The 275,256-nt window shown below is 38.1% G+C and overlaps 7 protein-coding genes, 1 long non-coding RNA gene and 1 pseudogene across 15 annotated transcripts; 5 read left to right on the forward strand and 4 right to left on the reverse strand.

Annotated features, from left to right (window-relative positions):
• Positions 1-42,436: 42,436 nt before the first annotated feature.
• On the reverse strand, positions 42,437-52,128 carry Dtx3l (deltex E3 ubiquitin ligase 3L). The gene is made up of 5 exons (XM_005327667.5): positions 51,942-52,128; positions 50,532-50,740; positions 46,805-48,340; positions 45,787-46,004; positions 42,437-44,971 (listed from the first exon to the last, which is right to left on the reverse strand). Exons 1-5 carry the CDS (start codon positions 52,126-52,128, stop codon positions 44,902-44,904), a joined length of 2,220 nt encoding a protein of 739 aa, XP_005327724.2. The 3' UTR covers positions 42,437-44,901.
• Positions 52,129-52,179: 51 nt separating this feature from the next.
• On the forward strand, positions 52,180-90,200 carry Parp9 (poly(ADP-ribose) polymerase family member 9). 6 transcript variants are annotated; one of them, XM_078044124.1, is made up of 12 exons: positions 52,180-52,320; positions 56,344-56,438; positions 57,272-57,413; positions 59,208-60,064; positions 62,687-62,908; positions 64,015-64,233; positions 70,162-70,219; positions 74,077-74,457; positions 78,537-78,662; positions 80,594-80,733; positions 81,769-81,943; positions 89,390-90,200. In XM_078044124.1, the coding sequence occupies exons 2-12, from the start codon at positions 56,424-56,426 to the stop codon at positions 89,749-89,751; spliced, it is 2,697 nt and encodes an 898-aa protein (XP_077900250.1). In that variant the 5' UTR covers positions 52,180-52,320; positions 56,344-56,423; the 3' UTR covers positions 89,752-90,200. The 6 variants fall into 6 exon arrangements, with proteins under 6 accessions (XP_077900250.1, XP_077900252.1, XP_021583656.2 ...); XM_078044126.1 differs by having other exon boundaries at positions 57,272-57,305; XM_078044125.1 differs by having other exon boundaries at positions 52,181-52,320; positions 56,347-56,438.
• A 5,457-nt stretch (positions 90,201-95,657) lies between these two features.
• On the forward strand, positions 95,658-160,120 carry Kpna1 (karyopherin subunit alpha 1). Of its 2 annotated transcripts, XM_005327666.4 has the most exons (14): positions 95,658-95,854; positions 112,348-112,481; positions 129,500-129,607; positions 132,205-132,304; positions 134,723-134,817; positions 141,370-141,501; positions 142,678-142,766; positions 143,075-143,174; positions 143,877-144,040; positions 145,805-145,883; positions 151,054-151,179; positions 153,008-153,135; positions 158,124-158,302; positions 158,614-160,120. In XM_005327666.4, exons 2-14 carry the CDS (start codon positions 112,353-112,355, stop codon positions 158,799-158,801), a joined length of 1,617 nt encoding a protein of 538 aa, XP_005327723.1. In that variant the 5' UTR covers positions 95,658-95,854; positions 112,348-112,352; the 3' UTR covers positions 158,802-160,120. The 2 variants fall into 2 exon arrangements, with proteins under 2 accessions (XP_005327723.1, XP_077900254.1); XM_078044128.1 differs by lacking the exons at positions 95,658-95,854; positions 112,348-112,481; positions 129,500-129,607; positions 132,205-132,304; positions 134,723-134,817 and adding an exon at positions 135,585-136,030.
• Positions 160,121-162,061: 1,941 nt separating this feature from the next.
• Positions 162,062-170,201, forward strand: Wdr5b (WD repeat domain 5B). Its single transcript, XM_005327665.5, has 2 exons — positions 162,062-167,139; positions 167,516-170,201. Exon 2 carries the CDS (start codon positions 167,554-167,556, stop codon positions 168,544-168,546), a length of 993 nt encoding a protein of 330 aa, XP_005327722.2. The 5' UTR covers positions 162,062-167,139; positions 167,516-167,553; the 3' UTR covers positions 168,547-170,201.
• A 1,420-nt stretch (positions 170,202-171,621) lies between these two features.
• Positions 171,622-199,749, reverse strand: Fam162a (family with sequence similarity 162 member A). The gene is made up of 5 exons (XM_005327664.5): positions 199,595-199,749; positions 180,332-180,454; positions 177,138-177,246; positions 173,710-173,818; positions 171,622-171,886 (listed from the first exon to the last, which is right to left on the reverse strand). The coding sequence occupies exons 1-5, from the start codon at positions 199,626-199,628 to the stop codon at positions 171,794-171,796; spliced, it is 468 nt and encodes a 155-aa protein (XP_005327721.1). The 5' UTR covers positions 199,629-199,749; the 3' UTR covers positions 171,622-171,793.
• Positions 199,750-200,561: 812 nt separating this feature from the next.
• Mix23 (mitochondrial matrix import factor 23) lies at positions 200,562-226,098 on the forward strand. 2 transcript variants are annotated; one of them, XM_005327662.4, is made up of 5 exons: positions 200,562-200,678; positions 212,628-212,753; positions 215,356-215,502; positions 222,279-222,338; positions 225,805-226,098. In XM_005327662.4, exons 1-5 carry the CDS (start codon positions 200,628-200,630, stop codon positions 225,853-225,855), a joined length of 435 nt encoding a protein of 144 aa, XP_005327719.1. In that variant the 5' UTR covers positions 200,562-200,627; the 3' UTR covers positions 225,856-226,098. The 2 variants fall into 2 exon arrangements, with proteins under 2 accessions (XP_005327719.1, XP_021583654.1); XM_021727979.3 differs by lacking the exon at positions 212,628-212,753 and having other exon boundaries at positions 200,567-200,678.
• Positions 226,099-234,858: 8,760 nt separating this feature from the next.
• On the reverse strand, positions 234,859-247,576 carry Csta (cystatin A). Its single transcript, XM_005327661.5, has 3 exons — positions 247,191-247,576; positions 239,306-239,407; positions 234,859-235,081 (listed from the first exon to the last, which is right to left on the reverse strand). Exons 1-3 carry the CDS (start codon positions 247,254-247,256, stop codon positions 234,953-234,955), a joined length of 297 nt encoding a protein of 98 aa, XP_005327718.1. The 5' UTR covers positions 247,257-247,576; the 3' UTR covers positions 234,859-234,952.
• Positions 247,577-255,115: 7,539 nt separating this feature from the next.
• LOC101960101 (alpha-ketoglutarate dehydrogenase component 4-like) lies at positions 255,116-255,567 on the reverse strand (annotated as a pseudogene).
• Positions 255,336-256,900, forward strand: LOC144375875 (uncharacterized). Its single transcript, XR_013435726.1, has 2 exons — positions 255,336-255,424; positions 256,371-256,900. It is a non-coding gene; the product is annotated as an uncharacterized LOC144375875 (long non-coding RNA).
• Positions 256,901-275,256: the final 18,356 nt, after the last annotated feature.

Below are 275,256 nucleotides of genomic sequence, written 5' to 3' on the forward strand. Positions count from 1 at the left end.
TTTTAATAGCATGACCACTTTAGAATCTGGAATGCTCTTTGATGTTCTTGACCACTTGTTTCCCCATATAAAATTATATTAATTGTATGAAGCATCTTATTTCTGAATCCATAATGGACTATGCTGTATGTAGGCTGAGTTGCAATCGTGCTAAGAGTCAATCTAACTTGATCTCACCGCTATCTCTTCTGAGTTTTTGTAGACATTCTGGTGTATTCTCCATGTCCTTCCCCCTCACATGTCCAGAATTCTGATCTTTGTCTCACAGAATTTCTGAAGGCTCTTTTTCTGCTCTCAGAAGCCTCTGCTTCTATTTTGACATCTTATTCTTGTTCATCCGTAGAATTTAACAGATGTTCTGCAGGGACCATCCAAATCTTCTTCAATAGCCAGACTTGTCCATCTCCCAGCAAATATCTTTCATGGGTGTAAGGCCTGGGGTTACCGGCCTCTGAACCATGTGCGGAATCAGCAAATAACCCTGCATGGAGTTGCTGCAGAAGTCAGCTTGTCTCCCTGAGATTCTCCCTCTCTGGAGCCCTAGCCCTTCCAGTTCTTGTTAACTCAGCAGCTCTCCTCTGCCTTAAAATAGATGTCTTCTCTACTTTGTTTCAATTTTTTTGTGGCTTTAGATGGGAACACTGGTCTGTCACTAGGTAATCTATCCTACTTGGAAATAGAGGTTCATTCCATCTTATTATTTTCACTATACCTTATATTTTAAAACAAAAAAAATGTATTTTTGTTTGACACATTTCTCAGGAAAACATTGCCTGACCTCTCAGATTCTGTTAATACATCTTATAGCACCCTTTACTTCTTTAATATTTATTGCTATTTTGATTAATTATGTAATTAATGTTTAATGTCTCTCTCCCATGCTAGATTATATGCTCCTTGGGAGCATTAAATATATCTATCTTGTTCATTATTATATCCTTAGTACTAGACATAATGTTGGATATATAAATAATAATGGCTGAATGAATGAATGATGTTCAAATCATCGAAAAATATAGTAAATTTTTTTCAATTTCTTGTTGGATACTTTCTTTTATTTTAATGACTTACATTTTTGTTTCTTTTTACAAGTTTATTTTTATTATTTCCTTTCCCTTATATATTTAGTGATCATTAAAGATCTAGTTTAATGCTTTTGATTTGAAAATATACTTTTATTTGGGAACTGGGTGGAACTGAAGATCATAATGTGAAGCAAAATAAACCAGACACAGAGAGACAAGTATCACATGTTTTCCCTCATATGTGGAATCTGGGGGTGGCAAGGAGACACAAAAATAGCAGGAAGACTATTAAAGAAGAGGAAGGAGATGGGATAGAGGAGGCTAAAGAAGGGAAGCAGGAGTAGATATGATCAGTGTGTTCTTTACATGTAAAAATAGGACATAGTGAAACCCATTATTCTATATAATTAAAGTGTACTAATAAAAATATATATACTTTCAGAAGCTGGAGTTGTGGCTCAGTGGTAGAGCGCTTGCCTAACGTGTGAGGCACTGGGTTCGATTCTCAGCACCACATATAAACAAATAAAGAAATAAAGGTCCATCATATATATACTTTCAGTCAGGTGCAGTGGCACACACATGTAATCCCAGCGGCTCTAGAGGCTGAGGCAGGGGTTTGAGAATCCAAAGCCAGCTTCAGCAACAGTGAGGCACTATGCAATTCGGTGAAACCCTGTCTCTAAATAAAATACAAAATAAGAATGTGGGTCAGTGGTTGAATGCCTCTGAGTTCAATCCCTGGTTCCAAAATCCCTGGGTGTTTTTGGATGAGATTAACATTTAAATGAGTGTACTTTAAAAGTCAAGTCCATTGCCCACAGTACTGTGGGTAGGCCTTAATAGAACAAACTATGACTTCCCCCAAGCAAGAAGAAATTCTCCCAGCAGACTGCTTTTGAACTTGAATTGCGTCTCTTCCTTGAGTCTCCAGCTTGCTGGCCTAATCAATCATATTTTGGACTTGCAAAGCCACAGTGGTGTAAATCTACTTCTTAAAATAATTCTCTTTATATGTACACATTCTCTTGGATCTGTTTCTCTAAAGAACTTTAGTAACAGTTATTTACCTACCAGGTCAAGTTAACGGGTTAACGGGTAGTTCTAACTTTTGTAACTGAAAGACAGAAATGATCCAGAAGCTCTGTTAGCAAAATATGCTCTAAAAAATAATAATAAAACAAAAGGAAATTATTAGGGGAAAATGTTCTAATAGATCTGAAACACATAGATCATGAACGATTTAACATTTGAATCTAAACATGTATGTGTGTGGTACTAGGGAGGGAACCCAAGGTCATTCTACCTCTGAGTTATTTTGAGACCCAGCCTTACTGAGTTGCCCCTCCTGTCTTAGACTTCTGAGTCTCTGGGTTGATTGACAAGCACCACCATGCCTGGCTTTTTTTCTTTTCTCTTTTTAAAATACTTTACATTGGGCATGGTGGCACACACTTGTAGTCCTAAATATTCAGGAGGCTGAGGTGGGAGGATCACTTGAGCCCACAAGTTCAAACAAGAGAGGGACACCCCATCTCAAAACAAAACAAAATTAGAAAATACTTCAGAGTGTTGGAAGAAAGGAAGGGAGGGAGGGAGGGAGGAAGGGAGAGACGGCATTGTTTCCCACATGCAAAATGTCCTCTTCCTCTTCTTCACCCCTAGGAGCTCAGCTAGCAACCAGTGGAATAGAAGGGCCAGATAAGAAACAACTCTGACTTTCAAATAATGACAGAAGTTATGAAGATTTCATAGATACTAGATGAAATGCAGGCCTTGCTAATCACTGAGGAAAGGATGTAGTCTTGGAAAGGACAGAAGGCTCAAAGTTGAGACAGGAGGAGAGAATAAGGGGAGGTGGGGGGAAGGAGAGGGGAGGAAAATTCTGTGATTTATGTGCTGTGCCTGATGGAAGTTTTGGTGGGCAGTCTGTATTGTCCATATGGTTGAGTTCTGTTAGGGTCATGGGATCCCCTGGTGTCCTGCAGTATGACTACTTTCTAGGGGAATTCAAAGTAAAGAGAACATGGGGTATGGTTCTGGAGTTGCCTGGTTATGTATCCACATGGGGGACTCCAGTCAGTGACAGCACCTGAGCCACCCCCAACATGCAGGAAAAGGTGGACAGAGGCCGCACCTGGAGATGACTGCCAAATATAGGACAAGGTCAAACGACCTGAGTAGTCCATACCTTTCTTTTGGTAAAAGTATATTGAGTTTTCTTTGGGAAGAAAAAAAGAGGTAATGATCCCCTCTAGCTAAGTGTGGAACATGTGACTTTGGCTAGCCAATCGGTGTACTGGGAGTTCAGTTCCCTGGCTACAGTGATGACCTAGGCTGGTCCAATCAGAAGGGATCTCAGGGCTTATACAAGAGCTCTGTTTGCAGACATCACATTTTGGTGATTAGTGTATATCTCCACTGGATACTCTTTCTGATTAGACCTGACCATGGACAGATATGGGCTTGAAGCTGCTAGCAGCCACCTGATTCACCTTGTGAAGCCCAAGAAGAAAAGACAGCACCACAAGAAGAGAGTGAGAGATGAAGAAAATTAGGGTGTCAATGATATTGTGAATATCTGGATTAAACTGAAGCCAGGAATGCCTAGATTTCTTTGTCAAATGTCGATAAATTCCAGTTTTTGCTTAAACCAGTTCAAACTGGTTTTCTTTCTATTACTGCAAGAGCCTCCACAGATAAATTATTATTTTGACTTTTATTTATCTTGTGCATGGAAATCTTAAATGTACTGTGTGTTATGGCACTTTGAGGAGAATTTTTTGGGAAATAATTGTATAGAGAACTGAGATAGTCACTGGCAGCAGCAGACAGCAGTTCTCAGGTTAGGGAGGCTACTGATGACAAGGACGCCTCATCACTAGCAACGCTCAGGGTGCTTTATGGGTGAGGACTCCAAGCAGATGAAAACAGCGATGAGAGGAGCTGCACCTCTCCTTATTCTCATAGTGGCACAGAAGCCACAGACAGGGAGTGTAGCTCAGAGGAGCACGTAGGTACAGAAGCGTGGTGGGCATAGTGTGTAAACACACCTTCCACAGCAGCAGCTGGGAACCTGCCTGCTTGTGATGCATTACTACCAGGTGATCCTGGCCCCTCCCTCCTTGCATCTCCTTCTATTCCAGACTAACTCACCTGGTAGTAGATGAACGGTAAATCAGTATTGACCAGCTAGTCCATAGCTTCAAGGGGCTCTGAGGGTCAACACCAATCAATAAGTAAACAATGAGACAACCGGTTAGAATTTCTGATGTCCACTCCTTACTTCCTGCTTTCCCACTTCTTCTCTTCTTTTCCTTCCCATTTGCCATTCCAGTTTCCCAGCCATGATTTTGCCTCTCAGAAAAATAATCAGCTGACAGAAGGCTGTATTTCCTAATTCTTATACTTCTCTCATGTGCCATAGGAAGTTGTCTGTAAAGTCCCAAAAGTGATAGAAAACTGTCAACATAGTGAGTATTCACATCCAAGTGTTTTTAAGTAATACAAGAGACAGGCACATAATTTCATATATATATTTATATACACATATTTTTAAGTTGTTGATAGATCTATATTTATTTATTTTATTTGTTTGTGTGCTGAGAATGAAACCCAGTGCCTCACTCATGCTAAGCAAGTGCGTAACCACTGGGGCCCCAGCACCCCCCCAAGTACATGATTTTTAAAACAAACATTTTACATGTAGTCTTGGAGAATGTGGACTGAGAGGCAGGTGACATGAAGATGTGTCTTTTTTTTTTCCATGCTATCATAAAAATCTATCTAGCAGCTCATAGAAAGAGGAGAACTTTAACTGTTTTCATGATGGAGAGAAGTGTATCCAAATGATGTCCATACTATCATCATTTATGTTATTAGCATTGATGATTTTTTTCCCTAACATATTCTGAAAATTTTTTGTTTGTTTTCAAGTAATGAAAAGAAGTTTTAGTTTTGGGGGGCTGGAGCTATGGTTCAGCAGCAGTGCACTTGCCCGGCATGTGTGAGGCACTGGGTTTGATTCTCAGCACCCCATACAAATAAACAAACAAACAAACAAATAAAAGTTGATCAACAACTTTATATATATATATATATATTTTTTTTTTCCAGCTGGCATTGGTAATGTGATGAGACCTGGCACACACAGTTCTTTGTGCTGATGAACAGGAAAGCCCTGACTATCAGGAACTGACCTGGCCCTCAGAGCTGGGTCTTGGTGTTCTCTGGCTGAACACAATTTCATAGAACATTATCAGTGTAACCACCTGTAGCCATGATGAGTTAGACAAAGAGAGGACCACTCTGTAATTATGTGAGCACAGACAAAAACACAAACTCTGTGCAAACCACAAAAATGGCCAGGCACCTCCCATCCTGCTAGTAGCAGCTGCTACTTCCTTACCTCTCACAAGTTTAGCCACACTTGGTTCTCTCCTTCTAGAGAGAATGCCTGAGCACAGAATTCAATCTGCTTCCTGTAAGCATGTGACTCAGAGAAAAGCCCCCACTTATTTGAGATAGTCACCAAACACAGCCCAAATTCATTGCTGAGTCCTCTCTGACAAGCCCTTGCTGAGATGCTGGGGAGCTCCCCACAGTGTGTGATCCTGGTGGTTTTAAGCTGAAGGGCACTGATAGTGCAGAAAAGAAAACATGTGATTTGGATGCAGAAGATCTGTGTTTCTCTTCTGGCTCTGTCAATTATTAACTGTGTGATCTTTAGTAAGTCTTTTGATCCCTCTTGTATTTATTTGGTAAGATCGCCATGAAATGCCAGGGAACTGGTGGCTTGAGCAACAGAAATTCATTTTCCTACCTTTCTGGAAGCTGAAAGCCTGAGACTGTGGTGTCAATGGAGTTGGTTTCTTCTGAGGTCTTTCTCCTTGCTTGTAGATGGCCAGCTTCTCCCCGTGTCTTCACATGGTCTTCCTTCTGTACCTGTCAGTGTCCTGATCTCTTATTATTAGGACATTAGTCATGTTGGATGATGGTCTCCCCTAATGTCCTCGTGATAACTTAATTTTTTCTTTAAAGATTCTAATACCAAGGACAGTTATGCACTGCATAACAGTGTTTTGGTCAAAACACAGAATACATATCCAAGAGAGATCTCTTAAGATGATGTTATAGCCATCTTAGTTTGTGTAAGTACACACCATGATGTTCACATAGGAAAACTGTCTAATAATGCATTTCTCAGAACACATCCCTACTGTTGAGTGGCAAATAACTATTACAGTCACATTCTGGGGTACTAGGGTTAGGACTTTAAAGTATGAATTCAGGGGTGGGACACAACTCAACCTGTAACACCTCTAGACTTCAGTGTACTCAGCTATAAACTGGAGTCATAATAGGTAGTAGAGTCAATGATGTGGTAGTTACAAATACAATCATAAAAAGCATAATGGTAGAAAACCAGGTAACAGTTTAAAATGTGCAGACTCTGGGACTAGATGCCTGGGTCTGAAACTAGGTCTGTTGCTTACTGGTTGTGTGACCTTCTGCTTTAATTCCTCACGTTCTCCATCTGCAAAATAGGAAAACAAGGAGTCAGAGATGGGCCTGGGGTTTGTAGGCCTTGGAATGCAAATATTTCAGAAAAGGAATACAAATAAATGTTATATAAAAGTGAATATCTTCATTATTTTCACAATAAATTTGCCTTTGTTAATAGCATGTACATCGTAGGTTTGGTGACCAATCCTCCCAGTTTTCCTGGGATGGAAAGATTGCCCAAGATGCAGGACTTTCAGTATTAAAATCAGGAAAGTCCTGGTAATAATACCTGAATGAAGTGATCACCCAACATAAAGTTACTTTGATGAATGAATGAGCTGTCAAAACATGCTTAACACACAATAACTTTTAGTAATTATTAACATTACTACTACAACTAACCTCAACTAACTATTTAATGGGAGTTTGGTGATACTCAAAGTAGATGCTGTCTGGAAAACATTTTGAAAAATATGAATCACCGCACAAATGTTGTCCATCAAAATCAGTGGGGAAGAGAATGTATTTGAGCAGCTCAGGGGGCATCATCAACAGTACCCATAACAAAATTTGATGGACGGTGGTTCTGCACTCAACAGGGAGCAGAGAAGAGATGAAGGAGACCTGGTTCTTTTCTTCTGATATTCTCACAGTGTAGTCTGAGTGTAACTGAGGAGGTAAGGCACAAGCATTTCACGGCCTCTCACTTCCCCTCTGGGATTCCACGCTCACTCTCCTTCTCCAATGCCTATGATTATTTGTTTGGTTTTTATAGTGATTTTTCTACCTTTTTTCATTCCAACCTAAGTGTAAGCATTTCAGCCTCTCCCCTTCCTTCCTTCCTGCCCTTTCTGCAGTCTCTGACAAGCTCATGTCACCTATCCAGCTGCAACCCTTTCCACCATGACTCATTATCACACTTAAATCTGTGGCTTTCACTTTCATGTCATTCTTGGTGTGTTAGTCAGCTTTTTGTTGCTGTGTCCAAAATACCTGACAAGAACAACTTAGAGGGGCTGGGGATGTGGCTCAAGCGGTAGCGCGCTCGCCTAGCATGCGTGCGGCCCGGGTTCGATCCTCAGCAGCACCACATACCAACAAAGATGTTGTGTCCGCCGAGAACTAACAAAAAAAATAAATAAATGTTAAAACTCTCTCTCTCTCTCTCTCTCTCTGTCCCCCTCTCTCACTCTCTCTTTAAAAAAAAAAAAAAAAAAGAACAACTTAGAGGGAAAAAAGTTTATTTTGGTTCACAATTTCAGAGGTTCAGCCTCAGGTTGGCTGACTTCATTGCTCAGGGCCCAAGGTGAGGCAAGAAGGGAGGGCTGGATAGAGGAGCACTGCTCCATTCATGGTGGCCAGAAAGCAGAGAGAGAACAAGAGACACGGGCCATAGGGAAGACACACCCTTCCAGGGCACGCACCTGTGACCCACCTCCTCCAGCCATGCACCACCTGCCTTAGTTACCACCCAGTTGGTTCATTAGTCAGTTCAAAGTAGGATGGACTGATCAGGTTATAGCCTGATAATCCAACCATTTTACCTCAGAATATTCTTGTATTAGCATAGGTAATCTTGAGAGACACTTCAAGTCCAAATCATGACACTTGGCTATCATATCTCCTGCCAAGGCTTATCCCACCATTTCCCAGTGCCACGTAACAGTTCTTGCTCTGGGCAAGGGGAACAAAACAACTAGGATTTGTGAGGGTTGCAATTTGTCAGACTGTGGCAAGAGACAATGCAGATGGAGAGAGGAACATGAATAAAAGAAGTACAAACTGGAACAAAAGGGTTATAGGCACTAAAGAAGACAGTAGGGAGCTCAGGAATATTGTGCAGCAAACAAAGGATGCGTAGCCTGAGGCCCTGAGCAAGGAAGGCCTGGGATCCCTGGCGGGAGTATTCAGTTTTAATCTGGGAAGCAGAAGGAAGTCTAAGGAGTGGAGCTAAGATGATCACTGTGACTCTAAGGTCAGGAATTCAAATGCTAAAAGAACTTAGATTAATAGTAACCTGTGACTGCTGACTACTGCCCAGCCCCTGACTTCCCGAGTGAGAATCCCTCACTTCCATGAGACACATCCCACAGTGGGAAGGAATCATGGAGTTGAGCCAGTGGCAGCATCCTCAGCTAAGAAGAGCAAATCATTGAATGACATGATGGAGGTGATGACCTAAGTGTTCCTAGAAACTGAGCAGAAGGAGCCTGCAGTCACTGCTGAAGGTTAGGGACCGCACCTTACTCATGATTCTATCCCCAGACCTTGTACAGGGCCTGGGAAAACATTTCAACTGAATGAATTTACTCATCCACAGCCAGCTGGGAGACTCTGCAGTCAACAAGATGAGGCAGGTATCGAGGGTTCAGAAACTGAAAGGGAGCCTAAAACTCAACAACTCTGGGATAAGTTTAGCAGGACTTGCTGTCCACAGGGTCTGGGACACAAAGAGGCAAGGGTGGCAGGCTGGGAGTATCATGGCACTACCCAAAGGAGGAAACTAGAAAGTTCAAGAATTTAAGAGGGGTGTCTGCCAGGGAGGATGATGGGCTGGGATTCTGATGGAATGAAGGTTCTGGTGACAGAGAATTCTCCCAGGGGATCCTCCCAGAGGGAGGAAAATGCTGATTTGGGAGTCAGTGCAGAAATGGTCATGGATATTGAAAGAGTAAAGTTTCTAAGCTGGAAAGCTTGAGTGTAAAAGACTAGGTATTATTAAGTTTCTCTGTTACACCCAGAACCTGGAATTCCTGAGATAGTTAGGGCCTAGGGCCCTGTGCAGTTCGTCACAGGGCCTGAACCAATCAGTTTGAATGTGTACCCGCTTAGGAATGACCAATCACCCCCGCCCGACCTGTTCCCGCCAATGAGTGTGCCAATCATGTCTCAGAGTTGTTGTTCAATTTCCCCGCGCCTCATGATGATTTGTTCTGATGTATGCAAAGCCCACCACCCTCTCCAAAAAGTGTACTTAAGCTCTGCTTGACCTCTGCTCTGGGCTCTGGGCTGCTCTCCCTTCTTGAGTGAGCACAGAGTCCCAGTGCGCTGGAATGGATCCCCAATAAATCCCCTTTTGCCAATTGCATGGAGTAAGTCTCTTGTGTGGTCTCTCCCTCCCACGCTCCGCCAGACCTCTCTTACAATATGAGGAAAAAAAAATGAATACTTCAAAGGAAAAAAATGAAGAGTGGGAAAACCATAACATTAAGGATTATGTTAATTAACATTAAGGATTGCTGTAGTTTGGCCCCTTTTTTTTTCTTTATATTTATTTTTTAGTTTTTGGCAGACACAACATCTTTGTTTGTATGTGGTGCTGAGGATCGAACCCCAGCCGCACGCATGCCAAGCGAGCGCGCTACCGCTTGAGCCACATCCCAGCCCCTGTAGTTTGGCTCTTAAATGTACTTCAAAAGACCATGTGTTAAAGGCTCAGTCCCTCTCAGGGCAGCATGGGAGTTGACGGAAACTTGAAGAGGTGGGGCCTAGTGGGAGGTCTTTAGGTCACTGGGAAGGGTATGCCCTTGAAAGGGATTATGGGACCCTTCTCTCTTCCTCTTTCTCTTGCTTTCTGGCCTTGAGATGAGTGGTTTTTACTGTACCACATTCTTCTACCAATATGTGCTGACTCACCACAGGCCCAAAGCAACAGAGCCCATCAATAAAACTGAAAACAATACAAACCTTTTCTCTTTATAAGTTTATTTATCTCAGGTACTTGTTACAGTAATGGAAAGGTGACTGGCGCAAGGATCAAACAGAAAGATATTTAGTGAACATAAAATGAAGAAAGGTAGATGAAAGAGGCTGCGTCCCATTGCTGGCAGCCTATCTCAAATTTACATCACTACCACTGCCTTCAGATGGATTCACTTCATTACTAGTGAGACTAAGTCCAAAGGAATCCAGATCACTCAAAATTTTAGAGCCATGAGAGGCTGCAACACTGTTCCTGTGACTGGCAGGGAAAGGATGTGTACTCCTTTGTTCACACTTTTCTAGAACGCTGGAGACTATTTTCCTGACATCCTTTCCCCCAAGAACATGAATCATTATCTTGCATATTAACTATTAACCTTATGTAATTATAAAACCTCTGTGAGGCCCGGGATGTAGCTCAGTGGCAAAGCGTCTGCCTTGCATTCGCAAAGTCCTGGATTCGTCCCCCAGTTCCAAAAAAAGACTAAAAAAAAATAAGATTTAAAAAAAAAAAGAGAGACCTCTGTGAAATTGTGCACCTGAAAAGAGAGAGAGAGAGAGAGAGAGAGAGAGAGAGAGAGAGAGAGAGAGAGAAGAAAAACAGACACACAGCACATCTGTTACTGGAAGCAACACTTTCATTACTGAGAAAGTAAAAATAGCTGACACGAGAGAAAGTCATGAAATTCCCTCCCTCCCTTCTGTTAGTGTCACTCACAGGGGCTGTGACAAGCTTATTTCCTTTACAATCAGAACTCTTTAACTGAACAAATACATTGTGGAGTTTTTGAGATGCTGTTAAAAAGCACTCTGCCTTCATCCACTCAGTCCTCAAAACAAGACTTTGATACAGATTTTTTTTTTCCCTCCATTTCACACATTAAATGGATCCACAGAAAGGTAAGGTCACTGGCCCAAGATTGCACAAGGACTTAAACCCAAGCAGCCAGTCCCCAGAGCACTTAACCCCTACTCTCCTGCCCCCGGGAGCAATCTCCATGTTCCTTCAGCCAGATGGACCTTCTGAGAAGGTAAGATCTCATGCTCTGAAGTGTACAAGTGTGAAAAGACCAACCCTTCTCCTTCCCGCAGGACCCTGCCAGCTCGTGAAGGTTGCCAGGCCACTTGAAGGTGCTGCTCTTTTGGTTCAGATTGCTCTGAGGAAGGTTTGGTCCAGCAAAGAGGAAGAGGAGGAGACTGGTTGGCTCCCTGCGCATCTCTGCCTGCCCTCCTTGGGAGCACCCAGTGTCCAGGTCCTTCACTGGTGGCCCTCAGTGGCTACCTTCTCTCCTCTTTCAGAAAGCTTCTCGAGGCCTGTCCAGCATGCACAGCGACAGTTTCATTCTCTGCTTCTGCTTCCAAGGTGCAGCTAGCCCTTCCAGTACACAAATCCCTGCTAGTGTCCTTGGGTTGGTGACCAAGTTTACCTTCTTCTGTTCTCCCCCTGAAATTTATTCACTTGAAAGAAAATGTCTTATCCTAGGAGAGCTCTGAAGGTGACGTTTCAGGCACTGTAGCAGGTCAGCTGAGGGAATATAAATATATCCTCAAGGGTGGATCACTGACTTCCTCAAAGCAAGAGTCAAATGCCTATGCTATTTTGTGAGACAGGAGTCCTGTTTCAAAGCTATTGCTCTGCAGTAATGGGGATTGAATCCAGGGCTACTCACCACAGACCTGTGTTTTGAGACAAGGTCCATAAGAAGTAAAGCAAGTTGGAGAAACTGAGATATTTCTACAGCACGGGAGCCTCACATCTGCCTGGGATGGCCATTACCACTCCTTGTTAGTAGAATCAGCTTATGATGAGAGAAGCAAAGCACATGGAGATTAGATAATGTGCCTAGGATCACTCTGTAAAGGGTGAGCCTGGATGGAGAGGGCCTGGACTTGAGTTTCTCTTCTTTTTTCATTTTCTTTTTGTGGTTCTGGGGATGAAACCCAGGGCCTGTGCATGCTAGACAAGTATTCTGCAACTAAGCTATTCCCTTATCCCCTGGGGTTCCTTTCAATATGCACAAGGGAAGAGGAAGATGGAGTGGTGGAACGAAGGATCTCTTCCCCACAGTCACCAAGTCCCTCCACCTATGCCTGCTGTTTATGTGAATCAACTCCCAAAGCACTCACTACTTACTCCACCCTAATCCTCTTGTAAATCCTCTCATGGTATTCTTCGCCCTCTAATTTTCAATAGTGTGCAGTCAAAAGTAACATATTTCTGTACCTATTACAACACATTTATTTTCCACAGCTGGTTCAGCACCTCTGAAAATTGCTTTTGACATGCCTAAATAAGACATGTTAATGGTAAAAAGCCTCTGTTGAAATTCAGTAAGTGGGTATAACTTTTGCACATTATACTTCTTTCCACTCACTCTTATGTGCATAGTTCATTCACCTCTATTCCTGAAAACCACATTTTCTACAGCAAACTTCATTCCAGGGCTAGAGAATAAATCATTTGATCTACCGTGTGATGGTGCTGCCCAGTGGCTAAGGGTCCGGTGTCAGCAGGTTTACCATCCCTGTTTATACAAGGATATTCTTGCAGCTATTTGAATTTTTTTGCATTGTACCTTTATTACCTTATTTAAAAAATGAAAATGTATAAACATTGTGGGTCAACTAAAATAATTCTATGAGAACACATTTATTATTCATTCTAGCATAGAATAAGCGAATATTTAATAAAGGATGATAGATTAGAAGATAATTTTTATGAAAGAATGGAATTATGCAACCTGTCCAAATATAAAATAATGAAAATATAAAAACAGAAGTAATTCTGATACTAATAAGAAGTACAAGTCTCATAAAGTTGAGAATTTTACTTAAGTTATTTGATATCTCCCTGATGCTTAAAATTAGACAGTGAGTTTCAGTCCAGTGAAAATCCAACTAAGAGTATAATTTCAAATACATGACCAGTGAAACTCTATATCACGAACAACCACAAGAATGGAATCCTAATTAAAATAAGTTATGTTCTATGTATGTATAACATGTCAAAATACACTCTACTTTCATGTATATATTAAAAATTTTTTTTAAAAGAGTATAATTTCACCATTTTTGGTCAAGTCTAATTACAGCTGAGTTTTGTGGTTGAAATATGGACCTTGCACTTTGACAAACTGGGTTGGAATTGACTCCACCATTCACTACTTAATGTGTGGCTCACCAGTTACACGCAGCCTAACAGTACTTCACTCACTGGGTTATTTGAACATTAAAAGAGAAGATGCGGCCGGGCACAGTGGTATACTCCTATAATTCCAGTGGCTCAGGAGGCAGAGACAGGAGGATCATGAGTTCAAAGCCAGCCTCAGCAAAAAGTGAGGCACTAAGCAACTCATTGAGACCCTGTCTCTAAATAAAATATTAAAAACAGGGCTCAGATGCTGAGGTTCTGGCTTAGTGGTAGAGTGCTCACCTAGTATATGTGAGGCACTGCATTGGATCCTCAGCACCATAAAAAAAATAAATAAATAAAATAGTCATTGTGTCCATCCACAACTAAAGGAAAATATTTAAAAAAAAAAAAAATAGGGCTGAGGATGTGGCTCAGTGGTCGAGTGCCCCTGAGTTCAATCCCCAGTACCCCACCCCCCAAAAAAGAAAATAGGTGGAAAATACTTGGTATAGAACCTGGCAACTCAGAAAGTTTAAATGAGTGTTGGTAATTTTGTCATTTAAAAGACTTGCATCCATATCGCTATATCCTTGATTATGTGTTATGAATCATCTCTTTTTAAAATTCCTTTATTCAGTTGTTTGTTCTCAGTCTTTGCTGAGGTGGAGACTTTCCTCAAATGTCAAGGGATCTCTACCAAAAAGGCTTGATGACCACTGGGCTTCAGTGGAGAGGAAGCAGGAGGTATCCACTATCTACTCTTCTGGGGGGCCACATGGAGAGAGGGTCCAGGCACTCATTGCTCAGCATAGAGACTGCCCTGTGGTGGGGCCACCCATGAGCTATATTAAGCATCCTCTCTCAGGCCTGAGCCAAGGGGTTGTTGGTCTGCCATTGCACACTATCTGGGCTGAACGGAGAAGGTGGCCTCCACCTTCCATCACAAAGAAATCTGCTTTCTCAACAGCTCTAGACCTGGGCGTTACCCACTGGGGTTAGGTCAGCCCACTCCCTGCCTTATTTGGTGAAGAACATTCTATTGAAACTCCTTTGTTAATTTCCCTATGAATAAAGGAATCCCCAGTGCATGCTCTCTCTTTCCAGCGCGAAAGCTGACCCTTAAGGTCACAGAGCTGTCCAGTCTTCCGTTTAAAAACTACTCTCTGTGTCATGTGATTTTTTTTTGCTGCTTTCATAGCAGCCAGCTCTTTTTTAAAAAGTCTTTATTTTTTAGTTGTAGTTGGACACAATACCTTTATTTTATTTATTTATTGTTTTATGTGGTGCTGAGGGCCTCAAACGTGCTAGGTGAATGTTCTACTTGCTGAGCCACTACACCAGCCCCTGCAGGCAGCTCTTTTAAATTCGATTCGTTTTGTCTGCGCAGGTCCTGGGCGACACTGTTGCTGTAACACTGCTTGCAATCTAGCTCTTTATCTCACCGGTCCCTGGAGCCCTAAGTACAGAATCTGTCTGGTTCTATTTCTCTAGAGAGCCAATCTCCCATCTCTGGCCAGGCAAGAGCAAGGGAAGTGACTGATGAATAGGATGGGGGTGGGGGGGAGAATCAAGAGATCCAATTGCCGCTGATGCAGAATATCATCCAGTTGTTTTCATCTCCACACTTGCGCCCTGCCTTCCAAGTCTCTGCCACCTCCAATCCCTGTGTCTCTAGGTCTGCTGTTCTCTCTGCAAATACTAAGATTTCTCTCCTCAGCGTCAGTTACCACCACCTGGTGGCTAGCTGCGTCTTGTCTTCTAAAATGTTACCTGTCATTCATTGTTGTTTTTCCTCCCATTCATTTTATTCCTTCCCTATTGCATAAATGGAATTTCAAGGGGGCAGGCATAAATATATGTATTCAATTCACCATGTTTCAGATAACTGCATGTTCTTTATGTCTGCATTTTGAATGACCAATAAACTGAAAGGATATTCTATGGATTCACTACTTTGTGTATTAAGTTCCAAAATATTTTGCAATTTAGAAAATATCTAAACTTTTATTTTTATTTGTCTTAGCCCTTTCACTTAAGTTTCCATATTTTGTGATGCATAAAAAAATTACTATAAGATAATATGTACTTAAGTTGTAAACAAGTAGACACATGTAGGGAAGGCATGCTCAAAAGTGGCTGGTCAATGGGGTGATCAGACATATTAGGGAAAATCAATTAAAAGGGATTGAGTTTCATTCCTGGCTCAGTAGAATACACAGAAGAGAAGAGCTATCAGAGGTGACATGTGAATGCTGAGTTATTTAGAAACATTAAAAAAAAAAAAGATGAACTTAAGGTTTATTAAATTGTACATGGGATTCTTAGAGCTAAAAAGGAATTTAGAGTTGACACTGCCTAAGTATGACTCATTAGTTATACCTGCCTTTACATCACTTCTACCCCATCCTATCCTTGTTTTGCAAACAAGCAAAGAGACTGGGGCTCAGAGAGGGTGATTTAGTTGCCCAAGGCCGTGCAATGTAAGTGGCAGAGCTGGGATTCAATTCCAAGCCTTTTCGAGTTCAGGACCCACATCTTTTCTGTAACTCTGTGTCTACTCAGGGCAGTATTATCCACAGTCTCCCTCCCAGACATCAGTTATGTTAACAATTACGTTCAACTCTAATGCTTAAATTAATTACCTGATTTCAGATTAAATGTCCTTGTTGTCGAGTTTACAATAACATCTGCCTTTTCTTTGGTGATATTTCCAGGAGCAACCCGAAAAGTAATTGCACAATTTCCCTTTCATGCATTGTGAACCAAGTATGAGAGACAGTCCTGAAAATATCTGAAAAGAAAGAGAATGGAGAAAGAATCGGCTCGCTCCTGGAGGAAGAACAAACATCATGAGGCCCTATTCTCTTCCCAGGCCTCTTTCATTCCTAGCCTGTTAAAAAGCTCTGCTTAAAAAAAAAAAAAAAAAGAAAAAAAGAAAGGAAATTAGAAAATAATTCTTTGTAAGAGTATCTATCTACATTGTCTCCTTAAATAGGATGAGGCAGGAGCAATCTGTTGATCTGCAAAAGTTGCTGTGGTGTCATGGGAAAGGAATGAGGAAGAGGGAGAGTGGAAAGTACACTCTTGGTTCATGCTGATAACATTTCTGGGAGATTCTTTTATTACGACTGAGGTAGCAATATAAAGGCTGCTCAAAGGAAATTACCTTCAACTTATTGGTTTATTACTGTCCACACTAGACTCTGAGGCTTCACAACTTAGAAGTGCCACTTTGACTCGTCCCTTTAACTCTTCAGCTCTCCCTTTGCACATTTACACAGTGGCAACAGAACCACCTGACCATGGGGACACTGCATAGTTAAATAATCTATGTGGAAGCAATCAAAAGACTCTAGTGTGCCATACACACTTTCATTATTTAAATTTTTTTCTTCTGTTTTGTTTTAAAGCACTCAATTTTGTTGGAAATCATTATTTTTTTATCATCATTTCTTAGAAACTCTGCTTCACTGGCACTGATTTGATTCACATTCATACAATTGGTTCTTTGTCTGCCCAGACAATGGGGCATGCTCTAATGCCCCCTCCATCCCTGCTTCCTTCTTCATGTGAATGAGCTTTCTCTCTTCTTGTTGAACTCCATCTACCAGGGACAAGTCACCAAGCAAAGGGGAAATCTTCCTGCAGTAGAATATCTCTACTGGAGAATCTTGTTTTTATAGGGATTTCCTCTCGATCTTCTAATAAATTCACCTAAAAATGCCTGGAAATAGGAAGAAACATAGTTACTGACCACAACAATGTTTTGTAGAAATATGAATCCAATTCTTGGGATCCCTGATCATCAGACATCCAACAATAACAATAATTCTCAATAGATCTCTCTTATCTCAGAGACCTCTTATTTAAAGGACTTTGGTTCAATATAGGAATTTTCTGAATAAGTATCAGCACTGATTTACTTTATTTCACAAGTGCAACTAACATCAGACTCAGGCAAGTAGCTTGAGGACTGATGCAGAGGGAGTTTGTTTTTGTAAGGCTCCTCTATGAAGTCCTTCTAATCAACAACTAGTTAAGGGACCACAAAGACCTGTGTAGGGCTGGGGTTGTGGCTCAGTGGTAAAGTTCTTGCCTCACATGTGTGAGGCACTGGGTTTCATTCTTAGTACCGCATATAAATAAGTGAATGAAATAAAGGCCCACCAACAACTAAAAAAAAAAAAAAAAAAATTTTTTTTGAAAGACCTGTGCCAATCAGAAGATTCGTTTTTCCATTCTAGGTTTACAAAAAAACCATCTTGTGCAAGCTGTTCAGGATTGTGTGCCTTTTTTGTGACTACTGTAGGATATCCTTCATCTTTTGAACCCCATAATTCTGGGTGCTTACTGGGATTGACTAACAACAAATACATACTTTTCGTTTCTGTATCTAGCCAAAACTTCCTGGATGAAATCATTAATATCATTGAAATTTTGTTTAAAAATTTCTTCTTGGCATGAGGACAATAAAATTGAGCAATGGATTGCAGAGTTACATAATTTCACTTGGATGGTCCTCTTAGATATCATGAAAATTCTGCTAAAATTTTTTTCTCAATCTGTCTTTGAGTAAGTATTATGTCTCTACATATTTCATATTTACTAGGAAAAAAAAGTTCCATGGTACATGTTATTCTTTTTTGGAGGGGTGGGCAGGGATTACCAGGGATTCATCTCAGGAGCATTCCACCACTGAGCAACATCCTCAGCCCTATTTTTTATTTTATTGAGAATCAGGGCCTCCTGATCCAGGGGATTACAGGCCAGCACCACCACACCCGGATTTAACTATTATTATCCTTTCCTGCTTCTATGGGAAAACACATTTACAGACCACATCAGGCAATACTTTGTGTTTGTTTGGGGCTCTCTGTGAAACATGTGGAAAAACCACACTCTCAACCCAAAATGCTATGAACTAAGAACTTAGAAAGCAAAATAATCTTTAATATCTTTTCGAAATGCTAACGTTAGTAAGTTGTAGCAACTGCCTGTTAGCTCTTAAAGTTAGGTAATAAGAAGATAGTAACTATTACTGCAGCCAGTTTTGAGGCTTGCTATAAGCTTGAAACCATGCAAAAGACTTCAAATAAACCATCTCTTTTAATCCTCATGATAGCTCTGAAATGTGCTATTATCATGTTCATCTTACATGCGATAAAACTGAGATTCAGAGAGGCTGCCTCACCCAACTTCTATTACTTTTTAATTAATTAATTAGTTTTATACAGAGTCTCCCATGCTTCACAGAATGGTCTTGAATTCTTGGACTCAAGCAATAGTTCTGCCTCAGCTCCCAAGTAGCTTGGTCTATGCCATGAGCCATCATGCCTGGCCAATCACCCAACTGGTAAAATGGAGATTCAAAAATTAGGTGTACCATTCTTCTAATACTAATCATAAGTAGTTTGTAAATGTGCTTTGGCTGCTTCTGCTCTGCAGCCAGTACCATATAGTACTGGTATTTCTACCTGTTTACCTTCAGAGACTTGTGTAGACCAGTTCATTCTACACAAATAACTAAATTCTTGAGACTTCTCTTAATCCCATAAAGCTTTGACTTAACTTTCAAAATGTCTGGATGATTTCTTTTTTGCCAAGAACTTTTACTTCTTGAAAGAATTTACTTATTATAGTTATCTTGTCTCTTGAAAAACAGTCTAGGAAGAATCATTTGAGTCCTCAGTACAAGCTCATAGTTAAAAGCCATGTGACAACCCCATCAGCAACTAACACTTATGAGCAAGGAAATAGAAAACATTATTATTTATAGATCAAAAAAGCCATCTGATTGCCCTTGGGTTGACTTGCTAGAATGACCAGAAGAGATGTGTGACACCTGTTGGCCTTCACTGTCACCTGGAGGCACCAGAAAGTAAACTTCTCCTAAGGTTTTCAGCCACTTGCTGCTACTAAATTTAAATACCTTCTAAGAGGGTTAGTTCAGCAAAAATACCTTTGGGAAACCACACATTGCGGAAGCCACCAGTGAAATGCGCGTGCGTGGACCAGATCGGTGTGGAAGTCATTGATTAGGAACATCTGGTATCTGGGAACTCCCAGCAGCACCCTTGCTGGTTTTGAGATGCCCCAGTGCATTTGAATTCCTACCCAGCTCTGCCAAAGGTCCCACGTAATACCTGAGATGGGTGTGAGCTGTTAAAAAATGGAGCAGCCTACCTGCCCCCACCCTATCCTGTTTTTGCAAAGAGGCTTCTATCAAATCCTTTTGTTCTGTTCTGGTATAAATAAAGCAAGCATGGTCTCCTTCCTTTGTTAGAAACTGCACCCCTCTGGTCCGATTGGCCTGTCGGGCCCCACTCTGAAAAATTTCTGGTGTCCTGTGGTTATTTAGTAGTACTATTTTCTTAGCATTTATTTCTCAGCCAGCCCATCCCTCCCAAGGGGAACCCTTTTCCTGGCCCATGCAGGATGTGTGCAAGAAAACATCTCCTTTTCCAACGTGGGAAATGTGACTACTGAGAAAGAGAACTATTCAATAGTCATCAAACATTTCTTGATTATATTTGCCGTGATCAAAAATACAAAAATCACATTTACATGAGTAAGGCCTCAAGCTGGTGGGGAACAGAAACAGCTATGGTTTCAGCAAATTTGAATAGCACCTGTTGCTAGCACCTGTTGGCTTTGTCAGGCACTAGGGAGTCAGAAAGGGACAATAGGAGCAGAGAAGACTTTCCAGAGAGAGTCAAACTCATCCAAGAGGGGAGAATCTGACAGTACTGGAATGGTTGCATAAACAATGGTTACTCAATGTGAAAAGGTAAAGTTTCTAAGCTGGAAGGCTTGAATTAAAATGTAAAAGATTAGGTATTATTGAGTTCCTCTGTTACACCCAGATTCCTGAGATAGTTAAGACAACACCCTACTGGCCATTTAGCCTAGGGCCCTGTGCAGTTTGTCACAGGGCCCGAACCAATCAGTTTGCATGTGTACCCTGCTTAGGAATGACCAATCACCCCTGCCTGAGCTGTTCCCGCCAATGAATTTGCCAATCACATCTCAGAGTTGTTGTTCAATTTCCCCGCGCCTCATGATGATTTGTTCTGATGTATGCAAAGCCCACCGCCCTCCAAAAAGTGTACTTAAGCTCTGCTTGACCTTTGCTCTGGGCTCTGGGCTGCTCTCCCTTCTTGAGTGAGCACGGAGCCCCAGTGCGCTGGAATGGGTCCCCAATAAATCCCCTTTTGCCAATTGCATGGAGTAAGTCTCTTGTGTGGTCTCTCCCTCCGATGATCCGCCGGACCCCCCTTACAAATGCAATGATGCAATTGAAGTAGTATTAATGAAGAGGGTTTTTTAATATTTATTTTTTAGTTTTAGGTGGACACAATATCTTTATTTTATTTTTTTTATGTGGTGCTGAGGATCGAACCCAGTGCCTCCTGCATGCCAGGTGAGCGTGCTACCACTTGAGCCACATCCCCAGCCCTAATGAAGAGTTTTAAGTTTAAAAAAAAAAAAAGTAGGATTAAGAAATGTTTATTAGAAATCTATCTCAACTAGTAAATATGCATAAAATTGACTTGAAGAAAATACAGTAAAACGTCAACTAGGTAGTTGGATTATGATTTTTTTGTACTTTTCTACAGTGTACATGAATTACTTTTTATATTCTGAAGAAAATTAAGTTGAGTGTTAGACTAGGAGTGGAGGCAAGAATTAAGTTATCAAACTAAGGGCACTTTTTTATTATTCACACTACTCTGGTCATATCTCTTTATTTAAACTAAAGGGTTATGACATTACTCTTCAAACACTGTTCCTGAAAAACCCAGGCCATTGTTCCTATATTTGAGAGTCAACTATTCTGCAATAATGGGTGGTCATGATGGACTCTCTGTGGAGTGTAGTTTCTCAGCCTGCACTACACAGCACAATGCTTTGGGGTGTGTGTAGGGGGTGGGGGATGCTGTGTGCATTGTAGGCTGTTAGCAACATCCTCTACCCGCTAGATACCAGCAGCAAGTCACGGGTGATAATTATTTTAGTTGCAAACCATAGGTCCATACTATGCCAGAAAGAATCTCCAAAGCTATCACATAAAGTGAAGAGCTTCTCTACCTGCCATTTTCTCGATCCTTTATCCCAACCTAGAGTCGCAACACAAAACACAATTTTTCAGTCTTATTATAGCCACTTCTTTCCCCTACATTGTGGCAATGAACTCTTTCTGGAGCACTGGGCCAGTTTTCTACAAAAGAGCCTGGGATAGTGATCTTCCTCCAAGCTGAAGATTCAAAGGAAATAGTGTTAAAACGACAACACTGGCCTTAATAAAAAGAGCACATCTGTTAGGGATTGAACTGATAAATAATAATGGAACACCTATCAATTTGCTAAGCATTGTCAGATAATACACAAACTATGTCTTTCCCATTATACTGACATGCCAGTCTTACCCTCAAGGTACTTACAATCTATTGTTAGTATTTAGACACCACAATAAGGAGACATCCCAAAACTTAGAAATTAAGGAAATAACCACTACTGTCAAATCAACACCTAGTAAGTCAGACGGAGGCTATAAAGATGCATGAACAGAATAGAAAGAGAAACAGAAAGATAGAAGGAAAGTGAGAGTGAAAGGGGGGGAGAGAGAGAGAGAGAGAGAGAAAGAGAGAAATATACAGAAAGATTGAGAGAGACAAAGGAAGAGAGAGTTGCTTTTAGGCTGACAAGAATGGAGAGCAAATGTTTTGAATTTTAAAGCATAACTAGAGAAAGAAAGGGTCCCTCTGAAGGGAGTCTGTCAGTACTGAAAGTCTAGACAAAGGAAAATCACTGAGGTAAAGACAGTGTCCATTCTATCCTGTCCAGAGACATCAAGTTCCCCAGTGTTCAGCTAAGGCCACCACTTCGGTGAGATGGGGGTCATAGCCTGATGCCATATATTTAATTCATCTAACTCCTCTTACTCAGATTGTTGTGTTCACCAATGACATTTTGATTCTCTGATTATTTGAAGAGTGAGTAGGAGGGGAGAATGCTCTGCTTATGTGGATTTTGAGTCTTCTGAATCCTCAGGGGGCTCTTCCTCATTGTAAAGTAAAAAGTGTCTATGTCGGGCTGGGGATGTGGCTCAAGCAGTAGCGCGCTTGCCTGGCATGCGTGCGGCCCGGGTTCAATCCTCAGCACCACATACCAACAAAGATGTTGTGTCCACCAAGAACTAAGAAATAAATATTAAAAATTCTCTCTCTCTCTCTTTCTCTCTCCTCTCTCACTCTCTCTTTAAAAAAAAAAGTGTCTATGTCTCTGGGCAACATAAAAGTTTCTTATTTCACTCTAATAATTGGCTTTCTTGGGTCCAACATGTACAATATCAGTTAGCACATGAAGTCTTAATATAAGGTTAGGATAAGCCAATCTCAGGATCTGCAAGCACCCTGAATGTTAGTCAGCTTTTCATTTCTGTGACGAAAATACATGGCCCAGACAACTTAGAAAAGGAAATATTTATTTTGGCTCATGGTTTCAGAGGTCTTGGGCCATGGTTGGCCAACTCCACTGTAAAAATATCGTGGTAGAAGGTTATGGTGGAGGAAAGCTGCTCAGCTCATGGTATGTAGGAAACTGAGGGAAAGGCAGGAACAGGCAGGGTCAGATACAGTCCCCAAGGTCACATACTTAGTGATTTATTTCCTCCAGTCACGTTTTGCCTGCCTATTGTGTTCACCACCTCCCAGTAAATCCATTCAAATTAGTAATCCATCAAATGTGAATCCACGGATGAGGTCAGAGCCCTCAGAATGAAATCTTTTCAACTCTGAACATTTCTGAATTGCCTAACACTTGAGCTCTTGAGGGAATATTCAGGATCCAGACATAATCACTCTGCAAAGGCAAGGGTGAATGAGCCTTCCAAAACAAAAATAAAACTAGAGGGCTTGGATATAGCTCCGTGGCAGAGCACTTGCCTTGTTTGTGCGAGGCCCTAGGTGAGATCACCAGCAGCATAAAAACAAACAAACAGGGGCTGGGGTGTGACTCAGTGGCAGAGTGCTCGCCTAGCATGCACAAGGCACTGGGTTCGATCCTCAGCACCACATAAATGTAAAATAAAGATATTTAAAACAAACAAACAAAAAACTGAAACTAAAGCCAGCCCGTTGTCCCTGTACTTGCAGCGTCACTCTCTCTTTACTGATTTCTACACAGACTGGGGGAACTGTATATAAAAAATTAAAATACTCTCAATGTTTAAATCAGTTCTAGGTAATCCAAAGACACAATACAAATATTAACTACTATAGAATTGTAAAAAGGTAGGACTCACTCAGATTGGACTGGTTACTGAAGGCTTTACAAAGGGAATAAGGACTTGAGCCAGGCCTTGAAGAGTGGATATAAATGGGTCAGGTAGAGGGCTGGGGATGTGGCTCAAGTGGTAGTGCGCTCGCCTGGCATGCATGAGGCCCGGGTTTGATCCTCAGCACCACATACAAACAAAGATGTTGTGTCCGCCGAAAACTAAAAAAGAAATATTAAAATCCCCCCCCCCTCTCTCTCTCTCTCTCTTAAAAAAGAAAAAAAAAATTTAAAAATTGGTCAGGTAGAAAGAAAGCAGCAAGTCATTCTAAGTGCATGGAATACTTAAAACAGAAAGAATTGAGGAAAAACAGAAATAATCCGCTTTAGCTAAGGCAAAGTCTCAATAGTAAGAGATAAGGCTGGCAAGAAATATGGGGCCAGATAGATGATGGGGAATTTGGAAAATACATTTCTTTTCATTTGATTCTATAGGTATAGGGAGTTAGTACAGGTTTTTATGCAGGGAAGAACCTAATTTAAGCAATTTTGGAAATGTGTATCAAAAAATACTGTAGAGGACAGATTGTGAGTGTCAGAGACTAAAGGCAAGGTGGCCAGGGCAGCACTGTCGGGCAGTGAAATAAGGAGGGATGGTAGGAACGAAGAGGAAAAGGAATTATGAGACATTTTGAAAGGAGGCTTGTTGGGGCTTGGGAATTAATTGGATAGGGAAAGGAATTTAGAGGAGAAAGAAAGAAGATTCCAAAGTTTATACAGCACTTTCCAAAGGTGAGAATAGACACGGTGACGTGAGATGTCATGAGTTTTGCGATAAACCTCGCAGACTATGCATAGGAAAGACCTTGGTTTCCTTATCTATAGAATGGGGGTGGATAATAATTATGGCAATTAGATTGTAGTATTAATTGACCGAGCTAAAATTAAGTGAGGTGAAATTCCATCATAAGTGGGTAATGAGGATTACTATCACATTTTGGTCCTTATTATGTGTCACGTAGGAGCAGAGTGCCGTATAAAAATTATTTTATTTAAGCCTTATCACCACCCATATTTATAGATAAGGACTCTGAGGCATAAGAAGAGTACTGATCAAGATCAATGACTGGTCAGAGGAGAAATGGTATTTGAACCCTACCATAACTGCTTCACTACTACACTATGCCCACTACTGGAGTGAAAAAGAAATGTACTGTGATGTTATGCCATCCAATTTTTTTTTTTTGGTCTGATTATATTCACCAAGCATTCACACAATAGCCAGTTGCAGAAGTCAGTATTTCCTGTAGCCATGGCAATTATCTTTCTCATTGAAAATAAAGTAATTACAATTCCAGTTTTATAAATAAGTCTCTTGAGTTTGGTTAGTGTGAGTTCAATCAACTGTGAGTGAAATGATAAGATTCACCTTCTCAACCTGATGAACTGAGGACAAGGTCCTGAACCCATGTCATAAAGTAGTCCCAGGACTCTGTCTACTATAGCAAACATGAAGAAAGCACCTGCCTGCTTCCCCCTCTGTCATCTCATTAGCTGCAGCAAAGGAAAAAATTTCCAGTGGTTCACATAATCCCGAAGAGCCTCCACATTTCCCAGTACGATTCTTTTTCCATTAGTCTTGAAAGTGTGTTGTCTGAAGGTAAATCTCAAGCTTAAAATGGTGGAGCTATAGAATTGTAAAGAGGCATCCAAATAACTGATTCTCAATCCTAGCTGCCTAAAAGAATCACTTGGAATGTTTTTAAAAACTGTCTCCTCTACCACCCACCTAACCAATTAAAATCAGTATCTCTAGGGGTAGTGCCTAAATCTGTGTTTTAAAAATCCATCCAAGCCTGAATTGTGTAGCATGGATTTTAACTATAGGTGAAATATGAGGGCCTGCTCCTCCTACAAATTTGTGACCGTGGAGTAAAGGGAAGCAATAGGAAAGGAGGAGTAGGCAGGAGCCACCCTGAGCATTTATCATCTGTGCAGGTAAATTTCTTCCTCATCATTCTGCCTGTATCTCTTTAAAGTGCTTAGTCAGAGAGGGATGTGTTGTGAAAGGTGATTTTATGATGTAGTGTTCATATGTCTTCCTAATTAATTTGCTCATTGGAGCAGGAGAGAAAAAATAGAACTGTGCTAAGAATAGGTCAAGGTCAGTTATAGAGAAATAAAAAAGGTGGATTTGCATACACTGTTTTATGGTTAAACTTGGATCCCTCCACATGAATACACGTGGAAGAATATAGAGGATGATAAATACATCTGTGCATGAACCTTAGGTAGGGTTAACATCTTAGATTTATGGATCCCATTGTTCCTTGGTGGATTCACTAAACAGCACTACCTACCAGAAATACAAAACATCTCTGCTTACCAAAATAAAGCCAGACTTTCTTTGATTCAGACTGAAGACACAACATTTTTGTTTCAAAGATAATCTGTCTTGCTGAACTGAACCCTTGGCTGTGAAGAAAACAGTAAAACCTGATCTTGAAATGCCTAACTGAAGAATTTCCTTATAGTGTCCAAACGAAAAATAACTAGTAGATTTCACAGACTTCTCTAACACAATTCATAACTCAGCTCTGAGATTCAAACACAGACCATTCATTCTCACCATGATTAAGAATTGAATTGAATATCCCAAATGCCAGTGAGTTCTGTTTCTTGTTCCCCCAAGAATCCTAGCATAACAGACCCTGTCCACATCCTCTGGCCCTTACATTTAAATACACTCTGGACATTATTTCTCAGCCGTATTTCTTACCTGAGGACTTTCTTTAATGCCAAAGCCCCAATTGGCTTGCTGGTGTAGCTGAGAGGAAGTATAGGTAAATTAAGCCATTCTCCACTCTCCCCCAAGCATTCATCCAGTGATTGACAGGAGTTTTTATAAAACTATCTGTCTTCCCAGGTAGATTCACTATGAGTTCCTAAAGTGGGATTTAGTGGTAGCTGATCTGATAACAAACCTACCAGTGTCCTCTACTTCCCTAGTTAATTCACTTGTACTTTAATCCTGAATCAAGGCCCTCTTCTGGGGGAACCCAAACTAAGGTACACCCATGAGTACTTTAGAACAATACATTATATTCTGAGTATTGCAATTATAGGATTTAAAGGATTTATCCAGTGTCGAAATTTCTTCACCACTGTGCAAAGGGAGGAAGTAGTTTGCTCAAAGTCACACTAGAGGACAATGGAGGACACAACATGTGACTCTGGTCTCCTCATACCCCTTCAGTCCTGCACTTTGTGGAATCTGAGCCTATCTACTTGATGGTAACCTCACACTTACCAAGGGTAAAAATGGGGCATTTGCAACCACGACAGACATTACTAGTTGAAATCAGCACTCTTTTTCCATCAACTCAAGATACAGTCTCAAAATCTTCCTCAACATAAAGTCCAGTTAACAATTATTGTTTGGTCAGTGTTAACCCATAAAAACTATTTTCCATGACTGATCTAACTTGAAACGCATATGAATTATCTTTGCTTAAAATAATCTTAGAGAACTTTTCATTTTCTCCTTTTGGTAACAAACAGAAAACTCCAGAAGGACTGGGAACAGGCTTCTGAGCAATTCTTTTCACTTGGTCAGAAATTTTATTCTTCACTTTATACTCTTGGGGGAGAGAGGAAACGAATAAGTGGAGCACAGAGGATTTTAAGGGCAGTGAAACTATTTTGTGTGATACTAAATGGGGACACATGGCATTATGCATTTGTCAAGCCCACTGAACTATACAACACCACACACACACACACACACACACACACACACATAGAGACAAACCCTAAACCATGAATTTTAGTTAATAAAATGTCAATATTGTTTCATTGGTTATAACAAATTTTCATACTAATGTAAAATGTTAATAATGGGAAAAACTGGCAAGGGGCAGAGGGTATTTGGGAGTCCTTTCTTCCTGCTCAATATTTCTATGAAACATAAAACTGCTCTGCAAACAAAAACAGCCCAGTGGCTTGGGAGGCTGAGACAGGAAGAACATGAGTTCAAAGCTAGCCTCAGCAACTTAATGAAGCCCTGGGAAACTCAGTGAGTCCCTGTCTCTAAATAAAATATTAAAAAGGGCTGGGAATGTGGGTCAATGGTAAAAGCACCCCTGCATTCAATACGTTGTGCCAAAAACAAAACAAAAAAATCAGGCAACACACCTGGGGAATTATGCTTAGTTCAAGGTACCAAACCTTACAAAGGGATCATGGAAACCAGATATTTTCAGAAGAGGGAAACTGAGGCTGAAGGGACTCAAAACCATGTCACATGAGGATATATAAAATGGACTGAGTATACCTAACTTGCAGAAGTAAAGTTAATGGGTGGAGTAGAATATAGGGGCAGGATGTAGTAGTTGTCCCTATACATTTGAGAAGCCATCTTATAAAGGATTTATTTCTATAACTTTACAAGGAAGAACAAAGGCTAAGAAGCAGAACTAGAGTAAAATATATTTGGGCTTAATGTTAAGCTAAAAGTTTTGAATAATTAGAACTTCCCTAAGGTGAAATGGGTCAATGTGATGAACAGTGAGTTCCCTCCCAGGAAAGCAGAAGAGAACATTTTATATAGTGATTTTTTTTTTTTACATCTAAGCTAACTGTTTTGCCTTTCTTTTTTCATATTTTTCTTAATTGAATTCACTAGCTTATATTCAGATACACTTTTACTGGTTAAATAATTTATTATAATGTCTTTATGTCAGAGGTAATAACAATATAAAAGTGAAAGACACTGAAATATTTAAACATTTTATAATAATGGCACTTGATGTCTTTTATCTGCCAAGACATACCCAAAACACAGCTCATGCCTGTTATTTCTTATCAAATTAGTAACCTGTGCTTCTCATTTGTTCCAAATGTTATCATTATAATAGTTATATTTATTAAATACCTGTTATGTGTCAGATATTTTACAAATAACCAATTAATTTAAATCCTCACCATCAGTCAGTGAGATGGAGTTTATCTCCACTTTTTAAATGAAGAAACAGAGAGTCAGAAAATAAATTTTGCAATTCTTATCCAGCCAGTAAATTCTAGAATGGTTTAAATCTATACTTTTGGGATTCTAAAGTTGGTGGTGTTCTAACAGTTTCCATATAGAGTGCTTAGGTGTGATAGTCTTACTAGGAGTGGGGGTGATGAAGGGAACTTGTCTTGAACCTGTATTTTCCTGAATGCATATATAAGATGGCTCTCAACAATCCTGATCTCCTGGTAATCATGCCGTAGTCTCTTCCCATATTATACTGGAGGAGGTTTGTTTGACTAAATAGAATATAGCAGAATAGTGATATAGTGATACTCTGTCCCTCCTGAGGCTAGGTTATAAAAGGCAATAAAGCAGCCCTATAGAGAGGTCCTCATGTCAAGGAACTGAGGTACCTGGCAGCAACCGTGGGAGTGGATCTTAGAAGCAGACCCTCCAGTCCCAGGTGAGTCTGCAGATGGTTTCAGCCCCAACTAACCTCTCCATAACAATTTCATGAAGGATCCAGAGCCAGAATCACCCAGCTAAGCAGCTCCCAAATTCCTGACTACAGAAAGTGTGCAATAATAAATGATTGTTTTTAAAATATCTAAGTTGCGGGTCAGGGGATTTGTTGTACAGCAGTATAAAAGTAATACGGATTGTATGCTTATTTAGGCTGGCTACAGAAGGACAAACTAGGGGAGATAATGGGGAAAAGGCTAAAACCCTCAAATTCCAGCCCTTTGCAGTTAAGTCATAGCCAAAAGCCAATCTCTAACTGCTATACCAATAATATGAATTTTAAGGGTCATAACAATAAATTTTAAGATTTGTATATATTGCATATTTTATATAAATATAAATATTTAATACATAAAATATAATTTATATATTAAGGAGATTTATATGTATAAATTATATATTTTTATTTATTAAATATTTACACATATATGGTGAAGAGAGAGAGAAGAAAATAGAGTTTTCCTTAGCAAGAAATACACATATTGCAACAAAAATTATTTTTCCAAGCTGCATCAGGTACTTTGGCTTCCATATAAGGTGTAGGTTGGAATATAAAATATAGGTTTTGTGGTACATGGTGGGTTTTTTTTTTACAGTTATAAAACTTTGTTTATTTTTAAGTCATTATCTTAATATATATGAAAGTATTAATGGATAAATTGTACCATGTTTTTTATTAAATTATTTATTTATTCTAATTTGTTATACATGATGGCAGAATGCAATTCATTTCATATTACACACATAGAGCACAATTTTTCAAGTCACTGTACACAAAGTATTTTCACACCATGCATGGCTTCATACATACATACATGTACTTAGGGTAATGATGTCCATCTCATCCCATCATCATTCCTACCCTCTTGCCGCCTCCTTTTCCCTCCCTCCCCTTTGTCCTATCTAAAGTTCTTCCATTCCTTCCAAGCTCGGCCCCCTCCATTGCCATTATGAGTCAGTATCCTCATATCAAAGAAAACGTTTGGCCTTTGTTTTCATTTTTTTTTTAAGTTTTTAAAATACTGTACTGCACTCCATGTCATTCTGCCTCTTCTATAGACTTCTTTACTTGGAGTCAGAATTGAGGCTCCTAGACATCCCAACTTTCTATATTGTCTATAATAACTTGAAAATGCGTAAACATCAACCAGTTACCAGAGTGTAACTATGATGAAATGTTCATAAAAAGGTCTTCAGATGTTAATAACAGCATTAAGAACCAGTGAAGCTATGTGAAATGCCAATGTCTTGGCTGGGCACTGAATCACGAGCCACTCACACCTTGTAGATTCAAACAGCAATTCTTTATTCCCGAATTCACACCAGCCTCTACACACATTCTGGGGAAAATCTCAGTCCTGCCCGCACAATTCACGTCCCAAATACTTTCTCCATTCCGCGAGAACTCAACGGGGACTCAGGCAGCAGGAACGCCCTATTCCCAGCAGCAATAAACTTAAACCTGGAACTTCCCTAAAACCAGATTGTCTTAAACCAGAACGCCCTAAACCCAAGGAGCGGGATACTTCCTCAAACCTGCAGGGTACACCTTAAACCTGGATCCACCCTCGTCCTTGAGCAGGGTCACCTTTCTCAAACACACATGCAAGGTCACAGCAAATTTCCAAGGCAAGTCCATTTAACATGGGGTACGCTGGCAAGGAAATTTCGATGCGTCATTCCTACTTGGCAATAGCCCTCAGCAGTGAAAGAGGAAGCCTTCAAATTCTGCACGTTTTGCAAGGTTGATATTACTCCTGAGATTCTAGTGTTTTTTTTTAATATTTTTTTTAGGTGTTGATGGATATTTATTTATTTATTTATATGTGGTGCTGAGAATCGAACCCAGTGCCTCACACATGCTAGGCAAGTGTTCTATCACTGAGACACCACCCCAGCCCCTGAGACCCCCCACCACCAGTTTTAAATGTAAAATTCTGCTAAGTGAGGGATACCAGTCCTAAACGTCTGCCCTTTCAAAAAGTGCCAATTATAAGTTTCTAGTGGCATTAATTCATTACTTTGTAAGAATAAGATGTCTGCTTCAAATAACCAGGATGAAGATTGCCCTAGTGCTAAGTCTATTAGCTTTCTATTTGCTATTAGCTTTCTAAACCACTTGCTATGGCCTGAAATGTTTGTTTCCCTTCAAAATTCATGGTGAAACCCCATCAGCACAGTGGTGCTATTAAAGAATGAGGCCTTTAAGAGAGCATTTGGTCACGAGTGTGAAATTCTCCTGAATGGGATCAGTGCCCTTTCAAAAGAGGCTGGAGGGAAGCTTCCATCCCTCTGCCATGTGGGAATAAAGCAAGAAGATGTCATCTATGAAACAAAGAACATGACTTCACCAGACATCAGATCTGCTGGTATCAGACCTTGGAGCTCCTTGCCTCCAGATCTGTGAGCAATAAATTCCTGTTGTTGTTTTTAAAAACCACCCAGGATAAAGTACTTTGTTATGGTATCACTATCCTTTGGATAAAAGTCTCTCAAGGCCCATGAGGTAAAGTTTAGGTCCCAGCTGCGGTGTGATTGGAAGGTGGCGAAAACTTCAAGTAAGTTCTTCCAATCACTGGATGTGTGTGTCTTTGAAGGGGTTATTGGGTTCCTAGGCCCTGCCTCTTCCTCTTTCATTTCTTAACTGCCATAAGGGGGGCAGCCTTGCTCTACCATACACTCCAGCTGTGATGTACTGCCTTACCACAGGCCCAAAAGCAACCTGGACCAACTGATCATGAAGAAATCTCTGAAATCTTAAGCCAAAATAAAAACTTCTCTTTATAATTTGATTATCTTAGGAATTTTGTTAAAATAATGAAAAGCTTGTTGAAAGTTAATCTTTTCATTTTAGATGCCTCTCAATTTTGGTTCTCTTGCCTAATGAGTTTCCATGAAATCCATGTGAGAAAAGTTCTAATACCTGCTTCTCTACTCTTGGCTAGACTCAAAGTACCTCCACCTCCACACCAATCTTCTATCCTCTTCTATAGTTTAAAGGATGCTTTCTGGCTTTGATGCAGCCAAAAAGACCCCCACCATAATTGTAACATAGAAGCTTCTCTCCACTGCCACAAGATTTTTGTAAATAATATCAGCAGGAATTCTGCAGAGAGCTCATTGTGGTTTGAGGCATCCTCTTTGTTGTAAAGGCCAAGTTTCTCTTTCTTGTAAAAGCTAGGTTTGTAACAAGTTTGTTGTGATGCAAAAGTTTCTATTTGTGTTTTTCTTGGTAAAAATTTATGAAATCTGACCTAAAATATGGGACAAAGAATAACTGCTAGGTAACCACCCACTGAGTACAAATCTAAAAGAATTTCCAGACACAAGGTCCAGAGAATTTTAGGTATGAGCCCCTCTGGACCACTGAAGCTTTATAAACCTAAATTCTTAATGTGGGGAAAGTCCACCTAAATTCTTAATTTTTAGTTGTATATGGACACAATACCGTTTTGCTATTTATTTTTATGTGGTGCTAAAGGGAAGGGAGGGCAGGAAAGATGGTGGAGTGAGACCGACATCATTACCCTAGGTACATATGGTGCGAAGCTACATCATGTTCAACCAGAGAAATTAAAAGTTGTGCTGCAATTGTGTACAATGAATCAAAATGCATTCTACTGTCATATATACCTAATTAAAAATAGTTAATTAATTAAGAAAAGAATTTAGGAAAAGAAAATGAACAAGGAAAGAATGAAAATCAATAGACACTGAGGTAGGGAACAAACCCAAAGTTTGTTCTGCATCCTGGCTGCAAGTAAAGAAAGTACGGAGGAAGAGGGAGTTATCAACTGAGTCAAAAGCTTCCAAGAGATCAAGTTCAATGAGTACCAGAAAGAGGCTACTGAGATTAGCAACAGGAAGGCCATGCATGACCTTGATGAGCAATTTCAGGGGAATGCTGGAGGTAAGAGCCTGACTTGGAATGGACTTAAAAAAGAATTAGAGTAGTTCAGTGGTAGAGTGCCTAGCATGTGTGAGGAACTGGGTTTGATTATCAGCACTGCATATAAATAAATGAATAAATAAAGGTTCATTGACAATGAAAACATATTTTTAAATAGAGAGATAATTAGAAGAGAGGAAATGGAAATGAGTATAGAAAAGCACAGTCAAAAAATTTTGCTGCAAGGATAGCAAAGAACTGAAGCAGCAGCTATAGGGAAATTGGGATCAAGAGAAGCTTTTGTGGTGGTGATGGGGCTGCTGCTGCTGGTGGTGGTGTTGATGATTTGTTGTTGTACTGCAAAACAAAAACAAAGAAACCCACATTTGTTTTAGTTAGATTTTCACAGAGGTTTGTTCAAAGCTTGAGTTAATTCATAACATATCCCAGTAAGAATGTGGTAGCTTTGATGAGTTTCCTAATCACCCGTGTGGCCCCCAATCCTACCTCATTCATGCATCCAATGGTTAATAATAACCTTGAACATTAAAAAGGAAGGGAAATTTTCATTTATTTATCTATTTAATTATTTTGGTACTACGGACTGAACTCGGGGGCACTTGACCACTGAGCCACATCCCTAGTCCCATTTTGTATTTTATTTAGAAACAGGGTCTGATGGAGTTGCTTAGCGTCTCGCTTTTGCTGAGGCTGGCTTTGAACTCTCCCTAGCTGCTGAGATTATAGGTATGAACCGTCACGCCCCACAGGGAAGGGAAATCGATGGCACCTTTGTAGCCAGAAAACTCAACTAAGACTGAACTCTCATCTGGGAAATTCTGAGAACTGTATATTGACAACTCGTTCTTTTCTATTTTTAGTATTTTTCCAAGAAAAAAAATTATGTAATTATTTTCAAATAAGGTGGCATTTTTAAATATTTATTTATTTTTTACTTGTAGTTAGACACTATACCTTTGCTTTTATTTATTTATTTATTTTAACGTGGTGCTGAGGATCGAATCCAGGGCCTCGTACGTCCTAGGCAAGCGCTCTACCCCTGAGCCACAACCCCAGCCCCAAGGTGACATATTTTTAATCTTAATGGTTCTTGTCAGTTCCAGAAGGCTTGGGAAAATATGAACACTGAACTTTGTGGTGCCTATCACAAACATTAATAAATGTGCTGACATCTACAAATAAAAATAAGTTTATTTGTACTATAACTTCATTTTGTATTAAAAGAAAATATATTTTAAAAAGTAATATGATTTAGAGGCTAAATTTCTATGTAAAATTAGATTCAATAGTTTCAGCTTCAATCTACCCTACATGCCTACCTTGAATGCATAGCTTTTGTTTGTTTGTTTTTAGTTTTAGGTGAACATATTACCTTTATTTATTTATTTAATTTTAGTTTTAAAAAAATATTTATTTTTTAGTTTCAGTTGGATACAATACCTTTACTTATATATTCATTTTTATGTGGTGCTGAGGATCGAACCCAGTGCCTCACACGTGCTAAGTGAACATCTTACCACTGAGCCACAACTCTAGCCCCAACTTTTATTTATTTTTATGTGATGCTGAGGATGAACCCAGTGCCTCATACATGCTAGGTGAGAGCTCTACTGCTGAGCCACAACTCCAGCCAGAATAGTTGTTTTTTTTTTTTAAATATTTATTTTTTAGTTGTAGTTGAACACAATATTTCCACAACCCCAGCCGCCCCCCCACCCCATAATTGTTTGTTTTTAACAATGACCTTGTTTGAGATTATTAGAGGAACAAGAATCAAATTACCTCTACAAATATTATCAAATATGTACAGCCACTTTATAATCTGAAAATAGTAATAATGATTATAATATACTATTGTTTCTTAAATCTGATTTCTCCCTGTCCTCCCATAAACTCCACCATACTTTGATCTCTATTGAAACATATCATTACCATAAAAATAAAGTACCATTGAGATAGAACAGATGACATAGGATAGGTAGAAAACAGATGTGCAGGACAAAATAAGAGTGGCCATGATATAAAGTCTACTTTCACATGGATCAAAAGTCCAGATTTAAAGATTACAAACAGCACTGTTCAATCAATTATTGGACCTTATCCATGGTTACACTCATGTAGTACTGTTTACATTCACAAAGCCGAATGCATCAAAAACAAAGGAAAAAAAAATAACCCCCACCACAGTAATGGTCAACATGTCCAGTTAGCAATACAAAGGAGAACTAAAAATAACCTCTTAGATGGTGTCTTTACAGATTTTACATGTGTACACATACCTAGGTAAGACATAGCTGGTACATTACTCTGCAACGTCCACAATCTACCCTGTCTCTTAAACTTCTTCCTCTCAATAAAATCCATCTATGCCTCAATTTGACTCATCCTTAAATTCCTTTCTGTGAAGGATGTGCGTTGGTATACAAGACATATGGAAAACTCTCCATATTTTCTGCTCAATTTTGCCATGACCCCAAGACTTCCCTAAAAATTAGTGTATTTTTTAAATCATAAAATTAAATAGTTATTCATAAGAAGCACAATAGCAATTTCAGAAATAAGCCTTAATCTACAAGAAGTTTAACATATGACATATTAAGAGGAATAAAAGATTCGTGTATGAATACACAACCAGTGTAACTTCACATCACATAAACCACAAGAATGGGAAGTTATACTCCATGTATATATGATATGTCAAAATACATTCTACTGTCATATATAACTAAAAATAAAAAATTTTAAAAATTAAATAAGAAATAAGAGAGTAGAGGGATGAATCATAACAATAAATATTGTTGGGAAAGTTAGTTTTCATTGTGAAAAAAGTTAAATATCAGTTAATAGCTTACAATCAACACATACCCACAGTAAAATTAACCCAAGATGAGAAGTTTTTAAATGTTTATTTATATATTTATCTGTTTGTTTATTTATTTATTTATTTATTTTGGTACTAGAGATTGAACCCAGGGACACTTAACCACAGAGCTACATCCCCACCCCTTTTTACTTTTTTATTTTGAGACAAAGTCTCACTAGGTTGCTTACATTCTCACTAAATTGCTGAGGCTAGCTTTGTACTTGAGATCCTCTTGCCTCAGCCTCCGGAGCTGCTGGTATTACAGACATACACCACTGTGCCTGGCCAGTTTTTAACTTTAAATACTCTAAGGAGTTAATAAGAGTGGCATATTTATTTAACTAGTTGTACTAAAGTGGACATTTTTCAATTAATGAAGCAAACAGAAGACCCACAGGCGTCAATTTAAATGCATAAACATAAACTACTGAAGCATTAATAAATGCAAAAAGATATTTGCAACACAGCAAACACTCAAGAAATGCATGTTGATAAATTAACACAATGGAACACAGGCCTCTTCTCAGCCAGGGCTGTAAATTGTCCATAGTTGGGAAATGGAAAAGGAGATGGTATGTTATTATATCCATCTGATAAACTGAAAGCCTTCCATCAGATAATTCTTGGAAGGATAAATTCAGCATGCTGAAGGAGGTTTAGAAATATCAATATTTAATTCATTGGAATATGAATTACATGAAAGTCAAGCAAATGGAAGATGGGTCAATATTAGAAAATCTAGTAATATAAAATTTACTATGTTAATAGGTCTAAGGGAAAAAAACAATCTGAGTAATTTCATAGATGCTGAAAAGCACTGGAGCAAATTTAACACCCTTTCCTAATAAAATGTCTTGGGGAAATAAAAAAAAAAGAATTGAATGGATATTCCTTAGCATAATAAAATATGTGTGCTTCAATTCTGAAGTCATCATCTTAACTTAAGGAAACTCTGTAGGGATTCTTATTAGGGATGTGACCATGGTGAGTATGGTAACTATCTACAATTCAACGTTGTTCTTAAGATACTGATGCAATTATATTTGATTTTTTTAAAAAAGAACATAGAATAGAAAAAGATGAGATAAAACTCTTCATTTGGCTCAGTGATAGCCTAGCATATGCCAACAAACAAAAAAAGCCCCCCCCTAAACAAATTCAAAAGACAAATGAGAAACTAGGAAGAAATATTCATAACACATAACTGATTATTAAGCAGGGTTATTAACTCTGATTTATTAAAAAAAAAACTTCCAAAATTCGATGGGAGTGGGAGGAAGACCAAAGGCACTATGAAAAAATGATAATTCTGCACTCCACTCCGCGGGACATGCAGTCTCAAGCCAGGGCTGTCAGCGCCCCTAACCGAGAACCGCTCTGCGTGGCCCCGGGCTGCGGGGTCTCCTGCAGTCTCCAGCGCCCCACCCAGGAAGCGGGGCGGGCTCCCGGGCTCCCGGCGGACCTCGAACTCCCCGCAGCCCGATCTCTCCCGACTCTGAAAGTTCATCTGCAACTTGGTGCTCAGGTTCTTGGGTGGGTTGGGACCCCAGGACCCCTCCACCAGAGCGCGAAGGAGCGCAGCCATCCCGGGCTCGGCTGCTTCTCCGGGACCGCCCGGGGCCACCCCACCCACGAGACCCGGAACCTGCCTCGAGCTCCTTTCGCTTTCTTTTCGGTGAAATGTAACCGGGAAAGTTCTGGTTCTATCTGCCCCATGAAACTAAACAGTTGAGAGGCAGAGTGATATTTATTGGCAAGAAGACAGAATCTGAAGATGGGGACGCTTGTCCTAAAAAAAGCCGTCTTGCTTAGGGGTCTCAGGCACAAGACCTTTTTAGAGGGATTTTTTGGGGGGGTAGATCAGATGGGCAGACGCCAGGGTGGCCACAAATTTCCTTGGACCTGCCTTTCTGAGCAGGGGTTGCTGTAGGACAAGACAAGTTCTGGCTGCTGTAAAACTAAAGAAGTTACGGGTTAGAAAGTCTAATAACTCATGTCTTTATACTTTCCTTTTCCCGGGAATAGTTCACCCTGCAAAGTTAATCTTTAGGATGCAAAAAAAAAAAAAATATTTCATGAGAGTACAGGGAGAGATGCTGGGGGAGTGGGTCTAGGAGGTACAGTGGACAATAACAGAAAATAAAGGACTAGAGTGTAACAGGAGGGTGGATTGGGTGGGTTCTTTGTCTCACAAATGATGAAGAGGTGAAGCTTAGATTTAAAGTTAGGTAGTCAGTGTAGTTAGGTTAATCAGGTCTAATATCAAGTGAAATCTAAAATGGAGGCCATGATGGGAATGACTCAGAGAAAACACAGGACAACTCATGGAATGTTAATGAAGTCCCGAAAAGGCCCTAGGCCAAAGTCCACCTGGAAGAAGTATTAATGAATAGCCCCCAACAGATTTGGAGATAGCCCATCCCAGAGAAGTGATAAGCCCATCCCAAAAGTCCTTCCTGCCCTTTTGGCCCACCTGTGTCCCACCCCTCGGGCCTTCCAACCTACATTCCATCACCAAAACTATAAAAAGGGGAAACAACCGCACTTCCACGGATTCCACCTCTTGGGTCCCCTTCTTCCTCCGGGAGAAGTCTTTTCTGCTGTCCTTTAATAAACTTCTAATTTCTACTCTGACCTTGCCTCGGCAGTGCTTCTTTGGTGCTTCTTCAACATTGGGGAAGCAAGAACTCCGCACCCGGTCAACAGCGGTAACAGAGGGACACAAGGGTGAGAGCAAAGTAACAGGATTTTTTAGCATAACAGAAAGAAAGCAGAGCTCCTGAAGAAGGAGGGGTCCCAAGAGAGGGATGCCAAGGAGTGTCTCTTGTCCAGGGTTTTTATGGGCTTGATCTTTCCCTATAGATATAGGACTTAGAAAAGAGGCCAATCAACTATTTTGCCTTCTTCAGCAAATCTTCAGATTTCTTCAGAAAAGTGATTTCTAAGCCTTAATCAGCACAAGAGTGGGAGTGAAGGTCTGTTGGAGCAAGAGGAAGTCCTTTTGAGGGTTGGTCTCTTCTACGGGCTGTTAAGGAGATGTCCTCGTGGCTAGGAATAGTTGGAGTCAGAAATTTGATTTCCCATTTCTGTCTTCCTTCTTTTCTTCTCCAGGCCCATTTTCCTGGCCATCTGTGAGTAGTCTAGTATTTTTTTTTTTTTTGTCTAAATACTGAAATACAACTTTTCACAGAATAATTTTAACAGGGGATGTGGCTCAAGCGGTAGCACGCTCGCCTGGCATGTGTGCGGCCTGGGGTTGGATCCTCAGCACCACATACAAACAAAGATGTTGTGTCTGCCAAAAACTAAAAATTAAATATTAAAATTCTCTCTCTCTCTCTCTTTAAAAAAAAAAAAAAGAATTTTAACAAACTATTAGGTAGCTTCAGTCAGAGGTGTTGAAAAACCAGCCTCTACCTCAGAGCAAAGCCTGTCCAAGGAAGGGACATGACCTTTGTCCTTGGAAGGACCCACAGAGCACTCCTAGGCACATTCCCACCCTGCTAAGTTGTTTATCTACAAATGATACCAGGTGTCCCTGACTTAGGCTAGGTGGAGATCCATAGCAACCCCCTAGAGGCTACCAATCAGCACGAGACAGGGAAATACCTGGGATGCCAGATGACCCTCCCAGTAGTTTAAGGTGGTTGATAACGTGTTGAGAAACCATGTAGTTCAGCTCAAACACCCCTCTTGGCTTAAACCAATCAGTTCAAATGAATTCCCCTCTTGTAGTAACCAATCACCCCTACCCAACTTGTTCCCACCAGTGAATGTGCTAATCATGTTTTAGAGTTATTTGATTTTCCCGAGGTGTGTGATGATTTGCTAAGAGATGCTATGATGTATGTGGGGGTCCCTGACTTCTCCAAAGAATGTATAAAACTGCTGCAAACCCTGGGCTCTGGGCCTCTCAGCATCACCTGTTGCTGTGTGTGCATGAAGGACCGAGCTAGCTCGAAATAAACACCTCTTTGCTGTTTACATTGATCTTGGTCTCTGGTGGTCTTTTGGGGGTCCCGAATTCGAGCATAACAGTGTCACCTATAGCAAAGCTGTAGACTAATAATATATTGCTTAGCTGTGTGACCTCCAAAATTAAGGGATTAATGAGGTGTATCGGGGAGAGGGGATGTTGAATCCAGAACCTGACCTGTGCTAGGCAAGTACTGAGCTACATCCCCAGCTCTTTTTATTTTGAAACAGGGCTTCTAAGTTACCCAGCTGGCCTCCAACTTGTAGGCTCCTGCCTCAGCCTCTCAGGTTACTGGAATTACAGCATTGGGCCATCTCACCAGGGTAAAATATGTGATTTAAAAAATCTACTAAAGCAAGTAGAAGGTTTGGGGATGTTGATTAGTGGTAGAATGCTTGCCTAGCATGTTAGAGGCCCTGGGTTCAGTTCCCGGAATGCAGGAGTGCACATGTGAGCGCGCGCGCGCGCACGCACGCACGCACACACACACACACACACACACACACACACACACATAAATGGATGGGTCAAAATCACATAGTATGGGTCAGATTCATTAGCTGTGTAACCTCAATTAATTAAATCCATACAATGGCACAGCCATATCTTTCAAAGTACTATCTTGAGGATTAACCCCCCTCCTTCACAGTATTATCATGAGGATTAAAATTTCCACCCCTGCCCCCATGATACTGGGAATAAAACCCAGGGCCTCTCAGCAACTAGCATCCAGGTGATTTCTGACACAAGATGAAGTTCAAGAAGTACTGTTGGGGCATCAGGAAGCCACTGAAGGCATATCCTCAGAAGAGATCAGAGCTTGCCGGGTTTCTGTTTGAGACTAAAAGACTCAGGGTTTACTCCAGTTGAACTGGGCTAACTGGGCTGCACAAAATAACCACACAAGAGACACAAATACCTTTTTCATTGGGGTCGTTGTGACAGCTCCTCTGACCTTAAAGTTCCACAGGATGAGAGAGAGAGAGAGAGAGAGAGAGAGAGAGAGAGAGACAGAAAGAGACAGAGAGAGAGAGAGAACGCATTGACCCCTTTTATTGAGGAGAAGCTATTCAAATGAGGCAGGTTTCAGGGGGCTGAGTCTATCTTCATGACGTCCACTGTCAGCAGGTTGACTTACATCTGGGTAGACCACACTCAAGGGCACAGTAAGAGAAGGGGACACACACAAGGCACTTCCATGGAAGATTCTACCCTAAACAGGGCAAGGGATTATATTAAAAGGAACAAGTGAGCATAGCTTCACCCATGGGGCTGTAGCAAGACACAGCTGTAGCAAGACACAGTCATTCGAAACTTAGAAGAGTAGGGCAATCTAGCAGCATGGGTGCCACATCACCCAGCAGGGGAGTTAACTCAATCATAAGTGAGGTTGGTCTCCCACAAGAGTTGTTTTCTCAGAAGGTAGTTTGAGGTGGGAGGAGAAAGGGGAATGGGGACAGAAAGAGTTCTGACAGGTATTTCAATAGTTCTGGTAAAAGAACTAGGAGGACACTAACTGGACAGTGAGATCTGAAGCAGGACCAGTGAGAATGGATGGGACTGATGTAGAAGAGGGAGAAGCCAAAAGTGCCACTAAGGCGACATTTAAATACATTATAAATGTGCTTTATATCTTCTCTTGTTTTCTCAAGAAATAAATCTGAGTTCCCTCTATAAAATGAGGCATTTAAATAGGATGATTTTTGGAGTCTTTTTCAGTTCACATGGCCAGTGAACAGAGCTGCTATCTGCCTTGAGCTTGAACCTATCATACAAATAGCATCTTAATTTTTGCCTCATTCTCAATGTTTTAGAGGCCCCAGGACCCAGTCAATAAAAAGGCCATAGTGCTGAACTCTTGTATGGAAATCAAAGCAAAAACTATTCAGATAAGTATAGGAAAATCCAGTGATGGTCTAATTTTTCCCTAATGACTGTTTTTCTCCTGATACGATTCTTAGGGAAACATTCAATATCTCAGTATTCTTTTTTTAAAAAACAAATATTTATTTTTTAGGTGTAGATAGACACACAATGCCTTTATTTTTTTTATGTGGTGCTGAGAATCCCGCCAGTGCTAGGCAAGTGCTCTATCGCTGAGCCACAATCCAGCCCTCAGTATTTTTTAATTCTTCTTTTTTTGGGGGAGGGGAGGGTGCAACCCAGTTTGCTGGTGCTCGGTGAGCAAGGAGGGGGCAATAGTTTGATAGGGTTTTACTTGTGCTTTCTCTAGCAGAAGAGAAGGGATGAAACCTGTAGGCTACTTTTATCTTCTTTAGAAACCTATGTGTCAGGAAGAAAAAGTATTGAGAAATATGAATTTCATAGCCAAACTGGCAGCAGTGAAGTAAATAGTGAAATTCTACTGTGATAATATTTAGCAAATGGCTACACACAAAATCAACCAAAGATGTCCACATACATGTTATACGGTTTTATACTGTTTGTGTTGAAGAAAATACCCAGAATCTCAACCTAAGAAAAAAGGAACAAGGGAAAGAACACAGACAATCTGTTCCAAACATGGATTTGATTTTATTTAAAGTGGATGAAAAGACCTTCCAAAGAACAGAAGCAGTAATCCAAATGCTCAAAAATCACTCACACCATGCAAATTGCATTTACACACAGAATGCAATCCAGAAGTTAATAGAAACTAAACTTCTGCTTCTTTGGAGTAAATTTAACCAAAAGATCAGAAGATAGAAAACAATAAATGATAACAATAAAGAATTTAATGAATCATGAAAAACTAAATGTATAATCTGATTAAAGAGAGAGAGAGAGAGAGAGAGAGAGAGAGAGAGAGAGAGAGATCCTTTTGTGTAATTTTCCTTAACTCTCTGCACAAGAAGAAGATTCTGGGTTTTTAAGATTTTTTTTTTAATCGGACCAATACCTTATTATTTATTTTTCATGTGGTGCTGAGAATTGAACCCAGGGCCCCACACTTGCTAGGCGAGTGCTCTACCGCTGAGTCACAACCCCAGCCCCAGTTTTTAAGACCTTTGAATAGGACTTTCCTGGAGGAAATTTGCTTTTGAGCACTGTATAGGGGTCCATTTCTGAAAGAAGCCTAAAATAATTGGAACTCCTTGGCCAGCTCCATGGAGAAGTACCTCAGTGGGAAGGCAGTACGGTGGTGGGATATAGAAATCCTGGAGCAAGTTTACCTGGTTCAAATGCTAGCACTTTCATTTATTAACTGTGATCTTTGGTAATTTACTTATGCTTTCTATCAGTTTTCTTGGCTATTTTCTCTTTCTTTCTTTCTTCTTCTTCTTTTTTTTTTTCTTTTTGGTCCTGGGGATTGAACCCAGAGCCTTGCACATGCTAGGCAAGCACTCTACCCCTGAGCTATATCCCCAGTCTAGTTTTCTTGGTTAAAAAAGGGGAATACTAGCTGTGCACAGAAGTGCACACCTGTAATCTCAGTGGCTTGGGAGGCTGAGGCAGAAGGATTGTGAGTTCAAAGCCAGTCTCAGCAACTTAGTGAGACCCTAAGCAACTCATCGAGACCCAATCTCTAAATAAAATACAAAAAAAAGGTCTGGGATATGACTCAGTGGCTAAGCCCCCTTGGGTTCAATCCCCAGTACAAAAAAAAAAAAAAACTAATTGTACTAACCACACGATGTAAAGCTCTTATAAGGGTTGTGACAAGAGAAGTACAAAATAAATATTATTACCTGATTGGAAAAAAAAACTTAATGTGTGTTCATGTGTATCTTTAGGAAAAGAACAAGGCATCTTGCTCACCAGTTTGGGAGAGTGTACAATAAATAACTGGATGATTTGCTATAGTAGCTTTTTTTCTGACTTGGAGAAATATTTAAAAGTAAAATCTTAAATGAGACATATTTCTTGTTGTAGGCTTTTTTTCCCCAGAGAGAGGATTAGAAAGATTTTAAGAGTGAAAACATGAATTGGTGAGATTTAGTGAACAGACAACAAATGACTTCATTGGAGCTATAGTTACTATAAGTGGTAGACAATGGAAACTAAAGTAAGTTTACTTATTTGTTAAAAATGGAAGCAGGATAATTCAAAAGTACAACATATTCAGTGGCGGGGGCATCTGTTCAAAAACATGTAGCAATTCTACGGCAAGGCAAATGCGACCCACGGGGCAGGTTCCCAGGATCAGAGAGGAGCAAGAGTCAAGTCAGGAGCTTGGTTAGGAGTTCAGCCACCAAGAATAGTGGAGTTAAGAAACTCAGTTTTCCAAATGAGCGGTGAGGACTCCAGAAATGGCTTCCTGCTTCCGTCAAAGATTTTAAAAGTATATATCTCTTTGTGGACCTCCTCTAACTTGAGTCAGAAAACAAATATGTATTAAGCGCCAACTGTATTCTATGTTCTGTGTCATTAAGAAATACAAGTCTTATTTCACTTATTATCAAAGGTTTCCCCATCTCTGCTCCTGGTCACTTTTCTTGCCATGGGGAAGGAAGAGGGGGGCATGTGGCTCTCTAATTTTCCGAAAGTAAAGCCTTGTTTTTCCTCTTCTTTTTACAGAAGGCTCTCACCTTTACCAGTGGAGGTTAAAGAGAAAGAAAAGAAATAATTAAAGTACTTCCTTAGAGATGGGAATGAAAGAGGATCCAAGAAGTGGGGGCGAATCTCAGTGGCCCTGGGTTCTACCCCCAACTTCATAAAAAAGGAAAGAAAAGGGCCAATCGGTTGCTATAGTACAATGGAAGGATGAGAAGATTATTTCAGACCCACCCTTCACCCTCAACCATAAAACAAGAATGAGACATACTTTTGCAGCAAAATTATGCAGCTCTTGGGAGCTTCTGCCTTCCATAAAAAGGCTACACTCCAAAGTGATAGACTAGGTTTCTACTCTTATACAAACCACTTCTTGAGATGCAAATTTTTAAAAGGTGTTTCTACAGAAGGATTGCATTAACGTAGCCTTCTAAAATATATCCTTTGAAAGCCTGGGATAAGACATTCTTCCAGCAGTTTTCTTACTCAATTCCTTTAGCTTTCAGTTCCTCCTTGACACGTTCCAGGTAGTGAGGATCAGGGTAGCCATAACTGCAGAAAGAAAAAACCCTTTTAAGCATCATCACAAATGGTTAATATCATCTACATTTGAGGATTTCATATTCAGGGTTGTCAACAATTATGGGTGATGTATAACTGTTCTTCAGTGTGCAGATGTTTTCTCATTTAGCTAGTGAGTGAGCCTAGCTGTCTGACCAGTATCTGTTTTCCAATCAGGCTTTAAAATTCTCAGTTTATTGTAAGCAGCGCTTCTCATACAATTATAATCATATGCTATATTTTATAGGGAGTCGTAAGTTGAAAATTCTAGTAGGATTTTCAACTTGGGCAATTTGAAAAAGTCTCAGGATATTTTTCTTTTTGAATATCAAGGGTCTGAGGTAATCTGAGTTTCATAAACAACAATCAGATTTCCTGTAATATAGCTTTTACCACCATTAGCCTCTCAAAACTAAAACCAAGAGAGTTTAGCTTCTCTGTGGACTGATGAGAAAAAAAGGACAGAAAGAAAGATGATCTTAAAAGAAAGCAAAGGAACACTTCTAGGATCTACCTTTCAAATAGACATGATGCTCAAATTTAATCAACTTAGATACCATTCACCTTGGTTCTGAAACCCTCTTCCCTTGGATGCAAAATTTAATAACTAATACTTTGTAGTTGGCAGGGTAGGTGGTTATAGGGACCAGTCTTTCTCTCTTTGAAATTATCATCCCAGATTAGCATTTCTCATAATACTAGGATACCAGTGCTATAAAATCTCCTTATATCCACATCCTCAAATTGCTGTATTTTACAACCTCTATTCTTTGTTTAGAAACCACTATATTTCAAAAGGTTCTCACTTTTCTGGTCCTCCGGACCAGGATGTTTTGTGATGTATATCATTCCATGTAATGACATTTGAGATTCCTGATGTTCGAGATTGCCCCACTGTGAAAATCAGCTTTTGTTCAAAGGCTTTTGAAAGTAGTTCCAAAACCTTCTTTCCTTCCTTATTATCAGGCAAGTATGCAGTTCGCTGTATTTCATGATAAGGCTTTCCTGGGTTTGGATGCTTGTTCTGTATAAAGACAAGAAAATGTCAGGAAAAAACAGTCCCCTGTCTGAATTTTACTATATGCATAGATATGTTCATTTGTAGAGAGAGCAAATAAAAAATCAAGAAAAGCATTAAAGTGTTACTTATATTCCTAATAATTTATATTTCTCCTCTTTCAACTTCACACTGCAAACATTACCTATCTTCCTGACTCCTACTATCCTAACACATATTCTCCATTCATCCTTTGTTGATCTTAAGAAATATACATGTAGGGCCAGGTGTGGTGGTGCACACCTGTAATCTTAGCAGCTCAGGAGGCTGAGGCAGAAGAACCACAAGTTCAAAGCCAGCCTCAGCAACTTAGCGAGAGCCTGTTTCTAAATAAAAAATAAAAAGGGCTGGAGGTGTAGCTTAGTGGTTAAGCACCCCTGAGTTCAATCCCCAGTACCAAAGGAAAAAAAAAAAAAAGAAAGAAAGAAAAAAAGAAAATCATGTAGGGCTAGCAGTATGGTTCAGTGGTAGAGCACCTCCTTTGGATATATGAAGTCCTGGGTTTGATCCCCAACTCTGCCAAATGACATGCAAAACAATTCAAAACAAAATAAAAACCCATAAAAATGTGGAAGGAGAAAAAGAAAAATTAAAAATAAAAAAACATGAAAGCTCTACATTATATGCAGATGAAGTGACCTTCTTCACTGTTTCTGTCCCTTGCACATGACCATGAAATAATTCCCTGGGAAACCCATTGTCAAATAGGCAACAGGATAATCCCTCAACGTAGTGGAAAGAAACCCAGGGACCCCAGAAACACTTACCGTTTGTATGCCTCCTAACATATTATATGTAATGACAATGGTGCCACAGGATGGATAACCCGGAAGTGACTGTTTTACAGTTCTGTGATTCATGGTTCCTTCTGGTTGATTCCCTTTCTGGACACCATAAGAAGTCTGACACACAGGGCAGACAGGCCTATAAGAAATGGCTGTATCTATACAATGCCTGCAGAATTCGTGCTTGCACTTTGGTAGTACTTGTTTGTCACTCATGGTGTCCATGCAGATGACACAGATGTCCTTTTCCTTCTTGTCTGCTTCGGAGGCCACAGAACTTGCAGAGTCCTTGAATGGAGGTGAAGCTGCTTTTGAATTATTTCTATCAATGTCCATGGGTGTTTCATGATCTTTGTTCAATTTCTCTCCAGCTGACAGTGACAGGTCCCCACTCTTTAAGACATATTGTTTTGCCTCTGCAACGTGATTTGGCAAACCAGTCAAAGTCATTGACTCTCGACTCAGCACAAAGTGTATATGTGGATGCCTCTTTCTAAAGTCATCAGCAAACTTAGTCCCATGGAACTGCTGTTTCTCCTTGCCCAAAGTTTTCAGTAAAAGGACTTCTTTTGTCAGCTGACAGGTGGCATGTTGAAAGGCATCGATGAAACTTGCGTAAGCATGCACAGACAGATCTATCTCCTTATCCTTTGGACCAAATAGAATGCAGGTTTTCTGACCTTTCTCACTAACTTTACTATGACTATTGTACTTTTGCTCTATCTCTACTATCTTTTGGAGTAACTGAGCTTCTAGAAGCTTATAGTGAGCAGTGTCAATCTCAATTGTGTTCTTCATGCAACTGGGAGCAAATATTTTCACAGGTTTCAAGTCCAGAAATTCGGAAATTTTTTGACTGGCAGCTGAAATGTCATCTTGGGTCCCAAGGAGAGTGAGCACTCCTCCTTGCTCCTTTATCAGGAGCTTGGGAAACCTGTGACTCAACTCCTGTTTGATTTTATTTGCCAACTTCCTATCTTCTAAAAGGACACGTTCTTGCTTCAGAGATTCAATGGTCTTCTGAAATTCGCAGACAAAAGACTCACGAGCTGCTTCTATGTCCTCTGAATGGCTGGAGGTAAAGTTTAAATAGACCGTATTGGGAGGGATATCTTGAATTTTAGTGTTTACACCAAATCTTTTCTCTATTGAGTCTATTTTACCAGGACAGGTATAGCTGAAGTATTCAAAGAAATGCAAGGGAATTTCAAAATGGCTGCCTTTTTCTTCTGACCTGGGTTTTGGTTCAGAAGGAAAAAAGCAGCTGTCACAGTCCTGCTGGTCAAGTGGTTTCCTCTCCGTGGTAGAAGGGGAAGATTCCTGATTCCTCTCATTCTCCAGGAGCTGCTCACTTAAGAAGTGATATATTTTCTCAATATCTCTGAAATCACCATACACCTTCTCAATTCCATTGTCACCCTCCAACTTTTTGACTCTGGGGCAGAGAGTGGTTACATGTGCCCTCTGCTCTTTGGAGAACAGGTCACAGTTCAGATCCGCTGTCACAGTAAGAAAGATCTGAAAAATTCAGAGGAACAGGAACAAATAAAATACCTCAGACTCCCAGGCCCCCAGTAGAACGTAGCACTCTTCAGAATGCCCTGAGACTACAGAAATAACCACTAAGCCTTTCCTTATGGGGGGCCACCTGTTCAAATCCTTTACGAGAATGCAGTATGCTACAGCCTAGAGGGTCTCAGGCCTGTCTGCATGTTAGAATCACCTGGGAAGTTCAAAAGAGAGAAAGAAAGAGAGGGAAGGAAGGAGAAAGGGCCAGTGGGCCAGGGCTCAGGCTCATCTCCAAAGATTCTTATAAATGGTCTACAGGGGAGCCTGGGCTTGAACATTTTTTAAAAGCTCTATGTTACAAAAGAAACTGGGTTTTAAAGCTGCCCCTGTCTGACTTTGAGGAATGACAGTAGAGAGAGGCATTTCTGTTCTCTGGATGAGTTGCTGTGGTCCTCACAAAATAGTCTGTGAAAGGAGTCACAAATCTGAGGATAATTCTTTTCTTATTACTATATTTTCTCTTATTTATCCTTCCTCTTTAAAAAATAAATACTCTATATGTGTAAAATGAAGCGAATTGCATTCTGCCATCATGTATAACAAATTAGAATAAATAAATAATTTAATAAAAAATAATAAAAAAACAAAGAGCAGGTCATGGTAGCGCATGCCTATAATCTTAGCGACTCTGGAGGCTGAGGCTCCAGGAGGATAGAAAGTTCAAGGCCGGCCTTATCGACTTAATGGGTCCCTGTCTCAAAATTAAAAAAAAAAAAAATAGGGCTGGGGATGTAGCTTAGTGGTAAAGCGCTCCTGAGGTCAATCCCAGTACCAAATAACAACAACAATAAATAAAACAAAACCAACAAAATTGAACATTTGACTTCCCACAGAGTTGCTAGGCCCTTCCTAAACTTTGACCTTTTAGAAGCTCAATTATAAGAAAGATATTCTAGTTTACAATAAAAAGGACAGAGGTGAATGAAATGTAGTAGAAAAGCAAAATTTCTAATGTTTGGTTCCCCCTTGAGGTCTCTGCACATGCCCTTTTCTCTGCATGGAACATTATTCCTCTAGATCTCCAAAATGTTTCCTGAATCTCCTGTTCTTATATGTCTATGGGAACCATTCAGAGTCCAGGCCATTATCATCCTCCACCTGGCCCTGGCTCTGACTTTCTATTCTAGCCCTTCCTGCACATGTATTTATTTCCACACACAGCAGCCAGATTGATCCCTTAGAAATGTAAATGAAAATGCCCACTCCCCTGGATCAAAACCATCAGATGACTCTCCTGACATTTAAGTTGAAATCTGAAGTCCTTATCATCATCCCCTAAATACCTGACCTCTCTGAGTTCCCAGCACTCCTTCCCTTGCTCACTGTCTTCCCCTACTCTATCTTCTTTGTAGCTTGTAGAGTTCAGGATTTAAGCTTTTGTGGGGCCTGTGCACATGTGCATCCCTTGGCCAAGGCCTAGAATGTTCTTCCTCCAGAAACCCACTCATCTAGCGCCCTTACTTTAATCATGTCTGTTCAGATGACTATATCTGAGTGGTTCTTCTTGACATCCTATGTCAAATAGGGTTTCTTTCATTAATCCTGCTTTATTCTTCTTTCCAAAACTTATAGGCATTTTATTACATTTCTATTTGTTTACATTGTTGGTTCCTCTCACTTAAAGGTGAGTGGTGTGAGGGCAAAGTCTTTGTGTGCCTGGCTGTGTCCCCAGCCCCTATTACAGTGCCTGGCACATAGTAGTCAGTCAATATCTATTTGTGGAATGAATCTTGCATGGCTGACTCCTCATTATGTCTCATGCAAAAATGCCTCCTCCACAGAAGAGTTGGCTCTGACTTCTGGTCATAAGTAGAACCATCTTCACCATTCCCTTTCTTGCCTTGGCCCTGTTCTCTCTGAAGCAAAAGCTTATTTTATTTTTTTAGCAGGTCTCAAGCCTCTGAATTTTTTTTTTCAGGTTTTTACTTGCTTATGGTTTTTCTGTGCACCTCTCCACCCCAGTACCAGCTGCATGAGAGTAGGGACCTTGTCTGCTGTGTTCATCTCTGTGTCCTAGTGCTTAAACCAGTGCCTGACTCATTATTAGTCCCCAGCACTGTCTGCTGGGACAAAAAGGCAGTAGGTGTGGTAACCATGGGGGCACTTAAAGAACACAGCCAGCTGCTTTTCCAACACTCACCTTTTGGACATAGGAGTTGACATTATTAGGAACAGGACTTTTATTTGGGTGTTTCTCCCCAGATTGTGCTTCAGCTTGTGATTGTGTCAATGAAGAACTTCCAGATTTTGTTTTCTCTTTTGGCTTCTCAGTGGTATCCAGAAAAATGGGCACAGGTTTCTCATCAATCGAGATGTGGTGATCTCCTTTTCTCAACACTCCCTCCTTAGCTTCAGTGGAGACATTAAACACATTCACAGGAGAAATTTCAAACAGCTCTTGGAATTCCCTGAAAATTAGTTTTGGGAACCCCCAAAGATACCCCAAATCCATGGATGCTCAAGTCCCTTATGTAAAATGGTGTAATACTTCCATAAACCTACTTTTATCCTCTCACATACTTTACATCATTTCAGATTACTTATAATACCCAATGCAATGTAAATCTATGTAAATAGTTGTCTTACTGTATTGTCCAGGGAATAATGACAGAAAAAATGTACATGTCCAGTACAGATACTATTTTTTTTTCCCTGTAATTAAGACAGTTTCCATTCCTGGTTGGTTGAATCCATGGGTGCAGAACCAACAGCCACAGAAGGCCTGACAGTAATCCCATTATTCTTGCATCTGTACTCTGCCCAGTACCTCACTGTAAGACCGTTCCCTGCATACTGGAATAGCAGTTTCGCAGGGAAATTGGGGGAGCTACTCAGAACTTTGAAGTAGGCAGCTTACATTTTACAATAAAAATGAAAGCTTAATGATAATGGAACATCATTGGCCCATTTAAAGTTATGTTTCCAGTCCGTCTTTCAATGATATGGAATAATAGTCATTAAATGATTTTTTTTCAAACAGGAATCCAATGTTTTTCCTCAGATGGTTAGAAATGCATATGTTTACTGACATTCATAGGAAATGGCTGGAGGGAGATACATCAAAATGTTCCCATTGTTTATCTCCACGTTGTTTTCTTTTTTGCTCTTTTCTATAGTGAGCATCTATTACTTTTGTAAACCTCAAAAGTCAGTCAATTGAATCATTATTTACAACATAAAACTGCAATGCTTAAACAACAAGGACAACAACTGCAAGGAACCTGGGGAGGGAAGGGGCAGTACTTATATTTCTGTGGCAATTGAAAAAATATGTCAGTTCAGAAAAGCACTAGAAAGTACCATCCTTGAGGTAGTCAACCCGGATCAGGGACTGGGCACATCTGGGACTCTAACCTCCACTGTGGGGTTGCAGGAGGTGTTGGCAACAGGAACTCCCGGTTCTTGTCCCTTCCCCCCCCCCAAGAACAGCTCCATACTTTTTCCTGCGCGCTCCCCTAGGTCAGACTGAATTGGGTCGCCCTGGAAACCCGCAGCGCTGCGCCCCTCACCCCGGAGACGGCCTTGGCACCTCCGCTGCCCCGCAGCTCACCTGCCCTTTCTCTGAATTCCACCCGGAAAGTGTCCGGGGCGCTCGGGCCGACGGGCCGGACTGTGCACTCCCCGCCGCCCGAGAGCCGAAAGCTCTGGAAGTAGCTTTCCAGTTTCCTGTGCAGCCGGGGCACGGACTGGGACACCCGCACGAGCAGCGGCGACGGCGGGCAGGGGCTGGAGGCCATGGCGCTCGGCGTGCGGCTCGAGTGGGGCTCCGGGACGCTTCTGTGCCGGACGGGGCAAAGGCGCCTCCCCGCCCCCCGCCCCGCCGACTGGGGCCTCAAAGTTTCAGTTTCGCTTCTTTGGAAGTCCCTCCCTGTTCCCAGCAGAGCCGCCTCCCCTCTGGTCTGTGCAGTCCGCCCCGCAGCCAGCGTCGGGTAAGTGGGTCCCGTCCCTGGGGGTCCGCTCTCCTGCAGGCTCGAGCGAGGGCGGGCGAGGACGGGGGTCCCCGGGCCAGGCGTCCCCAGGTTAGGATGTTAGCCAGGCAGGGAAAATACGTTTCTCAAGTGTTTCTGTTCTTTTAAACCATTGTTGTTATTGCTGTTTGCCACATGTAATTCGCATTCCGAGTTCACGTTATACTTAACCTAATTTTTAAAAGGAAAAAAAAAAGTTTTTAGGGCTGGGGATGTGGCTCAAGCGGTAGCGCGCTCGCCTGGCATGCGTGCGGCCTGGGTTCGATCCTCAGCACCACATACCAACAAAGATGTTGTGTCCGCCAAAAAGTAAAACAATAAATTAAAAAAAAATAAAAAAAAAAGTTTTTAGTTTGTTTATCCGCATTGTTACCTGTGACGTGCTCCCTGCCAGCAGCTCTGTCCTGTAGACAGGCACTTTTCTGCCCTCTTCCCTTGAGTTGGCCAACAATACGGAATGGTTGCCGCCCTGTGCAGGAGGGGTAAGAGGTCCCTTAGCTGAAGGGCTGCAAAGGGAGGCAGACCTGTGAACAAGGAAGCAAATCTCTGAAGACCTCCAAGTGAAAGTTTTGAGCGGAACTGGACACTAAAAGTGTTGAGTGGGGGGCTAGGGAGGGGAGAGAAATGGAGTGCATCTGGGACCAGGAGTGCTGTGGTCTGAAACACAGAGGGCCCTGGGACCTGGAAGGGGAGGAGATGGACAGGGACATGTAAAAGGAAGGGCCTACTCAGATCAGTGCTGTTCAATAGAAATATAAAGGGAGTCACATGTTAATTGTAAAATTCTTCATCATATTATTAAACATATAAAGAAATTGGTGAAATTAATTTTACTGCTGCTATTTAATATATTCAAACTAATTATTTCAGCAGATAATGGGATAATTTATGATCTCTTTGGTCATTCTAAGTCTTTGCCCTCCAGTGTTTTTCTTTTATTTACTTCACATTTCATTTCAGACTAACCACATGTCCAGTGCTTGATAACTACATGTGCCTAATGGTCTACCTTGAACAGCGCATGTCTAGATGGTGAAAGGTCTTGATGATAGAAATGGAAGAGTTGGAAACAAAGGAAGCCAAAAACTGATGAGTCAGATTGGTATCTTAGAAAGAAGGAGCTGACAACAATGCAAAGAACACATTTCCAGCCAGGGATGAATGGAGGTAGAGAGGCCAAAGATGAGATTTTTGCATGTGGAAATGACTAGAAATGGCTGGCCTTCATGGACAGCAATTTGGCACTACTATCAGAATTACAATTGTATATGCCGTATTTTTTCAGTACCACATCCAAGAATTTGTCCCATTGATATATTATGTGTTAAGCGACTAAGTACAAAATTGTTCTTTTTTTTAATTTTTTTTTTTTTTAGTTTTAGATGGACACAATATCTTTATTTTGTTTTTATGTGGTGCTGAGAATCGAACCCAGTGCCTCATGCATGCTAGACGAGTGCACTACCACTCGAACCACATTCCCAGCCCCCAAAATTGTTCTTTATAGGCTTCTTTACAGTAGCTTAAGACTGGGAACTCCTTAAATGTCCATGAATGGGGATCAGCATTAAATAACTTATAGTTAAATAACTTATAGTATTTCTATTCAATGGAATACAATAAATAGAGAAAAAAAATGAGGTCCATCTCAATGTGCTACTGTGAACAGATCTCTGGCACATATTAAGTGGAGAAGGTAAAATGTAGAAGAGTGTGTATTAGATGCTACCTTTTGTGTAGAGATGTCCCTAGAAGGATACAAGAGAGGTTGATTGCCTTGGAGGGTGTTTCTTGAGGGAGGTAAGAGAGGACCTTCTACAGTTTTTGCACCATGTGAATACATAAATGTAATATGTATTCAGACAATCAAATGTAAAGTTAGATAGTGCATTTGAATCTTTGGAAAGAGTATACTGCCATAACTCAGGTAAGAGGTTTTGAGACCCTAAAGTGCAGCAATATCAGGAAATAAGAAAGTTAGGGACATATTTGAGAGGAACTTAGATGGTCAAGACCCAGAGAGAGATTGGATATAGGACAAAAGAGGAGATTTAAGGATAATTCTTAGATTTCTGATTTGAGTGGGCAAATGGCATATTATTTGCTGAGCTGTGGAATCTAGGAGATAAAGCATGGATTTTTGTGGGGAGTGGGGAGGAGGATATAAGGGTCAATTCTTGTAGAAACTGTATTTGAGGGGAATATGGGACATCCAGATAGAGTTGCAGGAGAGTAGTAGCCTAGAAATACAGATATGGGAGTTGTATTTACAGTTGGTGAGTTGAAGCCCTGAAGTAGATGAGATTACCCCCTGGGGAATATGTAGAATAAAGAAGTGTCTCTTAGACAGAATCTTGAGGCCAGGTGTGGTGGTGCATACCTGTAACCCCAGCAGCTCCAGAAGTGGAGGCAGGAAGTTTGCAAGTTCAAAGCCAGCCTCAGCAACAGGGAGGCACTAACAACTCAGTGAGACCCTGTCTCTAAATAAAATACAGAAAAAGCCTAGGGATGTGGCTCAGTGGTTAAGTGCCTTTGGATTCGATTAAAGAGTGAGGGGAGGATGCTGGAAGTGAATTCAGGGAAAGGTCTATAAAGGCATAGGGACAAAAAAATACAAAGAGTCAAGAGGGCATAGGAAAAGCTAATAAAGCAGAGTTTCAGGAATCAAAGAATGAAATGCTATAGAAGGGGTCACGCAAAGACTAGGATAGTAGATAGTGCGCCTTGGGTTAACCACATGGAGGACACTGACAGTTTCAGAGGAGTACTGGGGATGAGATGGGGAGTCAGACTATGGTGAGCTGAGCGGGTGGGATGACAGGACAATCAACTACTCTTTGCAGAAGTTTGACTGCCAATGAGGGACAGAAACACCATAGGAAAGGACAGAAGGAATATAGTGACAACAATAGCAAAACACTGTGCATCTCACCAATGAAATTAAAAACTTCAAGATCAGAAGTCATGTTCAGTTCTCCTATGGAATAGTCTTACCAAATTCCCTCAACTTCAGTGATGGAAAGTTGAGAAGGTGTTTGTTGTTATTTAAATGGAAGAAATTGTTTTAGGCAACATTCTCTTTGCTTCTAATTTCTCTGGGGTTAAATGGATTCCAGCTCCACAGCCAAGTCCGTGCCTAGGCTTTTAAGGGCAGGTCTGAAGATAGAGACAGGCACAACAATATCCAAAGAAAAACCCAGCAGCCCAGCAGGTGCAGAAGTCTTCCTTCTTTTGTAAATACAGCAGTGCCCTCTAGAGGCACAAATGCTTCTCGTTCTTGCATTTTAGGATTGTTACTCCTTTTCCTCCAGGTGTAAGAATAATAGTGCTCTGATGCTGTGGATGACTGTACAAAAATTTTCTATTGCAAACACAGAGAGATCACTCTAGGGACCTAAAGATAGCAGAAAGTGTTGACCATTGTATCTTTTCATCATCATTCAAAAAATGCACAGCCTTTTTAAAATATTTTTTAAAATATTATTATCCAGATATCCCCTATCTAATTAGGTCAAGGATATTTATCGTAAACTCTGCAAGGCACACCCCGTGCAGGCACAAGTATCCTCTTTCTTCAAACACTCCTCAGGGGTCTTCACTTGCTCGTAAGGCTGTTGTTCCTGGCTGTTCTGAATGCTGTGCTCAGTCTCACCATTTTGTTATCATCTTCCTCTTCTACATGTGTGAAAACCTGATCCATCCTTCAAGGCCTGGCTCCTGTCTCACCTTCTTCATAAATTTTTTCCTGTTCAAGCCCCTGTAACTTTTTCCCTTCTCTGAACTGCCATTATGGTTTTTATTGGAACCTGACCTGAAGAGGACAGAAGGTAAACAATAACAACAGCAAACCAATATGTGCATCTCACCAATGGAATAAAAACTTCTCAAGATCAGAAATCATGCTCAGTGCTCCTATGGACTATTTGTACCAAATTGCCTCAGCTTCTGGTCAATGCTTACTGTGTTGTTTCCATTTATTCCTAGAAGTAGGCCGCCATATCTGGGAACTGCAGTCTACACTTTGAAACCCAAGAGGGATTAAAGACCCACCAGAGACCTGGATAATGGCCTTCTCCATGGTAAAATCTATATGTATAAATATATAAATGTCTATGCATTATGAACCTTGATCAGTACATGAAGAGTTTTTCCTATAATAAATAACAAGAAGTCTGGGCTCTTCAGTAACACCTAGCATCTCATTTGGTTTTAATAGCCTAATAAAAGTGTTATTGAATCATTGGAAAATTGGAATTGAAAATATGTTAATTATCAACAATGTTAACTTGAAGATGGATGATTTTTTTAAAAATGTCACTTGCATATCATTTGGATTCTCTTCATTCATTCAGCAGTTCATTTTTTTTTAGGATGGAGTAAGGAGATGATAAGGGAGGAATAAAAGCAAGGGAATAGAGAAAGAAACATCGTTTGCTAAATTTCAAAATTCTACATGGAGGCTATGTCATGAAATAGGCAATTGAAAGTGGGTCCTTACTGGTGGGTGGAAGATGCAGCTGATGAGGCTCATGTCCTCATGTTTTCTGCTCTATCTAGGGAAACTCCAAGACACATTGGAATTGGAGCCTGTCTGAGAGTTTTGGATCTTTTTAGAGGTCTATGACTCTTAGGCCTTTTCAAGTATGAATCCATAACCCTTCATGTCATTTTAAATTCAATCCCTAGGCAAGTGGGATTGGGTCAATGTTTGATGGAACATTTAGTATTTTCAGTGTTTTAGGCACAAAGATAGAAAAATAACCACAATGACAAATACATGTGTCCCTCTCTGCAAACCCAGCGCTTTGAGCCAAGTTGCTGTTGCTTTGTATGTGGTAGACTGTATCTGGAATCAGTAGCCTGTAGCTGTTCAGCTTAAATTTTGTTTTAAAGTCATTCTCATCTTTCACAGGATGCTGGAGCAGCAACTTCCAATGAAAAATCAGGTAGGATCACCTCACTCCCACTCTTATTTCAGAAAGGCTTTGCTCAGATCTTTTCTCAGTGGAGAAAAGGGAATACGGACGGAGACTGTCTCCCCCACAAGTGCTCAGGTGCGTGACTGTAGGCCCGTGTGGAGACCCTAGCTCATGCTTCAGAAGGAGGACTGTTTCAGAGGCAGTGTGGTACTACCAACTTGTTCCCTTAGGGCCCCCAATGATCCTTTCCTTTGTTCACAGATGTAAGACTCTTCTGATCACAGCCCTGCAGCTGACATTGGACAGAAGGGGTGACCAACTGATTGTCCCCTTGGCTGAAAGAGCCAAATGGTACCTGCCTAATCCTAGGAGTGGCCTATTTGAGATTTCAGATTTCTAATTAAAGCTCAGGCCAGTTAGGTCAAACTACTCACTTGCTGCTTCTTTGGGTAACTGAGGCCACCAGAAGTCTTTCTAGGTGGCTCCAATTAGAAATGCCTGTTGAAGTTATGAATATATGATTACCACATTTTATAAATTTAGTATGCACTTTTTTCACATTTAACATCTCTGAAAAAAAGCTACTACACTTTAATTGGCATTATTTTCCCTTTCTCAGAGGCATACAATAACAATGTTTTGGGCTCCATGAAATACACTATCACAGGTTAGGTTCTCCAGCATCTAGAGTTGGAGATGGAGTTAGTACAAAAGGTTCATTATGGAAGAAACAGAAGACGCTAGGTTGGGTGGAGTGGAGCCATCGAGTTATAATGAAAACCTGACAGTCTCTGGCAGCCTGAGATCCCCTGTTAGAGAGTAGAGTTGTCTCTTGCTGAGCATCAATGGCCTTGTTCAGGTTTTGATGGAGAACACTCTGAGAATAGCATGACCTTGGCTAGAGAGCTTAGATGAACCCATGAGGTTCATATTCTTAATAGCTACAGGTTGTAAGCTTACCAGATTTCCCACTTTATAATCAAACTGAAGGAGGATCTGAACAGAACATCTTTTTTTTTTTTTTTTTTTTGATAGAACTGGGGATTAAACCCAGGGCCTTGGGTATGCAAGCCAGGCACTGAACCAATAGAACTATATCCCAGCCCCCACACATCTTCTTTTCAGCCATAATAAATAATTTTTAGTCAATCAGTTTTCACATTAATTTTAACTGTGCCATGCAACTAAAGTACTATGAAGAAATACTTGCTGTAGCAGACATTGTCAGTGCTCCCCCTGCACCTCCTAGCCAAGGGACAGCTTTGGCCAATGACCCTTAGAAGCTGGAGAAATATGTCAGCTCCTTTAATTTCCCCTCTAGAGGTACAACTCTGAGGCATATAATCTATATTGCCCACCAGTGGAGTTAAGCTTCATTTACTAAATAAGACACTCTATTCACTTTTCTCCTTCGTCTCTGTTTCCCACCCTCCCTTCCTTAAGCAGAACTCCTGGTGTTTGCTAGATTCACCTTTCAAATAAATTATATACAGTCAAATTCTCATCTCAGAGTCTGCTTCCAAAAGGTCTCAAACTAAGACACTGACAAAAGCAAAAAAAAATTAGAAATGTAACTCCCTGTACTTCTGACTCATATCCTTTCTAATATTCTTACATGCATTTAAAATATTCATGAGCTCTCCTATACACACTATCTTCTCATCACTATACACAGTAGTTACTAATTATGGGGTATTTAGTATATGCAGGCACAAGACTAAGCACCTTTTTTGAGTGTGTCCTACCATTGAAAACTCTTGGATATTGTAATTAAATGTCTGAGTGAGAAGGAGAATCAGTAAGGGAGCTAGAGGAAGTCCATCTCTTTTGTAAATAAGAAACTCAGCCTCCTGGTGTGAAATGGAATTACATACTTTTCGAAGGGTACCTTGATCATTTCTTTATTATTTATCATTTTTCCTTTTCCAGAGACTGACTCTCTTGGAAGACACTATAGTTGGCAAATTCCTGTAAATCTCAATGACTTTGAAATTTTAAAAAATAATGAGAGTAGACTGTTTGAAGTCCTCCAAAATAAGTTTGGGTGTATCTTTACCCTGATATCTCCAGCTCTGGAAGGTAATAGCAATTCTTTGGGCCAGCAAGTCTTCAGAAAGACCCTGGCCCCAGGGCTTGAGTTATCTGTCTGGAAGGGTGACCTCAGCAGACGTGCTGTTGATGTTGTGGTGAATGCAGCCAATGAAGATCTTCTACATGGGGGAGGCCTGGCCTTGGCCCTGGTGAAAGCTGGTGGCCCTGAAATCCAAGAGGAGAGCAAAAGATTCATTTCCAGTTATGGCAGAGTGCCACCTGGTGGGATAGCTGTCACTGGAGCAGGAAAACTTCCTTGCAAAAACATTATCCATGCTGTTGGGCCTCGATGGAAAGCAATGGAGAAAGAGAGATGCATTGATACACTGAAAAGAGCTATTGCAAATGTTCTGGAGTTTGTTTGTAAAGAAAAGCGCATTAAGACAGTAGCAATTCCAGCCCTGAGCTCTGGAATTTTCAACTTTCCTCTGGATTTGTGTACAATGACCATTTTAAACACTATCAAGTTTTATTTCCAAAGCAAGCAAGTGGTTGGTAATTTGAAAGAAATTCATCTGGTGAGCAATGAGGACCCTACTGTTGCTGCCTTTAAATCTGCTTCAGAAACTGTCCTGGGAAGCAATGAGCTGGACTCTTGGGAGCGTCAAGAAACCACCCCTCCTTTTAATATGACTATTCAAACTCCTCAGGGCCTGACTCTCCAGATTGTCCTGGGCTACATTGAACTACAGACGGTAAGTTTTTGATTCTATTTTCTTGCACTTCCAGTAGGGGATCCTTGAATTGTTTGATACCTATTTAAATATGTACCATGCATTGCTGTTTAGAAAGCATCTTCTTAGGGTTAAGAGTGTGGTCTTCAGAGCCAAGCCACCTGGATTTAAATACCTGTCTTGCCATTTACTATCGAGGTGACTTTGAAACAAATTAGTTTATCTTTTAGCTTCCTTATCTATAAAATGAGGATAACTGTAGTACTTATATCATAGAGCTAGAATCAGTACTCACACAATGCTTCTCCTCCTGCTTGGCACATGGTTAGAGTAGTAATTATAATTATTATTGCTGTTGCTGTTATTGTTAGGCACTATGGAGAATTAGAACAACTTATGATGCTAAGGAACTTAAAATTTATTATGTTCTTTTTATCTAAAAAGTTACTTATTTGGAAAAATCTCATTGTTGAGACAAACCATCTAAACATTTCTGAGGCAACCTGTCAGTAGTGATGCAAAATAACAGTGGACCGAGAAAGACTGTTTCTGGAGGTGTGAGTTTTGAATCTGACCTCAAGTTGTGATGGGTATGAATTGGCAGAGGGAAAGCTTTGATCAGAGACCTCCTTGAAACTTGATCAAAGACACACTGAGGAATTAATTGATAGAGGAAATAATGAAGTTGGCCAGAGTGAGTAGACACAGGTGGCGTTCAAAGTCATATTCCATATGGATAGCTCTGTGACAGAGACTGTGGAAAATACAAGGTGTAACTTAGCATTTAGCTGGCGTTTATTGGGCACAAAGGCCAGGGCCCTCTGAGGGAGTTGAGGAAGTCAGAGAAAGAGCAAATCTAAGTGGTTCTGGGCTAATGCAGCTCCACTTCTAGGCAGAGAGCACCTAAGGAAGAGCATCATGACTTTCTCCTTTCTTGCAGTCCCAGAGCCTGATCTGTGCATGGATCTAGGTGTTCAATAAATTAATGATGGATAAGTGGAAGGGCAGTAGGAGCAAGAACTTCAACAGAAGAAGAGAATAAATACAAGGCTGCATTCTTTTTTTTTTTTTTTTTTTTTGGACTGGGGATCAAATGCAGGGATGCTTAACCACTGAGCGACATCCCCATCCCAACCCTTTTTTTGTATTTTATTCAGAGACAGAATCTCACTGAGTTCCTTAGGGCCTCGCTGAGTTGATGAGGCTGGTTTTGAACTTGTGATCCTGCTGCCTCAGTCTCCCAAGCCATTTGGGATTATAGGCATGTGCTACCACACCCAGCCAAGGCTGTATTCTTTAATTTCAGTGATGTGTCTTAGGGTCACAATCAAATCGACTTAACCACTAGTGAAACAAATACCACCTATTATCTACAAGAAAATTAGAATAAAGACCAAGGGGACTATATGATTTGAGAAGGTATTAAAACACCAATTCAAAATTAAAAGGAAAGCATCCTAGTTGAATAATTTATCCCATTAACTGAAATTTTAGTGCATTTATTTATTGCCAGTGGCATTAGAAACCTTAAAAAATTTAAAAGGATACCAGTGCCCCCAAATGGCAAATTTTGATTGCACTCTCAAAAGTAAAACACTTGTTAACATTTATGAGAAGTATCTAAGTTACCCCCAAAGAGAACCAAAGATGTCAGATGATTAGAGGCTTTGGTAGAGGAGAGGACACAACCCTTTAGCACAGATCTGAGAGCTAAGAGATGAAATTATTTAAATACCACATATATGTATAGTCTTTTTCCAAAAAGATAGATCAAAGACTGGTAAAAATGATTGGCTATAGCATGAGGGAGTGTGTGGTTCTGGAGATCTCACCCAGAAGGAATCCTGCTTTTCATTGCAGATCTTTTTGCTTCATTTGCACTTTCTTTAACCATGTATAACTTATCTTAAAACAAAAACATTAGGTAGAATTTTCCTAAGAAAATTAATTTCTTCTCTGTTTAAAACAAAAAACAAACAAAAAAAAACAAACCCTACACAGAAATAGCAAAAAGTGATAGTGGTACAGCAGAGAAGGAAACCATTTATTGATACAACTTAAAAAAAAACACACACACAAGGGGGGCTGGGATTGTGGCTCAGCAGTAGAGGGCTCGCTTAGCACGGGCAGGACCCGGGTTCGATCCTCAGCACCACATAAAAATAAAGGCATTGTGTTGTGCCCATCTACACCTAAAAAATAGATATTAAAAAAAAACACAAGGAATTCTCAGAATCTAGAAACATAAAAGGTGTAATGCAGCAAGAAGCTAATAGATATTTACAATAAGAATCATTTCATCTATTTCTGTATTTAATTTTTGAACAGGGCAGAGAGTTTCATGGCAATTAAATGATTGCTCCTTGGAAATAAGAGTTTCTAACCATTATTAAATGAATTTTTGTAGATTTGGGATCCTCAAAAAACATTTTGAAGGGCCTGGGGTTGTAACTCAGTAGCAAAGCGTTTGCCTAGCATGTGTGAAGCACTGGGTTCAATTCTCCACCCTGCATATAAGTAAATAAAGGTCCATTGACAATTAAAAAATATTTTTTAAAAAAATCATTTTTAAAAGCTTTTCTGGGAAATGAAGATTTAAATTAGGGATTTAACAATGAATCCTATGCTTTCTTCCCTTTTCAGACAGATGTAATTGTTAATTCTGTAACCCCACCATGTCTCAGAGTGGGACCTGTGTCAACATCAATTCTACAACGGGCAGGAAATGAAATGGAATGGGAATTCAGTGAAAAAGTATCTAAACAGTTTTCAGATTCCCAGTTGGTACTGGTCACAGAAGGATTTAAACTGCCCTGTAAATATGTATTCCATGTTCTGTGGAATCCAGCACAACCTGCATCTTTGGTAAGTTCAGAATAGATTTACCTTTATGCAGCTCCATGGTCTAACCAACCTGTTAAATTTCCATTGTTTCATTACATTCATGAAATCTTGTCAAGTGTTTATGGCCCACATTTGAAGCCTGAAATGTTACCTAACCCTAGGCTAAATTTTAAGTAAGCATATTGCAAATGGACACTGAAACACAGAGCTTCCTCATCCTATTCACCCATTCACCTCACTGTACTCAGTGACCCTGTAGACTTTTCCTAAGTAGGCACGGTGTTCACTTCTCCATATTTTCCTCTATGGATTAAATTCCAGGAGGAGCTGGGATTTCCCTTCTAGCACCACTCCAGTCAAATCTATTACCTGTAGTCTCTTCCTACCTGTGCTGGTGGTGGACATTGACTCTCTAGCTACTTTGTCTCCTAAGGCCCAAAACATACAAGCTTTAAAAAATAGGGAAAGCCACTCAGATATGGAAAGAGAGAAGTTTAATCCCTTCTACCTTTGTTTATCTTTTTTTCTGCAACATTTCTTGCCCTCTTATGGCTAGACAGCCCTCTCGTCTCAAATTGGTCCTTAGTCTTTCAGGTCCTCCTTTCCACAAACAAACCTCTGTCACAGTAATTCAATATAATGTTGAAAAGTTGATAGACGTTTAAGTCTGCCAAAAGTATTAGTATTTCTCCAGGAGAAATCATATAATAGATCCCAGTGATATTGAATAAATGTTGCTTTTTTTCTTTTAATCTCTATCTCCTTTATTAAACTTCTAAGAGCTCTTTATGCAGACTTGGAAGTGGCAGGTGAGCAGAGCAAACTGATAATTGAGTCTCTGACCTGGGAAGATGGGCAAGGCTACATAAACCAGCAGAAATCAGTGCCCAAATGTCTTGAATAGCCCACAGTGGCCCAATTATTCAGTTTCTTAGTCCTTTCATTTCTCATTAGCTAACCTTATAGCTATAGTGGAATCTCTATGGATGGAGCCTATCCTGCCCTCAGAGGAGGCGTAGACATGATCCTTGGTAGAGGTTGGCATTGTAAAATATGAACAGAACCAAGGAATAAGTGAAGTCTTACTTTTGACTCAGAGTGATTTTAGATTTATGTTTCTCTTACAGATATTGAAAAATGCAATGAAGCAATGTTTGGAAGAATGCCTCAAGCCAAATATAACTTCCATTTCCTTTCCTGCCCTTGGGTCTGGAAACATTGGTATTGGGAAGGATATAGTAGCAGAACTTATGTTTAATGAAGTTTTAGTATTTGCTAAAGAGCATTTGAAAAAACAACTAACTGTAAGGTTTGTGATCTTTCCAGAAGATCTGGAGTCATATAAGGTGAGTTAATATCTTAAAAATGTCCTACAGGGGCTGGGGATGTGGCTCAAGCGGTAGCGCACTCTCCTGGCATGCGTGCGGCCCGGGTTCGATCCTCCGCACCACATACCAACAAAGATGTTGTGTCCGCCGAAAACTAAACAATAAATATTAAATATTAAAATTCTCTCTCTCTCTCTCTCTCTCTCTCTCTCTCTCTCTTAAAAAAAAAAGAAAAAAAGAAATGTCCTACAGTTTGTCAGGCATAGTGAGGCATATCTATAATGCTAGGAACTGAGAGTCTGAGGCAGGTGGATCACAAATTCCAGGCCATCCAGCATAACTTAGTGAGACTCTGTCTCAAAAAATAAAAAGGGCTGGGAATGTACCAGCCCTGGTAGAGTGATCCTGGGTTCAATCCCTAGTACTGAAAATTTTTTAATAATGTGAAGGAAGAATAAAAAGGAATAAGAAACAGCTGCTTAAAATAGATTTTCTAGATATGGATTTTGGATTCTGCCTGTAACCAACATTCAAGTGAGGCTTCCCAGGAGTGTGTCTGAGTTTTAGATAGAAGGAGCTTGCACAGTGCCTGGCAGAGAATGGTTGTGGACCTTAGTTTTCTGTTTCTCTCTCCATTTCCTGGCCTGTTCCCTTTGTGTAGTGGCATACTTGTTCCAGCTTGCTCTTTCTTGGAACAATTGTAAAGGTTCTTATTCCTTCTGCTGCCCAATCATAAAAGGAGATTTGTAGCATTTGCTAATTTCCATGGCTTAAGCCATCAGTGTGATACCACTGCAGGTCAGATTGGAATTGATGTTCCCAGTGGATGCTTATGAGCCAGTGTAAGCCACTCCCGTTCACTACTGTGCCTCTTCCACAGCTCCCTGGCAGAATTGTGGCAAATGACCCAGTGAAGTAGCTCACCTTTTTGACAAAATGAATCGTCCTGTGCTTTGAATAAAGACTGACAGTTTCCTTCATGCAGAGGACTATTACTGGGCCTACACAGGTACCCTGAGAACTTTCCACGGTTCTGCATGAAGCACTATACCCTTGCAAGGGGAATTAAGCGCATTTAGAAAAGAAGATTCGTTCTCTTCAACATACAAATAGAATTGTGCTTGGCAGTTCAAGGAAAGTGAAAAGATCAAACACAGACTGAGGGCTACCCTTGAGGCTAAGCATAACAATTGCCATCATACATTGGTCTGCCAGACACAGTGCTAAGCAGAAGCTGTCTCATTACATTCACCCCATGATAGTGTGATGAAGCCACTATTAGCATTTCCATTTCACAGATGGGAAAACAACTCTGGGGTTAATATGCTCACAGCTAGTAAAGGGGCTAAACCAAGATTCCAACTTGGGTCTGTTTGTTTGCCCCCAAAGCCTGTGTTCTGAACCACAAACCAAATATTTGAGAAATATAGAATATGTCTTTCAGTTTTATAACTCAATGGAGAGGATTCTCTTATCCAATAGTTTACATTATATAGTGACCATTCACCATTTCTCCAGGCTTTTTCAACATTAACACCTACATAATATCCACATAGAATTATGAGGTGTGTGCATGCGTTTATTTCCACCTGTGGCTTTCTGATAAGCTCCTCTTTTCTTCCTAAATAAATTTTACAGTGAGAGATGTGTGTATAGAAAGATCAATGACAACTTACAAAGGTCCTCATGAGGATGTTACTTGATAGGGTCTCTGTATTCCAGAAAATGGATTTGTCAGACACTTAGGCCTGACTTAATCTACACCTAACTCACAATAAAGTGATACCCATTTTCACATACTCATATTTTTCAATTCAGAACTGAAGTGAAGAAGTAGTTCCCAGCTGACTAGAGTACTTGTGTTCATCAGTATTTCATGATGGTAAGAGTCTTGGGTGGAGCTGAGTATCTATAAAAGGCAATGGATGGTTATTTAACAAATATTTATTGAATATTTACCTTGTGCCAGGCATTGTGTCTCAGAATAAGGAACCCTTTCTTGAACACTTTACTGAGATCTCCCAGATAAGGTGTTGGTCACTTAGTGGATAGAACTGGAAAAATGCTGCCAAATTCTTGCCATTTGGCTCCACTTTTCCAAGATCCTTGCAGACCATCTGCTTGTCATTCACACATTATTTCTTCAATGTCATCACTAATGATGAAGTTACAGTTTTTCCTTCACATTCAATTCAAAAGTCTTGCCTAATTATTCTTTTTTTTTTAATTTATTCTTTCTAGATATACTTGACAGTGGGATATATTTTGACATATTATACACACATAGAATAAGTATAACTTGTTCCAACTAGGATCCCATTATTGTGGTTGTACATGATGTGGAGTTACATTGGTCATATATTCACATACAAGGATAGGAAAGATATGTCTGATTCATTCTACTGTTTTTCATATTTCCATCCCCTCTCCCTTCCCCTCATTCCTCTTTGTTTAGTCCAATGAACTTCTATTCATTCCTCTCCACCTCCTTATTGTGTGTTGGTACCACATATTAGAGAGAACATTCTACCTTTGGTTTTTTGAGACTGTCTTATTTCACTTAGCATGATATTCTCCAGTTTCATCCATTTACTGGCAAATGCCATAATTTAATTCTTCTCTTTATGAGAATGAGTAATATATACTCCTTTGTGCATATATATACCACATTCACCTGTGTATATACATAACACATATCTGCTATAGCTTGAATCTGGAATTTCCCTTAGAGGTCAACGTTTTTTTTTTTTTTTTTGTTGTTGTTTAGAGAGAGAGAGAGAGAGAGAGAATTTTTTAATATTTATTTTTTAGTTTTTGGTGGACACAACATCTTTATTTTTATGTGGTGCTAAGGATCGAACCCAGCGCCCCGTGCATGCCAGGTGAGCACGCTACCGCTTGAGCCACATCTCCAGCCCTATACTACATTCTTTATCCATTCTCCTGTTGTAGGGAATCTATATTGATTCCATAGCTTGGCTATTGTGAATTGAGCTGCTATAAACATTGCGTCACTGTAGTATGCTGATTTCAAGTCCTTTGGGTATAAACCACGGAGTGGAATAACTGAGTCAAATGGTTGTTCCATTCCAAGTTTTCAAAGGAATCTCAATAGTGCTTTCCAGAGTGGTTGCACAAATTTTCAGTCCCGTCATATAAATGAACCTTTTTTCCCATATCCTCATCAATATTTATTGTTAGTTGTATTCTTGATAAGTGCCATTCTGATTGGGATGAGGTGGAATCTCAGTATAGTTTTGATTCACATTTTTCTAATTGCTAGAGATGTTAAACATTTTTTAATGTATTTTTTGACCATTCATATTTCTTCTTTTATGAAGTGCCTAGTCAGTTCCTTAACCCATTTATTGACTGGGTTGTTTGTTTGTTTTGGTGTTAAGTTTTTTGAGTTCTTTGTATATTCTGGAGATTAATGCTCTGAGGTGCTGGTGGTAAAGATTTTTTCCAATTCTATAGGCTCTCTGTTCACATTCTTCATTGTTTCCTTTGTGGTGCAGAAACTTTGGTTTGATAACATCCCGTTTATTGATTCTTGATTTTTCTTCTTGTGCTTTGGGAATCTTATTGAGGAAGTCAGTTCCTAAGCCAACATGGTGGAGAGTTGGACCTACTTTTTCTTCTAGTAGATGCAGGGCCTCTGGTCTAATGCCAAGGTCTTGATCCACTTTGAGTTGACTTTTGAACAGGGTGAGAGATAGAGGTTCAATTTCATTCTATTACATGTATTTCCAGTTTTCTCAGTACCATTTTTTGAAGTGGCTCTCTTTTCTCCAATGTATGTTTATATCACCTTTGTCTAGTATGAGATAACTGTATTTATGTTGGTATGACTCTGTGTCTTATATTCTGTTCCATTGGTCTTCATGTCTGTTTTGGCGCCAATACCATGCTGTTTTGTTATCATAGCTCTGTAGGATAATTTAAGGTCTGATATTGTGATGCCTCCTGTGTCACTTTGCTTACTGAGGATTGCTTTGGCTATTCTGGGCCTCTTATTTTCCAAATTAATTTATTTAATGACTGCTTTTTCTATTTCTATAAAGAGCATTATTGGAATTTTAATAGGAGTTGTATTAAATATGTATAGAGCTTTGGGAGTATGGCCCCTTTGACAATATCAAATTCTGCCTATCCAATAACATGGGAGGTCTTTCCATCTTCTAAAGTCTTCTTCAATTTCTTTCTTTAGTGTTCTGCAGTTTTCATTGTAGAGATCTTGTACCTCTTTTATTAGATTAATTCCCAAATATTTTATTTTTTTGAGGCTATTGTGAATGGGATAGTTTTCCTGATTTCTCTTTCAGTTGATTCATCATTGGCTTATAGGAATGCAACTGATTTATGGGTGTTGGTTTTATATCCTGCTATTTTGCTGAATTCGTTTATGAGTTCTAGAAGCTTTCTGGTGGAGTTTTTTAGGTCTTCTAAATATAGAATCATTTCATTGGCTGCCTGATTATTTCTAACCCTATAAATAGATTCTGACTTTTAAAATGACCTTCTAGAGAGAGGCGATTTATTTATTTATTTTTGGTATTGGGGATTGAACCCAGGGGCGATTAACTACCAAGTCACATCCCCAGAGCTTTTTAATATATTATTTAGAGACAGGATCTTGCTGAGTTGCTTAGGGCCTCTTTAAGTTATTGATGCTGGCTTTGAACTCAAGACTCTCCTGCCTCAGCCTCCTAAGCCACTGGGATTATAGGGGTGTGCCACCACACCTGACTGGCAGTTCTTATTTGTTTATTTATCAACAGGTAATGTACCTTATTTGTTTTATTTCTGAGTTCTTGGATGAGGAGGGTGTTATAACCTCTCCAGGTAACTAAATATGGTAATATCAAGGACTTTTTGCTCTGAAAATAATAGCTGAAATGATAATTTATGAAGAAACTGTCTGGGCTGGATTGTGGCTCCGAGGTACAGTGCTTGCCTAGCATGTGTGAAGCACTGGGTTTGATCTTCAGCACCACATAAAAATAAATTAATTAATTAAGGTATTGTGTCCATCTACAACTGAAAAAAATATTTATAAAGATGTCCTATAGAATATAATGCTAAGTGAAGTTAGCCAATCCCAGGAAACCAAATGCCAAATGTTTTCTCTGATATAAGGAGGCTGATTCATAGTAGGGTTAGGAGGAGGAGCATGGGAGGATCAGAAGAACTCTGGTTAGGGCAAAGGGGAGGGAGGGGAAGAGAGGAGGCATGGGTTTAGAAAAGAGGGTGGAATGAGATGGACATCATTACCCTAAGTACATGTAAGAAGACCTAAAGGGTGTAAATATACTCTGTATACAACCAGAGATATGAAAAATTGTGCTCTATATGTATAATATGAACTGTAGTGCATTTTGCTGTCATCCATAACAAATTAGAATTAAAAATTAAAAATAAATAAATAAAAATGAATATCTGAAAAAAAGATATCCTATAGATTAAGAAACTTATTGTTAAAACTTAGATGCAAAGCAAAATCTAAACTTTACCTCATTAATAAATAGCAACTTTTCAATAAAGTACTACCCATTGTATCAATTTTGAACAAGGAAGAGTACATATTTACAGCTTTAATTCATGCCTAATATTATAATATTTATAATAAGCAGGAAATGAAGGTCTATTGAATGAATGAATGAATGAATGAATAGGTGATTATTTTTTGCCTTGGAGTATACATTCTTCTTCTTCTTTTTTTTTGTACTATATTTGTTTTTCCTTCCTTGTTGTCCCTAGGTGTTCTAATAGAGTATGGTGCTGCACTTGCTGTTCCCTAGGACTTTCCTTTTAGATTTGTGGCAATGGGGATGGGGATTGTGAGGCAGATGAGGTCAAGTGTGTTTGGTACAGATAAAGAGAGATTTTGGTGACAACGACTATATACCCTGCTCATGACTCTCTGCTCTGTTTTGCTTATTGTAGGCTTTCAGTCATGAAATGACAAAGAATTACAAGATGCTGAATTGTAACATTTACAATGGTGAGTAGGAAATTCACAGATCTAGAAGTAGAGTTTCCCATCATAGGTTCATTCTGTTCTTGATCATCTGAACTAATACAGGAAAGGAGAATAAGCCAATAGTTTATTGTGCTCCTACTAGACACCTGACCTGCTTTATACCTGACCGTGATTCTATTTTTGCTTAATCTAATTTCATGATACTGACGGAGAAGTTAAGTTGCAGTAGATAATCCACAGTGGGCTGGGGATGTGGCTCAAGTGGTATCGTGCTTGCCTGGCATGTTCGGGGCACTGGGTTCTACCCTCAGCACCACATAAAAATAAAATAAAGATGCTGTGTCCACCGAGAACTAAGAAAAAAAAAAAGGATAATCCACAGTGTGGACAGTTCATTTATAAATAAGTGTTTATAATTTTTTTCTCATAACAAAGCTGCCCTCCATAAACTGGCTAAGCTAGTAAGACTGTATGCCCCAAATATCTAAATGGGTTACTTATTACTAATTAGAGAAAACGCCTCTGAGTAATACCAGATAAATGGGTTAACCTAACACTATCATGATGGAAACTTTAACACACACACACACACACACACACACACACACACACACACACACACACACACACACGGTTGCAGGGGGAGGGGAGGGAGAGGTCCCAACTCTACAGAATCAGATTCAGAAACTTTGAGTGTGGACCAAGCAGATATTTTTTAATGCTCCCTAATAAGTTTTGCAGCTGATTTAGGTTTGGGATCCCTGGATTAAACCAATTCTGGTTGTTAGTGGCAGGCGAGGGTTAGCTTTATCTCATAACTTTATTCCTTCAGTGGAATTTGAGTGAACTGAACAGGAATGTTCAATGACCCAACAGTTCTAAAATTGAAGAAGGAGGAATTTCAAGGGTTTTGGCCTGGGACTGTGCTTTTTATCAGCCTATCCATTTGTCTGTAAAATGATGATGATGATAATTGACTATTGTGAGAATAATTGGAGGTTATGTATGTAAAGATAGTCTGTAAATTACAAAACATTAAACAAATGCCAGGGGAACAAAAGATGAATGGGAAGATAGACATACTTCCCTGGTGGCCCAGAGGAGGAGGAGATTTTTTCTGACTGGGAGCGATCAAAAAATGTCTTCATGGCCAGGAGTGGTAACTTGGGAGGCTGAGGCCAGAGGATCTCAAGTTCAAAGCCAGCCTCAGCAATTTAGGGAGTCCCTAAGCAACTCAATGAGACCCTGTCTCTAAATAAAATACAAAAAAGGACTGGGGATGTGGCTCAGTGGTTAAGTACCACTGGGTTCAATCCCCAGTACACAAAAAGAAAAAGAAGAATGGCTTCATGGATAAGAATGGTTCTATATTGAGCTTTGAGGATGCAAGATTTTCAATAGCCAGTGTATGTGTGTGGTGGTGGTGAGGGTGACAACACCCAGGAAAACCCACAGGAGCATAGACAAAAGTCTATGTCATTAATCTGATTCAGGGCAAGGGTCACCATTTGTTTCAGTAATTCTTGAGGGTATCTGTAAAGTAATTAGATAGCACAGGACAATAATTGACAGTCATAATGATTGATCTTCATCTCAGTTACCAAGGAAAGGTTAAACTAGTTAGAAAGGCAAAGAAGCATGTTTTCATTAGGATTATTTAGATAATAAATAGTTAAATTTGTTTTGGTGCTAGAGGAGTATCCTTTAGTGGTCTGAACAATTCTTCTTTCCTAATAATGGCAGATGAATGAAGTCCCATCTTGGATGTTTTAAATTTTCTCTTAAAATGTAATATATGCTCCTAAACAAGGGTTTAAAACAACAAAAAGCATGCCTCCAATTAAAGTATTTTCTTACTATTGTCTAAAATTTTAGCTTATAAATGGAAAAAAATTCAAAAAAGTAAAACATGGGGTTTTATTTTTATCAGAGAGAGGCCTTCCTTTCCTTCTTACTTCTAGTTCTATCCTAGCTCTTTTTCATAGTTTCTGAGGCGAACTAAGTACAATATCAGGATAAAGATGCTGCTTATCTTATTGTTCCAGGGTCACTAATAATAGGTGTAATTGTGTGAGCACTGGAGTCAAATGTCCATACCTGTTGACTTCATGGCCACCACTAACTGGTTCCATAACCGTGGGCACGTTACTTAATGACACTCTGAGTCTTACAAAGTTCTCCTTATTTGTACAATGGGAGTTTGGTCTTGAAGCTTGAATAAAATAATACATGTAAAGACCTTGGAACAATGCTACAATATAGTAAGTGTTCAACTTACTTTTGTCCCTCAAAAATTGTTCTAAAATTTATTCCTATAAAGCTCTGAGTTACGTTGCTCTACAGATCCTTGCTGACAACTTGATTGTCAGAGTCAAGAATTAAAAAAAAAAAAAATTTGTAGTTGTAGATGGACAGCATGCCTTTATTTTGTTTATTTTTGTATGGTGCTGAGGCTCGAACCAGTGCCTCACACATGCTAGGCACGAGCTCTACCACTGAGCTATAGCCCAAGCCCCAGAGTCAAAATTTTTTCCAGTTTGGTAGATGATTTTTCAATTCCCTCATTGCCAGTAAGGATAAGCATCTTTTTTCACATAGATACAGGTCATTTGTGTTTCCTTTCCTGTGAAACATTTTGCCCAAGTAACTATTGGGTTGTTTCTTTTTCTTAATAATTTTAGAGAATTCTTCATATATTGTAGATAATGCATGATCTATTAGTTTCTTCTCTTTTTTAAAAAAAAGAATTTGTAGTTGTAAATGGACAGAATGCCTTTATTTTATTAAGTTTATTTTTATGTGATGCTAAGGATCAAATCCAGTGCCTCACATGTGCTAGGCAAGTGCTCTGCCATTAAACTATGGCCCAACCCTTAATTTCTTCTCAATTAGTCCATTCCCTCCCCCCACAGCACTTTTTTTTTTTCAATTTGAGTTTCAGAGTTGCCTGAATATCTCTATCATTTATGAAGATTACAGATAGGTGATTAGAATCAGGTTCCCTTTCTTTTTCCTGCTAGAATATACCATCTCCAGCAGCAGTAGCTAAGCTTTAAATGCTTGCTGTGGAGATGAAGAAGCGAGATGCCCAACTCTATCCTTTAAGCAGAAGAAGGTCCAAGACGTCCTATTACACAAAGATAAGATATAATAAGGATTTTTGGGTAGTAGAATTATAGGCATCTCTTCTTTTCAGTATACTCTGATAATTTTCTAGTTTTCCAGTTATAGGCATATGTTATTTTTATTATCAGAGATGTGGGTTTGTTTTTTAAAATAAGTTTTATGCTAGGCTCACACTGTAATCCCAGTGACTTGGGAGGTTGAGGAAGGTGGATTGTAAATTCAAAGCCAAACTTAGTGAGTCTTAGTGAGACCTGTCTCAAAATAAAAAGGACTGGGGATGTGACTCAGTGGTTAAGCACCCCTGGGTTCAATTCTAGGTACCAAAATCAAAACCAAAAACAATAAATTTCACTCCTTGAATTGTATGGCTTTCAGAGATCTTTGATTTTAAAATTGGCAGAAGCAAGAGGTTAAGGAAAATTTCATTCATCAGGAAACAATACTTAGTTGATATCCAGATTGAGATCACAAGGTGAACTCATCTGTGAATTGACAAATGCCACATAGTAGAGACCAGATATGATAAAACCAGCTCCTCCAGAGCTAAACTCTGTGCTCCCAAGGAGGCTCTAAATAATGCATATAGGTTGTCTTTATATCCAGTGCAGCTTTCAAAGATAGGTTCTTAATAGGAGCTACTAGTGCTGATAATGGTGAAGATGTCCTTGGGGTAAACACTAGCCATGGTGTTTTGTTCTGTACTATTTTAAAAACCACCAACCTTCCATGATTGCTTATGATAGTTCTTTCAGTCCCCCAGGGGACCCGCGAGGAGCAAAGAGAAAATGGGCTTGAAGTGGGGTCTCCTGCCATGGATCTGATGGGATGGAATAAGGAAGAGATATATGAGGCCAAAGCATGGATCCAAAGGCTACTGACATCCCAGAACATCCACACCATTGAGAACAAGCATATTCTCCACCTTGGAAAAAAGGAACATGACATTTTATCTAAACTTCAGAAAACCTCAAGTGTCTCCATTACAGAGGTTATCAGTCCCGGAAAGGCAAATTTAGAGATCAGAGGAGCCAGGGATGACCTCATTGAGGTGGTTATGAACATTGAACATATGCTCTGTGAAGTTCAGGAGGAAGTGACAAGGGAAAAGGAGCAAAACCTTTGGATCTTATCAGGTGAGTAACTTCCTGTTTAGTTAAGAGTCAGCTCTACCAACTGTTTCTTCTTTTGGATATGAATGGGTTTGTACAAATGTGGATAAGAAATAGAATGGAAAAGGAGAGAGCAAACTATTCTGGTTCTGTGTTAGGTTGTAAACGTTTTCGTCATAAACTTTTTCTTTTTCTTTTTTTTTTTTTTTTTAAATGGCAATAGGGATTGAAACTAGGGCCTGGCATGTGCCAGGGAAGTGCTCTAGCATTGAGCTATACCTCCAGATCCTAGGTCATGATTTTTTTTGTGTGGTGCTGGGGATTGAATCCAGGGCCTTGTGCATGCTAGGCAAACACTCTAACAACTGAGCTGTATCCCCAGTGGTCATAAACTTTTATGAGGCAGTTTTGGGCTCTCTTTCTACCATCAGGGTTATTTGTTAAGGAATGAAAACATTCACACATAACACACATGCACACACTAACACACCCATTGGGTTTACATATAATGACATGGATTGCCTGAGAGGGGAATGAATTGAAAGCCTAGGGTAAAACCTAAGCCAAGTGCAGGGTAAAAACTGCACATCCCTATTTCTGCAAATGGAGCATTTAAAAGTACACACATTCCACTTGATTGTTTCTTTTATTGAGCCTAATTGTATTTATTCATTGCTGTCAGGATTAGGAACCATAAAATCGCTTACTTGGAACCCTGTCACCAATGAAAGTATTCACTGGTGCTATGAGATACACTTAAATATCTCCATTCAGTGGGGCTAAACTCATCAGGATAATTGTGGGAATTGGTCTGGAGAGATTTTTTTTTTACAGAACCCTGGAATTACTTAGGAAATTATGCCTTTTAAAATGCTACCTGAAGAAACAGCAGATTATTTCATTCATTTATTCAATGACTGCATATTGCTTCCATGGTGTGTGTATGTGCCATGTATTGTGCTAGGTGCTCGTGATAAACAAGGTGAATATTTTTCCTGCTCAAAATCTACTTGGTATGGGAACAGGTAAGTAATGATAGAGGAGGGTGAAAGTGCTCTGTGAGCAGTGAGGAGAGGCACCTTACCTCCAGACTTGAGGTGTCAGAGGAAAGCTTCTCAAAGGAGGTGTCATAGATGGAGAACTAAATAATATGTAGCAGTTAGCTAGGCAAAGAAAGTAAGTTTCAAGAATTCAGACTCCAGTAGAGCCTAGATTATATAAGGCCTTATAAATCACATGAGAAAATTCAGATTTTTTTTTTTTCCTAGAGCCGCTGGGGATTGAACCCAGAGGCCCTTTTCTACTGAGCTATATCCCCAGCCCTTTTTATTTATTTTCTATTTTGGGACACTGTATTGTGAAGTCGTCCAGGCTGGCCTTGAATTTGCAATCCTCCTGCCTCAATCTCCTAAGTAGCTGGAATTACAGGTATAGATGTTTTCTGTAAGCAAATGGGGGTACTTTGAAGTTTGTAATCAAAGATAAAATCAGGTAAGATTTGTATTTTAGAAAGATTCCTGATTATAATGTAGAGGTTGGACTTAGTAAGAGGTTCAAAAACTCAAATGCTTGATTTCCAAGGATACCTTATTTTCACTATGCATCTGTAAAGACAAGTTAGGAAGTGTAATGCCAGATTTGTAGACCTCCAGGAGCCAAATCCGATGCAAGCATACAAGAGTCTTTATTGCAAGCTTGAACGTGGACTCAAAATGGTTTCGGATGCAGTGATCCTGAGGATGAGTCCTGACCCTTAGTTCAATGAGGATTTATAGTTTTTTGGGGGATACTCTATGCGTCACAGCATCACACAGCAAATCATTCCACACCATGGGAAAATCAAACAACAACTCTTAACACTGATTAGCACATTCACTGGTGGGACAAGTTGGGTAAGGGTGATTGGTTAGTTCAAGTGGTGGATACATTTGAACTGATTGGGTTGCAAGAGTGTATACGCTAAATTGCAAGGTGGCCTAATCATGTTATCAATCACCGAAACTTCTGGGAGGGTCAGCTGGCATTTTACATATGTTCCCTGTCTCACTCTGATTGGTGGTTGCTAGGGGGTTGCTATGGGTCCTCACTTAGCGTAACTGAATCAGGGACACCTGGTGGCACAGATCCCTCCTGTTAAACAACTCTCCTAGGTATGTGCCTAGGAGAGTTCTGTGGGTTTTTCCAAGGACAAGGGTCACGCCCCCTCCCTCTGGACAGGCCTTGAGGTAGAAGCTAGTTTCTCAAAAATGGAGTCATATCAGTTTCTCAGAAGAAATGGTCAAAGTGGGTACATTTGTAATAAACATTGTATCCACATTCCATAGAAAACTCAGTGTCAAAAAACTTGGACAAAAATAATACATGGAAAAAAAAAATACATGATCATGAAAAAGATTATGATTTCCACTTAGATTATGAAACATAATGGATGTGGATAATTAAACTAACCCCTATCACCAGCTCAGGAAAACAGGAGACAAAGAAACATCGGTCTGTATAACTTGTGGCATTACTTTAAATTAACTACATTCATGAGGTTGACTCTTTATCTCAACTATTAACAATTTAGAATCATGAAAGTCGCTTGTTCCACTGAATGATGGTGTTTTTGGTATTAGACAATTAAACATATTATTTCACAGTAGCATTTCATGCAAACCCACCTTCGATTAAAATTTACATGTTTAATAAAATGGATAATTTGACATGCTATCATTACAGGAAACATCGAATATCCATCAGAACAATAAAAGTTTAAAAAAATAGGAGAGAGGCTAATGGGCTGAGGTTGTGGCTCTCAGTGATAGAGGGCTCACCCAGCATGTGTGGGCCGCTGGGTTCAATGCTCAGCACCACATAGAAATAAAAACAAATAAAAATAAAGGTAATGTGTCCAACTACAACCAAAAAATATTTTTAAAAATAGAGGTTAAACATCACCTCTGTTTTATGCTGTTCTTTAAATCCTTTGTGGTGGGTGCTTCTGACAGAAGTTTTATAGATCTTTGGGTCCCCAGTACCCCACACATGGCCTGGCATATAGTAGGATCTTGGTAAATGTTTGTTGAAGTAAACTCTAATATTATACCTTATAAATTCAATTGAAATAAGGCAAGCTTTTTATGTTTGTTTTTTTCCATGTGGTCCACCTGTATATACAGTTCAATAAAGAACTTGTTTGGACAAAACCAGGTTGTCCATTGAGTTTTTGAAAGGAAGGAGAATGGGGAAGGAAGAGGAAAGGAATGGAGGGATGGAAGAAAGGAAAAAGGAGGGGAGACAAGGATGAGGTGTTGCTGAAAGCTCGGTCTTTGTCCTGGATGCCATAACGAGGATATGGTTTTGAGAAAAAAGTAAAATGTTTATTGCTTGGCTAGCAAAGGAGACACATGGGACTCCTGTCCCAAAGGCTATGATTCTACCCATCAGCAGGAATAGGGGGCTTTTAAAGAGGTGATTCAAAGGTGACATTCCTTTGAATGTTCTCTTGGAGTTGTAATTTGTTTGTTTGGGAGAGAGTCCTTTCTGAGATCTTCTGGTACCATCCCCCAAATCTGGATTCTTCATTTCTATGGTGGCTGTGTACTCAAGGACAGATAAATCTGCCTCAAATGGGTAAGAAAGGTAATCCTGTTTTCCCTGAGATTAGGGAGGGGGAGAGATTAGGGAGGAGCAGAGGGAGAGGAAGAGAAAGAAATTTGCCCATTTTAAAAATAAGGTGCAGTGGCAGAGCAGCAGGGGCTATATTCAAAGTATAAAGTGGATCACTGTTACAGAGGAAGGAAGGAAGGGAAGGACACTGTAGACTTTTTTTTTTTTAATTCTATAGCATTTATTTGCCACATAATATTTATGTAGCTCTATAAAGACGAATTTTATTAAACAAGAGACAAGAGGGCCTGGTGCAATGGCACAGAACTGTGATCACAACAACTCAAGAGACTGAGACAGGAGGATCACAGATTGTGTTACCTAAGGCTTGGTCCTAGTCCCCAGTGCCAATCTAATAACGAGAACATGATTTTGACAAAAAGGCTTATTGCTTTGCTAGCAAAGGAGAAACACAGGGACTCCTGTCCCAGAGGCTATGATTTTCCCATCAGCAGGTGTAATGCCAGATTCGTGGGACCCCAAAAGACCTCCAGGAGCCGAATCAGATGCAATCACACAAGAGTATTGCAAGCTCCAGCCTGAACTCACAACAGTTTCCGACGCAGCGGTCCCAAGGAGTGAGTCCTGACCCCTTAGTTCAGTGAGGATTTATAGTTTTTTTTTTTTTTTTGGGGGGGGATACTCTATGCGTCACAACATCACACAGCAAATCATTCCACACCTCGGGGAAAATCAAACAACAACTCTTAACATTGATTAGCACGTTCACTGGCGGGAACAAGTTGAGAAAGGGTGATTGGTGAGTTCAAGAGATGGATACGTTTGAACTGATTGGTTTAAGCCACGAGGGGTGTATATACTAAACTACATGGTTTCCTAACATGTTATCAATCAAACTACTGGGAGGGTTACCTGGCATTTCAGATATGATTGGTTGTTGCGATTGGTTGTTGCTATGGTCCGAAATTAGGTCTCAAGCATTCTTTGATCTTGCATTGCTGATCAAGGCTATCTGGTCACTGCAGTTTGGACAGGCCCTGCTCTGAGGTAGAGGCTGGTTTTTCAAAAATGGAGTCACATCAGCTTCTCACTGAAACGGGTTTTGTTTGGTTTTGTTTGGGGTACCAGGGATTGAGCCCAGGGACACTTAACCACTGAGCACATCTCCAGCCCTTTTTAATATTTTATTTAGAGACAGGGTCTCACTGAGTTGCTTAGTGCCTCACTAAATTGCTGGAGCTGAGTTTGAACTCACAATCTTCCTCTCAGCCTCTGGAGCCGCTGGGATTACAGGAATGTGCCACCAAGCCCAGTGAAACAGGGGGCTTTTAAAGAGGTGCTCCAAAGCTACATTCTATGTGTTCTCTGTTGGAGTTGTAATTTGCTTGTTAATTTGGGAGATAGCCATTTCTGAGATCTTCTGGAGCCATCCCCAAAGTCTGGATTACTTCATTTCTATGGTGGGTGTGTACTCAGGGACAGATAACTCTGTCTAGGGTGGGGAAGAAAGGTCACCCTGTTTCCCTTGAACCATAGACTCTTAATCTTCAAATTTCCTTCTTCTTGCTTGGGATTGTTTATGAGTGCTACACATTCCCACTATTCTCCTTGTCTCCTTAAAGAAAGCACTTGTGAAAGTCAGGTTTACTATCTTAGATCCTTACTTACTAGCTTTGTGTTATTAGAAAAGTTATTTATTTATCTGAACTTTGATTTCCTTATTTACAAAATTGTGCTAATTATTTCAGTGGTGAGAGTGCTATTGAAAAACCAGCCTCTATCTCAGAGCAAAGCCTGTCCAAGAAACGGGGCATGACCCTTGTCCTTGGAAAGACTCACTGAGCACTCCTAGCACATACCCACCCTGCTGAGGCTTTTTTCTACAAATAACGGGAGAGGTCTGCTGCGCTGGGTGTCCCTGACTCAGTCAGTCTAGGTGGGGACCCAGAGCAACCCCCTAGCAGCCACCAATCAGCATGAGACAGGGAAAATACCTGGGATACCAGATGACCCTCCCAGTAGTTTATGGTGCTTGATATCATGTTGGGAAACCATGTAGTTCAGCACTACTCCCCTCGTGGCTTAAACTAATCAGTTTAAACGAATTCCCCTTCTTGTACTAACCAATCACCCCTACCCAACTTGTTCCCGCCAGTGAATATGCTAATCATATTTTAGAGTTGTTCTATGATTTTTCCCACCGTGTGTGATGATTTGCTAAGAGATGTCCCTGACTTCACATACATCAGAGTTTATAAACTGCTGTAAACCCTGGGCTCAGGGCCTGTCAGCATCACCAGTTGCTGTGTGCGTGCTAAGGACCGAGCTAGCTTGCAATAAACACCTCTTTGCTGCTTACATTGATCTTGGTCTCTGGTGGTCTTTTGGGGGTCCCGAATTCGAGCATAGCATAGACAATATGAGGCATATGCTTTAAACTAACCTATCTCTTCCTTCAAATTTCTAGGAATTGTTTCATTAAATCCCTTTACAAACTCTTCCCTTTTCACAGAGCGCTAAGACAAGGTTTTGTGTTACTTATTTTTAGGACAATGGACTGATCAGCAAACAAAAAACCAGGATGAAATGAAAAAAAAAATCACATTTCTACGATATTCAGCACCTTGTACTGAAGAACTTCTGGATCGAAAGAAACAGTTTGAAAAACATGGTTTGCAGGTTATAAAGGTATACCTAATCAAGGCATAGATTTGGCTTCTCTTGCTATTAATTACTTGGTTCTGTAGCCAGAAGAGAAGCTCGTTTAACAAAGAGTTTAAACTAGCTGCTCAATGGCCCTGAATCCTAGGAGTAAGACTGGAAGAAGGGCAGGCACAAGGGGTATAGATGAATCAGTATGTAGAAATGATGTTTGGCTGTTCAGAAGCATAGATTCAAGATCCAGGAAGCAGTGATCTCCCTATCTTTGATCAAAACGAAAGAAAATAGAATAGTGTTTATCATGCTATAATTGTTAACTATTTCTATCACTAAGCTATGAGCTTTAAAAGGGTAGACTCTATCGCCAGCTAGCTGGGCTGGCTACCTGAGCTGGGTTCACAGAGCTGGCCAAGAAAATGGTGAAAGAAGCACTCAACACACAGAAATACCTTTTGCTTGCAGGAATCAGGGACGTTTCTTGACCTTAAGGGTCCCTTGGAAAGAGAGACAGCACACCTGAGAGCATCCTATTTTTTGAGGGGAAGACATTCGAGGAAGTTCAATCCAAATAAGGCAAAGGATTGGGTTTCAGGGGGTTGCTTGGTGATGTCTTGTGCTCAGCAGATTGACTGACACCTGGAAAAGCCTGGTGCTGAGTAGGATCAAAGGCAGAGCGATGGAAAAGGACACATACATAACACAGCCCAGTCAGAACAGCAACATCAGTCCAGTCCCCTCAGGTGCTCAAATGCTCATAGCTCACACACACAGCCCATGACTTGCTCATGACAAGACACTATGTCTGTTGTCAATGCTTTTGTTACCTATGCCTAACATATCGTGATTGCCCAGTGAAATTTTATTGCATGAATCAATTGAAGAAGTAACAGAGGATTTTGAGAGGTAGAAGTCAAAACTAAGAAAGGATTAGGGGCAGGAGAGACTGTTATGCAACTTTATATAAAAAGCAAATTGCATGAAAATAATGTGCATATAAATGCCTTTATAAGTTCAAGAGGCAATTGAATAGGTGCCCAGTTTTTTTTTCCCCTTTGGTTTTAGGTGGAGGCAATAGACAATGCGGTTCTTTGGGCTGCCTTCCAAAGAAAGAAGAAAATGATGGAAGGGAGAACTTCTAAAGAGCCTGTGAGCCACAGATTGTTTCAGCAGGTTCCACACCAGTTCTGCAATGTGGTATGCAGAGTCGGCTTTCAAAGTTTGTACTCGGTGCCTTGTGGTAGGTGTCAGCCCTGATCATGTGGAAATTGGTGAGACCAGACATCAGCAGGTGGCTCACCACTAATAGCATTTGTTGCTTTGGGGAGGGGATCATTTGTGACTGCAATTGAGAGGTAGTCTTAGAAAGGGTTGTATTTTTAATTTTCTTTATATCTTTTGTTGATATGTCTTTTGTTGACGATGGGCTTATTTTGACAATAATGTGAGCAGTAGGATTTTTGATTTACTGTTTTTTTTCTCATTTCTGTTTCTGTGTCCTATATGCAGAAAACACTTTGGGGGTCCCCCTCCCCTTTTGGCTTATTTATCTTAATAAAATTATAATCAACACCAATGTATGATCCTCATCCTTTAATTAAAAGGATATTTTCCTAAATTTAGGATAGTTGGTCTTCAGCTGGGCTTGCTGGTGTGTGTACCCGTAGCCACAGCTACTAGGGAGGCTGAGGCAAGAGATAGCTTGAGCCCAAAAGTTTAAGAAAGAAAAGGAAAAAAGGACAGTTTTTTTTGTTTGTTTGTTTTTTATCCTCTTATTTCCTATAGCCTGCTAGTGAATGAATTAAGTATAACCTGAAGTGAATAGTATTTTAGGATCCTTCTGAGAGTCCTCTGTGTACCTTCATGTCTCTTTTCAGTTGTACAAAATTAGATAATCTCTATATTGTACCTTTTCCTCTTCAGTTGCTAGTGAAAAATTCTGGCTTTAGGTCTCTCCAAAGGAGGCTGAGAACTTAAGTCACAATCATGGATGGGTCTTTAGCAGTGTAACTTGGTTTGGGCTAGTCCATTAAACGTGATCTTTTGGGGCTAGGGATATAGCTCAGTTGGTAGAGTGCTTGCCTCACATGCACAAGGCCCTGGGTTCAATCCCCAGCACCAAAAAAAAAAAAAAAAAAAAGAAAAGAAGAGAAAAAAGAAAACCAAAAACCATGTGATCTTTACCTTTAAAACGGTAGCATGATTCTTGCTGTGGAGCCAGTTCTAATAGTCTCTGTTCCTAGAAAGCAGAAGATCTAAAAATCACATTTCCTTTGTCCAAAAGAGAACATAGGTAATACCAGGAGTGAAAATTGAATATAGACAATTCCTGGGATTGGAAATAGATAAATGACCAGGCACGATGATGCACGCCTGTAATCCCAGCGGCTCTGGAAGCTGAGGCAGGAGGATCTCAAGTTCAAAGCCAGTCTCAGTAATGATGAGGTGCTTTGCAACTCAGTGAGACCCTGTCTGTAAATAAAATACAAAATAGGACTGAGGATGTGGCTCAATGGTTGGGTGCCCCTAAGTTCAATCCCTTTGTACCAAAAAAAAAAAAAAAAAAAAAAAAGAAGAAGAAAAGAAAAGAAACAAAAAAAGAAAGAAATAGATAATGAATTTCCACCAAGAATTTTTTTTTTTTTGAGTGCATTCAGGGAGAGGGAAGCAATAAGTTTCCTTCGTAGCCACAGTCTTAAAGCTACAGCTTCCATTTGCTCCTTAAATGGTTTCTCTACACTCCCCATACCATTTCAACTACAACTACTCTCATCAAGATCTTCCTATTTTCCAAATCTGATGAGGACCCTCTTTTCAGTCTTGTGCCTGGAACTGCTAATTTCTAATCCAACATCAATTTATAACTTTCTTCCCAAAACATCTAAGATGCACACCAAAACAAGGCCAACCCAAAGTCTTATCCGGTCTCCTCTTCATCAGCCTCTAGCTCAGGCTGTTTTATTTTAAGGTGTGATGGGGAGGTATTGCTTGCACATGCTCATTAGATAATGATGTGAAAAGTAGCAGGAAGACTATATCGAAAACTCATATGAAAGAGGAAAAGGAAAACATGTCATAGTCACTGCCACAGTACTTATCATGTGCTGCTGGATGGGAATGTATGAGAGCTTCCTCTGGGAGTGGCATAAGACCCTTGTTTCACACTTGGGAAAAATCTTCCTTGTATGTTGTGGCCCTTGACCATTTTTAGGCCCACTGCCTACCAGGGGGGCCTGGATTGCCTCAAACTTTAGAACATTCTCAGGCTGATGCATCCAGACTTGTGATTTCTTCAGCAATATGGTTCCTTTTTTAAAAGCTTAGCAGGCATGGAGCTTATTCCCTTCTGTTCAACTGTATGTCTTCATAATAAGGAAGATCTTGTTTCCATATAGTCTTTCTTTCTTTTCTTTTCTTTTTTTCTCAGTGCTGATAGAAATCAGGCCTGTCCATGTCAGACAAGTATTCTACCCCTGAACTATATCCCCAGCCCTCCATATAGTCTTTAAGCCTCAAGAATTGTTTTTTTCTATTGGCCTTTGTGCTCTTGCCCACCCGCTGCCCATTAGCTTCATGATCACTGCCTAGAGGTCATTCAGAAAGAAAACTGCCTGGGGAGACAGAACCCATAATGTAACCTGCACCAATGGACTCCTCTCTGTAAAGTTGTAAAAACTCTATAAGCAGAAGGTTCTAGACAAGCCCAGGAGACACCCCTCTTATCACTACTGAAGCTGTTCTCATTTGGAGTACAAAAGCTTCTGATTTTTTCAGCCTTACAGTGTTCTAAATTATGGGACTCTCAGTCAATTTAAGTGGTCAGCCATAGGCAGGGGAGGCTTCTGTTAGTAAAACTTTATTTTTTTTTTCTATACTTGCATTCCAGCCAGTCATATTCTGGGTTCATCCCTTGCTTGCAGGACTTGGTTGAATGCAACAAAAAGTAGCCTACACACGTGCAGTTCCCTTATTATCGTAATTCATTCATTGCACATTCATTAAGCACATTCCATGAATCAGGCCTTGGGCTGGAGTGTAAGAGATATAGCAATAAGTGAAAAACAAAGACTTCTTGCCCTTATAATTTATCATTAGTGAGTCCACCCTTTAAATGGTGGTATTCTCCTACATTCTGAAGGAAGTCTACTTTTTTTTCCTCCACAGTGTCCCCTGGGTGATGGCACCTATTCCCATGGCCTCAACTCCTCTTTCTAAGAGGAAGACTTAAAAATTTCTCATTCTAACCCCCATTTCTCCTGATGTGCAGGTCTAGATAGTTGATTGATTTGGGGACATTTTTATCTAGCTGTCCCATAGGCATCTTAAACTGAACTCTTTTCTTGCCCTTGCTTTTCCCTAAGAAATATGCCTTATGTTTTCTTACTTCCTAATTTGGCTAATGCCATCACCATCCACCTACCAGGTCTCCCAAGCATGAAAGTTATTATCATCCTCCATTCTTTCCTTTGCCTCGCCCTCATACTGGTCCACGTGATTCAAGTCTCATAATAGTCTTAATCCAGGACTGGGGTTGTGGCTCAGCGGTAGAGCACTTACCTAGCATGTGTGAGACACTGGGTTCTATCCTCAGCACCACATAAAAATAAATAAAATAATAGTCTCAATCCACTTCACCTCTCTATTCTAACTAAGATGCCTAAGTATTTCTTCCCTTAGGCCTAGACTATTGTCCTTCTCTTGCCTCAAAACAAACCCCATTGTAGTACTAGGCTAGTTATGCTAAAAAATTATATTCTTGCTTACTATCTATATTCCTAGTTATCTATAAAAGACCAAACTTGGGCTGGGGATGTGGCTCAAGCGGTAGCGCACTCACCTGGCATGCGTGCGGCCCGGGTTCGATCCTCAGCACCACATACAAACAAAGATGTTGTGTCCGCCGAAAACTAAAAAATAAGTATTAAAAAATTCTCTCTCTCTCTCTCCTCTCTCCCACACACACATCTCTCATTCTCTCTTAAAAAAAAAAAAAAAAAAAAAAAGACCAAACTCCTTAGTAGAGCATATAGGAAAATCCCACATTTTCCACCAGATTCATCACCCCTTGTTCCTTAACCTTTTAGCCATGAGCTTTTTTTTCTTCTCAGAATAATTAATTCTGAAAACCAGAATTCTAAGACCATATTCTTTTAAATAAACAGGATACTTCCTCCCTCTTCAGCCTTTTGAGCTACTCAAGCTCCTATTCTTTCTTTTTCTTTTTTTAAGAGAGAGGGGGGAGAGAGAGAGAGAGAGAGAGAATTTTTAATATTTATTTTTTAGTTCTCCGGATACAACTTCTTTGTTGGTATGTGGGGCTGAGGATCGAACCCGGGCCGCACACATGCCAGGCGAGCGCGCTACCGCTTGAGCCACATCCCCAGCCCCTCCTATTCTTTCTTTAAGAGATAGCTGAAGGCTGGGGATATAGCTCAGTTGGTAGAATGCTTGCCTCATGTGTTACAAGGCCCTAGGTTCAATCCCCCGCATCACCAAAAAAAAAAAAGACCTAGCTCAAATGGCCTCTCCTGGTTGGCCCCTTCCTCTGTATTCCCATACTTCCTGCCTTTTTATTGCATTATCTGTATGTTTAATAACTACTATAATTTATAGGGGTGGGAATTATTTTCTTTATGGCTCTGTAGCAGAACTTCACCTAGCTATCAAGCTTCCATGTTCAAAGATATGAAAAACTAGAACTTGTCAATTCAAGTTGAACTTGGTTATTTTGAGAAATTTCTTAGTCCCTTCAGGGCTTGAATTGAGTTTCTGCTATTTTGTCCTTTTACTCCCTTTCTCTCTGAGACTGATCTAGATGGTGTCAGAGGCATTGTGGAGAGGGTTGCCTGTCTCTTGTTCTACCTGTCTCCATGCCCCGTGTCAGATAAGCCCTGTGGGCTATGGTCATTAGCCTCCACTTGTGCCCTTTGCACTTAGATAGTCTCTGCATCAGCCACTCTGTGTCTCCCCTGAGGAAATTCCTTTTCACTCTATATCTGTGCTTCTCCTGAAGTACTATAATTATTTGAGCGTGTTTATCCTCCAAGCTGAAAGCAGGGTCTCATCTGGCCACCATGTATGGTAACTAACTCACCTGTTCTGGAGTCTTCCCCAGCATTGCTATGCTTTTTACTCAGGCATGAGGCTGGATAAGAGAGTGCACCCAGCACTCAGGCAATGTTCTCTTCTGCCCTGGGAATCCTGCGAGTTGTTCTGTGATTTCTATTGTTCAGCCCTATCTTGATTCCCAGGGCTCTTTTGAGGGAATGGGACAGTGAAATGAGCCCCTTCTCAAAGTTCCCAAGAGCTCCAGTTATATCTTTTATGATTCCTCTCTTTCAATAGCTGGAAGGAAGAAATTTTATTTGTCCTGAAGTGAGAAAATTGCTCTTGGATTATCTTATATTATTCTGTCTTCTTACTATTAGTAAATACTTCATGCTTCGAATCCTTCAGATTTTTACCTTTTTTAATTAAAAAAATTATTTTTAATTGTAGATGGACACAATACTTTTTTTTTTTTTAAATGTGGTGCTGAGGATCAAACCAAGTGCCTTACACATGCTAGGCAAATGCTCTACCATCAAGCCAAAACTCTAGCCCCAAGAAGAAACTCTTGAGAAAGAAAATCTTTGATTTTTTTTATCTCAAAATATTACCTTGCCACACAAAGTTATACTACACTCTATCTGTTTACATGTAGGAAGGTCCAGGTGCCTTTTGAAATTTTAAAATCAGAAATCATATCTCAGTCACTTTTGAATTCTAGAGCTATACTATTCAATATGGTAGCCACTAGCCACATATGGAACTAAGCATATTAAATATGGTGTGTCTGAATTGAGATGCACTTTAAGTATAAAATACAGGATTTTTCAAAGAATTATTACAAAAGAATGTAAAATATAGTTTGATATTGATTAAATGTTGAAATAGCATTTAAAATTTAATGGGTTAAATACAATATGAATTTTGTTTCTTCTTACCTTTTTAAAATGTAACTACTAAAAAATTTAAAATTATATATGTGGCTCATATTGCATTTTTATTTTTCAGTGCTGGTCTTGAGCCTAAAACAATATTAAGTGTAGAAAAAAAAGGGAAGGAAAGAAGAAAGGAAGGAAGGAATGATAATACAGAATATAGCTTTTCAAAGAAGTTTGTTTTTTTCCTCTCAGTAAAGTTATTATTTTTTTCAGTGCTGGAGATTGAACCCAGGGCCTCTCACATGCTAAGCATGTGATCTATTCCTCCCAGGACCTTTAAGCAATGTTAGAAAGGGCATTGCACAGGGATTACCTTGAGATTCAGAATCTGGCCTTCAGTCTCTTGGGTGTCCTTGAAATATTACTGTAAAGGTAATGCAGATTAAGGGGCCAGAGTTGCGCTCAATGGTAGAGTGCTTGCCTAGCACATGTGAGGCACTGGGTTTGATCCTCAGCACCACATAAAAATAAATAAATAAAATAAAGATACTGTGTTCATTTATAACTAAAACATATATATTAAGAAAAAAGTAATGCAGATCAAAAACAATATACTAGAATGGAGAATATTCATTTTCAGTGGTTGGAATCGGGCCTATCCTTCTCAGTATCACAGTCTTCAGAATGCCTGATGAGTGATGAGCAGGAACCTAAATCAGAAGCATGTGGAGGATTCTTGGTCAGTTATTTTGCCAGGTCATGATGAGATCTGATGACCACACCTGCCCTATAGTACAGAATACCTTACTACAGATTAGAATCTCTGTGTCCCTCAAATTCAAGGTTGCTTTTCCTAAATAATGAGGCATTAACATTTTATATGCTCATCATTCCCCTTATTTTGACTTATTTTTCTTGTAATGTGTCCATGACTTTGACTACTCTTATTAGATGCTATTTTTCAAGCCGTGTTTTTCCAGACAGTACTGGGGATTGAACCTAGGGGTGCTTTACCACTTATCTACATCCCCAGCACCCCTCCCCCTTTTTAAATAAATTTTTTTACATGTTGATGGACCTTTATTTATTTATATATGGTGCTGAGAATGAAACTCCGTGTCTCACACATGCTAGGCTCTACCACTGAGCCACAATCCCAGCCCCCCAGCCTCTTTTTTTTGGTTTTGTTTTGTTTTGATTTTGAGACAGGGTCTCACTAAGTTGCTGAGGCTGGCCTTGAACTTGCAATCCTCCTGTCTCTGCCTCCCATGTTGCTTGGTTTGCAGGCATGTACCACCTTACCTGGATTGAAGCCTTATTCTCAAGAGTTGTTACAGTTTATAGCTTGTAGAAGTCAGGCAATGTTCTAAGATAAATAAAACTTTCCATTTATTATGTTAGATGTCAGATGCTTGGTTAATGTTGACTTGAATCATAATTTCTCTGAATCTCAGATTTTTTATCTTTGAAATAGAGATAATAATTCAAATCCTAGATTGATTGAATCTAATCAGCATAAAAATTCTTGGAAAGCCAAAGACTTCTCTAAAAACTGTAATGGTGTATTCAAATATATTCTATTATTATGTTGATATCAGTGATCTTTTGTCTCTGGGAACAACGTGGCTACAGACTTAGGGACTTGGAACAAGGAGGAGGTGATTATTTGAAGGACTAGAGAGAGAATATATTATAGTACCCAAATAGGCAATAACATTTGCCAGATCATAATAATCTTCTAACTTTTTTCCTTTTCTCAGACTCAGAGTATGGAGCTGGCATATACTTCATCAAGAACCTCAAAAAACTAGCAGACCAAGCCAAGAAAATCTCTGATACAAAGGAGCTGATCTATATATTTGAGGCTGAAGTACTCACAGGCTCCTTCTGTCGAGGTTACCTGTTAAATATTGTCCCACCTCCATTGAGTCCTGGAGCCATAGATTTTCATGACAGTGTGGTTGACAATGTCTCCAGTCCTGAAACATTTGTTATTTTTAGTGGCATACAGGCTATGCCCCAATATTTATGGACTTGTATTCAGGATTACTCATCAAGACAAATGTTATTTTCTTCAAAGCAGCCTTGGAGGAAATTCTCAAATGGCAGTCCTGTTGATTAATCTCCAATTCATTTTAACAGCAGGCATGACCTTGCACTGGGTGATCTAACCAAATAATGACCACCAGTGATTCAAAGAATGGTTTGAGTATGTCGAATGAGTTATCTGTTTGGACTGACTGAGCATCAAGAAAGTACCAGCCACCTACTAGCATCTTAGAGCCTTAATCTTTGCCTTTATCTCTTGGGGTTGAAGTGGATAGATACCAACGAAAACATTCTTAGGATTGTTCCTCTTCCTTGCAATTGTTCTTTTGTCACCTTCACTGTAGGTAACAGCAAAAATGTTTTACATGTAATGAAGAGATTTTTCCACAATATAATCCAAGCCTTTTATTTTCTAAAAGGATGACAGTATAAAATATTAGGACAGCAAAATAATTTTAGACTTTTTTAGAGAGTCTTATAAAGTGCTTTGGGTATCAAAATAAATCACCTTTGTCTAAATAATTGACTCTGGAAAAATATGTGCAAAATGAAATAACTTGAAGTGGAAGGATATCAAAAGGCTGATATTCAATTTGGATTTAGCCGTCTCAAGCAATGCCACTCAAGCACCATGTAGCCAAAATATTAATTCACCAAATATTTATTGATCACTAGAAGTGTTCTTGTTACTTTATGGGTGCTAGGGATATGACACTGGACAAGACAAATATTCTCACAAACTGTTTGGGCTGAATAATCAGGAAAACAGATATGGACAACTTAATGAGTGCATTTAGATATAACAAAAGGATGATTATAGAATCTTTGGGAAAATCTAAGAGGAAAAAGAACACATTAATCAGATATTGGGAGGAGGCCTCCAAAAGAAATGAAAATTTAAACCCATAAGAAGTCTATCAAATCGGGAGCAGAATCATAAGAGTATTTTACATAGAATAGATCTTACAAAGGTTGAATCCACTGTGACTATTGACTGTGCCCAAATTTGACTTCAGAGTTCTATTTGCAAGTTTGAGGTCAGTTAACCTCACCATGAATCTAGTGCATACTTTCAAATTCATATTTCGCTGTACTCTCAAACTTTCCTGAACCTTACATCTTCAGCTTCTTGCATAAAACACTTCCTCCTCCCTAACCTCCATTCTCCTTAAAAAAGGTAAGCTTATTGCCTCATATGGTACTGTCCTTGAATCTGGGTAAGAGTGGTTTCTGCCTTGGACTCCTGATTTTCAAAGTCTGTTTTCTTCTGCCCCTTGTCTGAAAAAATTCATTCTGGCCTCTTCCTCCAATGGGCCATCATCACAAGGTGAAGTACCCCGTGGGAGCCAAGAGAATGGGTCCACCTGGAGTCTGTATTTACTCTTAGGCCACCCAGAAGGTACCTGGAACCCCACATTTTCTGCTTAAACAGTGCTGAGTCCACTTCCAGGTCTCTTCTTGGGTCTCTTCCCAAGTATGGACTATGCCACAGTCTATATCAAGAGTGGTCTGGGGATGTACCTCAGTGGTAGAGCACTTGCCTAGTATACACAAGGCCCTGGGTTCAATCTCCAATTAAAAAACAAAAACAAAACAAAACCTCTCAATAGATAACTACAGAGATAGATGTGGATGTGGGGGCTGAGGTGTTCACATGCATGTGTATAAGGCCTGTAATGCAAAACTGAGAGGACAGATAGTCTTTGAAGAGGCCATAAGAATTGTAGAAAAGGAGAACTGACTTGAGTTGTTCAGTGTTATTGAAGGTGGCAAAAAATCTTCAAAAATTTTAAAAAAGAATTTCTTGAAAATAAGGGTTTCCCCAAACCCAGAAAAAGGCAACAAAGTTTAACAAAACTTTCTGAATTTCTTTACTCAAACTATAAATTTATTTGAAATCTAACTCCAATTTCACAATTTCATATTATTTTTGTGCTTAAAAACCATTTTCCCTGCAGAAAAGATGAGGACATGCAATGTGGTCCTAGTGTTTTTAAAGTGAAGGGAATTTCAGATATAGAGAGCCTACATAGTCAATTTATAGATGCAAAGAACTCAATTGACTGACTGTACACACAAAGTGGATGGATACTTTGGAGCGCTGGAAATGAACTTCCGCAAGTGAAAAAACCTTCTGTGCTAGTAAATAAAATCCTAAGTATTCTATACTCAAACACCCTTGTTGAGAGAAAATCTAGCTTAATGTCATAACTTTGTAACTGACAACAGGAATCAGTGCCATATAGGCAGAAGAGCAGAGCTTTAAGTCAAATTAATTTTGTTTGACTGTATTCAGTTTTACCACTATATTAAAGAAGGCTTCAGATAGTTCTGGGAAGTATTAATGGAAAAAGAAACAGAAAGTATAAAAATAATCATATCATAAGACAAAGAAACAAATCATTTAAAAAAATTTACTGTAGGTAATGTCTGTTTAATCAGATCTATTGTCTTCTCCTCCTCCTCCCTTTTTTGTATTGAGGATTGAACCTTGGGCCTCATGCATGCTAGGAGAGTGTTCTATCACTAAGTGCATTCTCAACCCTTATTAAAAAATTTTGAGACAGGTCTCACTAAATTGCCCAGGCTGGCCTTGAACTTGTGATCCTATTGATTAAGCCTCTGGAGTAACCGGGATTACAGGTATGTACCTCCATACCTGGCTACATGCTACTTTCTTCTTTAAAAAATCCTCACATTGGGCTGAGGCTGTAGTTCATTGGCAGAGCGCTTGCCTAGCATATGTGAGGCACTGGGTTTGATCCTTAGCATCACATAAAAATAAATAAAATAAAGGCATTCTGTCCATCTATAACTACAAAAAAAATTTTAAAGTATTTGTACAAATCATTTTAAAAATTCCTCACATTTTACATATCTTAAGAATATAGAGGGGCTGGGGTTGTGGCTCAGCAGTAGAGCGCTTGCCTAGCATGTGCAAGACACTGGGTTCGATCCTCAGCACCACATAAAAATAAATAAATAAAATAAAGGTATTGTGTCCAACTACAACTAAAAAAATATTTAAAATAAAAAAGAATATAGGGCTGGGGATGTGGCTCAAGCGGTAGTGTGCTTGCCAGGCATGTACAGGGCGCTGGTTTGGATCCTCAGCACCACATAATAAAATAAAATAAAGGTGTTGTGTCCACCGAAAAAACTAAAAAATAAATATTAAAAAAAGAATATAGAAAAATATAGCTTACAAAATTTAAATATGCAATAATGAATTAAATTGCTATACCAGAGGACAAAAACATTATAAAAAATATTGTCATATTTTCTCACACCTATTATTTACTTAATTGGTATTTCTATTAATTATTGCTTCTTGCCACTTTTAGTGCTATTGCTATTTTGTTTAATAGCACATAACAGAATATATGATTTCAAGTAAATACCTATTTTTCATAGTTCTACATTCAAGTAATAATATCAACACAGTTTATATTATTTTAAATTTCCACCTCGATTAGGTTGGCAAACATTTTAAAAAGTCAGGCATTTCCAAATGTTAGCAAGGGTGTGTAGAGAAGAGAATCTTATGCTGTTTGTGGAGCATAAAACTTGGTACAACCACTTCATGAAATAATCCAGCAATATTTTATTATATTAGTTTACTTTTGCTGTGTAACAAGTTGCCATAAACCTAGTAGCTTAAAACACATTTACTATCTTTTAGTTTATGTGGACCAGGAGTCCATGTGCAGCTTAGTTCCTCTGCTCAGGGTCTAACAAAGCTACAATAAAGTGTAAGTCAGGCCATCTGGAGGCTTGACTGGGGATGAATCTGTTTCTAAACTCTCTCAGATTGTGATGGCAGAATTAATTTCCATGTGTTTGACCCTGGCTTCTTACTGGCTCCCAGCTAAGGGCCATTACACTCAGGGCCTACAAGTTATCTGTGCTTTCCTGCTACCCTGCCCTGTGTCCTTTTCCATAAGCAGTTGACAACATGTCAACTTGCCTTTTCAAGGCTAGCAGGAAGACTGCTAAGACAAATTCATATATAATGAAATGTCACCATGATAGTAAAATCCCTTCATCTTTGCTGTATTCTAAGTCCCATCTGTATTTAAGAGGTAGGAATTACATAGGACAACACTATGGGACAGAGATCATGAGGGATATCTTAGACATCAAATATGTTGTGTTTGAGAATATAACAGGTTCCTTGTAGGTAGTAGATGTATAGGGATATTCATAAGAGCACTATGATAAAAAATATTGTTCTACACTTTTTTTGAGGGGGGGTACTGGAGACTAAATTCAGGGGCACTCCAACGCTGAGCCACATCCCCAGCCCTATTTTGTATTTTATTTAGAGACAGGATTTCACTGAGTTTCTTAGCACCTCGTCATTACTGAGGCTGGCTTTGAACTCAGGATCTTCCTGCCTCAGCCTCCTGAGCTGCTGGGATTACAGGCATGTGCTCAGCATATTGTTCCACATTTAAAAAACTTTTCAAAATATAAAAACAATCTAGCTAGATAGCCATTAGCTTATAAAACACCACATGTGGTATGATAACATTTTCTATTAAGGTAATATATAGAGGAATTATGCTTTGGGCAATGGCCTTCCTGTTTTGGCCCAACACTACCACCACTAAGAACAACTGGAGAAAATAGAAAAACATGAATGCATTTAAGAAGTACCCAGGAAGTAAGAATTTGGTGGTGCAAGAAAAGAGTGCCATGAAAAGTGAGCCTGTTTTCCATCACTTTTCCAAACCTGGGTTGACTGCTGATTCTAAGAACAGTGGCTAAAAAACTGAGTAGCGCCTTTGACTGCTCAGGACTGAGGAGGCTCTGCCAAAGAGGACAAGCCCTAGTAAATACCTGAGACTTAGATAGGGAACCTACCTTGGAGTAAAGGTGAACTGAGTAAAGTCCACCTCTGAAAAATCAGTCTTAGCTCCTGATTGGAGTAGGGTGATGTGTCCTGAGCACAGTTGTGGCAGGCATGCTTGCCTCTAGGCCTCTCTCATAGAACACTTTTTTCCCCCTTTCTCCTTTCTCAAACTCAACTCTGATTAAAAAAAAAAAAAAAAAAATCCATGGTGTGTTTATTAGAACCATGGGTGGAGGAATGGTCATGCGGGGTTGGGGAGGGAGAAGGGTCCAAGGGAGGGAGTGGGAGGAATGAGGGAGTAAGGGAGGGAGGGGGAGAGAGGGAGGGAGAGTGGGAGAGAGGGAGGGAGAGGGGGGAGGGAGGGAGAGGGGGGAGGGAGGGAGAGATAGATAGATAGATAGACAGATAGATAGATATCGAGATCCTACACGTACAAATGCGTTAATCTACCCCATCTCTTTCACCTTGTTTCTTGGTGTTTTAAAGTGATTCAGTAAAACTACCCCATTTGTGAGACTTTCCCATCACCTCTGCTTGGCTGGCTTTAGTTTTGCTTTTTTTGAAGCCACGACTCCATTTGCTTCTCCCAAAAAAACAATTCCATCAAATTTAATAGTAATAATTATGGAACCAAAATTTTCGTTTGTAAGCACTAATTGAGAGTAACTCAAGTATATATGTTAAAAATTAATTCTTAATGATTTCTGATAGTACTTAAAAAGTATCAGGCAAAAAGGATGGAAAGAATTGAAAACCCAGAGGCTTCCTGCAACCGGGCTGCACGTGAACCCTTTGGACACGAGGCACTGACGTCACTTTTTAAATAAGCCCTCAGCCTTCAATCACGCCATCCATCATTCATCTAATAAACATGAACTATATTAGGTAACTACCACGTGAGGGAGGTGAGGGGGATCGATCAGCCTTGGAAGAGCTTAGTAAAGACAGGTTTATAGACACCACTTTCCCTCCCTTGTCCACGGACTGTAAACCTTTTCCCTGACCCCAACTCTTCACGAAACCGGCGCTAACCACTAGCAACCGCTAGGGAAAGACCGTTGGAAGACTACTTTTCCCGGCAGGCTCTGCGGAGGGCGGCGGAGGGGTGCGCGCAGGCGCGCAGGCCGGCCCCCGCACGCAGGCGCACTGCGCACGCCGGCTGAGCTGGTCTCGCTCCTCGGTGCGCGGCGGCGGAAAGCGAGGCCTGGATACTGCTGAGGCGCGGGCCGGCTCTTCGAGGTTGTGCGCGGGAGAGGTACCGTGGGCGAGCGAGCGAGCGCCTCACTCTAGCAGTGGCACCGGGATCGGTTGCCTCGAGCCGGTGAGTGGGGGTGCCCCCGCGGCCGCGGCCCCTCCCCCGCCCGCTGGCAGATCCGGGTAGTCTCCGGCGTGAGCCTGGAGAGGCCCCCGGACGAGGGCCGGCGCCGGCAGTGGCTCGAGCTTGGGTGCCTGGGCCCGGACGCTCGCAGCGCGTCCGTGCGTCACGGCCACGGGTGTCCTAACGGCCGTACGGTCGGCGGAGGGAAGGTGGGGGCGGGGAACGCTGGTGTGATCGCCATCAGGAACGCCGGTCGAGGCGGGGCGGGGCGGCGGGGTGGTAGCTGTGCCGGGGACTGCGGGGCGCCGAGGCAGCGGGGCGGAGAAGAGGCGAGCGCGGAGCCTACGCCGCGGCTTGAACCGGCGCGCGCGGGCGGGGGTCGGGAGTGGGCCGCGCTGAGCTAGTGCTGCTCTTAGGGAGGAAACAGCAGGGGTGGCTTGTAAAAATCCTAACCGCGCTGGAATGGACAGTCTGGGGAATTCACAAGTTAGAGCCCGGACCGGTGTTTGGACCGAGGTGTAGGGGGCGGGGTGGAGACCGTCGGCTGCAATTTACAGATGTCATAACAACCTGGGCCCAGAGCGGCTGACGGGGGTGTGGTAATTATAGGAATGACAGAACTAAGTCTGCGCCGAGCGTGTGTAAGCAGTGATGCAAAGGAAACAGCCAAGTATTAGATTAAGCTCGAAGTGGGAGGAGAAAACTGAAGGCTCACTGGAGTCAGGCAGGTCATGAAAGGATGTTTTATGGTTGAATGGAAGTGCTTCTTGTTCCACTTTTAAATGAGAAGTTTCAAAATGATTGATTTTTTTCAGGCTTCAACTTAGATTCGGTAAACACTCATGAAATACTTCTGAAACTATTTAAAAACAATCACTTTTCCATCCTCCTTAAACAGTTTCTTCAAAATCTCTGTTGGCATTAGACGAGTAGGTAATTTTTGTCTCCTTTTGTTACTTTAAGGCTTATTCTTGACAGTTTTTCCTTAACTTGTTCTTCCCTACTTTGGAAGTGATCCACAAGTTATTCTTTCCTCCGTTTTAAAGATTGAAGATATTAAAATTTATTTTTTTCAAGGAAAAGTTTATTTTTACTGAAATAATTATTCTTGGAAGGGACTGTTTTATGTACATATGATTTTAAGGGAGTGAGAGAAGGTAAGAGAATATTTATTGAGCGCCTTTTCAAATAATGTGTTAAATACATATATATTAAATACTTAATATTTATAATAACTTGGAAGTAGTTGTTAATTTTTCCTATTTGACAGAAGAAGTAATTTCTGTAGTCATCCAGCTCTTGTTGGAACCGACTCTAGAACCCAGAGTGTACTGTTTTAATAATTATTTCTTCTTTCTTTTTTTTTTTTTTAAGAGTGAGAGAGGGAGAGAATTTTTTTTTTTAATATTTATTTTTTTTTAGTTCTGGGTGGACACAACATCTTTGTTGGTATGTGGTGCTGTGGATGGAACCCGGGCCGCACGCATGCCAGGCAAGCGCGCTACCGCTTGAGCCACATCCCCAGCCCTATTTCTTGGTTTTACTTGCTTTATTTAATTCATTCATCCAGTGAATGCTTATGGAGTGATCATTTACCTGAAACTTGGGATACAGCCATGATCCAGACACACTGGCCATGTCCTCATGGAATTTATAATGTCACAGGGAAAACTAATAAATAATACGAATGTTGTCTGCATGATACCTTATCAGTCATTATAATTGAGCAGAAACTGTAAAAAAGCTCTTTACAAAGAACAAAGAAAGTTCAAATGGAAATAGACAACATAAGTTTTGAGGATCTTATAATCCTAGGGGAACAAAATACATATTCATAAAAATCCAGAAGTGGGACTGGGGCTATAGCTCAGTGATAGAGTACTTATCTAGCATGTGTGAAGCCCTGGATTTGATCCTCAGCACCACATAAAATAAATAGAATAAAGGTATTATGAAAAAAAAATTGTTTTAAAAAACAAAAATCCAGAAGGGGCTGTAGCTCAGTGGTAGAGTACTTCCACAGTATATCTGAGGCCCTGAGGCTTGATGGACCCTCACCCCCCAGGGTGCATGGGACCTGAAGCCATGAGGACAACTAGAATAAACTAAGTGACAGAAATAAATGTATCACTTGAAAGCAGTATACTTTTATTTTTTTTTAAGGTCTTATGTAAGCTTATCACTTCCTAAGATATAGTGTTAGGCATCTTATCTAGAATCGATACATACCAAAGGGGGTCCTGAAAAAAAATTTTCTTTATTGCCATCCACAGCACTGTTTATAATTTTTTTTAAATTTGTCCTTCTAAAACAGAGACCCTAGTGCTAGGCTTTTATTTTTATTATTTTTTTATATAAATGACTGCCTTTCATTAGGCCATTTTTTGTTTTGTATGCTGGCCCGTTTCTCTTTACACTTGGGTTGTCAGGAATCTCATTGGGTGTTCAATTTTTGTAATTTTCCTTATTTTATACCAGATAATCTGGAATTGCTCTAATTTGTTTCTAATGACTTTGTTGCCATTGTTCTCTGTTGCTCTCAATTGTTTTGTCCTTTTTTTCTTTTTCCATACATGTGAGAGTGGGATTATATCTTATTTTTTCATCCCCTGGGTGTTTGTTGAATTAATGATACAATCTTACTGATTTATAATGTCTGTGCTTTTGGAAATGTGTATGAGTACTGTATATAAAATCAATTAAGATATTTTCATTGGTCATGCAGGATGGGTGACCTAGTGATAAGGACAGTCCTCTAATACTCTTTGTTTTAAGATATCTTTGTACTTTGTAGGGATTATGAATTTATCTGTATTAATGGAAGAAAACATTGGGAATGGTAAACAGTTCAGTTAACTGTGTTGGGCTGCTTTTTTTTTTTTTCCTTGTTTCAGTAAGTAGGAGGTACCCCCAGGCCAGTTGGGGGCCAGATAGGCCTACCTTAGAAATTTTTGAGGTTGTGCATTGAAAGAGCAAAGATGAAGATTGATGGGATATACAGTTTGTTTTTAAATATGTTAATGACCCTACAAAGGAGACCTCAGTGAAAAATGGTTCTGTCCTAGTGTAGACTAATTGGGACAATTTTTTGAGAGCAGGCAATAATCCAGAATGTGGATAATGGGGATAATCTCTTTCATATAACAAGAATAATACTGCCCTTCATATACAAAGATAAGTCTGCTTACTCATCATGATTGATTTTCCAGCATGAAGAGGATATGTGCTGAGTTGTCCATGTGTCTCTATCCTCTGTGACCAGCAAGGCAGCTTGGGGTCAGAATGGGGGTTTGTAGCTGGGAACAGAAAGACTCACAGAAAGTACCTAAGTCTGTTAATAGGTCAAGCCCTACAGATGCTTTCACTTAATTACCTTGCAAAACCACTCTACAGGTGGTTACATAGACAGGATGATTAGGTAACTTGCCCTACTTCAGAATAAGTGGTAGAGTTGGGATTCAAACATAAGGCTGTTTGTATTATGTTCACATCAATAATTAAACTTGATTTTATTAGCAGTTCAGTTTTTCCATCAGAAAAAACTAAAAGTAATTTAACATCATGAAATGACACTGTAAAGGTCTGATTTACTACCTGAAAAATTGTTCAAGTTCCTTGTTTTATCACCATTTTAAAAAGTGGAATTTAAAATTAGAGTACTGTATGCCAGGCACAGAGACACATGGCTATAATTCCAGTGGCTTGGGAGGCTGAGACAGGAGGATTTTGAGTTCAAAGCCAGCCTTAGCAAAAAGTAAGGCACTAAGCAACTGAGTCAGATCCTATCTCTAAATAAAATACAAAATAGGTCTGGGGATGTGGTTCATTGGTCAAGTGCTCCTGAATTCAATCCCCAGTACCAAAAAAAAAAAAAAAAAATTAGAGTACTGTATGAAAAATGCTGCTGTCCCTTGTTGCAGCTTCTACACTTTAGTTGCTATCCTTAGCTGTTTCCTCCTATGTTATTTATAACTCACTCTCTCCTGTGCTTTCCTCCCCTTCCTCCCTCTACCTTCCTGCTAATCAGTGAACCTAGGGCCTTGGGCATGATAGGCACATTTACTTGCTCTTTCCATCACTGAGCTTTACCCTAACCCCTGTTGATATTTCTTTTTTTTTTTTTTTTTAAATTTTAATATTTATTTATTTATATTCTCGGCAGACACAACATCTTTGTTTCTATGTGGTGCTGAGGTTTGAACCCGGGCCGCTCACATGCCAGACAAGCGTGCTACCACTTGAGCCACATCCCCAGCCCTGTTGATATTTCTTGATACAACAATTTTAAACATTATCTGTGGATTTTCTTCTAAGCAAAGTGTATTCCTTGGTGTTTCTTAAATACCCACCTCACCCAAACACACGCCCACTGCCTCTCCCCTCTTCTCAATATAGTTATCACAGATGTTTATTAAGTCAATAATCAATGTTTACGGTATTATAACTTTTTAACTAGGTAAATATTCACAACAATCCTTCTTGGGTACTATGATATCATTTCCTCTCATCTTTTTCCTGGGAGTTAATACTTTTATTTTTGTTTCATTTCCTGAGACAGGTATCCTGGAACCCTTTGGCCTCTTTAATGCAGTCTGGACTGGTTACCTTTTGAGCTTGTTTCACAGTTGTTATCCTGGGATGTTTCTTTATATCATTCTTAAAATTCTCTTTTCCTTTCTCCTGTATAAGATCTCCTGTTTCTCATGCTTCCTCACCTTGTTTTATTCATTTCCTTAGAGTAAATGTAGTTGTTTTCTGAGGCATGATATGTGGGAATAAGAACTCTTGAGTGGGCTGGGGATGTGGCTCAAGCGGTAGCCAGCTGCCTGGTATGCGTGCAGCCTGGGTTCAATCCTCAGCACCACATACAAACAAAGATGTTGTGTACACCAAAAACTGAAAAATAAATATTGAAATTCTCAAAAAAAAAAAACAAAAAAAAACTCTTGAGTTGTTAGTTTGAACAAAAAAATCTTTATTCTGCTTTCACATTTGATCAGTAATTTGGCTGGGTATAAAATTCTATGTTGAAAATAATTTCTACTCAAAGTACTCATTTGTATTTTTTTTTTTTTTTGAGAGAGAACTTTTAATGTTTATTTTTTAGTTCTCGGAGGACACATCTTTGTTGGTATGTGGTGCTGAGGATCGAACCCGGGCCGCACGCATGCAAGGCGAGCGCGCTACCTCTTGAGCCACATCCCCAGCCCACTCATTTGTATTCAAAGTTTAGAAGTCGTTGCTTTTCTTTCATTGTTGCTGTTGAAGTCCAAAGACAGTCCGATTCTTCTTCATTTGTATGTGACCTTCGTTGTCTCCCAATCTCTATAAGCTTTTTGGATATTATTTTTTAATCCTTGAAATTCCACGATAATGTGCTTGAATGTGAGTCTTTTTTATTTAAGGGCAGTCAGTGGACCCTTCCAAGCTGAGAATTCATGTTCTTCTACTTTGGGAAATTGTTTCTTTTTTTACTTGACATTGTTTAGGATCTTTCTGTTGAGGGGGGTTATGTATGTGTATGTAGTGTGTCTAATATGGAATTTCATCTTCCACATTTTACTTTTCATTCCGTAATAAATTGATGCCTGAGTTGCTTTTCTGCAGTGACATACCTTCTTGTACATCTTTATGGACCTGTGGGAAAGTTTTTTGGGTTTACAGTCTCAGGAGTGTGATTCCTGCAGCATAGAATGAGACAATCAGGGGCTGGGGATGTGGCTCAAACTGTAGCACTCTCTCCTGGTATGCGTGCCGCCCGGGTTCAATCCTCAGCACCACATAGAAACAAAGATGTTATGTCTGCCGAAAACTAAAAAAAATAAATATTAAAATTCAAAAAAAAAAGAATGATAAAATTAGTTTATGTGCCTACCAGTAGTACAGGAGGGTTCTTGTTTGCCCACATCTTTTTTGCCTCTGCTTGTCTTATCTTTTTAATCTTTTTTTTAGTCTGATGTGTATAAAGTATTTCAATTTACATTCTCTTAATTACTTATAATTTTGAGCATCTTTTTGATGATTGTTTATTTTGGGTTTCTTCTGTTTTTGGTATGTTGAAGTTCCTTGTGGAGCTTTGTCTGTTGATTTTAAACTTGGAAAATATTTTCTCTAAGCTTGTCATCTTTCTGTTCATTTTGTCTTTGATTGAATATTCAAAGTTTTTGTTTCTTTGATAATCTCTTCATTTTCAACTTTTTGTTCTGTCTTTTTGGAATGTGTATTATTTGGATATTGGACTTCTTAGGTGATTTAGATTTTCTTTCCTTTCTTCTCCATTCCTTAGTCCTTTTTATTTTTGTTTTATTTCTTATTGGTATATTATCATCCCTTAGGTCTTTCTTTTGTTTCCCAAGAGATTTCCTTCGTGTTTTTAGTCCTCTGTTGAATTTTTAATTTCTATCTACATTTTAAGTTTTTAGAGCTCATTCTTATATTATCTATATTGTTTCATAGATGCTATAATTTTTTTTGTGAATGTTAATGATCAACTTTATTTTTTGTTTTGTTTTTTTCTTTTCATTGCTGTATTTCTTCTGAGTTCCTGTGATTCCATTGCTGTCTTTTTTCTGTGTAGAGGCTTTCCCTAGATGTCAATAATCTTATGGCTGTGCCAAAAACTGAATTGTATCCTCTATAGATGTGGCTTGTTGAAGGTGAACAGGGTTAACTGGTTGCCATTTGCAGGACACACTGATATGTCTTTTCTCTTGGACTGATCAGTTTTCCTGAGAAAGAGAGCCTTTAGTCTCTTGACTGGAAGATACACACTTGGCGGCCATATTTTGAAAACCCTTTTAGAAAAATTTTTTTTTTTTTTTTAAGCAACAGGGATTGAACCCAGGGGTGCTTTACAATTGAGCCACATCCCCAGCTCCTATTTTTGTGTTTTATGAGTTGCTTAGGGCCTCACTAAGTTGCTGAGGCTGGCTTTGAACTCGAGATCCTCCTGCCTTAGCCTCCTGAGATACTGGAATTACAGGCATCTGTTATGTTTCGGGGCCAAGGAACTGGAGTTCTTAATTGTGTTCATATACTCCTGTTTTCTTTCTTTCTTTTTTTTCTTTTTAAAGAGAGAGAGAGAGAAAGAGAATTTTAATATTTATTTTTTAGTTTTTGGCGGACACAACATCTTTGTATGTGGTGCTGAGGATCGAACCCAGGCCGCATGCATGCCAGGCAAGTGCGCTACCGCTTGAGCCACATCCTCAGCCCCTATACTCCTGTTTTCATTGTGGTACCTCATTGAGTTTGTTATGTATGTATTTATTAATTTTGGGGACCTGGGGATTGAACCCAGGGCTTTATGCATGCTAGGTCAGCACTGTACCACTGAGTATCCCTGACCTGCTTGGAACACCATTTTAAATTCTCCTTTTCATTTTCTTTGCAGTAATTGTCTCAACATCTAGAGGGGTTAGGGAAGAGTGATTATTTGGCTATGAAGAATATGGGAAAAAATCTGAGTGTGTGATGGTTGTTTAGACTTTCAGCTGACTTCAGTTTTTAGCCCCAGTCCTCACTTTACCCTCTGAAATATCTGGGGGATCTTCTGTTTGTGAAGCAACCTGCCTGGTGGGCGGTGTAAATCATTTGTTTCTTAATGACTCTGCCTTTGCAGGTGTTTTATTTTCAGAATTCTCCACTTTGCTAGTAAAATGTAATTTGACCAGTAGTTTTATAGCTTCTAAAATGGCTTATATATAAATCCACCATTTACTTTTTACTTTCTCCTGGCTTTAGTTTTTGATATTAAGTGCTAATCTTATATTTCTACAAAATGATATATAATTTGTATAATGGAATTAAGATAGATAGCTTTTCATCCACAAATACTATTGCAGATATTAAATGTTCAGAATATTTAGGGTGTGTTTGAGATTTACTGACTGTATAGGCTGACTCAGCATACTGTGAATATATAATATCTTGATTATAATAAAAATAGAAAAAATCTATAGTTGGTGTATTTGGGATATAGATTGGTGGAGGATGGAAATACCATTAAATTGAGATGAAGTGATCTTATAGGACAAGAAGTTCAAACTTGATCTAAGAAGTGGCAAAGATGTAGTTTCTTATACATTGAAATAATACAGTGATAAAAGTATTGAGGTTAACCTGAGAACTTTGGGGAAGATAATTGAAAAACAGAATCTGAGGTTGGGTAGAGTCATTTAAAGCTGATACATTTATCTAAGTATAGGATGACCTAGAACAGATTGATGGCAGTGGAAATTGATAGGAACAGATAAATATCATTTTGGATGAGATAAGCAAAGTTTAATAACTGACTAAATGGATATGAGGGAGAAAGTACAAAATCTTCTTTTGAAAAAAACAATATATTTCAGTTTTACCATCAGGAACTTTTGTTTTTTTAATCTTGTTTTATTTATTGCTATTTTTGGATTTACTTCTGTAGAAAAGAAGAGGAAAATTGGACATCATGGTTTTTATTTTAAAGTCTTCTGGGTCCTCAAAGTATTTTGAAAGTTATTGACAATAACCTAAAATGTTAATGACTTAGGTGATAATATCCTAGAAATGTGTGCTTAGGATAAGTCAGATTAATTTTCACATGCTATTTGTTTTTTCTCTTGTCATAGGCTATTATAGATTTTATTTCCTTCCTTTTTCATCAAAGCTCTCGTCAGTCCAACTTCAGCCTGCACTTTCAGATATATTTTGCATTGTTATACAACAGAACAGGTTCTTTTATATTGAATTTCAAATGCTGATGTAAATGAGAATTGATGATTTTTAAAAAGAAAACCCCCATACTTTAGGGATCTAGTTGTCTGTCTCATATCTATTAATCAGACTCTTAGAAAGGATAGTTGAGATCTGTGTTTTTTCAGAAGGTTCTCCAGTGTGACAAATATAATCTACCCCATCCACACCCCTGCCCCAAGAGAATAAACTCACCAGTCTCCTTTATGGATACTGCTGAAGAAATCTTTATGGTTTTAAATGTACATATTTTGAAGTCTATAGATATAGACACCTGCTCCCCCCCCCCCCTCCATTGGGTATCCTTTATTCATCTGCAATTGTTTTTAGCTCATACAGGCCATCTTTTGCCCTGAGCCATGGTCAGGGAAACACTCAAAGATAAAAATCATGACAGATTTATTTTGAAGAAGGCTTTTAGGTTCATAGCAAATTTGAATGGTAATTTCATAGTCGATATCTAACCCTTCCCTCACAGATACACAGCTTCCCTTACCATTAGAATCCTGCACCAAAGTGGTTCATTTGTTACAGTTGCTAAAACTGAATGTGTCTCCCTTGAAGTGCATGTATTGAGACGAGGTAATCCCCAATATGATATGTTTAAAGATTTGGGCTTTAGGAGGTAATTAGGTTCTGAAAGTGGAGCCCTCGTGAATGGGATTAGTGCCTTTATAAGAGAGACCCCGGAGAGCTCCCTTTTGCCTTCTGCTATGTGAAGACACAGCAAGAGCACAAGAGCATGGCTGTATGTGCATCAGGACATAGGCCCTCATCAGACACTTCAGTCTACTGAAGTGCTTTGATCTTGGACTGCCCAGCCTCAGAACCGTGAGAAATAAATTTCTGTTGTTTATGAGCTATCCAGTCTCTGGTATTTTGTTAGAGCAGCCCAAGCAGACTAACAAAGGTGATGAACCAACATTGATACATCCTCACCACCCAAAGCCTGTATGTAGTTTATGTTGGGGTTTATTCTTGGTGTTGTATATTCTGTGGGCTTCTGCATATGTACTGTGGGTTTCAGCAAATGTAACATCAACCATTATTGAATCTCATAATTTTCCTGTCCCCCAAATCCTCTGTGTTCCACCTATTCATTCCTTCTTCCCCCCAATCCCCTAGCAACCATTGATCTTTTTTTTTTGTTTCCATAGTTTGCCTCTTCTAGAAGTCATAAACTTAGAATCATACCCATATGTTTTTCTAGAAGCCTTCAACATGATAAATATAATACCCTTTTTATCTCCAAAGCGAAGAAGCTATAATCAGTATTAGTTATGGATACTGGTGTAGAAATGTTTAAGGAAACATTACCAGATGTAATTGCAAAAGAGTGCTATACAATGACTAATTAAATAAGAAATCAAGAATCCATTACTGTAAGTCAACTATATTTAATAATTCAAGAAGAAAAACAACTGCCCAAAAGACATTTGTTGTAACTCAACACATATTTCAGATTCCATTTTATTTTATATTATTCTTTGGGGTATTGAGTATTCAATCTATGGCCTTATGCATGCTTGCCAAGTGTTCTACCAAATAGCTACATCCCCAACTGCATAGGTGTGAGTGGATGGTACTTAGGTGTGATTTCTTTTTTTAAAAAAATATCTGGGAGCGGGGCTGGGGTTGTGGCTCAGTGGTGGAGCACCTGCCTAGCAAGTGTGAGGCCCTGGGTTTGATCCTCAGCACCACATAAAAATAAATAAAATAAAGGTATTGTGTCCATCTACAGCTAAAAATATATTTAAAAAATTAAAACCTCAAATAGTAACTGCAACACAGCAGTAGTTCTGAAACCCCAAATGTCCATTAGCCAGTGACGAGATAAATTATAGAACAATCATACACCAGAATAATATTCATCAAGAAAAGGTATTAATTACTGATACATGCAACAGCATGATGGATCTCAGATGTATTATAGTAAGTGAAGGAAGCCACACTTAAAAGGCTGTATATTATATAGTTCCATTTATTTATATTCTGGAAAAATGCAAAACTATAGGGACAAAATTAGTGATTAGGTTTGGGAGAAGTAGGTTTCCTGGAAGGGGATCCGATGTTTGAAGTGACAAAAACGTAAATTGTAGTAGTATGTATGACTGTGTCAGAATTCAGAAAGCCTTTTACAAGTGGTAAGTTTTATCGTATGTAAATTTTATGTCATAAATCTGGCCTTTAGAAAAAAATTCAGGATCATGCTTGGTGGCAAAGCACTAAACAAATCAGAATCAGAAATAAGACACACCAACAAATACCTTTCTTGCTTAACATTGTTTTGGAAGTATGAGTTAATAAAGGGCAGTGAAATAGAAAAATTTGAGAATAGAGAAGGCAAAATTTATAAATGTTTGAAATATTAAATATTAAGAGTGTCAGCTGTGAAAATGTCAAAACATTTCAGTAGCAGATTTAATTCAGTGATTTGCATAATATGGTAACGAATCGTTTTCTTGTATATAAACAATAATAGAATATAAGGGAAGGAAAGTTCACATTCATTATTGCATTAAAAGAGATAAAATGGAAATACATATTTAATTCTGGATCAAGAAGACAGAATATTTTCTTAATCTCTGTATTGACTGTCATTTGAAAATCAAAGGACTTTTTCTTTTTTCTTAACAAGACAAAAGATTATTTAGACCAATGGTTCTCAGATTCTTTGGTTTCAGAATTTCTTTTTATTCTTAATGAAAATTCCAAAGAACTTTTGCTTGGATTTTTTTTTTGTTGTTGTTATCTCTTAACATTTATTTTGTTCGAAATTAAAACAAAATTACACAACACGGGCATACACAAGCACATTCCATTGAATGTCAGATGATGATGTCATCATACATCATGAAGTCTTTGAAAAACTTGTAAGAGTGAAAGTGAAAAGGACATTTGACAACTTAATAATATTAGTATGAAAATATTTTCATCATGAGAAGTATAATTTTTTGTGTACATTGTTGAATATGTAAAAGTTGAGTTGTAAATTCTTTGTTAGTGTGTGATGGGGAGAACAGGTACCTACCCTGGTACAGCATTGCAGCATTTTAAAGAATAGCTTGACAGTTTCAAAATTGTAAATGCACATACATTTGGTGTCAGTGTTAGAATTTATTCATGGCTATAATTGCACAAATATGCATAAATGCACAAAAAATGTGTTATAGCATTGTTTGTCATAGAAGAAAATTGGAGATAAAATTGTCAGTCATGTCTAGGGTCTGTAAAAATTAGATATGATATTAGTAACCATAGTTTAAAAATTAGTTACTATATTAGATGAAAGCTCTGTAGGATTGATAGACAAAGTTGGGTTTGATCCCTAGCACCGCCCCCCCCCAAAGTTCCTACAATTTTCTACAATTTTCAGCATAACAAATAAGGAGCTCTGTTCTGACCCTCCCCCAGTAAGTAAAAATGAGGAAAATTATAGTAGAAAGCCTCTGGAAATGGTGCTGGGACATTCAGAAGTGAAAAATGAGGGGGGAAAGCAAAAAAAAAAAAAAAAAAAGGGCAGAAATGAAGGGATAGATAATTCAATAATAAGACTGAGGAGATGTTAATACCCTACTTTCTGTAATCAGAATAACTAGGTAGAATCATAACAACTAAAGTCATTAAGGAAACAACACCATAAATGAAAGATAGTAGTTTATTATCTGTGCATGGTACATTCTAATACTGTCAGTGGAAGTTTTAAACCACATATATACTAAACCCTGAATACAAGCTGCAACAGTTATAAGACAGCTGAGATAGCCTCTAAGTGAATAATGGTTAGATAGCATACATAGCATTGGTAAACTGGATGAACATAGGGCTTATTTACCTTCCTGGCAAGACAGTAGAATGGTGTGAGATTACATCAGTAATTAGAATGATGTGCAGTTTAAAACTTATGAATTGTTTATTTCTAGAATTTTTCTATTTAATAATTTTGGACCATGATTGGTCAGTCACAGGTAACTGAATACTCAGAAAGCAAAACTGCTGCAGATAAGGGATGGACTATATAAAACAGATATGAAGAAGGACACATTATATGTGACCTTATAAAAATTAGAAGAATTATGAAGAAATTGAACCATTTTATCCCAATAAATTAAATGACTTCGACATTTTTTTTTTTCCAAAAGAAATACTATCAAAACTGTCTCATAAGGAATAGACTACCTTATGAAGGCATCACAAAACTACCTACAAAGAAAAGCCTAGGCCTATCTGATTTCACTGCTGGATTCTACTAAACATTTAAAGAAGAATTATTACTAAATCTTCACAAACTCTTCCAAAAAGCAGAACATGAAGGAACACCTCCCAACATTTTTTTTAATATATATATTTTAAAGTGTAGATGGACACAACATAATGCCTTTATTTTTATGTGGTGCTGAGGATCGAACCCGGGTCCCGTCTGTGCTATGCGAGCGCTCTACTGCTGAGCCACAATTCCAGCCCCCTCCCAACTCATTTTATGAAGCTTGTATTACTTTGATACTATAGCGAGAGAAAGGCATTTCAAGAAAACTACAGACCAATATTACAAATATGAACATAAAAGTCCTTGTCAGAATACTAGCAAACTGAATTCAACAGTATATAAAAAAGGTTTATACATCAAGACTATATATATATATAGTGGAATTTATCCTAGAAATATGATTGATTTTAAATCAAAAGATCAGTTAATGTAATAGTAAAACAAAAAAAAAATGCTGTCATCTCAGGCGACACTGGAAAAAGCATTTGATAAAATCCATCACCTTTTTCTGATAAAAACAGTCAACTAGAAATAAAAGGGAACTTCTCAACAAGACTAAAGTCCATCATTCCTATTGATGAAATACTGGTTGCTTTACTTGTAATAATCTGGTATAAGACAAAGATATCTGTTCTCTCTATCCGATTTTGTACTGAGGTTTCTAGCCAGAGAAATTTAAGAAAAAGGAAGAAACAGTATCAAGGTCAGAAAGGAAGAAGTAAAGTTCTCTTACACATGACATGATCTTGTATATCCACTAAAAAGTTAGCACTCATATAGCAAAATTGTAGTCTATAAGACTAATATGTAAAAATCAGTTGTGATCTATAGGCTTGCTTACAGTCTGAAAATGAAATAAAATTCCATTTATGATGGCATAAAAATAAAATATTTAGGAATGAATTTAACAAGTCTAAACTTGTAGAAAGAAATTAAAGATGATCAAAATAGAAAAGTGTCCTATCTTAATGAGTTGGAATTTAACATACCTAAAGTGCCAATATTCCCCAAATTGACAGATTCAGTGCAGTTCTATTAGAATCCCAGTTGGCTTCTTTATAGAAATGGAGAAACTGATTTCTCAAATTCATGTGGAATTTAGGAATTCATAATACTGAAACAATCTTGAAAAAGAATTTCAGTAGGAAGTATCACTCTTTCTCATTTCAAAATTTAGTATCCGATAGTAGTAATCAAGACTGTGGAATTGACAGGATAACACTGTGTGTGTGTGTGTGTGTGTGTGTGTGTGTGTGTGTGTGTGTGTGGTGCTGGGGATTGAACCCAGGGCTTTGTGCATGTGAGGCAAGCACTCTACCAACTGAGCTACATCCTCAGCCCAAGATAACACATATTAACATATAGATCAATGGCATAGAATTGAGTGTTAAGAAATTAAACCATGAAAAAAAATATATGTATATATATAATTATGGTCAACTGGTTATCAACAAGAGTGTCATTATAGTCTCTTTGAGCAGTTTTAACAAAATACCAGAGACCAGGTGACTGGAGGCCAAGAAATCCAAGATCAAGATGCTGGGAGATTCTGTATTTAGTGAGAGCATGCTTCCTGATTCATAGATGGATATTTTCACATGGCAGAAGAGTCAAGCAAGCACCCTGGGATCTCTTTTACAAGGGCAATAATCTCTTTCAAGAGGGTTCTATCATCATGACCAAATCATACTGGCCCCACCTTCAACACCATTACAACAGGAGTTAGGATTTCACATACAATTGAATTTTGGAGGTATACAGATAGTCTATAGCAGTTGCCAAGACCATTCAATGAAGAAAGAACAGCTTCACCAAATACTGTTGGGAAACTGCATAGCCACTTAAAAAAGAAGTTTGACTCTTATCTCTCACCATGTAGAAATCTAACTTGAAATGGATTACAGACTTATATGTAAAAAATAATATATAAAACTCTTAGAAGGCAACATAAGTAAAGTCCAGGATTTTTTTTTTTAAAGAGAGAGAGAGAATTTTAATATTTGTTTTGTAGTTTTTCGGCGGACACAACATTTTTGTTTATATGTGGTGCTGAGGATCGAACCTGGGCCGCACGCATGCCAGGTGAGCGAGGTACCGCTTGAGCCACATCCCCAGCCCCTTGATTCTTAATATTATGACACTAAAAGCATGGACAAGAAAAGAAAAAGATTAATTTGGACTTCAAAATTAAAAGCTTTTGTGCTTGGAATGATACCATTAGGAAAGTAGAAAGATAACCTATATAATAGAAGAACATTTACAAATTATAGTTGATAAGACAGTTATCTGAAATGAATAAAGAATTCTTACAACTCAAAAGTAAAAATAAACCAATTAAAAAAGGGACAAAAGAATTTGAATAAATTTTATTTGGAGATATTACAGTTAGCAAATAATTAGTTTGAAAAGATGCTGTATTTCATTAAGTCTTCAGGGTATTGCATACCAACACCACAATGAAATATTGCTTCATATGCACTAGAATGGTTAGGTTAAAAATCTCAATAGCAAAGTGTTAACGAGGATATAGGGAAATTGCAACCCTCATGCTGCTGATGGGAATTTAAAATGGTAAAGCCACTTTGGAGAAACTGCTGGATAGTTCCTCAGTTGATAAACATATTACATACCTCAGCATTTCCATTCTTATGTATATAGCATGAGAAATAAAAGTTTGCATATGGGAAAACTCATCTACAAGCATTTATAGAAACATTGTTCATAATAGCCAAAAGGCAGAAATAGCTCAGATGTCCCTCAGTTGATCAATGATTAAATATAATTGGATATATGCATAGAATGCAGTATTTTTGAGTCATAGAAAGGCCTGAAGTACACTGATATATGCTACAGTATAAATGAGAATAGTTTTGCCAGATATTGTTGGGAAACTGCATAGTCACTTAAAAAAGAAGTTTAATTCTTACCTCTCATCAGTTAATTGAAGGAAGCCAGTCATAAAATATTGCATATTATATGATTGTGATCACATGATATGTCTAAAATAGGAATGTTAGTTAAATGATACAGTGTTCTTTTTAAGGTGATGAAAGTACTCTGAAATTCACTCCAGCAATGGTTGCACACAGCTGTGAATACAGTAAAAAAACCAAAAAAAACAAAAAAAAATGATGCATTATGTATTTTAATAAAACTTTTAGGGGCTGGGGATGTGGCTCAAGCGGTAGCGCGCTCACCTGGCATGCGTGTGGCCCGGGTTCGATCCCCAGCACCACATACCAACAAAGATGTTGTGTCCGCCGAGAACTAAAAAAAATAAATATTAAAAAAAAATTCTCTCTCTCTCTCTCTCCTCTCTCACTCACTCTCTCTTAACAAAAAAAAAAAAAAATAAATCTTTTAAAAATAATCAAATCATTTCTGGTGTCGCTTTGGGGTGAGTTTAGGCATGTATATGTTTAAGACTGAGCTTGTGGAATAGCAAAGCTTATGATAGTTAACAGTAAGCTCAGCTGCTCTCTCTCCACACTTGTAGAAATCATGACCACCCCAGGAAAAGAGAACTTTCGCCTGAAAAGTTATAAGAACAAGTCTCTGAATCCTGATGAGATGCGCAGGAGGAGGGAGGAAGAAGGACTACAGTTACGCAAGCAGAAAAGAGAAGAGCAGGTAAGTTCTTGTTTATTTCTTATAAAGAACTTAATGTTCCATATTAAGAAGGAAATCTCACTCCCATTTTTATTTTAATGTTTAATAAAAGTTTCCCTTCCCCTTCTATAAAATCAACATATTTTGAGGATAGGGAAGAGAAGGTACTGAAAAATGGATTAAAAAAAATGGGTCAATCTCTCAGTTTCCTATTTTCTCAGTATAACTACTATTTAATATTTTGGCCTATATTTTTTCATAAATTAATGTTTCCTTCTTAAGATTTTGTACATGGATTGATTCTCAAATGACCAAAAAACATTGCTTCTTGTTATAAACTTTAATTTGAAAATTTATAAACATAATACAAAAATAAAGAGATAATGAAGCTTATAAACCCATACCTGCTGCTGCTTTTTTTTTTTTTTTTTTTTTGGTGATGCTGTGTTTGAACTCAGGGCCTTGTGCATGCCAGGCAAGCACTCTACCAGTAGAGCTATACCCCCCAAAATGTGGCATTTATACACAATGGAATAATACTCAGCACTAAAAAATAACAAGATCATGGCATTTGCAGGGAAATGGATGGTATTAGAGCAGATTATGCTAAGTGAAGTTAGCCAATCCCTAAAAAAACAAATGCCGAATGTCTTCTCTGATATAAGGGGGGTGACTCAAAATGGGATAGGGAGGAAGAACATGAGAAGAAGATTACCACTAAATAGGGAAGAGAGGTGGGAGGGAAAAGGAGGGAGAAGGGGAATTGCATGGAAGATGGAAGGAGACCCTCATCGTTATACAGAATACATGTATGATGTTGTGAGGAAAAAAAAAATCTAATGTGTCCCATTAGATTGGGTAGAGAAAAGTGATGGGAGGGGAGGGGAGAGGAGGGGAGGGGAAGGGGGTTTAGGAAGGGCAGCAGAATAAAATAGACATTATTATTGCTGTATGTATATCGGTGACTGTATGACCAATGTGATTCTGCAACTTGTACAATCAGAAAAATGAGAAATTATACCCCATTTGATTCAAATGTATGAAGTGTCAAGATCATTGTACTGTCATGTGTAGCTAATTAAAAAAAAATAGAGCTATATCCCTAGCCACACCATACCTGCTTTCTATTTGTTTACCTTTATATTCCTTTAGTTTTAAAGTAAAATTTCAGGGAATGTATCTTTTTATTCCTGAATGATTTCTGTATTATTTATAAGAATATTTATGACATTGGGTTTTTAAATTTTTTTCCTTTTTTAAAATCATTTTTAACCTGAGAACATCTTATAAGAGCATTGGGACTTAGCCTCACTGTATCTCCCTTTAAAAGTGCTTAGGACTAGGCTGGGGTTGTGGGCTCAAGTGATGGAGTGCTCGCCTAGCATGTGTAAGCACTGGGTTCGATCCTCAGCACCACATGAAAATAAAAAATAAAGGTATTGTGTTCACCTACAAAACTCAACACACACACATACACACACACACACACAAATGCTTAGGACAAATGGTTCATCACTTTCTTTTTCTTTTGATATTTATTTTTTATTGGACAAAATATCTTTATTTTTATGTGATGCTGAGGATCAAATCCAGGGTCTCACGTGTGCTAGGCGAGCGCTCAACAGCTGAGCCATAACCCCAATCCGGTCTATCACTTTCAACAGACATTTAAAGGCCTAAAGCTTAGGTGACTATTTTTTTTTCTTTTGCTAAGAATAGACTTTTGAGTCTTGAAGGACCTTTTGACTCCTACATTATAAAAACTTTATAAGAAGGCATATAAATGAGTGAGAACCCTTCATACCTGAAAAATAAGATAATCTGTCATAAATATTTTGCAGTTACAGTGAAATACTCATGTGGTGCTGAGGATGGAAACAAGGGCCTCGCACATGCAAGGCAGGCGTTCTGCTGCTGAACTGCCATTTCAGCCCCAACACATACTCTTGAGAAGCACAGCTCTAGATAATTTAGGTGAAATGGAAGAGTACATTACAGTCTCAGTTTTTTATTTGTTAGGGTTGTAGATGTTTGAATCAAGCACTGTATTGTTAGCATTATCATCATTATTGATAAGGGTGTTTTGTAATATTATGAAAGACTTTATATTGAGTATAGTGAATAAAGTTATAAATTCTATCTTATCATCATTGACAGTAACTATTTATTCATAAAAGAGTTTCTTTTGGATTCTTATTGCCTCTCTGCATCTGTCTGATTGATGGTGGATTTATTATCCTTTTGTTTGGATTAATTTAGTAGATTCTGTTTTTATGGTAAAGTTCCTTTTCTTTGAAATAAAAAAAAACGTATTGTTATATACTTATATTCACCTATATAAATGTGAATGTATGCATATATGCAGGTGAACACAGGTACTGATCTGAATATAATCTCACACATAGGGATTGTCTTTAGTATAAAGCCATTTGAAGTTGTGGTAGTTGTACTCTATCATTAACACAGTGTTTTATTTTGTTTCTTCTTGGCAATTGCTAGTTCATACAATTAAACGCTTATAAAATTTACATTAAAAATAAAATTTTCATATTAATTGCCTGAAGGTAGATGCTCAAAGTACTTAGTATATCAGGTGGCAAGTATGATCTTTATACATCTGACTAAAACAGTTTTTTATTGGAAGTTTACCATATTTATTGTATGAGATCAGAAATTGCAATAGGGCTTTTATTAGTTTCTGGAGACTGCTCTATAAAGTTTTAATTTTGTCATTTCACATATACTAACTTGTATGGCCAGAACTAGTAAGAGTAAACAGGCTTCCCAATACCAAAACAGTACTTACTTCACGCCTAATTTCTAAAATAGTAAACATCAGGAAAACACAAATTCATTCAGGGACTGTTTATCTTTGCACAGTTGCTTTGTCATCTATCTGAAAAAGTAACTGGCTTACACCAACTGAGCAGTTAGATTTGAGAGTAATATAGGAGTGGATGCGGCCAAATATACAAAAGATATCTAGCTTTTAGGGCTATCCCTTCAGTATATAAGAACTTAATATTTGTTATCCAGCAGCACTGTATAAATGTATTGTGCAATTGGCAATGACAGACCAAACTAAAGTTTATTTTTGGTAGAGCATTTTACTATTTATTAATGCGTTTCTAATTGAGCTCTTTTTCTCTCTTTTTCTACAGTGCTAGGGATTGAACCACTGAACTATTATTTCCAGCCCCTTTTCATTTCATTTTATTTTTTTTAAAGATTTTATAGTTGTAGATGGACAGAATGCTTTTACTTGTTTAGCTTTTTATGTGATGTTAAGGATTGAACCCAATGTCTCACATATGCTAGGCAAGCGCTCTGCCACTGAGCTATAGCCTCAACCCCTCCTTTTTATTTTTTATTTTAAAACAGTGTCTTGCTAAGTTGCCCAGGCTGGTCCAAACTTGGCATTCCTCCTACCTCATTCAGCCTCCTGAATAGCTGGGATTACAGCTACCATGCCCTGGTGGTAACTTGTAATTCTTCACATACAGAAAGAACACTTTGTGTTTACTAATAAAAGTTTTTGAGCTACTTAGACTTGCTGGCTCAGTGTCAGTGGGTAACACAAGTGTTGTTAAAAAGTTCATAAAAAAAAATGATGAAGAATGGAGGCTTTCTTGATATTAAGAGTTAGAAGAAATAATCTTCTGGAATAACCAAGATGATAAACTCTGGATAGCCAGTATTTCCCATTAATTATTTGACAGACTAGGCAACCTGTAGTCTGTACATAAGTGTATGCAAATCATGATTTTTTTTTTCCAAAAAAAAAAAAAAACAAAACATTTTTACTTGGAATACTTTGTGTACCAAGTTGAAAAAGCCCAATAATGCTAAAATACTTGAAAATACTTGAAATAATTTTTCTGCTTGCTTTCTCAAATAAGCCACTTTCAGCTCTCTTCAATGTTCAATGTGGCTTCAACTGTTAAATTTCTAAATAATATGTGTATATTACTGTATAACTTTTTCAATTTGAAGTATTATCTATTGATGTTCTTTTGTGGTAGTTGAAGATTTAAGTTCTTATATAACTTTCAATTTTTCTATTCTCCTAGTACAGTAATATTTCATTATGTATGTGTTATTCACAGCTAAGTAGTACACTGTGGTTACATTTTCTTTTTTGTACGTTCTTTTTCTTATAATATCCTCCCCCCACTCCTTTATTAAACTAGTTTGGCTTTCTTCAGATTTTTGGACTAAATTTGTTTTCAGTTCTGAGTCTTTTCCAGAGCTTTGTGTGGTTTATGGACTTGTTTCTCAACAGTAATTTCTCCACAGACTTTTTAGGTTTGATTTCCCATTATAATGACTCATGTCTTTTCTAAGCCTGCCTTTTATTGTCATAGATATGGTTAGGGGTTACACATGTCTTCTGATTTCAATAAATAAGAGTAATTTATGGTTTTTGTCTTATGATTGCAGGGTGATGCTTCTGAGGGTAGGCAGATAGAAAGGACTGTTATTTTTAATTTGTATAACTCATCCTGAAGGGCAGATTGTTTTATTTTTTGTTACTAGTGGTGTGAAAATTATATTGATTTAGAAAAGAAAAGTTGTATGATCTATTTTAATTCTTCTGTTGTAAATAATAGAGCTGTAGGATCTATTTAATTGTATGTGAATAATATATTGTTGTGAATAATAGAGTGTACAGTTCTAGAATAGTGCACTGGATTAATTTTAGTAATTTTGAAGTATGGATGATAATAGTTAACTATAGAGTATTGTATGTATGTCAGGTAAACACTTTATGAATTAATTCTGTCAGCCAAACTTCAAGGTGAGTTATTGTTTCCTCTTTTAATGATATTTATGTGTAGATTGAGGTTGTGAGCCACAAATGAAAAATTTAGATTTTATTGGATGAAATTCAATCCAGGTGAATGTCTTTAGATAATCTCTGTGATCCTGGGAAATATATAATATTTTTATTAAAAATTGAAAAGGGAAGGATGTACATTCATTACTGACATTCGTAGTTTTTGTTTTTTTTTCTTTTAATCTCCCCTTGTGGTTGCAGCAGTTCAGTGGAAACGACCTTGGTCATAAAGAATAATACTGTTTGTCACTTGAAGGAACCTTTGAAATCATCTATACCAGTAATGTCCAAATTGTGTTCTGTGGAACTTTTTTTTAAATTTCCCTCCCTTCCTTCCTTCCTTCCTTCCTTCCTTCCTTCCTTCCTTCCTTCCTTCCTTCCTTCCTTCCTCCCTCCCTCCCTCCCTCCCTCCCTTCCTTCCGTTGTAGATGGACACAATACCTTTTTTTTATTTGTTTATATTTTTTTGTGTGGTGCCAGGGATGGAACCCAGTGCCTCATGCATACTAGGCAAGCGCTATACCACTGAGCCACAACCCCAGCCCTTCTGTGGAACTTTTGAGATTCTGAATGTGTCTCCTCCTAGTTTTGTTTTCTCTGAGAAATTTGAAAGCTAGTATGGTAGCCATTACCCACAGGTGGCTATTGAGCATTTAATATGTGGCTTATTCAGATTGAGATGTCATGTAAATAAAAAATTTACACTTGAGTTTTGAAGATACAGTAGGAAGAAAGAATATGAAGTATCTTTTTTTTTTAAAGAGAGCAAGAGAAAGAGAATTTTTAAATATTTATGTTTTGGTTTTCGGCGGACACAACATCGTTATTTGTATGTGGTGCTGAGGATCAAACCTAGCGCAGCGCATGCCAGGCAAGCACACTACCGCTTGAGCCACATCCCCAGTCCATGAAGTATGTTTTCTAAATTGACAACATATTGAAACCATATTCTGGGCATGTGAATTAAATATTATCAAAATTTTTTTAATGTGGCAACAAGAAAATTTTAAAAATTTCATTATATTTCTATTAACAGATGTAGATCATCTGCTGTATAACAGAACTCTGGAGTTTGAGTGATTTGCCTAAGATTATATAGTAGATTAGTGAAACCAAAAGCCTCTTGCATCTGGATTAATGCTCTTTCTACAGGATTATGTAGCATTAGGTTGATCTAATGAAAGTTATTTGGTGACTCCCTGTGGCACAAATCTTGTGTTCATTTTGCAGGGAAGTATTAGAAAGAAAGCATATTTAAAATTGATGGTCAAAACTATGTTTGGAGTACTTAGCTAACTCCTTATTAGTACTGACAATTAAGTGAAATCAGTTGTACCTTTTGGAGACTAGTAATACATCTCTGATTCTGTATGACCCCAATTCACTTACAGAATTATTTTATTATAATGATTTTTACATTTACTCATGATGCTGGGAACTTTTCATTCGAACAGTTGCATAACTTGCATTTTCCCTCGGCATTCTATTGCTTCATGAATTGTTTTTTCAAATTGAATATGCCATATACTTTTTTCTTCTTTTGTGCTTGTTTTGTTTTGTTTTGTGATGTTAGGGATTGAACCCAGGGCTTCTCAACGGTAGGCAAGCATTCTGCCAGTGAGTTACATCCCCAACCCCTTAACCTCATTCTTAACTTTCATCAAACTAGTTTTTTAGGAACTTTATGTATGTATGTATGTATGTGGTGCTGAGCCTCAAACCCAGAGCCTTACACGTGTTAGGCGAGTGTTCTACTGCTGAGCCACAATCTCAGCCCCCATGAAAACCAGTTTTTGTTCGTGCTTCTTTTAGGTAATAGAAGTAACTGCATATTGGCCAGCTTTTTTCATTGTTCCGCCTGCTGTTTTGAAACTGCTACTAGAGTTTCTATCATTTCATTAGTATCATTTAAGATATCTTGAAAGTAATTGTGTTTTTTTTTTTTTTAGTAATTGTGTTTTAAAAGCAAAACATTTTATTGTATTTTCTGTAATAGACTTTTCCTCCAGTAGTTTTGAATGCTGTTGACTTAGCTTTGCTGTTCCAAGTCAGTTATCAGACCAGCAATTGTATTTTTCATGACCAGTTGTAATATTATACTAAAGACACTGTCTAAATATTTATAATGTCAGTAGATAAAATTTTTAGTGATTAAATATGATTTTGGGATCATGTGTTTTATTTATGTATTTTATATATATATATATATATATATATATATATATATATATATAATATTAGTTGTAGATGGGTACAATAGCTTTATTTTATTTTTATGTGGTAATGAGGATTGAACCCAGTGCCTCACATGTGCTTGTTGAGTGTTCTACCACTGAGCTACCATCCTAGTCCTGAAATTGTGTACTTTAAATAATCGTAAACTAAATAAAAATGAGGGGAGAAATTCATATAAACAATTAAAAAAGTAAGGAAACAAATTATCTTTTTTATTTTTATTTTTATTTTTTATTTTTTTGGTAGTTTAGATGGACAGAATGCCTTTATTTTATTTGTTTATTTTTATGTGATGCTGAGGATCGAACCCAGTGCTTCACGCATGCTAGGCAAGTGCACTGCCACTGAGTACATCTTTTTTTTTCCCCCTTACATCATCGCCAACACTTATTGGTATTTGTATTCTTGATTTTAATATGACAGCAGAATGCATTTTGATTAATTGTACACAATTGCAGCACAACTTTTCATTTGTCTGTACACGATGTAGTGTCGCACCATATGTGTAGTCATACATACACCTAGGGTAATAATGTTCATCTCTTTCCACCATTGTTCCTGCCCCCATGACCTTCTCCTCCCTTCCCCCTTCCTCTCTCCCCTTTGTCCAGTCAAAGTTCCTCCAATTTTCCCATGACATCCCCCTCCCCATTATAGGTCAGCATCCACTTATCAGAGAGAACATTTGGCCTTTGGTTTTTTGTGTTTGGCTTACTTTGCTTAGCCTGATATTCTCCAGCTCCATCCATTTACCTGTAAATGCCATAATTTTATTCTCTTTTAACACTGAGTAATATTCCATTGTGTGTGTGTATAAAATATACATACATATATACATATATATATACTCATATATACATATATATATATATCACAGTTTCTTTATTCATTCATCTATTGAAGGGCGTGTAGGTTGCTTCCACAGTTTAGCTATTGTAAATTGAGCTGCCTCAAACATTGATGTGGCTGCATTACTATAGTATGCTGATTTTAAGTCCTTTGGATATAGACCAAGGAGTGGGATAGCTGGGTCAAATGGTGGTTCCATTCCAAGGTTTCTAAGGAATCTCCATACTGCTTTCTAGAGTGGTTGCACCAATTTGCAGTCCCACCAGCAATGTATGAGTGTGCCTTTCCCCCACATCCTCGCCAACACTTATTGGTATTTGTATTCTTGATAACTGCCATTCTGACTGGCATGAGATGAAATCTCAGAGTAGTTTGGTTTGCATTTCTCTAATTACTAAAGATATTAAACATTTTTTTAAATATATTCATTGATTGTGTATCTTTTTCTGAGAAGTGTCATTTCAGCTCCTTAGCCCATTTATTGATTGGGTTGTTGAAACAAATGATCTTAATTAAATGTCATGCTTGTGGCAAAGCCTCTTAGAGAGTTGGTTTTTTTTGTACCATGGATTGAGCCTAGGAGCGCTAACCATTGGGCGACACCCCCAGTCCTTTTTCTTTTTTATTTTGAGACAGAGACTCGTTCAGTTGTGGAAACTGGGTTTGAACTTAGGATCCTCCTACTTCAGCATCCCAGATTGCTGGGATTACAGGCATGTACCACTATGTCTGGCCAGAGAAGCATTTTCAAATGTTTTTAAACTATATGAATTTGATTTAACTATCTGTATTGATGTATATCCTAAGAACCAAAGTAATTGTAAACAAATCTTCAAAATTGCTTTTAGCCATCATAAAATTGACAATTATCATGAAACTATATATATGTATGTATATATAAACTATGTTTGTGTATGTAAAATTTATATGTAAATCAAAGAGGTTAACTAGATATGAATTGGTAATAACACTAGAAAGTCATTTTTTTTAAGAAAACACCAGCTCTGTCCTGAAAAAGCCTAGAAATAGTGAATTACATTTAGTAGTGAGCATTCCAGCAATCCTAAGACTTAGTATTCAGAAATAGTTAGTATTTCCCAAAAGAACCAGACTCTTTGAAAAAAAAAAAATAACTTATTTCTAATCAAAAATAGGGAATACTCAAGATGAACTGTAATTTTTATATAACATAAAGAAGTTAATCTGAGATTACTGAAATTATATCAAGAGTCAGGAGTTAACTTGAACAGGCTTCTTAGGCCAAAAAAAAAGGGGGGGGGTGGTATTTTGAGTATCAGAAAGGATACTATAAGGACTTCTGCTTTTGGCTAAAATGGGTAAGCAGAGCTTCCATTTACCTTCTTACCTCAAGTAACAAAGAATCAACAGTTAAAATACATGAAACAACAGTTCTATAGCCTATGTATGTTGAGATAGAGTTTAGAATATGAGAAGTCCAAGGCATGGGACAAAGTGTCAGAAAAGAAGACTTGTATATAGAAGCTTGGAGATCTTCAAGGTGTTTCCTCAAGTATTCAGTAGAGTATACTGGTCAGCATGTGTGACTGAGAAAACTACCCAAGGTTAGAGAAAATGCTGTTGGAAAGGATATAGTGCCTGGTGCTTATTTTGGTCTGGAAATAGTTCCTGTTCCCACCAGCCACTCTAGGAAAACTCTTTACTTCATGGAGAATTAAGTAGAATATTTACGAAAGTCTTGATTTCATTAGTGGAAATTAGCTCTAGACTTAGCACTACTCACACCTACATAACAAATCATAGAAACAAGGTTCAAAAGCATCAAAATGTTTTAATATAACTTAGCTGCCTGCCAGAATAGAGATCAAGAGTATTTATACAAAGTATTTAACAAGGTAAAATTGGTAAGTCTAGCATCCAAGATAGCCAAGTATACAAATAAGCAGGAAAATATACCTGTAATGAGGAGAGATCACTTGAAACTGACAGATGATAGACTTAGCAGAGAATGACATTAAGGTTATCATAACTGTGTTTCCTATGTTGAAAGAGTTAAGTTAGAGACATGGAAATATTTTAAAAGATAATAATTAAACTTGTGGAGATGAAAACTATGAGTCTGAGATAAAAATTATACAAATGGGATTGGTGACAAATTAGAAATTGCAGAAGAAATTGGTGAACTTCAAGGCATAGGAATAGAAATTATCTAAAATGAAAAAGAGGTAAAAAGAACAACCACTCCTTTGTACAAACATGCAAGGGGAGAAAAAGACTGTAATTGAGTTATGGGACAATTTCAAGAAAATTTATGAATAATTGGGGAGTTTCCAAAGGCAAAGAGGATAGAAGAGGAAAAAAAATATTCAAAGAAATAACATCTTGGGGCTGGGGTAGAGCGCTTGGCTCAGTGGTAGAGCGCTTGGCTCAGTGGTAGAGCGCTTGCCCCTGGGTTTGATACTCAGCACCACATAAAAGTAAATAAATAGAATAAAAATATTTTGTCCAACTACAACTAAAAAATAAACATTTTTTAAAAGAAATAACATCTTAAAACTTTTCATAACTAATGAAAACTGTAAACTCACTGATTAAAGAAATGTAAATATTCACAAGAAACATGATTAAAACCACATATAACTAAACTACTCAAAACCAATCCTAAAGAGTCTTAAAAACATAGCTGGGCATGGTGATATATGCCTGTAATTCCAGTGGCTCAAGAGGCTGAGGCAGGAAGATAACAATTTCAAGGCCAGCCTCAGCAATTTAGCAAGGTCCTAAGCAACTTAGTGTGGTATTCTGTCTCAGAATAAAAAGGGTTGGGGATGTGACTCAGTGGTAACATGCCCTGGGTTAAATCCCCAGTGGTCCCCCCCAAAAAATCCCACAAAAACTCATAAAGAGCACCAAAAACATACATTAAAGAAAGGACAGTTTTTTCAACAAATGGTGCTGGAAAAACTGGATATCCAAATGTAGAAAAATGGAATTAGACTTTCTCTCATCATGTACAAAAGTCAAAAATCAAAATCTGTCAAAGACCCAAATGCAAAACCCCAAATTATGAAACTACTGGAAGAAAACAGGAGAAACTCTTGGGAAAACTACTTGTTTTTATTCTCATGCAACAACAATTTGGGGCTTCTAAGATCTCATAAGTTGTAGTGATTTCTCATAACTGACAAGCATTCAGTTCCGCAACTCTAGCTGGGTATCTTGGAATTCGAATTGGATTCTGACACTGTCTACCTGGAGATAGTGTAGGATCCCACAGGTTGAAGGCTCATCTCTAAGACTTGCTTGTTCCCCTCTCTACTTTAGATGCTAGTTGCAAGCCCTAAGTTGTTTAACTAGTGCTTCAACTTCTAGTTATAAATCGGGGTTTCCACACTTCCTTCCTTGGGTTTAATTTATTTGTTGGAGCAGCTCAAAGATCTCAGGAAAACCTATGCTGGTTTATTATAAAGAATATTTATGAAGAAATGCATGGGACAAATAAACCAGTATGGGAGAAAGGGTACAGAACTTTTTGTTTCCTCTTCAGGCATGCCACCCTTCAGGAACCTCCATGTATTCAACTAGCTGGGAGCTCCCTAAATCCTATTCCTTTTGGGTTTCTTTGCAAATCCAATGCTGATAAAGTGAGTTGAATAACCCAGGCTTGTGTGTTTTAAATTCTCAGTCTCTCTGTGTAGCATTCTTCCTGGTATGGGGCAGGAAGCCTCTGGAATGAGGATTCTGTGACCTACTATCAGAGAAAGGTAGTAGAGAATTTATGGACAGCTCCAAGACAGAAAGGGGAAGGAGAGATTAACCTTCCTGTGACCCTCCTTGAGGAAGAAAAAATCTGGTTTCTGTGGGCTGCCTCAGTGAGGAAGTTATGAGTCAGAAACCATAGAGTCGAACCAAAATATATATATTATACATTGGTAAAAAATAAGTATGTAAAAGATGCTCCTTATCACAAATCGTCAGGGAAATACAAATCAAAACCATGAGGTATCATCTTATTCCAGTTAGAATAGCTATACTGAAAAAGACAAAAAGTAATATGTTGGGTGGGGGATATAGCTGAGTTGGTACAGTGCTTGCCTCAAATGCACAAGGCCCTGGGTTCAAACACCAGCACCACACATACGCAAAAAAATAAGAAATATTAAAAAGTAACGTTTACAAGGATGCAGAGAAAGGAGAATTTTTGTACACTTTGTACACTGTTGGTGTGAATGTAAATTAATATAGCCATTATGGAAAATGCTATGGAGGTTCAAAAAACTAAAACTATAACTACCATATGATTCATTTGTCCTACTACTAAGTATATAGCTGAAGGAAATGAAATACTTACATCAAAGAGACACTTGCACTTCCATGTTTATTAGAGGATTATTTACAGTTGCCAAGATACAGAGTCAGTTGAATTGTCCACGACAATTGAATGGGTAAAGTGGCATATGTACACAATGGAACGTTATTTAGCCATAAAAAGGAATGAAATTATATAATTTGCTGCAACATTTTATATTGAGTGAAATAAATCAGACCCAGACAAATACTATTTTCTCTTGCTCATAGGTGAAAGCTAAAAGTTGATTTTATAGAAGTGGAGAGTAAATTAGTGGCCATTAGAAATAAAGAGGGTAGGGAGATAAAAGAGATAAAGATTGGCTAATGGGTGCCAAAATACAATGACATGGAAAAGAATTAAGTTCTAATGTTTTATAGCATAGTAGGGTGACTATAGTTCATGAGAATTTATTATATATTTTGTAAAAAACTGAAAGAGAGTTTCCCAACACAAAGAAATGATAAGTGTTTAAGGAGATAGAAATTCATATTGTTCTGATATGCCCACTCAAAATTGAATATATGGGTCAAGTTATCAACACTATATACAACAAATATGCATCATTATTATATTTGATGAAGAAAATACACAAAAACAGGCATATTTCCATATAAGAGGGCAAATAATAATGGTGACATCAAATTTGTTACTGAAAAACCAATAGGGAGCCAGATTTTGCTGGAGAAATATCTTTAACAAAAGAAATTGTCAACTTAGAATATACCTAGCAAAAATATTTTTCAGAGATGATTGTGAAATGTAGGCGTATTCAGAAATATAAAAATTGAAAGAATTTACAATTAGACCCACACTACAGGCAATGTCAAAGGCATCCTTTGGACAGAAGTAGAATAATAGCCACCATTACACTGAAGTAAATGCTAGACATCATATGCATCTCTAAAGGATAAAGACTTTTTAATTTAAACCAGAATAGTGTTATACCTTAAAAATAAACAGTTCCTTAATAACAAAATGTCTAATCAACATTCAGATTTCCTACATTGTCTCATGATCTTTTTTTATAATTTTTGAGAACAGAATCTAAACAGTTTTTGTCTTGCCTTTGGTGACATATATATATATATTTTTTTTTAAGAGAGAGGAGAGAGAGAGAGAATTTTTGATATTTATTTTTTAGTTTTTGGCAGACACAACATCTTTGTTTGTATGTGGTGCTGAGGATCGAACTCGGGCCACACGCGTGCCAGGCAAGTGCGCTACCTCTTGAGCCACATCCCCAGCCCATATTTCTTAAACTCTCCTCTAAAAAGTCTTTATTTATGGTTAACATCCCACATAATATGAAATTTACCCTCTTACCATTTTAAATGGGCAGTTTGGTAGAATTAATCATGTTGACATTATTGTGTAACAGATATCTAGAACTTTTTCATCTTGAAGCTATTACAGGGCTAGGGCCTTCTGGGAAATTGAGGCAGTGAGAGGACAACCCCTTAAAACCCCGGATCTTATGCTCAAGTCAGAAAGATTTCAGACGTGTTGCTTGGAGTAACAGGCATGAATTTATTAAAAGAGATGGAAAAGCAGAAAGGGGGCCCCTCCCAAGGAAGAGAGTCATTCTTCTCAGAGAAGGACAGCATGCCTCTCCTTGACTGTAGTTTTATTGGGGTCCCAAGGAAGTTTCCAGAGTCCTACCCAGGTCCACCTCTTGACTTTTGAGTGACAGCAGAATGACATGAGACTTTCTAGTCCCCACTGCTATGACCACTCTAGATCACTTTGGCCCACATTGACGTTCTAATTGGAACCCTACAGGTTCCAGTGTTCTTATGGTTGGGAGGAATTAATCCTTCTCTTCTTGAATTCTGGAATCTGGTCTCTGTAAGGGTTAAAAAAACCCCACTTCAGGATAACTTATGTTCCTCTTATTGGAATTATTTTGAGCCTCCATATTTCTCCTGCAGATAATGGTAATTTGCTGAGGAATGTAACATATCCTGTCCACTTAAGCCAGGCAGGGCTACATTGCTTTTCAAAGGTGAAAGCAGGTGGGGTTAGCACAGTGGTCCCATTTTTTTAGAATTACCCCTTTAATCTCATATTCCCACCAATCATGTCTTTGTCCCCTATAAATCTATAGAACATTAAAGAACTATTCCTAATTTCTTCTTCCCCAAGACCCCTGACAACCACTGTTCTACTTTCTGTTTCCATGTTTGATTATATGACAGTTCTGTTTTGATTTTTTTCCTAGCAATTTCTTTACTGTTTTCTGTAGGAATTGCACATTTTATGTTACATCCAGCAGTGTGTGAGGTGTTCCATTTTTTTCACATACTTGTCAATGCTTGTTTTCTGTTTTTTGATAGGGGCCATTCTAATGATTTCTTACTTTTTTTTTTGTATCAAGAAGTAATGTTGACCATTTTTTCATATCCTGAAGGTCATTTGTTTATCTTTGGAGAAATGCCTATTGAGCTCTTATTTTAAAATTGGGTGTTGAATTGTAGGAGTTTGTTATATATTTTGATATTCAAATCCTTATATATGATTCACAGTCATTTTCTCCATTCTGTAGGTTGCCTTTTCACTTTATTGTCTAATGTGCAGAAGTTTTAAGGTTTAATATAGTCCTTTTTTATTTTTTTTATCATTTGTGAGTTTGATGTCATTTCTGAGAAATCATTGCCATATTTGGTGTTGAAAAGATTTTCTCCTCTAAGAGTTTTGTAGTTAGACTGAGGATTAAACCCAGGGCCTTACACATGGTAGGCAAATTCTTTATCAATTTTAATCTATTTTGAGGTAATGTTTGTATAAGGTTTATGGTAAGGATTCACCTTCATTCTTCTACACATAGATGTCTTGTTTTCTTGACACCATCACTAATAACTTTTGCCACCCCATTTTTCTGTTTTCTCATTTATTCCTTGGAAAGATGTTGTTAGAGAAGACATTTTCCTTGTGGAGCCTATGAGTCTGAATGAGTATGCCATTTAAAATGTTCCTTGGCTCCCATATTTCATAAGAACTCATAGTTAAATATAAAGACTTGGTTAGATACAGTTTTTTTTTTTTTTTAAAAACAAGGAGACTTTGTAGGTGACACTCTACTTCCTAGAGCATCACATTTTTTAAAATTTGTTTTAATTAGTTACACATGACAGTACAATGGAGCATCACATTTAAAATCACTCTCTTTTTGTGATGTTATTGATATTGCTAACATGATCTATCTACTATAAAGAGGCCCCATCACCACAGATTTTAGCAGCTTTTGATGATCACTGCTAAGGTCTACTACGTTAGTAGTACCTGTAGTGATAATTCCCTCTACTTTTATTAGCCTGTACTTTTTTTTATTTTTTATTTTTAATATTTATTTTTTAGTTCTCGGGGGACACAACATCTTTGTTGGTATGTGGTGCTGAGGATCGAACCCGGGCCGCACGCATGCCAGGCGAGTGCGCTACCGCTTGAGCCACATCCCCAGCCCCAGCCTGTACTTTTTTTTTTTTTTTTTTTTAATATTTATTTTTTAGTTCTCGGCGGACACAACATCTTTGTTGGTATGTGGTGCTGAGGATCGAACCCGGGCCGCACGCATGCCAGGCGAGTGCGCTACCGCTTGAGCCACATCCCCAGCCCCAGCCTGTACTTTTTTTTTTTTTTTTAAATATTTATTTTTTAGTTCTCGGCGGACACAACATCATTGTTGGTATGTGGTGCTGAGGATCGAACCCGGGCTGCACTCATGGCAGGCGAGCACACTACTGCTTGAGCCACATCCCCAGCCCCCAGCCTGTACTTTTTTTAAAAAAATATTTTTAGTTGTAGATGGACACAGTGCCTTTATTCATTCATTCATTTATTGGGGGGTACTAGGGATTGAACCAAGGGGCACTCGACAATTGAGCCACATCCCCAGTCCTATTTTTTTGTATTTTATTTAGAGAGATGGTCTCACTGAATTGTTTAGCACCTCACTTTTGCTGAGGCTGGCTTTGAACTCGAGATCCTCCTATCTTTTTGCACAAACTGCACCTGGCTTTCAGGATTCTTAAGGATATAATGAAAAGCACTTTTATTAGGCTGACTTTGGAGAGAATATTTTCTTTGCCTATGCAAATTAATCATTTTTTTTTTTCTTTTTAGTACTAGGGATTGAACTTAGGGGCACTTGACCACTGAGCCACATCCCCAGCCCTTTTTTGTATTTTATTTAGAGACAGGGTCTTACTGAGTTACTTAGGGCTTCTCTAAGTTGCTGAGGCTAGCTTTGAACTCCCAAGCTTCTGGGATTATGGGCGTGTGCCACTGTGCCTGCCTCAATTCTTTTAAAATAGGATTCTAGTACTCTTGTCACTGATTACTGGAGAGCTTCAAAAGGTCAGAAACTCCAGTTTACTATTCTTGAGAGGTAAAATGGAAATATTAGTCATTCTTACCTTGTTTATATTCTCATTTTTCCTGATGTATTGTTAAGATGATCTTGTTGCTTACTTTATGAGGGAAATGGTCAAGTTTGCCATGTCCTTTTCCTTTCCTTTTTAAATTTTTCCCCCATGTCATATATTGTCAGGCCTCTTATATCATCAAGTATTGGTTATACATATTGTGATAGTTATTTGTATTAGATTATAAGACTGGAGCAATCTACAATTGTTTCTCATCAGTTAAGGTGAAAGTAGTACAAACTTCAGGATTTTTAAAATGACTCTCAAAGAGTTTCATCCCCTTTTCCTTTTAAATCAAGTGCCTAGTATTTGGATGTTCAAGTCCCTTGTGTAAGAATTACATTAGTAACAGTCTTTATTTTTTCAGTTATTCAAGCGAAGAAATGTTGCTACTGCAGAAGAAGAAACAGAAGAAGAAATTATGTCAGATGGTGGCTTTCATGAGGCCCAGATTAATAACATGGAGATGGCACCTGTAAGTAAAATAATAACAACTCCTTTTGGTGTTTTTGTGATAAATATAATGAGAGCTATCGAGAGCGTGCGCGTGCGAGCTTGTGCGTGCTCTCTCTGTCTCTGCTAGGGATTGAACCCAGTGCCTCATGCATGCCAGGCAAGCAACTTACCACTGAGCTACATTCCCAGCTTTTATATCTCTTTTTGAGTTTAATAAAAAGGTTAAGTTAGATAGCTACAGAAATTACTTAGCATTTCATTTTGAAATAAACTGCATATTTATTCTTCATGGTTTATTAAATGTTTATTGTATTTTGGACCGTGTACAATTAAACAAAATTAAGTTATAAAGATTAATTCAGCTATAAACTTAGAAAGAATATAGCTAATGCTGCCATCATTTTTGTGGTAGTTGCTTTTAGAGCTTTCACAAAGTTTTTCCAATTTAAAAAAAATGTGTATGAAATGAATACAGTGTTATAGACTGTATCAGCCTGGGTTCTTCAGAGAAAACCAGTGAGAGAGGAAAGATTATTTAAAGGAAGTGGCTCACTTGATTGGGAGCTGGCAAGTTTGAAATCTGTAGGTGGAGAAATTAAAGGAAGAGTCGATGTTGCCTTGCCAGTCCAAAGGCTGGATTCCTTTTTTGGACATTCTTTGCTCTTAAGGCATCAACTGAGAGCATGAGGCTAATCCATATTATGGGGGAGCAATCTATTTCATTCAAATGTAGTGATTTAATGTTAATCACATGTAAAAATAATGACATCTAACATCTAGACTGGTATTTGACCAAATAATTGAGTACCATAACTTAGTCAAGTTGACAGGTAAAATTACCATACTCTATATTTTGTCAATTTTGTATCTATATGTATCTTCCTGGCACCATATTGTGTCTCAAAGACATAAACAAAAGTTGTGTCTCCACCTAAGATGATACTATTCTCTTGCATATAGCTAAAAATATACCAATCCTTTCCCCTTGGCTAATAAAGGTATCCTATAACTTAGATACCATGTTGTAAAATCTGCTTGGCTTTTAAGAGGATGAGAGAAAAGAAAAAGATAGTTGCTTACTATATATACATGTTTGAGTGTAAGACTTGGTCATCGCAGTCATTTAGGTACCTTCGTTTATTCAGAAATTGGTCTTGCATCTTTGAAAATAGTTGCTTTTCTGACTTCCCAGCAGAATGCTTTATACATTCCCTAGTGGGAGTTCTTAATGTTACATATTGTTTACCAACCATCCAACATTTACAACTTAGTTGTTGGTTTCTTTTTTTTTTGAGAGAGAGTGAGAGAGAGAGTGGGACAGAGAGAGAGAGAGAATTTTAATATTTATTTATTTTTCCTTAGTTCTCGGCAGACACAACATCTTCGTTTGTATGTGGTGCTGAGGATCAAACCCAGGCCGCGCGCACGCTAGGCGAGCGTGCTACCGCTTGAGCCACATCCCCAGCCCAGTTGTTGGTTTCTTAAAATAAGAATTTTGTATCATTGTGACAAATGATTTTGAGAAGAAAGTTGCTCATACTGGGCATGGATTACAACAGGAAATGGAAAAATAATAAGGCAAGAAAATAATGGGAAACTACAAAGTTTTAATAAAGCAAGAAAGTAGTTTTAATGAAGAAGCAAGGAAATAAAAAAATTATTTATTTATTTATTTTAGGGTACTGGGGATTGAAATCAGGGACACTTGACCACTGAGCCATATCCCCAGCCCTAGTTTGATTTTTTTTTTTTTTTTTGAGATAGGGTTTCACTGAATTGGTTAGCACCTCACTTTTGTTGAGGCTGGCTTCAAACTCTCGATCTTCCTATCTCAGCCTCCTGAGCTGCTGGTATTACAGCTGTGCACCATCATGCCTGCCAGGAATTTTAAATAAGTTTAAAAGTCAGCTGTAGATTTTGGCAGTGGCTAGAATCCACAGTCTATTTTTTAGTAAAGATTTGTTGAGCATCTACTATATGTTAGCCAATAGTGATAGAATGGTAAAATGGAGAGAGTCCTGATTTGAACATTACACAGTGTGTACATGTAGTAAAACATTTCATGGTATCCATTGATATGTTCAGTTTTTATGTCAGTTAAAAATAAATCATTTGTAGAATTGATCAGTATCTGATATGTATCAGTTAGTCCCCCCACCCTCCCCCAAAAGTGTGTGTGTGTGTGTGTGAATCTTTGGATTTCAAGGAGAAATATCAGGAAAAATGTCTAGTAATGATGAGATGGGCATGGAATTAAAAATAGGTCATGTGAGCAGCTGCTTCAAGTTTAGAGGTCTTGAAAAACTTTCTTTCAGAACTTAACCTTTTAATTATCATAACAAAGAACCAACCAGTCATGTATTAAGCAAGGAGACGAATATTTTTGCTTTAGTATTTACTACTGACATTATTTTTTCACTATTGTGAGATTTTAAATCAGAATGAGAACTTGGCTTCATTGCATTACTAATCTTACACATTTTTGCATTTATCTACTTTTATATAATTTCTTGAGAAATGTGACAAACTAGGTAACTTGGCTATAATTTATACTAAGCTTTATGGTCCTGTGACTTAAGATAGTATTTTAAATTTGCTTTTTGTTTGTGTTCTCAGGGTGGTGTTATTACTTCTGACATGATTGAAATGATATTTTCCAATAGCCCAGAGCAACAGCTTTCAGCAACACAGAAGTTCAGAAAACTACTTTCAAAAGGTGAGCTCTGCATATATTGAGTCTCTTTTTTCATCTCTTTGTAAAATATTCTCATAATTTATTTTCACATCACAGATAATTTGTTTTGGAGTGTGTTTTATCAATACAAAATAGAGACACACACAGACATATAATTGTGAGCAGTGCCTTTTCATTTTCTTATTTATGGGACTACCAAGATCAGGAGGCAGCATTTTTGAACTAACTTATTATACTAGTAATCAACATCTTATTTTAATTAAAACTAAAGCTCCACCTTATTTATAGAAAAACTTAAATAACATTACTTGAAAAAGTAATAATTGCCAGTTTTCTTGTTTACAGTTTTACCAGTGTACCACTGAAAAATATGGGTGTAATAGGTGGGTAAGATTGTACCCATTTTTGGTATTATTAATGTAGATCAGAGTATCATACTTGTTGTACACATGGGCAAGTAAAAATAACAATTGTATTAAAGTGTTGACAGCAAATACTTAAATTATGGTTATTTAGAATCATTAGTGACTTAAAAAAATTGTACATCCCTTGAGATTAAATGGAATAAAAACCTACCATCATAATTTCTTTTGCCTGAACAATTTATTAAATATTTGAAGAAGTACACCTTTCTACCCCTCTAAAAATGTGTTTGTCTATTTTCAACAAGCTGAGCCTTATGATTTTCTCACAATATAACTTTTTATAAAAAAAAATTTATGTTTTAGTTGTAGTTGGACACAATACCTTTATTTCACTTATTTATTTTTATGTGGTGCTGAGGATCGAACCCAGGGTCTCACACGTGCGAGGCGAGCACTCTGCAGCTGAGCTCTAGTTCCAGCCCATATGATATAACTTTTTAAGGCCTTTTGCCATTCTTCTATTTTCCTGCTTGTAATCTAGTTTGCCAGCATCACTCTTAAATGATAATTAGAATACAGTACTCCAGATGGGTTCTTATTACTATAGAATATGGTAAGAGATTACCTTCTTTTTAAAACTATGCATTCCAGGAATTAATTCTAGCATTAGTTTTCTGAGAGTCATGGCTTAGTAATATTTCATTGGATTTTCAGTAAACTAAATTTACTACACTTTATTAACTGTAATTAATTTGTGTGGGAAATATGTAGACTTTAAAAAATACAGTTCATAAACCAGATGTTGTGGCACATGCTTGTAGTCCCAGTTTATTCTTGGGGAGGCTGAGGCGGGAGGATCACTTAAGCCCAGGAATTTGCTGCTAATCTGGGCAATTTAGAACCTGCCTCAAAAAAACAGAGGGCTGGGGATATAGCTCAGTTGGTAGAGTGCTTGCCATGGATATACAAGCCCTGGGTTCAATCCCCAGCACCAAAAACAAACAAAAAACCCAAAACAGAAAAAAGTTGCTGAATATTTGCTTTATTCTTGTTGTTTTATTGCCAATTTTTGATGTATTCTTTTTGCATATTATTTCTATAATTCAGCATATTACAAGTAATGTATCGATACTATCACATTTGTTTTTTATATTTATTAGAGTGGTTGATAAAAATGTTGAACCAGATAGGGTTTATCATTAGAGCCGCCTCCTCCCCAAATCAACATTGCACCATTAGTCACTTGAGAGCCTCCTGTCTTAGCCTTCTGATTATAGGCATGGTTTATAGGCATGTGCTGTCACTCTCAGCACATTAGTCACTTCTTTAATAAGGCTAAGGCTCTCCAGATAGTACTGTGATCTGCATTTTTCAGATATTACCACATACATTCTGTCAAAAACTCAGATCTCTTCCTGAAATTATTCATCTGATTTGTCTGACTTTGCTTATATACTCACCCAATAAGTAAATAAGTTGAGTGACTCCCTTTATAAGATAATGTTTTGTCATAAATGAAAATGAGATTAATTTGATAAATCAATTGTAGTGAATTTTTGTTGGCTTCTCTTTATCATTGCACTTGTTAAATTAAATCCTTTAAGCACAGAATCCTATAATTCAGCTTCTTAAGGTAATATATAATAACAGACTGAAAGCTCATATATAAAAAAAGGGCTAGAAGACAGGATACTAAAATACTAACAGTAGTTGTCTTTGGAAATTTTTTACCCCTTATGTTCAAAGTTTCTTAAAAAGTAGAGGCAGTAATTTTGATTTTTGCAAATTTGTAGGATTTGGGGGTGAAGTTTACCCAGCATCACAAAAAACAAAACCAAAGAATTCTGTTCACTCTTTTATTTCCATATTGTGTGAAACCTTTAAAAACTACCTTTGTCCCAAAGTGTTCAAATGCAGTTTCACTTTTTTGTTTTGTTTTGGTGGTTTTCCAATATGAAAGGGCTGGTAAATGAAGGGAGGAGTATTTATTATAAATTAATGTTAAATTGAAAAGTTCTTGCACTGAAGTCAAAGGATTGTTTTTCTTCTTTCGTTTCATTTTATGGGGAAACAGAACCTAATCCTCCTATTGATGAAGTTATCAGCACACCAGGAGTAGTGGCAAGGTTTGTGGAATTCCTCAAACGAAAAGAGAATTGTACACTGCAGGTGCGGACCATTTTCATTTCTTGCCTCATAACTTAGTTTTCCTTGAACTTTTATTATGTAAACGATTTTTTTTACATGCTTAACCTGTATGAAGAGATTGAGTTTGTTGATAATGAAATTTATGACAACTGCATTGCAGGCTTCTTTTCCAGCTTTGTTAACATGTAAACCCTTATTACACTCTCTCAAACTTATGTTTCTAGTCTTTTAAAAAGTTTTATGATGATTGTAGATGATATAATATTTGTAGATTATAGGTAATCTAATAGGGAAACCTTTGCTGTAAAGAAACCATTATAAACAGGAATCAATATATGAGCAACTTAAAATTTGGTTTTGAGGAATTTGTAGATTATATTTGTTGGCTTTCTCAAGATGGTAAGGGCAGGGGATATAGCTCAGTTGGTAGAATGCTTGCCTCACATGCACAAGGTCTTGGGTTCAATCCCTAACAACACACACACACACACACACACACACACACACACACACACGTATTACATGGTCTGATCATATACTTGATAATCCTGAAATCTGATTCTGATGGTCCTCCTTTTACCCCAGAAGAGCTGATAAGGAGAGATATCTTTGTCAGGAATTATACTTTCTGGTATGTCAATTTAATCTTTCGGTATTATACTGTAGGAATTCCAAGAGGAAATTCTCCAATTTCTGGATTGAATAATTTTCACAGTAAAAGAAACCACTGTCCACTGACTAATCCTTCGAATTATCTTAAAATTTTTAAATAGTGTGTGTGTGTTTTTTTTTTTCCTCCTCAATAAAGTTGGATTTTTGGTAAACTGGTAATTGGTCATAGCTAGATTTCCTTGAAGTAGCCAGCTGAATTACTACTTGTGTCATTAACTATACTTGTGATTTCTGAATTTTCACTGAAGTATCTAATCTGAAAGACCCAGACCCTTTAGAGAGACTCTGCAACTATAAAATTTGTTAGGTACCAAGTAGATCACAAATTGGAATTATTTTTCCAAGTAAATCTTTGCCAATAACAAGTTAATCATAAAGATAATCCCTTCCCACCCACCATGGACTTTTTGCCTTAAAACTGGTGCCATGTAGGGACTGGGACCTTTTTAATGCTTTGTTGATATTTTCTTTCCTATCGTCCTATCCCATCTTTCTCTTTCTGTTTACATCATTATTGCGGTGATGAGTTTCTTCCAGAGGAAAAACAAGAAATCCAGAAAAGGTAGAGTACTTTGATGTCCCATCAGTTTTTCTTCTCCAGTTTGACATATATCGATCCCTGTGTTTATTTGAATTAAGATTCTGTTTTGCTAGCTGCCTCCTGGATTGTAATTCTGGTCCCCCATATAAGGCCAGAATCACCAGACACCTAGAATATCATGTTGACCCTGAGAGCAAGGGAAGAGAGAGACTTTTCTCAGAAAAAAGGAAATCCAGAAAACCAACACTGCAGAGAACAGAGCCTGAGCCCCTAAGCAAGCTGCCAAGCAAACCAGAGGGACCAAATGAGGAGCCTTACTGCAGTTTATCATTTGAAATTCTTTTAGGAAAAGGGAGGTAGGGAAAATTATCATTTGTTCATGCTGGAAAAAAAAAAAAAAGTTTCTATCCTGACTGGGAATGAGAATAATTGAGAGATACTGGTTTTACTCCTGGATCTAGCAGTTTTTAGTAGGTGTTTGCAGAGGTTCAATTTTTCATGCTTTAAAGAAAGAAAGTATAACCTAAAATGAAAAAAGAAATAAGTTGTTGCTTAACTCTACATTGTCCTGTACTCTATGAAAGTCTGCATGTACATCATTTTTTCATTTAATACCTTAATCTTAGAACACACCTAAAGATGAAAGCCTTCAGAAACATCTAATTTGTTTCTATCTAAATTTCTAGGTACCACCCTCTGCTAACTAATAATTAGGCTGAAATACTGAAAAATTATTCCTCTGGAAGTGACCACCTCATGATTTTCACCTGAGCTACTCTAAAACTGAGAAAAAAAAATATTAAATCTGTTTGTTATCTAAGGGTTGTCATTTCTAGGTTTCTTCTGTGCATATTTAAGCACAACATGGTATTCTTTCTCCAGTGTAAGTAATGGGTAACCTTGACTTCCTCTGAAGCAAGAGAAGCAAGTTTATTATTTAGGGAGACATTAGAGCCAGGAGACTTCATGGTCTGCCCTGTCTTCAAATAATTAGGTGTGCTCTGGAAAGCTCGTACTCTTACCTGTTTTCTTGGAGAGAACTAGGGTGTACATCCTTGATACTACTGCCCGCTTACTAGAGAGATGAACAGTATATCTTTGGAATATGGTTTTTGCCATTTCTCTTCCAGAAAGAGAGTCAAAACTATATGATTCCAATAGAAAAATCAGTGGCTCAACCCAATGATAAACTCTGGAAAATCTTAATGTCTTCATTCACATTCTGTCTTCCCAAATTGGTGAGACACCTTGAACAAGGCAGCTAAAAATGCCTGCTTTGGGTGTGGCTACTCAGTTACTGATCTGCCCTCAAAGTGGAGGTGAGCATGGGTGGAATCTAGGATGTTGGCAGAAAGCAATGCCATTAGCTAAGAACATTTCTCAAGCTCAGTGACATCTAGGTCTTAGAGGCTTTGGCATGAGACTGGTCTGCTTTATGGTATGTTCTGTGGGCCCACTTTGTTTTTTTGAATCCAGGTTAGCATCTTTGTACTGTCTTTTACAGTGCTAAGATGTTCATTCCCAAACCTTACAGAAATTTATTTAAAAAGTCTAGAAATAATTAAATTACCTCTTGCTTAAAAGCACCAGACAGGTACTCCTGTAAAATTTGTACATTTGAATTAGGTTGGCTCAGTTTCCCTTTTTCTGCCTTTCTGTCCCCCTTAATGTGAGAAACTGCAGTAAGCCTTCATCCTTCTGTGACTTTCCCCATCTTCATTGATCTCTCTACCTTTCCTGGAAGGTTGCTCAGATGACTCAGGCACTGTTCTCTGCAGAGTTTGATATCTGGGTTTATTTTTCTGATGTGAGCCTTTCTTTTCACTTGCTCTCCAGGTGAGCCTGGCATTTGCTAGGAACCAGAGTGGAACCGGCAAAGTGGCCAGCAACAGAGTCCTGATCCAAATGGAGAAAGGGAACCAGGCGTACCTCAACCTGGAGTGGGAAACTTGATAGGAGGTCAGAAGTACTTCAGCTTTGGATTCTCATTTTCCTTATTTAAGGAACTGAGCGCCAGAAGGTAGAGACTTAAGAAAGGGGAGAGAGGAAGCATCAAATCTTCAGTGTGCAGCCTTCAGTTGTAGCCTTATTTAGCAAGATCCGAATAGTGAAAAATAGCAATTATCACTGCATGATAGGTGATTTTCCTTGTATGGTACCATTCTTGGAATATTAAGAATTCAGTAGTTTAAAACAAGAGGAAGTGAAGGTTACAGTTTTCTTGGTCGTCTTTTTTTTTTTTTTTTTTTTACTTTTTACTTCAAGTGGCATCATTTATTAGATTTCTTTCCCTCTCTTTTCAGGTTACTGATTTTTTTTTCTTGTATAATTAAACTTAGTTTTCGTCTACTTTTATCATAACTATGTATTTTTATTTGCCATCAGTTCTGGGTTTTTCCATTTCGTAACTTTCAGGTTATATTCTAATCTGGCACCCAAAGCTGAAACATTGAAAAACAAAAACAAAAAACCTAAAATCTCATGGAAAAACAGCTTAAATTACATACAGACTATGATGAAAGGGAAGTTATATGGTTCAAAGCACATCCAGTTTTTAAAGAATATTCTTACATGTTAAGCATATTTGAAATCTGCTTCTTCCAACAGTGACAGGGTTTTATAGTTAGGAGTTCTTCTGACAAGAAAGACACACACACACACACACACACACACACACACACACACACACACACACACACGGTGATAGAAAATTTAACACATGCAGCTTTAGAGTTTTTAGAAGGTTAAAAACACCAGTGTAATTGGCATCCTTTGTGTGTGTGTTTTTTATGGCTTATTAGTGCATGAGTATGGTTGTCTTCCGTTGTCCTCTAATTATAGTTATTCATCTACTTCTGTCCTGGATAACAATAAAACTGCTTTTTGATTTCTTTTCTTGAATCTTATTTTCATTCAGAGGCTAGATCATCATTATGTACTTCTTAGTAATAATCATAACTCTTTGACACGTTCTACTAAGATACGCTTGTTTCTAATTTTTTTACCATCCATGTTCAGACTGTTTTTCACTTCCCTAGTCACTGTCCCTATATTTAATTTCATTTCTCCATTTTATTCACTTGAATAGCTTCTGGAATTCCCTTTTATTTCCGCAGAGATCTTTGGAGCTTAACTCAGATAGCAGTTTGTACTCTGACAAACTTAGAATTATTTAGTATTTTAAGTATTTTTTTCTCACTGATAATTTTAATATAATCTTTGTTAACCCAAGTCATCAGCATTTCTTTTGCATCAAAATCTTAATGCCATCCTTTTCCTCTTCTTTATAGTTCTCATTCTCTCCAGATAGCTTTTCCTCAGACTTCATTTCTTTTGACTTGATCTCTGTAGTATCTGATGACTAGTCACTGAACTTTGAGCCTGCCTAGGTAGGACAGTCTGCTTTTATACTGATTTAGCTAATTAATTTTTCTAGTAAAAAATTAAAGTACATTTTAGGCAAAAAAATTTTTTACATAAATAATCTGGCATAAATACATAAATCTCTTTGAAATTTCTTGCCCTAGTTACCCAAACTAAAAGCAATTGAAATATTCTTATGCCAGTGTTACAGGTATGTTACAGGAAACGTAGCATACTTGATTAGGCGATAGTAATCTAGTCCTTCTCTGGCTGACTGTATATATTACTCAAATCATTAGTCACATTGTTGGAACTTTTTCTGATAGCTTCTTCATTCATAACTAGAAAAAACAGACATCTTAACTTCTTTGGGTTGTTAAGAGGATCACCTCAAGAGTATGTGAATAATTCTTTGAAAAATATAAAGTACTGTACAAATATAAAGTTTAATTCAGATGGATTAAAAAGTGTTTGAGCATTGCTTTCATTAGCAATTTAACTACAGAGATGAATCTGTAAAGTGGTTGGGAGTCATCCCCATCTGCCCCCATGATTTCATCTGTGTCTCCTGAACTTTGATTATAACAAAACATTTTCAGATATAGTTTATGTTCTGTTTAACTGTGGTACTCCTAGTCTGGACCTCCCCACTGGTATAACATTAGTGTCTAGGTTGACTATCAAGCCATTTTATCACACCTGTGTTTGTCACTTTTATAGGTTTTTTTAAACATCCCTTTTTTAAATTGGCTTCTGTGAATTTGCTGTCATTCATACAGCTTTATACTGTGCTGGTCAGATTGACTGCCCTCATCTCCTGTCTTCCTCTACCCCCATGATTGATAAGTTTTCCCTATGACTGTTGTTTTTAAAATTAATCCAGAAGCTTAGAAAAAGTCAAATGTACATTTTTGATGATGTTATTGATCTCTTATTTAAAGAGATATACTGAATTTTTTCCTGTGTATATACTTTATTAAAGGATTAAAAGAAGATAAGATGGGGGAGGGAATTAACTTAAAATCTAAGTAAGAACTCTCTTTTTTTTTTTTTAAGAACTCTTAATTAAGTGGAAATGCAAGCTTCACTCTTGGATTTATCAATATTAAACTGAAAAATCAAGTTACTGTTATAATTAGTAATATGCTATATTTTTTGTTGGCCATGATTTTCTTCAAATCTTCTGTTTGCCATTGCTGTAATATTCTATTACCTTTTCTAAGTTTACCTTTTTTTCTTTTCCTATTAAGAATGTTCTTAAAAAAGAAAACTATTTCTACACCTTGGTTTGGGTTCTTTTATGCTTGGGAATTATTAATTGGGAATTATTAATTATTAATTTTATGCCTGTTAACTCCTTTTGGCCTACTTAACATCACATCTCCTGCTTTTCATTTCATTTTGCCTATCTTACACACACATTTTTTTTAATAAATTGGATTATGTACACAGTAAAAGGCCAAAAGGAACATAGGAATAGGGCTTTTCGGTTAAAGTTGGTTTTCCTATCCTCGTTTCCCAGTCATCTAGGCCCTTTCATTGGATGCATTAAGTATTTATAGATCCTTGTAACTCCTTCTGGAGATATACAATAAGTATATTAATGCATATATTACTTTTTAACCATTTTAGGTATATACCATAATGATATATACCTAATGTCATAGGTATATATAATGCGGTTTTGCATTTCATTGTTGTTGTTTTTATTTAAATATTGGGAGATCATTCCATATCAGCATATGAAAAACTCCCTCATTTTTATGGTCTCATGTTAATCTTGATCTGACATTTTAAGATATTCTGAACATTTTTCTAGACTGAAAAATTTCTTCTGGAAATTCTTTTGAAATTAAAATGGAATTTAACTGTTAGGTGATACATGAAAAAATGATCTCAGACTTATTTTATTCATGTACAGAAAACTTTATTGTTAAAAGTAAAAAAGAAGTTTTAAAATTCTAATAAGATAATGAAAATTATTTTTATCTTTATAGTTTGAGTCAGCTTGGGTACTGACAAATATTGCTTCAGGAAATTCTCTTCAGACCCGGATCGTGATTCAGGCAGGGGCAGTGCCCATCTTCATAGAGTTGCTCAGCTCAGAGTTTGAAGATGTCCAAGAACAGGTAAAAAAAAAAAAAAAAAAGGGAAGCATATGAAAGAATAAGTTTGCCATTTTCTTGGCTCGAGTTTGATTACTTGGCCATAATAATTACAGCAAATGTTCTAGAAATCCAGCCTTCAACAAATAGAAATTTGTTTTAGTTACTATAGGCACAATTTCTTCTAGACACAAAACTCTTTTCCCTTTTCACCCTGACATTCTTTAAGCCCTATAGATATAACTTTTTAGATCATGTAAGCAGTTACTGATATAAGAGCTTCTCCTTGTAGGAATTGTAGTGTTAGTATCAGAATAGCAGTGTCTTTGCCACTTTCGAAGTAAAAGACATAGAAAATATGTTGTTTTAGTACTGTCAACCATATAAAATTGGTAAAGATAAATCACTACTAAATGATTTTCTTTTAGAGTTTGAGGTATAAATCGACATGTTATAAACTGTTTATATTTAAAGTGTACAGTATGATACCCGTAGAAACATCATTGCAGTTAAGATAAATATAGTCAGCTGGGTGATGGCATGCACCTATAATCCCTTTGACTCAGGAGGCTAAGGCAGGAAGATTGCAAGTTTGAGACCTGCCTCAGCAGTTTAGCAAGGCCCTAAGCATCTTAGACCCTGTTGCAAAATAAAACTAAGAGTTGGGGATATAGCTCAGTGGTAAAGCACCCTGGGTTCAATCCACAAGTGGGGGAAATAATACAACTTCTGAAAATTAATAAAGTTACTTGCATTTTGATTGCTCTTCAGTTTCTGTTTACTGTTTTGTGTTCTAAGATTAAAGTACATTTTTAAGTCAGCTGAGTAAGCCATTTGAATCTCTGTTCCATACTAAGCGCTGTGTGGAATGTTACAGAGGGATGAAGATGGGGTCCTCTAAGAAAAGAATTGATTTTTCTCTTTAATAAGCTTTAATTTATTTAATAAATGCCTAGATGCCTATATTTCCTTTTGTTTATTGTACATTTTAGAATATTTTCTTTTCCCCCCAATGCCACAATTGTTTCATGTTGACTTCCTGATGTGTGAATTTTAAAACATCTGTAGTTAGTCCATGTGTAATATGTTGATTGCTTTATAATTTTATAAGGGGTTAATGTGATCTGCTGGCATTTTTTTTGAAAGGATTTTGTGGGAATTAAAGTACACAATAGTCATTAACAAATACTTCTTTCACAGGCAGTCTGGGCTCTTGGCAACATTGCTGGAGATAGTACCATGTGCAGGGACTATGTTTTAGACTGCAATATCCTTCCCCCACTTTTGCAGTAAGTCTCATTTCTTTTTTTGAGTAACAAAACATGGGAAGTCCCTTAGAAAGTGTTACATATTTGAAAGTCATTTTTGGATTTCCACATATATTCTTGTTAACTCATTTAGGTCATTTCTTCAGGCTCCAGATTTTAACACCAGTTCCAAACTTCTAAATTAGTTGCACTAGAATTTATGAAGTTTTATTTTGGAGAAAAGCCATTTGAATATATTTATTTTATCAGTACCAGTTGAGTATTTATCTTATGCTACCAGAGAATTAATATCTGCTATATAATTAGCTGTTGTGTCATCATACTTATAGGTTATTTTCAAAGCAAAACCGCCTGACAATGACCCGGAATGCAGTATGGGCTTTGTCTAATCTCTGTAGAGGAAAAAGCCCACCTCCAGAATTTGCAAAGGTAAGGACTGTGCTTGTAGAAAATTGGCAGAAAAATGCAGTTAAAAAAAATGTACCAACCAATATTAATGAACACAAAATGATACTTTTTGATCAAATTTAGCATGTTAGAATTTTATTGGTTTCTAAAGAAACAGTTTTTATTTTTTGGGGATCCCTCTTACTATCTGTAGAAAGCTTCAAATTCATCTTGGCATGTGCCGGGCGCTGGGTTCGATCCTCAGCACCACATAAAAATAAAATAAAGATGTTGTGTCCACTGAAAACTAAAAAATAAATATTAAAAAATTCTCTCTCTCTCTTAAAAAAACAAAAACCTTAGCTTATTTTGTTCATAACAAGTTATCTAAAATACGGAATTTCCCAGCTTTGGCATTTTTTAAAGCTGCTTTATGTCTTCAGTCTTCAAAGTATAGGTTTTGACAGAGACTCTCAATCTTCAGAAGTGGTATATGTAAAACTTTTCTTCCCAAAATAATTTTTCTTAGATTCTGCCTACCATCAGCAAAGTAAAAATTGTAGGACCATTGATGGCATTCCCAAAGATGGAAAAGCCACCCAGCCCTTTGCTAGTCAAACTCTAGAAATGTAAATCTTACCCCAAGTCATCAAGTGTCTGCTTGTTAGCCTTCTTGGTTTTCTCATCCGTACTTCTGACTTGCATTCTTTTGAATTTCATTATCATATTATCTTCCTTTTATAGGTTTCCCCCTGTCTGAATGTGCTTTCCTGGTTGCTCTTCGTCAGTGACACTGATGTACTGGCTGATGCCTGCTGGGCCCTCTCGTATTTATCAGATGGACCCAATGATAAAATTCAAGCGGTCATTGATGCAGGAGTATGTAGGAGACTGGTGGAGCTGCTAATGTGAGATATTTTTAAGAAACTGCTTTTTTCCCCTTGCAATAGTTTCCTAGTTATAATACTTAAATATTAATCAGTTGTTCGTTTTACCGATTTATTGGGCTTTGGACTGCTGTCTTTTGTTTATTTTGGGGGGGTTGGGTGTTTCTGTTTTTTCTTATGAGATTTATGGAGAACCTCATATTCTTTTGTTATAGTTACCCTTTAGCTGAAACTTTGGAAAACTGATCTGTGTAATTCTAGCCCACAGTGGATGACCTATTGTGCCACTAAAAATATGCCACTAAAAATATACATTCTTTATCGTCTATCCCATTTAGAGTTTAAGCTAGACTGGGATCAGAGTTTTGAATCTTTATTTCACTCCCTTTGTAATGCTTTTGATGATGGGGTGAAAGATTTGCTTGTGATATAATGATTTGAAATTAATTAAATTTCTAGTTAAGACTATAGAAGAGGGACTGGGGTTGTGGCTCAGTGATAAAGCACTTGCCTAGCATGTGTGAAGCACTGGTTTCCATCCTCAGCACCACATTAAAAAAGCAAAGATCTTATGTCCGTCTACAACTTAAAAAAAAAAAAGGACTATAGAAGAAAAAAGTAGAGTGAAAAGACAACAAAGAAATGATATAGTTATAAGTAACAAGAAATGTAATGGAAGTACAAATAGATATAAAGAGACATTTTCCCAGACATGAGATGTGGAATGGATTAGACAAGTATAATGTTTAGAAGACAAAACTCTGGGATTATAGCCACAGATTGGTTGTAGATTAGTAAAGTAGTACTATTGTGAGTTAAAAGCAATATGATGTTGTGGGAATTACAAAACATTCAAAATCTGGGAATTAATCTTTGCATCCTTTAGATATTAGATTAATATACATTTTAATCATTTATTTTGAGCCACCCATCTTAAATGTGAAGGAACTGACAGTTTAAGAAAAGTGACTAGTATCATTAAAGAAGAAAGAAAATTGGACCTTTAAGAAAAGATAAAGGGTATTGACTTATTTACCCTAAAATCCAGACTACATATTTATGTTTTCTATTTTTATGTTTATCTTCTATTTTAGACATATAAATCTGTCTTCAAATATGTAAAACAGGCTTTATGAAGGGTTTCTTTTGACCAGTAAGGCAGCTTTTAGTAGGTTTAATAAAGTTTAGTATTTGAAAGTTTTTAAATTTATTCAACTATTGACACGTCAGTTTTGCCTCCTTTTAAAATTAATTTATTGAGACAGGTGGATTGCACATTCGAAGTCAGACTCAGCAACTTAGGACCTAAGCAACTTAGCAAGACTTTTTCTCAAAATAAAAAACAAAAAGGGTTGGGGATAGGGGTTATAGCCCAGTGGAAAAGTACCTCTGGGTTAAATCTCCAGATGCAAAATAATTATGTTAACTCTTGGTCCCCATTTATCTTAGCAACCATAGAAGATAAAGTAAAGAAGAAGTAAGCCTATAGTAAAGAATGAGAGGGATTGCTTGGACTCCATGTAATGAAAGTCTGGAAAAGATTGCTAGGAATGTTGTGTAATTTTTTCCAAAAATTCTGAATACTGGGGAAGACAGCTATTCTAAGGGGACATAAAACATTCTGTCATCATGGTAGGGTTCCTTTAATAATCACATTGGTACCTTTCTGTTCTGAAATCTTATTGCAAATTATTTCTTTTGGACCTTAGCCCTAAAGAAAAAAGATTATGGATAGAACTACTGGCTAGGCTGTAACATTTCTTTCTTTCTTTTTAATTGTTGCAGGCATAATGATTATAAAGTGGTTTCTCCTGCTTTGCGGGCTGTGGGAAACATTGTCACAGGGGATGATATTCAGACACAGGTATGAATAAGTGGTAATATTTTTTTCAAAAACAAATTCTTCAAAAACAATACATTGAACTATGTGATTGTTTCATTGTAATATTTAATACCATATTTTTTGTGGCGGACTGATACTTAGTTTTGCTAATGTTCATTTAAAATGTTGGCTTTAGGCATCTACTTGCAAAATTTTTTAGTATTTGTGTTGACCTCTTACAGCAATTTTGGGTTCCCCTCTAATTAAGATTTATTTAGTTGGGCAGATTTATTTCCTTCTACTTGTAATTGAAATGGTTTGGGGAACACCAGAAGCCTGTAGTAGCCAGCCTCTTTTTCTCTTTCTTTAATCTTAACATCATCTTTTCTGATAGTTGCCTCCTTTGGTACATGATAAGTCTTCTATGTAAGGAAGGTTCTTCCTCATGGTTCCTAGGATCCATTTACTTTGACATCAAGACACATTCTCAGTGGATTTTCTGGCCAGTTTTTCTTTCAAATGTCTCAGATGCATTGATAACAATGTCTTAAAATTATCTTTTAGGCTTCTGAGTGTTGAAATTTTGCTTCTTTGCTTTATCAGCCATCTGTTCCTCCCTTTATCAAATTGTTTTTCCTGTTTTCGTTTGTTTGTATGCATTCATAAACCTTATTTATAATTTCAGTGATCACTTTTATGTGAATGGATTGAGAATTGGGAATTACGTTTTATCCTTAGTTTGCTCTTAACTGGCGTCCACATTTTAGCAAAGCATTTAACGTTTTTACTTTTCTCATTTCTAAAATTAAGGAGTTTAGATTTGTTCTCTGAAATGTGTTTCGCTTGTAATATCTATTTCAATTTATTCTGCCCTCGAAGGAACTAATTTCCTACTGCATAGTGAATCTCTGCTTCTGTTTCCTGTCTTGGTAAATGGCACAAACAGTTGTCCATGCCAGAAACCTGGGCAGCACCTTGATTCTTCCTGTCTGCCACCTGCCAGTTTCTAAGTCCTATTTATTACTCCATTTTTGTTTACCCCTTGCAGTGTTTAGTTTAGATATTTTAGACAAAAGAAGAAGAAAAGAATATATGATTGAATAAAATTTCTCTGGAAGGAAACGGGAAACTCACATTGGTTGTCTCTGAAGAGAAGTGGATGTTTTGGATTCAAGAATAGAAAGGTGTCTTTTAACTATTTAGTCCTTTATACTTCCTGAAGTTTGAACCATATCAGTGTATTTACTTTTCAAAAATAAATGTTTCTTGGTCTGAGGATGTGGCTCAGTAATGTAGTGATTTCTTCTCAGTGTGAGGATCTAGGTTTATTCACTGTGAGCACTCCCCCCTCCCAAAAAAGTTTCTACATCTCCCACTCCTACCACATACTTTTATGTTCTAGTCATGTTTGTTCTTGAACTCTTATCTCTGAGCTTTGATACGTACTTTCTTCTCTGTGCATAGAACACCTGCCTCCATCACCTACCCATGCCAGGAATGCCACTTCACACATACCCACACTCTGCTAGTAAAGTTTTCTTATTACTCACTTTTTTTTTTTTTTTTTTTTTTTGTGGTGGTGGGGTGGGATACCGGGCATAGAACTCAGTGGCACTCAACCATAGCCACATCCCAGTCCTATTTTCTATTTTATTTAGAGACAGGATCTCACTGAGTTGCTTAGCACCTGGCCATTGCTGAGGCTGGCTTTGAACTGTGATTCTCCTGTCTTAAGCCTCCTGAGCTGCTGGGATTACAGGCATGCGCCACCATGCCCAGCTCATTTCTCACATCTTAATAAAAGTTATTTTCTCTGGGAAGCTTTGATCCCACACTTTTCAGTTAGGTCCTTCTTATTTTATAAGAGCACTAATCACACTGTATTGTAACTGTCAAAGTTTTGGGTTGTAAGATGTTGGAGGTAGACTGTCAGTCATGTTCATTTGTAGAAAATATTTATTGAATGGAATGAAATTCTGAATCTATAAATCTAGTTCTGACCTCTTTCAAGTTCCTGTCTCATGTCTCCAGGTCCTGTTAGATATTTTTTGCATGTCTCACGTTGTTTCCCAGTGTATTCTCTTTCCCCTCCAAAGCAAGTTCTAAGTTCTGATTTTTTTTTTTAACATTTTTAGTTGTAGTTGGATACAACATGTTTGTTTATATATTATTTTTATGTGTTGCTGAGGATTGAACCCAGCACCTCAGATGTGCTGGGTGAGCAAGCACTCTACCGCTGAGCCACAATCCCAGTCCCAATTTTTTTCTATTTTGATTAATTCTAAACTTTGTGGTTATTTTTAGTGTCTTCTCTCTGTTTACCTTGTATAGCAAATTACCAAGTCTTGTTGATTCTTACTGTTGTTGCTAGATTCACTTATGATTACCATATTTTGGTCCTTTTCCTCACAAAGGTTCTCTCCCCCTTTTTTCACGAAAAGGTTTTGACATGCCCATCTGATTTATCTTCCTACTATCCCAAGTTACTCTATTTATTCCCCCTAATAATAGCTTCATCTTTCCTAAAATAGTCTCCTTGACATCATTTATTTTACTGTTAGAAACAATGAGCTTCTTTAATGGCTATGAGATGAAGGACCTTCTCATTCTTTCTAGTTGGCATTTAGAACTAGTAGTATTCCTACTACTAGTCTGTTCTTTTGTTCTCTGTTTTGGGCCTTTGATGGGGGTACTAGGATTTAATTCAGGAGCAATTTACCACTGAGCTACATCCCCAGCCTTTTTTTTTTTTTTTTTGAGATAGGATGTCACTAAGTTACTAGGTTGCTGAGGCTGACCTTGAACTTTTTTTTTTCAATTCTGATTTGTTTTTCAGATCACTTCTGAATATATGACAGTAGAATGCAATTCAATTCATATTACACAAATAGAGCACAATTTTTTATGTCTCTGATTGTACATAAAATAGTCACACCATTTGTGTTTTCATACATGTACTTAGGGTAATGATGTCTGTTTCATTCCTCCATTTTTCCTACCCATACCCCCTCTTCTCCCTCCCCTTTGGTCTATCTAAAGTTCATCTATTCCTCCTACCCTGCACCCCTGCTGCCATCCCCATTATGAATTGGCTTCCTTATATCAGAGAAAACATTTGGCATTTGGTTTTTTGGGATTGGCTTACTTAGCATTATATTCTCCAACTGTATCCATTTACCTGCAGATGCCATAATTTTATTCTCTTTTAAAGCTGAGTGATATTCTGCCAAAGGCCAATGTCTCGGCTTGGCACCAGAATCACGAGGCACTCACAGCTTTGTAGGTTCAAACAGCAATTCTTTATTCCAGCTCTCACACCGCCTCCACACAGGTCCAGGGGCAAACGTGTTCTGCCGTCTCCCGCACAATTCACCTACTACACGAGACTATCCCAAATCTCATTTTAATCTCACGAGAACTCAACGGGAACAAGCAGCAGGAACACCCTAATCCCAGCAATAATCTTCAATCTCTAACTTCCCTAAAACCCATTATCTTAAACTGGCAACGCCTTAAACTGAAGGAACCAGGTTTAGAGCTTCCTCAAACCTGATCAGCTCTAAACCTGGATCCGCCTTGGTCCTTGAGCAAGGTCACTTTATTAAAGCATGCATGCAATGTCCCATCGAATCTCCTCTAAGCAGCATGGGGTATGCTTGGCAAGGAAATTTCGATGCATCATTCCTACTTGGTAATGGCCCTCAGCAATATTCCATTGTGTGTGTATATATATACCACATTTTCTTTATCTATTCATCTACTGAATGGCATCTAGGTTGGCTCCACAATTTATCTATGTTGAATTGTGCTGCTATAAACATTGGTGTGGCTGTGTCACTATTGTATGCTGTTTTTAAATCCTTTGGATAAACCCAGGAGTGGGATAGCTGCGTCAAATGGTGGTTCCATTCAAAGTTTACTGAGGAATCTCCATACTGTCTCCAGAGTGGTTGCGCCAGTTTGCAGCCCCATCAGTAATGTATGAGTGTGCCTTTTTCCCCCCACATCCTCGCCAACACTTATTGTTTGTATTCTTGATAGCTGCCATTCTGACTGGAGTGAGATGGAATCTTAGAGTGTTTTGGAGTTGCATTTTTCTAATTGCTAGAGATGTTGAACATTTTTTCATGTGTTTGTTGATTGATTATATATCATCTTCTGAGAAGTGTCTGTTCAGTTCCTTTGGCCTTGAACTTTTGATCTTCCTGTCTCAACCTCCTGAGCCACTGGGATTATAGGTGTGCACTATCATGCCTCTGTTTTTTTTTTTTTTTTTTTGTTCTTAACTGTAGTTTGTAGTACAGGCTTTTCTATTTCTAGCTTTTAGTTCCAGCATCCTCCCTCTTGTGTGCATTCCAAGGTTCCTTCCATGAAGTTTTTTTCTTGACTATTCTTCTTCAATTATTCTGTTTAATTTCTGACATGTTTGTTTTCCAGACCATTTCTTTGGTAGTTTTTAAATTGCTTGTGACATCTCTTATACTTTTTTTCAAGGTTTGTTTTGATTCAGTGTAAAATATATTTTTTCATTATAGGAAAATTATCAAATGAAAGTCACCCGTATCTCTAATATCTGGTGTTTTTATTGTATGCAATCATATGTCCTGCTGTACAGTTTAATATACTGCTCTTTTCCTGGTGTTCACTTAACATTCTGTTACAAATCTGTAATTTCCTCTGAATAGATATGCGGGTTATTTTTTTTTAATCTCCCTTGCCTTTGTGAGCTATTTGATACCTGGTTCTATGTTTTTTTATCCTCATATTCTTTAAGTATGTATTAATTCATTAAGTATGTATTGGTTATACTTCATTAAGTATGTATTAGTTCATTGACTGTAAGATAGAGAGTTAGCAGAGAATTTCAAAATCTGAGACTACTGTTCTTATCACTTAATATGTTTACCCATCCAGAAGACATACCTGTAGAGACAGGAGCTGAATGAGAATCCTAATTACTAATAATTACTAATTCTAACATTGTGTTTTATTAAGTATGACTTCTAGTAGTTGTGAAAGTGTACGATGAAGCTAGTTTAATAAGTCTTAGAAATTAACTTTTACTAATAGTAAAAATTACTTATTTTTTAGATTTCAAGGGGAAGTGTTATTTCTGTATCTATATTTTTCCTAAAGTAGCTCTGTGAATTAAAAATTTACTTACATTTGGAACAATGCAGTAAGTTAAAAGTTTTTGAACTTTTCCTTTTAGGTAATTTTGAATTGTTCCGCTCTTCAGAGTTTATTGCATTTGCTGAGTAGCCCAAAGGAATCTATCAAAAAGGAAGCATGTTGGACAATATCTAATATCACAGCTGGAAATAGGGCACAGATCCAGGTAATCTCATAGCACCTTTATTTCTTACACTGTTAGTGATTGGTAATTTTTTTTGTTTTTTAAAATTCAATCTTTAAAATATCATAGTTTTTATTATTGCTTTGAAAATCACTACCTTCTGTTGCTATTTCAGAGTCTGCTTCTTATTTACTTCTTTCTAGCTTACAAATGCTTATTCTTTTGAAACTTTTACTTAGGCCTTAGTTTACCCCTTTGTCGTTAATATTTGACGACTTACCCAACATCCAGAAAAAAGTATGTTGTATTTTTGGAATATTTTAATGGACTTTATGTTATACAGATTGGCTTTCCTCTTGTCAACTAAACAGTTATTTAAATGATTTTTTAAATGGTTATATACCCTTTACGTTTGCTTTTCTGTTACTGGGAGAGTAACCTAAGAGGAAGACAAGCGGTGGGCTAATATTCATCATGAACTGTGATCAAGGCTGCCATAATGGTTTAGAATACAGATTTAGAGGCTTATGTATCAATACAAATAAGTTAAAAAAAAATGATGAAGCTGAGGCTCAGAGAACTATAATAGTATGCTCAGGTGCATCTCTAGTAAATGAAAGGACTAGAATTGAGTGTCTTTCCACTAAAGTTTGCTGACTTCCTTCACTGGTATCATAGAAGATGTTCTTGACCAAGAAAGCATTGTTAGTCATCCCCAGAAAATTGAATTAGGGACTGAGATTCATAGCTGTAGCAATTTATAGTGTGCCTCTGAAATTTCAGCTGTAGTTGATGGCCTGTTATCACCAGGCTCGTATATACCAGTTCTCAATTTCTTGATTAGGAGAAATTAGGGAAACATACTTTAGGTTTTTTAAGCCAATGTGGAACATGAAAAAAGCAATTTGGGGCAAACTACTTCAGTGTTATGTTAAGTGGGGTTGAATAAAAGTACAAATAAGGGAATTGTGGTAATTTTATTGGGAGTAGTAGCTTGGAATATGATGGTGACAGTGATCATAAAGGAAAAAGAAAAAATAGTCTTGGAATGTTTCAAAGTGAGAATGATAAGGAAACTTGGTAACTGACTGAATTTAGAATGAATACAGAAATAAATAGCCTTTGTGAACTAGAAACATTTAAATGGGGACCTGATAGGAAAGATGATGTGTTTGAGATGAATATCAGACCTACAGTAAGTTGATGGCTACCCTGGGCTATAGCTTCAGTGACAAGTGAAGGACTGGAAAATTAACAAACAGCACACCAGCAGGAATATATGCAGTGAACAGAATGAGAGTAGCTGAGGAACAGAGAATTGAACTTTTATAAATTGTTACATGAGATAGAACAACAGAGGATAATAAAAAAGAAAAGAACTAAGGGAGATTTTAAGATTTTTAGACTCCGTAGAGGCTGTCATCTATGGTACTAGGGAGTAGCTTAACAGGAATAATGAGGATTGTACTCCTTCATATCTATAATTATTGTGTGTATATGTGTCTGAGTGTGTATACACATATAAACGTGTGTGGGTGTGGGGGTATGTATATGTATATATTTATTCATTTATTTATTTTGCAGTCCTGGGGGTGGAACCCTAGAGGACTTTAAACCTGAGCTACATCCCCAGGCTCTCATTGTGTGCGTGGGTGTGTGCGCGCACACGCCAGTATGATGCTGGAAATTGAACGCAGGGTTTCATATGTGCTGGATAGTAGCCACTTTACCACTTCCAGCCCCCTTCCAATTTATTTTTAACAGGGGAAGGGTGTCATTAATGAAGTAAACTTAAAAGTTATAATTAGTATTAGGAATATTTTTACAAATCTTATTTCCTTTTTCAATTTTAATTTTTTCTTAATTTCAGACTGTGATAGATGCCAACATCTTTCCAGCTCTTATTAGTATATTGCAAACTGCTGAGTTTCGGACAAGGAAAGAAGCTGCTTGGGCCATCACAAATGCAACTTCTGGAGGATCAGCTGAACAGATCAAGTAAGTACTAGCCAGCATCTTGTAAATTTAAGGAAAAATCATTGCTGTTTCTATATCTTCCCTCCCCAATATTACATAGAATGAAAAAATAGGGGCTGGGGATGTGGCTCAGCGGTAGCATGCTCGCCTGGCATGCGTGCGGCCCGGGTTTGATCCTCAGCACCACATACAAACAAAGAGGTTGTGTCTGCCGAAAACTAAAAAATAAATAAATAAGTTAAAAATAAAGAAAAAATAGACTATATTTGAGGAATAAGGTGAAAGATGATTGTATTAAATAAGAATGTTTAATTCTGGCCTTTTGAATTATTGTTCATTTTGTCTAATTAGACAAAATGAATTTAATTTCTTACACCTGTTTTATTCTTTTTTGTGTATTTAATTTCTTACACCTGTTTTATTCTTTTTTGCTGAAAATAATTCAGGGATAAGAGAAATAAGGCACAGTCAAGGTTTGATGAAATAGAAATACTTACAGGTGAGCTTCAGCTTGCTGTGGAGCTACTTGGTCAGAAGCATCTTAGATAGTCTGAGTTATTACTTGTAGAACTCAGAGCCCAAATATAATCGTTCACCAGTTCTTGATATTTCTACTTCAGATGTCTTAATGGTAGAATTAGATCATACTTGAAATAGAGATATGTCTTAGAATGAAGTACCATATTCGTAGAGGCAAGTATCTTCTGAAGTATTTTGGTGTTAAGTAAGAAGAAAAATTTGTTGTAGCTTGAGACTTAAATGATTTCCTTGTTAGTAATTTATAATCATGGTCTCTAGAGAATGCATAAATAAAATGGGAATAAGTTTTTCAAGGGAGCATTATGCAATTAAACATTAAATTCTGGACATCCAATGAAAGAAAGTGGAAAATGGAACCTTTCTTTGCCCCACCCACTCCCTCCCTTTCTTCCTTATGGAACCCAGGGCCTGGAACACACTGGGCAAGGGTTCTATCACTGAGCTATATCCCCAACCCTTTTAAAATACTTTTTGAGCCAGAGTCTCCTTAAGTTGCCATGCTGGTCTTGATCTTGCTCTCTTCCTGTCTTAGCCTCCCAGGTAGCTGGATTACTGACTGGTGTGTGCTACCACACCCAATTGCCTTTGCTTTCTCAATGGGGAGTTCAGATGAAGGGATTATGGTTCCAAAGAGTGTTAAAGCATTTGCCACTTCCTTATAAATGATACCAGACAAACATAGCTACTTTTATATTGTTGCCATGTGGACTATAGGCACTCAACACATGCCTAAAATCTCTGTTTGAAATTATAAAATAAAAATTACTCTTAACAAATTGCAGAAATTGTTTAGGTAGAGAAGATAAGAAATGTGTATCTGAAATAATAGAACTATAAAGAAATTATCTATATAGATAGCTATTTTGATGAAGTTCATCATAGACAGGCTATTCAGGTGTAAGGCTTTGAATGGTCTTCAGAAGCATAATTGTCTTTTTTTTTTTTTTTTAAAGAGAGAGTGAGAGAGGAGAGAGAGAAAGAGATAGAATTTTTAATATTTATTTTTTTTTAGTTCTCGGCGGACACAACATCTTTGTTGGTATGTGGTGCTGAGGATCGAACCCGGGCCGCACGCATGCCAGGCGAGTGCGCTACTGCTTGAGCCACATCCCCAGCCCAGCATAATTATCTTTTTAAGGTCTTTTTCAAACCCTGGCTCAGGGTACTGTGATTTTAACTGAGCCACACAAATGAGAATAACATGAAGTAATTTAAATTATTATTTTCATTGCCCCTATGCCTGATGCACTTTTTTTTTTTTTTTGAGAGAGGAGAGAGAGAGAGAATTTTTTTAATATTTATTTTTTAGTTCTCGGCGGACATAACATGTTTGTTTGTGTGTGGTGCTGAGGATCGAACCCGGGCTGCACGCATGCCAGGCGAGCGTGCTACCGCTTGAGCCACATCCTCAGCCCTGATGCACTTTCTTAATGAAAATAATTAAACATGTGCTTCTAAAATATTGCTAGTACCATTCTATCTTTCATTATAAATTACTTTGGGAGTATTTTGCTCTTATAGAAGAGTAGAGTTGCTACAGTTGGTTTTTAAAATTTGGCATATTTATAATAATAAAGTTAATTTTTAATGTAATAGCAGTTTCTTTGTACCCAGATGAAGTGTTTGTTACCTTAAAAGACTGTTGAAAAAATATTAGTCCAGGGGCTGGGGATGTGGCTCAAGTGGTAGTGCACTTGCCGGGCATGCATGGGACAATGGATTTGATCATAAAATAAAAAAATAAAGATTAAAAATAATTTTTAAAAAATATTAGTCCAAATTACAGAAACCAAACTGACTTTATCACCGATAAAATAAGTTTATTAAGAAATTGCCAGGTTGTCTTCCTTATTGGGTATCTCATCTTGAATTCTGACCAGCAATAAGTTAATTGGGTTTCTCATTTTTCTTCTTGAGAGTTCTTTGAATATTTGTGTTACCAGTCTTTTTATTAAATATGTGTTTTGCAATTATTTTCTTTCAGTCTATGGCTTTTAATTCTTACAATAGAATATTTTATAGAGCAGGAAATTTTAATAAAGTCTAGATTAATCAATTTTTTTCTTTCCATGGATTAAGCTTTTGGTGTTGCCAAACCCAAGGTTGCCAAGATTTTTTCCTATGTGATTGTCTTTTTCTTTTTACTTTTTTTGGGGCGTGCTGGGAATTGTCAGTTGTCCAACTTTGTTATCAGTGTTGTGTTAGCTATTCTGGTCTTTAGCCTTTCCATATAAACTTTAGAGTTGGTTGGTATTTATAAAATATCTTACTGGAATTTTAATTGGAATTATCACATTGAATCTATAAATCAAGTTGGGAAGAAGCGACATCTTAACAATATTGAGTCTTCCTGTCCATGATCATGATTATGATCATGGAGCATTTCTTTGTTTATTTAGATCTTAAGATTTTGACGTTTTCCTCATATAGATCCTGTACATATTTTGTCAGATGTGTACTTCTTTAATGCTACTATAAATGATATTGTTTTAAATTTCACATTATAATTGTTCATTACTAGTATATAGGATAGCAGTAGAATTTTATTAACATTGTACTATCCAACCATACTTATTGCTTGTTAGTATGGGAGGTTTTGGTCAATTCTTTGGGCTTTTCTGCATAGATACTAATGATATCTGGAAACAAAGATCATTTCTTCCTTCCCAGTCTTGTTAACTTTCTCTTCTTTTTTTCCCTCATTTCTCCCCCGTCCCCTTTTAAAATAAGTGTATTAGCTAGGACTTTAGTGCAATGTTGAGTAGCAGTGGTGAGGGAGTACATCCTTGCCATGTTCTCAGTCTTTCCCATCATTAAGTATAGTGTTACCTGTACAGTTTTTGTTGAGGTTCTTTATCAAGTTAACAAATTTTCCTCTATTCCTATTTTGCTGCATCTTATATTTTAATTGTGAATGAGTATTAGATTGTGTTAAATGTTTGCATCTATTGAAATGATCATGGTGATTGATTACTTTTTTTTTTAATGTTGAGTCAGCCTTTCATACCTGGAAAAAAATCCCACTTAATGTATAATTCTTTTTACATATTGCTGGATTTTATCTGGTAACATTTTGTTGAGGATTTTTGCATCTATGGCCTTAATAGAGATTAACTTGTAATTTTCCTTGTAATGTCTGTTTAGTTTATTAGCAAAGTGAGTTAAGTGTTCCTCTGCTTCTAAATTATGGAAGACATCATAGAATACTAGTATTACTTTGTCTTTAAATGTTTGGTAGAATTCACCAGTGAAATCATCTCATTATAGTGCTTTCTATTTCGGAGGATTAATTATCGATTAATACATTTTAGTCTATTCTTATTACCTATTTCTCCTTGTGTGAGTTTTGATAGTCTCTTTCTTTCAAGAAATTGGTCCATTTCATCATCTAAGTTATCATATATGTGGGCATAGTTATTTGTATTATTTCTTTATTATCCTATTAATGTCCATGGCATCAGTAATATTTCTCTGTTTTACAATATTAGTAATTTTGTTATCATCGTCGTCTTCCTCCTTTCTCTGTTTTTGGTTTGTTTGGATAAAGATTGATTTTTATATATTTTTGAAACTGAAAAAGCAAAGTAATCCGAGAGAGAAAGTAGAAGATAGTAGAGTACACTAGCAGTAAGTTCCAAAATGACACTATTCACATCCACAGAATGCACCTGGATTCATTCATTCATTATCTCTCCCTTTCTATACATAACTTGGAAACCAGAATGATACAAAAATGACATTAATATATGCCGTGACTGTGATTTTTTTTTGTGTCATAGGAGTAATTATTACGATTAATCCTGATTACCTGTTAAATTCTCCCTGAATTGGGGCTGGGGATGTGGCTCGAGCAGTATCGCGCTCGCCTGGCATGCGTGCGGCCCGGGTTCGATCCTCAGCACCACATATAAACAAAGATGTTGTGTCCGCCGATAAGTAAAAAATAAATATTAAAATCCTTTCTCTCTCTCTCTCTCTCTCTCTCAAAAAAAAAAAAAATTCTCCTTGAATTAAATGAACTATCAATACTAGCTCGAGAGTTAGTTTTATTCTCCTCCTAGTCTTCTTAGAACTTAGTAAAATTCTAATCACATTTGAATTATTTGGCCTCCTGGGTTTGTGCTGGCTTTTAGAACCAAAGGTTCATGTTTGGGAAGAGTGGCTTCCTATAGAAACAAAAAGACAGTCTATTAGAACTATGCTATTTTAATTAATTAGTTGCTTATATTCAAGGTAGGAAATAATTTTTATTTCTTACAGTCCAAAAATTGTGAAGAGAAAAATTGGAGAACTAGTTTTGGTTAATTTTTTATTAGCTTTTTTTTTTTTTTTTGGTGATGAAGTGTGTAATTGACTGGGTACCTATTTTTATTTCTACAGTGAATTTGAGGATGACTCACCAGTTTCATAATAGTTTTACAAATTTAAAAATTTTGTTTTGACTAAATCATTTTTTTATATTAATTTAGGTACCTAGTAGAACTGGGTTGTATCAAGCCGCTCTGTGATCTCCTCACTGTCATGGACTCTAAGATTGTACAGGTTGCCCTTAATGGCTTGGAAAATATCTTGAGGCTTGGAGAACAAGAAGCAAAAAGGAATGGCACTGGCATTAACCCTTACTGTGCTTTGATTGAAGAAGCTTATGGTAAGATGCTTTGAGTGAAGAAGATTGTGGCCAAGAATTAATTAGGTCATAGATGCAGTCCAATAACAACATTAATATTACTAGGTAGTGGAGAATGTGGTGACTGTTAAGGAAATTGCTATTTCTACACTCTATTGCTTACATATATATATTTAAGAAGTCAGTTTATAATATTAGCTTTTAGATATAATTTAGCAATTTTTCAGTGTCATTATAAAACATAAGAGAATCTTCATTTATATCAAGAAGACATGGTAAAATATTGTTTATTGGAAATTCCAATAAAGATTTTTCTTTATTCTTTGTTCTAGGTTTGGATAAAATTGAGTTCTTACAGAGTCATGAAAACCAGGAGATCTACCAGAAGGCCTTTGATCTTATTGAGCATTACTTTGGGACCGAAGATGAGGACAGCAGCATTGCTCCCCAGGTTGACCTTAGCCAACAGCAGTACATCTTCCAGCAGTGTGAGGCTCCTATGGAAGGTTTCCAGCTTTGAAGCAATACTGCTTTCATGTTCCTGTGTCAGACCAGGCTACCCAGTCGAGTCTTCTTGTGGAGCCCACAGTCCTCATGGAGCTAACTTCTCAAATGTTTTCCATAATACTGTTTGCGCTCATTTGCTTGCCTTGCGCACCTGCTCTCTTACACACATCTGGAAAACCTCTGGCTCTCTGTGGTGGAATACCCTTATAATAATAGGGTAACCAGAATGGCCCACTTTAATGGAAAAATCCCTAGGCTTTGGAGATCCGCAATTATATTAGAGTCATGGGAATATATATATATATATATATATATTAATGTGGCTCCCTTTTTTGTGGGGGAGAAAAAAGGACTCTTCCTCATTCCCTTTAAAGTGGGAAACAAATACTGACATTAAAAGATAAAACTAAACCTTTATCTTGAATTTCACACAACTACTTGTGACAAGGGAGATGTTTAGACTTGTTGTGTACACTTCAGAGTACTTTTCATGAGTTCTTCCACAGTGAACCCTTGGATTATCTGGTGGCTTTTTCTAGCCAAATTTGCATTAATTCTTACTAAGATTGGATGGTTTTCTTTCCTCTATTGGCGCCATTCTTCAGATATTAAAATTAAACCATCCATTCCCTTACCTTCAGCCTTCAGTGAATGCTTTCTAGTTGTCAGGAATGCTGAAGAATTAACACTTTGACTCTTAAATGTGATACTGGTTTGCAGATTCCCTTAAAGCAGAAAAAAGAGGAGCACGTATTAATTTGTATGGCTCTTGCTTCTCTTTGATCTTATGTAACTTAGGATTTGGAAGTGGTTCAGTTCTAATGCTGGTATGAAGATTTAGAGTTCTTAGTAATCAAAAAACATATCCTATAATTCAGTTAAAAAATAAGGAGGGGAAAAAAAAAGGACTCGAACCTTCCAATTTTCTCAGACTGAACCCAGATGACTAGAGGCTGTGTTTCTGCATTACAACAAATATTTCAGGCTTTGTGGTCCTGATCAAGGTCCTCAGTAAATTGGAGTTAACCCTAGGTGCTTTCCCCCTCTGTGACTGGCAGATAATACGTTATTTTAAAGAATACTTAAGAATTTTTTTTTTCTTAGTCAAGTGCAGCTTGATTCTGATATACTCCTGCTGCATATATGATCCCTGTAATGTAGCATTCTTAAGAAAAACAACCATTTTCTCAACATGACATGCTTAATTCAAATAAGGGCAGTGATCTTTTTTCTAATAACCTCATTGTTCCCTAACAATTTTATTTCACCTACTAGTACCAACTCCCACCCTCACCCCCAATAAAAATGGTGTCCACCTTCTGACTCATTTAATGATGACTGCAATCTATACCTGCAAATGGCGCTTCCAGTACTGTGTTCACTGATCCACATTTGTGCTTGGACTGGAATGAAAATATAAGCTTAATTGCCAAGATAACTGCAACTGAGTTCAATACGACTTCTCGGTGCTAGTTGGCCATCTTGACTCAATGTTGGGATACACTATCAGAGAAGATTTTTTTGATGATGATTCTGTTCAAAATGAATTCTGAAGGAAAAGTTGCTGACTTCTATTTCAGAGCATACCCTTTTAAACCTCTTTAGACTTATCCTCTTCTAGAATTCATAACCCCAAAGTGTAAAAACTATCTGGAAGTTGCCCCTGACAAGCTATTATACATCTCTGATAAATCCTGCTGAATGTAGGAGATTTTCAGAGCTTTCATACCTCATCATGATGTTATTTAAACAGCCAACTTATGTGACCTGATTTAAACTTTTAAAAAGCCCACTTCATTCAAACTAGAAAGATTCAAAGACAAAGGACATTTATCAGCCAAGAGTGACGCATTCTTCGCCTCTAGTCTGTAGTTGTGTCTGTGCTCGGGGATGGATACGTCTGATGTCTGTTGTTATTGATGGAGCAGCCACAGCAAAACTAGTCAACTCTCATCTATACGGTTACTTTTTCTAGTGCTGCTTTGTGCTGAGGAACTTTTTAGTTTACTGCACTTGACTTGTAAAAGACTTTGATTCTTTGTAATTTTAGAGATAAATTAGGTGGTTAATTTAAAGAAGAACTTTCAATGTTGCCTTTACATCACATTAAAATATAACTTCTTTCAGAAGTATAATAGAAGCACTGATTCATAGTAAAAATCTCATTTTTAGCTTTGATTTTTTTTTTTTTTGTGGCTGAGTTTTTTAAATTGTAAATTACTGGTAACATGTCATTTCTATAGGATGTTTTAAATTATGTATCTTCTATTAGATAGTTAAATTTTTTTTTTCATTTTATAAGCCAATTTGAATGGAAAAGAATATAAAGCACACCAAGTGTATTGCCACGTTAGTAAGAGTAGTGTGTGGTGGGAATTTTTGCTAACAATAGCAGGTGTCTCAATGAATGAATTAAAACAAAAAAAGTCCATTTAACTGATGTGATCTGTTTTGTTTAAAACAGAAGAATTTATCTTGCTGTGGTCTTAAAAGTTCATGAACCTTAAGATCTGAACTAAGCTTTTATTTTTTTAAGTAAAAAAATTGAAATTGACTCAAGTTATATCACAGCATAATTCACATGTGCTGGTACTTATTGATAAATCAGCCTTTTTGGTATTAGAAATGGCATTTTAAGGGGTAATTGTAAATCCTATTTTATTTCTCTGGAAGATTCTATTTAGTTTGACTTATATTTTTATCACAAAAGTGTGTCATTCATTATAGAAGTATATTGATTTCAACAAAAGAAAACTTTTTAGTTTTATATGCTGATGAGGAAAAGTGGCTGTTTTTCCTCCCCTGACTCCTTCCTTCAAACTTTGAAAGTATACTCTTTCCAATGAGAACTTTGGTGGGGAGAGAAAAGTGTTCAGAGAATTTGGGGTGTAAAAGCACCTGATATCTGAAGGACCAGCAGATATATAATGGTTGATTGGAAAAATACCAGGGAATGTAAAGATGGTGGACATAAAGAAAAGATTGAGGAGACAGAATTCTCAGTAGAACACTATGTTGTCACTTATCAAAATCCTTTTTAGTTATTGCCTATGTCAGTACTGCTTTTGAAGACTGTTGCCCTAGGATTGTTTCTTCATATACCTGATAAAACTGATTTGACTCTGGGATGTTTTCAGCCTTATTGTTACAGAGGAAAAATTAGCAGTTTTCCCTTAATAAATCTGAATTATTCCAGGTTGCTGCTGATTTTGCCTAAGAAAAAAGTATGTAAGTATATTTCATCAACCAGATATAGCAACTAAATCCTCTTGTCAATGACTACCTGCAGGCAACTTTAAATTATTTCTGTAGTTCAAAATAAACATTTTGGCTGTTGGATTCCCCATCTTGGGGCATTATTATAAAAAGATTTTCTTCAGGTCAAAGGATTTATTTCTATTTATTACTTGAGTGAAATTGTCTTATCAATGGCAAGTCATTATAGTTGTTTTAGAGATTGAAGCTTTTTATGTAAATTGGAAATTTTGATGTATTAGGATGCTGTTCACTAAATAAGGGCCTCACTTTTAGAAAGAGGCATTGTTTGCTTTCAACTTACATTGTATGCTACCTCCTGCATTCCAGATTTGCTCATTTGTAGAGATGTGTGTGCCTATATGTGAAAGTCTCAAATTTAAGTATTTTGACGTACTAAATTAATAGGGCCATTTCCTTCTACTAAGTGAACAGATTAAGTAAATATCTGTCCATTTGAGAAATGTTTTAGGTTACCTTTTCCTATCAAAAAAGTTAATTTTTAAAAAAGTAATTGAAAGCCAGATCTGACAAGTACAGTAAGTAGGCTGCAATGTGAAAAATATACCATAACGTGCTTTAATTGTCCCGAAGAGGACAGGTTTTAAGAATGAATACCTGAGCATCGGAATAATGTTTGGTAAAGTAAGGTATTTACATATGAATTAAAATTATCAAATTATATTGGGTATAAAATACATCTGAAAGCTTGAGGTAAGCAAAGGTAAACTTCTAGATGAAGTTCCATTCTGTTTTTAATTAAGTGTAGGTAAAGAAGTCTGTTTTTCTGAAGGTCAAGGCAAAGGCACTTTGTCTTTATGTGAGTATCTGTTATGTTATGGCTAAGGTCTTTCCCATTTTCTTAATCCTCCAAATAGTTTTGAGGTGGATAGTCATCACTGTATTATAGATGACAAAATAAGACACATAAGAAATTACTTTGCTTCATGGTCACAATCCTTAAATACTGACTGTCCAAGGGAGGAGAGAAGACTTGCCAAGTTCTATCTTAAAGAAAGCACTGGTTGTGCTGTTCTGTGCCCAGGAACTCCACAACTAGACTTTCAGGAGCCACAGGTGGACAAACCCATTTTGTAGGACCATTCTTCCTGACTTCTTTATCATTGGCTTTCTGGCTCCCTTAGAACAACTCCATCTGATGTAAGTTGCTTTTAGTTTATACAGTCTGGTGTTGTAGGCCCACTCAACCCAAATATCTTTCCCCTCGTTTGGTGCTAAAACTCTGTACATCAAGACAAGTACAACAGAGGTTTATTTAAAAAAAAAAGGCAGCCAGATATGGTGGCATACACCTGTAGCCCCATCGCTCAGGAGAGGTTGGAGGATTGCAAATTTAAAACCAGCCTCAGCAATTTAGCTAGGCCCCAACCAATTGGTGAACCCTTAACTCAAAATAAGGGCTGGGGATGTAGCCCAGTGATTATGTGCCCTTGGATTCAATCCCTACAAGAAAAAGGAATTTACTAACATAATTGGGAGATTTTCCATTCAAATGCAAATAAAGGGAGGTGTTGACAGAAAAGGAAAACCTCTGAAATGAAGAATTACTCCCTGAAGCAGTGCCATGGATGTGAACTTAATACAGTGTCCTTCCTAAAAGAGTATCATCCCTTTGAGGTATCATTTTACTGTATTTTTGTTTACCTTATTTTGGCCACTCCATGACCTTTTTCAGAGTGTTTTAACACTGATTTTGGAAGGGCTGTAATGATTCTTTGTACTTGAAAGCAGTCTGTCAGGCCATGGGTGAGTGCCTTGCACATGGTAGACATCAATAAATAAAGGAACATGCATTTTTGTGATGTTAGTAAAGGGTACTCAATTACAAAAGAAAATTTAAAGCAACTCTTTTATGCTATTGTTTGAAACTAGGATTAAAAACTTAAAGCAAGTGTCTCAACATCTGTTTTATATGTAGTTGCTTTTCAGAAAACATAATATGACCTGAAGTTTACAAAAGCAAATTTGCTAAAGCCAGCTTGGGTGATTGTTGCCCTCTTTCACTTGAATTTTGGAAAAGTAATTGTCTCTAATTTCCAATCAGTATATGTGGCCATTTTTGTGATCATTGATGTTTTTGCAAAAAATAAAATTATTCTTGACACTTTTTTATCAAGATCCACTTAACCTGAGGAAACCAGCAGAGTGCAGCGGAGGGTCCATAGTAAGAATCACAATACCTTATCTACCATTTGGGTTTAGGATTATTAAAGTGATGGGTACAGAGAAAATGAAAACTCAAAAGATCACAGTGGGAAGAGAATAGCACAGGATTTGAGAGAACCCTGGACAAGCCTGGGTGTAAATTACCATATAAAAAGTGTGGAATTTTCCAAAATTAGGTTAATGGTTTATGAGACTGCTGAACTCAGCAGTGACTGTACTAGTTTATTAGGGACAGTTCCAGTTTAAATCAGTGGGTCGTTTTAATATGTTATATTTAAGTGTCCCCTGTTCATGGCAACATTTCTGTTTAGAATATTTGCAATTTGGTAAGGGGCAAGAGGAATAAACCTTTCAATTGAAGATTTAAGACTTTAAATTGTGAAACTTTTATGGTAAACTTAAGTTGGATTCCACAGGCAGGAAAATTTCAAATCACCTGTCTGATGAGAATTAAGGGAAAATGTTAAAAAAAAAAGGGGGGGTGAGGGTGGGGGTTAACCATGTGAGAGAATCTCTTCTTAGTTCACATAAAGTATGGTTTCTGACACTTTGGATTTACTTGTGTCAATATTCCTTACTCCTCCACTCGAGCCATCAATTTCCTCATTCGAAGGAATTCAAACTGAAATTCTTAGTTTTAATTCATAAGACTACATACAACATTAGGACTAGTTGTTAATATTAGAAAATGATTAATAAGTTAACCAAAATCATAGTTGTATTCTTTATCATCTTTACACAGCTTCCTGATGTTGCTTGATTTCAAAAGTGGGTTTAGTTTTATCAAATTTTGGAGAAAATTCTTTTTGTGGTTGATGGTTGATTTTGTGTCAGGCATTTAACCCAGGAGCAGATTACCACTGAGCTACATCCCCAGGTGTAAGGGTGTGTGTGTGTGTTTTTGAGACCAGACTTGAACTTGCAATCCTGTTGCTGGGATTACAGGCCTGTGACACTCTCCTAGCTAATTGGCTAATTGGCTTAATACTCTTAACACGTTCTTAATTTTGTCCCTCTCCCTCATGCTTGTGGTATCCGTAGCGGATTAAATATATTCTAGCACCAATACTCCATTCAGCTTTTGTCAAATTTAGTTTATCTGTTTTAGTAGTTCCCCTAGTACATAAACAGTGATTGGGAAAATTCAGGTTTTCTTAACATTCTTTGAAACAAAAGCTTGATTTTTTAAAATCTCAGCTGCTTTTAAATTGACCTTTCAATGAGCTAACAAAAATGGAAATAGATGCTTTGTTTGGTGGCACCCACCTGTAAACTAGATTTAAGGAAGCTAAGCAGGAAGAGTACAAGTTGGAGGCCAGTTTCAGCAACTTAACTGAGACTTGTCTTCCTTTGTACCCTCTTCAGTACCACAAATAGATGTTTTTACTATAGTTAATGAATTACAAGTTAGCCAGGTATGCCTGTTGTGCCTTATAAAGGCAAAACTTTCACATGTCTAATAAAGTACACAATAGGAGACCATTTGTTTCCAAATGAGTTTTAATTTTCCACAGAGAAATGTATTTGCCCCCTGACTTTAGCTTGGTTGCCAGGAAATCCCTTTACACAGAACAACATCTACCTCAATCTCTGGTAGGCACTCCTTGGGACTGAGGATCGAACCTAGGGGCTCTGGGCTACTGAACTACAGCTTTGATCCTTTTTATTATTTGAGACAGGCTGTCGCTAAATTGCTCGGGCTAGCGTCCAAATTATGATCCTCCTGTTTCAACCTCTGGAGGAGCTGGGCATAAGAAACTATGTTCAGTTCCTTTCTAATTGAGCAATCACAAGGATGGAGAAACTAGTCTGTTTACAGTTTCTTTGTAAACTATTTAAAATAAAGTCTTTATTTATTGGTACCGGGACTTGAACTCAGGCACACAACCACTGAGCCACAGCCCCAGTCCTATTTTGTATTTTAGACAGGGTCTCACTGAGTTGCTTAGTGCCTCGCTTTTGCCGAGGCTGGCTTTGAACTAGGAATCCTCTTGCCTCAGCCTACTGAGCAGCTGGGTTTACAAGCCTGCGCCAACTCACCTGGCTAAGAGAGTATCTTAACTAGTTTACATACTTTCATGTTCATGATAATTTCTTAAAACTATGGGAAGCTCTCAACAGCATATTTAAGAATAATCTTATCCATTTCTTACCCCATTGCAACAACCTCTGTCTTCTGAATCCCCTTTGAAGAAATAGGAACTCTTAGACCAAAAGTGCTCACACAACGTTTGCTGGGTTTTCCCATTGACTTATAAACTTATAACAAGACTTGTTCTTTATCCTTTTTCTAAAGGTTTAGAGGGGAAACTTTGAACCAGAAATCTTAAAATCTGGGCATTGATTCTTCTCCACTCAATATGGCATAATGGTCAAATAGGCCCTAATGCCACCAGGCAGGAGCAAAACCAAAGCAATCTGCAGCGAAAGTGCTTGCAGAGAGTCAAGGGCGAAGGGTAGGTCAAAGCTCCACGCATTTCAGAAATGTGTCTAGTTTGGGTAATTTATGAGCCAAGGGTGAGCCTAAGCCTTTGACTAAGGCGCATTAAGAAACTCATTTTTTCAAAAAAAAATGCATATTCTGTTTTCGGGGGAAAAAGACCCACTGAATCCCAAACTGTCAAATTAGGTCTGGGAAACATTCTGTTAAGATTCCCACTCTTCCAGGAAAGGATTTGAATTTGCGGGGCGCGAGCGAAAAGGACCGGAAACTAACATTGCGGCGCAGGCGCAGGCGGGCATCTCCTATTGGCCACGTCGGTTCGGGCGTGATTGGGGGAGGGGTGGATCCCTTTTTGACCTTGCGCCCGGCTTCCCCTCCCACTCTTGTTTGACGCGGCGTTGAGGTGCAGGCTGTTGGTATTGCGGAAGGAACCTTGGCATCCCCAGCCTCTAGTTCCGGTGGCTACGTAGGTTTTTAACTTACGAAACCTTGTGTTTGAAGTGGTGGTTCGTTCATCCTCCAGTACTTAGTCCCTCAGACTGGAAGGGTGGCTCTGTGTTCTCCAACCTTCGGAGCTGGGTGGGGGAGGGGCGCTTGATAAGACGTTTTGTGCAACCCCCTCCCACCGCCTCCGCTTGGAACCGCCCTATACTTTAACCTAACACCCAACTTTAGTACCAGGCCTGCCGGCAGCCCCAGAATCCTTTTGATAATATTCGCGAGTATTTGACAGGGGCGACTTAAGTATTAGAAGCCGTGCTGGTGGTTCTGAAATCGTATTAATTAAAACCGTGTACTTTTAAAATTGCGATTTATTTATTTATTTTTACTGCATGGGTTAGGGCCGGACGTCAACCTACTATATTTGGGCTTCCGAGCCATGGCGACTTGGGAACCAGGAGATGCCTTGGCACAGTCCACCCATCCCTCTTCTGCCAATCACAGCAAGGAAGCGCCTGAAAAACCTAACTATGCTCTCAAACTCACTCTTGTGGGGCATACGGCAGCAGTATCATCAGTTAAGTTTAGTCCTAATGGAAAATGGCTAGCAAGTTCTTCTGCTGATAAACTGATTATAATTTGGGGAGCATATGATGGAAAATATGAGAAAACATTATATGGTCACAATCTGGAAATATCAGATGTTGCCTGGTCATCAGATTCCAGTCTTCTTGTTTCTGCCTCAGATGATAAAACTTTGAAGATATGGGATGTGAGGTATGGAAAATGTTTGAAAACACTAAGGGGACACAGGAATTACGTCTTTTGCTGTAACTTCAATCCGTCATCCAATCTCATCATTTCAGGATCTTTTGATGAGAGTGTGAAAATATGGGAGGTGAAAACAGGAAAGTGCCTCAAGACGTTATCTGCTCACTCTGACCCGATTTCTGCTGTTCAGTTTAATTGTAATGGGTCCTTGATTGTGTCGGGTAGTTATGATGGTCTCTGTAGAATCTGGGATGCTGCTTCAGGTCAGTGTTTAAAAACACTTATTGATGATGATAACCCTCCTGTCTCTTTTGTAAAATTTTCTCCAAATGGTAAATACATTCTCACTGCAACTTTGAACAATACTCTTAAACTGTGGGATTACAGCAGAGGCAGATGCCTGAAGACCTACACTGGTCATAAGAATGAGAAATACTGCATATTTTCCAGTTTTTCAGTTACTGGTGGAAAGTGGATTGTGTCTGGCTCAGAGGATAACCTGGTTTACATTTGGAACCTTCAAACTAAAGAGATTGTGCAGAAATTACAAGGTCATACAGATGTCGTTATCTCAGCTGCTTGTCATCCTACAGAAAACATAATTGCATCGGCAGCATTAGAAAATGACAAAACAATTAAACTGTGGATGAGTAACTACTAAAGCCAAGTTAGCAAAAAACTTATTTGAAAGATAGTTTTTCTAACTGGTATGTTTTTTATTTCTTTTAAAAAATTACCTTCAATTATAAGTCTTACAGATTTATAATTCAAGAATACAAGACAAGACAGTTTCGAAAGCAAGTCTAGAATCTACCTGGGGCTTCTGACTCCTAATCTTGATGCCTGTTAGGAATCTCAGATATATTTGTCCCTGTACAGGTTTCTATTCTGTTCCTCTTACTAACTTTTGTAGAGGCTTGGTTTACTTGGGAAATAGTTCAATTAGACAGCATGTCTGATTGAGGTGGGCAAGAAATTTTAAATCAACAACAGCATGAGGCTAGGGAGGTAATAAGAGGACTGCAGATACATGTCCCGTGCCTCCAGCACTTTTAGTGATATGTGATGGAACATGAAACAGTATATAGAATTATGTCAGTAAGTTGGGGAAAGTAATTCCTGATTTTTTAATTAAAGGACCTCTGCCTCATTAGATAGTGCCATCGTGTGATGGCAACGTATGCTACACTTGATTGGTGAGACTGCGGTCCTTCAGGATGTTACCTATTAACTCACATACTTCAGACTCATTGTACAGAAGTTACTTCTTGTGCCATCACTGCCTGTCTCCCTCCAACCTCAGTGGACAGAAGAATTAGATGTTCTTGCTTTTTCTATAATTCCTAAAACTCAAAATACATTATTTACCAATTTGTCATAATGTTTTCATGGGCCATGTTTCCAGCAGATAATGAGCTCTGTGGGATCAGGAAGTTTTGATCCCACAGAGCTGATTATTCACCTTTGTATTCTGTTTGATGAATGACAATGAATGTGATGCCACAACTTCCTTTATTCCTTGCCTCCTTTCAATAGGTTTTAGTAATAAATACCTAAAAATATCATTATTGATTAAGAAGTGTCTAACCCTAGCCACACATATTAACTTTATTCACACAAAGCTTGCAGGAAATATAAGGTAAAAAATATAAAGTAGAAAATGCAGACATGAAACACACACAAAAAATCTACCATGCAGACATGAAACACATACAAAAAAAAATCTAGACATTAAGCAAAAATTAGTACAACAGTAATTTTAACTGAAAGCAATAAAGGCAAAACTGTCTTGCTTCTTTTATATTTTATAGCACCTCATCAATTGCTCATTAAATTGTATTTGACAAATTCTGAGGAATATATTATAGTGACTAGTAGAGTGCTGAGAGCTTTCTGAAGAATAAGTTACTAGTCAGGTGTTAGTGTTAAGAGGTTTATATATGGGGCTGGGGATGTGGCTCAAGCGGTAGTGCACTCGCCCGGCATGTGTGCAGCCCAGGTTCCATCCTCAGCACCACATACAAACAAAGATGTTATGTCCACCAAAAACTGAAAAGTAAATATTGAAATTCTCTTTCTCTTTTTTTTTTTTTTTAAAAAAAGGTTGATATATGAGAACACTGGAAAGAGTATAGTGTTAGTGTTAGAGGCAGGTCTGAAATTGTGGCTAAGAAATTTATATTTAACCCATAAAGAACAGTCATAGTGGGCTGGGGTTGTGGCTCAGTGGTAGAGCACTCGCCTAGCACTTGAGAGGCCCTGGGTTCGATCCTCAGTACCACATAAAAATAAATAAAACAAAGGTATTATGTTCAACTACTTCTAAAAAATAATCAGTATGTTATTAAATAGAGAATAACAGAATGAGAAATGATTGTGTGAATGGTAACAATTATGAGCCAATGGTTTAATGAGACATTTTTAATTTTTATTAAAATAAACCTACAGGAATCACATTTAAATGTTCTTCAACAGTTAATGGTTTCTATGAAGAAAGGTTAACTACTTTTAAAAGAAGTGTACTACATTAAAATCTACCCAAACTTAAAACATTGGTTTAGGAGTCCCAAAATAATCAAGAAAAATGAATCTTCTAAAATGTATGAGAAACAATAATGCTTTTTTTTTTTTTTTTTTTTGGCAGCAGGGATTGAACTCAGGGACACTAGACCACTGAGCCACATCCCCAGCCCTATTTTGATTTTTAGAGACAGAGTCTCACTGAGTTGTTTAGGGGCTCGATTTTGCTGAGGGTGGCCTTGAACTCTCCAGCCTCAGCCTCCCAAGCCCCCAGGATTACAGGTGTGTGCCACTACGCCTCGAACAACAATGCTTTTTGATAACTTTGCAAGTGATATCTAAAAGGAAGCTAAAGTTAGACTGCTCCAGAATAAAGTATACAAACAGATAACATCAGATTAAGAAGCTATAATATGTTAGATTATACCTAGCGTTTTATTAAACAAAGCTCCCAAACAGAAGCATATATTACTTTTTAATTTCTATTATAACTGAGGAGAACTAGCACATTGGGCTGACTATAATGACTTGACATCCATTAATACTAATGAGGCATATTGAGAATAATTGAAGTGGTTATCATAGAAACCATCATCCATATATAAGTGAGACAACTTGGCATCCCAAAGTAAAAACTAAATGAGATGTAGGCTCATCTTTCACACTAAAAAGAACATGAGATTTTCATAAGGAATTTAGTTTCTCAGGCAGCAGGAAAGGAATCAATTGGGAACCATTATCCATGGAGATAGGAAGTGACTATTGTGGCCCCCAGCAAATCCATGATGCTAGAATTTCTAAGTCCCCCAAACTCCTGGCCAGACCACTCTCATCACCTTGTCAAGACATTTTCAAATAATGTTCTCCAAAGAAACTCCATCTTTGAGATCCCAAAGTTACAGTGAGGTCTGGCTACTTCTCAGGGCTTTCTCAGGAGTCAGCCTCCCCAAAGTACCATAGCATTGTAATCACCTGGGCAATGTCATCTGATCCTCCTTACCCTTTAGAAGTAAGTACCAGAGGGAGAAATACAGAATGAGAAGCCATTCTGGCCGCTGGAGAGAAGTCACTTTAGTAATGGGAACAAAAGTAATAAATCAGATATCTGATTCTAACAGTTAATATTAAGGCTGAAGTAAGTTGTCTCATTTTAAAATTTTTTCCAAAAAGCTGGGACACTGCATTTTACTTGGATTAAAGCCATAAAACATAAAACAAGTCTTTAAGAAAATTTATTTGTATATCTATAGCAGAAAATAGGGAAAGAGTATAAGTCTGTGCAAAACATATAGTGATGAAGTGGAGCCTCACCATATCCTTTAAAATACAGGCTTGCTGCAACATTATTCCTGGATTTTCAAAATCCAGCCAGGACGGATGCTTCTCTGCTACTCTGTTTTAGCCTTCATGGCTGCTTCCTCTCTGAGACGAGCTTTCTTTTCTAAGTTCAAGCTTGTTAAAGATTCATTTCTTTTGGCAGCCTAAAATGAAGTAAATTTGAACAGGCGATTATGTCAAGTTGAAAAGAATGTCATTATCTTACAGTGAGGACAGCAGGGTCTTCCACATGCGTTCTATATCCTATGATGCTCCAGACTACAGTAGCCTATCTAAGCACAAGATTAGTGTACACCTCTCCCTTTCTGGCCTCTTTCTATAGATTTGCAGCTTCTTTTCCTTACATTTTTCATTCCTTTGTTTTTCCCTTTTTCTTCCCTTCCTCTCCACTTCTTGTTGATATTAAGTACCTTCTCAATTTCCATTTTTTCTCCTTTTACTTTTTTTTGTTGCTACATTTCTCCTTCCCAACTCTTCTAGCTCCTTACTGGAGCTTACTTACATAAACAGATTAGTATGGTATAGAACATGAGAGGAACTCATGTGCATATGGCTTGGATGATGCGAAAAGAAATCTCAAATATTTGCTTCTGCAGTAAACTCAATAAGTTTAAACAAATATACAAAAGCAGTGCACTTTTCTGAGAATTCTGAAAACCCACATGTCCTCTTCAGAAGCTTCTGAAGGTTTCAATCTGAGAACTATGCATGAGAAATCAAAAATGGAGACAGGGAAAACTGAAGTAGGACAGCATCAGTGTTTTCAAGAGAACTCGGCCTACGTCAGCACTCTTGCCCCTTTGTGCTCCTGTGAGGTCAGCCTAAAATGGGCAGTGTTTTCATTTAACTGCAAGACTCTAAAGAGAGCCAAAAGTTCATTTCCTTTTACTCTGAAGTCACTGAGGATAAGGAAACAGTTAACAATGGGTGTGTAGAAGAATCTTTTTAGTATCTGTTAATAGTTATAAGACATCTCTTCTAACATGGAAGCTGTAACACACAGTACCAGACATTAAAAGATAGTTTTGACCAGCACTACTGAATACAAAAATAACTAGTAAGATAAAAATAACTAATAAGATAAAAAGGTTTGGTAACTGCAAATTTGGATCTAAATTTTTGCTTTGATACTTTGAGTTTGGGAAAATTATCGAGCATCTCTTAAGTTTCAATTTCTTCCTTTATTAAAAAACTAATAAGAAAACTATATCTCAGGTTCTAAGGATTATTATGGTGAGTAAATGAGCTTAACAGTTTACCCTTCTACATAGTAAGCACTCAATAAATGGGAAAAATTTTTCTGTACTTCCATTAGGCAGCTCTGTTATAAGGGAGTTGTGTAGCCTTGGGTAAGTTACTTAAGCTTTCCAGGCTAGTTTCCTTATCTATAAATGAGTACCTATCTTACAGTGCTGCTGTGAGGTTCAAATGAAACAATAATAGCCAAGTACCTGGAATGCAGTAAGAATTCAATTAGCAATAGCTGTTAATTATAATCTATTTTAAAAAAGATTTCTAGATTTTCATTCCTATGTGCTACTTAGAAGCAGTTCCTTAAACATATGGCTACGTTTGGCTGAGCCTCAAATAAAGAATCATGATAAGATGTTCACAATGATTAAAGCAGTTATAGTGAGGATAAATAAGTCCATGTACTGACAGTGCTTTATAAATATGCAAAGTGCTATAAAATGCCACTGTCCTATTTCTTGTTTCATGTTATTTATGACAACTATGATAACACTTTTTTACACAAAACTAATATTTCTTCATCATGTCAAAATTAGGCCTTGCTATTTATCCTGACACAATAGCTCATGTTTGTCCTACTTTGTCTTTTGTTTCCTATCATTTCTTGTGTAGAACATACATAGCCTCTTCTTGGGCAGTAAACACAAGGATCAATCCCTGCTTTCCTCCTGGTTCTTTGTGAAGAGAATTCAGACACAGGGGAACCCAGTCTCACCTTCTTGCCCTCGATAATCATCAGGATGCATCCTGCCACTGTCAAGGCGATCATTATATAGCTAACCTTTACCCGGATCTTGTTCTTTGCAGCATCAAGCATCTCAAACCTAATAATACAATGTGATCAAGAGATAATGTTAGTAACTTTTCTATTTCTGAAGTTGCAGCAAAATATCAAGTTCTGTGTACCATAGTTCAGAAGTATAATGTCTATAAACATTTAAAAAAGGAGGTAGGAACTGGAGATCTCAGATTCTTTGGGAGGATGGGCCATTTTCACAACTCATTTATGTGTTTAACAGCAAGATAACAAAAATTTAATTCAAAATAAGTAAGAAAATAAGAAAGAAAGAGCCAGGAACAAAACAAACAAAAATAAAAATAAAAAAAAAAGCCCAACCCCCCAAACCAGCAAGGAATACTACTTTTGCTATGGTGAGCCCCAATTTTGGCTCTCAGGTTTCCAGCAGCCATCACTAAAAATGAAACCATTAGCTGATTCTCCTTTGTGTTCTTAAGAAAATATGTGATATAGTAAGCACTATATCACATAATGATTGAAGAATACCTTGGTAATAGACCCTGCTATGAGCTTCCAACACAAAGTACAATTCGGAAAGAAAACCAACATGAGAAAGTCAAACAATGTGCTCTATATAATCTGTCTTTTTGCTCCGTCTTGAACTAGGAATAGATTTGAGAATATCTGAGCCCTGCAGAAAGATCCTTTAAGTGACAATCCCTTAATGTTTATCTTTTAACTAATGATTTGCTAAAACTTAGTGAAAGTTTGCTTTGGCAAGTGCCTGGAGTGTAGTAGCTCTGCTAATCTGTCCTCTTGAGTGTACACCCATGTGCCCCAATAGAAAGTTGGGGGTTGGATCATCATCTTGGATGAAAGCAAAGGGGCATAACATGGAAGAGTCTAAAGAGAAAGCCACTCTATATTGGTTATTTTATAGGTAGACAGTGGTTCTATTGCCTGGATGCCTGTAGAATCTCAAGGCACACAGCATGTGGAGTCATAAGGGGGCCCAAGATAAAGAATTTCTGGTCTCCTCCAAAGTATTCACAGTAAGTAATCATCTTTAGATGACGTAATTGGAGTGCTTTTTAGCTTTTTCTCCCCCACATCTTTAACACAAATTATTTTGAAAAATCAGATGGGGAAATGGTTTTTTAAAAGTGCTCGGAAGGAGGCACAGGGCTTGGAATGTTACAGGTGGATAGGAGGAGGACCCTTAAATATGATATGAGCTGGGAACTATAAGGCAGCAAAGTGGAAGGGGTTCGCTAGGTACCAAAACTGGGCCTGCAGTGATAGAAACCAAGAACAACTTCTAAAAGCAGTGAATTACTAAAGAGCATCTGAGATCACACTACTACCCATTTTGGCTGTATTTTATGTTAACTGGTATGTCCCACTGAAGTGCTGTGATCCTCATGTACAGTGATATATTTTACATGTAAAGGAACATTTAAAAAAGTGAAATACATTTAAATAAGGCCATGATATTGTTATTCATCCCATAGGAAGCAATAAGGTTAGGCAGTACCTGTTCAGAACTACCAGCTCAAGGATAAATGGTTGCCTGAGTTCAGGAAAAAGTCTTTTGGAATGACTCACAGACAATATTTCAGACCTGAGGTGATCCTGGAACCAACTAAAGGGCAGGCTGGGGAAGGTGTTCCATAGCAAAGCCTATACACCATCAGTTAGAAAAATGTGTAGCAGCTAGAATATTCAGAAAGAAATTAGAGCACAGACAAGAACTTGATGAAGTCACTGTTATTTCTCGGGTGCTCTTATTTTCCAGGAGAGTACACTATCACTTAAACTAACACAGACAAGGGTTTTTCTGATGAAACAACCTTAGTGAAAAATAACGTGCTAATCTGACTGACAGAAGCAGAAGGGCTCTACTGCTAGGTGCAGTGGACACAAGCCTATAGTCCCAGCTACTTGGGAGGCTGAGATGGGAAGATCACCTGAGCCCAGGTGTTCAAGACCAGTCTGGACAATACAGTGAGACCGTATTTCAAATAAATAAGTAAAAAATTTAAAAAATTTAAAATTCTTTTTTTTAAAAAAGAGAGAGTGTGAGAGGAGAGAGAGTGAGAGTGAGAGAGAGAGAGAGAGAGAGAATTTTTAATATTTATTTTTTAGTTCTCGGCGGACACAACATCTTTGTTGGTATGTGGTGCTGAGGATCGAACCCGGGCCGCACACATGCCAAGCGAGCGCGCTACTGCTTGAGCCATATCCCCAGCCCCTTAAAATTATTTTGTAAGAGAAAATAAATACTATCTTTCTGGAAAATAGTTCCTGAATGAACCCAGTTCTTTTTCAATCACGAAAACAAGAAGGCCTCAGAAGAGTTTACCACTTGAAAGAACTTGTAGGAACTTTGAGTGAAGTCTGTCTCTGAGTAGGATGGTGCCCAGAGAGGAGCACGCGCGTACTTCTCAGAACCCCTTTTGGCCAAGATGCCTACTAGTCAGGGTGTTTGGGAACACTGCTGCCAAGTGGTGTTGATGCTGACACCCAAGGGATATTTGGCAATATCTAGAGACTTTTTTTTCCACCACTAAGGGAGTGATGCTGGCTTCTAAAGGTTTTGTAAAAGCCAGGGGTGCTGTTAAATATCCTCCAACACACAACTCAGGCCCTACAGCAGAATATTACATCCTAAAATTTTAACAGTGCTAAGTTTGAGAAATCCTGGGTTGAAGGACCCTGTGTTCCATTATCTATGAAGTGAAAAAGTCCAGGATTATAGCCAAATCTATGTTTAAGGAAGTTAGTGACAGTAGGGACTCTTTTTTCCTCAGAAAAAGAATGTATTACACTGAAACTCCTCTATGCCTAACTCTTGAGTGGATTTTGTAGAATATATAGTTACTGTCACTGGTATCAGCATGATTTACCAAGATTAAATATAAAAACTTTAAAAAGTAAACATTATTGTTTAGTCACATTCCTGTAACTAGAAGATGAAGCTAAATATCAGCTTACTTTGTAATATCTGACAGACATAAGTTTTCTAGCACTTTTTTTTTTTTTTTTGGTACTAGGGATTGAACTTGGGGGAACTTGAACACTGAGCCACATTTTTTTATTTTACTTAGAGACAGGGTCTATTTTTGTATTTTATTTAGAGACAAGGTCTCACTGAGTTGCTTAGTGCCTCATTTTTGCTGAGGCTGGCTTCAAACTTGAGACCCTCCTGCCTCAGCAGGCGTGCGCCACTGCACCAGGTTTCCATCACTGTTTTTATTCTAGATATTTTCCAAAAACCAATTAGCAAAGTGAAAGTATTTCTGAATTTGGTTGAAAGATTTTAAACAGTCGGGACTCAGAAGTTTTCCCTGAAAACAGATCAGTGAGAAACAGAAGCTGATTACAACACTGAGTTCAGCACTCACGAGATAGTCTCTGGGATTTCCTCTTCCTTTTTGAAGCGACCTGACCATATCAGGATCTTTCTCTCCCAATCTGTTGGTTTGTGTAATGGCACTCTGTGGCTGGAAGTGTCTGAGAGAAAAACAAGACAAGAAATTTTACTTCAGATTATAACTCCTAAATTTAGCAAGAGAAAAAATGCTATTTGTGCTTTTTTGCTATTCACTAAATAGAAACACTAAGAAATTTCAAGCTAATTAGAGCTTTGTTAGAATGAAATTTCTTAGAAAGCTTTGTTTTTCTTTAACTTTTTTTTTTTTTTTTTTTTTTTTTTTGTGGTACTGGGGATTGAACCCAGAGGCCTTCTACCACTAACCCCAACACTTTATTTTTGATCCAGGAGCTAAGTCACTCAGGCCTTGAATTTGTGATCCTCCTACCTCAACCTTCTGAGTCCATGTGATTATAGGTGTGCACCACAGGCCCAGCTAGGATGCTTTGTTTTTCAAATGAGATTCCAAAATGCCCTGAAGATTGAGGTAAAATAAAAGCCGTATTTCTCCATACAAACACTAACTACTGAAAAGTAAAAGAACATCGTGAACAAAAATATGAAGATAGGGATGAACTAAGAAGGGAATAGTTAGGAACTTTTCTGAATCCAGCAGAATCAATCTGTAAGGTAAGATCAGGTTATAAAACATCTTGACCACTAAACTAAGGAGTTTACACCTAGTTTGGGAACTATGTTTTGTTTTGTTTGAGATGGGGTCTCACTATGTTGCCTAGGCTGGTACTGAATTCCTGGGGTCCAGGGATCCTCCTGAAAAACTGGCACTATAAGTTGTGCCACCACTCCTGGCTTGGAAACTATATTTTGAAGCAAGGAAAAAATTAATGTTTTAATCTACATAATGGATGGAAGAAAGAAAGGGGGTAAAAAGTCAAAACAGGATCTGTAATATAAGGATGAGGTTACAATGTTCTGTCAGTGTTGTAACCATGGGAAGAAAGGTCAGTCTAAGGATGACTGAAATTATCTGGAGACTGATTAAGACAAAGAAGGAATCCCAAAACCCCTCAGAGATTTGGAGGACTAAGAAAATAGTAGTACTGTTAGTCAAAAGACTACGGAAGAAACAACAGGAAATGAAAAAACACAATTACTGTTTTTAAAAAAATTTTGTATTTGTTCTACTTAGTTGAACATGACATCAGAATGCATTTCAATTCATCATACACAAATGGAGTGCAACATTTCAATTCTCTGGTTGTACATGCTGTAGGGATGCACCATTCGTGTAATCATACATGTACCTAGGGTAACGTTGTCCATTTCATTCCACCCCCTTTCCTCTCCTCGTAACCCCTCTCTGCCCTCCCCTTTGCGCAGTCCAAAGTTCCTCCATTCTTCCCATGTCCCCCACCATCATAGATCAGTATCCACTATAAGAGAAAACATTCCACCTTGGATTTTTGGGATTGGCTTACTTTGCTTAGCATAATGTTCTCCAACTCAGTCTATTTACCTGTGAATACCATAATTTTATTCTCTTTTAATGCTCAGTATTCCATTGTGTATCTGTACCACAGTTTCTTTATCCATTCATCTATTGATGGGCATCTAGGTGGGTTCCACAGTTTAGCTATTGTGGAACTATATTCAGCTGCTATAAACATTGGTGCAGCTACGTCACTATAGTATGCTGATTTTAAGTCCGTCCTTTGAGTATAGAACAATTACTGTTTTTTATCTTATTTTATTTTTATGGTGCTGGGATTAAACCCAGGGCCTCACATAGGCTAGGCCAGGGTTCTACCTCTGAGCTTTATCTCAAGCCCCATAAATACTATTTAGATTTGTTACGTATGAAGGAAATTTATGCCATCTGAGTATGTTTCATTAATAAGACAGGAGTAGAGAAAAACATTTGTGCAAAGGGTGGCCAGTGAAGGTGGTAAAGAGCAGAGGACCAAAGACTCAGCCTTAGACCATGACCCAAGAAAAGGGACAGAGGAAGCAGAGGGAAGTGCCAAAGAGGCAGATGAACAGAAAAAGTACCAAACTAAAGACTATGAGGGAAGCACAGATATGCCGGAGACTAGAGTCTCATCCCATCTTTCATCTACTACTTACATTGCTCTTGCAGGTCCATCCCCTTGATGGCTACACCTCATGCCTATCACCATACCTTTGTTTATGCTGTACCTTTCACCTACCTAATCAGAAGTCCACAATAAAAGGAATAGAAAAGTTACCAAGAAAAAAGTACAGAAAGAACCAAAGGCAAGAAAAGAGGTCTGGAAGTACAGAAATAGTGCTGCTGTAGTATTATCTTTTATTTTTTCCAGCACTTGGCACAATTTTCTTTATAATTATTAAATTTTTGGAAGTAATATATACCCGATAGATAATTCAGAAAGTATATATGTTTAAAAAGAAAAATTTAAATCTACTCCTAATTTTATTATCATGTCATAGCTATTTTATTTATGTGACATTTAGATTTACTTCTAATTTTCCCATTAAATATATAAATATATAAATATATATATATATATATATATATAGAGAGAGAGAGAGAGAGAGAGAGAGAGAGAGAGAGAAATGTCTTTATACTCCAAGCTTTTCCCACAGTATAGTGATTATTCCTTAGGACAGATCCTGGAAGTAAAATACAAGGTCAAAGGATTAAAAACATTTTTAAGTACTTAACAAATATTCTTTAGGGTTGGTTCATTTCCATGTAGTAAGTTCTGGACTTCCATGAAGCAGCAGTAGATAAATATCAGTTTTTATATTATATAGTAGTGACAGTGACAAGGATTTGAGTTAGGGATGTGGAATGTATGTGGCTACAGTTAATACCCAAACCTTAGTCTTGATTCTGCTATATCCAAAATGTAATTTCTTGATTTGGCTTTATTTTTGGGATTCCTTAAAAGATAATTTCTAGACCATTATTTACTTTGATACATCTGTACTACTAAAGCTCCAGTTCCAGCCCTTGAAGCAAGAAAGAAGAAAATGGCAAATGTAGAAATTATTGTGCCTGTGAACATATACAATATGGGAAGCTTAAACTACAAGTTTGGGCATGATGTAGGACTTAATCTTAGAGGTAAGATTACATCTCTTTTAGGTTCTTTTGATTCATAGTTGTCCAACTCTTTGAGAGATACCTATTGCTTAACTACAAAACCAATAAAAACTTACAGGATGGCGCTTTAGGAGTTTCCTGTGGTTTAGTGCAAAATCCATTTACTTGCTTCAAATCAGAGTTTCTGGTAAACCTTAGAGATGAGGCAGCATCTTTTTCATATAACCTAAAAAAATTCCCTAGAAAAGAGAGAAAAATATTTTCAGAGAGAAAATCTGACATTTTCTCAAGATTAGAAATGCTTCTAAGTTGTATGTTTAAAAATAGTAGCTCATTTAGAAAATTAATATACTACATGTAAGATACATAACTATTTAAGGTGCTATGCTTGGTGTTGTTTAAAACTATAAATGTTTTGCTGATTAGGAAATTAAGAATCTCCAACATAAATGTTTCATCAACTATAAATTTTTATATAAGTAATTCTCACATATGTATTGTTATGATGACTCTGGTGGCAACACATGTATTATTATGGCATCCAGCTTGTTTAGGTAAAATAGCAACCTCCTAGAAGTGGTAAATGAAGTCATCAAGTATAGTCATATATAAATACAGTTTTACACATAAATATGTAGTTTTATATTAACTTATAAAATATATGTAGTTTTTATGAAAAATTTAAATTCAAAGCACATATAAAAAGTATTACCAATTTCTACATGTTCATCACCCAGTTTCAACAATTATCAATACCTGCCAATAAATATTTTTCATCTAAATATAATCATTCTCTACCCCCTATTGGATTACATAAAGCAAATTCCAAACATTATATTATTTATTCAATAAACACCTGAGTAAGCATCTCAAAACCACTTTCTAAAATCACATCCAGAATACCATTACTATAACTGAAAAATATTTCGTTAATACCAATACATTATGATCAAATGATACTAAGATTCAATTTCTCAAATGGGCTCATGGGTGTTATCATTATTGTAGTGGTGCTGGGGATAGAACCCAGTGCCTCACTCATGCTAGGCAAGCGCTCTAGCACTGAGCTACATCACCAGGTCCCCCACCTTGGTTTGTTCCAACTAAATGCACACATTGAATATGACTGATGCTTCCTGAATTTTTAAAATCTACAGGTTTGTTCTCCCTTTATAACTTTCTTTTGGGGGGACGGGTAGGAGTCATGTATTTGTTGGATAATCCTACAGAGCTTCCCTCATTTTAGATTTTGCTAAATGCATCACCACCATGTGATTTCTTGAAGATAGATTTTTGAAGGAGATAAGATTCAAGAGGATTTTTTTGCTAGATGATGTCATAGATAGTACTATGTACTTCCTATGAAATCACCTCTTAGGCCGAGGTGGTGGCGCATGCCTGTATTCCCAGGCTGAGACAGGATGATCTTGAGTTCAAAGCCAGGCTCAGCAAAAAATGAGGCACTAAGTAACTCAGTGAGGCCCTGTCTATAAATAAAGCACAAAATAGAGCTGGGGATGTGGTTCAGTGGGTGAGTACCTGGAGTTCAATCCCTAGTATCCAACCCCTGCAAAAAAAGTGTACACTGGCCTGGCATGGTGGCACACCTGTAATCCCAGCAGCTCAGGAGCCTGAGGCAGGAGGTTCGAAAGTTCAAAGCCAGCCTCAGCAACTTAGTGAGTCCCTAAGCAACTCAGCGAGACCCTGTTTCTAAATAAAATATAAAAAGGGCTGGGGACGTGGCTCAGTGGTTGAGGACCCCTGGGTTTAATCCCTAGTACCAAAAACTAAAGAAGTGTATACTGCCCAGCATGGGTCACTTGTAAATCCAGTGACTCAGGAAGGTAAGGCAGAAGGATCACAATTTCAAGGCCAGCCTCAGGAACTTAGCAAAATGTCATAAAATAAAAAATAAAAAGGGACAGGGGATGTAACTCAGTGGTAGAGTACCCCTGGGTTCAATCTCCAGTACCAAAAAACAAAACCCAAAACACCCAAAAATATATACATCAACTTTGTCTCTTTGTGATATTAAAATTTATGGGTAAAGAATTGGGAGGCTGAGTGAGATAGGAGATTACAAGTTCAAGACCAGCCTCGGTAAGTTAGAGAGGCCCTCAGCAACTTAGGGAGGCTCTGTCCCAAAATGAAAAATAAAAACGGCTGGGGATTTGGCGCAGTGGTTAAGTGCCCCTGGGTTCAATACTTGTACAAAAAAGAAAAAATAATAAATTGATGGGTAGATGCTACCAGTCTGATTCACCCTTTATAAGGTTCCTCATCAACCTTTCATCTAGTGTTTTTTTTTTTTTTTTTGCCAGGAAAGGTGACTGTTTCATTAGGGAGTTACAAAATGGTAGTATTATTTTTTCACATTAATATTTGATTATGCTAAGGTATAAGTCACCAATAAAATGTTAAGATTAATGCTTCATTCTTTTTTTTTTTTTTTTTTTTTTTTGGTACTGGGGATTGAACTCAGGGGCACTTGACCACTGAGCCACATCCCCAGTTTTATTTAGAGACAGTGTCTCAATTAGTTGTTTTGCTGAGGCTGCCTTGAACTCTTGATCCTCCTGTCTCAGCCTCCCAAGCTGCTGGGATTATAGGCATGCACCACCATGCCCGGCTAATGCTTGATTCCTTTCCTTTATTTTCCAGTTTTCTAATTAGTGAATTGGGTGTCCTTGCAAACTTTTGTTTAAAATTAAATAATATGCATTTTAACATATGTGATATTATTATATTAATGCTCAAATGTTCTAATCTTTAGTCATTGGGAACCCTATGAGACTGGCTCAAGTCCTTTTGAACATTGCTCAGTGATCACTGATAGCTTCCTCATCTCTGGCAAGATGTTCTGGGCTCATTTTGAACATCCCTTGCCCCTGACCTGGAATCACACATTCCTCCAAGGGGTTCTGTTTCCTTTAAAGAAGAAATGGTACAAATTGGTTTTTAGAGACCCCCATAGGGAGTCTCGTGGTTTGTCACCATTTCTAAGCCTTTATAGTGAACAAATCAAGGAAACATTCTCTTCTCAAAATAATACTTTTAAGAAATTAGTTTAAGAAATTAACTTTCAGTGTGAATCACTGAATCAATCAATAATAATCAGAATTTACTGGGTGTAGTGGCACACACCTGTAATCCCAGCGGCTCAGGAGGCTGAGGCAGGAGGATCCCGATTTCAAAGCCAGCCTCAGCAATGGCAAGGCGCTAATCAAATCAGTGAGACCTGTCTCTAAATAAAATACAAAATAGGGCAGAGGATGTGGCTCAGCAATTGAGAGCCCCTGAGTTCAATCCCCAGTACCAAATAATACTAATCATCACCATCATCATAATTAAAAACAGAGAAAACCAGAAAGTTTTATTTTTAATTTGTTCCAATTAGTTATACAGTTGAATGCATTTTGGCACATTGTACACAAATGGAACATAATTTTTCCTTCCTCTGGCTGAACATGGTGCAGTGTCACTCTGGTAGTATAATCATACATATATAGAGAGTAATAATGTCAATCTCATTCCATCATCTATCCCATCCCCACACCCTCTCTACTCCCCTTCCTCCCCTCTGCACAATCCTAAGCTCCTTCAGTCTTCCTCCCACCCCCATTTGGATCAGTATCCACTTATCAGAGAAAACACTTGGCCTTTGTTTTTTGGGTTTGGCTTATTTCACTAAGCATGATATTCTCCAGTTCATCAATTTACTGACAAATGCCATAATTTCATTCTTCTTTGAGGCTAAGTAATATTCCATTGTGTGTATGTACCACATTTTCTATATCCATTCATCTGTTGAAGGGCATCTAGGTTGGTTCTAATTCACAATAGTTTAGCTATTATGAATTGAATTGCTATACACATTGATGTGGCTGCATCACTGTAGTGTCGGGAGCCGCTCTGGACAGGAGCTATGTACATACCTTTTTTTGAAGAGTTTGTGGAAGATTAATTCTAATTTTCCTTTAAATGATTGGTAAAATTAACCACTGAAGTGATCTGGGCTTGGGCCTTTTGTTGTTGTTGTTACTGTGTGCTTTTGCAGGAAGTTTTAAAAATATTCAATCTCTTTATTCAGTATAGAGCTTCTCAGATTTTCTATTTCTTTTTTTACTATTTTTCTATTTCTTTTTTTAGTAATTTATGTCTTTTTAGACATGTGTCCATTTATCTATGTAATTTTTGGCATATAATTATTCATAGTATTCCCTTGCATGCTGTGTATTTGGCCACAGAAATGCTTGTTGAGCTTAGTGGTCAGCTAATTAGAGACTTTAAAATGCCTCCTACAAAAATAAATAAATAAATAAAATGCCTCCTACAAATTAGTTTGTCAGCCTTTGCTGAAGGACTCTTGAAGGTGCGTTGAAGCAAGTCTTTTAACCATAGGAAGGCAGCTTACAATAATAACTTAGCCTTTAATTCCTGCTTGCATGAGTCTAGATATGAGTCAGAGGTGAAGATCTACGGATTTCTCAGGTCTTTCCTAGAGCACATTCACAGTCTTGCAAATATTCCATCCCAGAAATATGTCAGATCTTTTCAATGTCAAAATGGAAATCTATTCCCCAGATTTTGCTTTCCAATTTTTCAACTGCTTCCTTTCTGACCCAGTGGTTATTGCCTTCCTATGTTATACTAAGTAAATGCTGCCATTTTCAATAAAAGCCTCAGGAGAAGCTGTTTGCAAACAGGAAGATCTAAGTCAAGTGAAAAAGAAAAGTCCTTTAAGTGGAGGTTCTTAGGGAGTCATCACGGAGATCTGACACTAAGCGTTTTCTGGAACTGGGGCTTTGAGGAGCTCCAAACCCATTTTAACTTCTTCAGTGTCTGCCAGACTGCTGATATTTGTAACTGTTGGGATTTGTGAAACTGAGAGGAGACAGGGATAAGGCAAGTTAAAACTTCACAAGAGCCTGGCACGGTGGCATGTGCCTGTAATCCTAGCAGCTCAGGAGGCAGAAGCAGAAGGACTGACTTCAAAGCCAGCCTCAGCAATTTAGCAAGATACTAAGCAACTCAGTGAGACCCTCTCTCAAAATAAAATACAAAATAGGGCTGGAGATGTGGCTAAGTGATTGTGTGCCCCTGAGTTCAATCCAGGGTACTCACCTCCCACAACCCTGCAAAAAAAAAAAAAAAAAAAAAAAACCCAAACCAAAAAACTTCATGAGACTTGTTCTTACCATGATTCAGTAATTTTTTTAAAATAAATGCTCCTCAGATTGTCATAGCCCCTGGTTATTTTTCAGAGTTATGAGACAGCTGATTTTTTAATAATTTCTGGCAGTGTTTTCCTTGCTTTTTTGTAGGAATAGAATTTTCAGAGGTCCTTACCCTGACGCACTGGAAATTAGAATCTCGGTGTAAAAACTGGAAGTTAAACCATAGTCTGATTTCTTCCATAAAAGACCTTATTCGTTTCCATTTTTTTAGTTATAAATGGACAATATATTTTTTATTTATTTATGTGATACTGAGGCTTGAACTCAGTGCCTCATGTGTGCTAGGCGAGCACGCTACCACTGAGCCAGAACTCTAGCCCCTCATTTCCATTTTCTAGGTCTGTGATCCCTGAGAGCTCTGCCTGGGTCCAGGTAACCACAACATCAGTGCCATGTAGGGGAAGCAAGCGACACCATAAGGAAAGTAGATAAATTATAATTGCTCTTAGCTTGCTTCCTTATTTTAAATGTAGCAATACTTACTGCACCAGGGCTGACTGGAAGGTTAATGGAAAAACATACATGGGATTATCTGCCAAATGCTGAAACACATCAAGCACTCTATGGTTAAGTTCATTTTCAAAATTACTAGTTTTTGTATATAATGTATACTCCAAAGTCTCATATGTTGAAGGCTTGGTCTTCTTAATGCCTCAATGTTCAAATGTATGGCATTTGAGAAGTGATTGGATCAGGCACTAATTTCATGAACAGATTAATCCATTGTTAAGTTCATAGCTGAACGGGCCATTAGGAGGTGGGGTCTAGTTTGGTGGAAGCAGGCCAAAGGGGGAGGGTCTTAAAGAGGTATATCTTGTCCCCACCCAACCTGTTCTTCCCTTTCCTCCTGCTTCCACTTCCCAGTTGCCATGAGGTGAGCAGCTCTGCTCTACCATACCTTTTTGGCCACGATGTTCTCCCTCACCACAGGCCTATAACAGGAGTCAGCCAACCATGGGCTGAAACCTCTAAATCTGTGGGCCCAGATATATCTTTCCTCCAAGATATTTTTCCTCAGGTATGTTATCACAATGATGGAAACCTCACTAACACATTACTTAAAATAGTAATCTTCAGAATTTACAGGGCAGTTTTTAAACTTTATCTCTAAAGTGGTCAGAATTTCTGGCAATGATAATTATGCAGTTGTGAGGACATGAGAAACAACATCCATGAAATTCTTCAACAGTTCTTCATATCTCTCAGGATTAAGACAAAATTATTGAATGCTGTGATTCTCAACTAGTGCATATCAGTCACTTGCAATTTCTCAATCAACAGTTCTTGTGGTGGAGGTAGGAAAGTTGCTTTTTTTTCTTTAGATTCTGGGGTTTGAACCCAGGGGGCGCTCTACCACTGAACTGCACACCCAGCCCCTTTTGCTTTTTTGAGAAAGGGTATCACTAAATTGCAAAGGCTGTCTTCAGACTTGGAATTTTCCTGCTTCAGTCTCTCAAGTTGTAATTTCAGGTGTTCACCACTGTACTGGCTGGGAATTTACATTTTTAACAAGTTCTTAGGGGATGCTGCTACAATTAGTTTTAGACTACACTTTAAGAACGACTAGGCTTTCTCTCCTAAATTGTGGTAAAATATACCTAACAAAAAAATGTATCATTTAAACTACCTTTCAGTGTCTATTCAGTGGTGTTATATACATTTACATTGTTTAAACACTTCTAACATCCATCTCTAATACTTTTTCATCTTCATCAGAAAACCACCGTTTTAATGTGACCTACAAGGCACCGTCTCACACTGTGCTATCCCATTCCTTCTCTGTGGCAGGCACTTAGAAAGGAGCAAGGTTAACCTGCAGCATGCTAGAAGGACTCTGCTTTCCAAATACAAAACAGAGAAAGAATCAACAATTATTTCCTTAGATAGTTAGTTACCCTTTTCCATCCCTCTTAATTAGAATAGAAGCAGTTTAGGGGAATCGAATGGAACAGAGGCTGTTAAGAAGAGAAGACAAACTACCACTGAGTGCAGTTTGGGTAATAATAATAAAGTAAAAAATAAAATCACAAAACAAAACCATATAAACACGTACACTTACTATCAATTATATTGAAGATATGCATACTGGAGATATTAATTCAAAAATTAATAATTGAATACCTACTATATGCCAGGCACTGCTTTAAGCAAAATACAAAAAGAATAAAAAATTACTGGGCACAGTAGCACATGCTTGTAATCTCAGCAACTTGGTAGATGGAGGCAGGAGCATCACAAATTCAAGGCCAGCCTCAGCAACTTAGCAAGAGACCCTGTCTCAAAATAAAAAATAAAAGGGAGTGGGGATGGAGCAGTAGTAAAATTCCCCTGGGTTCAATCCTTAGTACTCCTCCCTAAATAAATAAATAAACAAATAAGTAAATAAAAACAAGCGATAAAAACCTGAGCCAGAAGGACTTAAGATTCTACTGGGGAAAAAATTGCATTATGTCAGATTCTGAGTGTTGGGGGTGGGGAAGAAGGTGGGTTTGAAGTGTCTGTATGTCTAGAAAGGGGATGGACACATGTGAAATTTTAGTTAAGGGAGCCAGGGAAGTTCTCTTTGAGAGTGTCACTTTTGAAGGAAGTGAGGGAGCTAGTTATGCAACTATTTGGTGGAAGAATATTTTAAGCAGAAAGAACAGTAAGTGCAAAGGCCCTAAAGTGATTTTAAGGACAAAGAGAAGAGTGGAAAAGAGCAAATAATAGGAAGAGAATTAGAACCTGAGGTCAGAGGTACGTGGGTAAAAGTGGCAGGCAGAAACTTGAAGACATGAGAGGTTTACCTAGATCAGAAGATATCTCCCAACTTTCTCTTACTGCATGCCAATAACTTTTATCTCCCTAAAGTAAAAATATGATTAAAATATATGCAAATACGATCTAATTATAATCAGACATATGACCAATTTAAGAATAATGTTAAAAATTTATCATTAAAAACAGTCATGAAGTACTTGTGATCTTGGTTTTTATTTTATAACAAAATAAAAGTATAAACAAGCTCTAGTATCATCAAGACCTTTTCTTTCTCTTTGAGATAAAATATATTGCCCCAAACATCCAAGACAGAATTTTCCATCCTCTGGTAGATCACAATTAAAAACATAGGAACCCAAAGAAAAATAGCCCTTTAACCTTCTGGCTGTTCTTGCAGCTTGTCTCTGACAGACCAATTCCGTGTCCCCAGGGCCCTAGCAGGAAGTCAAGTTAAAGATTCATAGCTCTCTAAGGCTATGATTAGCAATGGCTGGCTAATCTTAAGGGTGGAGGTTCTCAAACCTTAGTATATGTATAAGAATCATCTGGAGAACTTGTAATAAAGATTACTGGACTGGGCTGGGATTGTGGTTCAGGGGTAGAATGCCTGCCTAGTTGTGAGAGGCACTGGGTTCGATCCTCAGCACCACATAAAAATAAAGAAACAACAACAAAAAGATTACTGGACCACTCTGCCAGTTTCTGATTTAATAGGTATGGACGGAAGAGGTATGGTTCTTACACTGTCTCAGGTAATGCTGATTTTGCTTGTTCTTACAATTAGAAAACCAGAGCCTTACAAATATTATTACTAGCTCCTGGCTGTATATGGCTAACTGGGATGAGGCTGGCTCAAGTATTGCCTTCTTTCCTGGTAGTTCCCTTCTTTCTACAAAAATCCATTCCAGCCTCAGAATGGGCAGTGGACAGGAGTGAGAATGTTCCCCACCCAGACTATTTTAAGATACTCCTGGAGAACAGTAATGCAACATGGGACATGACAAATCTTTTGAGAATCAGTGAGGATAAATGAAGGTTCAGTAAACGCTGGAGAAAAAAGGGGAACTTTGGAAGATTATCAGATTTAGTTTTGCTTAACCTACTGTCAAGATTAGCTGCAAGTAACATGTTGCTATGAAGTTTGGCAGTATTTATTTTTTAAAAAATGTTTCAAAACTATACATTACAAAGATCTTTAACATATAAAAATTTAAAACAACAACCAGGATGCTGGGGAATACATATTTCCTAGCTCTAGTGACTGGAAGGGCCTGGAATCCGTAACACTTTAATAGCAATGCTACTGTCCAATCGGCAGAACTTAGTTTCTAAATACCTACTTCCTAGCAAATTGAATCAGGGCTCCTTAAAGAGAAATAGCTGATCCACACCAGGACAGAGAAAATATAAGAGCCTACAGCATCTTTTAGTACCAGAACATAAGGAAGTATTCAAAAAGCAAAAGGATAGAAGCATGTGAAGGGACACAGAAACTGATCTAAAAGAACCTAAACTAGACTTGAGAAAATAATGTTATAGGAGACTATAAACCCACATAAAAAGTATGAGTCCATAGTAATATAAGTAACAAGATGAATAAATGGAGAGAGGGGATAAATTTTCTTATATAACAACTATCTGCAATATAGTATCTTGGATTGGATCCTGAAAGGATATATGGACATCTGATGAGATCTGAATAAAGTTAGTACTTTAGTTAATAGTAATGAACTAATATTTACTTTCTTAATTTTGACAAATGTACCATGGTTATATACAATATTAACATCGCAGAAATTGGATGAGGGGTTTACAGAACTCTGTACTCTCACTGCAGCTTTTCTGGAAATTGAAATCATAGGTACTTGATTATTAATGATATCTCTTTTTAACATATATTTTATATTTTAAAAATTTAGAATTTGATGTTATCTCTACAAAAAAATATTATTCTCACTTGCACTCCAATATACTCCTGAAATAGGAGAGGAAAAGAATGGGGTGAGGCACAGTAGGAAAAGGGAACAACTCCAGGTAGACCAAGAGTGTACAGATGAGGGTCATCTGACTAGTGTACCTTGGTGAAATGAAGTGGGAAAATGATGGCATACATTTTGTCACACTCTAAGGCCCCTTGATATCCTCACGTGTAGCTGGCATCACCTGGCAGCTTGTTGGAAATGCAGACCCTCACTTCCTACCCAGACCTATACAATCTGCATCTTCATTTTTTATGAGCTAGCCAGGTGACTCATGAATATTAGATTTTGGTATGGAAATGGACACCCTTATTCATTCAACAGTTGTTGAGTACTTACTATGTGCCAGACCAATGCCACATATTCTAGAATAGTGCTACTCGGCTCGGCCTTAGCTAGGAGCTTCACAGAAATGCAGATTCTCTGGCTCACGCCAAACCTTCATACTTTCTGAAACTGGGAAGTAGAAATCTGTTTTCATAAGCTCTCCAGATCCTAAAGTTTGAAAAGCACTGCTCTTGAAAAGTAAACTTCAAACTTTTCATATTGGAATCTCTAGAGTATCTTAAAAAATAAAATAAAGCTCAGTGCACAGGTACAACATAGACCAATTAAATTCAACTTCTGGGAGCAAATTTAAATTCCACCTTGGGCATATTTTCAAGATTCCCCAATAATTCTAATGTGCTGCCATGTTTGAAAAAAGCTCCTCTATAACACAACCATTTGTAGTCCCTGCTGAACACAGGCTATATTAATGACCAGAGTACATCTGCAAAGCTTGATACCTTTGTCTCTGGATGGATTAAAAAATCCCTCTTTTTAATAGTTAATTTATGAAAGAAAAAGCAGCTCTACCTGAATTCTAACTTCTATTCCATATGTAATCCATTATTCTGGAAGTTTGGAGTTCCTGTGGAATGCATTAAAATATGCCCAGTTTTCAGATTTTACAGATCATGCACTCTCTAACACACTACCCAGTACTTGGTGACATGCAGTGAACTGTCCTACAGTTGTCTTACCTTCTCATCCCCTTTGGAAAAAAGAGATTCTGTTTATGTCCCTCATCTACAGCACCTGCCTGCCCTCATGGGTGAACATGTGTCTGATTATCCCACAAAGAATGACCATAGCCCACACAGCAGATCCTATCACAGAGATGTAAGACTGTTCAGCCACTTCACTCCCTTTTTATAATGTTCCACACTACCATGACCTTGGCTGGAAGAAATTATTTCTGGGGCAACAATTCCATTCCCATGTCCCATGCAAAGTGTTTTTAATCAATGTAAAAACTTAGGAATTTCTCCAATTAGCCCACAAATGCCTATTTAATCCTTTAAAAACTGAAATAGAATATGACCAGTATGTTTGCTGTCATAGGAAAGGGTAAATGTGAGGAATAAACTTGGAAAATGTGTTTTGTGAATCACAGTCAATTTTAACTCTCAGAAGAAAAAAGCCAAATGTATTCTTACTCTGGGGACATCCAAGTTCCCATGCATACACTAATCAATACTGTAACTTTGTAATTATGATAAAACTGCTTAACAGACCTACTAGAAGAAATGATTAATGTAGTTTATGGAAGATGAAGCTTTCATGCCCACCAGAACTCACGTAGAATAAAAAAACACTGATTTGGTCCCACATAAAGCAAACTAAAAAGGTTGACCACAAAAACCAAAACCAAAACCAAAACCAAACCAAACCCAACCCACCAACAACAAAAACAAAAAAGGAGCTGAGGGGGTGCTGGGGATATGGCTCAAGCGGTAGCGCGCTCGCCTGGCATGCGTGTGGCCCGGGTTCGATCCTTAGCACCACATACCAACAAAGATGTTGTGTCCGCCAAGAACTAAAAAATAAATATTTAAAAAAATTATCTCTCACAAAAAAGATGCTGGGGCTGTAGCTCAGTGGTGGAGAGTACACGTGAGGCACTGGATTAGATTCTCAGCACTACACAAAAAATAAATATTGTGTCCATCTACAACTAAACATACGTTGTATAGATACATTTATATATGTGTGTGTACCCTAGATGGAAAAAAAAAAAAACCCTCAAACATTAACTTGTTTTGAGGTTGTTTTTTTTTGATCAGACCTGAATGGATTGAAATCTCATGTCTGCAAATCTGAGAATGGATGGACATTTTTCTGGCTTCAAACACTGATTGCGGTGTTCTGCTGTGTGACACTGACTTCTGGATCTGTCTGCCAGGCTACCCAGTTGTGTGACACATACACTCTACCTCCATCTTTTTTCTCAACCTTCCCTGCAATAAGTTTCATGCTGATGTTCTGGGACTCCAAATCTACTGAGATGACACTGGCCCTACTTATTCTGGCTGTGGATGTTGTGACCATCCATGCTTTCCCACAGTAAGAGTCCTTTTGTCTGTCACACACACCTCAAAGAGTTTTGCCAAATAGGCAGTGCAGTTTGAACTGAGAAATGAGGGGAAATTGTGGTATTAGTTTTTTTTGTTTGGGGTACCAGGGATTGAACCCAGGGCACTAAGCCATATCCCCAGTCCTTTATGTTTTATTTAGAGACAGGGTCTTACTGAGCTGCCGAGGCTGGCTTTGAACTCATGATCTTCCTGCCTCAGTCTCCAAAGCTGCTGGAATGATAAAAAGTGGTGTTTTAGGAAGACAAATCTTGGCACAAAACATAGGGCAGGCCTGGGGGGAGGGAAGAATTGGTTAAAGGGAGCAGAAGAGGATGATAGGGATATGGAAACTAGGTGGTGTCACAATCCTGTAGTTTGACTGGGTAATTTAAAGGAGAGAGGATAGCTATAAAAGAGAAAATGAGAAAAATAATAGGAGGAAAACAGAGTAACTCAGTTTTTATGGGGGTGGTTGGAACTGCCTTATTACCATTTGTAACATTGTTTCTATAGGGAAAGAAAGAAAACCACAGGATTTAAAAACAAAGATTTATAAATAAACCTTTGTTACCTGGATAGTTTTCAAGCTTTGGGGAACTTAACAATTCTACTGTGGTAGTTACTGGTCAAGGACCTGTTCCTTGATATCTTTTCTCCTCTCATCAATATTCTAGCCCTTTCCACAATGGCTATTTGAAACTCTCCAGGCATAGTTTTTGATCCCAGATGTGTGACATATACACTCTACCTCCATCTGATTTTTCATCTTTCCCTGTAAGCTGGGAAAATCACCAATCTTCCTTCATTGTGAATGAGCGAGCCCTTCTACCTGTGGTGGCTCTCCTGAGGGACACTGCACCAAACCATCACAACCTCTAGTTCCTTACTATCCTCTGCCTTTTACTTGCCAAAGGTCATCACCCCATCTTAAATAAAAACAAAATAAAACAAAAACCAGCAACAAAAACCCTCATAAAATATTTGCTCATTATGGAAAATTTGGAAGCTAAAAAGAGGTACAAAAAAAGTTCTGAAAGCACTTATTACCCAGAAATAATAACTTGGTGTATTTATTTCCAGACTTTTTTTTTCCTATTATCACACATAATGTACATTTTTCATCAGAAAATACTATATCTTACTTAAGTCACAAATACTATTCCCATATATTAAAACAAACTTCTGAGAGCTGTGTAATATCCAACATACAGATATAACCTGAATTTAATTTGCCCTACAGCTACAATTGTTCTCAATTTTCACTAATATATATAATGTTCCAATGACTAGTTCTTTTTTTTTTTTGGGGGGGGGGGTACCAGGGGTTGAACTCAGGGGCACTCAACCACTGAGCCGCCATATCCCTAGCCCAATTTTGTACTTTACTTAGAGACAGGGTCTCACTGAGTTGCTTAGTACCTCTCCATTGTTGAGGCTGGCTTTGAACTTGCAATCAAAGTTCTCCCTTTAATTGCCTCAGCCTCCCAAACTTCAGAGATTATAGGTGTGTGCCACTGTGCCCGGCCGGCTTCAATGACCAGTTTTCTAAATTTTGTTTTGTTTTTGAGATAGGGGTCTTGCTCCGTTATCCAGACTGATCTCTGACTCCTGGGTTCAAGTGATCCTCCTGCCTCAGTCTCCCAAGGAGTTGAGACTGCAGCCTGCTACTATGCCTGGCTCTTCTACATTAATCTTTGATGACATTCCTAATTATCTGTTTTCTTAGAATCTTGCCAGTGGTGGGTTAAAGATTAGGCTATATAAAAAACAAACTGCTTTCCAGAAAGGTGAAACCAAGTTATACTTCTACCAGTAGATATCAGGTATTTCTGTTGCAGGTCATAATAACACTGAGGTTCCACTATCTTGGACAAAACATTCACCTGTTGTCAACGTCCTATAAATAAAATAATAAAATTCCTTTCATAGCTCAAGTGATTTAATCAATAATAGGTATTATTTTACCTTCACTTTACCACCCACGCTTCATTTCATTACAAGGTTTCTCCCCATCAATAGCTTCACGAAAATTGCTCAAATACTATCGATCCTATTTCACCACATGACTATGTGTTTTAGACTCACGGGGAGCCCATTTTACTATACTCTTCCCACCTTCATGGCCATTTGACTGTACTGATCTCATTCTTCTATGAGGATTCAACCCTTTCTTATGTTACACCTCACCTTCTTTTACTTCATAACCTATTTCTATGGTCTATCTTCTTTAATGATTTGTCACTTTCTATTAAACTATGACAGGTCTCCAAGATTCAGTCCTTACCACTATTGCGTGCTACTGTAGAGGGACTCCTCCATTCTATTTGTATTTTAAATATTTTTTTAGTTGTAGATGTAGTTGGACACAGTATCTTTATTTTATTTATTTATTTTTATGTGGTGCTGAGGATTGAACCCAGCACCTCATATGTGCTAGGCGAGCACTCTACTGCTGAGCCCCAGCCCCAGGCCCAGCCTCTCTTCCATTCTATTTTAATAATCAGCTCTACACCAATGGTTCCCATATTTTTCTGTCCTATCTCCTCCGGTCTTTGACAAAGGGATCCTATCATCACCTACAATTCAAAGCCACCTACACCAAAAACAACACATCTTCTCTGCCAAATAAACATAAATCTTTTAAGTTATTCTTGATTACTTCCCCAACTTTCTTATTTCTGACAGTGGGGTAACACTTCTACACTCAAACGCTTGTCTTTTAAGTTCTAAGACAAGCCTCCAAACTTTTGTTTCTTCAAGAAGTTTTCTACATACAATCCCTTTTTAGCATTTCCACCATCACTTCATACATGGATTACAGTTATACTGTTCCAGGTCACAATTTATCTTGTATGCAGATGTCTTGATAATTTTCCAAAGATGTTTCTTTGATGACTTCAGCTTGAAGACTTTTTTTTTTATTCAAATCAAACAAATTCAAACTCCTCATAAAGACCTATTACCTCCTGATCAAAATCCAAGGTAATTCTTTCTCCTTACTTTCTTCCTAAGAACCTGTCCAGATTCATTATTGCCTCTATCTTTGCTCATGTTACTCCCACCTCCTCCAATGACAAATGTCAAATGAAGGAAGCCTTCAATTTACAATCCTACGCTTACAAATCTTTTCTTTTCTCTGTATTCCTGAAGCCAGTTGTATACTGGCTCTTGGGAAAGGCTGGTGAGAAATCCTGTTCTATAATGTGCCAGTAACCCTCACCATACCAGATTTCAAGCTACCAATGTAACACTTCAATTCTAAAATTAAAAAATGGGAAAAGATATGCACAATGTTGGCAGGAACTGGCCCCAGGACACCACAGCAGTACTTTCCAGAAGTTAGTATATATTATTTTGTATAGGTTGTCTGGGTGCATTGTGTAGATTGGTTTACTCATGGCAATAAGCTAGCCCTAGGAAAAGGAGCAGTCTATTCATGTCAAGCACTTTTACAATATAGCAGGGCACACAGTGGGTGCTCAATAAAAACCTATTGGTAAGATCTGAGGGGTGTGATAAGCAAAGCCAAACATGGGAGTGGCTACAATAGGCATATTCTCATTTAGGGTTGGTTAGCAAGAACAAACAAAAAAAGCAATGAAGGAGCAGAATACTGTAGAAATAAAATCAGAATGGGAGCTAGGAAACACTGGTTATGTCACAGCTTTGTGCCTGTGTGTGACTCTTAGCAAGTGAATTCCTTTCTTGGGTCTTTAATTACCAAATGTGTAAAAATTAGGGAACTGGACTACGTAAGATATCTTTTGACTGTAAATGCTCTGAGACATGGGTTCAACTCACAAGAATACAACCCACAATCCACTGCATTGGGAGTAAAAATGATTGTAATAAATTCATTTTAAAGTCTGACAAGTCAATGGAGTTTGAGGTAACAAAATTTTCTGAATGTGTAAAGGAACATTCTGGTAAGGCCATTCCAATATTCTGATCTAATAATCACCCTATAGAAGAGATAATATCCTTAAAGCTGCATCTACTTCATTCTACTCTCAAGAGAAAAGAAGTATGAAAACTCACTTTATATCTACTTATTCCAAGATATTTCCTAGAGTCCCTCATCAAAATATTATGTATGGCCAGTACTACGAATTTTTCACTAATATGACCTGAGGATTTAGGAAGAACAGAATAGGCCCAGTTAACCTCAAGGAATCCATAGCAGGGTGGGTCAGGTGCCATTTAATTCCTATTCATTCACATTCGTAGTTTTCATGAGTAATCAATGCAAGCTTTGGACCCTTTTTCTCAAAAACAGGAACATAATCATAAAACTTGAATAAAATTCAGATGTTCACAAGACCTCTCATCTGCATAGGTGTCCAGAGTACTGCAAGTTAACCTGACCTATCTCTACATATACAAAACAATTAACAAATTCAAGCTCATAAAAGTCTGTATTGTTTGCTAAAGGAGACCAGCAAAAATTTCTAATGGAAATAATTAATGTAAAGGTCCATGGTTTCAAAGATTGTTTTAGTTATCTGAAATTTTATTCACCTAGAGGACCTTATTCCTGACAAAATCTGGTGTTCAGGTTACTATGGTCATAGACAAGAGTAGCTTATTCCAAATAGTATTGTGGATAAATCAAGTGTGCTTCAATTATGTTTCTATTTGATCTGCTACTCCTTTGGTTATGGTTGCTTATCATCAATCTTACTTTCTTGAAAAGCCATTTGCACATGAATGTGTATTTCCATTTCACAAATAAATCTGCATTATATGACTCTTCCATTTCACATTAATGAGACCCAATTGGCCATGGCAAAGAGCACAAATTTCAGAAGAGAGGGCACTGCCTTCAGCACTGTAGTTGTTTTTTTTTTTTGCAAAGTGATCATGGACAAGTCACTTAACCCTCTGAACTGTTTCATTTACAAAAAGGTGAGAGGCTAATAAGACTTACCAGAGAGGGCTGCTGCAAGAAATTAATCAAATAAAATAATGTATGTTAAGCATTTAGCTATAAAATAAAGCAGATCCCATGATAATGCTCACAAAAATATCATATGTTCACAGATCATTTATAAAGAAATGCTCACATAACCCCTCCTAGGTGTTATTCAAGTTTTTCTATCTGAAGTAAAATAAATAATTCTTTGATGGCTGAAGGAACTGTCTTAGTTAAGTTCCCATTAGTAAAGTTCTAAAGCATCATATGCCTGAAGAGAGGCTTTGGAAGTTCCACGATGCTCTAGTATAATAATCTCAAGACACGAAGTAAAATCAATCTGAATTCCAACTAATCAAAAACACTTTCACACAGGCTGTTTTATTTATTTATTTTTAACAAAGCATTGATTCTTTCCCTTGTCCTGCTAAAAAGCTTCACAATATTTAATAGAATATACACAAAAAATTTTAGGTGAATTAAATCAAACTAATAAAATCAAATGAAATCAATACTTTTCTTTTTTTGCATTATTAGGAAGTGATAATCTCCAGGTGCAACATATTTTCCATTCTATTCTTCACTGAAACACAAGATAAGCCATGTAAAGCATTACCTTTTTGATTATTATACTAGAGCATCATGGAGATGCAGGCTACATACTAAGCTTGGGAAATGTACACATTCAGTATTGGTTGGATGTGCTGGAGATACAGGGCCTCTCAACACAGCACAATTTCTTTTCTTTTTTTTTCTTTTTTGGTCACTGTTTCATTTACATAACAATGTATATTTGCATTCTTTCATTAGTCAACTTTGGGGTTATTCTTCCTTTAAAAATTGAACAACTTTTAGTCGTGGGTGTGACCATCAGCTCTGGAGACTGAAGCAGGAGGATTTCGAATTCAAAGCCAGCCTCTGCAATTTAGCCAGGCGCTGAGCAACTCAGTGAGACTCTGTCTCTAATAAAATACAAAAAGGCCTAGGGATGTGGCTCAGTGGTCTAGTGCCCCTGAGTTCAATCCCTGGTACACCCCCCCCCCAAAATGAACAACTTTTAAATAATCTTGTACCATGGAACAAAAGCAAACGCTCATTATATCTCATCAAAGTTCATAAAGGTGAGCAAGAAAACTGTCCTGGCACCTACAGGAGTGAAGATGCCAACACCAATTCTCAGCCCTACAGTAATACCAAGGCTCTCCTGGTTTCCCCAAGAAGAGGAATTAAGTTCTCAGTTCCTAATTTCAAAATACCCACCACACAAATGTCTACCGAGAAAACGAACTGCAAGTTCTACATGTACATAAAACTTTCATCCAAGAAATTAAAAGCACTGAGACTGCTTAAAAGTCATGTACTCCTCCTCCTTTTTTTGTGTGTGTGATGCTGGGAATTGAATCCAGGGCCTTGTGCATGAGGCAAGCACCCTACCAACTGAGCTATATCTCCAGCCCCCCCCCCCCACCTTTTAAGAAAACATTTACTGGGCCTGGGGTTGTGGCTAAGAGGAAAAGCACTCGCCTGGCATGTATGGGGCACTGGGTTTGATTCTCAGAACCACATTTAAAAAAATAAAATAAAGGTATTGTGTCCACCTACAACTAAAAAATAAATGTTAAAAAAAGGAAAACATTTACTATTATTCTGTGGGATCTTAAACCCCTTTTCCATTCAGACACTTAAACCGTGGGAAACTCCAGACTCAGGTGGTCTGATAGCAAGAATAAACTCTTCTGATGATGGGGAGAGAGGCGGAGAAGAAAGATCAATTAGAATAACTGATAGGGAAGGTTAAGGTGGAAAGCAAAAAGTTATAGGAATACCAAATGTATTAAGGTGCTCAGAAGAGAAGGGAAAGGAGGGAGCAAGAACCCCTTATGTTGGTGGAAGCTGGATAAATAGAGGGCCAGGTGCCAGTGTACTGGGTTAGTCTCCAGAGTCTGCTTAGCAGCAGCTTGCTCAACCCTAGCTCTGCCTTATTACTGACACTAATAAGATGGAATTCCAAACCATAGTGCATCAAGAAACCCAGCAATTCCCCGGCCTGAGCCGCAGGATTCCCTCTTCCCCAGCCCATTCTGAGTCTCACCAGCTGCCAGGCGCAGGCCGCGGAGGCTCCCCATGGCCGCCTACTCCGCCAACCACACGACACCTACCGCGGCAGCGGTGGCGCTGGTGCGCTCAAAGTCACCCCTCGCCGGCGTGGGAGGGACGCGGGTGGAGCAGACGGGCGGGCCGATGGGCGGGGTGAGGGGCGGAGCCAGCGGGGCGTGCGTGACGCGCGAGGCATGTGGGACGTGCGCGACGTGACGCACTGAAGACGCAGGAGATTCACCTCGTCCCGCCCCAGGGCTCCGTGTCGTGCCCCGAGTATTAGGCGGTGCCTATGAAGTGTGGGGTCAACTGAGGTGTTTGCCTTATTAATACAGAAAAGTTAAAGGAAAAAATGTACAACGTTTGCAAACTGTACGCTTCGCAAATACACTAAGTAAATCAGCATTTCAATATGCCGTTCTTCCGATGTTTTCAATGAATATATGCTATTATCAAAAACACAGTTTGGACTCAGTGCCTACTAGAGGCCCCACGTCTTGTTGGCTTTCGGGGAATTTCAGAGGCCAGTCTGAAAAGTCAGCATGTTGCTAACATTTTATTTTCTACTTACCAATTGAAAAAAAATATATTTTAATCATTTCCATCACTTACCCACCCACACCACCAGAAAAGTCCTTATTTCTTGACCCCTTTAATGATCCCAAATTATTAATGAACATGGGCTCTTTTGCTCTAGAAGTAGACGCTACAAGGGAAGGATGAGAAATTGACTTTCCTTCACATTCTCTAGGAATTCTCTGGCCTCATTGGTGTGGCCAGAATAACTGTTCTCTTTTGTGAGAACGAGATGGGAGTAAACAATCTTTTCAAGCTCTGAGAAGGGGAACATATTGAAGGGAGGCGGTTAGAAGGAAAAGTAGGGCAGCAGGGTGACAAAGTTCGACGTGGATCACGAAAACTAGCCTTAAACTCAGCTTTCTGCTCCAATTATTTTTCGTCAGGCGGCGCCGCGGACACCTCTGCTTCACCGTGATTGGCTTGTGTCGGGGTCCTCGCGTTCGTCCAATATGGCGGCGCCCAGTGGTGGTGTGAACTGTGAGGAGTTCGCCGAGTTCCAGGTGATGGGATTTTCCTCATGTAGCCAAACGTGCTCCTCCATTTGTCCCCAGACTCTGATCCCTGCTCTAGCCTGGGAGGTCGTATGGATCCGCTGTGGATAAACGGGTGGTTGAAGACTTTTTTCCTAGCCATTGGAGGTCATGGGGGGCGCGGGGTTTGGCCTTGGGAACGAAGCTGCTCAATGTGGGTTAGGGGTGGGGGGGTCATAGTTCTCCCTCTGCCCCGCAGTTTTGACCAGGAAGCGTTGGGCTAGTCCGCGGTGGTGAAATAGAGCTTGAGCTTTGTAAATAGGCATTATAACAATTCTGCCGCAGTTCTCTGAACTCAGTTCCCAGTCTCTGCTATTTCTCTCCTTTTAAGTTAAGCCTTTGTGGGAGAGAAGAAAGTGGAAGACAGCTTGTTTACTTGATAAACACTTGGCTCAGTTTCCTTTTTTGGTGAGACAGAAAGCTTGGACGTCTGGAGGGAAGATTAATTCTGATTCATACCCGTTCTGGTGCTGTTGCTTTCCTAAAGCAAAAAGGCTGTATCTTTATATTAGAAAATTGAAGGCCCTAGGATTATTTATTAACGTTTGAATTAAAGAACAAGTATCTCTAGATTTTTATCAAGTTGCTGTGAAAATTATCCGTTCCAATGCAGGCATAAATAGCTGCAGAGTTAATTTTAAAAATCGTGACCTTAAAATATTTTAAACTAAAGATATTGAGAAATCACTTCATGTGCCATTGATCTATCTGTAGTAAGCTTTGTTCTTAGAAAGATTTCTATGTAGATAGTCCTGAAGACATCCTCAACAGATGAAGTTGTTGACAGCATTTGGTCAAAGAAATTTGTATGGGGTCTTTCCACTATTATCTGCACCATTATTCATTTCATGTGCTCCTCAGACTAGATCAGCCCAATCACAGCAGCCAACCTCAAATGAGATCAGAGTGCCCAATAAGCATAAATAGTTGTCAACATTTTTAATAGGATGGACAAAGACTGTTGAATTCCAAAGTATAATACATATTTGAGGTTAACTGGTTTAGTTGTGATCTTGGTCTTGTCACTTTAGTACTATGATTTAACTCGTGTAATTGAGCAGTGGTAGCCTTAAGGTTTATACGAAAGAACATTGATTCTGTAGTTAGATGTTCTGGGTTCTAAAATGCCACCCCTGCCCTCCCCCCAGCATTCAATTCCCAGTCAGTACATATCCACCACCCCACTCTACCCCTGCCAAAGAAAGTATTGGAGTCTGGGGGTATAACTGAGTGGTAGAGTGGTTGCCTTGCATGCATAAGGCTCTGAGTTCAATCCCCAGCACTGAGGGGGGTGGGGTGTTATTTATTCCACTTTTGAGACAGGGGCTCTATATGTTGCCTAGGCTGTTATCAGACTTTTGAACTCCAGTGATTCCCTTGCTTTAGCCTCCCCGTATGCTGGGACTCTAGGCAAGCACCTCCATGCCAGGCTAAGAAAGTTATTTGTTATTGAATTGTGGAAAATAAAGTCCTGAGACTTGAAATAATTTATCTCAATCCATAAGAGGTAGAACACAGAATAAATGCCTAAAATGACAGTTTTGCTTAGTGAGGTGGTATACACCTGTGAACCCAGTGATTGGGCAGGCTTAGGCAGGGGATGACAAGTTTGAGGTTGATAAGTTTGATCCTGTCTCAAAAAATTAAAAGGGCTGAGGATATAGCTCAATGGTAAAGCACCCATGGGTTCAATCCCCAGTCCTGCCAAAAAAAAAAAGAAGAAGGAAAGAAAAGTTGTGTTTTTTCCCTTCTAGGCCATCTTCCTAAGCCTGTTACTCATTGTAGTTCATAGGGACAGGAAGTCCTAGAAAAGACATTTATTGAGTTTGTTGTCTTAGGCAAGGCTACTGCTAATACAATAAGAAAAAGCAAAAGCAAAGGGAAATTGTCATACTTTTAAGATATCCAAAGGATAGCCAGGACTCTTTGCAGTTCAATTCAACAATCTTATTTATAATAAATATTTTTCTTTTGCAATGCTGGGAATTGAACTCTGGGCCTAGGACATGGTAGGCAAGTACTCTACCACTGAGCTATACCCCTAGTCTACTAATAAAAGCATTTTAAAATCTATGCATTAAAAATAAATAAATAAATAAAATGTTCCCTGTTTGCAAAATGATCCCCTGCTGAGGGCTACTGCTTTAGAGAAGGAGTTAATTTAGGAAAATTTGGGGTAGAAATTCCTAGCTTAGAGGACTTAAGTGTTGGCTGCTTAGCTGTGGTCTTGTCAGCCATTCATCCCCTTGAAGTTTCATCTTTCCTGAACACCCTGTGTTCTATAACTGCTGCTTTTTGGCTTTTCTTAACTCACACCTCCTATCCTATAGTGTGAGGGTGATCATCTGTTATTGAATGCCTCTCAAGTACCACCCTGCTCCTTCTCTCCCTATTTCATCCTGAGAGAGAGGGTTTCCCTGGTGCCTCTGTTTAAAGAACACTTTGATTTCCTTTTGGCTGGCCAGATAAGATTTCAATGAGGCAAAAGCTAACATATCTTTCCCAACTATTCCATTTTCAGTGTGTGTATATGTGTGTGTGTGTGTGTGTGTGTGTGTGTGTGTGTATATCACAAAATTGGTCTCAATGAAACCTGAGGAAGGTTTTTAAGATAGTTTCTCCAGAACTTTTCCAAATGTATAGTTTATAATACCTTAAGAATATCCTAAGTTATAATTCAGATGATATGGCTTACCAGAGCTAACTTTGGCATATCATTTAACCTCCTTGAAAATGGATATTAACATTTGCCCCACTGCCTCAGAGACAGACAGTGTAAACAAGAGCATAAGTGAAGGTGCCGCCCCCCAAAAAGTGTAAAATTTAAGTGTAATATTTAGATTTAGTTGAGTTTGGTAAAATTTTTTAAACATGATTGACTTATATTTGCACAAGTTGTTAATTAAAGTTCATATTTTTAAGACTATTAATAATCACTGTATTTTGCATGTAAGTGTCTTAAGAATGGAAAGCACTACACTGAATACTGTGGAAGAAAAATAGAAAGTCATGTTTTGTTGTTGTTTTATAATATCAGGGATTGAACCCAGGGTTGCTCTGCCAATGACTTACATCCCCAGCTTTTTAAAAATTTTTAGACAGAGACTACGAAGTTGCCGAGGCTGGTCTAGAACTTATGATCCTCCTGCTTCAGCCATCTGAGTTGCTGGGATTTTGGGCATTTGCAGTCATACCCAGCCTCGTGTATTTTTTTATTTAAAAGATTAGCTTGGGGGACTGGGGTTGTGTCTCAGTGGTAGAGCTCTTGCCTCTCATGTGTGAGACCCTGGGTTCGATCCTCAGCACCACATAAAAATAAATAAACAAAGATATTGTGTCCATGTATAACTAAAAAAAAATTAATAAAAAAAGATTAACTGGGGCTGGGGTTGTGGCTCAGTGGCAGAGCACTTGTCTCGCACATGTGAGGAACTGGGTTTGATCCTCAGCACCATGTAAAAATAAATAAACAAAATAGAGATATTGTGTACATCTTTAATTAAAAAAATTTAAGAGATTAGGTGAATTTTTTTTCAAAATTATGAAATGTTCAAATGCTACAGAGAAGTTAAAAGAATGGTAGAATGAATGCTCATGTATCCACCATCTGTATTGTACAGTTATCAGCTTTATTTGCTTTTACCATATATCCATTTATCCATCCCTCAATATATCATTCTACCTTATTTTTTTAGTGTATTTCAAAGTAAGTTGCAACTATCAGTATACTTTACTCCTAAACATGTCAGCTTGCATTTTATTAACTAGAGTTCAATATTTGTTTGCTAATTCAGAGGGGTAAATTTTGTATACAGTGAGGTACACAAATCTTAAAGAGTTCTGATCAAAGAGTTTGACGTTGACCTACACCTGCTGCACACCTTCATCAAATGCTGTTACCTCCAGAAGTTCCCTCTTGCCCATTCTTAGGTAGTTCACTACCACCCCTGCAGCTGTTTTGTTTTTTTTTTCATATTTAAATATTTTAAAGTTTAGGAGGTTTTTAAAGAATTTTAAATTTTTGTAATTATTTTCCCCCATTGTGAAAATTAAGAATTAGCAAACTCCTGAAAAATATCTGTTTCTAAAGTGAAATAAAATTTTTAAAGAATGTTTAAAATTGAGTGCCTACAGTCCCATTTTAATATTTGTTCAACATTTGTGTGTACTGTATTTGTCTGATAGGGCTGCCAAAACAAAATATTCACAGACTGGGTGGTTTAGGCAACTGCCCCCCCCCCCCCACAGTTCTGAAGGCTAGAAGTTCAAGATCAGGGTGTTATGGTTGGTTTCCTTGAGGCTTCTCTTCTTCCTGACCCGCACATAGTCACTTTCTCACCCTTATTTATATCTGTGCACAGATGGAGAAGGAGGATCCCTGATGGCTCTTCCTCATCATATAAAGACGCCAGTTTGATTGAATTAGGGCCTCCACTATTATGACCTCCAGTTTGTTTATTTTTTAAAGAGGTAGGGTCTTGCCATGTTTTCCAAGCTGATCCGGAATTTCTGGGCTCAAGCAGTTCTCCTACTTCAACCTTCTGAGTAGCTGGAACTCCATATGTGTTCCACCAAGCCTGGCTATGAACTCCATTTCATCTTCATTACCTTCTTAAAGGCCTATCTCTAGGGGATTAGAGTTTCAACTTTAACTTGAGGGTTGGGAGTGGGATGGGACACAATTTAGTCCATACCAGATACTTACCAGCTACCAGGCACTTGAGAAATGCTAGTGGACAGAGTATCAAGCAAGGAATATAGAACATGTAAAAGAGACCAAACATATGAATAAAATGGTAGGAGAGTTTAGAGAAAAATAAATCAAGAGGTGATAACTGAGTTGGATCTTAGTTTGATAACACCAGTAGAATTCTAGGCCATGGTAGTAGTATGTTGGCTAAAAATTTTATGTACAGTCATGAGTCACTTAATGAGGGGGTATATTCTAAGAAATGTATTGTTAGGTGATTTCATTATTGTGCAAACATAATAGACTGTACTTAGACAAACCTAGATCATATAGGTTAATCACTTATGGCATCTTGATGCAATCAAGAGATGCAGTAAAAGTACATATATGGGCTGTTGTAGGTAGGAGAAATATACCTTAATATAACAATAAAAAATATAGTATGTATGTATATATGTATTTTTTCTTCCCTGAGGTACGAGGGGTTGAATCTAGAGACTACCACTGAGCTGCATCCCCAGCGCTTTTTTTCTTTTTCTTTTATTTATTTTTTTATTTTTATTATTATTATTATTATTACTATTATTTGTTACTGGGGATTGAACTCAGGGGCACTCAATCACTGAGCCACATCCCCAGCCCAATTTTGTATTTTATTTAGACACAGGGTCTCACTGAGTTGCTTAGCACCTGACTGTTGCTGAGGCTGGCTTTGACTTTGAACTCACCATCCTCCGCCTCAGCCTCCAAAGCCATTGGGATTACAGGCATGCGCCGCCACGCCTGGCCTTTATTTTTTATTTTGAGACAAGAGCTCACTAAGTTGCAAAGATTGGTTTCAAACTAGTGATCCTTCTGCCTCAGTTTCGTGAATTGTGGGATTTCAGCTGTGTGTCATCATGCCCAGCAACATATCATTGTTAGATATTATGTACTGTACCTAATTCTGTGTATTGTACTTATATATAACTGGGAGCACAGTGGGCTTGTTCACAGCAGTATCACCACACACCCGAATAATTGTGTTATGACATTATAATGACTACAGCATCACTAAGTGATAGGAATTTTTCAGCTCCACTATGATTTTATGAAACCACCATATATTGTGATCTTGACTAAAACGTTGTGTAGCACATGACCATGTTGGGGGAATAGCAAATCACTTGCTAGAATATAGGACTTGCACAGGGCCACATTGTGATTATACAAAGGTTAGAATCAGAATGTGGGAGACCTTAAATGCCAAATGTGAGAATGGGGGAATCATTTTTGAGCAGAGTGGGTGAGATAAACAAAGAGGCACTTTAGGAAGATTCATTCTCTTAGAATGCTTAAAACTGAGGCCTAGAATCCCTTTTTAAAACATTCAACATTTCTTGTATACTGTGTTAGTCCACTAGGACTATCATAAAAAAAAATACCACAGACTGGGTGGCTTAAGCAACAGAAATTTACTTTCTCACAGTTCTGGAGGCTTGAAGTCCAAGAATAGGGTACTATCATGGTTGGTTTCTCCAACCTAATTTCCATAATATAGTGGCTTTATACTATTGTCTTCTGAAATTTAGAATCTAAACCTTTGTCCAATTTTTTTGGTTTAGATAGCAAGGTTCAAAGGACTAAGCATGGTAAGACATTTAAAAATCCAGTCCCAAAATTCCTCACTGGACAAATCTCTTACCACCACCCATATTCACATCTGATTGTCTTCCTATCCCATCTCCATGTGTGATAGGCATTTAAGCCCTACTGTCTAGCCACATAGACTCAACTTCCTTTTTCATGAACACATCATGCTTTTTGTCATTTCTGTGCTTTTTGTTGTTGTTACCACTCTGAAATCCCTTCCTTTTGACCCTATTGGAGACCCAGTTCCTGTATCACCTAGACAAAATCAACTAAGTATTCCTTCCTAGAATATTTAAGTCTTGATGTTTATATTAGGAATATTTGCTCATTTGATGGGTTTGGTAATTAAATAAATACTGAATAGATTCTTTTTTAACATTTACACAGTGGTGCTCTATTCCTGTCTGTAGGGTCTGACTGTCAGAGACTCCTATAGTTGCAGGCAGTCTGTGTTTCAGAATTGGGGTGTAGGGAAGGACACAGTGTGAGATTGCTCTAAAAGCAGGGTTTCAAGAACAAAATTTGCCTGGGAAAAGCATCTTGTGAATGGGATCTACTTCAGGTACTCAGGCAAAGGGGGCGAAGAGAATGTTATGTGAGTTCTAGTATACTTGGTAGTTTCGCTTTCTCACTCCTTATATGCCCTAAAATCTGCCCCAAGTAATAAAAGGAATTTATCTAAAGGTTAATCTTAGGAATAGATTATAGTATAATTGTATGGGCAGTAGAAAATTTTCACTAGTCCTCCCCACTAAATATGGACACACCTTCAGTATGTAAATTGCCTTCTAACAGGATGAGATTTTTCACCCCACAGAGATAAGAAAAAAATGCCGTTCAGAAGGCACCTGAATAATTTTTAAAGGATCAACCTAAAATGAGAGAATTCCTGATTTATCAGATCTCTTCATGTTTTAGGAAAGATCCGAGGAGAATCTGGGAGCTGGGGGTAAAGGCTGAATGGTAGAGTACTTGTTTAGCATCAATGCAAGTGGCCCTGGGTTAGATGCCAGCACTCCCACCCCCCCCACCTCCTCCCCTCCCCACCCCCGCCCAAAAAAGGAGAAGTTGGGGATACTACAAAATTTGAAGTTACTTTTGCTATTGTTTGACTTACTGCACAGAACCACTGAACTATATTTAGGTATTACCTCTGTGGACATGCAATTTATTGTGTATGATACCTATTCAGGGATGTCTTCTATATGTTTTCTGTAAGGGGGAGGCAGGGGGAAAATGCTTTGGGGGTTAGGCATTGTATAGGTAGTCGGTAATTCCCTATGAATGATAGAAATGATTTTAAAGACAACACTTTTGTGCCTACATTCACATTTATTTGCTCTCAGTCTGTAAGGGCCACCTGGCCTTTTCCTTAGACCCTCCTGGAGTTGCTTTAAGAGCTCTGGTATTTTTCCCACTGAAAGGAAACATAAGCCTGCTGAAGTGGTTTATTGTTCTTTCCTTCCCTTCTCTTTAGCCTTACATCTTTCTTTGAAATCTATTTACAGCTTATAATTCTCAGCAACCTCTGAACAAGTCCTTTACCAGTTTAGAGATTGTTGTTTTTTATATTACAGTACTATCCGGTAGAATCTTCTGTGATGATGGAATTATTCCACATTTATGCTATCAACATAGTGACATCTCGCTCTTCAGCATTTAAAATGTGCTAGTGCAACTGAGGAATTAATTTTAAATTGTTTTATTTTAATGACCATATGTGACTAGTATCTGCCATATTAAAAGACAAGCTGCAGATCATACACTGGTAATTCAGTAGTACACAGAGAAAAATCGATATATTTGATAGTCCACATTTGTAGGTTTTATTGTAAGACTGCAAAATTGATTCATTACCTAGTTAATGCAGGAAAACTCTCATTGTTAAGTATGGACTTTAGTAGTATGTCCATTTTGTTTTATTGAAGGGGAATTTGTTTGTAGTGATTAAGGTATAGCCAGAGTTGAAACTCATAACTGGTTGAAGTTCAGAGTCAATAAAAATTGGGAAATGTTAAGCTATGTATCTTTCACCTGGATTACTGTTATCAGTTTCCTAACTGATCTCTTCTACTCGCAATCCATTTTCCGTTCTTAACACCTACAGTCATTTCAGGACCCAAATATGATCATGTAACTCCACTATACTTAGAACACTTTTGATTTTCTGGGGTTCTCAAGAAATACTAGCAACCTATAATGTAACCTATAATAGTGGACCCCATCTTGCACCATGTTTTCTCTCACTCTGTGCACCTAGGCCAAATCAAAATTTCAGACATTTAACATTCTGTAAAATAGCTCTCATCAAGGTCAGACCATATAATTCTTTTTTTTTTTGAGCGGGGGGTACCAGGGATTGAAGCCAGTAGTGCTTAAACACTGAACCACATCCCCAGCCCATTTTTTATTTTTTGAGATAGGGTCTTGCTAAGTTGCTCAGGGCCTCACTGAGTTGCTGAGGCTGGTTTGAACTTGCAATCCTCCTGCCTCAGCCTCCCAAGTTGTGGGATTATAGTCATGTATTACTGTGCCTGGCCAGTCCATGTGATTCTTGACTTCATAACAAAATTAAGTGGAATTTATTATTCCCTCTTAAACCTTGCTTTTCTCGACTTCTTTGATATCATAGACTTTCCCCTCTACTTTCAGGCACTAGTTTCTTCTTCTTTTTTTTTTTAATATATTTACTTTTTAGTTTTAGTTAGATACTATATCTTTTTTTATTATTATTATTTTTATGTGGTGATGAGGATTGAACCCAGTACAACTGAGTTGCAACCCCAGCCCACTAGTTTCTTCTTGATCATTGGTCCACTTCATTCCCTACAATCTCCCCAGTGACCTTTTCAAAGGTCATGACTTTTCTTTTCTCTCTCTGTTTTTTTTTTTTGGTGCTGGGATTGAACTGAGGGCCTTGTGCATTGCATGCACTCTACTGACTGAGCTATATCTCTAGCTCCTCAAGTGTCATGACTTTAAATAACATAAATTTGTTCATGTAATTCTAGCCTGAGCAGTGTCAGACTATGTTTAACTTTCTCAGATACTTTAACAGATAACTCAAACTGAACAAGTCAAAAACAGAACTTTTTTTTTTTTATACAGTTTTTTTGTTTGTTTGTTTGTTTGTTTGAACTCAGGGGCACTCTACCACTGAACCACAACCCCAGCCTGTTTTTGTATTTTATTTAGAAACAAGAATTTTACTGAGCTGCTTAGTGCCTCACTTCTGTTGAGGCTAGCTTTGAACTTGCAATCCTCCTGCCTCAGCCTCCCAAGCCAACTGGGATTACAGGCATATGTCACTGCAACCAGCCTTAAAGTATTTTTTTGACAAAATTTTAAACATGCTAGAGGCTGGGGATGTGGCTCAGCAGTAGCGTGCTCGCCTGGAATGAGTGCTGCCCGGGTTTGATCTTCAGCACCACATACAAATAAAGAGGTTGTGTCTGCCGAAAACTAAAAAATAAATAAATAAAATAAATAAATATTTTTTAAATATTTTTTTTAAAAAATTCAAACATGCTAAAGAAAAAATAGTACTTTGAAAACCCCTGTATATACAACTCCCAACTCTAACAATCAATTCATGGCCATTTTTTTTTTTCCATCTATTCAGTCAGTATACTACTATCACTTGCCTCCTCTTGCCATATTATTTTGAAGCACATTCCAGGCATCATATCTTTTTTTTTTCCTATAAATATTTTCAGTAAAAGATTATAATTTTGTGTGTGTGTGTGTGTGTGTGTGTGTGTGTGTGTGTGTGTGTGGTGCTGGGGATTAAATCCAAGGCCTTGTGCATTCAAAGCAAACACTCTACCAACTGAGCTAAATCCCCAGCCCAAAAGATCATAATTTTTAAACACAATACCAGATAACCTCTAATTAACTGTATATATCCTGTGAGTTAAATCAGAACTCTCTTATTTTTTTCAGTCCTTCCAAATCTCTTCCTTCCCCAGGCTCTCCCATCAATTAGCAACATTTCTATATATTCAATTGCTCAGATCTCAAACCTAAAGTCATCCTATTTTCTTTTCTCATCTATCACTACCAATTCATCAGCAAATACTATTATTTTTATCTTCAAAATAAATCTTGAATCCAACTACCTCTTCTAATTCTACATCTACCACTTTATCAAACCATCTTTATTTCTTTACTAAACCACCAAATACATAGTCTCCTAAATGATCACCCTATTTACATTCTTCTCTTCTACAGTTCATTCTTCACACAGCAGACACAGTTATATTTTTACATCATTCACTTATCTAAAACCCTGTGGCCTAATTTAGAACAGAATTGTATTTGTTGCCAGAGTCTATATTGTCCTTCATATTTGGTCTTCAAATACCCCAAAGTTTGTTCTTGCCTCATGATTTTTGACTTATTCCCTTAGATCTAGTTGGTTCATTTCACATCATTCAGGTTTCAACTCAAATGTTAACATCTTCAGAGAGGCTTTTCTTGATCTGTCCACCTAAAGCAACCCCTAGCTCTAGCTGGTCTCGATTTATCCCATGGCCTTCACTTATGTAATTTCTCACCATACTTTTCAGTATGTAAGATTGTTCATGGGGAGTATTTGTTTACTGTCTCCTCCTTCAGGAATTTGCTCAATAGGAGCAAATAAGCCGTTTTTCTGTTTTATTCACCACTCTACCAGGTGCCTGACACACAGTAGATATTAGTAAATATTTTTTGAGTGAAGAGTTAATAAATGAATGAACTCTATTGTGCTGTAACTACTCCATTATTTAAAGAAGGAAGCTCACTGAGGGTTTAATAACCAAAGGAAACTATCCAAAAAGATCAGTTCATTTTAAAGCTGTTTATTGTATGTGTGGCACTGGAAGTCAAACACAGTGCCTTGTATATGCTAGGCAAAGCATTTTTAGTAACAAAGGCAAAATGCTTATGGTATAATGTCATAAAGCAAGATTTGATTATATAGTAACCCAATTTTTAAAATATATTCACAGATGTAAAAAAAAGACTAAATAGAGACATTAAAATTGATAATGTGCTTCAGTATGTGCTTACCTCGAATGTTAACTTAGGTATTTTCAACATAATATTACATAATTCTCCTTTCTTGATGATTCATGGTGATCTTGTTTTGTGTTGTTGGTTTTTGCTGTTGTTTTTCTGTAAATTTAAAACAATAAAACAGAGAAGGGTATACTGCTAAAAACTTATCCCAGAGTTGGAGAATGTATGGGAATCAGGATCAGTAGAACCTTGTTTGGCTGTGTTCTGGAGATTGGGAAGGACACACATTGTTTGCTGAGTACCATGCCTGCAAATGGGATTTAAATTTGAGCAAAACAGTCTTACTCCTTAAGATGACCGTCTGTAGTGGAGGCAAGAAGACCGGTTTGGTGCCCGCTTTTAGAATTACTATTATATAACTTGACTGTCAGCCTTGTAACAAAGATTTTCTGAGGTTGTACTATATTTGACTGGATTTTCACATTCCTAAATTAAAAAGCTATTAAATGTTTAAGACTTTTTGTTTTCTGCGTAAATACTTAATTTTTATCACTTACTCCATTCAGGTTATATTCTTTTATTTTAAATACATATAGGAATTACTCAAGGTGATGAGGACAATTGATGACAGAATAGTACATGAATTAAACACTACGGTTCCAACAGCTTCCTTTGCAGGGAAAATCGATGCCAGCCAAACCTGTAAACAACTTTATGAGTCTGTAAGTCTATCTTTTGAGTCTCTGTTTTGTGCTTCTTCTATGACTTTCTTTCAGGCAAAATAAGAAATCCATATCTAAACTGTGAATAAACAAATGATATCTTCATGTTTCTTTGCCCATACCTGAGGGTGTATAAGGATTTTGATCTGGTTTCTATAAATTGAATTTGTGATCTTATGTGCAAATCTGTGAAGAGATGGTTCTAAAGAATAAGAGCAGTCACTATTTTGACCTCTTCGTCTGCAGTTTTTCACTTCCGGAGACCTGATGCACAAAGGGTGAAGGGGAAAGTACAATAGTAAAGTAAGACAGTAACAAGAGCAAGGATGAGAATGAATCAATCCAAAAGCCAAACAGATGATGTACAGAATAATTAAAGCTCTTCACACAGTTTATATCTTCTTTCCTTCACCCATGAAGAAGTGAAGTAGAAGCCTATGGCAGATGGGAGAGAAGGAAACCACAGATAAATTGTCTTTTCTTGTGGCTCTGGTTCTCAATTATTTATTTTTTCATTTATTTCTCTTATTTCTCTTTATTTCTCTTAATTTCCAAAGGCAGAATGAGATACTGATATAGCTAAAATATTGTTTTATAGTTTAATATATCCTTTCTTTAATTTGGAAACTCTTCAAATGTCGCTATTTTAAGGTCTGCTACCACTAGGTTACTATGTTCATAGTTATATAAAGAAAGTATTACTTAAAACCTAAAATGCATTTCTCATATATGAAGAATGTCAGTTCTGGACAAGCTTATTGTTATCTGTTAAATTCATAGCATTAATTTCCAATACTTTCGTTCTCCTGTTATATTAAAGTATGTCCTTTTATTGAGTGATCAGGTAAGTCTTATGGTTTTAGAAAATTGCAAGGTGTGGACTTTAAGAGTAGAATTCAATAATTGAGAGTAGGAAGGTGGGTCCAAATTCTATTTTACCATAAAGTTGTTTGATAGTTCACTTAGTTTCTTTGGGTATCTCTGACTAAAGAACTAGAAATTTATGATCACTTTGTGATACTCTCCCCATATCTCTCTACTATTTAATCATTTCCATTTAAAATCTTCTGTTAACATAAGATTTATAATGTCAAGATTGACAACATGGATTCAGATCTAGATTAAACTCTCCTCTGCTACTTTCTAAGTTGGGTAACCTTGATCATGTTATATGACCTCTCAGCCTCAGTTTCCTTATTTGTAAAATAGTGTGGTGGTAGAACTTAATTTATAGGATTGTTAAGGGATTAAATGAGTTTAATATAAATTTCTTATTGCACTGTGTTTTGCAAAAAATTGTTGATTATTATTATTATTATTATTATTATTATTATTATTCCATGTACCTTGTGTCAGGGATCAGGCCTATAGAGTGCCCAGCTCGTAAGTATCTCAAAGTTCCTTTAAGTATTGTTTCAGTGGGGAAGGAGAAGTCTGTGAAGGTACTTACATTCTCTAAGGGTAACACTTCCAAATGGGAGATGATATGTAAAGTTATAATGAAGCACAAGTTTTAGAAATTCCAAATCTTAAAAGTGTGTTCATATTTAACCATTTCAATGCAATCCTTGTTATTAGAGAACATTCCCTTTAATCTTAGCTTTACATTCTTTGTTTTCAAGATAAATATAAAAATCATTACTGAATGATAAAGTTCATGCACTTAACAGTACTTTACAAATGCATACATTTGGGGGTTAAATTAAAATTCAGTTGTGATCAAACTTGACCATTACCTTGCTAATCAAATTGGAAAATAGTTATATAAAGAAGGTATTACTTAAAACCTAAAATGTATTTCTCATATATGAAAAATGTCAGTTATTATTAGATTTGGTACACGAAGATGACTTTTGTAAAAAATATTTTTTTTAATTGTTGATAGACCTTTATTTTATTCATTTGTTTTTATGTGGTGCTGAGAATCGAACCCAATGCCTCACACATGTTAGGCAAGCACTCTACCACTGAGCCACAATCCCAACTCAAGATGATGGTTATTAAAAAGTGCTGTCAGATATTGTTACTTTTGATCAACACACACAATTGATGCAATTATTAACCTGTGCTTTGTATATAAGTTTTCTTCATCAGTATTTAACAGTTTAAAACCTTATAAAAGGCTCTAATAGGCAAATTTCCTTATAGTAACAAAGACCTCTATATCACTTAATTTGTAATTTGTTTTCCTTGTTGAAAATATGAAACTGAAAAAAAAATGAAGAGACAAAAAAGAGAGGAAAAATAACAATAAGTGGTCCAAAGGGTGGATGTAGGGTAGGGGATCAGTTGATGGAACAGTGGGGGGACACAGAAGTAAAGGAGACTGAGATGAAAAGCCCAACAGGGGGAAATGCAGGAAATACTGGGGGCATACTGAGGAAGAAGATAGCCCAGGATGCATAACTTCCACCCTCTAAGGTGCTCTCTTATCTGTTTTTATGTGATATAACTGATGAAACACAGTCTTCTATGGATTTAATTTTTATACCTTGGTTTAGAAAATATGAAATTTCTGAAGTCCCAAAATAAGCATTTTTTTTTAACATTGAAATGTAACAAATTGATTGTTTTTTCCCTTTTTATTCCTTTGTTCTTTTAGTTGATGGCAGCTCATGCTAGTAGGGAAAAAGTTATTAAAAATTGTATAGCCCAGACCTCAGAAGTAGTAAAAAACCTTCGTGAAGAGAGAGAAAAGAATTTGGATGATTTAACGTTATTAAAGCAACTTAGAAAAGAACAGACAAAGGTAAGTTGAACACAATGTACATTTCTCAGACAGAGTTTTTCCAAACATAACCTTCAAAATAAAAGTAGTTTTTAAAATGCACAATTCAGAGTGAGAGATGATTACTTAAAAAAAAAATGACCAGATTAATGCTTCATTTTTTAGTGGACTTTGTTTTATTATATTTAGGTATTAATTGGTAAATTAATGTTCATTTCATAAATGGATTCAGTATAGCAGCTGTAAGCAAAATAAGCACATAATCATGTTTTATTCCCATTCCTTAATTTGTTCCTCAATGCTAAAGACAGAGGCTCAATATAGACCAATACCAAACTTACAGAAGAGTTGCAAAAATGGTATAAAAAACTCAATGTATTCTTTGTCTGTTCCCCTTTTATTTACATTTTGCCCCACCAGCTTTACAATTCATTCTCTTTACTTTCCCTTCTTCCCTTCATTTTCCCCTGTCTCCTTCCTCCCTCCCTCTCATACATCTGAACACATAGCATATTCTTTCCCTGAACGATTTTGAAAGCAGGTTAGACATATTGTACCACTTTATCCACTACTCCTTTTATTTTTGTACCAGGAATTGAACCCAGGGGTGCTTAACCACTGAGCCACATCCCCAGCTGTTTTTATTTTTCATTTTGAGACAGGGTAACACTTAGGTACTTAGGGTCTCTCTGAGTTTCTGAGGCTGTCCTCGAATTTGCAGTTCTTCACAGGGAATTTTTCTCACATGACCATTGTCTAGTTATCAAAATCTTGTTTGTATATTAAGATGACACAGTAGGTAATTTTCAGATCCTTATGTGTCAGGAGATAGAAGATCCAGTGTGAAATAGAATCAGTGTTATCATACTAAGCAGTTGTGAAATTTGTCCTTTGTTGAGTAGATGTAGCCCAACTTCAAAAAGGGGTCCTTGTCATCTCTCTCAAGCTGTTAATAGAAGGAAAAGCCCTATTCTTGTGGTGCACACAGGGGAGTAGGCCAGGCTGCCGCCCTTTCATGGTTCAATGTGTCTCCCTGGATACTGGTCTCAGCCAATGTTTTTGTTGCTCTTTTTGTTTATGACTACTGCTTCAGGTCTGAGTTCCATAACTGCTCATTCATCAGGCCATGGTGGATTCCTCAGGCAGTGAACTTAAGCTGTAATGTTCATCTTTCCCCACCCTTGATGTTCATGTAGGCTTATAGATTATTTATGTAAAACCGGTCAAAGTCTAGGGAGCTTTGGATATCGTATTTCATGAAGATGCTAACAAAGGAAAGTACACAGCAGGATTTTTGAAGAGCAAAGTGCAAAACTGAACTACTGTGTACTTGGGAGAGATTGTGTCACACAGTTTGCTCAACTCTCATATCTGTTTTTGGTTTTTTTTTTTTTTGGTATCAGGGATTGAACCCAGGGGTGCTTAACCACTAAGCCATATCCCCAGCCCTTTTTGTATTTTATTTAGAGATAGGGTCTCACTAGTTGCTCAGGGCCTTGCTAAATTGCTGAGCTGGCTTTGAACTCACGATCCTCTTGCCTCAGACTCCTGAACTGCTGGGATTAGAGGTGTGCACCACTGTGCTCAGTTTCAGATCTGATCTTTATGGCTTTAGGGCTGTGAAAGTCAGCGGGATGATGGCTGCAGGGAAGAGTTTAGAAAGCAAACCATGAGGTCTGTAAGGTTTACTTTTTAGCTGGAGAGCAGAGTGCTAGAGAGCAACCATGAGTAGTACATAAGCAATAAAGATGTGAATTTTTAAAAATTTTTATTTTCAAGTTGCTGTGAAGATTATGAAATCAAAAAGAGAGCTTTCAGGGATGCTCCACCTCTTCATTTTCTATATGAGGAAACCAAGATTCAGGGATAGTGACATCTCCAAAAGTCACAAGCTTCGTAAGTGGTAGAGCTGGGACTTTAATCCATCTCTTCCAACTCTGTATTCAGTCAATTTCTTTATGTGAAGTTATGACTAATAGCCAAATTCTGATTACTTTAGTGAGTCTGTTTTTTTTTTTTTTTCAGTTGTAAATAGGCACAGTACCTTTATTTATTTTTATGTGGTACTGAGGTTTGAACCCAGTGTCTCACAATGTGCTAGGCAAGTACTCTACCACTGAGCCATAACCCCAGTTTAAGCCTCTTTTATACAGAAATGCCAGTGTAAGGGGCTGGGGCAATGGCTCAGTGGTGGAGTGCTCGCCTGGCACGTGTGAGGCACTGGATTTGATCCTCAACACCACATAAAAATTTAAAAAAAGGTATTGTGTCCACATACTGTGTATATGTATATATATAGTATGAATATATATGTGTGTGTGTGTATATATATATATGTTTTTTTATTATATATATATATAATAAAGAAAGAAAAGAAATGCCAGTGTAAAACTTCCCTGCCCTCTATCTGAATCCTTAACTTAGAAAAAACACCTTTGTTGCTGGTGAAGAGCCAAATTCACTGAGTATTTGGGAGTGATTGTGTCACACAGTTTGCTCAGCCCTCACATCTGGTCGTTATGCCTTTAGGGCTGGAAAAGTCAGGATGATGCCTGCAAGGAAGAGTCTGAAAGCAAACTGTGAGGTCTGTAAAGTTTACTTTCTAGTCTGAGAGCATAGAGGGCTAGAGGGCAACCATGAGTAGTATGTAAGCAATGAGGTAACTTCTGTCACCTATGAGTAGTGGCCTTTAAAAAGGAAGTGTACCTGTTTAAGACCCAGAGCCTCAAAACCATCTCAAGCAACAGTTTGTTGGTGGCACTGATCATAATTATAGTACAAGGTAATGAATATCTGCAATGTTATAAATGATGGGGTCGGGGGCGGGGTGTGTATAGACTGTGAGGCTTTAAGGGAAAAATTCCCATCTACCTTGTAAATTAATTGCTCTTTACAACATTGTAAATTAATTGCTCTGAAACTTCTTGATTTTCAGTCTGTAAATGGGGATTCATACTTCATAATTTTTGTTTTGTTTTTTTGAGATGAGATTTCACTATTTTGCCCAGACTGATCTTAAATGATTCTTTTACCTCAACCTTTCCATTTGCTTGGACCAGCATGGGCCACTGTGCCCAGCTACTTAATAACTTCTTAAGCTTTCATTTTTTGGTGAGGACTGCCTTATAAAATGTACATAAAAGCTAGCATATTGGTTGGTAGACAGTAACAGTTCCTTTCCTTTCCTTTTCTAGTTTTTGGGACTGTTGCATTACTCCTCTTTATATATCCTATCAACCAATGGTTTCTACCATTTGTTTTGCCACTACTTCAAGGCACAGGGGAAAACAGATGACTGCATCTTCTGTGTCAGTGCTTTCTTCTATTTGGAGAGTTCTAATTGTTGAAAGATTTTCTTATATATTGCAAACTGTGTCCTCCTGTAATGTGTAAATACTGCTTCTTAATCATCCTTCTGGAGCTGTACAGCCTAAAACCCTTTTTATACAACATCCCTTTAAACATTTAAGAAGTTAGGAAGACCACCTTGATGACATATTTTCACATTCTTCAACTGAATCCCTCCCCTTTTCTTTTTTCTTCCTCCTCTTCTCCTTTCCCTCCTCCTCCTTTTTTTTTAAGTTGCTTTTTTTTTTTTTTTTAAATCACAGTGAGCAGCTATTTATTATGATTATTCCAAAGGAGAGAATATGGGCAGAGAGGACACCTACATTTATTTTTCAATGGTCAATTTCATTAGCATTAACCTTTTTTTGTTGTTGTTCTAATCAGTTATATACGACAGCAGAATGCTCTTCAATTCAGTGTACACAAATGGAGCACAATTTTCACTTTTCTGTTTGTACACAAAGTAGGGTCACACTATTCCTGCAATCATACATGCACCTAGGGTAATGATGTCCATCTCATTTCACCATTAAGGTTGCTATTTTTCCCAGGCCCAGTAGTGCACACGTAATCCCAGCAACCAGGGAAGCTAAGGCAGAAGGATCATAAATTCAAGGCCAGCCTAAGCAATTTAGTGAGGCCTTAAGCAACTTAGTGAGACCTTATCTCAAAAAACAAAAAGGGCTGGGTTTGTGGCTTAGTGATTAAGCACTCCTCTGTTCAATCCCCGGCATAAATGAATGAATGAGATTGAGAGCGAGAGGGGGGGAGAGGGGGAGGGAGAGGGAAAGACTGGATGGTTCATTACAATCTGAAACTGAGGTTGCTTAGGAGCTTCTTCAGGTGTGATACTGCTCCATAGTACAGGTGCAGTGTCAGAAACGCAGTCCTTCCCATCATGCCATAGTTCTAGCCATATGGGCCTGTGAACATTTTGACATTAGTTCTTGAGTCTAGGAAAAGAGTTTATAGGAGCCACTGATCAGAATCAAGTTCCTGATTAGTGTTGCATGCAAATTCCTCAAGCCTCCTGCCTAAAGTGTTTTCCTAATTGGTCTGTGTTTGGCTTAGGTCTCAGACTCATGGTTGCCCAGATCTTATCTCACTGTCTGGCATTTTGCTCTTTACTCTTGTCTGAGTTGGTTCTCAGCTTTAGTCTGAGAAAGTCATTCTGGTTCTAAACTCCAGAAGCTTCAACCTTCAGCCTATAGTTCATGCTTTTTTCTCTTCTTCCTTCCCTGCTCCCTCACCTGGTACTGGGGTTGAATCCAGGGGTGTTATGGCACTGAACTACATCCCCTGCCCTTTTTATTTTTTATTTTGAGACAGAGTCTCACTAATTTGCTGAGGCTGGCCTTGAGCTTGCAATCTTGCCTCAGTCTCCTGAGTTGCTAGTGTGTGCCACTGCACTCAGCTTTTCCCCCATTATTTATTTATTTATCCATTCATTCATTTATATGTGGTGCTGAGACTCGAACCAAGTGCCTTACACATGCTAGGCAAGTACTTTGCCACTCACCCCCATCCCCAACCCCTACATTCAGCTTTTCTCCTAATTTCTGATTATTTTCAAACCCTCTTCCTGAAACTAGCTAGCTGCTAATCCCTCTGATCAGATTTGACTAGGAGTATTATGGGTCCTGTCATCTGAGCCTGAAACTGAATGAGAAAGTTAGACTTAGCATTTTAGTCTTAGACCTGTTGTTTTGTGATCAAAGTGTGGAGATTCATACCTTTCTAAATCACTTGGATATAATGTTTTCTCTTTTTCTCTCCTTGTTTTCCTTCTGGATTCTTATTTCTTAATTCTCTATCCAAATCAACTGGCCACTCTCTTTTTTCACTCTATTGTTCAAATCCATAGTTGTATAATCAATTTCTAGAACTTGAATTGTTGGATTCAAGGATATGTGAGTGTACATTTTGATAAGTCCTGCCAATTTGCCCTCCATAGAAATTGGAATAATTATACCACTACTGAAAGTATGTGTATGAGTGTATCTTTTCCCACTTGTTCACTGTTATTAGGTTTTATCAAACTTTTTCATATTATTGTTTGTGTATTTCTTTGTACCTGAGTAAGATTGAACTATATATATTTTGGTGTGGGGATGTACTTCGGTGGTAGAGCACTTGCCTAGCATGTATGAGGCCCTGAGTTTGATTCCCAGCCCTGCAAAAAGAAAATAATAATATTTATTGGCCTTTTTTATATCTTCTTTGAACTGTTTGGGCTTTGGGTTGTTTGTTTGGTTTTTTTTTTTTTTTTTTTTTTTTGGTTTTGGTTTTGGTTCCAAGGATTTAACCCAGGGTGCTTAACCACTGAGCCATATCCCCATCCCTTTTTATATTTTATTTAGAAACAGTGTCTCCCTGAATTGCTTAAGGCCTTGCTAAGTTGATAAGGCTGGTTTTAAACTTTTGATCCTCCTGCCTCAGCCTCGAGAGCTGCTGGGATTACAGGCATATGCTACATCACTGGGCTTTGGGATTTTTTTTTTTTTAATATCAGCAGCTTTTATTTCTTTCTCTTTCCTTGTATTTCTTTTATTTTTATTTATATATGACAGCGGAATGCATTACAATTCTTATTACACATATAGACACAATTTTTCATATATCTGATTGTATTCAAAGTATATTCACACCAATTCGTGTCTTTATACATGTACTTTGGATAATAATGACCATCACATTCCATCATCATTTCTAACCCCATGCCCCTTCCTTTCCCTTCCCCTCCAATCCCTCTGCCCTATCTAGAGTTTGTCTATTTCTCCCATGTTCCCTCTCCCTATCCCACTATGAATCAGCCTCCTTATATCAGAGGGCTTTGGGAATCTTTAAAAGCTCTCATGGTGATTGATTTTAATATGCAGCAAAGTTTGAAAACAATTTTTCTTTTAAATTTTTTTTCCACAGTTTTTATTGGGGCATGGTTGTACAAAATGATGGGCTTTGTGGTTACATATTCATACATGCACACAATATAATGATGTAATTTGGCCATACCATTCCCAGTATTTCCCCTTTCCTTTCCTTCCTTCCTTTTCCTTGTTCCTTTCCTTTATTCTACTGATCTCTCTTTGATTTTTCTGAGACCACCTCTCTTTCTCTTCCTTTTTCCTCTCTAACTTTCACATATGAGTGAAAACATGACCCTTGACCTTGTGAGTTTGGCCTGTTTCACTTAAAATAATGTTCTCAAGTTTCATCCATTTTCCTGCAAATGATATAATTTTATTTTTCTTTATGGCTGAATTAAACTTCATTGTGTATATATACCAATTTTATTTATCCAATCTTCAGTTGGAGACACCTAGGCTGATGGTTCAATAGTTTGTATAATGTGATTGTTTCAGCAGCAGCTAATTTTGTTGGGAAAACATAATAAAGTTTGGTTTCAACTCTGTATGTTGCATAACTTCATTTTTTTTTCTTTCATGCAGTTGAAATGGATGCAGTCAGAACTGAATGTTGAAGAAGTGGTAAATGACAGGAGCTGGAAGGTATAAAATAGTGTCAATTATTGCAGAGAAATAGGAGGGAAACTGAGCTAGCAAAGGACAGTCAGGGTGAAATGAGTGCCAGGAGGCTGTAAGAAGAATAGAGAACATGCACTAATGAGCAGCTGAGGACTTTAACTTTTTTTTGGTGGTGGTGGGTGGAGTGCTATTGTCTTGTACATAGAATCATCTTATAAAAGCTTTATAGGCAGATGGTAAAATTCTGTGATCTGTCATGGTAATAGAATTAGAGATATTACATGTCTCCTCATACTAATTATGAGTATATTTAATATTTAAAATTTTATTCCAGTAAACTGAGAACCTTCAAAGAGATTATTTTTAAAATTAGCCATTTGTACATAATTCCTTTCCATAAAGTTTCATATCATTAGCTACCCTGTTAGTTTCTTGCCCTCTAATATATTTGATCATGACTTTTTAATTTTATGTAGCTTTACTATTATCTGGTAATTGCTTTTTACTGCTTGTAGGTTCACATGTTCTTTTGTATCACCCCTGTGGTTCTGATTAGGAACTAGATTGGGGAACCAGATCGCAGGAATTTACGTATAGTCAAAAACCACGAGTTCTGACTTTATTTGTAAACTTCTAATATGAAAAATTTCCAAAGGGCAAAACCTATTAAATCTAAAAGAATGAACTGAAAATTCTGTTTTATCTTTTGAAATTAACTAATGGAATAGGTTATAACCCTTATAAGAGAAAGGCTAACTGAACCAGAATCCGGAATGCAAAGCCATGGTTATTACTAGGATCATTTTGCTGTAGTGCTAGTTAATATTCATGGAGTCCCATTAGTTGTAATTACATAGAGCATATGAAGCATGGAGGAAACATTTGTATGAATAGCATACCAGCAGGAAAAGAAAAGAACTGTGTTCTTGGCTTAACTGTTGTCTCCCTGGCTAGGTCTACCTTGGGTTTCAGGCCTTGGCTTCTGGTCATTTGGCTTGGCCTCTTGGATTCCTATCTCTTGCCATTTAGTAAATGTTTTTCCCTCTTCATTTCCTTTTCTTTGATTGACTGTTTCAGAACTAGTCATGCTTTTAAAGATACACAAAAGCAAAAGGAAGAATATTTAATCACTAAACATATTTTATCACAAGAGAAGTCATCTTCTACCTACTATTTGTAACTAACATATATAGCATGTTATTTTTCCTTTGTCATTTAATAATTACATCAATCTTGAGGGGAAAAGTAGACTGACAACATGCTGAGTCATGAATAAATTGCAAAATACAAAATAACTTTTTTTGCTTTATCTCATTTCTTCATCCTGTCCTCTTGACCAAAATTTACTACATCTGTCCTTTCCATCAACATAATAAGGTTAGGCTACTTGAAAGATTTTGTCACCATTTGTCTGGAAATATTCTCTGGTAAAGTAATATTTATTCTTGGAATAGGATGGAGAGGGCACAGTGAATATCTATCTTGTAAAACCCAGTGCAGAGGATTATGATATATATAAAATGTAGTAGGAAGGGTGAAACATGTTTTGATTTGATATCACAGATGCTCTTGACTTATGATAGGGTTACATCCTGATAAACCCATCATAAATTGAAAGTATCCTTAGTTGAAAATGACACTTGACCTACCAGACATCATAGTATAGCCTATCCTAAATTAAGTGTTCTCAGGATACTTATATTAAACTACAATTAGTTGAGCATTGAGAGAATTGTTCTGCATATTGCTAGCCTGGGAAAAGATCAAGATTTGAAGTTATGGTTTCTTCCAAATGTATATTGCTTTCACACCATCATAGAATTGAAAAATATTGCTAGATCATTTGTAGTTGTAAAGAAAATAGGTTCTACTTTTTCACAAAAAGTGATGGCTTTACTTGTTTCGAAACAGAAAATGTAGCTCTGGTACAATAGCCAGCAAAAGTGATTAGGAAATCATATAGGAGGATTTGGAGAGGCTCAGCCAGTTGTTTATATCATCCCAATCAGTGTGTCAGGGGCACTAGTTTGAAGCCTTTTCTGGTCTGAGCTTTGGAAGTGTCAGGGCTGGGAACAGGAGTGAAATGAATTTTAAAATGAAACAGTCAGAAAGTCATAAACTTTTTACATGTTTTCTTTTAACTAAGATATGCATGCTGAAAACATGAACAGTTCAGACAATGTTAATCAAATGAGCATTCGTTTACCTACCATTCAGGTTTAGAAGTTGAATAATACCATGTAGTACCTTAGAAGCTCCCTGTGTAGATTTTTTTATTTTTATCACAATCAACAGCAGCTAACAGAAGTAATTTTTTTTTTAACCTGAAAATTTGTTTCTTAGCATACGTGGGGTATAGAGGTAAAATCTGAGAAGAAATTCTTTTAGGTTTTAGCAGTTTCTTTTTAATTGGACACTTAAAATTTTCAGACGTGTTCAAAATTTTTAGTTCTTTCTTAAAATTTTTACATATTAAACCATATGCAGTAAAAATTCTGCCTTTACTCCCTCTCCCCTAAGCTATCTTCTCCTCTCTGAAAGCATAGTACATGCTTTGATATATTTGTACCTTGTTTAATTTTATATGTATATATTTCCCCCTTTGCTACACAACTGAAATATACTGTTCACACTTATGTTTTTCCCCCTTAATGTATCTTGGAAATCTTTTCAAATCAGATCATCAAAATCTTCCTGTTAAGCTTTTTTTAGGTACCGGGAATTGAACCCTGGGTACTTAACCAATGAGCCACATCCCCAGCTCTTTTTTGTGTTTTATTTAGAGACAGGGTCTCACTGAGTTGCTTAGGGTCTTTCTAAGTTGCAAAAGCTCGGCTTTGAACTCGTGATCCTCCTGCTTCAACCTCCTTAGCCACTGGGATTACAGGCATGCACACTGCACCTGGCCCTTTTAAGCATTTTTAAGATTATTTCATTGAATAGCTGTACCAAAACATATTTAACAGTCCCATATTGACATTTAGTCATAGAGCATACTTTTAGCATTTATGATATGCTACTTGTTTTGCATTTTAGGAAGATAAACAAATCAATTATATAAATCCATAGAGTACAGCCATGTTTTCCTGGCAAGTATACCTTCTTATATGAAGGATGGAAAAGTACAACAAATATCTCAGTAACAAAACCTATTTAGAAGAAAAGCTTTATTTTATTTTAAACTTAAGTCCAAACTATGTCTGGAATATGGAACTGAAATGTTTGTGAATTTCTAAATTAGTAGATTCTTAATTTTTCTTAATGTAATTAATTATGTAATTTAATATAAAAATATTAAAATTACCTCATGCATGTGTATCAAGGCCTTTTGAACACTTATTACCTAGAAAGTCAGTTTGGCCTAGTGAGGCAACATGTCTGTTTGCTAATCTGTTGGCTTGGAACAAAAATGATAACATCCTCCTAATCAAATTTAATTCCAGATATGCTTTATGCAGAAATGACTTTCATTTCTTTTTAAATATCTTAGGTGTTTAATGAACGCTGCCGAATTCACTTCAAGCCTCCAAAGAATGAATAAAGAGAGATCCTTTTTTTAAAAGAAGAACCAGGTCATCTCATGAGAGCTAAGCATGACAGACATCAACAGGGTGGGCTTCTTAGGATGATTTCTGAGCCAACAGTCCAAGACCTTTTGTTGATTTCAGCGCCACTTAGCCAAGACCTCAAGTCTAAATAATTCTGATAATTATAAAATAATCAATTGCTATTTTATACTGATTCTGTAAAAAAATGTTTTATAACTATTAAAATAATTTTCTGACTCAGTGTACATATTTATTTGTTGGTTTTCCAAGTTGAGACAGTCCTCAGAAGAGAATTTGCACATAATTTCAACATCTGAGTAGTTATATCTTTTGGGTTTTTATCAATTTGGCAAATATGGAGCTCTTTGGCCACTGATGAGTTTATTCTTACATTTATCATTTATTTTTAAAAGGGAGTTTTATAAGCTGAATGCTATCCATGAAGCTTTCTCTTAGTATCTTAATTTATCTTGTTTTTAGATACAAAAACTAACACTGGGTGGAATTTTTGACACTGAAAAAGAAAGCAGTAAAACACATTGAGAAAAGGCTTGCAAGGGATAGGGAAGGGTTTGTGTGATATTCAATGAATTAGATTATTCTGTAATTTTGAAATTTGATTATTGAAGAAAAACACTGGCTCTGGGTTGGTATAATTCAGTAGTAGGTAGAGCAGTGGCCCAGCATGTGGAAGCCCTGGAATCAATCCCCAATGCCTCAACAAAAAGAAAAACACTTTGTAGTACAGGATGATTATATTAGCTTTGTATTGCTAGTTAGGCTTAACTGGTTAATATCACACCTATTTGGTGTCTCACAGTTCTACAGGTCAGAAGTCCAGACAGGCTTGGCTAGACTAGGTTCTTTGCTTAAGGTCTCACAAAGCTGAAATCCAGCTAAGAGCTACATTGAATCTTGGATTGGAGTCTGGAAGAGATTTTACTTCCAATTTCATTGAGTTTGTAGGCAGAATTCAGATCCTTGAGTTGTAGACCTGAAGTTCCCATTTCCTTGCTGGCTGGCAGGCACCAACCACTCAGCTCCTTGAAGCCACCTATATTTCTCCAAACAACCTCTATTTCAGTCTGGCAGTATTATGTTAAATCTCCTTTTTGGCTACAAGTCAGGTAAATCGTTTTTAAAGTCTGTATGTGATTAGGCTGACCGTGATCCTCAATTTATTATAATCAATTATATCTGCAAATCACTTTTGCCTTGTAACAGTCACAAATGTGATATCTCACAGCGTGAGGGATTAGGGTGGGACATTTTAGGCAGCCAGTTTAGGATTCTGCCCATTACAATGATCTGAACGCAGGCCACTTGGCTCTGGTCTGTTAGATTGACCATCTGGATCTCTGATAGGCCTGTGTCTTTATTATGTTGAACATCAGATTATGCACTTGGAAATGAACAAAGTGCTCACTGTTCAGCAAAATTCCAAACATGAAGTTAGGGGTCAGACGGTGTACTGGGGAGTCTAGACTATGTTTGTGGAGACTAGGGTATTCCAACAAGATAAATTCCCTGAAGGTCAACAGTGAAAAAGATTTACTATCAAGTTCATGTGTTATCATTTTTTTATATATCTTTATTTTGTTTATATGTGGTGCTGAGGATTGAACCCATTGCTTCGCATGTGCCAGGTGAACACTCTACCACTGAGCCACAACCCCGGCACCCACCCCCTTTGTTTTTTTGGTATTGAACTCCGGATTGCTTAACTACTGAGCCACATCCCCAGCCCTTTTTATATTTTATTTAGAGACAGGGTCTTACTGAGTTGTTTAGGGCCTGGCTAAATTGCTGAGGCTGGCTTTGAACTTGCAATCCTACCCCCTCACCCTCCTGAGCCCCTGGGATCACAGGATGTGCCACCCCTGGTCAGATTACCAGTGTTGATGGATGCAAGAATGAAAATAAAGATCTAGCTGATTGTGGTGGTTCATGCCTGTAATCCCAGCAGTTTGGGAGGCTGAGGCAGGAGGACCAGGAGTTCAGAGCCAGACTTGGCAATTTAGTGATGCCCCAAGCAACTTAGTGAGACCCTGTCTCTAAATAAAACTCAAAAAAGGTCTGGAGATGTTGCTCAGTGGTTAAGCACCCTTGGGTTCAATCCCTGGTGCCAAAAAATTTCTCATGCTGCTCAGGAGAATTCAGATCCTTGGGAAGGACTCTAAATGACCTTTCTGGAATTACAGGTCTTTTTTTTTTTTTTTCCTAAAATACCCCTTAGGTAATCCAATTACATTGGTAGGATGCCTGAGTCATCCCATGTAATAGACTATTATGACAAATGTGCAATTATGGCAGTGTGGAGCACAGTAATATGAATGAATAGGTTTAGTTTCTCAAGAATGGCATTTAAAGTCTCAAACATGAAGAAAGAAAATGGCACATTGCTCTCCAAGGTTGATTTGCTTGCTGAAACAAAATGTAATTACTGCCTTACAATGAGTTGATTCGATTTTGTTGCTCAAAAGATAGGATTTAGATACACTCACAAGAATCAAAGTGTGCGAAAGTTCAGGAATAAATTTGGCTTTTCCTTGGCAAAGCAGAAGATAGCCATATGAAGAAACAAATGCATTGCAAATTTTTAAAAATATCTGAATGGCTAGCATATTTCAGATATTAGCCACTATTTTTACGTCATTGAACAAGAAGTCAAAATAACCTGCTCTGAAAGAGCTTACACTTGGCTAAGGGAGAGAATAGAAAAGATTTAAGTTATACAGTGTGATAAGATGCAATAAAGTTTCATGCAAAAAATAGATATCTCTGAGCCAGGCATGGTGGTGCATGTATATAATCCCAGCAATCAGGGAGGCTGAGACAGGAGGATTGGAAGTTCAAGTCCAGTCTGGGCAATTTAATTTTGTGAGACCTTTTCTCTAAAAGGGCTAGAAATGTAACTTAATGGTGAAGCCCTTGCCCAGGAAGTGTGAAACCCTGGGTTCAACTCCCAACACCTAAAGAAAAGAAATAGATTTGGAAGTCAGGGATACAGGTGAGGGGTGGGTTGCAAATGATTGTTTTCAGCTGACTGGAGAACATAATGCCCTTGTCTTTGAAAAGACAATTTAAAGATTGAAATAAGTGTAGTAATTAAAAAAGGAATTTTTCTAATAAGTCATTCTTTTATATGTTGTGCTGCAAAGGTATCAGTTCTCAAATGGAGTGATAAGGTACTAATGTTACTGTAGTAGTATAATGCCTTACATAATATGTTATATATGCCTTACATGTTCAGAAATAACTTGTAAACAGTAGATGAATCAACAGTGTAGTCCCATTTTAAATTTAAAAAAATGAATTTTCTATCCAGAGTTAGGCGATCTAATCAAACATGGTAGAGATTACTAAGGTTACTTGTTATTTCTATGTGTAGTCTTGTAGAATACCCTTGATTAATTTGATTGATCCTTAAAAAATTCCTTTTATTGAGCTTAGACATGGAAAAATAAGGAAAATGCAGTGATCACTTAAGCATTTCCAGAGCAAACCTTATTTTATCCCACAGAATTATGTTGAGGAAGAAGTCCTCAATGTAATAAAAGGTTTAAGCAAAGATAGCTATCAGCTTCTTAATGAAGTGGCCAGCTGAGGGCACCCCTGTAAAAGGGGAGAGTACTTGGCCTAGGTGAATTTGCAATTCCTGGTGCACTAAAGAGGTATAAACTAATCCACTGGTACTTGAAAATAATTGCTATAGATTGAATGATTTTTCCCACTTCAGTGTAAAATCAGCACTGTTAAAATGCTGGTTTATCTCTTTCTTCCAGTTTGTCTAGAGCTGGCACTGTGATTCTCAGCACAGTTCTTGGAATAGATAAAACACTGTAAATTTCCTACTTTTTCTATATTTCCTCCCCCTTACCAATAGAATCCTGATTTTGTTTAGAGTAGTACTGTGCTCAGCTTCCCTAGCAGCCCCAGGTAGTGATGAGATCATTCTGACCAATGCGGAATACTGCTGGGGTATTCTAAGAAACTTTTAGAGTGCTAAAGTCATTGTTCTCTCCTCATTGCCTCCACCTTCTTTATAGAAACAAAGTATCCATAAAACAATGGGAAAGCAATTAACAAAATAGCAGTAGTTAATCAGTACCTGTTAATAATTACCTTGAATGTGGCTGGATTATATTATCCAGTAAAAAGAGTGAATGAATAGATTAAAAACCAAGACCAACTATAATCTGCCTACAAGAGACTTGCTTCACTTTTAAGGACACACACAGACTGAAAGTGAAAGAGTAGAAAAGGTATTCCAAGCAAATGGAAATCAAAGGAAAGCAGTGGTAGCAATACTTACATCAGACAAAATAGACTTCACGTTAAAAACTAGTAAAAAGAGACAAAGGAGGACATATAATGATAAAGGGGTAAATTGATAAAGAAGATTTAACAATTATACATGCATTCAATAATGAAATGCTTAAGTATATAAAGCAAATATTAAAGGATCTGAAGGAAGAAGGAGATTGAAATACAATAATATGAAGGGATTGCACCACTTTATTGGATAAATCATTCAGACAGAAAATCAATAAGGAAATATTGGGCTTAATGCTCTAGGACAAATGAACTTAACACATATCCAGAACACCCCATCCAACAGCACCAGAGCATGCCCTTGTCTGCAGCACACGTGGGGCTTTCTTCAGAATGCATCATACATCTGACCACAAAACATGTCTCAGCAAATTTAAGAAGATCAATAACCTATTAAGTATCTTTTTGAACCAGAACGGTATGAAACTAGAAATCAATAATAGGGGGAATTTCAGAAAATCCACAAATGGCAGTTAAGCAATGTGTTTCTGAACAACCAATGGGTCAATGAAGAAATTAAAAGGGAAGTAAGAAAATATCTTGAGACATTCAAAAGGGGAAAAAAACAATATACCAAAACTTGGGGATGCAGCAAAAGCTTTTTTTTTTTTTTCCTTTTTCTTTTGGGTGATGGAGATCAAATCCAGGGTCTTATTCATGCAAGCAGGAGTTTTTCTACTGAGTTACACCCCTATCCGCTAGCAAAAGCTGTTGGGGTGTGTGTGTGTGTGTGTGTGTGTGTGTGTGTGTGTACATACTAGGGATTGAAACTACAGGTACTCTACCACTGAGCTATCTATATCCCAGATTTTTTTTTTTTTATTTCAAGACAGGGTCTCACTAAGTTGCAGAGGTTGGCTTTGAACTTATGATCCTCTTGCCTCAGCCTCCCAAGTTGCTGGGATTGTAGGCATGAGCCACTTTGCCAGGCTAAAGCTAGTTTTTGAGAAGATTAAAAATTAACAGATCTTTAGCTAGACCTCCCAAGGGGGAAAAAAGACTCAAAATTCACAAATTAAAATAAGAATATTATAGCTAATGCCACAGAAATAAAAAGTATTGTAAAAGACTACCCTGAACAATTATATGCCAAAAAAAATGGGTGTCCTAGGAGAAATGGATAAATTCTTAGGTTTATACACATAACCTACCAAGACTGAATCATGAAGAAATAGAAAATCTATTAATAGAATTAACAGTCTAATAATAGAAAATTGAGGATACTGACCCAGTAATAAATTCTCCCATGAGAGAAAAACTCCAGACTTGGTTGAATCTAATAACAACTGTCCACAAACTTTAAAAAAAATTTGAAGTAGAAAACTACAGACTTTTTTTTTTTAATGAGATCATCCACTGGTACCAAAGTCAGACAAACTCATTACAAAAAAAAGAACACTACAGGTTGGGCATAGGCCAGCTAGTGTGAGCTGGGAGCTGAGAGGACCCTGCTGTGGTACTGGTGGTGCGGGGCAGCCAGAGCATCTGCAACCAGGACCTGCACCTGCACCATTTTCTATAGCTGTTAAAGGAATAGCAGCACTTCAGTAGCTGGGGAGCTGAGGGAAGCCTGATGAGAAATACTTGTCCACTGTTGTAGAAAATGCAAATGAATCCAGCCATTATGGAAACTGTATGAGCATTCCTCAAAAAAACAAAAACAAAAAAAAAACCAAAAAAATAAAACTATTTTATTGAGTAATTCTACTCCTGGCCTTGCCCATATTCACTGCAGCACTATCCCCACTAATAGATTATGGAATCAACCTAAGTGTCCGTCAGTGAATGAATGGCAAAAGAAAATATGATATGTACACACAATGGAATACTATTCACCAGGGTCAGTAGGGGTGCAATCAGAGGACATTGTGCTAAGTCAAATAAGCCAAACACAGAAATGAAAGTATCGCATGCTTTTCATGTATATGTAGAATCTGGAACAACTGGACTCCTAGAAGCAGAGAGTAGAATAGTGGCTACCTGAAGCTGGGGGTTGGCAGGAAATAGGGAAAGGATAATTAAAGGGTCTGAAATCTCAGTTTTACAAGAGAATTAAGTTTGATTTGGATGTTTAAAAAAAAACAAATCTAATCACAGCATGATGAATATAGCAAATAATTGAGTACTGCATGTTTTTATATCACGGAAAGAATAGATCTCAAATGTTATCACAAAACACATTAAATGTTTGAGGGAATGGATGAGTTAATTGGTTGGATTTAATCATTCCACACTGTATTCAGAAGTCACAATACTTTGTACAGCATATGTATGCAACTAGAGTTTTCAATATATAATGAAAATGTGCTATCTGCTAATATGTTTACAGAATAAATTTTGCATTATTCCATTAAATAGAAAGCGGGATACAATATTGAAATATGCTAAAACATGTATGAATCTTGAAAACATCATGCTAAATGAAAGATGCTAATTACTAGTTAAAAAAGACCCTATATGATGTGATTCTTCATGAAGTGTCCAGAATAGGTAAATCTAGACAGAAGGGAAAATTAGTGGCTGCTTAGGGATGATGAAGCAGGAAGTAGAGCAGATAGGGAGGTGATAACTAGAGGGTACGGGTTTCTTTTTGAGATAATAAATATATTCTAAAACTGACCTGGTGACATTTGTACACACTTGTGAACATTCTAAAAAACCACTGAATTGTACAATTAAATGGGTGAATTGTATGGTATGTAAATTATCTCAAAATGTTATTAAAAAAAGAAGTACCAGTTAAATGGAACATATGGTTTTGGACTGGTTCTTTTGTAATAAAGGACATTATTGGGACAACTGGGGAAATTTGAATGGTGTCAGCAGAGCATCAGTGTTAATTTCCTGATTTGATGGTTGTATTTCACAAATGTAGGAGAATAACCTTTTTTCTTTTTTTATTGATTTTTTAAAAAATAAACGATAGTGGAATGCATTACAATTCTTATTACACATATAGAGCACAATGTTTCATATCTCTGGTTGTATATAAAGTGTGTTCACATCAATTCGTGTCTTCATACATGTACTTTGGATAATGATGTCCATCACATTCTATCATCATTGCTAATCCCTGCCCCCTCCCTTCCCCTCCCACCTCTCTGCCCTATCTAGAATTCATCTAATCCTCCCATGCTCCCCCTCCCTACCCCACTATGAGTCAGCTTCCTTATATCAGAGAAAACATTCGTCATTTGTTTTTTGGGGGGATGGGCTAGCTTTACTTAGCATTATCTTCTCTAATGCCATCCATTTACCTGCAAATGCCATGATTTTATTCTCTTTTATTGCTGAGTAATATTCCATTGTGTATATGCCACATTTTTTAATCCATTTATCTACTGAAGGGCATCTAGGTTGGCCACACAGTTTAGCTATTGTGAATTTTGCTGCTATAAACATTGATGTGGCTGTGTCCCTGTAACATGCTGTTTTTAAGTCCTTTGGGTATAGACTGAGGAGAGGGGATAGCTGGATCAAATGGTGGTTCCATTCCTAGGTTTCCAAGGAATCTCCATACTGCTGTCCAGACTGGCTGCACCAATTTGAAGTCCCTTCAGCAATATATGACTGTGCCTTTTTCCCCATATCCTCGTCAACATTTATTGTTGTTTGTCTTTATAATGCTGCCCTTCTGACTGGAGTGAGATGATATCCTAGAGTAGTTTTGATTTGCATTTCTCTAATTTCTAGAGATGATGAGCATTTTTTCATATACTTGTTGATTGATTGTAGGAGAATAATCTTTTTCACTAGTACATCATTATTTGTACTAGTGAGCACTAGTATTTATGACAGAGAATCACCATAGATAACTGACTCTCTAACATCTGGGGAAAAAAAGGTTTATTGCAGCTTTTCTGTACATTTAAGATTGTTTTAAAATAAAAATATGTTTTGTGAAATACCTGATTTAATTTTAAAGTATGAGAGTGGAGATGGAATGTTGGGCTCTCAGTAACCACAAAGAATAAGGAGGCTGAGTATCTGATAGCCCAGCATCTTAAGGGAGTAGGGACAGCACCATTCTTTAGCCAATTGTGTTAGGCCTGACTTTTTTACCCCTATGTTTTATTTATTTATTTTTATGTGGTGCTGAGGATTGAACCCAGGGCCTCAAATGTGCTAGGCAAGCACTCTACCTCTGAGCCACAACCCCACCCATAACTTTTTTTTTTTAAGAAAAATGTAAAAAAAAAAAAAATCAAGAAGAAAATAAAAGGCTACCACATTACTTTGGAATAAATGCTATTAATAGTTAAGACTAATTTCTTACAGAAGCATATTTCTATAATAAACATTATTTTAAGAAAAAACCATGTAGAAGTTAAAAAAAAAGTTATATCATACAAACACTAAATAGCAACCAAAACAAACTGTGGTACCTGCATTAGTAGCAGACTTCAGAATAAGGTCTACAACTAGAGAAAGAATGGAATATTTCATAATTATAATGAGGAAGTTCACTGGGAGAACACAATAGTGACAAATGCTTATGTACCTTAGTAATCCTTAGCGTGGAGGTAGTACAGAGGTCTGGCTAATTTTTTATGAGGTTTCTAACTGATGTCAATTTACACGGAATTTCTACCCTAAAGTAATAACACTGATTTTGAGAAAGAAAAGGTCATACAATAAATGAGTAAAAATTGAAGAAATAATGTATTTGAAAAGGAATATTTCTTTATTGATGGTTTATCAGTATCATTAATCAGTAGCCAGAAGAAGGAATCAGATCCCTTTTGGAATGTCCTGCTAAAAGCCAGTCAGTTCGTCATCCTTGCTTTTGTTAGTCTGGTAACCAGTAAGTACAAACTTCTCATTTTGTCCACGAAGACCTTCGAATACTTTCAAGTGAATATAAGTATCATCACCTACTCGCACCTGAAAGGTATAAGACAAAAAAGGAAAAGGAAATTTATCATATGTATCTATACAATGGAAAAGAGTAATGGATCTAGGAAGACCTCACTGCACTATGCCTTTCTGGAACAGTGCTTCTAGACCTGGGCCAGTGTTCCTACACTCAGCTTCCATCGTATTTTATGAGAAAGGGCACGCTAATGGCATTACAAGAAGCTTATGTCCTAGTTTTATTTTATTATATTTTTTTATTATAATCTGGGTACAAATAACAACTCAGAGTATCATTTTTCCCCCAAAGATGCACAGAGCAGAAACAGGGGGCAGCCTATATTTTTGGTGATCCTTTTTTTTAACTTATAAATTAAGATACTTTGTTTGCCACATTATTTGAAAAGAAAGAACACAATCAGAATTGCTGAAAAACATTATAAAATCAGAAATGCCGAAAAATTTTGGGTTGTATGTTTTCCATCCCTCTACCTACTTTTATAAACACCCACTGAATGTTTTAGGACTGAGCGGGAGCAGGGTGGCCAGCCTCCCTTGTAAAGTTGAAGCCGTCTTAAAGTCATTGATATCAAGGTTGAGATGGTAGTTTGGCCATGAATCCAGGACCTGGAAAACCACAGCAAGGATTTCCACTTTGTTTCTTGGTTGGGACAATAAAAGTTCTGTCTTATATGGTATCTATTGTGCTCTTCTATCCCTTTCTACTTTAATTTTAACAAATGCCATTTATCAAAGTTTATTATGATACTATAAGATGGTGAGGAGCATTTTATACACCTGAGTATATTTACTTGTTATTACAGACCTGCATTTGGAACAATATCCATTTTACAGATGCAGAAGCGTGTAAAGAGATGATTATTTTCTATAAATCTCTCAGTGAGCAAATGGTAGAACTCAAATTCAAACCCAGATCTGTTAGATCCCAACATCTTTTCACTCTACAGTGCAGTTTTGTTAAAGCACTTATTTTATGTTTAGAACAGGGCATCAACCTTTGCAAGCATTATTAGGGGTAGCACAGCCGGTGCTCTGGGTCTCAATCCTGGCTCTGCTCTTACAGTTCTATGACCTTGGTTAGTTACTTTACTTAACCAGGGTTCAATATTTTCATCAATGGTACAATAGAAGCAGATAATACTTTCCCATAGATTGTGGAGAGCAGTGACAGTGATTGGGAGACCAGTGTCTGAGATTGGGGTACATGATGACTTCATAGTTGTGGTATGCTTGGTGCCTGGGAAAGTTTCTGTGCAAAGGTGCAGGATGCATGGTTGCTATGGTAATGTCCTTCATGGGGAGGCTGTGTGCTAGAGTCTTACAGCCTCCACTTTGCTTTCAGGTACACAGCTCCTGGGAATACAGGAATCCTCTTGCTAAAACAACCATAATATTGATAGCTCTGCCCGCATAATAATAACTTTAAACAATGGACTTTTCCTGGGAGCTACACAATGCTCGTAACATTGCACATTGCAACTGTAAAATGTAACTGAGAAATAAGCTGAATAATGTTGCCAACTCTGTAACTTTCATGAATACAAAGAATAATGCTTGCATAGTCCTAAATCTGATTAATGAGACATATATAATAAAGATTGCTGGTGTAATTCTTTAGACTTGCTTCTCTATCAGAGAGCAGCGCTCCACCCAATCCCAGCTGTTTATCTTCAAGATCTGAGTACGTGAGTCTTTATTCTTCCAATCTCCCATCACCCGTTGCTGGAACCTGCTAGTTTGATCACGCTGGTCTCCGCAGTAGATTGAGAATATTAAATGAAATGGACACGCCCTGCTCCTGGAACAGTGCTTGGCAGAGTGTAAGCAGTCAGAGATTAGTATCCACACTGTTCAGGTTAGGGATTAGGTTCAGAGGACAGCCTTTAATCACAGGCTTTGACTAGTAGAACGAGTGGAATAATGGTTCAAACCCAGGATGGTCTGAAACCAAAAGCTGTGATCCTTCCATTCTATTACCCTGCCTCTTGATAGGAAGGCAAGACACTGAGGGATGGTGAGGTCACTGGCAAGATCTTAAATCTAGAGAATAGCTCAACTCAAAGGAATCAACAGCCATACTACAGGAAGTAAGCAGGGAACTTTGGATAGGACAGGGTAGCAGGGTCAAGGGAAGAGACTTTCAAGGTCATTTTTTGATGAGCTTTTAAAGGAATGTATAAGGGAGTAAATATGTGATATTTATGCGTTTGTATTAATCCTAACTTATTAAAATGATCTTAGTTTTGATGGAAAGATTCCTATCTTTGAAAAAAAAGCATTTTTAACTGGGAAACTTTCTTTTCCAGCTGTGAAGAAAGGTTGAGAAAGGACAAAATGATGGCATTGTTTCTGAGGATACAAAAGGGTTTCCCTCATGTATGTCTCACCTGGGTCCGGTATTTGCCAGGAGACCAGATATGGTAAGACTGAATTGATTCGCCTATATAACCCAGTATCACAACCTCCTTCCTTCCTTCCTTCATTCCTCCCTCCCTTCCTTCCTTCCTCCTTCCCTCCCTCCCTCCTTTCCTTCCTTTACTTCTTTCCTTTTGTACCAGGAATGGAACCCAGGGGCACTTAACCACTGAGCCACATTCCAGCCCTATTTTTATTTTTTATGTTGATTCAGGGTCTCACTAAATTGTTTAGGTCCTTGCTTAATTACTGAGGCTGGCTTTGAACTTGCTATCCTCCTGGCTCAACCTCCCAATTGCTGGGATTATAGGTGTGCACCATTGTACCAGGCTCATAGTTTTCTTTTTCGGGGGGAGTGAGTACTGGGGATTGAATGCAGGGGAACTCAACCACAGAGCCACATCCCCAGCCCTGTTTGGTTTTATTTTAGAGACAGGGTCTCACTGAGTTGTTTAGCACCTCTATTTTGCTGAGGCTGGCTCTGAACTCAAAATCCTCCTGCCTCAGCCTCCCAAGCAGCTTGGATAACAGGCATGTGCCACTGCACCTGACTGGCCCATAACTTTCTTATGCTGAACTGACTAGTTCCATGCATTTTATTTACTGTAAATATTAATTTTTTAAATATATTTTAAGTAGTTTTTTTGTTGTTAAAGAAAAATAAACCATACTGTGTCCTGGTTAAATGGCTAAGTAAAGAATAAGTAAATACACTTGAATGTCTGCTACTGTTGCTGTTCTAGTGCTGGAGATTGAACTCAGCCTCATGCATGCTAGACAAGTGATCTGTCACTGAGCTATACCAGCAGTGTAATTCTTCTTTAAAGCAGAATTGTCATCTTTTTAATATGTAAGAACAAGAGTGGCTCCCACATATATCCTTGGCTGGCTTATTGAATTGGTTCCCCTTTGGTAACATTGAAAGGATTTTTAGCAAGGTGTGATGGTGTGCACAGGTGGTCCCAGTGTCTCAGGAGGCTGAGGCAGGAGGATGGCAAGTTCAAAGCCAGCCTCAGCAATTTAGTGAGGCCTTAAGCAACTTAAGGAGACCCTGTCTCTAACATAAAGGGCTGGGGGTGTGGCTCAGTTGGTAGAGTGCTTGCCTAGTATGTGTGAGGCACTGGGTTCTATTCCCAGCAGCACATATCAGTAAATAAATAAAGATCAATTAACAACTAAAAAAAAAATTAGAAGAAAAGTCTTCCATTAGAACTGGGTCAATGCATCACTTAATTTTTTGATATAGCTATAAAACCAATATTTTAAATATGCCACTGCTTATTTAAGTAATTTGATCTACTTGAGTTGTAAAAATAATTATTTAAATTATATTAATCAAAATACTTAGTTAAGGGCAAAAGTGGTGTGCATTATTTTTCTAGATAATGATTCAAGCCATTTTAAAGATCCATTTTATTTGGACATACAGAATCATAAAGCTCTGAGGAACATACCCTTTAAGATACCATCCAGTTTGGCCCCAGGCCTTTGGGCCCTCCCACCATAAACCTGAAGCAACCAGGGCCATGAAATAAATGTGTTCTGAACATCTAGGAACTGTTTTCCTATACAAGTTCTAGAAATTAAGTTAAGAATCAATACATGCAAGCTAAATTCACAAGGAAAAAAGTAGTTTAAATACAACACCATTTGCCAGATTTGAGAGTCTACCACTTGTAAGGTATCGTGGTAGGCATCTTCACTTAGGACAGCCAGAAGCAATAAAATATATGTGAAATTATTATGTGAAACAAGAAACACCATAGCAAAGAAGAAATATGATATCTTTGAGTGCTAAAGTGAATATTGAACTCTAACCTTAATGTAGTAATTTATTCCAGCCACTACTTGAGTTTTGTACTCTACAGCTTCGAATTGTTCATAAGACTCATTTGTTTTTTCTTCAAGCTGTGGTTTAACCTTAAAAAGAGAAAAGAGGAAACAAATTACGAAAACTACATTGGCTTGATTTATGTGATTTAAAATTCTGGGAAACTCATGCTTCTAATAGTCCTCAAAGATGACAATGAGATCTGTGAGCTGTTTCCCATATTTCAACAGAAAACATTTATCTTTAAGAATACATGAATTAAACTGGGTGTGGTGGTGCATGCCTGCAATCCCAGTGACTTGGGAGGCTGAGGCAGGAAGATCACAAGTTCAAGGCCAGCCTGGGAACTTAGCTAGGCTTTGTCTTAAAATAAAAAATAAAAAGGGCTACAGGACCAGGGATGTGGCTCAGTGGTTAAGTGTCTCTGGTTTCAATTCCCAGTGCCAAAAAACAAAAAACAAAAAACATTACATGGATTAAAATGTCAAACTTTGTTGCTTTAGGCTGAATGAACATCAAATCTATGTGGTAATTCAATATAGGAACATTTTGACTGGTAAAGCTCCAACAGTTATATATGCCTTTGATTAATTAAAAAAAGGAAGAGCAATAATTATTACATCTTCTTTAATATTTATTTTTTTAGTTATAGGAGGACACAATATCTTGATTTTATTTTTATGTGGTGCTGAGGATTGAACACGGTGCCTCACGCCTGGTAGGCGAGCACTCTACCTCTGAGCCACAACCCCAGCCCAATTATTACCTCTTTTTAAAAATTGTTTTGAAATAATTTCACACTTAGAGTTGTAAAAATAATATACTGAATTCCTTTATAGTATTTACAGTATCCCCTAATGTTACCATCTTACATATCTACAACATAATCATCAAGACCAGAAACCAACATGGTATAATACTACTAAGGAGTCTAAAACCTTATTAGAATTTTGCCAGTTGTCCCCAAAACGTCCCTTTTCTGCTCCAGGATTCGACACTGCATTTAGTTAGCACACCTCCCTGGTCTCTTTCGTTCTTTGGTCTTCGTTATTGATCTTGACACTTTTGAAGAATACTGAACTGTTGGCAGCACGTCCCTCAATTTGGGTCTGTCTGACCCTCTCTCTGTTAGTGGTCTACATCTGTCGGTAAGGATGGCGTAAATTAATGTGCTCTTGCTGCATGTTTCCTTAATGCTGATGGTAACGTGGATCACTTAGGATGTCTGCCAGTTTCAGCCACAGTAAAGTTACTGTTCTCCCCCCCTTTGTAATTAATATAAATTTGGTAAGGAGACATGTTCAACTATACTATTTTTCATCAGATTTTCATCCACCAATTTTATCATCATTTGATGTTTCTCACCAACAGCAATTTTTCCTGTGGTGTATATCTGTTAACTGGAATTCTACTGGAAGGAAGACCTGTTTCCTTTTTCCTATTCATTTACTCAATGATTATTTCTGTTAATATGACTTGTAGGTATTTCTTTTATTTTAAAAGTTGTAATTCGTTATCATGTTTTTGTTGTTATTGTTGCTTCTCAACATGGCTCCATCGTTTCGTGAGCACTTCCTTACTTTCTGACTTGAGATGCTTTCCTCATGAAAGCATTTAATGTGCAGCCAGCTTCAGGCAAGCCCCCCCCCCCCCAGGTATCTGGAGTTCTGCTGAGGCCATCCTGTCCTTCCCAGCAGTGGGCAGATGTTTTGAGTCCTTTGCTATTGGTGTCTCTTCATCCAGCAGAACTCTTTTTAAAGACGTAGGCATTTGCAGACTCTGTGTTCTCAGACCACTTTTGAAGAGCCACTCTATAAACTACTACCCTTTTCTCCTGTGCCCTTCAGAGTCAGTGGGATAAAGGTGATTGCATTGTTGAGTTGGAAAACAAAGCTCCAAAGTGGAGAAAGGGGAGAAGACATGCAGAGAAAACACCGAAATGACAAGAGAGAAGCTGACTGGGTGGGACAGGGGGTTTGATACTTGAGGTTCCCCTGGTTCTGACCCTTTTGAGCTGACAAAGGCAGGGTGACCAATGCTGGGTACCCACTGAGTCCTAACTGAGTTGGAAAGACAAACTCAGTCCTAACTGAGTTTGTCTCTATACTGACTCCCAACAGGATTGATTTAACATCATTTTACAAATAAGGAATTTGTGAGGAGAGCTTGATTGCTTAAGGTCGAAAAATTTCACAGTCCTAGTTATTAAAGTTTTTGCCTAAAACTAAAGTATCTGATCTGTAGTCCTGGTTTTCAGTCTTCTGCTCACTTTTTTTCCCAGCTTGCATCATAATTTTTAAATTTCTATCTCTTCTATGAACAGATCCAAATTTGTGACCTTTCTATGGTATGTGCAGATCCTAAGTCCAGAGTTTTCCATGACAGAGCTCATGCCAAGTGCTCTGGTTTATTTCCTGGGTGCCGTGGCACCTGTCACATGGTGTGCTCTGGTTTTCTGGTTCACTGGATGTGTAATCTGCAGCCTCCTTCTTTCTCACTTTCCAGTAGAAAAGATTTGCATGGTTCAGTGTTAGATGCTGTGGACCTGTGTGATGAGATTTGAGCAGGGGAGTAGGAAAAGGAGCAAACGGGGGAGCTTGTCAGTGAAACCTTGAAATTCAGAAGGATGGACACTGGGAGGATGAAAGCCAGCTGTGAGTGATGGTCAGGAAGCTGGTATGGACAGATCTTGTGCTAAACCTAAATTGGAGTTTCCCTGGCTCAGCCCGCCATGTACATTAGTAGCCAAGACACTGGAGGGCACAGTGTGGGTTTGGCACTTTGCCCCCAGTCAAAAGAAGGAAGCCATGAGAGAGGAGCACTTGGTAAAACAGATTTACTCCAGAGTTGTTCAAGCTTTCCTTCATGCTGCAAAACATAAATCCTGGTGTGTTGTTCTGTTTTCTAGGATCTGGAGATTGGATCACGTGGCACCCAACATTCAGGCAAATTTCCCTAATCTGTAATAATTCTTCAGAAACACTTGAACTATGCAGAGAATGGATACAGATGACAGTGGTGTCATGGATGGGCCATATGTTGGAAATTTTTACTAAATTTTTTAATTTAGAAAGGAGAGTGTGGGTAGTTGTGAGAAAGAATGGTGGGACTTGTAGGGCATGTCTTGTGGACATTTGCCATCCGATACATTTTGAAGAAAGGAGGGACTATGAGGCCAGGCACCCAGGATGAAGAACTGAAGTCAGCTGGCTCAGAATGGAGGGACTGGCTGAAGAAAGGAGGGCAGAGTCTAAGACTGGAGGGAGGGGTGAGATCCAACTGGGAAAAGGTAAATTGGGGCACCAGATGCTTGCAGTTTTCCAAGAAGGGAAGGAACTGAGACATCCTGTTGGAGGGACCATGGGAGGACAGGAGGGATTGAGAAACTGAGGAGACCAGAAGGTACAGGTTTCTCAAAAATGAAGAACAAATTGGACTGAAGGAATGTGCTAGTCCCAGGGTGTGAATTTGGAGTTGTGATGGGTGAGTTTTCTGTGGTTCTCATCTTCTTTGAGCAGAGATCTCTGATCTTGGAGAAGAACCTGAGGAGGAGGTGGCGGCCATGGGAGCGATCTCTAATTGAGGCCTGGAATGCCAGGAGCTCACAGGGTCATGGAAATCAGGGGTGGAGGAGTGTATGAAACCACTTGTCATGGAAGCGTGACCAAGTGGGCCCCAGCTTGTTCTGATGGAGATGGGAGGGTAAGTGCCTGGAGGATTCTGGTGTGGCTGAATGGCAGGTTCTCCCGGTGTGGGGCAGTGGGAGAGGTGACTGATGAGGAGGAGGCTGAGGGAGGAGAGGGGAACATAAATCTGTGGCTGGGGTTAGTGAGAACCAGGATATGTGAATTCCAGGGTGTGTCCAGGATGGCATGCAGATATGTTTGTGTGGTGTACTGGCATACAAAAATCATGTTTTGTGTGTTTGCCAGGAATGGTGTTCAGCAGGCTAGTGACTTGAAGGTATGTGGTGGGGTGTGGTAGGCATGAATATTTGTATGTGTAATAATAGTCCTAATTTCCAAAAATAATTATTAAAATAAGATTTCTTTCCTTCACATAAGCATACTCAGACTGAATTCTAATCCAGTGTTATTTATATATGATTCAAGATAATGGATCTGGAGGTTTCTGCTCTTGGGACCATCCATTGGTCCTTTATTACATATATCATGGCTTTTCATGGTTAGGTTCATGTATGGCTCTTTATTTCATCATGTATCTCTCTTACCTCTGTTCTGTTTTATAAATTTTCCTGGGGCCAGGGACTATTTATTGTCCTGCCTGCCAGAGCAGTTCACACAGTGTCATCTACATAATCAGCACCTTCTGAATGAGATGACCACTGTTGTTTTCCTTTATGACAACTTGTCTCCCCAAATAGAAAAGACTGAAAGAGCAATGACTGATTATCAACTAAAAGAGAGTCTTGGAAGAGAGGTCTTCCAAGAATACTCAGACCCAAGTTCTTCCAGAGTCTCTCAGTGCATAATCCATTCTGTCTCTATTGTCTTGTCTTCTGCCTTCAAAAATAAATACTCTCAGTTCTCAGCCCTTGGTTTGACTTTCTTTCTGAACTCATCCAACATCCCTCTTTAAATTAGCTGTCAGCTCCTGGCATGTGCAGTTGCTACTTGTCTGTGCCACTTTGCTCTCTCCTGTGATGACCTTTCCCTTCTTCTTTCCCTCCCACTCCAGTGGGCTTCTCCCTTTACTTGGTATTCCACTAAGAAGCTCCCAGATAAGGAGAGAGGAACCTCAGAATCATCAATTCTTTTAAAAGCTGAAAAATGCTTGCATTTTAACAGGTGATTTTAAAAATAGAAATGCACTTAAAAGTCGAAGGAACAAAACTACAAAGTAAGCTGAGCACAGTGGTGTAATTCCAATGACTCGGGAGGCTGAGGCAGTAGGATCATGAGTTCAAAGCCAGGCTCAGCAAAAGCAAGGTGCTAAACAACTCAGTGAGACCCTATCTCTAAATACAATACAAAAGAATAGGGCTGGGGATGTGGCTCGGTGGTTGAGTGTCCCAGAGTTCAATTGCCAGTACCAAAAAGAAAAAAGAAAAGAAAAGGAAAAAAAACCTACAAAGTAAACAACAGGCAGTGGAGGTCTTCCCTGGAACCCCGTCACATCACAGTAGGTGTTTGATGACCAACACCTACCCACTAGCCTAGCCCTGCCTGGGAATGCAACCGGTTCTATCATCTTGGAGGAGTTGATTGAATGTCCTCACTCATCGGTGCTTTCAATAACATCTGCCTCTTGGGGTTGTTTGTAGGGCAATAATTGATATAATGGATGTGAAAGTGCTTCCTAAACTGTACAGTTTACTGACTTCTTATACCTTCCAACACTAATCTGGACATTGTCCCTTAAGGCTATCTCCTACCACAGAGGGCAGATGAGAGACAAGGGAGAGTTTAGCAGCTGAGGAGCTGCACCCGGACAATAAGTGTTCACCTGAAGGTAATAAGGTCAGGAGGATTGACAAGCAATCTCTAACATCCTTGCTGGTCCAAAACCTAGGATCATGAAAAGAACTTAATTGGCTAATGTTCTAGATATCTGGGTTCCCCCATTGGCCTTTAGCTCCTTGAGGTCACGGGCCATGTCTTATAACCTTAATGTAGCATCTATGATATTTAGCACAATGCTAGACACCTAGGAGACACCCAAGAAACACACCTACCGAATGCTTCATCCATGTGTGTTTCTCATGATGATTTCAATGTGAGGCTGGAGCCTGCAGTGAGAAGGCCAGTCTGCCCTGCTATTCCTCCCCTGTGTGTTTCCTGCACCCCTGAAGCTTCTCCACGTGCTAATGCTGTGTGGAGGAAGGGTCCCGTAGTAAAAAAATTCTGGACGGAGGCTAATTTCTTAATCAGGTGACTCTTAGCCACTTTGATGGTTTCATCATCTGAAAATTGGACATAATGCCCTCTCTACCTCCCAGGTTATAAAGATCAAATGTGAGATCGAATGGAGGTCAAGGCTTTTAAAACTTCAAAGCACCTTTATGGGCTGAGGTAGCAGTGTTAACACGTATTTCTCATGATACCTCTGACAAAGTTGGAGCCTGAGGTACACAGCAAGAAACACTCTGTCGAATTAATTTTTTAAATTTAAGACAGGGCTCATGGATGGTGTGGTTAACAATGCAAGGCCTTCCAATAGCTTCTTATTTTTTAAAAGATTATTCTCACGGGGTTCAGTGGCACACACTTGTAGTGCCAGCTACTCAAAAAGCAGGGGCAGGAGGATCGCTGGAGTCTGCAAGTCTGAGACTAGCCTGAGCAACACAGTGGGACCCCATGTGTCTCTCTCTCTCTATCACACACACACACATACTTAAATTAAAAATGGTAATGAGTCTAACTAAGATGATAGGCTTTTAAACATCATTGGAATGTTCTATATCTTCTTTATTTCCAATGTCTATTGTTCCCTATCTCCTTATAGCTCTGCTTCCTACAGAGTCTCAGGGGATTTGGGGGATTCAGGGATGATTTCACAAAAAAATTTGAATAAACAATTATGGTGTCTTACCTATGCATATTTCTTTTTCTTTTTTTTTTTAAATTTTGAGTCGTGTTTACACACATTCTTATTTTGGTTTAGATTAGTGGGGCAGGAGACTTTTCCAAATGAAATTGAGAACTTTGATTTTGGTACCCTATTTTAAAAGCCTCATCTCCCAGGGGCCCTGGAGGATAACATATACCTCTGGTCTTGTAGGAAGGCGAGGTTGGATAGCAGCAGCAGCAGCACCTGCAATCCTGGTAGGAATGCAGAATCTCAGGTCCAACCCAGACCTCCTGAGTCAGAATCTGCAATTTATCAAGACCCACAGGGACTTTCAGGCACATTCAAGTTTGGGAACACTGATATGATACAGGGATCCGAATAAAAGTATATTAATGACTTAGTATATTCTCCAAAAAATAAAAAGGTCTAATGTTAAATAAACAAACTTCTGAAAAAGAAATATTTATTCCTAAAGAATATGAGTGCTAGAATTCCAGGTATCTGGACTCTTACAGATCTCTCAGTGCCCTAAAAAATAAACGATCCTATCTCTACCACTCACAAAGAAAGCCGATCTAGTTTGCCAGATAATGTCATTGAATGATGATTTGGAGGAAAAAAATAAAACAAAACAAGCATTAGAAAATGAGGCAATAAATTACAAACTTAGGTGAGAGCTAATCAAACACCACTTAAACTATATCAGTTTGCTAAAAACATTTAGAGTTCTATTCTTACCATAATCAATTTGGTGGCCTATAAGATCCTGGAATCACCATATACTATATTATTTCTTCCTAATTGAATCATCCTCTAACTATTAAAGGACTGCAACACTGTCTATTCAGGCAGATGTGAAGGAAGTCTGTAATTGACTGCCTTTACAATATTGTTCTTCATTCAACCCATTTAAAGATCATCTCCCTGAAGTGCATTTAAAGCCCAGTATATCAAATTGTCAACAGCCTTAGACTTCCACTACCTGTTGTTTTCACTGAGCAAGATTGGAAAAATTTCATAAATAACTGAATTAGTAATCTTAGAATCATACATTTAAGTAAAAGCCTTAGAGACATGATCCAAAATAAATTGTTATTTAACAAATGGGGAAACTGAGACTCTGACAAGCAACAGTGACTTGGAGGTCTCTCTGGCAAGTGTTGGGATTATTCCAGATTTTGTCTGAAAGCTCAGTGTTCCATTTTTAGCTGCATGAAAGCTGGATAAAGCCACATTTCTCACCAAAGCCCTGGTTTTCATGTTCACCCACACCTTTAACACAGGATCAAACGATGAATTGAGATTTATATCCAACTTTTTCCTGAAACGGCACCAACTCACCTCATTAGCAATCTGCTGGATTTCTTCAGTGGCAGGTTTGGCCTCAGTCAAGCCTCCAGGTATCATTTTGGCTAGTGTCTGCCAGGCAGGGTGCTGGAAGCCAAGTGCTCAGGTAAGTGCGGAGATAAGTGCTCAGGTAAGTGCGGAGGCAAGTTTTAACAGCAACCCAGCAAACAAGCTCCGCCTATAGAATGTGTTCACTTCCACAAAGAGTAAAGAGGCGCGGGAAAAGGAGTTTGCCCGAAGCGAGTTTTCTTGCTTTCCTGGGAGGATCTGTTGAGTGGAACTGGGAAGGATGCGGGTGGGGGGACCAGCGTGGGCCAGCCAGCTTGGGAGTCACCCCGCAGCAAGCCTCAGACTTGCCTCCCTGTGTTCTCGGTACCCATCCTGATTCCATCCGGTTGCGCCCTCTGCAATCCGACATGCGAAACCAGTCTCCAGATCTTTTAAAACCTCCAGTGTAAAATTTTATATTTTTTTAAAAAGAATAGTTTCAAATAACATCAAGGCTGGTTGTTCACAATTTACTTGAATTTGTGAAGACAATAAAAGGATCTGTAGGGAGGACTTCATCTGGATATGTGTACTTCACTTTTAATTTCTAGAAACATTTCAATTACAGAAAAGCAGTAGCAAAGTATATTTCTATTACTCAGAACTAAAGATTTTAAACATTTTGTCTTATTTACTTCACATCTTTCTTTTTCTTTTTCTTTTTTTTTTTTAAAGAGAGAGGGGAGAGAGAGAGAGAGAGAGAGAGAGAGAGAGAGAGAGAGAGAGAGTGTGTGTGTGTGTGTGTGTGAGAGAGAGAGAGAGAGAGAATTTTTAATATTTATTTCTTAGTTATTGGCAGACACAACATCTTTGTTGGTATGTGGTGCTGAGGATCGAACCCGGGCCGCACTATCGCTTGAGCCACATCCCCAGCCCTTTATTTTTCTTTTTGTAGTTGTTTTGAAGAAATGAAATATTATACCCACCCCAACCTTGCCCTCTGTAGAGGTAAGTTATTGTGAGTTTTGTACTTTTCTAGCCCATTTTTATGCTTTTACTTGGTGTTTTAAAATAATAATAATAACAATAATAATAATTTATTATTATTATTATTATTTTGTACCAGGGATTGAACCCAGGGGCACTTAACCACTGAGCCACCTCCCTAGCCCTCTTTAAAATATTTTATTCAGAAACCAGTTCTAAGTTACATAGGATCTTGCTAAGTTTCTGAGGTTGGCTTTGAATTTGTAATCCTCCTGCCTCAGCCTCCACAGCTGCTGGGATTACACAGCTGCTGTGCCACCATGCCTGGCCTATTTTAAAAGTTCAACTTAAGTTGTATGCTTACCATATTTTTTGTTTTGCTCTTTTCTTACTCTACATGTTTTGCAAAGTCTCCAGTTCCTTTCATGACTGTCTGCTGCTGTCTGCTAGATCTATTGTTCTGACTGCTATATGGCATGTGCTCATTCTCCTATTGATTAAGATTTTGGCTGTTTCTATGGCTTCACCCTTATAAAGAAAGTTGCATTATCTTCCTTTGTACCTGTGTAGGAATTTCTCCAGACAACGTCTAGGAGCGAAGTTGCCGGGATCATGTAATAAATAGGAACCAAAGAGTTTACAGTATAAGGAATTCTTTATATACTCTCCATCAGATGTCTTCACCCAGCAGATTGATGATGACATGATGCTCCTTCATGAAGCCATAAGCCGTCTGAAGACTTTGGCTCAGCTTTCCTAGGCCCCTGGCTCACAGACCACACTGAACAGCCTCCACAAACATGCAGGTTCTATTCACCTTCCTGTGACCTTCCCAAGTCAAGTCCTCTCAGGGGAGGCCCCTGTTTTCAAGGCCTCAGCCCATTTCTACCTCCTTGCTTACCTAGGCCTTCTTTAGGGACCCTCCCTGGTGGGAGGGGACAGGGTAACCTGCAGGTCTGTTCCTTTCCAGGCTTGATGCTCTGTGTTTCTCAGCTCTTCCCTCTTGATTCTCTATAATTTCTTTTAGAATTAAAAACTTCCCCCAAGCAAATATTCTTTTGTCTTTGCATTTCTACTATAATAGTTCTGATTCTTCTCTGGTTGTGTGGATGCTTCCAACAAACAAGAGTCACACGTGAGGAAGTGCAGAAAATAAGAGCACAACAATTAAATTAAACATTCAATGGGTTAAATGTACACTTTTAAAAAGTTTTCATACCTTTATTTTATTTATTTAATTTTATGTGTTGCTGAGGTTCAAACCCAGTGCCTCACCTCACATGTGCTAGGCAAGCACTCTACCACTGAGCCACAACTCCAGCCCTAAACATTTATTTCTAAAGTACCTCTAAGATTACTCTTTGGGTTTTTATTTTTTTGGCATGTCTTTATGGAGACTGTCTGTATGGAGCTAGACATCCTCATGTATTCTGTAATTCTGGTCTGTGGGTTCACCTTCAGTGGAAGTTACATTTTATGGGAGTTTTGTCCTTTGTGGGCTGAGTCATGGGATTTCCCTTTAAGGTAGCTGCCTGTGCGCAGCCCTAGGAGGTAAAAGGCCTCCAACCAGCTCTTATGTTACTATTGACTTCGGACTCTGAACCATGAAGATACTGAGAATCTGGGCTCTTCTCCAGCTTGTGGGATAGGCTCTGGACTTCCCCAGCCAACTGTGCTCTCCTGTTGTCAAGGATAGATGGGTGGATGCACTCATGCCCAGGCCATCATTCCCACCCTTGGTAATAATGTATCCAAGAGAATGAAGACATGTCCATAGGAAGACTTGTGTACAAAAGTTCATAGCTGTATTATTCCTCATAGCTCCAAACTGAAAATGACTGGTGAATGGCAAAAATCAATTAAGTGTGGCATATTCATAGCATAAAATACTGTTCAACAATAACAGTAACACATCAATAACACGTTCAATAATATATGTGAACTCCAAAAAATCGATGTGAAGTGGAAATCAAACTCAAGAGACTAAGGGGTTGAGTTATATTATTCTATTTATGTGAAACTCTAGAAGATGCAAAATCATAGTGACAAAAAGATCAGAGGTGCTTGAGGCTGAGGGAGAGGGAAGGAAAGGACGGCAGAGGGGCATAAGGAAATGTTTCAGGAAGATGAAACTGCTCCATATCTGGACTGCAGCAGGGGTTACACAGCAGGATATGTTTACCAGAATTCATCAGTTGTGCCCTTAAAATGGGTAGACTTTACTGTATGTAGGTTACACCACCCAAAACTGGAACAAAATGGTGCTACCATTTGAACACTATTATGTGTGTCTTGGCCTTACTTTATCCTGTTTTCTTTAATGTGTTCCATTAGAATCTTAACTACTGCTGAATGACTATATGCTGAATGACATACACCCTTAAAAACAGTTATAAAAGCCCCATTTGAAGTGTGTGCTCAAGGAGAGGACATAGTTTCTCCTTCTGGCACTCCATGTGGTGAAGAAGGAAAGCAGGAGGTAAGGTTGGTTGAGGGTTGGTCACGAAGAATAGGTGAAAGATTTTTTACACATTAGTTATTTGATAATAGAGGCCACTGAAGGTTTGAGCTGTGCAGAAACTATTTATGATTTAGGAAGACATAACTGGATGCAATGTGTAGGCTGGTGTGTTAATGAAAAATACAGTCTCTTTTCTCCTATCATACTCAACACTCAGTACATCCTGGCCATCAAACTGTGTGGGACACACAATTTCCAATAGACTCTGATGGGTATCCTATAATTCAATTCAATTCTGACATTAATCAGAGTTCGTGTCTGATTCCACAGGTGAAGGGCACAATCTCTTGAGCTTGTCCCTCACTTCAGATACCAAACACACAATCCAGGTTGTGACCAATACTTTGAGCCTACCAGCTATAAATCAAAATTTCCATGACCCCTGACTCAGGTTTAACCATTTGCTAGGACTCAGAGAAACACATTGGCCAGTTTATTATTTAATAAAGGAAAGGATAAAGGATACAGATAAGCAGCCACATGAGAATGAATCCTTTAGAGTTCCTGAGTGTGGGAGCTTCTTTTCCCATGGAATTGGGGTACACCACCTTCTCAGCACATGGATGTTCCCCAATCCAGAAGCTCTTTAAACTCCATAGTTCAGGGATTTTTTTTTTTTTTAATGGAGGCTTCATCACATAGTCATGACTGATTGCTGACTCAATCCCCAGCTCCTTTCCCTTCCCATATGATAGATAGGGTGTGTGGTGGAGCTGAAATTTCCAAACTTCCTCTCCTGGCTTAGTCTTCCTGGTGCCAGCCCTCCTCCAGGAGCCCACACCTTGCCTCACTAAAACACAAGTCACTCCTTCCACCCAGGAAATTCTAAGGAATTAGGAGCCCTGTGTCAGGAATCGGGGGCAAACACCAACTATTAGAACAACAGATTCCCCTAGCACCCCAGCTCAAATTATGACAAAGTTTTTAGGAGTTCTGTGTCAGAAATTGGAGAGAAATATATATATATTTCTATAAATCACAATATCATGGCCAGATTGGAGAAGATCTTGGAGACAGATCAGTAAGGAAGTTAATCACAATGGAACAATGAAAGGTTAATGAGAGCCGGATCCAAGGCTGGCATGTGGACCAAGGAGCAAGGGGACCCATACCACAATTTACATAAATAATATTAGGAGGGGGGAAGGACAAGGGAAGGGGAGTCGGGAAGCTGACAGGTGTTTTGTTTGGGTGATCAGGACGATGATTTTACTATTAACAGAATTTGGGACTGCAGGGGGAAAAGCAGGCTTAAGCAAGGAAGTCAATACTGAAAATGTAAAAATACAATTGGGAAAAGAAAACTACCTTTCTCCTTCCAGGTCAATGATGGGGGAGAGTGAAGATCTTTTGCAAAATAATTTAATCCAAGCCTTAAGAAGATAATGTGGAAATCAGAAATCACAGACCTTGATATTTCATTGGCCTTGTAGAAATTTAATTGTTAATAATATTTTATAAAAAGTCTTATAAAGTAAAAAATGCTGCACTGGCATTACCATATCAGTAAAGATGAGGAAGGCGAGAAGGTTGGAGAACATTAATGTACCAATAATCCTTGGGGCACAAAGAACAAAAGGCAATGCTATGTATATGAAGGTCTTGTTTAATTTGAATCTGTCCCATTTTAGTATGTTGACAAAAGTAATTTAAGTTTCTGTCTTGTTACTTTGCTAAGAAATGCAAGAGGCCAGGTGTGATGGCACACTGTAGTCCCAGTGATTTGGGAGACTGATGCAGGAGGATTGCAAGTTCAAGGCCATTATGGACAACTTATCGAGACCCTGTCTCAAAAATTTTTAAAAAAAGGTGGTGGGTGGGCTGACTTGTAATTCAGTGATAGAGCACCCCTGAGTTTAATCCTTAGTACTGAGAGAGAGAGAGAGAGAGAGAGAGAGAGAGAGGAAAATCTTTCCCATAATAGTTTAATAGATGTTAATGACTATAAAATATACTTTTTTCAATTATGGTCTAGGGCAGAAACTTTTTGTATTACATATTTAATATTTTTTTCTGAGAAGAAATTTGCTTTCTTGATAAAATACTTTGCTTGATAAATACGTTAGTGGGATTAAGGGTTGAGCCTAGTTATTTTCTCACAAAATCAGAGTTTTTTTCCCTATAAAAATCCTGATTAATTTAAACTTCCTAAATCTCCCTACAACAGTTATGGATGCAGCAAATTATTATTGCTTTTGTGAAATATTTATTTTTGCAAAAATGTAAAATTATATATTCAACTAAATGGAACTCTTTTTTTTTTAAAGAGAGAGGAGAGAGAGAGAGAGAGAGAGAGAGAGAGAGAGAGAGAGAGAGAGAGAGAGAATTTTTTAAATATTTATTTCTTTTAGTTATGATGGACACAACATCTTAGTTTGTATGTGGTGCTGAGGATCGAACCTGGGCCGCACACATGCCAGGCAAGCGCGCTACCGCTTGAGCCACATCGCCAGCCCTAAATGGAATTCTAATAGCAGCTTAGTTCTTATAAATTTCTTTGTTAATGTTGGGGCTTAGGAAATGATGTCTCAGGGCTGGGGATGTAGCTCATGTAGTTACAGTGCTTGCCTGGCATACTTGCGGCCCTGAGTTTGATTACCAGGTCTGCCAAAAAGAGAAAATAATAGCCCAAAGTACAGTGCTTTAGCATGCTGAGGACTTTGAATGAAAGGCATTGGAAGTGTCTCAGAAACAAAGTCTTTTTCTGATCTTCTCTTGCCCTTCTTTCTCCTGCTCTTCCCCCAAAGCAGGCCATGAAAAATGAAAAATTCCTCTTCCCCAATGTGGGTCCTGGACACTTTTTCCTAAAGACATTCACAAGGCCTGGAAACACTGCTGTAACCTTTCCTGCCTTTCTGCATAAGAGCTGGCCTTAAATAAACTCTCTGATCTACCTTATTTGATAGTAAATCCCAAGACTCTCATTCCAGAAGAGGTCCTGCCTGAGACCAGGGAGGAAGAAATGGTGTATAGACAGACCAAGAAGAATATGAACAGCAGGCCTGGCTGGGTTTCCTCCTTCTGTCTGTTACCTTTAGATGACACCCTTTCTGTCCAATCCCATTTCTGCACAACTGTCCATTTTTTCATTGAATCTAAGCTTAAAAACAGACTGCTTTCCCTGGATCTCTGAGCCTTCATTTCCAAAGGCTCCTAGGTCATGTAAAGTTTGATTTAATAAATCTGTTATGCTCTTCTCTTGCTATCCTATCTTTCGTTATAGGATCATAATCCTAACTATAGTGAGGAAAGGTCTGATCCCCATCTGCCTCTATACTATAAATTGTTAAGGTTTACAAATTGTAAAAGATTTGTTGGAATTTATAAATTGTTAGTTTATACTGGACAAAAATTTTAACTGTGTCTTCAACAAACTTTTAACACTAACATTTGTTTATCTGTAGTTTGCTGCACAAGGAAGAGAATAAGTGGAGTAAGATCCAAGACAGTTCTACCTGAGGTTGGCAGAGGGAGGAGAGGTGGATGACGTATTAATGAAATATTAAAGATGAAAACCAATGTGGAGGACTATGGTGGGGAGAGGCAGGAGACCACGCTACTGCAGTGCGTTGAGGTCATCAGGATCTGGGCGGGAAGCAGTGACTTTGGCTCTGAACCATTTCTGTACTTGGTCATCGCTGTAGGTTGACATCATTCTGCATCAAGATTAACACTCCTTCCCAGTCTCCTGCTTTCCAGTAAAGGGCACTGCCAGACACGCAGTTGCTCAATCCAGAAGTCATGCTTTTTTCTTATTTCCAAATCCAATCCGTAAGACAATCCCACCCTTGTTGAAAAGTACTATGTGTCATTTGTTCTTCCCAAAGCAATGATCTTGTAGCATAAATTAGATGGTGCTCTACCGCTGGATAAATTCCATTAATATAGTCCCACAACTTTAAGAACAAAACAAAACAAAACATCTAAACCTCTTATCACGTGCTACAAGACCCGGCATTTTCAATCTTTGCCTAATTCCTCAAACTCGTCCCATGACAATTTCCCCCTGAAAACAATCTTTGTGCACTCGCCTCATCTGGGATTCAAGGAGGCAGGCCAAGCTCTTCCCCACCTTAGACTCTGTGCACTGTATATTTTTTGAGTCAGGAGTGGTCCTTCCCAGATTCTTTCTTTCTTTTTTTTTTCTTTGGTACTGGGAATTGAACTCACAGAACCACATCCCCAGCCCTACTTTGAATTTTATTTAGAGTCAGAGTCTCACTGAGTCGCTTAGCGCTTGCTATTGCTGAGGCTGGCTTTGAACTCACGATCCTCCTGTCTCAGCCTCCCGAGCAGCTGGGATTATAGACGTAATTTTTTTCAGGATATTTATTAAGGTTAATATACAATTTTTCATTTGTCTTGGAAGTCCTTTATTGTAAAGACAATTGTTTTGTCTGATGACAAACAGCAGCTACAATGACTATTCTGGGCCTCCAGGTTGGATAAATTCCATTTCTTCTTGAGACACAGGTTTCCTTCTATATTTCAGAGATAATTTTAAAAATATATATATATATTTTTAGTTGTCAATGGATTTTATTTTCTTTATTTATATGCAGTGCTGAGAATTGAACCCAGTGCCTCACACATGCTAGGCAAGCACTCTACCACTGAGCCACAACCCCAGCCCCTGAGGTAATGTTTTTTATTATTTCTACAGTGTCTGGTGGACCCTGATGCATCAGCAAATCTGGTGATTTACTCCCCTTAGAATGCTATGACATTACAGGTAAGTGAGATGGAAGCCCCGTTGAAAGCTTCTGTTACACTGAGTTTAGGATGGTCTCTTCGGTCAGGGAATCTTATTAATGGTGTATCTGGCTTGACGACCTGAACCACCCTGCTGGCAGACGCCACTTTGCTGCCCATCATAACCCCTGAGAAGGGGCAGCTTCCAGACCCTAGATTGTTCTTATCCATCATATCTCAGCAGAAATATTACATGCTCCCAGGACTTCTTCTACTCTCTACCTCTTTATTGGATCATCTTTTTGTTACTGACACTATTCACAAAGTGTGATTTTATTTTGGTTATTTTTATTCCAGTTATTTATTTATTTGGTTATTTTTTGGTTCTTTTTATTTTGGTTATTTTGGAATAACTGCTATATTCCCAGAGCCCAGAGCCTTGAGCCTTGAGCCTAGAACAACACTTGGCAGATATCAAACAATCAATAAATATCTAGGGAATGAATAAATAACTGCCGATTTACTTTCCTTCTACATTAGACTTTAAGTGTGTGGGGGTGGGGTGGGGAGAGGAGTCCAGCGCCCCCACTCTCCTGCCTCCGCCATTCTTACCCTGGTGCCTGACACAAGGTCTAGCACTTTGGTAATGCTCAATAGGTATTGATTAAATGAAGGCACACACTCAAACTCTCCATCTGGAATGGATTATGGGTTTACCCAACAGAACCCTTATCTAATGTGGAAAGTGAGAGTTAGATGTCTCAGAGGTCCCCTGGGAAAAGATGATGAGAGAGCAGAAGACACAGAGAAATGAGGCTCTAGCTCCTGACACCTGCTTTAACTGGAGCGGCTCTTATTTTTTTTTTTTGATAAACTGTGGTTCTATATAAAAAATAAGTTAAGGGTTGGTAGTTCCTCCATTTTTTAAAAAGTAGACCCATTGATTTAGACTAACCCCTACCCCAACTTTTATTTTTTTGCCCCAGATGAGGATTCTGAAGCCAAGAGAGGAACAAAGAGTCTTGCTCAAGTTCACATATATAGCAAGGCTGGGCAGAAGTCCAGGTCAACTGAATTCATCTCATTTGGTACTCTCAGTTCTGTCCAGAGGACCCCCATGGGTGTTGACCAGCAACGTAGGATGTGGCTGAGAGAAAAGTCTGGTTCTGCGTATGTACTGTGGGGCAGAAGGGCACCTGTCCTCCTGGATTGATTTTTGAGCATAAATAGAATCCCACGGGACTCAAACAACCTCTTGGTCAATCAACCAGCACTAGACATTGGGCACCTCCTGAGCAGAGCCCTGAGCTGCTGCTCCCATGAGCAGATTCACGTGAGCCTGATGGGAAGTTCCAAAGCATAAGCACATTTGAGAATTAACAGACCAGTAAGTGCTGATCATTGTCCCATAGGTAGGATCCGCCTGGGAAATTCTGAGTTAGAACAATGATCTCAGCTCTACTGACTATAACGTTCAAATGGAACGACGAATATATTAAAGGCAATTTGTTTTTAACTGATGAGTCAAGTTTGCTTATAGGTCAATTGTACAGAGTTGACATTTCTGAAATGCCACCCAAGTGGGGACTTCTAGGCCAGCTCCTCCATGCCCACTTAACCCACAAGGTGTCTGTCTTATGCAGGAAACATTATCATTGAGTAAATACATTGTTGTTGTTTGCTTTCCTCTCCTTGTTCAGAAGGATCTCACAGTTCACAGAGGAAGAGGAACACGTGAACAGTACCTACAGTTATGAGAATTAGCATGAGTTGAGAGAGCAGGTGGCAGAGCTGGGCTTGAAGAATGATGAATTGTTTTTCAGTTCTGAGTTTCTCTTTTAAATATTTTTGAAAAATTTGACAGCTTTTTTGAGGTATAACTGACACAAAAAATTGTACCTATTTAAAATGTTTAATTTAAAAAATGTTCACTCTGGTAACATTTGATATGTTTATATGTATGTGTGTATATACACATTTGTAATACCACAATCCTTACTAAAAATTCCTCCATGTGCTTTTATAATTCCTCTCCAATACCTCTCCACACTTCCCATCCTTGAGCCCACTAATCTACTTTCTGTCACTATGTCCATTTCATATAAATAGAATCATACTGTTTGTACTTTTTTTAAAGAGAGAGAGAGAGAAAGAGAGAGAGAGAGAGAGAGAGAGAGAATTTTTTAATATTTAGTTTTTAGTTTTCAGTGAACACAACATCTTTATTTTATTTTTATGTGGTGCTGAGGATTGAACCCACCGCCGCGCGCATGCCAGGAGAGCGCACTACCGCTTGAGCCACATCCCCAGCCCTGTTTGTACTTTTTTTTTTATGGCTACTTTTACTGGACATAATAATTTTCAGATTCATCCATGTTGTATGTATTCATAATTCATTTCTTTATTGTGTTGAGTAGTATTTTGTTGAACGGATATACCATAATCTGTTCATAAGACAAAGCTTTATATGGTTTTATTTCTTGGATAAATACCTAAGAGTGGAATGGCTGGGTTATGGTAGGTTTGCATTTTAGAGAAATTTCCCCCTCTCCCCTTCCTTCCTTTCTTCCTTTCTTCTACTGGGGATAGAACCCAGGACTTCTGCGTGCTAATCAAGCACTCTCCCACTGAGCTATATCCCCAGACTTTTTTTTGTTGTTGTTGTTATAGCTCTCTTCTCTGCAAAAGCTCAGTGCAGTGGTTTTCAATTGCCCTCAGGGACTGTAAAGAGCTCCCCTGGGGCTGGAGGAAAAGGGTAAGAGGAAATGGGGAAAGGAAAAACAGTAATCAGCCAAAGGGGCTCTGCTTTAAAACTGGAGCCCAGTGGCTTGCGGGAGGGGGGTGGGAGGGGAGACACTGGATGTCCTAGAATTACTACAGGGGGAGCTCTCTATTCTTACAAATTAATTTTCTCATTAGCCCTTGGGAGTGGAAACTGAAACCCTGTGACTCTGTAGGCTTACTTCTCACCTTGAACAAAGTGTTTTTGTTCTGCATTCAGAGAAAGGAGAGATGGTGCAGCTAGGTGGGTGTCAGGAGGACCACTGGGCACTCTGGGAGACCCTTCCTTGTGACTCCATACTTGCAGGGAGTTGAGTGAACATGCTGACTGCTTGCAGAGTTTGTTGTTGTTGTTTTTGAGTGGGGTGAAGGTTGGCACTGAGGTTCATGTCTGAAATGACACGGAGCAAACCAGAGAGAAGACAAGGGAATCAAGAGAGTGAGCCCTCAGAGCTCAGCCCAACTCTGTAGAGGGCCAGGCACACTGGGGGAAAGTAGCCTACCTAGATCTCTGTGCCAGGTAGTTCCTAGTTCCTGTCTGCGTTATAGAGGTTTTGGGATTCTGCATGAGAATTTTTGTTCCTTTTTTCAATTTTGAAGCATGGTTTCTCTGTGTTAAAATGCACAGAGTATAAGTGCACAGGTCAGTGGTATGTGCCTAAGTTCTGGCAGTTGTTTGTACCCATGTAATAAATTGTAGTGCATTTCCCGTATCCCAGGAAGACCCTTCAGGACCCTTCCCAGTCAATACGATCCATTCAACTACTAGTTTTCATCTGCTGTAAAATGTTGCATAAGTGGAATCATACTCTCGTGTGTTCGGCATATCCTTTTCAATTTGTTCAACATTTTTTTTTTTTACTCACTATGAAGTATTTTAGTGTGGGAATATAATATTTTTAGTCAATCTCCTGCTGATGGGCATTTGGGTTATTTCCATTTTTCAGCTATTTTGAATAAACCTGCTATGAAGTCATTTCTCTTTGGTATCTACCCAGCAGTGGAAACCCAGGGATATAGAAAAGGTGCTTATTTGACTTAATTAGAAACTGTCGACCCAATGTGACCATATCATTTTAACTCCATTATAATACCGAGGGTTCTCGTTGTCCCATCCTCCTCAACGCTTGGTATTGTCAGTCTTTTTGATTTTAGCCATTCTTGTGAGTATATGGTGTCTCACTGTGGTTTTAATTTGCATTTTCCTGGTGAATAATAAGTTTTGGCACTTTTCATGTGTTTATTTTATTTTATTATTTTTAAAATATTTATTTACTTATTTTTTTTTTTTTTTAGACAACATCTTTGTATGTGGTGCTGAGGATCGAACCCGGGCCGCACGCATGCCAGGCGAGCGCGCTACCGCTTGAGCCACATCCCCAGCCCTCATGTGTTTATTGACTGTTTGGATCTTTTCTTTTACAGAGTGACTGTCGAGTCTTTGGCCCACTTTCCCCTTTTTCTATGCAGTCGTCTCCCCATATCCACAGGTTTCACCTCCATGGATTCAACCAACCACAGATGGAAAATATTCAAGAAAAAAAAGCTTTTATACTAAACTTTTGGGGATTCTTATTCCATAAACAATACAGTATGAGAACTATTTACATAGTATTTGTATCATATTAGGTATTATCAGGAATCCAGAGGTGATTTAAATGTGTGGAAGGGTGTGCTGAGGTTGCTGAAGTCACTCGCAAATACTACACCATCTCATAAGCATCAGCAGATTTTGGCATCCTCAGGGATCCTGGAACCAATTGCCTGATGATACCAAGGGGTGACCATACCACGGGAAAGTTCTGTATATATTCTAGTATGAAATCTTGTCAGGTTTTGTGTGTATGTGTGTGTGTGTTATAGTTTAGATCTTGAGGACACATGTGTTGAAGACTTGGTCTCCACCCCACAGTGTTACTTGGTGGCAGTGGGACCATTAGGAGGTAGGGTCTAGTGGAAGGAAGTCAGGTTATTGGGAGAATGCTCTTGAAGGGGATATTGGAACCCTGGCACCTCCTCTTCTCTTTGTTTCCCAGCTTCCATGACGTGAATATGCCTCTTCCATCATGTGTTTCCACCATGATGCACTGTGCAGCCAATGGCCCAAAGCAACAAGACCAAAGGACCACAGATTAAAACCTCAGAAACCATGAGCCAAAATAAACCTTTCCTCCTTCTAAGTTGATTATTTCAGGTGTTTTATCACAGTGATAGAAAACTGACTAACCTAGTTTGTATATATAATGTTTTCTTTCAGGCTGTGATTTGCCTTTTCACTTTCATAATGGGTATTTTTTTTTAAATATTTTTTTTTTAGTTGTAGCTGGACACAATACCTTTATTTTATTTATTTTTATGTGGTGCTGAGGGTTGAACCCAGGGCCTCACACATGCGAGACGAGTGCTGTACTGCTGAGCCACAACCCCAGCCCCATAATGAGAATTTTTTGATGAGTGAAAATATCTAATTTTGATGAAATTCATTTTTTTTCTTATAGTTAGTGCCTATGACATATTTTTAAAGATATCTGCCAGTTTGGGGATTAGTTCAGTGCTAGAGTGCTTACCTAGCATGTTTGAGACCCTGGGATCAATCCTCAGCACCACATATACAAATGCACACACATACACACTCACAAAATTGCCTTCCCTTTACATTTAAATATATGACCCATCTTGAATTTATTTCTGTATGTTGTGTAGGTTGGAATGTGGGACTAGTGAAGTCAAGTTTTTTTTTCTTTTCTTTACAGATAGCTACTTGCTCCAACATTACTTACTGAAATATATAAAACAAAACAAAATCTTTTCTTTCATATTGAATTTTTTTGGGGGATACCAAGGATTAAGCTCAGGGGCAGTTGACCACTGAGCCACATCCCCAGCCCTATTTTGTATTTTATTTACAGACAGGGTCTCACTGAATTGCTTATCACCTCACTATTGCTGAGGCTGGCTTTGAATTCGCCATCCTCCTGCCTCAGCCTCCCAAGCCACTGGGATTACAGGCATGTGCCACCCTGCCTGGCTTGTACTGAATTTTATCAATGCCTTTGTTAAAAATAAATTAACTATGTAAGTGTAGCTCTACATACTTAGTTCTATTAAGTATCTTCCCTCTCCCCTGTCAGGGCCTGATAAGCCAAGAGAAAAGGGGAAAAGGAGGCAAATTTCAGGGCTCTTGCCAAGGAAACCTAGACCCAGAGTAAGGCATGTGGAAGGAAATAGCATATAGTTCCTACATTTGTCCTTCATGGACACCTGAGAATACATTGCCATTACAGATATAGTTCTATGGGTGAAGGCATTACATTCTAGGCTTGTAACCAGGTGTAGATTTGGGGACTGTTGAAGACAAAGCTGGAAGGCTGTCAGATTTCTTTCCTCCCCGATTCCCTTAGGTGTCACCAAGCTCATCAATTAACATTGATGCTTTGGAAAGAATCTGCAAATCTTTCACAACTTGACACAAATGAAAAATCCCATGGATATTTATATTTTGCCTGAAGTAAATGCTTTGCCATGAAGAAATTCGATGGTGAAATTTTATGCATGAGGTGAGTAAGTATGATTTGAGAAGTTGATTTGTTTGTATGAATTGCCCTGGGTAGGTGATCACTTCACCATTTTTCATGTGAGGTAGGTGTTTCCTTGATTCAAAAACTTGTTCTGACTTTGTTAAACCACAGGCATCTAATTCTACTTTCACGTACTCCAAGGAGCTGCTTCATTTCCACATTCTAAAGTTGGCCAATCTGACAATTTAGAAGTTGTTGAACAAGGGAGGAGATAGTTTTATAATGTGGGAAAACAATGTTGGATTAAGGAGTTCTACAGAAGAGTTGAGAGCTTAGCAAAAAATATATCTAATCATTCCCAGATATTTACATTTACTTGAATTTTCTCTCGATTACCCTTTTCAAACACACAATTTAGAGATTGGTCTGTACATTAAATCTTGTTGAGTGATTCTCCTTCATTGAGCTGGTGGTAGTTATTTTTCTTAAAATATAATATTCACATGAACTTATGTCTCTCAGCCAATCACATCTTGATAATTGAACTCATGGCATTTAGCTACTTGGAATTTCCTGGACAGTTTTGACTTTTTTGACCATGGGAAATTCTTGAAACTGCAAGACAAACCCTCCTATTGTAGAAAATAACAAAGATTGTAGTCAAAACAAGAAAAAGAAAGAATTTTTCAGACTGCAGAGGGCTCTGGTTTTCACTGGGGTTGCCAATAATGGGCAGGCAGTGAGACTCCAAGAAACTCTCCCCAAGTGAGTTATGTGCTTCTGTCAGTTAGAGGTTAGGATCTTGCAGTGAGTTTGGGGTGGAGAACACTACGGGGAGGAAGGCTGGGATTAGGATGTCAGGAGGTGTTTTAACTCACAACTGCTTTTATGGTCCTAGACTTGTCTAAATTCAGTGAGGCATGTGCAGATGTGCGGAGACTGAAAATAGGACTAACACAACTAAAGCGAAGAAGTCTTAGGGCTGTGCCTCGGACAATGAATGAGTCCCAGAAGACTAAGGTATGGGAAGGTAGTTGGGAAATTTGTAGAAGTAAGGTATCAAACACATCTTTCAAAAGTAAAACTGTCAACAACCCATAGCTTTTCTTCCTTCAAAATGTGAAAGCTGTCAGAATCAAAATGGAGTCACTTCTGTCAAACCCTAAACAAAGAAATAATCAAAGCTGGGAGGCTACAAAGGGTGGAATCTCATGCTTATGCCTGATAAAGTATAATTATCCCCAGAAGACTTTGCCAGAACCACAACCTTGCACAAAGGGCACTGCAACCTCACCCAGAAAATACTTCTGCAGGGAAGTCTATCCAACAACTGCCTGTCTAACCCTGACTAACACCACTCTTTGTTATTGATCCTTATAGCCAAGGATTATTGTTTCAAAATAACTTATGTAATTCTTTCCATTTTTGCCTTTAAAAATACCCTCTTGCCCAAACCTCCTTGAATATGCATGAAGTATACTATGGCATTTCCACAGCAAAACTACTACCTGATTAATCTTTGGGGAATATTTCTGTTTCTTATTTATGTTGGCATGAGTGTAGCAGCAATTATTTCCCTTCTTCTTCTCCACAGGACAAAGGAACCTGTCAATAATGCCACTGGTTGGGGGGGAACTCTGAAAATAAGGCAGAGATACTTCTGGGCACTCAGGGGGCATTCAAACCTTGGCTCAGTAGCCTGGTCTGTGAACTGAGTTGTGTTTTTGCTCTTTGAGGGCAGAACAAGGAGTCCACTCACCCAGATACTCATCAAGCAACCTGACAATACTGAAGCTGGCACAGTCAATTTTTTACGACTAATAAAAAATGCCAGGGTGGAGTAATAATTATGCAAGCAATATTGTTGCTCCTAAGAAGAAAATTCTCTCTGCCAGACACTCACAGTGTGTCATAGGCACCTCCCAGCATGGATCTGTGTCAGCTTAAGCTTTAGGAAGAACAGGCTAAACACTTACGTGTGAACATTGGGCAAATCCTCTCAAGTCTTCTTGATAAATGTTCATTTATGAGTTTGGCTTTGACATGAATCAATTATGTTGCTGGGTGAACTTAAAAGTGCTCTGGTAATGTGGTCTGAGGACCATCTACACCAGAATTACTTGGGATGCCAATTCAATGCAGATTCCTGAACCCTATCCCAGGTTTATTAAAGTAGAAGTACTGTTAAGAGCAGGCCCTAGAATCTGCATTTCAAAAAAACAGAAAGCTCTCTCTTGGTGATTTTTGTGTGCATTAAATTTGGAAGCCCAGTAGCTTCAAATGTTCGTGTCCCAAGCTTATAGAGGCAGCCGGGAGGTGAGAAAGTAGAAATCTGGAAGACCAGTGTAATGTTAGTGGAAGCCATTTCTACAAAGAGAAAACACATGAAAGAAATCCATGGCAAATGCTGAGGCAGGTGTTGGCAATATGATCTATTCATACTGAGATAGACGCAGGTTGGTTCTGGATTTTTGTTGTGGTATATCCAGCATATACTACATGGGGACCATTAATGTGCCAGTCATTAAACTGTCTTAGCCCAATGCCCTGATCCTAATCCTAACTGTACCAAGGATTCTGTACCAAGGTAGATGAAGCTATTTAATCAACAGGGGACAGATGGCGGCAACAGGACCATTGCTTTGTCAATCAAAAGCAAGGTATCCCCAGAAATATGTACAATTATTATATGTCAATTAAAATAAAATAAACACATTTTTAAAGGTGCAAGCTGATATTTCTCCACAGCTTATAGAATGCTATTACCTTGTGTGCCATTTCCATTTTAACCTTTCTGATATTCCTTTTGCCCTGCACTGACCCAATCACCTGAGGAAGAGTAAAGACAGAATTAAATTTTATAACTTCTCTCATTTTGTATCCAGTGTCCTCTGGAAACATTGCATTTTTTAGACAAGGCCTTCTAAAGACTGGAGTATTAACAACCCAAACCTTACATTGAAAGAATAAAGGAAGTCTTGGCATAATACTTCTGAGATGCTGGAAGCCTCCAACTTGAAATTAATTGCACAGAAACCCAGGGGCAGTCTTACCGGGAATTGCTCAAACATGCTAAGAGTTGAGATTTCACAAGGCCTTTTGATTTGCCCTTCCTTGCTGTTTTCACAGGTACCGTCCCATCCATCTTTCACACCCTGACTTGCTTATTGCTCTTGCCTCCTAGCTGGGCCCCATCTTTCTAGTTCCTCCTGAAAGCCAAACTCATTCTCATACACTTAAAAAAAAAAAAAAAGATGTTGCCTCATATCTTGGGTACTTCTTGCCTTCTATCAAATCCATTCTAAATTCTAAGAATAGCACTCAAGTATTCAAGGGCCTTTTTTTTTTTCAGATTCACTTTTGCTTCCATCCCCTTGTATGTGCAATGCCCCTCGATAGGAATGTCACACTTCTTTCTCTCCACCAATCTACATCGAGTTCTGCTTTCAAAAATTGTACCACCCAGAGCGGTCCCCCTCAGCTCTGGGCTTGCACTACCTATTCCTATTACTCATGTTGCGTGTAAGCTTTCTGCTCATCTTCTCAGGGTCTGATTATAGTCTCCTCCTTGGCAGAGGCTGTTGTCTTACCTGTGAGCTATCATATCTGCTGCTTATCAAGCACATCGTATTGTATTTCCTAAATTATAAACACAACAGCTGCCCAGAAAATATGGGAGCAAATTCATAGACCTCACAACTTTCTTCTGGGAGAAAGTGACAGATACCCCATTTGGACTTCTGGAGTCCTTGAAGGTCACTGGATGAGCATGTCAAGGTCAAGTTTTCTGTTTCACAGTTGAAAAAACAGAATCAGCTAAGGTTCACAGTGCTTGTTAATTGAAAGATGGAAAACTAGAATTAGCTATGAGTTTAAATGGTCTTCTCTTAAAACTACAAAATAAAGGAAACACTGGGAAGCCAGGAGATCAAAGTTATTATGTTCCCTGATGATCATCTGGGCTCCGGTTTCTCTGCATGCTGGCCAAGGGCTAGTGCAAATGCTTTGGCAGTTTGATTTAGTTGTCCTTATAGTGAGGTATTTGGAACCAATCTACTATTGTGAATTTAAGCCTACAGCCTGGTATTTGTTCCAAATCAGCACAGTTATAGGGCTGCTAGGTCGCACGACTCCAGGGCATTATTCACATTGTATTAAAAATGGAGCTCAAGCTTGTTGTTTTTTTTTTCTAAGGAAACTTAGTTGTTTTTGAATAAAAGGCAAGAAGAACCCATGTTTAGCATTCATGAGGCCCTGGCTTTAATCCTCAGTATATGCACACAGAGAAAGAAAATTTTTATGGGATAGGTTTAAATTCATTTCTGTTCCTAAGAAAGGGCTTGCTGCAGGTATATAGATAGCACTGTAGTTAATAGCATGGGCTTTGTAGTTGGAGATGGCTAAGTTCAAAGTGCTATGTGGCCATGTAACCCTGGGCAAGTTATTTCACCTTTCACAGCACTGGTTTTCTTTTCTTTCTTTTTTTTTTTTTTATTGTTGGTAGTTCAAAACATTACACAGTTCTTAGTATATCATATTTCACAGTTTGATTCAAGTGGGTTATGAACTCCCATTTTTACCCCGTATACAGATTGCTGTATCACATTAGTTACACTTCCATTGCAGCACTGGTTTTCTGGTCTGTAAAATGGAAATAAAAATATTCACAGAGTTGTGAAAATTACATGGAAAATGTATGTATTGATTCAGAAAAGGTATGGATTGTGGGGTGTGTGTGTGTGTGTGTGTGTGTGTGTGTGTGTGTATGTGTATGTGTGTGTGTAGCATATACATATATATATATATATATATTTGCAAAAATCAAAACTAGTCATATTTTCATTTGTAGATATCTTGAAACTACAGCAGTTATTCTCACATTTTGCATCCTCAGTTTCATCTTGAAGGATCTAAAAATGCAAAGAAGGAATGGAATAAGACAGGACAGAAGAATGTATTTGAAGTTTTGAATTAATTTGAAATTGATGAGATAAAATGTCTCCTTATAACCAAACCGGGCTAAAAAATATCTAAGTGCTTTTTCCTTCTTTCCTTCCTTAATATAAAATGTGATCTTAAGAGACAATGTTGGGTGCTCTCTCTGTTGCAGGGTCTTCTTCGGAAAGACTCCTCATCTTTTCTCACACTTCTTCTTGGCCTCCTTCCATGTTGTGTGTCTTGTTCCACCCCCTTCCTAAGTCACATGGATGGGTGGTGGCCTCCACTCTTCCTTTCCTCATCCAGTAACCACCACCTCTTGTCAGTTACATCAGCTCTTCCTCCTCTCTTCCCCTCCCTCCCGCTCCCCCCTCCCCTCCCCATTCTCCTCTTCCTCCTCCTCCCCCTCCTCCTCCTCTTCTTCTTCTTCTTCCCAGTATTTATATTTTATTTAATTCTTCATGATAACTTTGATCCTAAGTTATAATGCCACTTTATTTTCAGAAAATGAGAAAATCAAGGCAGAGAAGGTTTAAGAAATGTTTCTGGATAAGCCAGAAATTTGGGCCACATTCATGTACCCAAACCAATGGTATTTTAAAAAAATAAATAAGCAGAAGCTACAGAAGATAAGTAAATATTTATGAAATGATTTTATATTTTCTTGCAAATACCAGGCTAACCTCATTTGACATGTGTGGCGTGTAATAGGAAGCAGAACAATTTACAATTATTATATAATCTAAACAAGTTAAACCCTTCCTCTCCAAACGTGTCATGTTTGGGACAGTCGGGAGCAACAAGCAACTGAACACAAGTCATCATCGGGAAGGAAATTCTGGAAACTGGTAAAGCCTTTCCATCTTCTTGAGTTCCAGATATTGAAAAAAGTAGCTCCATGCCCTCCTCTCAGTCTGTCCTGCATGCCCTAGGTTCAGGCCAGGGTTCTATCTCCCTTGAATAAAAGCAAGAGCTTCCCCTAACCTTCCCTTCAGCCTTACCCCTCTTCAATTCATTCTTCACACAACAACCCCAAATATTCCTTCTGCATCTGTTTTGAACATGTGGAAACGTTTTTCTTGTAATTATCCTGTGAACAATCAGTATTAACAACTATTTACATAGCATTTACACTGTATCAGGTATTAAAAGTAATCCAGAGATGATGCAAAATATGTTTCTCATCTTTCTGTGAGGTTCTGGGAACCTAAAAGGATACCACAAGTGTCCTTCAGGGTAGAGACTCTGCTGCTGCACTAAACTCAGCCAAAATGCAGCACACCTTGCTCCTCATAAAAATGAATGCTACTCAAGCTTCAGCAATACTTTATTATAAAGAATAAAAGAAATAAAAGCCCAAGTTAAAGATCAGACCTCTAAGTAGGATTGGTCATAGGTGGGGCCTGCTCAGGTTCCACTCATGGACATCCACTGCTATAGCAGAGAGTATTAATGCAAAGACTATGAGGGGATCTCAGTCTAGTCACTCTAGGACACTTTGGCAAGAGAAAGCTGTTCCCTAAAAAGATCCACACAGAGTAGTCTTCTAGACATTTATCCCAAGTGATACATAAAACCCAACACAGGAATACAGGGTAACAATGCCTCCTAAGGCTCATAATTTACCAGCAACTGACCCCAAAGATATTGAAGTAGATGAAAAAAATCAGATAAAGAATTCAAAAGTGGTTATAAAAAGATCAATGAATTCCAAGAGAACACAGTAAAACAACTGAATGAATTAAGGAAATTAACACAGAGTATGAATGATAAATCCAATAAAGAGATATAAATATTGGAAAAGAACCAAACACAAATCTTAGAAATGAAAGACACAATAAATCAAAAAAATTTTACACTTGAAAGTCTAGTGTAAGATGAAAAAGGAAAAGAAAGAGGGGTGGGGAGTCTCACAAAAATTGAAATGTAGCTGGGGGTGGTGGTGCACACCTGTAATCCCAGCAACTAGGGAGGCTGAGGCAGGAGGAGTTCAAGTTCAATGCCAATATCAGCAACTTAGCCCCTGAGCAACTTAGCAAGACCCTGTCTCAAAATAGGGGCAGAGGTAAGGTGCCCCTGGGTTCAATCCCCAGTTAAAAAAAATAGAAAATATATCAGTCTAATAGAGCAAAGGAACCAAGAGGAGGGAGGAGGGCAGGAAAAGAGAAAATACTGGGAATGATACTGGCTAAATTATGTTGTTATGTCATGTAATGTATGAATATATAAAAACAAATCTCACCATTATGTACAACTGAAATGCACCAATAAAAATACATAAAAATGTATAGAGGAAGATGCATGTAAGTTACATGCAAATAACTTTGCAATCTTATATGAGGGACTTGAGCATTTGAAGATTTTGGCGTCCTCAGGGTTCTTGGCACCAATTCCCCCATGGATACTGAAGGACCGCCACACAAATTTTATAAAATTGTGATTGTGTAGTTCATATTGCCTTTATTATTTTTATTGTCAACATTATCATTTATTTTTCTACACCTTGACATTAAGCAGCTGCATACGATTTTTATCATGTGATCTCACTCTACCTGAGAACGGCCACGATAGAACAGAATTAGTAGGAATGAATCTTCTAATTTGTTTTTGTAGATGGGGCGAGGATGGGTAGGATTGGGTGAGGAAGGCTGTATCTCAGTGGTGGAGCACTTGCCTAGCATGTGTGAGGCACTGGATTCAGTCCTCAAATAAATAAAAAGAAAGCAGCAGAAGACAGTAAGACTTTCTGACTTTTGTTTTATGAAATTAAATTCTAGAATGCGGAAAGACTAGACAAGGTGTCTATGTGAGATCCAGATGAGACTTGAAAATGTTGTCCCAACTAAGGAGAAGGGAAATGATCAATGTATAGAACTCTCTAAGGCCTGGAATGAAGGAGGGAGGTAGCCAAACCCAGAGGGGAAGTGCATGGAGCTGTCTCTAGGCATTCTTCATCTGTCGCAAAGTGTTAATCATCTCCCCTGACTTCACACACTGGACAGGAGAGGACATGTGACCTAATGCTGGATGGCCCCTGGTTCACTGTGGGCCCTCAGTGGTCATGTCCCCAAGGCTTTCTGCTCTTCCAATGAGGCTCCTTAACAGTGAAAGCCTTCTTTATGGGAATGGGACATTTTACCATCCTGTCTTCCAGGAGTAGTGCTAAGGCTGCTGCTGGTCACTGCTAGCTTCTTTCTCTCCTCTGATTTAGAGAGACATTTTGCACAGACCAACTGTAAGTGAAGATTCCTAACATTCTATTCTTGCAGCTGTTCTAAACATGGTCATGAAACAGACCAGATCTTGGTTGAAAGGTGGATGTCTCACAATTTTAGGTAATCAGAGGAAGCAGGGCAAATGCATGGATTCTTGTTCTCTCTCAAACTCTGGATTCTACGTGGAAGAAAGAAAGAACTGAGGGGGAAGTCAAGCTTTACCGGGAACTCTCTGTTCCATGAAGTCAGTGTAAGTTAGCCATCCTTACTTAAAGCAGAGTTAATGGAAGACTGGCATTATTTTACAGCAGAAACAAGAAGGAGGTTTTTTAGGGACTTTCACACTGGGAATTTTTAAGCCTAAACAAATGAAGACAGTAATTCTCAGATGTATGAGGACAATTCTGGGAATCTCTTCGCAGTGGAAATATATATATATATATATATATATATATATATATATATATATATATATATATATGGAAGAATAAATATAACTAACTCATTTTAAAGTTATATAAGCTATATGAATGATGTGAAGACCTTGTAGTTCTTATCTAATGGGAATGTAAGGGGATAAGGCTTGAGAAACTACTTTAAGCTGTAGAAGAAGATGCAAGATGGTGTAGAAGAAACATAGCCTTCGTATTAATTAACTAGGGAAATCCATAGCAGTTTAATCTTGGAGACATAGAACTGGAAGGGAATTCAGAGAACTACTGGCCCAGAGGTTGTCAAACTACAGTCCCATGAACCAGAGCTAGCCCAGCTGCCTGTATTTTCTTATTCTATATCCTTTGGGCTGAAAGTGGCTTTTACATTTTTAAATGGTTTTAAAAATCAAAAGAAGATTAGAAGTTTATAGATTATGAAAACTATGCAAAATTCAAATTCTAGTGTTATTGAAATAAGTTTTGTTGGACTATATCCATTCTCGTTTGCTTATATGTTGTCAGTTGCTGCTTCTGTAGTACAGTGACAGAGTCAAGTGGCTGCAGAAAACAAAGCATGGCCTACAAAGCTTAAAATATTTATTATCTGCCACTCTACTGAAAGAATTGGCTGGGATTACGGGTGTGCACTACCATACTCAGCACCTCTTTGTTCTCTTTGTTCTCAGTTTCTTTGCCTGATCTCGCTCAAGGTTCAGGCAAAGAAACTGAATTCCTGAAAGTATAACTTATTCTTTCAAGTTCAGCTGGCTTAACAGTTGTAGGTTCTTAATATTATTAAGGAAATTTCCTTTTCGGTCTACGGATTTTTAGTTGCTGTTACTATGTCAGCAGTTCTCGTCTCCCTTTGGACCTCTTCTAACTTTAAAGTTCTTTCCTGATAGAATTTTCTAGAATATATCCACAACTATTTTTGAAAAGGACAGTGTATGTTTTGCTTTGCTTCTAGTGTCCTTTTAAAAGATATTTGGCCTTTTGCTGGTTTGTCCAAGTAAAGTATCTTGTGGTGTGCCTGAAATGCCTCTATAAATCAGTTTTCCAGATATAATTGCAGGGTGTAATCACTGAAGGACATCAGACACAGGATGTATGGTATTGCTACCAAGTGCCAACTGAGTTATCAAGGACTTATCATAGTATCCCAGGATGCCATGGTTGGAAGAGAACTTAAATCAAACACTTCATCATTGCTTGAAGCGATCATAACTCTGGCTAGTCAAGTGTTAGAAATAAAAAGAGCAGTTTCTTAATAGACAAGTTTATATGCTTACTTGTCACTTACAAAATCAGATATAAAGAAATGGAAACTCATGATGCAATATGGGGCTCTCCTCAAGGCTTTTTGTGTTATTAATCATTGATAAAACTAACCATGTTGTTAGACTATATCACAGCGTTCTACCTCATTCTGTGGTTTTCAATTAAGTACTCTGCAGAGGCATTTTTAAAACAACTTGGTATTAAAAGCCCTTGTAGCTTGCTGTTACGTATCTTTTTATTAAAAGCAAAGGGATGCTGAGTATGGTAGTGCACACCTGTAATCCCAGTGACTTGGGAGGCTGAGGCAGGAGGATTGAAAGTTTGGGGCCAGCCTCAGCAATTTAGCAAAATCTTGTCTCAAAATAAAAATAAGAAAAAGAAAAAGAAAAAAAAAGATCTGGGGATGTGACTCAGTGGTAAAGCGCTCATGGGTTCAACTCTGAGTACAAAAACCAAACAATGCCCAAACTAACAAGTAAGCAAAGGAGTGATATAACTCTGCTTATGACCTGCCTGGGTGGGAGACCATTTACCTTCACAGCCTTTTTCTTTTCTTGTATAATGGTAAATTGTGTGTTTCTATCTTGTCTCTTCTTTGGGGTTTTTTGAACTTTTTTTTTTTCTTGGTGCCAAAGATTTAACCCACGGGCACTTAACCACTGAGAAACAACCCCCCCCCCCCATTTAAAAAAATATTTTACCTAAAGACAAGGTCTCACTGAGTTGCTTACTGAGGCTGGCTTTGAAATTGCAATCCTCCCGCCTCAGCCTCCTGAGTCGCTGGGATTACAGGCAAGCACTACTGCACCTGGCTGGTTTTTGATCTTTGTTTCCTAAAAATAATTTATCACTTAGGGCAGTTAGGGATAGATTTATTATCTGTGATATACACTGCAAATATTTTTCTTTCAGTGATTTGTCAGTTGGCTTTAATTTTGGTGTTTTTTTTTATGATGTGACAATTTAAGAAAAATTTAAATAGTCAAATTTATCAGTTTTTTTTTTTTTTTTTTTTTACTGAATCTGCGTTTGGAGACATAGTTAGAAAACCTATCCTCACTCTCAGTTTAATCATTGATGAAACTCTCAAGAATTCAGCACTGATTTATTCTGGTATTTATATGGTTTTGCTTAACTTTTTTACATTAGGTATCTTATGCATTGGGAGTCTATTCTTAGAACCTGAGACATGGATCCAATTTTATCTGTTTTAAAAAATGGTTATCAAGTTGTCCTTACACCATATATTAAAGAACCATATTTGTCCCAGTGATTTTCTAGATGCCATATGTTTTTTTTTGTATTGTATTCTAAATTTCCATATACACTTAGGCTTAATTCTGGACTTTGTATTCTATTACACAGCTCTGTCTGTTCATGTGCTAATACCAAACCTTCATTATGGAGATTTAAATATATATTTTAATATCTAATGGTGCTACTTTTATTTTATGGCTCTCTTTTGTTTATTAAAAAGCTATTCTTGCACATTTTTTATTATAAAATTTACTATCAACTTATCTAGTTTCAAAACAAGCTTACGGCCATCTTTATGGAAAATCTTATTTAATTTGTAACCTCAGTTGGGCAAAGCAGACATTTTTTAAACATGGGTGATCTTATCCAGGAACATGCAAGGTCTTTCCAATTGTTCAAGTCTGTTTTTATAGTTCAGAAGTGTTTTAAGTTTTTCCTCATACTGTTTTGCATATTTCTCATTAATTATAATCCTTGGATCATATCTCTTTTGTTACTATGATATAATATACAAGAATTTCTCTATTATATTTTCTAACTGGTTACAGTTATTTATTTATTTAATTTAATTTTTTTTTTTTTTTTTTTGTGTGTGTGTGTAGCAGGGCAGGATCTTGCTGTGCTGCCCAGGCTGGCCTAGAATTCCTGGGCTCAACCACTCCTCCTTCTTAGCCTCCCCAAGTAGCTGGGACTACAGGTGTTTGCTGCTGCATCTGGTTTGAATGTTTTGAAACATCAGAAATACATGTGGGGTTTTGTCCAGTTTATTTTTTCAGAATTCACCGAGATTATATGTTTTTTCTATATCTATCTACTAAAACAGTGAATTATAGTAATTCTAATAATGAACCACTCTTGTATTCCTGGAATAAATCTCATTGGACATGTTTTTTTTTTTTTTTTTGGTGCCAAAGATTTAACCCATGGGCACTTATATTTTATTTTAGTATTTTTGTACAATGTACACAAGTAATATTGTTCTCTCATTTTCTTTGGATCAACTTAGTCATATTTAGGAATCAGTGTTAGAAATCTGGACATCACACATTATCAACAATTAAGGGACTGTCTGCTCTTGGAACATATGGTAGAAATTTCCTTTGAAATTGAGCTTAGTGCTTTTTTGTGGGCTGTTTTTGATAAGGTTCTATTTCTCAAATGGACATCGGTCTGCTCATACTTTTTATCTTTATTGAAGTCAATTTTGTTAATCTGTATTTAATAGAAAGCTACCCATTTAATCTAATTTTTCAAATAAATTTGCATAGTGACATTCAAAATAGTTGTTTATGATTTAAAAAATATTTTAAATGCTTCAGTGGTTGCTTTCTTTTGTTCATTTATTGTTTTGTTTGTCTATCTTGTTAGTTTTTTAGAGAATGAATATTTTGATATATTAATTAGTTTTTTTTATCCTCTCTCTTGTTAATTTTGGCTTTTAGATTTATTATCTCCTTCCTTTCCTCTTGTTTCTATTTTTCTATCTTTTTGAGTTATACATTTAATTTATTTTTATTCTGCAATTTTTCAAGGCTATAAGTGTTTAAGATCATGATTTTTTTCTCAAATCACTTTTAAATGAATCCCATTGATGCTAATAAATGGTGTTTCAGTCATTATTTTTGCAAATTCAATAATCTTGGGAAAAATAACTTACATTGTCTCTTTCATTCAAAAGTTGTTTAAAAGGAGGCTTCTTACATTGAAGGTACAACAGCCTAATTATTTAGTATTTGTTTATTTTTGAAGTTCTGGGATTGAATCTAGGTCCTCATGCATGCTAAGTAAGCAAAGTGCTCTACCACTGAGCTACACCCCCAGCCCAGCCTTTTTATTTTTGATTTTTCAGCTAATGTCTATTTTTATTATACTGTGATTATCTTAAATCTCTTTTATCATAGTATCTGTATCACCCTTCCCACCCTTCTACTTTCCGCCCATGATTTATTGGAGAAATCTGATCATTTATTTCATGTGATCTTCCATATCCTGAATTTGGCTGCTTGCTTCCTCATGATGTCATTTAAGCTGTTTCTTCATGCTTCAGGTTTCTATATTTTGCTCGTAGAGACTTGATAAGATTCGAGTTTAATGTCTGAGGCAATCATACATTGAGAAGATGCCCATTGCAATTATCATTATGCGTGTAATGTCTTGCTCCACTTGAGTGATGTGGACACTTTTCAGTGGGTTTAGATGAGTCAGCCTGCCTGATCTTCCCTAATAAAGCTCACCATTGATCTTTTAGACAATTGTTTTAGCATTAATGTTGTAGCCTTTACCTGTTATTTCATTAGGTCCAGCAAAATGCTGATGGTTCTAATCCTGACATTCCTTCTGCTATTCGTAATGGTGGGTGTTTTTAGTTTATTTATTTATTTTTAAACAGTTTTATTGTGGTATGAATGATGTATAATAAAACACACATACTTAAAGTATACAGTTTAGATG

Source organism: Ictidomys tridecemlineatus, chromosome 3, assembly GCF_052094955.1.
Source record: "Ictidomys tridecemlineatus isolate mIctTri1 chromosome 3, mIctTri1.hap1, whole genome shotgun sequence".
NCBI lineage: Eukaryota > Metazoa > Chordata > Mammalia > Rodentia > Sciuridae > Ictidomys > Ictidomys tridecemlineatus.

Coding starts and splice junctions, on each gene's coding strand:
- Dtx3l (XM_005327667.5), bottom strand. CDS start 52,128: ATGGCCTCCAGCCCCTGCCCGCCGTCGCCGCTGCTCGTGCGGGTGTCC. Junction 48,341..50,531: donor TCAACTCCTATGTCCAAAAG/GTGAGTGTTGGA, acceptor TGAATTTTTCAG/ATCTTTCTTACTGTGACAGC. Junction 44,972..45,786: donor TGGTCCGGAGGACCAGAAAA/GTGAGAACCTTT, acceptor TTCTTTCTGCAG/TTATGGCTACCCTGATCCTC.
- Parp9 (XM_078044124.1), top strand. Junction 60,065..62,686: donor GCTACATTGAACTACAGACG/GTAAGTTTTTGA, acceptor TTCCCTTTTCAG/ACAGATGTAATTGTTAATTC. Junction 70,220..74,076: donor GAATTGTAACATTTACAATG/GTGAGTAGGAAA, acceptor TAGTTCTTTCAG/TCCCCCAGGGGACCCGCGAG.
- Kpna1 (XM_005327666.4), top strand. CDS start 112,353: ATGACCACCCCAGGAAAAGAGAACTTTCGCCTGAAAAGTTATAAGAAC. Junction 112,482..129,499: donor AGCAGAAAAGAGAAGAGCAG/GTAAGTTCTTGT, acceptor TTATTTTTTCAG/TTATTCAAGCGAAGAAATGT. Junction 141,502..142,677: donor TTGAAGATGTCCAAGAACAG/GTAAAAAAAAAA, acceptor CTTCTTTCACAG/GCAGTCTGGGCTCTTGGCAA.
- Wdr5b (XM_005327665.5), top strand. CDS start 167,554: ATGGCGACTTGGGAACCAGGAGATGCCTTGGCACAGTCCACCCATCCC.
- Fam162a (XM_005327664.5), bottom strand. CDS start 199,628: ATGGGGAGCCTCCGCGGCCTGCGCCTGGCAGCTG. Junction 180,455..199,594: donor CGGCCTGCGCCTGGCAGCTG/GTGAGACTCAGA, acceptor TCTCTTTTCTAG/GGAATTTTTTTAGGTTATAT. Junction 173,819..177,137: donor GAAATCCCAGAGACTATCTC/GTGAGTGCTGAA, acceptor TTGTATTATTAG/GTTTGAGATGCTTGATGCTG.
- Mix23 (XM_005327662.4), top strand. CDS start 200,628: ATGGCGGCGCCCAGTGGTGGTGTGAACTGTGAGGAGTTCGCCGAGTTC. Junction 200,679..212,627: donor AGGAGTTCGCCGAGTTCCAG/GTGATGGGATTT, acceptor AAATACATATAG/GAATTACTCAAGGTGATGAG. Junction 215,503..222,278: donor TTAGAAAAGAACAGACAAAG/GTAAGTTGAACA, acceptor TCTTTCATGCAG/TTGAAATGGATGCAGTCAGA.
- Csta (XM_005327661.5), bottom strand. CDS start 247,256: ATGATACCTGGAGGCTTGACTGAGGCCAAACCTGCCACTGAAGAAATC. Junction 239,408..247,190: donor TCCAGCAGATTGCTAATGAG/GTGAGTTGGTGC, acceptor TCTCTTTTTAAG/GTTAAACCACAGCTTGAAGA. Junction 235,082..239,305: donor GAATAAATTACTACATTAAG/GTTAGAGTTCAA, acceptor TATACCTTTCAG/GTGCGAGTAGGTGATGATAC.